The sequence below is a fragment of the Myxocyprinus asiaticus genome, chromosome 44 (genome assembly GCF_019703515.2).
Source record: "Myxocyprinus asiaticus isolate MX2 ecotype Aquarium Trade chromosome 44, UBuf_Myxa_2, whole genome shotgun sequence".
Taxonomy (NCBI): Eukaryota; Metazoa; Chordata; class Actinopteri; order Cypriniformes; family Catostomidae; genus Myxocyprinus; species Myxocyprinus asiaticus.
Window position 1 is genome coordinate 27,012,913 of NC_059387.1, and position 288,358 is coordinate 27,301,270.

Consider the following 288,358-nt stretch of genomic DNA (forward strand, 5'->3'; position numbering starts at 1 on the left):
CCTGTTGACTGTATAACATCATTTACAACTAAAAACTACAACTTGCTTTTGGTACCACTCTGTAGATATTTCACCCAGATACTGGAGCTCATATGTGTCCATATGTTCCAACAACACTTTCAGCTTTGACCACTGAGGGCAGTGGTAAAATTTTTGGTAAGCAAGACTGATTTCGGCAGCAAAACTTTCAGACTACTGTTGCTGAATTCAAAGTGTGATAAGTCTGCATTCACACAGAATGCATTCTTGCATCCTGCCTGTGCTAGATTTTCATAGTTGGTCTATGGATACGTGCTAGATAGACATCTTTGACCATTTGGACGCATCTCGTGCCATGAATGTTGCACTTTTAAGTTGCTGTTTCAAGTTAAATGAAGATCAACTTTTAAAATCGTGTACTGATACCCCTGTGTTCAATTCCATTGAACGTGTCTTGTGTGAATGTCCCCTAACAGTTGTAAATAATTTACAAATAAGCACAATGGTATGACCATGTTGATTAGGACAAGGTACTATGAAAATATAGTTTTTGGATACATACTACATGTACACTTTCATGTAAGGGATGGTACAATTTGACTGCTTTAAATGGTAGACATGACTGTTCCTTTATGCTGAACATAGGCAAAACACCAGTGTCTCATGAAGACCCCCCTAGGTTAAACAGAAGGACGTACGCACGGCCCATGTTGATTGGTTAAACCAACGTTCCCCATGAGACATGGTTGCCAGCCTTTCAATGTTCTTGCTTTAAACACTCCCTGATATACAGCTGGCCTGTTAAAATTATTCCCTCGCTGCCTTCAATTTGGAGAACTGTAGAACGTGACAGACTCCGTGGCGGCACATTGGAGTTTCCAAGTCAGTGATGCAGACCGTGAAAGCTTTTCTCAGGTGATAAGGCAAGGTTTATTTAATTAGAACACATAACTGTTAGCTTATGACATGGGTACGTACACAAAATGATATCGGCACATTAAAAGAAGTGCAGTGAGGATAAATTAAACAAAAGGGTCACAAAAAAGAAACTAGAACAAAGAAACATCATTAAAAAAAAAAACTCTAAAAGGACATAGAAGATAGAATGTACAAAATAGAAAGACAAACATGATAATGATGGAAAAATGAGAATTTAGAAATCAAATATAAACTCGGAATATCCTGTCTCTATATTGAAATCCCTCCCAATATTTTGCTACGTTAATGGTTATGTGATATATGAGGGGAGGTATGGCAGCAAAGTCATTAAAAAAGAAAGCAAAGAAATCAGGGCAGAAAATGGATTTCTTTTTTCTCTCTGAAAGAGGTATTGTAAAATGGATGCGTTATAGTAGCTGCCGTAGGATAGAAAACAATATTTTGGGTTTTTATAATCTTTTCTATTTGATGTGATGGGAAGTGGGACTTATTTCAGAATAGATACCAAAAATTAGTCATTTATATTGAATACATGGAGAAAAATTGCACTGCAATTCAAAAATGAAGCTGTATTGCTAGTGATGAAAGAATGCACTCATGCATTATGTAAATAACATGGTTAAACACCAAACTAATGCTACCATGGACAGTAACTGCAATTTAAGTTTAAACAGATCACCAGAACACGACTGTCCAGATGGAAGGAGGGAAAATCCCTTGTCAGTAATTTAGATATCACTTCCATATTTTAACGTGGGCTGAAACAAATGCCCATCCTCTTTCCATCCAAATGATGAGAACACAGTTGAATGAATGGGGAATGAACTGACAGATGGAGATTTTTTTGGAGAAGTACAAGCCATAAGACTCTGACTTTGAAAGTGAGTGCATAGCTATTAGAGCACATGGCTACATACATCATGTGTCACTGTAATGTATCCAATTTTACATTCAGAATTCAGATTAATTTTTTTCTGTGAAGGGATAAAGAATAATTTATACATTAAAAAAGATGCACAAATTATTTTAAATAAAATATAACATTGACACTCAAGCCATACACCCAGGTTGTCATTAACTTTAACTGCCCACTCTTACACTGTCCTAACCAGGCGCAATGCGATTTTTAACCAGAATCAAGTAATCTGTCTGTTGCGAAACAGCACACTAATACACAGTCAGAGCATATCTGATGTTTAATATTGGACCAATGACATTTAAGTGTGGGTGGGGTTAATCGGCATGACGCCACAGAAATAGAAACCAAGCAATCGACAACATGTTGGTTAGGACAAAAACTCCAATTTACATGGACGAGATTATCGCTTGCCACTTCATCGCATTGCTTCTGGTTAGGAAACAGCATTATATTATGAATGATTTTGATGTACAGTATACACACCACTACATAAGAAGCCTATAATAATGCACAATTCACACACGAATCCACCTGCTAGATGAATTTTCTTCAACTTCTGTTTCATCTTAGTCCTTTTCTCTTTTTTTGCCAGCAAAGTCAGGACAAGTCAAATGGCAAATAACATTTTCTCAACAAACAATTACTGCTTGTTTGATTACACTTACAAATAGAAGAGGCATTAGGACGGAAACATACTTCATGCAAGTATACAAATGCAGACCCAAGTGCTTGGCCAATTTTACTGTGGCGGTAACAAACCCCAGTACTCAAAAAGGCGATAGAGTTACCTTTAAAAGTTTGTGCCATAAAACCGGATGTATTATTGTTCAGGTAAGTTGCTATAAATGTATTGACTTGCTTGCTTGCTCAGCAATATTTTATTTCAACTGTTGCAGTTTAAATTCGGCCATGACAGCAGTCGACTGGAAAGAGAACACTTACTCTAGAAGCAGACAGTCCACACTAATGTCCACTCTAGCGCCCCTTGCGGCAAAGTTGAGAATGCAACACGTAGCTAGACGCACCTGTGTTTGCGTACTTGCGTAGAGTATGTTTCCGGCTTTACACTCATGAAGAAGACCAGTGTCATTGCGTCTTATAAGGTGCAGAGGCATTTGATGCATGCCATATTCAAAAATTGGTTTTAAGTACAAAATATGCATTGATGCTATTGAAACTAATACACAAGGCCTCTTCTTTGACTCAAGTAGGTGCATCTAGAGTCTTCTCAGCTTCACCTAACCAGAGAGAAAGTGAGACTTCAGGAGTGGATGGTCTAGTTCCGCTCCAGCAGTGGCAGTTTTATGCTGGGTTCATCCACGAGCAGCTTCATATGGTGCAGTAACAGGGAGCAGCTCAACTCCACACTCTGTGGTCTTACATTGCTAGAGCTTTAGCAGCTAAAGTATAACGATCTTACAGTGCGAGTCCTCAAAACTCTCTTTAAGATATGCATATACATTTCTACACCCAATAAAGGGCGCAGCAATATAGTACACTATTGGACATGTATAATCTGTACCGCTATAAACACTTGAGAGCTGTGTTGATAGGCTAGAAAATGTAATTCCTGGCATGGCTAATCCAGCGTAGGAAAATCCAATGGTTGGTGTTGGATATCATAGACCCTGACCTTTATTTATTGGGTTTATAGACCTTAGTCAGAGTAGCCTCCATGTATAACTTGAAGCGTACAAAATGAAAAAGGTTGTGAGAGATAAATGTAGCCTATAATTCATTCAATATGTTTTACTCTTGTATAACAGAATTTGTTTAGCCAACAACACATTGATCTTTTCACGCATTTCCAATGGACAAAAAAACTCCAGAAAACAAGGGCAGTGAAAATGAAAATGTTGTCATTCTTTTGTGTTTTCCATAGAAGAAAGTCATATGGGTTTGGAACAGGAAATTTCTTTTGGTGAGTAAATGATAACAGAATTTTCACTTTTGGGTGAACTATGCCTTTAAGACTTGTAAAGTTTTTTTAAATCGTCGTTTTAGCATTTATAGCGTTATGTTGTCATGGCAACAAATTGTAAAACTGGATATAACTTTGCCCAGAAAAGTAAGTGATTTTTTTTCACACAAAAATCCTGTTAACATTCATATTGTTTGCATCTTGTGGCTCTGCTTTTGAAACAGTATTTTAATGTTTACAGATTGATTCACTTATATTGTAAGTGCCTCACTGTAAACCAGTATTTTTTATTTTATTGTTAAGAAAAGGAGAGACAAGATGAAATACATTTTTGTGGTAATCAACATTATGCCACAAATGCTGTCATTTGAGCTTAACTTGCATTGAACCCAGAATATTTATTTAAGCAATGGCTCATAGATTTACAGGCTTTCAAAAAAAAAATTTGCTAAATGCAGATGAAATTGAAAAACTATTGCCGGCGGTTGTCGTTCAGTCTCAGGATTTAGCATGAGAAAAGAGACGTACACTAGCAAATTTTAATGAATATCAGGGATATAAAAATGACATTAGGATAGGCCGATGTCTCAGTATCTTCCTGTGAATGAGAAATCAACCCTCCCAGTGGAATGTACTGTGGAGGTTAAGTGATGGCAAAGTAGATGAGACTCTCTCTGGGGTGGAAGTTACAGCACACAGATCAGGTTTCTTTGGTTGTCAGGGCATCCAAGTTTTTTTTTTTTTTTTTTTTTTTTTTAAATCGACAGCACAAAAGAGTGCCAGAAATTGGCCGTAGTCTACCATGCCAGCCAGATAACGTGGACAATAGGGAGAAATGTAAAACACCTGGGCCGTGAATTTCAGTGTCCGTTGTGTACCAGGTCTTTTCAAAGCTCCAGTGCCTGCGTGCCTATCATGCCAAGCTGAATGAACTTCTGTTCCCAGCAACCACCACCCCCTACCTGCCTGTCTCATCTGCACAGACACACATGCACCTGGCTGGACACGACTGGCAACCCGTCTGCTTTATCTCCCCTAGAACACAAGCTAGCTCTGCTCTCTCAACACAATCTATTCTCACACACACACACACACACACACACACACACACACACACACACACACACACACACACACACACACACACACACACACACACACACGTTGGTGCAGCTATCCTTATGAGAACTCTCCATAGACATGATGATTTTTATACTGTATGAACTATAGATTCTATCCCCTAACCCTAACACTACCCCTAAACCTCACAAAAAACTTTCTGCATTTTTACATTTTCAAAAAAACATCATTTAGTATTTTTTGTTTTTAAGCGATTTGAATTATGGGGACACTAGAAATGTCCTCATAAACCACATTTATAGCATAATACCCTTGTAACCAGTTTGTAACCTAAACAATTTCCTCTTAAACCACCCCACCCCACCCCACCCCACCACACACACACACACACACACTTGTTGTGGTCATTATATGGATAGATAAATCTAACAATGGAATTTTCCCTCAAAATTGCTTTTTTCTAAAGACACAGTTCATCCAAAAATGACAATTCTGTCATAATTTACTCTACCTCATAACATTTCAAAACCGTGTGACTTTCTTCCATGGAACATAAAAGGAAATATGTTGAAGAATGTACTGGTTGCTTCTTTCCATGTAGTTACAATGAATGGGGGCCAGAGCTTTCAATGTCCAAGTCTTCTGAAGTCATACAATATCTTTATGTGAGGAACAGGCTAAAATTTAAGTCTTTATACAGACATGCAATGACATAAATGTGAGTAAAGAATTTTCATTTTTGGGTGATCTATGCCTTTAACATATTCATCATAAACCAAAACAAATCTATATACAAAAAAAAAAAAGCCTTAAGAAACAATCACATATGAATACCAATATACAATGGGAACCCTTTCGCTTCTATGAAGTCAAACTTCTAGAAATCCAGTCTTTACATTCAGGAGTGACGTTCTGGGTCGGACAACTCTGTCCCCCATGTCAGGGCGAGATTACATCATGATGACCGCTTGTCTTAAAGCCGCTGTTCAGTTCTTGGCATGTTCGTTGTGCTCGACAAACACAGAAAGACACTGAGCAAATCAAAGAAGAACTTTTTAATGAGGAATGCTCAACATCTGTTGGTTTGACGGGAGATCTCAAGAGGTCCATCCAATGGAGAGAGAGACAGAAAAAACAAAAACAAAAAAACACCCCGATTCGACACAGAAGGGGGAGGCAGCCAAGTTCAAAATGCCATCATGCAATAGAAAAATGACTCAAGCAGAGAAAGTCTCTTTCTCCACACATGCAGACAGTGGAGAAATTATTTACATTCATGCTGGCAAACTTTGTCTTTTTTTTTTTATTCATGCTACAAAATGCCAAAAATATAAAATAAAATGATATAAAAAAAGTAAAAAAAAAAAAAAAAAAGCACAATGTTAAGTTTAAAAATCTCTTTGTACTTGTTTAGAGTACATAAGAAAAACTTTAAAATGATCAATGTTCTCTTTTTCTTCTTGCTTCCATATAAAGTGTGTCTAAGCGTCTGTGTATGCATTTGTTTTTGTGTCGATCTCTGTGTACTGTGCAACTGTACATGGCAGTGACAAGCGTCATAGTCAAAGTGTGGGAGCATTCCTGCGTGTCTTCATTCTTTATTCAATTTTCTTTGCGTTTTCTTCACTCTAGAGAGTGAAGGAAAGAGTGAGCGGAGCAGCTCTTGGCTGGAGGAGCATCAGATCAGCGAAAGCCTTTGAAGGGCACTGGTGCTGGGCTGAGCAGGGCAGTGCACAGCTGAAAGATGCTTTGATAAGCTGGAGAAGAGAGACCGGCAGAGAAAGACAGATATATAGGCGGAGAGACCCACAGGGCTGTCACTTCTGAGCAAAAAAGGCTCCGATGGTCACTCCTGCCAAGCCTAGTGCCGCCAGTCCAAGCACTTTTGTTAGGTACGACAAGGGGTGGAACATAGAGTCTCTCTGCTGACCGTACAACTCCACAAAGGCATCCTAAGAGAAAGAGGGAAAGAGAAAAGTTAGGGCTGAAATAATTACAAACATGCATAATTAGAAGTCATCCTCTATTAGTTCATTGTAACATTTGACAATTAAATTGCCAAAAGTTTGGGAACATTTCACAGCAAAACCAATATAGATGATGAATGTATATTGGTATGTGTTGGCATACACTGCAAAACTGCAAAAACATTTACAATTGCATATACTTAAGGGTGAATTAGGGTAATCTGGGACATTTTTGCTACAACATTCTAAATGACAAACATTTTTTCAAACAGAAAAGTACCCATGTTTACCAAAGACAAACCTGATGCCATAAGATAAGCGTGGCTAGATGATTTGCCAATACGGAACTGCCCTACAAAAGCAAAACACTATATCAAAGTAACTATGCCAATACTGAAACTGAGAAAAAGAGCTTTAAGTTTTTTGGTTTTAGTACAGATTTTGTCATTACTGCAATTTTTTACACTCTGTTTTCTCTGAATTTGAGCATAGTTGAGCCAAACCCATAAGTCAAGTGACTTAATTCAAAATTCAGTGACAATTACCAGACAACTAAAGACAAACGTGTCAAAAAGGGAGCTTATTTTTAATTTTGAGATTGATTACGTTGTGATGTTGAGGGGTACATTGATTGTCAGAGACATCTCATAGCAACCAAACTGATATACGATGCTGCAATGCTATTGTTACGATAATCAAAAGAGAGTGTAATTAACCGTGTTTCGAACGCCTGTCTCTGCAAAATGTTTGCTAAACATGTTTTATTACCATTTAATGTACGAACTTTGACTTGTTAATGGATATTATTTAATAAAAGTGAATGTTTGTCACTGACTGTAAACCTCTCCTGGGTGCTAAAATGTTTGTGTGATGTAACACACAACGGCATCTCGACGAAATGGCAGTTGAAGATTTTCGCACAAGTTTCCAAGTTAGAGTCCGACATAAAGTGTCATTCCGTTGCACTTTCCCCAGCTGAAAGGTGGAAATTCTGACTCTCCGAGTTGAACGCTATCTGAATCACCACAGCAACAACAATACGGAGCATCACAGTTTTCCCCACAGGAGCAAACACTTGGGGAGACACACACACACCAGGCGTGTGTGGCAGTGGACTCAATGTGCTGCGAGTGTTTCAAACAGCTAGACAGAGCGCAGCTAAATGGAACAGAATGCAGCGACTTCAAAACTGAACTTCAACTTAACACGCATATTAAAAGCGCGATGGTTATGGCGTCTCCTGTTAAGCCAACCATGATTTGAAAATAAATGGTTCAGACAGTCACTAAAAAAACTGGTGCATGCTTACTAAGTTTACTACGGTATCCTGAAGGAAGAACACACAGACGCGCGTTGAGCTCATTCTTTCATTGTTTTGGGAAGCAAATCTTCAAATAATGTCAAAATATGATGCATTATATTTTGATTATGCAATCTTTAATAGATTATTTTATAACAGCCTATAATAATGAATAGACGATACACTGGAACAACAAGATGCAATGCAGCAGCCAAAGACGTTTGTCAGACATGTTATTATATATATAGTTATGTACATGTCATTGCCCCTCGAGTACTCGATGAGTACTCAAGTAATTAGTCCGAGTACTCGAGTAGATAAAATGATCAAAATGCCCATCCCTAGTCTAAAGGACATGATTTTGGTCAAAACTCAACTTTGACAAATTGTTTAATTACTGGTTTGCTTTTGCACAACAGTACACTGATATGATAGATGACACTGCTACAAGTATAATTATGTTTTTTTAAATAAATAAATATATATATATATACACACTCTCACACAGTATATATATTGAATTAGATTACTAAAATTACTTTTAATTTTGTTGGACATTTTATTACTTAATTACCAAATTAATGATTAGTTGTAGGGCTATTTGTTCATTCTGATAAAATATAAAGTGAATAAAGATCTAAAGCACACAACACTATGTCACACCCCGTTCAGTGTCTGATAGCAGGTCTGTAATGTGTATGTGTGTCAAATTGCCATGTATAGGGAAAAGATGTATCTTCTCAAGAGGGTTTCTTCAACAGACACTCCACATCTGTGCAGCCAAATTCCTCTGGGACACCATCCAGCCCAAAGACAGAGACACGTCAAGAGACAGAAAGAGAGAAGGATAGGCAGAAACAAAAGGAGGCAGCTTAAATCCATAACATTGAGCCTGACTCCCTGTGAGCCCACTCACAGAGACAGAGGACAGGAAGAAAGGAAGAGCATATAGGAGAAGACAGGGTCTCTCTGCCAGGACTTCCTCTGTCTCATCACTCCTACGCACAACGCCGTCTGCTGTTTCCTTCTCCAGCTGTGTCTCTCTAAATGCAGCCAGACTCGCTACAGACCAACCAAAGCATCTTTCACGCGTCTGAAATCCTACACTCAAATAAGAAGACTTATCTGCATTTGGCATGAGCAAACGACAGAGTTCATCCCCCTCCTGTTTACAGGGCCATTTATATGGAAATAATTAGGTTCTTTCCCCCAGAGCTGGTAGTGTAAATGAATAGTGTACAGACAAAATAAGGGACAGCCCCATTCAAAATATTTCCAGGAGAATTCACAGCCGTAGGTTATGACTGCTACAAAACATGTCTGATGCAACCAAATGATACCTTCGATCTAGAGTGCTTCTCGATCTTCAGGCTGTTGGCAAAGCTGCATGAGGTACTGGCCCCCTGTGTAAACAAGTAGGTGTTTGTGAACGGTGATGTATGAATGTGAGTTTGCATTGATGTTTATGTGGGTGTGAGTGTGTCTCCGAGGGTGTTTTTGTGTTTATCATAAGATTTCCCCAAGCATCCACCCATACATTTCAGTTTGAAACGCTCATGTTTCTCCTTAAAGGGATAGTTCACCCAAAATTAAAATTCAGTCATCATTTACCCTCATGTTTTTCCGAATCCGTATTACTTTTTTATTCTGTGAGACACAAAAGGAGATTCTAGGCTGTATGTTAGTCTCAACAACCTTTCACTTTCATTGCATTTTTTTTTCCATACAATGAAAGTGAATGGTGACTGAGGTCATTCTGCCCAAACATCATCTTTTGTATTTCACAGTAAAAAGAAAGCCATACAGGTCATGTTGCATCCTTATTGGTTTTTGTGACATGGCATCATGATGTTTGCACACAAAACGCACGAGAACCAATGAGGTCTGATATTACTGACGCAGCTAGTATTTTTAATTTGGACTTTGTTTACAGACTTTATCAATGATTTGATTTGATATTAAATACAACTTAAAGTTATTGTATACCTTCAGAAGACTTGAAATATGACGCATGAGTCACATGGACTACTTTTAGGTGCTTTATAAAGCATTAAAGTGAGTGACGATGTACACTGGTGGCCAAAAGTTTGGAATAATGATTTTGCTGTTTCGGAAGGAAATAGGTACTTTAATTCACCAAAGTGTAATTCAACTGATCACAAAGTATAGTCAGGACATTACTGATGTAAAAAACAGCATCCTTGTGTAATCATGCTAAATTGCTAATTTGGTACTAGAAAATCACTTGCCATTATATCAAACACAGTTGAAAGCTATTTGGTTCATTAAATGAAGCTTAACATTGAATTTGTGCTTGTTTTCGAGTTGCCACAGTATGCAATAGACTGGCATGTCTTAAGGTCAGTATTAGGTCAACAATGGCAAAAAAGAAACCGCTTTCTCTAGAAACTCATCAGTCAATCATTGATTTAAGGAATGAAGGCTACACAATGCTTGAAATCGCCCAAAAAAAGATTTCATACAAAGGTGTACACTACAGTCTTCAAAGACAAAGGACAACTGGCTCTAACAAGGACAGAAAGAGATGTGGAAGGCCAGATGTACAACTAAACAAGAGGACAGATACATCAGTCTCTCAATTTGACGCCTCACGTGTCCTCAACTGACAGCTTCATTGAATTCTACCCACTCAACACCAGTATCAAGTACAACAGTAAAGAGAAGACTCAGAGGTGCAGGCCTTATGGGAAGAATTGCAAAGAAAAGGCCACTTTTGAAACAGAAAAACAAAAAGAAAAGGTTAGAGTGGACAAAGAAACACAGACATTGGACAACAGATAATTGGAAAACAGTGTTATGGATCTTAAACCCATTGAGCTTTTGTGGGATCAGCTAGACTGTAAGGTGCGTGAGAAGTGCCCGACAAGACAGCCACATCTATGGCAAGTGCTCCAGGAAGCGTGGGGTGAAATGTAATCTGAGTATCTGGACAAACTGACAGCTAGAATGCCAAGGATCTGCAAAGCTGTCATTGCTGCAGATGGAGGATTTTTTGATGAGAACTCTTTGAAGTAGTTTAAGAAGTTCTGAACATTTTTTTCAAATTGTAATAGTAATTTTTCACATTATTAAAGTCCTGACTATACATTGTGATCAGTTGAATGCCACTTTGGTGAATAAAAGTACCAATTTCTTTCCATAAGAGCAAAATCTGTACATTATTCCAAACTTTTGGCCGCCAGTGTATGTACTTCCATTGTATTGAATTCAGCCAATTATTAAAGAAAATGATTAAATTGTTTCCTTTTGTGTTCCACAGAAGAAAGTCATATGGGTTTGAAACGACATAAGGTTGAGTGAATGAAATCATTTAAATTTTTGGGTGAACTATCCCTTTAAGAAGAGTGTGAAGCTGAAGCGTGTGTATCTCTTCCCACTCTTAATCTCCAGATCCCTGTGCAGTGCACAGTTCCCTCCTCAATATGTAAAGTGATGGTTTTATTGTGGCTGACAGCGGAGCATGATCATCCTGCAGGCCCTTTCTGGGCCCCGGCTGGCCCAGCAAGGGGGGCGCCCTTCGCCCAACTGTTTGAATTATATTATTCCATGTTTCACAGGCAAGAGAACTTCAGTGGAAAACAGAGAGAGATGAAAAGTAGCAACAGGGCCTACTTGAATTTCCAGCACGTGCTGGGACACAGAGCACTTGAATCCAGAAACATAAAATAAAACCATCCATGATTTGACAGGTATTCAGGGACAGAGATAGATGAGTGCTTGTACATGAGCAGATTTATCAGGCCTCGTGTTAAAATTAAAATGTGCTGATGTAACACAAAGCTAGCAGAGCAGCATGTAAAAAGGCCATTAATTTAACTTGTGCTGGAGTTATCCTGGAACTCGAGACATGCATTGAACAGAACAATATATACAGTGGAGACATTTCAAAGCAGTGTTATTAAAAGACTTGAGCACTTTGGCAGGTAAATGCTTTGTTGAGAGCAGAGCAAGTGTTTCACAAATACTTGTTATTTGATCAGATATGTTGGAAAGTGGAAGTCTTAAAGCATTTTAACACTAGAGCTTTTAGTAAGGATCCGTTTGACTTCAATTTGGCTCATTTGACTTAATTTTGGCTCCATTTTTGCCACTGTGTCCTCCTGAGACATTACCTAGTTAAAGTAATGAACATCTGCCACTAGTGGTATTCATGTAGATGATGCAAACTTACCATAGTTTCGAATTTTGTCTTGTTTTCCAGAAGTAAAATAAACTATTTGCTAATGGATTAAGAAAAATAAACTTTGAATTCCTTTGTTCCCATTGAATTGTGTGTTTTTCTTACTCCATCGGCAAATAGTTTTTCCTAACCTAGGGATGGGCATTACGAGTAACATTTTGTAGTCGAGTACTCTAACACAGAAAAGAGTAATTCATTACTTAAAATGTAGAATTTAAAAAAGTAAATAAAGAGTAAGACACACATGTAAAACTCATATCCTATTGGGTTTTCCCAAATGTCACCCTTATAGCGGTTTAAAATTAGATACAACTTATTCAATTTAAAAGTTAACCTGTTTTCCTAATGAAAAAATGCACTATGCATGAATAACATCTAGATAAAAAAATAAAAATAAAAATAAAAAAAATGCACTCATGCATAGAAATTTTAAATAATGACAGAATTTGTATTTTGGGGATATTTTTGTAAGCTTTATCTGAAAACAATTTTATGTCATTTTGCTTCTCAAGTTAATGTGGGAATGGACATTTTCAAGTAATTTTGTAGATGAGTACTCTAACCCTCAAAAAATGTGTATCCAATTACTCATTAATTAAAATACACGTTAAAAATAACACGGATTACACGTACGTGAAATCTTTATTTTGTTTTATTAACAAACGTTCCTAAGAACAGTTTCAAAATAAGATTATTTTAACAAACTATGCTTTTCTTTTTGGGGAAAAAAAAAAATTAAATGAACAATATGCATTAATAAAAATGGAAAATATATATTTTTTAAATAACAGCAAAAATATTTGCTCTCACCCGGAGCTTACATAGAAACCAATACTTATGGCATTAGGGTAATGCACATTCAGTATATAAACTCTGAGTCTATATAAAGGCTAGCAAATGTTTATAATTTCACATGCTATTATTCAGAAAATAAGTTTTTTATAAAATGTGCTCTGTCGGTGTTCAGAGATTTAACACACATACACACATACTTGTCTGATAAGCATACTTGTCCTCGTCCATTGGTTTGCATGACCAACAAAAACCAAAAACAAACAGAGTAGAATTCAACACGAATCAAAATATTACAAGCACTTGACTTTGCTTTAGAAGCACAGATGCCATGATAGCTTCTCTCATCCAACACCTCGACGACACACATCCACAGCGCTCCCCCAGTGGACTCAATTGTAACTGCGAGATTTGGTGAGAGATTAAGAGGGAAAATTCAGTGCTGCTCATGGCAGGCAAATGCAGAAAGGAAAATTAATTTGTGATATTTGAGTAGTGTTTTTACTACTCGAGTAGCTTGTGCAGAATGAGTACTCAATTATTCACATCCTTAGTAAATGTATCTTGTTTTATGGATGTTTATCTATTTTAACTGGAAAAAAAAGACAAAAACACTGATTAAGAAAACGATTCTTGTACCGAGGGAGGCGGAATCGAACTTGGGTTCAGACGAAGCAATCAAACCTGTTGCCACCTTCTTTTACACGGGAGACACATAATTGGAGGTGCATGAACATCCTCTATATTTCTAAATATCACCCCCCACCGTATTGAGTCATGGTTTACTCCACTTTACACCATGTAGCGCAGATGATTATATTTAACCATGACACAAGAGCCAGGCTCACTATTTGTTTGCACCACTAACAATGACTCCCAGCCTTATTATCAGGAGAAAGCTCCTGACTATCTCTCAAGACATCTCCACTGTTTTCTCTCTCTCTCTCTCTCTCTCTCTCTCTCTGTGTCTGCACAGGCTATAAGAACACCTGGCACAGAGCAACGTCGAGGGAGTGAGGGGGAGGGTGGGATGGAGGTGACAGATATGACTAAAAGAGGGCTTTAACAATAGCATGAAATGAGCTCACAATATGTCCTAATAAGAGCCACAGGAATTAGTGGCGGTGGAAATGTCAACCCAAGCAGCCTGCTGGGGACAGGGTGTCGTTGCAGGCATGTCTGACTGCTCCTGATGTGATGAGGGTATAAACGAGAGCCCTGGCTGCCCCATCAGCAGAGGAGGTGACAGGACCAAGCTGGGAGGTGTTGATGGCCACATGTCCACATTCCTGTTTGCTCTCGTTTTTTCCCTGCATTGGTAAACATCCTCATTACAGCAGCTTCTGCCCTGTATTTGAACAGACTCACTCTGTTTGCCCAGGGCCACTGTTAATGGCCTCCAAAAGCTACTTTGCTCTCCTTTCAGAACGCACACGGGTACTGGTAGACAGGTAGAAACAAAATGACAGATGCTAGGTGATCATCGCCATTGTCTGCTAACTCTGTAATCATACGATCAAAGAGCAACAAATTAACAAACTTAGGGGGGAGTTCACTAAGAATGAACTGCGGCCAGTAAAAGTGGCAAGTATTTGCGCTAGTTTAGCGCCTGATTCATTAAAGGAATAATGCAGATCAGGCAATGACGCAAAAGTGGCCACAAATTCAGGGCTGAACGCCCATTTGTATGGTGCAATTCCCATCTTGTGGGCTGAGTGCTAACTGAGGATGCAGCCAACCACCGCAATCTGGCACACTATGCCAAGACTGTAAAGCATCTAGGGCCCGCGAGCTAATTTAAGAAACGTAGTATTGCAGGTGAACAGAAAGTCCTACTGACCAATCAGTTAGTGCTTTCATCATGAATATTAATGAGCCTTCCCCTGTCATCCTACCCTTGAACTATAGTTCAGAATTGCATACTATCATACTACTCATACTATTTTCGCCATAGACACATATGACAGAATTAGTAAGTGTAGTATGGGTTGTATGCCATTCCGAACTCAGCCCTTATTTTTTGGAGTGCATATTGCTCCCTCCAAAAGTGTTACAAGGCAGCACTATAAACAGCAATTGTTAGCACAGCAACTGACTTTGGATGCTTTGCTCAGTTTACTCTGTCTACACCGCACACCTTAATATATGCCAAGTTCTAACACTCTTCTCCATCATTTGATCTTCATTTGATGAATTATTGTTGCCATGATCAATAGAAAATGTGCACAAAACATATCTTTTTCACAAAATTAAATTTACCACCTGCTTTTGTCGAGCAGTAATAGCACAATGTTTACTATGTCAGGCTAATAGCACAAATTCTGTGAATGAAGTGCAATATATAGTATTATGAATCTAATTTACATAGAAAGGAGGCGTGTTTGCATGAAAGGAATGACAATGACTCAAGACAAATACACAAGAAGCAGCACAGTTGTGCCTGCTTGAACTAGATTATGGGTGGTTAGTGAATAAGATGCAGGTTTTTGCGTAGTGCTTGTGTAAAACTGCCACAACTGTATGTGAATTTCCCCCAGACTGTGTAAAAGCTCTTAAAAGGAGTTAAACTTACAAGCAGTTTGAATTAGCTGTTACTGAAAATGTTTACCTCAAACATCCAGTGAGTGTGAACAATGCGATTGTGGTGATCAGGGCATGGTCGAGTCAGTGCAGAGCGAGGCCGGGATGGACAACTGGGGAGAATTATCTCTCACAGCTGTTGGTGGTTGCGGTGTTAGCTGGAGAGAAATAAAGGTGCAGCTAGAGCCAGGAGAGACTCACGGAGAGAGAGACACAGAGCTCTGTGTGTGTGTGTGTGTGTGTGTGTGTGTGTGTGTGTGTGTGTGTGTGTGTGTATTTTTGAGTGTATTTATGTGGTTCTGAAAAGCACACCGTTATGTCAATGTTTTTAATTAAATGGATTGTTCACCCGGCTCCTGCTTCCTCCTTCACAAGAGAGTTAAGGAACTTTGTCACAGCGATAATGGTTGATTTGTGAGCAGGATGTTGTTTTTTCTTTGGTTCCATCTTTCAATAGCAGAGTCCGTTACTGGGGAGCGTTGGCACAATGGTCTTACAGAACACTACAAGACTTCCTGTGGTGAAGGAGGTTTGGTTGTAGTATGTTTCAATTTCAGGATGGGCACAGCCACAAACGAAAGATGGTTAATGGGGACAAGAGCAATGGACTGGCTGACTCTGTGAATGGAGTCTTGATTTGAGAGTGTTTTATAGCTTTGTAAGGCAGGTACCAGTTGGCTATCATGTGCAAGTGTCATCACATCCTTCGACTGAGAATGAGGCCAGGAGATGACCTAATGTAGAAACAGATGATCAAGTTCACCTTGGAGAAGAGTTCTACTTCTCCTTTTGAGATAGTAAGCAAGCACACAAAGATTTATTCTGCCAAGTCTCTCATTTCCGGCATCACTAAGGAACAGTTATAATAAATATCTGATCTCATTAATTCTCAATAAGATTCTCTTCACTCAGGAAAGCACAAATGCTTCCTTTCTCATACATCATTCAATGAGATGTGTTGCATGTTTGCAGCTGTCATGCTGGCAATGCCATAACCACAGGACAACTTGAGATCATGAGAGGGATACCTGTACTCTGGGGAGAAAGTTTTCACAGTCAATGTCTATCGAAAATACACAAAATTTTACGTAGCTGCTTTGTACTGTATTGAACACATGGCAAATAAGCATTAAATATTATGTGTCTGATGTTAATTAATTCATGTCAAACATATCGTCTTAAACAGGGTTTCCACACGTTTTGTTTAAAAATGTCTATGGATTTTCCAGTTGATTGTGATTACTGGAGGTTTGTGACCAAGGATTTAAAAAAAATACATACTTTTATAAAGCAAATACAAAGAGCAATTTTTAGCCAATGAAATACTCTAGAAAAAATATACAGATGTATAAATATTTAAAAATAAATGAATTATATTTCCTTGTTTTTCTTTTCTCATGCCAAGTATTTCAAAAAAACTAAAAAAGTTTTCTATGGGGTCAATCACATCATGCAGCACCACGAATAGAGCAGAACACAGGTGTCTCAAGATGTGTTTTAACAGTTAAGGTTCAACTTATCACGGTGTCTAAAAAACATGCGCACATGCGCAAGACACTGAAAAAACAAAAACAAAAGTGAATCACGGCGCAACGATCAAAGATGGTCCTTATAACACAGGGCTATTCAACATCATCAACACATGGGCCAGATGAAAAAATGTTTTGGGGCATGCGGGATGAGCAAGAATGAAATGCTTCTTTATACAGACAACAGTTCTGGTATGTTTGCTTATATATAAATAAAACATCTGTTTAAAGCTTTAATTTTTTTGTAATGATAAATATTTCCACCTAGCAGGAAATTCTGAAAGTGCTTTCAAAATTGAAGTAAATCAGACTGATACTGAATATTTTACATCAACAACGAAGTTTGTTTTAGATACAATGGTTTCACTTTTGACTTTCAAATCAAATGTATTCTTGACCAAATTAATGAACCAAATTCCGAACTCATGCATGTCAGTTGCCAATTATTTTAATTCTTTAATCTTCCCATTCCATCAAAATTATGTGTAATGACTATTTGAAGCACAGCCTATGAAAGCATCCAAAAAACACAACCAAACAGTCTACCAAACAGGGCGCTCCTGCACGAGACGCTGTAAGAACAGCGAGACGTGGCGCAACGTTCAAAAACGTCCATCTAGCACGTTATCATAGGAAAACAACTGAAACAAACCACGGATGTATGCAAAAACGTGTTCATGTGAACTGCATCTATGACCATGGGAGGCCTGTATGAACTTGTGGACTGAACTGTAAAACATTTTTAGTACAGTATTAGCAGACAGTTTTATCCAAAGAGATTTTACAGTACACAAATTCCAAGTATAATCTCACTGGTGCAACAAAAGGGGTTAAGTATTTGTTCAAAAACACAGTGGTGAGGGCTCTATGGGGATTGCAGGGTTTGAACCAAGAACCTTGTGATTACCAGCCCTTACCTTTAAACACTATGCCACCTCACTTCATGTCTTTGTTTCCTAAGTGGTGCCAGACTTGAAAACAGACTGCTGGACATGGGAGTAAATGTATTTCCATTCCTCATGCACTGTATTGAGATAATTCTGGTTATTTTGTACCAGAATGCTGAATAAAATCAGTGAAGGTCATTGGATGGTTGCTGGTGGCCCACCCCATACAAAATTGCCATCATTCATCTGTTTTGTTGATTGTCTAGGAAATGCAGCTGGTGATGGAACTCAGGAAAAGGGTCTTATTAACATAGTCAAGAAAGGAGGAATCTTTTATCTCTTTCTTTCACGCACACATGAAATGCATCAGGAAGCATTTTAATTTAAATGCATATTAAACAGGCACGGAGGAACTGACCCGTGAATGTGAATCAGCCATGTTTGTCAGACTTTTCAATCACAAGAGTACCGACTTAATAAATCATCAGACTAGAACAACAAATCCTTTACTAGAGGGATGAACCTGCCGTCTGCTGCAGATTGTGAACTGATCCACACATCTTTAAATTTATTATAAATGAGACAATGGTTCTAAACAACAACTTCACCCAAAGAGCATCTCATCCCTGCTAAACAAACCGTTGGGTTTTTGTGGTCAACAGTATAACATGATCAAGAAACCATGAGCAACAGAAATTGCAGAGCTTAGCAGTAAGAGAAGAATACCCTTTTATCATGAAATTAAGTGGAGAGACCGATAAGACACTGTTGGAGCTCTGTGCCAAGTCAGTTCCTTATTAGACAAGGTGGTCAGTGCCGTAATGGCATTTGATGCTGACCTGCACCACACTTCCTGTCTTTAAATCCCAGTGTGTGGCCATCCTCCAGAGCTCTACAGGTCAAAGCCATAAGGTCTGAGAGACTGGCAGTGGCAGAAGTTAAGAGCTGGGGAAAACAGAAGTGTGGAGCTGGGGAAAACAGATTGCACCTTGACCTTGAAATCCGATGCAAAAGGTAACAGCTCTTTATTAAACTCCTGACAGTGCATTGGAACAGACAAGGGTATGTCTCCAGGCTCTAGGCTTCCTATATTTAACTGCATTATTCATGCCCCCTTATTTCATGCATATTCTTTCCATTCTTTTCTCTCTCTCTCTCGTTTGCATATCTCTCTACCAGACATGTGCTTTCTAATTATTTCATACGTGGTGCCTGGAGCAAGATTCATCATTCACTTTCTAAATCTTATCTGGTTAAATCTATTGCAACCAAAAAGAGAATATTGATTTTTTTTTTTTTTTTTTTTTAGAATGATGGCAAAAGTAAACATGCCAGGAGGAGTAGGGTAAAACAATCAAATAATCAAGAAAAAATAAATGTAAATATACCTCTAGACATTTGTATTCAACTATATGACAAAAGAAAAAGCGTCATAACAACAGTACAATCTAATGTGCTTAAAAGAAAGTTTCGGTTTCAGTACAAGTTAAACTCAATCGACAGCATTTGTGGTATACTGTTGATTACCACAAAAAAAAAAAAAAAAAAAAACAAACAAAAAAAAAAAGCAGAAATCGTAGTTACAGTAAGGCACTCAGGCCTACAATGGAAGTGATTGGGCATACCAGTTCTATAAACATTATACACATTCTACACTGTTTAAAAGGTATTGCCACAAGATGTAAACATTAAACATGTTAACATGATGTTACTGTGATAAAATAGCTTACTAACCTTATCTTTGTAAAGTTATCTAATATTAAAACGTTGTTGTCACAGCGGCATAATGCTGGTAAACCCTATAATCTGGCAAATGGCGTAACAAACACACATCTGTTCTTATTCACTTTAAAAGATATTCTTGGAGGATGCTTAGCTTTGTTCATAACTGCATTTGCCATGAGCACTAAAAGTTCTGCCTTTATTGATTTTCAGCAAGTGGGGTTCTATTTTTTGCATTCACCAGGGAAAAAATGGTTTGCTAGTTCCTCCCAGCAGAGATGCTTTCCACATGTTGCTGAAAGCCTGTCCTATTGCGACTAAACGTGAATATGCTCTATCTGTTTCAAATTGCTTATCCAGGACAAAACATTTCCGCCTTCTACCCAGTACAGTTACAAAGCCGGGGGGAGGTTTATGAAGAATGAGGTACGTTGGGATTCAGAACACAGGCCCCATGGCTTCCACATCAAAGCAAAGCCTCTGGTATACACACATGTCGTCTAGTGGTTCTGCACTCCATAATTCTCAGTCTGATTCCATCTGTGTGATGTGGTACCCTGAGGACTGCACCGCTGAAGAGGACCACAGGGGCCCCTACAGTCACTGCTGGGCCAACTGAACTGTGTAGGGCGGTGATTCTCACCTTCTCTCCATTCTCCTAATGACCGTATATTACCATCTAAAAACAGCCATAACACAACTAATTAGAAAGACCATGCATGACTCTTTTAGGTCAGGTTGGGTGGAAAATTTGTGGTTACTGGTATCTTTAAGTGTAACTCGCTGTTCACAAACGTGACGATGTACATTGTGGAGATTGGACGTTTTTAAATTATTTTTTTATATATTTTAGCGTCTACTCTATCCAATATGCACGACGTCCTATGCCTATGTAACGTGGACATACAAATGGAAATCACTTCATTGCACACAAGGAGCTATAAAATATAATTGCACACTAGCAGCTACAGGTATTGTACGATGAGTTCAGCTGAAATTGCGAACACTGAAACAGAAAAGCGAAAGTAAAACAGGCAGCACCAGGAGCAGGGGGTGATATGCGCCCTTTCAGTGCGAGGGATCGAATGTCTGTTTGAAGCATCAGAGTGATCTGCTCTGACTGCATAAGAGAAAATTAAAGTGAAATGAGTATTAATAAAATTAATAAAATAATATTTACATGTATTGAGAGACTAACTTATTTTAGAAAAATACTATTTTAATTTAAAATATTTTAATTGTATGTAATCAGTGACAGTGTGCAAGTAGCATATGTATCTAACATAATTCTGTATTTTCAGTAAGCAGAATTATTAGCTAGTATTTCCATTTGGTGTCACCACTGCCCTGTTCTGGGCTGATTTTTAGTCCCAGTACATCTCTGATGGCCCATTTAGCACTTTTAAGAACAGTACTTTTAGCTAAATTTTAAAAGGAAAGGAACTGTTTTGCATTTCTTTAAAGTAATAATAATTATAAAAAACTTTCAATTTGAACTTTTCTTGATTCAGGCTTAGTTAAAAAAATCGTGAACCGAGCCGAACCAGGAGTTCAGTGTCTTGAACCAATCCGAACTGAGAGATGACTGAATTGTTGCACCCCTTTTTAAGTGTCTTTTAAAATCTTCACAATTCCTTGCACAAAGGAAATGTCTGAGTCTCAAGTGTAAACAATGAATTTGTTACATAAATGTTGGATAAATGGCAACGATAGATAATATATTATGCCTAGTGATTCCAGGAGAGATGCTCAGTTTGGCCCAGTAGTTGAATATCATTTGTAATCTCTTCCAAAAAATATTGTAACATGTAACATCAAGTAATGTCACATCTAAAAAATGGCAGTCATCTGTGATCCCTCTGAATTGCTTGTTTCACTTGCCTTATTTAGCTGTGTGTCATTTTCTGGCATTCTCCTATCATAAACAGCCTTTTTCTCAGTTCTGTCATGTGAACTTGGTGATCTTCATTTTCCCAGGCTGTTTTTAAATCTAAAGCCCGCTAATTCATCCCCTCTCATGCTTCAAGATAAAAACTTTTTTTTTCTTATCAGAATCACAATCAGCTTTATTGCCAAGTATGTTTACACCTACAAGGAATTTGTCTTGGTGACAGGAGCTTCCAGTGTACAACAATACAAAAACAATACAAAAACAGCAGCAAGACATAGATAATAATAAAAAATAAAAAATAATTATACACATACATACAGACACACACACACACACAGACACACACATACACATACACATACGTAGTGCAAATCTAATACAAATCTGTTATCTGTTATCTGTTATGTACAGTGCAAAATACAAATCTGTTATGTACAGTGCAAATGTTGTTTTTTTTTTGTTTTTTTCAGAGGAATGAAATGGCAGAAGAGGCTGGATGTGTTGGATAAATATGAAAAAGACTAAACTGTGTATTGCACATAATTATTGCTCAATGGGGCAGTTTAACTGTTCATGAGATGGATAGCCTGAGGGAAAAAACTGTTCCTGTGCCTGACGGTTCTGGTGCTCAGAGCTCTGAAGCGTCGGCCAGAAGGCAACAGTTCAAAAAGATAATGGGCAGGGTGAGTGGGGTCCAAAGTGATTTTCCCAGCCTTTTTCCTCACTCAAAGTGTATAGTTCTTGAAGGGGGGGGGGGGCAGGGGGCAACCAATAATCCTCTCAGCAGTCCGAATTGTCCTTTGTAGTCTTCTGATGTCTGATTTCGTAGCTGAACCAAACCAGACAGTTATTGAAGTGCAGAGGACAGACTCAATGACTTCTGAGTAGAACTGTATCAGCAGCGCCTGTGGCAGGTTGAACTTCCTCAGCTGGCGAAGGAAGTACAACCTCTGCTGGGCCTTTTTCACAATGGAGTCAATGTGTGTCTCCCACTTCAGGTCCTGTGAGATGGTAGTGCCCAGGAACCTGAATGACTCCACTGCTGCCACAGTGCTTTTTAGAATGGAGAGGGGGGTCAGTGTTGGGGTGTTCCTCCTAAAGTCCACAATCATCTCCACTGTTTTGAGTGTGTTCAGCTCAAGGTTGTTTTGACTGCACCAGACAGCCAGCTGTTCAATCTCCCTTCTGAATGCAGATTCGTCTTCATCTCGGATGAGGCCGATGACAGTGGTGTTGTCTGCAAACTTCAGGAGCTTGACAGAGGGGTCCTTGGCGATGCAGTCATTGGTGTAGAGGGAGAAGAGTAGTGGGGAGAGCACACATCCCTGGGGGGCACCAGTGCTGATTGTACAGGTGCTGGAAGTGAATTTCCCCTGTCTCACAAGCTGCTGCCTGTCCGTCAGAAAGCTGGTGATCCACTGACAGATAGACATGGGAACAGAGAGTTGGTGTAATTTATTCTGGAGTATAGCTGGGATGATGGTGTTGAAAGCCAAACTGAAGTCCACAAAAAGGATCCTTGCACATGTCCCTGGTCTGTCCAGATGTTGCAGGATATGAAGCAATCCCATGTTGACTGGGCCTTTCAAATCTGCAGCAGAACACATTCAGGTCATCAGCCAGTTGTTGGTCCACCACAGGGTTGGGGGTAGGAGTCCTGTAATTTGTGAAAACTTGCTTTTCAGCTTCTCAGAGTATCTTCTTTTAGCCACTCTGATTTCCTTGTTCAGTGTGTTCCTGGCCTGATTGTACAAGACTTTATCCCCACCATGTATGCATCCTCTTTGGCCTGACGAAGCTGCCTGAGCTCTGCTGTAAACCACGGTTTGTCGTCGTTGAACTTTAAATAAGTCCTAGGAATGCACATATCCTCACCTAAACTGATATATGATGTAACAGCATCTGTGAGCTCGTCCAGGTCTGTGGCTGCAGCCTCAAAAATACTCCAATCCATGCAATTGAAGCAGGCTTGTAGTTCCCGCTCTGCTTCATTGGTCCATCTCTTTATAGTCCTTACTACTGGCTTGGTTGATCATATGCTGACACATCAAGCATTGTGTTCCTAAAATTGCTCACCACATGCAAAGACCATTCGATTTACATGCTAGGGTAAATCTGGAATTAAACGTTTCATTAGCATATGATGTGTTGGAGGTTTGGCTTCATGGCCAATGCACAAACATGAGAATTAGCTTAGACAATGGCCTACAGGGTGGGTGGCCACCATCAAAAAAAAAAAAAGATCTTGGTATTTTGTTCCTCTAAGTCTTTCTGTCATTCTCTCTATTGAAAAACGCCTTATACACACAACAATTTAATAACATCTTACAGCAACAAAACAATCACTGTGTTTCAGTTCATGTTCAATTGAAAAGCATGTGGGTTGGTGGGTGTTGGGGGTATGTGGGGGCAAACGGCAAACCACCGATTAGGATGGTCACCAAGCATTGCCAACATGTGACAGGTGTGCCCCCTCCTTCACCCACTCTATAGCTTCCTCCTCCCACACCCACCCAAACTCAACAGTGGGTCATTTCCTTCTTTAACATACTGTGTTTCTTGTCTTTTGCCAGTGAAGAAAGCTGCTTTACAAAAAAATACTAAATTTATTCTCTGATATATTTATCGGTCTACTGCTTTGCTCTGTTTAGAGACACAAAGAAGCTCAAATACAGCACAGCAGGGCTGTTTACAGACTCCAGTGGACCAGAACATTGATCAAACATCATCTATGACAGTATGGAAAAATCAGCAGGTGCAGAAAGGGTAAAGTTAAGAAGTGCCAAATTTGTAAACGCCAAAAGGCGAACATGATTAGCTTACCATTAAAACTTTTACCCTCATCACTGAGAAAACACTGTGACACCCGTCTGTTACGGAGGGGAATTTCCAGTGTTTGGTAAACAAAAAGAAGCAGGTACTAAATCAAACAGGAGGGTGCTGGCTAGGTAATGTTAAAGATATGGCATTTTGATGTAGAAACAAATCAACAGGAAAATCCAATACAGACTCCAACAGGGAAATGATACGACTACAGGACATTCATGGATGAAAGGGCACAAAGAAAGGGGGAGATGTGTTGTTTAAAATTAGAACAGGAGTAAGAGGAAAACACAGGTGTGTTTATGGAGACACCATCTGGTCTTGTATGCTGGGTTACTGTGCTGACCCAAGGCTAAATGGAGTAAAATTAATTTACTTTCCCACTCTGATGGAGTAATCAGCATCCCATGCAAATTCACTGAATCCAACATGTTTGGTAAATCTGCTTGGATTAACAAGCTAATCAAGCCATTATGTGACTGGAGTGGGGACACGTTACACATTAGCAAACCTCTCTAGAAAGTCATGAGTTTGGAATTCAAGCTTGATTCAGCCAAGTAGGACATGTTCCTTGATCAACATCCTTGATTGGTCCTGGAACAACATTTCTATTCAAAACCTATTATTTTATATTGGTGCAAACCCCATCCCTAAGACCAACCTTAAATGGACAGTTCACCCAAAAAATGAAAAAGAATGAAAAAAAATTCTGTCATCATTTTACTCATCATTTACCCTCAAGTTATAACAAACCTGTATGACTTTCTTTCTTCTATGGAAGACTAAAGGAGATGTTAGGGGCTGTTTAGTCCATTCTTGCACTAAAAAAGCTAGACACAGAGCAACAAATATAATAGAATGGTGTCTCCAGACACGCTTTAAAAGTTTACATTCTTTTTAACAAATGCGGCACACCCGCATGTGACACAGAAATAAAACCAAGACGTGCTGCAACAGTCAACGACATTAGTTTAGTACTTGTTTACAAAGAAAAAAAATGGTAAACAGTGCAGATGAATGTAAATGTGTTCGCTGTAAACAGCGCCTTTGGCAATATGTTAGTCTGAGTCACCTTTCACTTTCGTTGCTTTTTTCCATACAATGAAAGGTAATGTTTACTGAGGCATTCTGCCTAACATCTTATTTTGTGTTCCATGTAAAAAAAAGTAAGTCATACAGGTTGGGACAACATGAGGGTGAGTAAATAATGACATTTTTCATTTTGGGGGATGAAAATAAATGAAAAATGTATGCCTCTATATGGTGTCAATGTTTTCATTGCATTCACTGCAGAAATGATCGTCAGTAATGAAAGTGAATGGTGACTGAGGTTATCATGTTTAAGTCCCCACAATTCTGCCTAACATCTTCATTTCTTCAACATCTTCATTTACAAATTTGGGTGAACTATCCCATGGCTTGTTGGTTACACACAATAGGAGAGGTGCATCAATAATGGTAACTAAAAATTACTATGAGTATAGCCATTATTCATTAACTAGTACTGGGACGATTTATATGAAATCTTTGGTGAAATCTGAAATGGTGAAATCCCTACCCAATTTTTTACTGCTCGTGTGAAGAGTTTAACTGTAACCAGCAAAGGATGGCATCGTACAACTGGGACTGGAGTTTACATAAGCACGTAAGCAGTAGTTTGATGTGTGTGAGTCAGTGCTTTCTGTAGAGGTTTATTTGTGTGTGTTTGGGTGTGGGGGTTTAAGTGGAGACTCTGAGTCATGCCATGGACGGGCTCTTCATTTGCTCAAGGTGAAATCCCTGAGCAGGTAGCGATATGCTGACAGATGCAGCCGCAGTACCGAGAGAGGGGAAGACATTCGCAGACATCTCCGCACCAGAGCGCTATGTTCCAGCAGCACCCTGCAAGGGAGCAGACGGGCTGATGGCGCTCATCTGGGCGAGGTGTTAAACGCTGACAGCCGAAGCACAGTTCTGAACCGTCTGCTCGTCCTAATGAAGCTAGCCAACATTTGTTGGCTCATCTGTTGAGTGCAGCCGATGGAGGCGAAAAATTGTCAGATGCATGAATTATTTTTCTGCTCAAGCTACCAGAGCTTTCAAATTTTGCTTTCTTTCTGTGCAACGGAAATGCATAGGGCAGGGTTGGCTGGTTAGAAGTGGAAGGGGATAGACACAATAGTGCAGAGGATGTATGAAGTCTGAACCATTGATTCAGGGACCTGGCTTTACACCAGCTCAGAGTTACCAGTGCCTCTCATGTTCCAAACCCATGAGATTGGCAACTCAATCCCTCCCCCAAGGCGGAAAGAGTTGGAAAGAATAGGAAAAGAAACTAAACGGGATAGAAATATTTTCAGTATGCTTTCAGATACACAATGGCTGTTCAAATAGCTGAGGCTTAACGTCACTGTAAAGTCAGAAGGGGAATTTTGGAGTTTCGTGAGCCCACGCCTCGCTGGTTTCGTTCCCAGCAGCAGTGGAGCCGAACTTGGGTTCCATAAACTTAAACATAGGGAAAGAAACTGAGAAATGGTTGCAAAATGATGCATTCATACCTGATTATAAAGGACCAATATAATTTTAGAAACACTAATGAAGATTAGAACTACTTCTGACTGAATAAACAATAAAAATTTCACAGGCCACCTCGGTTTGCTCCATTTGAGCATCATTGGTTATTTCTGTATAAGCTTATTTGGTCTTTAGTTGTATGAATGGGTATGAAGGGATCAGCAATGCTCACTTCCTAATACAGCCATAATGGACCCTTTGAAATCAAATACCCATTGACTCTTTTGTACTGAGGCCCTTTATAATATGATTGAACGATTCAATTATTCAATATCCTGCTTTGTGCCATTTATTGATTCTTCTTCTTTCCAAGTTTCCATTATCCTGTTACCCTTACCAACAGGATTCATTAACTAGCAGTCCAGAGAGCAGTTGCACTACCGAAACAAGCTCTAATATGAAATTGCAACACGAGTGGACTCGTGAGCCAGATTTGCAAGTTCAACTGATATTCAAAAGGGTCCATAACTCTAAATAAAGAACTTTCTAGTGCTGATCTGCATTCTAAGATTTTAGTTAACTGGCTTTATGAATGATAAATTGGCTCAGTTAAGATATCTGGTATTTGTCTTGAAGCTACTTGATATTTCTTCCATAAAATTAGACGATGGCCCATTCATGAAACAAAAACTGATGTTTATCAGTGGCGATCATGCATAATTTAATAGCTCCATGGCTGTTGTAAATACATCCTCCCTTATTGCTAATACCAGAGCATTAAATATTTATCTAGCGAGGGATTAAGATGGTGTTACATACAATACATCAAATGTGTCTAAGTTGACCACCTCAGAAAAGCTTCCTGTAAACAGAGTATACACTTCCTGACTTTAGGATGCTTCAGAGTATAATAAGGTATCAAAACCTCAATCAAACCAAACAAAAGTTGCACTGACCAGGTAAAGAACAAGGCCATATCAGCTCATAGGTACAGTGAAATTGTCCTGTTATCTATGGTCAGCCCCAACTCATCCAGCACAATGCTAGATCTCTCTCTTGAATAAAAATATAGGCCTGCTATTTTTTATATATCAGGAAGAATGAAGTATCCACTTTCATTCTTTCAGTAAGAATGAAAATATCCACATGGGTTCAAGAGGAAGAGAACCACAGTCACAGGTGAACACACTGAGTCATCAGTTCTTGCCTAGCCCAGGAAGTCGCCAGCGATAAACCCCCAAACCTGGCTGGATCAATCCGCTCAAGGCAGAGGGCCAATTACATTAGTGTGCCATTAGCAGATGTCAGCTCTAAGCATGTAAGGATCAGGTGGATGCCATGAGCGTGGGGCCCCCCGAGAGACGTACTGCTGAGGGCTTGTGTAAAAGTCCGTCAATGTCAACCAGACAATATTGTACTATGATCGACAGGACATTGCTGACTGCTGAAAAATCATGCATCATGGTTGACGACAGAGATGTGGCCTCAAGAAAGCCTCAGTCAAGGGTCAGAAAAAAAGTCATATTTGTAAGGCTTTAACTGAGCAAATCCTCATAAGACTTTCTTATATAGTCTTATACTATGTTAAATTTACCAGAGGCAAGTGGGGTTTGATAATGCAAGTAGCTTGTTCATTAAGGTAACATTTGTAAAAGGTGCATTTATAACTATTTAAATATAAATTTGTTGTTGTTTGATTTGTTAAATCAAAATGTTTATTCCATTATCATGTACTAACCCTCATGTTGTTTCAAATCTATATGACTTTTCTTCTTCCATAGAACACAAAATAAAATATTACCCTCAGTCACCAGTAACATTCATTGCATCTTTTTTTTCCATTCAGTGAAAGTGAATGATGACTTTAAAGGAATAGTTCATCCAAAAATGAAAATTTGCTGATAATTTACTCACCCTCAGGCCATCCAAGGTGTATCTGAGTTTCCTTCTAAATCAAATCAGAATTTAATTTTTTTAGGAATTCATTTCAGGCCTCCTGCTTTAAACAATGCAAGTGAATGTACTCCATTTTTTTGACGGTCCAAAATGCATTTTTAGGGTGCATCAAAATAATCCACACGACTCCAGTCGACAAATAAAGTTCTTCTGAACGCAAACGCTTTATTATTTTTAGAAACAAAACAATACTTATATACCTTTTAACTTCAAATGTTCGCTTCCATACATCTCTGTGATGCACGCTCATGAGAGGGATGACATAAGCTCGTTGGTAAGGTCACACGTTACGTGGAGGAGGCAGGAAGCGCATCATTGTTTACAAGAGAAACTTGCACAGACCACAGACCAAGCGCCTTTCACAAACCAAAACAGTCCAAAACAATTTCAAAACAATATAAAATAAAAATAAAAATAATTTCCAAATAATAATAAAAAACATTACTGCAGTAAATAACCATCCTTTATTTCGGAGCAATGCTGTTGCGTTATCTACTTGTGCATTTTCTTTAGCAGAAATATATAGACTATATGACTGTCAGGAATTCAAGCCACACAAGTTGTAGTTAGTGAAACCAAGTGCGAGAGCGTTTACTGAGATTCACAGGATTTACACAGTGAGATCAATGGTACAGGTGATAGAGAAGCTTCAAAAACTGAAGAGGGATTCACAAGGTTGATGTCCACAGAACTGAAGAAGAGGTAACAGGCGAAACAGCAGGGTAAGCACTAAACAGATATCAACGAAGATCAAGAGCAAATACAGACGGGTAAATAAACACTGCTTGAGAGCAGCGCGATCAAACTAGAGTCCTTTGTGTGAGACTTGACAGTGAAGTGGCGTGAAGGAGAGTTATTTATGCAGGCAGTGATGAGCGAGTGAAATGAGTGCAGGTGCGGTGAACTAGAAATCAAGTGATGAGGAGCGGAGCGCTGAGGGAGGTGTAGATCCTGAGGGAGGCGTGACAGTAAAAAAGTTCACACATACCTGAGTTTGCTGGAAAAATAGCACGGGCACAGCCGATGAATTCAGATATCGACCCTTTGTTTCTTTCAATGGTCTGAAATCCTCAGGGGTAAAATGTTGACTGCACACCCTCCAATATTTGAGAGAATGTTAGGGTGATCTGATATCCAGGTTCAGCGCGATAAGCCAGAGCTTCATTCGCTCATGATCATGTATAGGCAATCGATGAAAAGTTAATATTTTTCCCAGCGTGCATATTCTTTGGGGTTTCTGAAGTTTGAAGCATCCAGGATACACACACCAAACGACCATTTTGAACAATACACTTATACAAATACAAATCTACAGCAAAGACAATTAAACTTTTGTCTTCCTGCCTCCTCCTCCACGTGACGCGAGACCTTACCAACGAGTTTACGTCATCCCTCTCATGAGCACACGTCACAGAGATGTATGGAAGCGAACATTTGTAGTTAAAAAGTATACAAGTATTGTTTTGTTTCTAAAAATAATCAATCGTTTGAGTTCAGAAGAACTTTATTTGTCGACTGGAGTTGTGTGAATTATTTTGATGCACCCTAAAAATGCATTTTGGACCATCAAAAAAATGGAGTATATTCACTTGCATTGTTTAAAGGAGGAGGCCTGAAATGAAATCCTAAAAATCTTAAATTCTGTTTTGTTGAAGAAAAAAACTCAGAGACATCTTGGATGGCCTGAGGGTGAGTAAATTATCAGCAAATTTTCATTTTTGGGTGAACTATTCCTTTAACTCCTTTTGTATTCCATGAAAGAAAGTAAGTAATATAGTTTTGGAACAAAATGGTGCGTAAATGGTGGCAGAATTTTTTATCTTTGGATAAATTATCCCTTTGTCTAAATTAGCTTATATAAATTTTTATAGCCACAATTATATTGATTTCTGGAAATAAAGTTTAAATAATTATTTATTTATTTATTTTGTATAGAAAGACCTACTGTAATTATCTGGCTTATATCTTAATTATTTTTGACTCAAGTCTTTTCCATCATTCCTTATGGTTTGACTCTGACTAGCATAACTTGGTCCCATGTCTGGTTGATGAATATGTTTGCGTTTGAGAGAATTTAAATGCTTTAAATACATTTTGCTGATGCAAGAAAATGATTAAGTTGTTTATTTTTTAAGCCAAGGAAATATTTATTAGATAGTATAATATTTGCAGATTATGGTACTATGAATTCAGTGACCACACTGATGATTCAGTGTGATGATAATCATGACAGCATTTTGTACCCTGCCCAGAAATTAGGTGTGGGTGGGGGGTTCAGATTCAGAGTGTGCTTTACTGGAACAGCAAGCTAGTTGTAAACACACACACCGATTACTTCACAGCGGTGTATACTGACCTCGCTCTCTGTTACACACTGAAAGGACAGGATCACACACTGAAAAACAGCAGCAGCTGGTGTACATGAAACACAATCCTGGAACAGACCTGCAGAGCTGGTGCTGTTTTTCACAAAAATAATGTAATGTGGGTACATTTCATGTTGTTTTCCCACCCTGCTGATGTGCAATCCATGGTCAAGTTCAATCATTCTCCAAGATGATACCATACTGTGCTTTTCGGTAGTCTTAAATCAGCCATGTACTGAGGGAATAGGACTCCTCCCAGATCTATTTTGTCAATCTCTACTTGGGTGACACTAATGCTGCGTTCCATTTAAGTCAGATGTGGGATATTTCTACTTGACATCTCCGATCTCCGACCATAAAGGCATTTCATTGCCAGATGCTCAGATCACGTGTAATTAAACAAAACTGCATGTGACCACATTGGGCTCATAGTGTAAACACTCATCCTTTCAAAGCGATAGCAAAGAACTGCTACTCACCTGTCAATCAACCACTGCATTAAAACAAGAGTTTAAAATTTTGTCAGTTACATTTGGTTTTGAAAGGAAATAACAGTCCGATCGGATCATGACACCCCAAAACACATTTTTTGAGATGTTAACAGTAGGGATGTGTGCTACGACTAATTTGACTGTCGTTTAAACAGAAGTTTTGTAACCAACTAGTCGACTAGTCTAAAGAGAAACCAACCTTCAGAAAACAGTAAAAAAAAAAAAAAAAAAAAAAAAAAGTGTGTTTATGCGACCCATTTAAAATACTTAATCTATTCCAAATCCGATGCTAAATTCCACTGAAATGGGGCATTTAACCGCGACGTGCACGCCTTGAATTGTGATCATTGTACATTAAATATAGAACATGACATGCATTCACTGAATCAACGTTAGCGAATATTTAACAGACGTATTTATTGAAAACAATTGAATTAATAGTGCAGGATCAATGGAACAACCATTAAAAGCCTGTTCTAAACGTAAATCACCAAGAAAAGTTACTTAACATATTAAAACAGTCAGGACATTGTTGAAAATAATTAACAGGTAGACTATGAGAGAGAAAAAAATGCACTGAAAAGTTGCGCGTATTTCACGACATGCAGTCGTGCATTAGCCATTGATCTAATATGACAGCTGTTCGGTAAAGAACGTTAACCAATAACAGTTAAGATGTAAAAAAAAAAAAAATAGTAGCTATAGGATAGAAAAATAGGCCTGTGATGTAGCCTGCAATAATCCTAATGTATTCTAAACATGACGTGCACACAGAATAAAAGATAGTTTAACACGTTAAGCAGTCGGCACCTCATTGAAAATAGCCTTCTTAATCAGCAGATTAAAAAAAATGGCATACCTAGTCTAAAACAGTTATTTTCTAGGCTACTTACTTAAAAGCATAATTTTTTTGATGAGTAAAATTAACCCGTCGACATGGTCCGGTGAAAGACGGGACTTGACTCACCGGAGGCGGCTATCCTGCACTTGAAAAAGCCCGCTCAGCGGAAAAATAACGCACTAGCATGCACAGATTTAAAGAAGACTCAAATGTGAAAACATCAAACTTTCAAACATTAGGAAAGCCGATTCCTACACCACCGAAGTGATTTCATAACTACTTTGCTGAGTTTGCTTGTCTAGTGAGAGGACATTTTCCTGCGCGTGCCGCGCGAGAGAGGGAAGACGCACGCACAGCCTGAGGTGAAATTAAACTCAGTATCTGCTCCAGATATCCTCTTTTTTTAAAATAATATTTGTATTATTAAATTCTATTTAAAATATGTAACATTAATATGACAGTAATTTAAGTGTAGCCTCTGTAAAAATATAAAGCCAAACGTAAATGTGTAGAAATTATTATCAGTTTAATGGGGGGGAAATATTAACCGACTAGTAATTCCAGTGTCGACTAGTAGCATCAGAACCGTTTAGTCGACTAGTCTCGCACATCCCTAGTTAACAGATATGTACAGGTTGCACATAATACAATTTTTTTTAGCCATTTCGTTCTTCTGGTTTCACAACAATGGGGTATATGCGTAAACTATTAAGTTATGATTGGTAGGTTAGTACACAAGTATGTCAGTAGATCCTGAGCATTTCTCCACATTATTAATGAGAAGGAATGCTTCAATCCAGTCACAGCGCTGCCTCATACATACTGTCTGTTCAAAATCACACTCGGACATGACAGAGGTTCCGGCTGGCACAAGTTCAAAATAGCACTCGTTAAACAGATATAAGAGGGGCTCCGTGATGAGATCGCATTACAGCCGAGAATTCAAAATCAGACATGGACATGACAGAAGTTCCTGGCCGATGAGAGTCCAAAAAGGTGCTTGCTGAACAGAAATGAGAGAGGCTCCATGGTGAAAGTGGAGAATTCAAACCACACGTGGATGTTAGAGAAGATTTTACACTAAACAACGTGGTGAAATCGAAAGCACTCATCAGAATGGACCACAGTCCATAACTGCACTGGTGCAAGCATTTCTTGGCTGCAGACTTCAAGCAGCTGTGTATGAGGGGAGGCTTTTGTTTAGATGGAGCAGTGATTCTATTACATCTTCTCCATGTGTGATCATGGATAGGATAACACGACAGCATGTTCAAAAACATAAGGCAATTATGAAAACTGAAAACTCAGTCACGTCAGCTCTCTTTTTTTGTACTCTATATATTGTGCAAAAGTTTCTGGGATTTATGGCTACATGTTTTACCGCCGTTACATCGTCATGACAATGGAGTTGTCATGACATATGTAATACGACACAACAACATACTGCATACTAAGTATTGTGGCCATACTTTTGAAAAACAGTGTGTATTTAATGGTTTGTGTATTGGACCATTGTATTCATTATATGTGCCTTACTGTTGTATTTTTTTTTCTTTAGAAAAGAGGGATGAGTCGAAATTATTTACTGTGTTAATTAACATTATGCTGCAACTGCAGAAAATAGAACTTGTATTAAACCCGAAACACTCCTTGTAAGAATGAAAATCTATGAATTAACACAAAGGTAGTTAAGAATGTATGTGACCACATCGCATTTGAAGTGTAAACAGTAATCCGTCCTGTATACCTCTCGGACAGTAGTGAAGTGGCAGCCCTCACCTGTCAATCAACCACTGCGCTAAAACAAGAGTTTAAACTTTCACGATTCCAAGCGGCTTTAAAATTAAATAACTGTCCGATCTGAAAATTTAAAAAAGCTGATACATATAAAAGCACGGGAACTTCTCAGATCTTCTTCAGCGTCTGAAATCAACATGCAAAGACACAGATGACAAGCACGAACTTCTGAAGCTACTTTAATACAGGTACTCCACTTAAATAACATATAATTCTGCTCGAAATGTTGCATTTGTGCTTAATTAAATTTCAGATGCATCTGGGAGAAATAGCGTGCCATTTATTTATTTTATTTTTTTGCACTTTCTTTGTCTTTTCTGACTTTGTGCTTTAATATCATGCAGTAACACATTAATATAGTGATTCATGTATGTCGTCATGAAATCAGAGACCATCCCCTCAAAATATGAACACAAGTGGTCACAGGAAACACATTTAAGCAACCAGGTGTAAACAGCAATGTCTCACCTGACCACATGTAATCGAATCACCCGAGATGCATCTTATTACCAGGTGGAAATGGGGTCTTTCATACCAGATGTAAACAGGGCCTAACAGTCATTTGTTGATTGATGAATGCTGTTCTGCTGGTTTTTGTTTGTCTTATCTTGTGCTTATATTTCTTATGACATATCTTCCATTTCAACTGGGTACATAATCCAACAAATGGTCTCAGATGAATTCAGACACGCCACCAAAAAAGGAATTTGACAGTAGAATAACAGCAGAGTATTTACAGTATTGGTGAGCTATGGCTCCATTCCTGGGTTTGTGGATTACTGCGGGACACCTCAAGAATGGCATTCACAGCGTATGTTTTTGGAGAAAAGTGTGTGGTTGGTGTGCAGAGCAAGAGAATGTGATGCTCTAGACGGCTGTGGGAAGAGAGAGGGGGCGAGCTTGGCTGAGGTAGTGCAAGGATGGAGAATGGGATTGGCCTCAGTACAGATCTCGTACATAGAGGCATCAAAGAGCTTGAGGTGCTGCTTCTGACGATAGACACCACGCATCCTGTCAAACACATCTCTCCCCCAAGCACAATCACAGATAAGTCACCATTTCTGCACTTAGTCTTTGTAGCGATTTGTTGCTTAATAAAATTCCAACCTAGTCCCACTCTACTTTGCAAGAGCGATTTGTGTGTTTGCAACCATCATTTAGCTCAGAGACTGGATTATAAAGGTCAATGGCTTGTCTTGGGGTGATGGGAGAAAAGGACACAGTCTAACTGGTTGGATTTGTGTAGTTTTTAGATTAATTCACTAGCAAGGCCACCAGCTGCCAGATAACTTAAATAAACTGTCATGTAATGGCTAACTAAAGTACCGGCACTGAACTCAGGGCCACTACACTCATATCACCATGCCAAAGAGCAGCAAATGGAACCAAATCCAAATGAATTAAAGTGTGAGAAAGAACAGCAAAAAACCCCTTGCATATTTCTAAGGGAGTGAGCCATTGCACCATGGTTGCAAAGTGTTGCTGTGAGTGAGCAAATTGCCAAGTATCACAGACCCTAAGGATATTCTATGGTGGAGAGAAGCAAGAGAACAACTGAATGTTATGCAAAGCGATATTGGTGTTCTTTCAGAATTATACTCTCTATGGACTCTTCAGGCTTAGCTAAGGAATCGGTTAGGTGGTGCTCTTTGCAAGAGGAGGACAGGCCTGGTTGGTGTCACTTTCTGGGCCTCTATGGTGAGATGTTCTTGCAGATGTGGAAATAGTAAATGGAGCTTGCTCTGTGGCAATGTTGGGATTGGGTGGGGATCAGACATTGGCTGAATCTTCTGTCGGCTTTCGGAGATGTGTTTTAAAAGTTCAGTGGGTGCTTTGATTTGAAGTCTGGAGTTTAAGCTATAAACTATATACTGTATATGCAAACAGTTTAACAAATTCAACCATATATGGATATATATATATATATATATATATATATATGGATATAATTTCCATTACTCTGAAAACTTTCAAATCAAAATGCCTTGAACAGAAGTTGAACTGGCTAATGGCTTCATAGTTAATGACCAGCAAGATGATCTCATGCGACATCCATTTCTTTGCCACATTAAATACATCGTGGGCAGAATATGGTACAGGCCTGCACATAGGCATAGATCAAAACATTTTTATCTGAGCCATGTCTACAGAAAGAGCTCATTAGTTTCCAGCCACTTGCTGTGTGGGTCAGCAGCACTATGTGTATCAGTGCTCTGGTGTTAGTGGTGAAAATGTGCATGCAGAAAAAGACTGTTCATGTGATGTGGAGTTTAATTTATCATGTCTTTCTGAGTCTAATCCAGGGAATCGGCATAATGCATCATAATGCAATGGCAAGCATCTAAGGGCTGTTTTGTCTCAATGGGGGAGGAGTTCACCATAAAAGACCTGAAACGTATACATACAGAAAGATACACAGTTGCCTTCCTTACACCACTGAGAGTCATGCCTTTTGATTTCAGCAAGTGCTCAGCACACTTTCATCTCCATAAATGCTACAAATGAGTCACTTCAGGTTTGTTGTGTTTTTCGGCATTGCTGAAAGATTTACAGTATTTCGTATGGTGGTATCTGCAGTACTGTCAGGATGTTTCTAGGTGTTTCCCACAGAAAAGTCTGTAAAAACAAGCCAAATGGAAAAATAAATGAGCACTGTTATGCACCAATAGGTTACAAATGCCACTTTTAGGAAAGTCAGATACGTCTGCAATAACTTAGCTAATAAGAGGGAAACATACAGTACAATAGCACAGCAGCACAGCCATTACCTGATGTTTTCTGTGTTCTCCTTGAACTAACCATATTAGCCTCATTAAAACCTTATACATCTGTGGAAGAAATACTGTATAAATCTATAAAACCTGCACAGAAAGGGTGGGAGATTTCAAAGAGGAAAATGCATATTAATGAAATAAAATTTTTAATTTTGAGTCAAGATTTTCAATAAGTTTTCTCAGGGTTATTCCACATGACCTGAACAAAATGTGCCTTTTCTTAAAAATGTTTATATTTAATGAATTAATCATATTTTAAAGACAAAGTTGCTTCACTGCTTATTTTGTCTTAAGAAATAATAGTAAAAGATTATTCTGCACTACTCACGGCAACATTTCTTTTTTAAGAATTGCAGCTTTTATTTTTATTTTTACTGTCTCCGGACAGTTATGCCATGTGAAATATTATTGAAATGACTTTGAACTCAATTGAAAGAGGTGCATTCAAGTAAGTGTTTTGTGTGAGTTACATTTTTTTATGCATTTTTGAATAATTTAATAGATGTAGACAAAAAAAAAAAAAAAAAAAATAGTAGCATCATGTCATTGACCCAAACAACCATTCGACCCCATACTGCCGAGTTACTGAAAAGCGCCATCTCCAATCCCATTGCTACTGATAACACACTGTGCAAGCAACCTCCGAAACTTGAGTCTATTGCTTGAGATGTCAAAGCTTGATATTATAAACCAGGTTGCATTTCGTACATAAACAGCGTTCACAACTCTAAAGCATCAGCATCCATGTCTTTGTGGACCTGCTATTGCGACACAATTATTGCAACACTGTACAGCGAAATAATACAGCCCTCTGTGTAATTCTGAGCCGACGGAGTGAAACAAGGTCGCATGTGGGTAGACAGAGGCACCTATTCTTCACTTTGCAGTACAGTCCCAAAGTTGGATGACGTACGACTCCACACACAACACACTGCAAGCCTGAGGTATTGCGACCAAATTCGAGTAGAAAATCGGACCTTAGCTCTTCTGTCTGTAGATATTCAAACCACTTTCTGAGCAGGTTTGCTCAGAAAAAGAGAACTGCAATTTTGAGCTTGCAAAGAGATACTGAAGTTATCACAGGCTGGTTCCTTTACGTTGATTTTAACACTGGCTTCTCCACTACGAGAACACACTCTCTCGGTGTGCTTTTGATTTCTTTTTAATCTCCTAAAATGTTGTATCACTGGAAACCTCAACCTAGTTCTTAGAATGTGCCTCACCACAACCGGTGTTCTAAGAGTCATGGGCTCATTTCAGGGTTAAATATTCTCTCTTAAAATGGTCAAGTGCAAAATTACATTTCAAATTATTTACCACACTTTCACATAGTCGTTGAAGATCTTTACACTATACAGTACATCAGATTACTTGCCAAATCATAAAGCTTGCTTTTGGAGTTCTAACAGTCTAACACAGCTTTTTCCTCAGTGTCTAACTAAGGCTGCTATGATTGTGATACTCATTCTAAATAGTGTGTTTTAACATACATTTCAGCTTTGGTGAGATGTTCATATGATAGGCAAGGAGTAGCTCTTCAATAAACCAGCAATGTGAGAACTCTGGTTGTATGTATGTAATTTCTGGGGAACCTCTGATGTGAGTATTCAGGGTTTGGTTTAGCACTGTAACAATGGAAGACATTATGACATTTATGGATGCACAAACAAAAGGCACATGCTGAGGAACTTACCCGTGCATGCCCAAACATACACACATGCATACACCAACAACAAAAAAAAAAAAAACACACAAATCCAAATTTTTATTCATAACCTTACAGTGAGTCACAAGTTCCATTTTTTATTTAAACATTATTTATTAAAGCTGACGCAGACAGTAAGAATGTCTGCGTCAGCTAAGAGAAATTTGGGACATACAGAAGTCCACCACCCCCAACTTCCGTATGTCCCAAATTTCACTTAGCTGACGCAGACATTCTTACTTCTGCATGCTTAAACTTTATCAATGGCAAGTCATTTCATTCAAATAACTTCCCAATAAACAATAATCATATCTCTGATGAAAAACGTTTTCTTTGTCAATGAACCAAACTGAACGACCCAGGTGAGGTAGACTAATGATTTCCTGTTGATAGAAATATGTTTTTATTTGAGTTTCTTAAGAACTGCTTCACTGTGGTTTGCAAGACAAGTGACCGACCATTTAAAGAGACATCTCAAATCAGCTGACTTGGGCAGGAAGCCGACCTCAGCTAGTACTTGGAAAGGCTTTTCTTCGTAGAGCAGCATGCAGTTCTAATTAAATGCCAGATAAAAGGGATGCTGAACCACTAAACCCCAAAACAGAATGAAAGCAAAAGTTGTCTCACATGGATACCTCTTTAGAGTACCGAGCATGTTATATATAGATAAATGCCTTATATGACGTTATTGGTTCCTTTTATAACATATAATGTTCACAACAAAGTGACACAAATAATCCCGCAATATATCATGGCATGGAGAACCAACACATGTATGATGATGTATGATTTTCAAGTGACATTAATTTTCCTTGTTTATTTCATCGTTTTAAGCCTTTTGTTTATCTGTGTCTTCATCAACTGCACCTGTCCACTCTCTGCAAACTGCCTTACTCTCTTTCAACACTGGTATGCTATACTTCTAAGAAAACTGCAGGCACTTAACTCAACATGTTGTATTCATGTTATCTACAGTACTCACATCTGTCTTGACAGATAGATTCTTTACTGATCTTCATGAGAAAGTGTATCCAAGAGAACACACATGGTTCTCTTGGATACTTGATTCCTGACTGGTCAATCATGACATTGTCTCTCTTCTAAAGTAATAAAAGAATTTAAACTCAAACCAATATTTCATGTCCATTAATTTATTTATTGGGTAAGTAGCCATCTAATAGGGTTAATATCATAAAATAAACAAAAGGACATGAAACTGACTGTACATTATTCACTTACTTTTTGTCTCTATACATAAGAACTGTAAACTAAATTAAATGACAATCTTAATTTATTTTATGCATAATAATGTACATAATTGAGCCATTCAAGGTGATCAAATACTACATTTCCAAGTGAGAAGTGAATCAAGAAAGTGAGTCAAGCAAAAAAAAAAAAAAAAAAAAAAAATTCCAACAATGAGTCAATAACAAGAGACCAAATAAAAGTACCCAACTCCTTGACAAAACCAAGACCATCAAAAGTGGTTTTGGGACTGAAACCCACTATAAGCTCTAGACTCATCACCTCTTGATGACCATCACTCATTGACAACACCACACTCACAATTTTTGTATTTCTGCAGCATCTGCATTTCCAGAAGCAGAGCATTGTCTGCACTTCTGCTTTTGATATAATCAGAACTGCCACTGAATGCACAAGTTTCATATTTAAATGTGCAAATAACGCCCAGTGAGGGGAAACTGATTCTCCCAACAACAGCATGTAGACACAGACCGCAGCATGGTGCACTTTATAGGTGTATCACAACACAGTTGACAGAAGTGAGTAATTCAGATACCTCAGCGCACGTACCGTACGACTCGTGCTGAACACAAAAGTGTGGTTTTTTTCTGTCCTTATTAAAACAAAGCATCAAAAAGGGCCAATCTTTTTGCCCCTGGTTAGGCCCCCCGGCATCTGTATGAGTCAGCCTGTGCAAATGAGGGAAACATCCCTCTGTGGCCGCAGAGCGGAGGGACATCATTTTTTAAGAGCTTGTGTTTATTTTTGTATCACAAATGAATCATCTGTCAAGCATTTAAAAAATGTTAACCCTTTCATTTCCAGTTACGCATATCTTTGTTCTATAAATCCCTGCTGCTTGTCATCTGACACAGCGCAACGAACAGAACAGAACACAGGTGTTGACACAGCATCTAGAAAAAGTGCCGCTCCTGCGCAAGAAGCCGAAAAAACAAGACGCTGTGCAATGGTCAAATGGGCATGAAAATGCCTTCGATGTGGGCGGACCCTAACACTGCATCAAAAACCAGATCTTTTTTTTTTTCTCTTTGTACTATTGTCATGTTGTAACCGATGCAAAATAAACATATGCATTGGTATTCTGTACATACAGCCGAATGCTCTTCACACATGAAAATTCTCTGCACTGTAAACCCCAATGCTCAAAGTAATTAAATGTACTGAGTAGGGAAAAATGTAATTGTTCAAATAATTTAATCTTGATGAGTATTTAGAACTTTCTCTTTCTTTTAAGGTTCATGAAACTGACACCTTATAAGTAACCTGAACTGATTTATTGTTTTGAGTTTAAATGAACTTACATTTTTTTTTGTTTGGTAAACTCAAATTGGGCAGGGGATTTCTTGTTCCCAGCATGCTTTGCATGGGACTTGACAGTAAAAGTAAATGTTAAGATTAAGTGTTATTTTATGTGTTTTTGCAGCATGAATGCAAAGGGGGACACTTGTTAGTGTTTAATGTTTTGTTATGATGCCATTTAGAATAGTTTCTGTTTTGTTGGAGTTTTGGGGGATACCATTATGGTGAAGAGTTGAGCTTGAGCTTAGGTTGAGGACCGATGCCAAGTGTGTATCATATTTACTGCTTTATCCATTATTAAGTCATTAGTCAGAATTAACTTGGGTGAATAAAGTGATGGATTTGTGTTGCAAAAAATAAATAAATAAAAATTATATATATATATATATGGTGGTTTATTCAAAATTTAAAGTGCCATCAAAATGTATGGGTTAGCTTACTAAATTTTTCAAGTTAAGAGCAATTAGCATGCAAAAGTAGTACACAATCAAAACCTGACAGTTCCACTTACTTAAATTTGGAATTTATTAACTTAAAAAAATTTGATGAAACTGATTACCTCAATTTTTTTGAGTTCTGCTAACTTATTCGGGTTTACAGTGTGGGAACATTACGTAATGCTTGGACTCTAACAAACTCTCTCATCCGGTGTGTCCTAGACAGCTTATACATTTTGACCCTCCCATTTTCATTTCCTAGAGATTTATTTAAATGCAATGACCTCCATGCACTCTGGCTAACCAATGCAATTCAGGCTCTTGTTGTCTGGGACAAAAAGGGATTACACAAATGGGTTTGATATGATCTGATGAGCAGACAGGCAGCTGAGCAAAGCCAGTACACTGAGGCCATTTAGCTGCAACTGGAAGTGATGCTCTGCAGCAATGTTTTTCAAACTGGGGGGAACAGATGTAATTATGATAAATTCACCAGGTAAAATCAAAAGCAAATTTTGTCAGATGGGGGGCTTTAAAAGACTTTAATAAGACTTTAAAAACCCTGCTCTACAGTAAGATGCTAAGAAAAAACCTTGAGAAGTCCTAATGCATGTCAGCATCTGGTTGTTGCATTACACTGTTGGCATAGTTTGAATTCTGCTCAGCAACAGCAGTGGTAATCTCTATTTGTACAGGAAACGGGTTGAGAGACAAAATTAAGGTAAGATAAAACTGTGGCACAAGGATAAAACTGATGCCCACCATCACTAAATACAGTGGCTGGCGCCACCATATGAAAATCGAGACAAAGTTCAGAGAGAGTGCAGGTCTCTGCTGTAGCAGACCTGGCAAGGTTACATTCTTTCATCTGAGCTCAGCAACTCACTCTGCACTTCCAGCGAGGAGGATACAGGGGAAAAAAAAAAATCATCAAACTGTTCCATGATCATAATCTCCATAAGAGGTTAAAAAAACAGATGCACAGCCATTAAATGAAAAAGAGGGGAATACTGAAGCATCCCACAAGAAAATAAAAAATCACGAAGGAGATCTCACTAACTCAATTGCTCCTTCTAGCAATGAGGTTGAATGGAGAGCAAACTGAGACTTCTGCTTAAAGGGATAGTTCACCCAAAAATTTAAATACTTTCTTTCTTTCATGGAACAGAAAAGGAGATATTAGGCTGTATGTCTACCATCACTGATTTTGGTCGCATCTTTTTCAATAATGAAAATGAATGGTGACTGAGGCTGTAATCCTGCCTAAAATCTCCTTTTGTGTTCCAAAAAAGAAAGTCAGAAGGGTTTGGAACAACATAAGGGTGAGTAAACTATCCCTTTATGTCTTCTGCTACTTAAGATTTTTTTCCCCCAAGAAAAAGACCCCAATAATCTCACATGCATCTCCTCTGAATTTCAGAAGATATCTCAATAATGTGGTCAGATTGGCCAAGATATTACATTTTGCAATCAAAAGTCGGAGATTTAAATATGAACTCTAAAACATTTGTCATCAAACACTTCCAATATTCCAAGAATACTTCCAAATACTTCCTTTGCTATCCACAGCCCACATTTTTTTTTTTTCTTTACTGTATATTAACAATTGTCTCATTTGTTTCCATTTTATTTCTCCTAAGAAATTTTTGGAGAAATTTCTGAGAAAATGTTGATGCTTAAAGGGAACAATGTAAGCTCAGCTAACATAATTTTTAGAATGTTTATTATCACAAGAAATAGTCCCTCGGTTATTTAAAAAAGCAAAAATTGCATGGCACTTACAATGCAAATGAATGAGACCAGTTCGTAAACATTAAAAACCATATGGTTTAAAAAGTATGGCCACATAGCTACAGTGTTTTTCCAGATTACAGCCTGACAACATGACAACTAAATTGTAATGTTGGAAAAACTTTATACAGATAAGATTAGTAGATCACTTCTTCTGGCTATACTTTTAAAACACTGTATTTTAATGTTTATGGACTGGCTCCATTCACTACCATTGCAAGTGCTTTACTTTAACCCTAATTTATTTATTTATTTTTTAATAAATGAGGGTAAGTCGAAATCATTTTTGTGTAAATCAACATTATGCCACAAATGCTGTCAACTGAGTTGAACTTGTATGGAACATGGAACATTCCTTTAAATGAAACATAAACAAGAACTACATTATCCTGAGCATTACATTTTCCACTGGGATAGAAAGATGGTAAAATGAGAAAAACTGTTCAAGAACAAGAGAAACCGAACCTCAGTCCACATGGACAGTGTGGGTGATGACCGTGGGAGGTCCCCCCTCGGTCCAACAAAAAGTAGAAAAAAAGGAACCATTTTTGCAGCACTAGCTCATAGGCTGCAGGCCTTCTGGAAGTGCTTTTCCTTCTCCCCCCTTTATTATGCCCCAACTGCTCTCTAATCAGCTCTCTCTTCCTCCGCCACCCGCTTCTCTCTACACCCACACCCCCTCCAACACAGATCTACCACCCACACACACACACGCCTCCCACCTCTTTTTCCCCTCATCCTCTGTTGGAAAGGTTCAATGACCTCTATTTTTCTCTCCCTCACTTTCCGTCTCTTTCTGTCTATCAGCTGATCTTAGCCTGGCCTCCAGGAGAAGAATGAGAGGAATGCATTGATGTGGGCGTAAAGACAATCTGGCTTTGTTATTGCGGGAATCACGGAGGGGAACGTTTTGGGGCAGACAAGCTTGAAAAGCCTCCTGAGAAACAGAGACTTTGAGATATTTTGACTGCATATACTGTATATAGACAACTATAAAACAAAGTTTACCCTAAGGTTATAACAGCAATGCTGATCAGACTTTCTAGGTGACAAATCAGGGTTAAAATGAAAATAAACCTTGGGTCTTCAAACGATAGATACCTCCGTCCATGGCCCACCTGTGGATTGTATCAAAACATTGAAAAATGTATCAACAGCCGTTGCTTTGATAAAGCTATCTAGAGTCTCTCTTGAGATATCCAGGTGCCAGAAAGGCTAATTAGAAGGAAAGGTCACTCTCATCCCAATCATAACCAAACTGAACAATATGGTGTTGACTTGTTTAACACCAAGGGCGAATTCCAATCGAACGTGATCACCACTATGCCCTACTTGCTACAAAAGACAGAGCTCTTGGTGTGGGCACTCTGAAGGGAGCATGTCATTACAGTTTAAATGTAGCTTTCACTAAATGTCTTCTGAAAGGGCCCTTTGTGAAAAAAAATTACTTTCTTACTTTTGTTTGGTACGACCTTTCGAGTGGCATCCCCTTCGCGATGTGCCCTTCAAGGGTGAAAAAATGCTGTTTGAAAATGCCCCAAGTCCCTGTAACAGGGTTTTTTGTGTGTATAGAGTAAGAGTGTGATCCTTGATAAAGACATTTTACCATGACACAAAAAGGCATGGCAGTGCCGGTGACCACATCAAAGATAAAGGTACGGAACAAACAATTTCCCTAACAAGCTGGGTCGTATTTATTAAGGCAATCTTTTTCCACACTCCTTAGATCTGAGAAAACAATACTTGCATCACAATCAACTTAAAAACCTTTTAAAACAGACTTTGTGTGAGCTCTAAGGTTGTTAAATGATGGTATATCCACTATCCACTGAAGCCATCAGCCAGCATTATTTTCAACATTTAAAAAATAAAATAAAAAAATTAGTTTGATAGTGGGACCAAGTTGACTGAAAAAGTGGATGGGCACTCTTGTGCTCTTTATAAATTTGTATAATGACCGCTAAACTGTATAATTGACGGATGACCTAGGCAACCGATTTCCTACATAGCTGTGCAAGTTTCATGTCAACTTTATTCTCGCATAGTTAAATCATTTTTTATTTAATTTCAATAATTTATGTTCATTTATTTAGCTATTATGTCCATTCATTTAGTTATTTGCAATGCAAGCTGGTAATTTTCACAAAATAAACCCCTTCAGGGTGACACAAGACCTCTTTCTGCTTTATGCCAAGTTACCGATCACCCTGACAGGGTTTATTTTGCAATAATGACCAGCAAACTGTACATTATCCCTTACTTAGTTCATTTAAAATGCACTCAGGCCATATTACAAGACAAGACACTGTTAAAATCATTTGCTTTTATGATAAGCCATTTACTTTTAAAAGCACAACTACTGTATTTCATTGATATTTCATGATTAAAAACGTGACTCATTCTACGCAACTGCAGATTGTCCAAGTAAATGTGACTTAAGTCATTCATTTACTGTTAATCGGTTAAAAGAAGCAGTTGTTTAGTGTTCAAATGTGTCCACTGAGACCCTTACAGTTAGTTTGGATATCTGATTTTGTTCTCCTTTTGCAGGGGAATACCAAAAGGGGACTTTCAATCTCTATGTTCAGCTAGTTGGTAAACAGAACAGAGATCAAGCTCTGCAGAAAGGGGGATTTTTACCTTTGCATTCATTTGCATTCGCGTCAAAACAGTATTTTGGTCCTTTTTCATTTGGGCTAAATTAGAGTTTTGAAACCTTCAAAATGTACATCGAAATTGTCGAACAGACACTGTGGTAGTTCGCCCTTGCTTTCATAATGAGTGATGAGCACCACAAAAATTTCAAATGGAAAAAAGGGTGATAACTTTGATCACAACAAGTTTTCGTGGTAAATGATACAATGGAAACGTTTTCCATCCTTAAACAGGACAGGCATTTCATTCCAGTTAACCTTAATGAAGTGTCACAAATGGCATATCATTAATCATTACATCAGCCAAAGTGATTTCCTTTCCCACCATATATAACACACAGATCAGCCATGGTGCATACATTACATCCCATATGAGCCCTATTCAGAGCAGGAATAGGGGTGGGTCTCAGACATGTCCAAGCATTGTACTAAAAAAAAATGTGACGGAGACCAAACTGAATCAGCTGGCAAAAGTCCCGTTGTCTGCGACAACGATCCCACTATTGAGTTTGAATGGAAGGAAATACAGCATCAGCCAGGGTGTGAGAATCCTGTTTGAAAATGGAAGTCACATGACAAAGGTCAAGATTCCATGGCAAAGTCTGCACTCAAAGTTTCCCCTCTTTGCATCACAGAGTAACAAGCGTGCATTTGAGAAGCTTCATGTCTCGTCAAGGATTCCCAGTTCACAGTAAGCGAGTCTCTTTCTCTTGTCAAGCCAGGCTTTAAAAAAACAAAACTGGTCACACATAAACACAGGGCACAAGTTCATTAATCATAGCACTCGGGTATATATATACATACATATATTGAGAGATGAAGAAGGGCTAAATCTCATACTCAGATCAGCCATCTCTGTTAACACTTTGTTACTGTCTCTAAAGAAACCCAAGAGAATGACAAGCACCCAGCAGTTATGCACAGCACTGTGACAAATCAGGCCTGCAGGGTCTCAATCATAAATATCAAACAGCTGTGTGAAAAAGCAAACAAGAGCACAAGCTTCGAAGGAGAGTGAAGACAGGAAAAGAGATAGCAGTCACATAGAACTTAGATGGAGGCAAGAGTAAATGTAAATCGGGTTGTCAAGCTCTTGAGTGTTGCTATGCGTAATTTTTTTCCCTCTCAGTTCCCAGCTCTTTGCCATCCTGCTCCTCCTCCTGATCAGCATGCAGGCTGGTGATAGGGAAGGAGAGAGGTGGAAAAGGGGAGAGATGGTGGGACCCCTGCAGGCTGTCTGCATGCTAAATCACCCATCTGCCACCTCTGTCCCTGGTGCCCAACCCCCATTCTTCCATTGGAGCACTGTTTGTGTGTGAATTACTTTATTTCTCTGTGTATTTGTGTGGTCTTCCAAACATCTCTTTGATATGATGCTCTATTTTTCTCCCATCTGAGCCTGTGAAGTCTGCGAGCAGGTGTGTTGGTGACACACCCGTCCTCCGGCAAGATCACTAGCTCCAGTTCCACTTCAGAACATGATGTCCTGATCCTCCCACCGCACCCTCATGAAGTCTATTTAGATGACTTCTGTAGCTCTTTGTACTATACAAGTATTATGCTAAAATCAATAAAAAAATTTACAAAAACCTAACTTCCTACCATAAAACTTGTACTTAACTGATAGTCATTAAAATCAAGGATGTTTTGAAGATTACTGATGTATTAATGTTTTAAATGAACAAAACCTACCTCCCTGCCGTAAACCTTATATCTAAACCTAACCAGAGATGGGTGGTAACACGCTACATTTACTCCATTACATTTACTTGAGTAACTTTTTGGGAAAAAAACCTCACAGGTTTACAAGTGAGTACTTTTTACTCTCACTCAAGTAAATTTCTAATGAAAAAAATTTACTTTTACTTCGTTAGAATGGGTGGCGTTCCTGTCATTACATTACTGGGTTTAATTTTAATTAATGCATAATTTATTGAGAGATTACTGAATGGGACTTTTACGACAACGGAAGTTCACACAGCTGCGTGCGCTGTCACATACGGTCACTCAAGCTGAGTCCATCACTTCTGCAGCATCAAGCTCTTCAAACTAAGTGAAACATTTCTTTTCTCCGCACAGTGAATAAAGAATAGTTTTGTCATGCAGTGCCTTCATTTAACACCAAGTCAAGTGTATATTTCAAGATTAAAATTGCAGCTCCAATCTAAGGCAACATGCTGAGGTAAGTTGTGGCTCTAATGATAACGCAGGCTTTTCTGTGTAATGTGATGGTCATTTTCAGGGTGATTCTGAAAATACGGGCTCTTATGACATCAGTTTTTAAGTGTACATTTTTAAATCAGTGCAGCAATATATCAGTGTGCTTTGTCCCGTGTCCCGCACGTCATGAGCAGTATTTACACATTTACCCAGTGCCCTCGCGGGGGTACAGGAAACTATCACAGCTATTCAGGCTGATTAAATCTATAAATCCATGTAAACATCCAAGTTAAGTGTAAATGCCTTTTGCTCTGCCGTTCACGTTATTGACAACTGGAGCGCAAACAGAGAGCATTTCTGTGCGTGCAAAGCAAGGGGCACGCAAGAGAGATGTGCAGGTGCGAGGCGATCGTATGGCGAAGAGAGTGGCTGTGTCTGAAATCATGAACTCATTCACTCATTCCTATATAGTGAATGGCAGAGAGTGCACTATATCTCAGCACTGAGCGAGCGAAATGAGTGAGTGAATTTGGATGCTGACGTATACTCCGAGCGTCGGAGCTCTGGGGCTGTCACAGAAACAACATCACATATGAATTTTTAAAATACTTGGGCCTTACTTGTTATTCTTATTAAATAATATATAAATACATTAAATCATCATTTTTAATATATACTGTATGTTCACACATATATGTTAAGAGTAAACACATTTTATCAAATGTACATTATTGAATTTATTTGTTATACTTTAGTATATTTAAACTCCAATTCAAGCTGGGTAGCATTCTGGGCATAGCGCCCTCATCCGACCAAGTTATCATAACCTACATGTTATTAAGGTATATTTAAATCATCCACAGAGTTATCATTTCCACTGTGTGCAGTCTCCTGAGTTAAAATAATATCACATCAGTGAATTATTTAGTAAATAAAGAATTCTGCATCTTAATGGCAAAATTCTGTATAAATATAAATAAAGAGTACATTTTAAAATGTATCTGTATTTATTTATTTTTTTAATCAAGTAATGATTTGTCAAAAAGTAATTTAATACATTCAGCATGAAATAAAACATTGCAGGAGTGAAGAATGCAGTAAACTCCCAGCTCGTAAGTCTTCCCCATAGTGGATTATGGGCAATTAACTGTCGTCAAAATTAGAATGCATTGTGGGTAAGTATGAGTAAACAAAAAGGGAACGAGTGGCTCACTCAGAATTCAGACACTCCTACCAAATGGCAGACACCCGAAATAGTGCACTATATAGTGGATATGGGGCGGTTTCAGACACAGCGAATGTTCCGCGACCAGGGTTTGTGCCCTACACAGGCTGCGTACTCTGCGTTTAGGGAACAGCGGTACTGCTGTACAGAATTAATGATCTAAATTCTTTTGACACTGAAAACTGTAACTACACTGAAATAAGAATCCACACAGGACTTTAAAAAGCTATGAAATAGCAAAAGTAGGAATTAATAAAGCATGATCTTGCTTTGGTTTATATTTCAGCATTATATATAATGTTCCTGTGGGACATTGTTCACGTTTTCACCGTAATAATTACTAGTAAGTTTCCAAACCTCTCTTCTTATTGACAAATTCATCAAGATATGACAAGAGCCCTTAAAGGGATAGTTCACCCAAAAATGAAAATTAACTCATCATTTACTCACCCTTTCTCAGCACATTTGATCCATATAATGCAAATGAATGGGTGCCAAGATTTTAAAGCTCAAACAAATCACGTAAATCAGCAAAAAAGTAATCCATAAGACTCCAGTGGTTAAATCAATATCTTCACTTTCACATTCTTCTTCTTGTGTTTTTGGTGATTCACATTTCACCCCTGCTGGGCTGGGGGAAGAACTTCTATCAAAAAATGACTTAAATATTGACCTGTTTCTCACCCACACCTATCATATCATTTCTGAAGATATAGATTTAACTACTGGAGTCATATGGATTACTTTTATGATTCCTTTATGTGCTTTTTGGAGCATCACAATTTTGGCACCCATTCACTTGCATTGTATGGACCTACAGAGCTGAAATATTGTTCTAAAAATCTTCATTTGTGTTCTGCAGAAGAAAGGAAGTCATACATATCTGGGATAGTATGAAGGTGAGTAAATGATAAGAGCAATTTCTTTTTTGGGTGAATTATCCCTTTAAAGTGATAGCTCAGCCATAATTTAATATTCTGTCATCATTTCCCTACCTCATGTTGTTCCAAACCCGTGTGATCCTTTGTATTTTGTGGAACATAAAATATGTCAGACAGAATGTTAGAGACTGACAGTCTCAGTCACCATTAACTTTCAAAATATAGAGAGAAAAAAACATTCACTGAAAGTAAATGGTGACTCAGGCTAACATTCTGTCTAAAATCTCCTTATTGTGTTGCATGAAAGAAAGAAAGTCATATGGGTTTGGAACAACATCATGATGAATGATGACAGAATTTCAATTAATAATAATAATAAAAATAATAATTCTGTAATACATGATAAATGTGTATTATGTAATGGAATGTAGGGAGTTAACGTCCATTATGTAATTTGTGAAAGTAAGGAGTTACTCACTACTTGAGTACTCTTTTAATTGGATACTTTATTACTCTTACTAAAGTAATTATGTAAGCACTTCTACTTGAGTAATTATTTTTTTTTAAGTAATTGTACTTTTACTTGAGTACAGTTTTTGGCTACTCTACCCACCTCTGAACCTAACAGATAGTGTCATAAAAAGCAAACGTGCTGAAGCAATCACGTCATTTTGTGGTGCTTCTATGACACTTCCGGCTCATGTGTAGAGTCACATGCTTTTCAGAACATGGACCCCGGTCCTTTGCATTGCATGTGCAAGGCTCCATCAGTAACTCAATAAGTAAGGCTCTATAAGTAACCATGCAATTTAATCTTGCTCAAACTTGAGCTTGTAAATGTAGTTTATTATGCAGTGCAAACGTTAAAATATATTGCCTTACAAGTCAAGCGCTATAGTAAAAGTGTTTAAATGTCATAAGATATTACATAGATCATTATATAGATATTTAAATTTTTCGGTGAACTATCCCTTTTAAATAAATCTACCATTCACATTGTATAGTCACTGCTGTTATGTTGCCAAGCAACAAATAGCAACACTCGTACTTTTGTTCTTTTTCTTAATGTAGATTTTAATAAACCTCTGAAAATTCTGAAACTGCACAAGCATGACAAGCATTCAGTTTCAGCAGAGGTTTAAAAGTCACTGCTGGATTTCCCACACTGTTTGCGCAAGATGATTATTGCAAGCATTAACCATGTCTAGACATCTAATTTCTCCCATCAGTGAGAAAATGGGGAAAATTGCTTCAGTATTGACAATGCAGCAAACTGCCTTTTTAACACAGAGATGCCAATGAATGTTGTAGAGTTGAGCTCAGGAACCTACATGGATTTTGCATGCTTGATCTTTCATTATGCTTAAATCTGCACTGGGAGACTGTGACGAGGAGGAGGGCATGGCCGGGCCGTGATGATGCAGGGCCGGTGGGAGAGCGAGATAAAGGGGAGCCGGAGGTGGCGGTTCGAGAGAGAGAGAGAGACGTACGCGGACGCGCTGCATTTGTGTCTGTTCATTTATATTTTATGTTGTTTTAAGTTAATTTCTATCATAAAATTTTACGTTGACTGTTCAGCTGGTTCTTGCCTCCTCCTTGCCCGTGCGTATACTGTTACAGAGACACAGGACGTTTTTCACCTCGAGGGTGTGCTTTATGCAGTGGAGAAGCAGATTTAATGCTTTCATTCAACCCAAGCTTCTCTGAAGTGGAACCCTTTTCAGATTACATGTTAAAGGGGTAGAGTTCACTCAAAAAGGAAAATCCTGGTGACTGAGGCTGTCAGTCCGAAAGTCATATGGGTTTGGAACAACATGAAGATGAGTAAATGTTAACATAATTTCCATTTTTGGGTGAACTAACCCTTTAAATGATTAATTCTGAGTGGAATAAATGTGTGTATGTGAGGTACACACGTGCACATGTATCATTAGGACACATGAGAATAAGAAGAGTGTGTGTACCACATGAGAGTCTATATGCAGCGTGAGAATTTTCCACATGACTTGCATCCCACTCCACTGAAAAGTGACAGAGCTCCTTGCTTTCATCTACTCATTTACAAAGGTTATCCATTCTCTGGCATGCTTCAATCCCCAACTGCAATCATCAAAGGGCTGAGCCAACCCGAAAAGAAAGCTAGACTTCTCCACCACCCCAAAGCCAAGCTGTCTCTGCCTCTAGCATAACCAGTGACATCTATTCCACACTTTAGATGGGACATTAGATGCTTTTGTTGACTGATCTGGTCCTGCCATCAGAGCTAATGCTTGCTACATTCTTTTTTTTTTTTTTTTTTTACAGAGATTACTTAAACAGAAAGCTTTTCTGAGTAAACCAGAGGCAACATTTCTCATCTCAAAACTCTCCCAGTCATATTAGGGACTTGCTAGTTCATCAGTTCATGCTATATCTTCCACTGTGACTCAATGGGTCTTCTTCCTAAACATGTGTGCACTGTTGCTAATAATAATAACAGTGCACTTTGGAACAAGCATCAGTTCCAATAATCGTCTCAGTGATGCTTGTTGCCACAAGTGGTCAACATGCAGAGAAAGCAAAATGTGTCTTAAAGCTCTGCTGTTCAGGCAGTCGGTGTCACCAGCTGTGTTAGGTCTGCTAACATCCCCAACCTTATCCTTAAGAAAGGAGATTCTGTCATTTACTGTACAGTTTTTGAATGGCTGGACTGATGTTGTTTTGTGTGTGTGTGTGTGTGTGTGTGTGTGTGTGTGTGTGTGCAAGACAAAGAGGGAAAACTGTTGGCCTTTGTATCGGCTCAATTCCTAATGTGAAGTTAGAAGCCATGGCTACACTGTTGGCAAGGAAATCCCCCAAGCAACAGGATGACCAGCGAAGTATCACAGAGTATCTCAGAGTATCACAGTCACTGGAACAGATGAGACACTAAAAAGACAGTGAAAGCAAAGAGGAGGCATCAGTGTTGTTATTCACTACAATGTATTAAATTACCATTGATTACTAGGAATATAACTGATAGCACATCATATTCTCTGGAAGTATTCATTAGATTCATTCAATTCATTGTATTCATTAGAAATGTAAACTACAAATCTGAAAAAAAAAAAAATCTAAAAATGATATGTTCTCTGATTCACAGGTGAGAAGTTTATATCCGCATACAGGCCAACGGAGCAACACTCATAAGCCTAATTTATATAATGGAAGAAGTCAAACTTTTTTCCTGAAAGCACTAAAGCACCCTATATGACATATAAGTAGGTAAGCCAATCATCAATGCTTTTTCAACTAGCCGAGTTCTCCTAGGTCAACAATTTCAGGTAATATCACCAAACGAGCACCTTAGCAGAACAAAACAGTCACTTAATTTCCTCATAATTTTTAGATAAACTATCACTATGTTTAAACCTGGTATTAAGGCTATGTTCACACAGGCAGAAAATAATCAGATTTTTTGGCCAATGTGACCAGTTTTTGTAGTGTGAACAGAAAAAAAAAAAAAAAAAAAATTCTGATTTTTACAAGTCTTATGGGCAATTCCATGAAAATGTCAACCATACCATGGAAAAATGGTGATTTCAATCTTATTTCAATTCATCATGCAGCCTTGATGGGTATTATAGAGTAATACAATATGTCTCAAAAGTCAAAGTCTGCAGATTTCAAAGCATTTTGGATGGTTTCCCCTCATGATGCAAGTGCTACTTTCACAACTGTCACGTCCGTAATGAAAACATGTCACGTCCGTAACACCGGTTTTTCCCCATTTACAGTATGTGAAAACGACAATTAATACAAACTTAATATTACATGTTCTTAGGAGTGACAGCCCTTCTACATTCTGTGGCTATTATTATTTCTGGTTTTTACAAAGTGCGTGGTCCCCCAAAAACGTGTGTCCAATTTTTGTCACATCCGAAACGCAAGCTCATTTCCCAATCTAAACTGGAAAAAATACTTGTCTAGACTGAAACTTTTCTGATGTCCGGACTCTATCTGCAGGGGTCTATGATTATACATATAATTTGTTTAATGTACTGGTAATGAGTACTTTATATATGAAATTAAATTTCACATTTTCACTGCAAATGTCACATCCATAATGCTGGAATTCGTAGGTGGTTTGGAATCCAGATTTTTCTTAATGCGTCTCAGTCTGAACAGTCAGATTTGTTCATCATTTGTTGTGCGCAACGCATTGTTTTGTCAGGTGTTGTGACGTGAAGACATAAACTGCATTCCAAATGGCAAAAATGATGTCTTCACAAGACATTTTGAAGGGAAATAGGGCTGAAACGATTAGTCGACGTTATCGACAACAACAAAAAATTGTCGACAATGTTTCGTTTTCTAACAGTCGTTTGATCTCATTTAACGTAACACGAGATCACATTAAACTCTAATGATGGCTCGAGAGAGCAGCACTGCAGTTCGTGCCTGACTGAGGAGAGGAAGTCACAGCTCACAGTCCAGATGCACTCCAAAATTTCCAAACAGCTTCAGGTGATGTAGATCGCAAAGTATGAGGGAATAATAAAAAAATACAAAATAAGTAAATACAGAAGCACTCTCGTTGTGGAAAAATCGTTGCCCTTATGCAAAACTTGTGTGTCGAGCGTCTTTAAAGGAAACACCCCGGTGTTACATCTTTAATGCAGTTAAATTTAATGCGTTATAGCTTTATTCAAGTTCAAATAATCAGGAAGCAGGTCATGTACATAACTACAAACTCCGAAACTGGCATTTCCCTGTGCGGTCAGCATCTTTTCTATGAGTTGCACAAAATGTCCCGATCTAAGGGGGAGAGATTGAAACTGTACCTGGCTGATGCACACACTGTCAAGGGGACACTCATCCCTCAAGCACACTTGCTTGCTGTAGCTAGATTATAACGTGATAGCTCGCGACTTATTGATTCGTAATATGTGTGTCACTGTGCATTTCTTATTGTGAAGAAAATTGGCAATACACAGCTTTATTTATTTATAGAGTTTTTTTTTTTTTTTGTTTTTTTGTGAGTTAAAGATGTATTGAAGTGAACAGAAAGGTGAGAGAGGGTAGTCTTCACCCCATTATACACTGGAACAAAATACATATTTGATTTGTTTTTGCTTTTGCTTGTTTTCCAAAAATAATATCTAAACCTCATTTAAAAAAAATTTACATTTACTTTAGCAGCTGTACTGCAGAAGAAAAATTGTTATCTGAGAATGCTGAATTTAATATTAAAAATTCAAATATTTTAAAATATCTAAAAATCCTTTTAAAAAGATGCATTCACCTGAGCAGCAGCATATAAGATATTTAGACTTGCTTTTAGAAAATAGAATATAAGTATATTTTGTCTTTCCTGCACTTGCAGAAGTATAACAATGTGAAAAAAAACACTCACTAGATTAGTCGATTATCAAAATAATCGTTAGTTGCAACCCTAGAAAATGATGTCCACGCTGTAGGATTGTTACAAGAGAATTTTCAGTAAAAAAATGACTTAAATAGTGAGTTCAGAATGACTGTTTTAACCCTTTTAAAATAATACAGACATTAGCTTTACTCACCCAAAGAGATGCATTAAGGTGGGGTAACACACTGGCTGTGAGTCACCACAACACGATAAGGTTGAATGCCTCACGCAAATATGGGACGCTTGAGCATTGTGAGCGCTTCAATACAGGACAGGGGTCGTCTTCAAGAGTCTCACTGTCTGACCCTTTTATGCTTCAAATTGGGACACAAAGCCTTCAATACGGGACGTTTTGCTACCCACCAATATACAGGACAAGGCGTCCTGTATGGGATAAAATACAGGACGTCTGGTAAAAAAATGGGACAGTTGTAAACCCTAGCAGCAATAAACACTGCATATGCCACCTCTCCAATTTTTTAAGCCATTTTCTGTAAAGAATGTGTTAATATTTGGATACTGCCCTCATGAAAAACATCCATTGATAAACACTTACGCATGGTGAACATACGTAAATTTGCATCGTTACTATGAAAGCTAATGTGGATGTGCCAGCAAAAGTGACTGCAGTCTGAACAGCAAAAAAAAAATTTATGTGTCCACATATAACCTGAAGTTTGAACAGTAAGTCTAAAAAATCAGATTTGCAGGAAAAAATCAGATTTTTTCCTGCAGCGTGAACAAAGCCTAAGATGTGTCTCAGGTGATCCGATAGCATGTGGTCAGGCAAGGCACATCGCTGTTTACATCTGGTCGCTAAATGCGTCTCCTATGACCACTTGTGTTCGGATTTAGAGGGGAGGGTCTGAAATTTTATTTAATCACAAACACAAAATTTCGAGCAGAATTATCTGTTATTTTAGTGAATTTCCTGTGTTAACCTGAGCTTCAGATGTGTGTGCATGTAATCTGTGTCCCTGCAGGTATCAGACACACTGAAGTAGATCTGTGAAGTTCTCATGCTTGTGTTAGTATCTGCCTTTTCAAATTGTCCTATCGAATGGTTATTTCCTTTGGGAGTTGCACATAATCTGCAAAGTTTAAGCTCTTAAACAGCAGCTGATTGACAGGTGAGGGGGGCGCTTCGTTGCTGTTTTTGAGCATTTACACCTCAAATGTGATCACGTGTTTGTGACTACCTTCGTAAGTCGTTTTAGTGATCTGATCCTAAAAAGTTTTAGACCCCGTTTAGACCTGTATTTAGGGCTGACCACTTGTGATCAGACCACCCAAAATTTAAAGGGGTCATGAAATAGTTTTATTATCTTCCCTGAGGTCCACTGATAATGTTAGTAAAGTTGTTTTGCATTAAAACAGTCATAATTTAGTAATATGGTATATGATTATTTTCCACCGTCTTAGGCCCTATGTCTGAATGCTCGATTTTGGCCTCAGCTCCTTTAAACGTCAACATAAACGTCCACTGTTCTAATTGGCTAACATTGGGCAGCCCCTCAAATTCATTCATATTTGAAACTCAATCGGAAGTGAATGAACAAACTCCACAAGAGTGCGCCTTATAATTGTTGGTCAAGAGTGCAATGATGTAAAGTAGGCATTGATGTTGTTGCTGTAGAGGCAGTCATGTGACATCACAATATTACGGAAGTAGAGAACGAGGCGTTTTGGCAGCTTGGTTTCAATAAATGCTTTTATTGCATTGGGGATTAATTTTTGAGTTCTAAAATTCACAGTATGTTTTTATATTAGAAAGACCTCTTTGATTCCTCATGACATGACCCCTTTAATACCAGTTGTAAACAGGGTCTAAAAGGCAAAACGCCTTTTCTCAGTAAGTATTACTCTTTAGGGACCTAGTATTTATAAGTGTACTCTTATTATTCACAAAAACTTTCTGCCTTACTGGTCATTGCATGACAGAAAAAGAAGGCAGAGGATGCATTGTTTTTTTTTTTCTGCCGTTTGATTTGATGGTAAAGGAACCTATGTTAGTGTTTGTTGTGAGGGAAGAACATTTAGTGTTGAGGTTACCCTACCTATCAAATATGTATGGCCACTGGTTCATTTCACAGTGTGGAGAGAGCCTGCAGTCACATGTTTAAGCAACAACACGTGAAGCCCTGCACTGCATGTGGACCTCAATTCATTTCCATTCTGTTGAGTGAGGAAAGAGAGGGGTTTTCAAAGCAGAACGAGTTGGGCCAGTACAAATTGACTGATTCACTAGGTTCAGAGCAAGTCAAACTTAAGGGGCTTCCATATGCCTTGTGTCGGGGCATCAACGCAAGGCTAGACTTGCCACGATATCATACTTTTACCACCGGTGCGGTGTGGTGTTCATATTCAAATCAACTAACACCGGTATTACCGCTGTTGGATGCTAAGTGGTACTATGAGGTAATTTTCCTTAAGCAATGGCCTACACAATAATGCAAGGCAGTTTGATTTCAAACTTTGAACTTTATTTTTTATTTATTTGAACTAAAAATTCAAATGAAACTGAAAAAAAATTAAGTGCAATTAAAATGTGTGTTGTTCTTTTCAACAACTGTGAAGGGCAACATCTCTTTGGCAATGAACCTACTTCATCCGTTCATTCTCTCCATCATGGGCTACCGGTCAGGTATTTCATTGTCCGTGCAAATACATCACGTATTGTGGGTTGTTGCGGGTTTAATGTTGGTGTTTTATTACCTTTCATCCCAGGACCCAGTTAAGCTGCTTCGGAATGGTAATGACTTTTAATGTGTTTGAATAAATTCATTTTGTTCCCTCCTAGGGCTGGGTGATATGCAAGAAATCTGTTCACGATAAAAAAAATATCACAATATCCAATTACATCGTCAACCCCCAGGGTGAGGGATTGGTGAATATTGTTGCTTTAGTGATTTTGCATTGAAAATTAAATTCATTTATTTAAAAAAACAAAAAAAACGTAGACATTTCTAAATTCAAATTGCACTTCAAGTGAAACAAAAAAGCAATTAAAATAATGAAGTGGTAAAAAAAAAAAAAAAAAAAAAAAAAAAAAAAAAATCACATACTGTATAACCACCTTTCCGTTTACCATCATGCAAGTATCCATCTATGACCACAGGTGGAAAATTAAAATCTAAAAACAATTATAAATGTAAACATAATAATTGTAATGATGATAATAATCACTGTAATTTGCTGCATTCTCATAGACAATGCTATTTTTGCTAAATGTTTCAGAAGACTGAAACAAAGAATGAGTGAGAACCCTTTACATATGCGTGTTCCACGAGACTGCACGCCTCCGAACAATCAGCACGTCAGATGTGCGCATAGTTGGCTTTTCTGTCATCTGTTCTTAAAAATATAATAAAGTGTGTTTCTTCAAGCGCATGTCTGTGTGTAACAGCATTTCTTGTGTCATTCCGACTCCGAGACGCCTTACAGTTACCCACCATGCACATTATATTTGCTACCTGCAATTAAACGTCTTCTGTCAGTGCACTTACTTTGCTGCCTGTGTAATTTGGTACGTTGGTAAAGAACATCTGGCTTTCAATGTGTAATTTAGGTTAATTTATCATGGGTAGCAAACTCTTCATTAGGCAACTATTCTTTATTTAAGGCTATTCTATTCATTAGGCTATTGTATTGATATTGGAAGTTCCATTCATAATGTTTCCCCCTTTTACCCGGTATAAAATTTCACACCGGTGTTGTACCTTGTACCGAGTAAAACCGGTAACACTATACACCGTGGCAACCCTACACAAGGCTCAATGCCAACATCAACCAGCTGCAGCGAATGTCTTTTTTTTTTTTTATTTTAGAGCTGACATCGCCTACATAATGATTTGTCATCTGAATTGTCCAGTAATTATTGGCTGCTGTTTCAAAAGGTCAGCGGGGTCAACAGGTTCAAAGTTTAAATTGTTTGAACTTTGAGTGGAGCACTACAACGCTTGACGAAAGTGCAACATGCCGAGGGTAACGCAGAAGCTGAGGTTTCACTCCACTGTTTACCGAGCTGTATCCAACTTAACATGCCTTAATGAGAGTCTTAAACTTACAGGCAGACTACGTACAGTAAAATGTTAACAGGCAGAGACTGCTTCTTTCCCCGCGTTTATGAATAATTCAACCAGCATTAGATGAACGTAAAATACATAATTACCGTTTGACTTATCTTAGCTTTGATTCTGCCATACCTGGACCCAGCACTGCCCAAACTTTAAGCTATCTTAAAATAACATCTTATTAACATTTAGCAGAGGTTCCCTGGAAAAGCACTGTGCAAATGATTCCCTATTCTGTAAACCAGAAACAAGATGTTCAAGGATCAGACCAAGATATCACACATCTCAGGAGAAAAAAAAAAACAAGCATAACACTTGAGACTAAACAGTGTAGGGAACATGTGGGTCAGAGGTGGACATGCTTCTAGCTGCCATTTTAGCTGTTCAATGCCCTGTGAGAGCTCCTTAGTGAGGACACATAAAAGAGGGGCATGTTTTTGGGAACATTGACTCGTGTTGGATGGTTGGGAGGAAAGGTTTTCGGAGGATAACAGGGAGATCAACAGGGCCTGCAATGCCTGGAGCAGACCGAGAAGCAGATGGCAAGCGATGGACAGGGCTGTCCTAGAGGTACCAAGAGGGGGAAATACTTGGCTTCAGCCCTGAACTGCTTAAAAGCCACCAAGCATCTTGTTCCCTCCAGACAAAAGGGGAGACATCAGCACTGCATTGCTGAACATGCTGAGCCACACTTATGCCAAACAAGCACTGAGAGACAAAAGAGTGCCTCAAAGTCTTTAGTCCGATGCAGAGTCTTAAAGCTAAACAACTCCCTCAGTACAGCGAGGAAGATCAGAGTGAAATCTTTAATACTCAGACAACTGCAGCCTGAGAAGAGCAAAATAAAGAAGGGCTTTGGTTTAAAGTCTTCAAAACATTCAATTTTAGCCCCTCCAAAGACAACTCGAGAAAACAAATTACAGAAAACTGAAAGAGGGATGAGCGTCAAAGACACGCTAGCCTGTACCAGCATAAAACCCTTACTGACCAAGGCTAACATTCTTCCTAATATCTTTTTTTTTAGTTCCACAGAAGAAAGAAATTCATACAGGTTTGGGAAAAACGTGGGTGAGTAGATAGAGTAGTAGAATATTCATTTTTGTGTTAACTGTCCCTTTAAGACCCCAGCAGCAAAAAGATAGCCTTGTAGCTAATGTCTCTGTCTTTTCATCTCTTCTTCAAGACCTCAAGTTTGTGTTGTTACATCAACAAATTGTAGTAATTGGGACTCTTTTGTTAATCATTCTTGCGACTTTGTCTGTGTTTTATTGCACTGTGTATGTCACACATTTGTGTGTTTGTGTGTGTCTGTCTTCTTTTAGGGGGCAGACACACAGATTTGGATTTACTGCAAAGGGTTCCTTTGAGCCAACTCTCATAGCTGACAACTTTTGTGTGGGAGGTTGAATCAGTTGCAATGTAGAGGAGAGCACTATTCTGCCAGTTGTTGTTCCCCTAAAAATTAAACCAGATTTTCCTTTGTGTGTCCGGCAGATGATTTCATATCTACTAGGGGTGTGACGAGATCTCGTGCCACGAGATCTCGTGATATTAAAAAGTGACGATATTTCTCATTGAGGTGAAAAGCTGTCTCACGATATCAGGAGTGTGAGGGTGAAATTAGCATAGAAGATGCCCCCGCCACTTTTAAATCGTTTGTGTGGCAGCATTTTAGGTACCCGTTGGAAACAATAAACAGCGACAGAGTGACAGCAAGACACGAACAAAGGCTTTGTCTCGTTTGGAAGGCTGCGTCCTCCGGAGGTCGCCTTTATCACCCGCATACATCATCGAGGCTGTCTCGTTTCATTTTTTTATTGTCAATGCCTTTTATGTATATGCACTTACATTTATACAATTGTTAACCTTTTTTGCATTCCCAATAAAAAAATAAAATAAAATAAAAAATGAAAGGAGACAGCCTCGATGACGTATGCGGCCGACAATGCGACCTCCGGAGGACGCATCCTTCCAAACGAGAAACAGCCAATATGTAAGCACTGTAAGAAAATAGTGCCGTACACCGCAGCTAACACAAGCACTATGCAAAGACACCTACAGAACCACCGCAGCTCTCAACTAAAATCAACCAGGTCTGAAGAGACTCATGTGAAATCATACAGGAGAGAAGCCAGTCAGTTGAGTTTGTGGCAAAGCCTTTTACAGTGCTTGCATATTGCTCTGTCTTTTACTGTATATGATAATTCATATTCAGAAAGTAGAACTGAAGTGACATTCATTACAAGATGATTAGTTAAAACATTTCAAAATGCACCTGCATTGTTTTGCATTTTGTGACTTTCAGTCGAATAAAAGACAGTCATATACACTACTGGTCAAAAGTTTTGAAACACTTCCCTGAAATGTTTCTCATGATCTTAAAAATCTTTTGATCTGAAGGCGTATGCTTAAATGTTTGAAATTACATTTGTAGACAAAAATATAATTGTGCCACCAAATAAAATGTATTTCATTATAAAAATTTATTTTAAAAACAGGTTTTTGAAATTGATGACTTGGACCAAATAATAAAGAAAAGCAGCCAATAAGTGCCCAACATAGATGGGAACTCCTTCAATACTGTTTAAAAAGCATCCCAGGGTGATACCTCAAGAAGTTGAGAAAATGTCAAGAGTACATGTCTGCAAATTCTAGGCAAAGGGTGACTACTTTGAAGATGCTAAAATATAACATAGTTTTGATTTATTTTGGATTTTGTTTAGTCACAACATAATTCCCATAGTTCCATTTATGTTATTCCATAGTTTTGATGACTTTATTATTATTCTAAAATGTAAAAAAAAAAAAAAAAAAAAAAAAAAATTATAATAAAGAATGAGTAAGTGTTTCAAAACTTTTGACTGGTAGTGTATATAGTGTTAAAATATCATCTTGTCTCGTTCTCGTGAACCCAGTATTGTGTATCGTCTCATCTCGTGAGCTAAGTGTATCGTCACACCCTTACTATCTACAGAGAGGAAAAAAGCTCCACTTAGGCAAACAGGTGAAAGAATGTTTATCCCCAATCTCGTAGTCAGAAGACACACCAGAGGTCCTAACTGTGGCTGAGAGACAGCATGTGGTGTATATTTGTTGATGTACTTGAGCAATGTGAAGCAGATTGGCACGGTCATCTGCTACCGTGTGCCCTCGTTTTTGTGTATATAACTACGGCTCTCTAAATAGATATTGATCCTGTCATTAATCAAATGTGCTGGGGGTGAGGGGCACTCGCCTACTGAATCTACCAGGCTAGACAGATGCCCCAACCCAGGAGTTCATGTGCATTTCCATGTGCATTTCCCGACCTCCTCCTTTGTCTTTGTTTCTATATTCCACAGTATCTGTGCAAAGAAAAAATGACTGGTTGACAGAAATGCTGATTTAAAAATCACAATGCACATATCAAAGGATGATGAAAGTCAAAATCAAAATTTCAGCAACTAAGGCAGACAAAACTCGAAACAAAACAAAGCTGTCTGATGAGCAAGTAAACTTATTCAAACAACTAAGCGTCCACAAACAAGAATATTTGCATGAATGACCACCATTAGAATGAAAGACTGACATATTTAGTCATTTGGTATACTGCGATTATTAACATGCACAGTTATGTTACAATTGACGCTCACATGCAAGATAATCATCCTATTCCTGTTATAAATATTAGTTAGAAATTTTTATTTATTTCAAATAAAAAGTTTGAGCTCATTTTAGCTTAGCACCAAGATAATGTATCCACACTTTGTCTCACTTAATTTATTATAATTATTATTTTACATGGGAGTGTGGTAGATGTTTCTGTAGATGACATGGCAGGGTATGAAATTAGCAGTTAATTTTGCTCATCATCTACCCGCAACTGTGTGGCAGGCGAACTTTAAGACTTCTCGGAGTGACAAATGACAAGAAACGCTGTTAGACACAAAAACACATGTTTGAAGAAGCACACTTGATCATATTTTGTAAAACAGACGAAAGAGAAGCCGTCGATGCACATCTCTTATTTGCTGTGTGTTTAGAGGTTTATTGGCGCGTTGGCGTTCACGCACGCAGCGCGAGCACGTCTCGTGGAACACGTGCATATGATGAGTTCGTACTATTTCTTCCCTGTTCATAATCTGGGAACAATTTGCAGGAATAGTGTCGTCTACGAGAACACTGAATATGATCTCAGACCATCTTAGGATGCAAGGACATTGGGACAACAGGTGAATTGTTATATGTGTCATAATTCAGTAGCTACAACCACAGATATGGTTCTTGAACAAGAAGTTTCTCTTCTGTGCTTGTCTACTCATTAGCCTCCATCTGAATGCAACATTCCCCAACTCTGCTGTTAAATAGAACTTCTGATTCACTTGCGTTTTTCACCAGACCTCTTATTTTACATAGACTACTAATCAAAATAAATATTTTGCGACATTGCAGCAGCTCCACAAAGCCCAGAATGTAAGCCAAAGGAGAGTTGTCAGATTTTAAAGATTCGATCTTCGGGGAAATAGCCAACGCTGGGTTTCCCGATAACATTGCAACTTAAGTCTTTATGATCATCTTAACTGGCATCGTTTGTTATTTTACAATGGAGAAATGCCTGTTTCCCAAACCAGCACATAGATTGCTCATTATAAAGTTGAACTTAAGTGCTTCGTTACGGGAGCTGTCCGGTCCAAAGGTGCTGATCACTTTGGCAAATATGTCCAGGTTTTGTATTCTCAAAATGAAAATAATGTGGAAATACTAACAAACATGGAAGTTGTTTGTAACCTTGTAGAAAACCACCGAAATTTATTAACTATTACAGAATTCAATTAAATAAATAATTACAACTTTGGTAAGACAGGAATTCAGATGTTTGCTCAGCTTATAGAGATTAATAAAAATGAAGCAAGAGTGCATGTAGTGTGAATGTACCTGATGAGCATCACATCATAATAAGGGGATCTCATGTAGCCTGTGTTGTTTCTTTGGCTTGAAACTGAACAGATGCACAAAGAACAGGACTAAAATGGCAGACATCAGTACTGAACTACTCGCAGACCTTTCTAAGCAGAATGAAGGGAATCTCTCATTGCACACTCACTCTATCCTCTTTTGATAAATGTATTTTATTTATATATTTAGGCCCATTTATTTAAGTTTTAAACTGCAGGGTCACTTTTCTCACATATGTCTAAAGAAATCTGTTTAATAAGATAATCTTTCATAGTTATGATTATCAAATAAGGCCAATAAAACATTATACCGTATTATGTGTTACGTAAATTTAGATTTATCTTTAGATCTAATTTAGACCTATCACATTGCATGTGCAGATTGTGGAGACTGCCAGTTGATTTCAAAGTGATTTTTTCACACATTTTTATCCTCTAAAACAGTGTACAATGGCTTTCCAATAATCAAAATATATTACTATAATTTATTAAATGTCCCTTAGTCTCTGATTAACTGTGAAAGATGCAAGAAAGCTACATTTAAGTTGCACTTGATGGACTTAAGAGTGGTTCAAAGCTCTCGTTAATTTACAAATGTTTTTACTTAGATAACAATGCTTTTGGGAAACGCACCATAGAGATTAATTACTAAAGTGCTACTAACGTTCTTCTTAGTGCTTCAGGAAACCCAGCCAACACCTGTGAAAAGCAGGACTGAAAAGTGTCTAATAATAATGTTTATTGCAATCTCTCATTTTAATTTATTGTATTTATCTCTCTGGCCATTTCATTTTTCATTGTGTAACAGGATCAGAAAGGTGCTTCCACTTGCTTAATTTTGTGTATTTACATTTTACATTTATTCATTTGGCAGACGCTTTTATCCAAAGCGACTTACAAGAGAGGAAAACATAGGCGAATCATCTTAGGAGACAGTGGTATGAAAAGTGCTGTATTACAAAGTATCACTAGCATCATAATAGTATTCAAAACAGAATAAAGTGCAACAGAAATATTTTTTTTTTTTTTTTTTTTTTTAATGACTGGTTAAGTGTTCATGGAAATGATGTGTTTTTAGTCATTTTTTGAAGACAGAGAGTGATCAGCTTCACGGATGGAGTTGGGAAGGTCGTTCCACCAACGTGGTATGATGAAGCTGAAAGTCCGGGAAAGTGTTTTGGTGATGACCTTTTAATTATATTTAAGCTGCACTCTCCACCCATCGGCTGGTGCTGTGTAGTAAACTGGTTCCAGTTGGGTCATTAATATTCGCGCCAGCCAAGAGAGTGGCTGTGGTGGGTGAGTGCTCCCCGGAAAAATATTTTAATTAATTTTATCTTGTTTTTTTGGGGTTAACATCGACATGTATTTTGTTTTGTAACGTATGAAAGTGTATTGTATGTTCTCTTCTCAAGCTACCATGTTTTCTATAATGGTTGATTTAATGTTCATCCTCATTATACAACATGTGTGAGCATGATTATTGGGACTGACCGCCGTTTTTAAATGTGTGTAAACGGGTACAGACTTTATACTTGAAATAATATGTGTAATTATTGTATACCTGTCCTATATTGTTCATACATAAAGATTAAGATTTGCACCAGCCGGGAGAGTGGTTGTGGTGGGACATGCGCGAGTATGACTATTGGGACTGATCACCGCTTTTAAATGTGTTTAAACAGAATAAAATCCACCAAAGGCGTGAGATGGTGTCAATCGAGTGCTTTATTCAACACAATGCACAAACAACCCCATTACAATTGCATCAATATGACGTATTAAGGTACATTTCTAATAATACATTTAATAACAGTTGTTACTTGTTATTGTACATGTAATTAGGCAACTTTAAGTATTAGGTAAATTCACGAATATTGACTCATAAACACTGAGGAAAGGGGTGCACTTCATTATATTCATGATGAAATTAGGCACTGAACAGGGGTCCACCGTTTCACCAAGGTCCACTCATTTGGAGATTTCTGGCCTCGTCCCTGCCGTATACCATTATAAAAGCTTCAGCAATTATCACAATATGAAAATCTAAATACCTACATGGAACTCTAAAAATGGTTAGTGAACAAACAACTTAAATGAACATCCAGTACATGGTGTGTACAGAGGGAACCAATGGAGAAACAGGGGGTGCCCCTAAAACTTCCTCTACGAGTTTCTCACCTCTTCAGGGAAACCAATAACTAATAACATGAAGTGGTTGAAACATTTCAAGTTTTTCTGTTAATGACTCACTGTGAGTTTCAGTGAATAAAAGTGAGATATTGAGTAAGGATATGAGATGATGTTTTGGTGTTCTTTAAACTAAAATTCAACTAGGTATTTAGCCGTTATGTTCTATCTCACTGCTGAACTCACCTTTCACATCCTATTTCTTCTCTTGTCTGTAAGCCTCAGCAGTTAGAAAGATGCTGAGGGGAAAAGGGAAGAAACCCACTTTTTCAAATAGTTTATGATTAATCTTTATTTTATTTATTTTTTATTTTTTGTATTTTTGATGACTCTTCTGTCTTATTATTCAATTAAGTGTCTTTTGTGCATCTTTGTGTATAGAACCCTTGAGAGAACACAGAGATCAGGAACGAGACCACACCTGGGAGGGAATAGTTATTTTTCCTGTCATTAAAACTCTTCATCTCCAACAAACATCAGGCCTCTTTTCCAGACACACCCAGCAGAGGGTTTGCCTTAAGGTCAAAGGCACCAAGCAGCACTCTGGCAACCAATCAGAACAGCCCTTGGAGCCCTAACATGCCCCCCAGGAGCAGGATACACAACCATACCCACCTGACAGCAGCTGGCCAGGAAGCTGCAAAACACACTCTTTACACTTTCTCTCTCCTTTATCATCTACCCTGGCAACCATCCACAATTCTTCATCATTGCTGCTGTCTTTTATCTGCCTCCTCCATTTTCTTTTAATCAAGCTTTTCTTTTCTTCTGCAACATTTATTGGCTCCTTCACAAGCACAGATGTAGGACATGGCAACAATAAAATACACAGCAGGTCTGTTTGAAGCCATTATCACTAAAATGTCAAAAAAAAAAAAGAACAAAAAAAAAGAAAAAAAAAACGAGACACTTTTCTTTGCACTCCATTTTTTGACTGTTTGTTTTTTGTTTTGTTTTACAGCCTGCCTTTCATATTGATATCCCTTTCATAAACAATGTCATTTGAAAGGGCTGTATGAGGCACATGCTCAGGAAAAATTAATACCTGAGTGATAGCAGAGCTTTTGAAGTTCTTTGATTCTAAGGGTGTGTTCACACTTGGCAGGTTTAGTTCGATTAAAACGAACTCTGGTGCGATTGCTCTGTTAGTGCGAACAAGTGTGAACACTGCCATCCGAACCTTGGTGTGCACCAAACAAGCGGGGTCCACTACCAAAGACGTCTAAACGGACCAATAACAGTAAGTAATTTGCCTTTAATACTGACCTCAAGCATACATGGTTCATCATCATAGTTGCTATGTTGCCCATTACAGTTCGGTACAGGCGTCGGAACCGCCATCTCCTTGCAGCATATCTTCGTTTGTGTGTGCAACGGAGGAATTCCTGGTGCTGTTTTGACTCCTTTACACATTTGTTCTCAGCTGGTAAAAATACTACCATATATACATAAATCCAACGAGCACATTCAGCCCAGCAGTTGGATGATCTGCAAGTTCCGTCACAAAATATATGCCATAAAAGCTGTCCAATCAGGTTGTGACTTTATCCTTTTGCCTTTTGTTTTGTATCTTTAGGTTCGGTGTTAAAAATGCCAGTGTGAACGCTAAGCGAACCAGGACTAAATGTATCATTTTTTGGTCCGGACCAAGAGAACCGAACTACAAGTGTGAACACACCCTAACTGTAAATGCCTAAGACATAACACCTGCCAACAAAAGACCCAGGTGGGGTCAAATGTACCTCTAAGGCATCAGAATCAGCAGTGTACTGTACACAGCAAGAAACATGTAATGAACCGCAGGTATGTGGTATGTGGGTAAGCACCTGCGCAATTGTAGCCTGTCTAAACAATCATTAATACAGTTGGACTGATTTCATTATCTGACTGGGGGCTGGATTTAAACAGTACACACCACACTCCAGGGTGCCTCATGGAAGTCGTTAGAATAGTAAAACTACAATAAAATAAACTACTTATATATTTGCATATATCTTAATATTTTGCAATAAAATTAAAAAAAAATATTTATATACTTGTAATCAATAAATTTAAATCAATGGTTTAATATTTTTCCACTATTTTTAATTTGATTACGTCATTCACAATCCTTCATGGGATTGTATTTCATTCCCTCATTAAAGACATTAAGTATACAGTCTAGTCTTTTTGTCCAATTTTCAAATTATTTTTTGCTCCAAACTCAAACTCAGCGTCACAGTTTGTAATGTTGGGATTCACCTCAAAGTTGGTAGGTTTTGGTTATGAAATCCCTATGGAAAAAAAATAAAATAATGGGAAGGCACTAATTTGCACTCTATTGTGATAGTTAGACCTACCTCCAGAAAATATTTCTCTAGAACATATATGATGAAAGGGGACAAAAGCAGGTTAAGTAATTTAGATGTTTTTCATTGTTGTGTTCAACATTAAAATTTCTGGCTATAGGTGGCTATTTTTAGTGAAAGGGTCACAGGAAAGGCCAAACTGGATTACAGAAAGCATTCCAAGCACCATAAATATATGTTAATATTGTTTCCAGTTTCATGTGAGCCTTTTCAAGCTTAGCTGTAATAATAATTAATTTTACATCATGAATTATGGGCATCTCCAGGCCACAGGGCTGCATGCTTAGCTGCCATCATTAAGAAGAACTAGATCAACATAGCAATCTGACAGAACCAATTTAATTATGTCTGTTGTTGCTGTCATGTCTCGAGTGGTCTATAATTGTATCATAGTTAACAGTTTGAGGGCCATCTGCAAGAAAAGAACACGTCTTTAAAATTCTTAAGAACTGATTTTCAAATAAATTCAACTGGTGATAGCGAATGAAGTAAGAAGAAGGTCCCAAAGGCATGCTGGGTAAATGAGGCATCCCTGCAGGCGGTTTGGAAAAACAGAAATAAGACCGCTGTGGTACAGCTGAATCATGTATTCTCCACAGACAGGCTTTATTCAAGGATTAATGAATCACATTAATTCAAAAGGAGGATAATAAGTCCGGATTAACGGCGGGTAGAGGGGACATATCTTTTTGGCAGAAAAGTAAAGCCATCTGACCAATTTAGGGCAACATGGGAAGCCCTTCTGACACATTAGAGGACTTTCTAATGGGAGAAATGAATACTAAAAAACACAACTGTGGCACACCCCAAAAAAGACGAATTCTTCTTCCATTTTCTTAGTCACTTCTACTTTTTTCATAGTAACAGAGTACAATTACATTCAAGTAAAACTTGAGAGTAGTAACGAATCATGTTTTCCTACTTAACAATCCCCAAAATGTTTGTGCACAACTTTACTGGGTCTTCATCCCCACTGATGTTTCTGTTCTTGATGTAAAAGCCCTTACAATACAAATCTCCACAAAGAGAGGTTTTTTAATGAGATGAATGAGATGAACATGCAAATGAACAGGCCTAAACACCAACAGTACTCTGATGGTAAGCTATTGGGACTTTATCAGTAACCTAATAAAAATTCCCCTAAAATAACTAACTACAGAGGAAATCAACCAGGAAACATCCCTTGTGTGAGTATATATCATCGTCAAATGCTCTCAGCACTTCAAAACAAATCCTACATTTAAAGAAGCTGTTGCTGACAGACACAGTGTAATATATAAATCTCATGTGCAAGCCAATTCTCTCAGCAATAACCATCTTAATGCAAACTTTAGATGTGCTTTTCATGACAAAATGAAATAAATCATTCATCGCCTCTGGACAAAGTGCTGAGCTTTGTGAATAATGCAGGTGCATGATAAAGGCTTATTAAAATGCTTCTCTGCTAATTGTGTCCAAATTGCACTGCATCTCTCCACCTAAAGGAGTATAGATTCAAACATGATTTAGGCAGCTATAATAAAGTACAATAGTCAACCCCATTCATTACCTTAAATAAATTACAATTGACCCTTTTAAAATAGGCTAACTGCTTTATCAATGCTGAAATTAATAGAGGATGAAAGCAGGTTTGTTTGCTGTTGCTAATTTTTTTGCTTACTCTGTAAAGCTTTCACTACATCTCACTTTATCAGATGCTATTTGAGTCAGTCTAACCTGCAGCAGATGTGGTGAGTAATGACCATCATTAATTCAGCCCCAGCACACCTTGCGTCCAGACAGGAATAATGGCTCTGCTGGGCCACCTGCACAGCTGTCCCAGACAGCAAAGAAAGAAGGCTCACCTCTAGTATGCATTCTGAAGACTGTACCATCTCTCATAACATCATAGCCACATGTTTGATTGTTACAATAAAAAAAAGTGAAAAGATTTCCGAACTACATTTAACATGATTTCACAATTTTTACCAGACAAACTACATGCTCAATGTTTGATTGTCAGGGAAACAGATGGTTTCTCCTCTCTTTCAGCTGGGGTAGTGAGGGGGTTCTGGGATGCTTTGCTGTGTATGAATAGGGTGGAGTCCACCCATATAGGAGCAATGCAACATGATGGGCTGCTCCAATTTATACCGTAAATAATTCAGCACAGAAGCACTGCAGTAAGAGTGAAGGGTAGTGTTAAAACAAGGGCTCTCCCTTGAAGAACAAAAAAAGAATAAAATTTGTTTACTTGTTTTGACCAGGGAGTTTGTGTGTTCTTGGATACGCCATTTTTACGCATACTGCAGCTTTCATTCCTCCTCAGAGACAAATCGGCAGGTGTCTTCGGATTTACATGTCAAAGGCTCAAATAAGAAGAGACTGTTAGACTGTCCTTCTGGCAAATCACAGCATGACATGGATAGCACTCCTCTCAGTGGCTTGACCTCGAAAAGCAAAGAAAGATCTCCATCCTTATAACTGAGTCATATACAGTTCCATTTGACCATGAGAGATTTTCTTTAAATCTGGAATCTGGGCTGGAATTATTTACAACCAGGCCATTATTAAGAATTCATTATGATATGACCCTGCATATGTGACTAAATTGAAGTCTATACACATGTCCTTGAGACAGAACATCTGTGTCTAACTGAAAATAAACTTTCTTTTTACTCATGAAAGGGGGAGGCGGGGCTAACCTTGATTGAACTGTCAACTGTCACCTTTATTGAACTGTCAAAAACCAAGCTGACTAAACTCTGTATCTTGAAATGGAACAATATTTACAGCATGTTGATTGCATTGCATTTGTATTAGTGGTCTTTGTAGATCACAAGGTTTTAGTACTCAGTTTGCATTCTTAAAGGAACATTCCAGGTTCAAGACAAGTTAAAGGTGCTGTAAGCGATTTTTTCATGGAAAAGTATGCAAAAAGTGTTCCTACTCTCTTAAAGATATTAATGAAATAAGTGTCCTGAGATATCTCAACGGACTCTGTGACAGCTTTAGACTTTGTAAACAGCAAACAAAAATGTGTCTGTGGACGTTGGATAGTGACACTTTTCACCTGTCAGTCATTTTGCTCGTTCTCGTGGTGTTGTCTTTGAAACGGATCATTGAGGCTATGATTCATAATGTTTGTCAGTTGAGGGCGCTATTGTACCATTGTTGAATTTGACAGCCACAGGAACAAACAATGCTGCTCTATTGCTTGGTTTTGGTCTCAAAATTTCCTTTGGAGGGCAGGGTTTTGGAATGAGGGGCGTGGCTAATTCAATGGCTCAGTCACATGAAAGCTTCAGAACGTTAAAATCACTTACAGCACCTTTAAGGTCAATCGAAAGCAATTGTGGCATAATGGTCATTACCACAAAAAAATAAAAAATTAGACTCGTCCCTCTTTTTCTTAAAAAAAAAAATAAAGCAAAAATCTGGGTATGAGTGATGTACTGTACAATAGAAGTGAATGGGGCCAATCCGTAAACGTTAAAATATTCACTGTTTAAAAAGAATAGCCACAAGACATCAATATTATATGTGTTAACATGATTTTATTGCAGTAAAATCGCTTAATAATCTTTTATGTATAAAGTTATATGCAATTATACAACTTCGTTGCCATGACGGCAAAATGCAGCAACCTCAATAACTCAATAACCATAAAAACTACGATTTTAACAGCTTTACAACTCAAGTAATACACAAGTTTTAACAGAAGAATTAATGCAAGTGCTTTAATAAAATTTTATGCTTCACATTTTTGCCTTTAAACCCTAGAAATATTGGCCCTATTCACTTCCAGTGTAAGTGCCACACTGCAACCTTGATTTTTGCTTTTTTAATTTATTTTTAATTTTTTTTATTTTTTTATTTTTTTTTAAAAAGGAGATCGATTTTTCCTTAGTTATTTATTTTTGGTAATTAACATTATGCCACAAATGCTCTCAACTGAGCTTAACATTTATTAATGACCCTGCATATGTGACTAAGGCAAAGTCTATACAGATGTCCTTGATTTAAATCGAGGCCTGTGTGTAATAGAAAATTTACGCTCTTTGTACTCATCTGAAGAGATGTACCTAAAATTGACTGACTGTCAACTGTCAACTGTCACCTTAAATGAACTGTAAAAACCAAGCTGACTAAACTGTGACCAGTCCCACTCTCAAAGCTAACCTGTGATTTATTCGACTGAATAGCACTACAGTTACATTAGCCCACTGTGTTTAATGTTGAGTTGCAAACTTCAGATGACCCAGAACGACTTGTATCTTGAAGGTAACAATATTTACAGTATGTTGATTGCATTGTAATTGTATTAGTGGCCTTAGTGGAGCACAAGGTTCTAGTAATAAGTTTGCATTCTTAACTATAGCCTATGCGTTAGTAACTTTCTTGTAAGGCACTCTACCAATAAAACTTCCACTGATAAATTATAATAGTAAAATAAAGAACATTGCATGGTTCCTGATGGGTAATTGGTGTTTAAGGAGGCTCTGGAATTGCGTAGCTTTGATTTTAAGCTTCAGTTGAAGATATATTTATAGGACATAAATGCACTGGGCAAAGGTCGTGACCAACCATAAACTTACCCAACCACCATTTTCCTCAATCCAGTTTTCCAGCGGCCCGTTCAGGTAGTCGGTCATCCAGCGTGCAATATTATCTACCTGGGACGCCATCTCCCGGTTAACGCTCTCCACGCACATGGTACCACCAAACTCAAGGAACGCCACAATCCGACCCCAGTTCACTCCATCCCTGAACAGCTCTTCGGTCACCGCCGAGAAATTGCGCTGCGCTGTATTGGGAGTAAATACCATCTGGTTGGACATCTCCTCAAATTCCCGCTGGTACATCTTTTCTATCTCGTCTCCAGCCTCACGTAACGCCCGATAGAGCCTCAAGTGAGGGTCGGAGCGGGTGACCCGGTGGGGTAACAGACATTCGTTGTTGCCCCCTCCGGCCGAGGGAGCCTGAAGCCTCCTGTCAGAGTTTGAAGTGTCCTCTATTCCTTTATGAGGATCTTCCTCATCTCCAGAAGATTGACATTTCCACGCATACCCCCTCTTTAAAAGTTTATGATTGATGTATTTTTCCACAATATTACGACTGTCATAGCGAATTTCGTCCGCCATCGTTATTGAACACAATTAAATACGAGTTCAAACAAGAAAAAGTCGGTTATTCAAAGCACATCGTAAATGACGAGGGGGGGGTGACGGTCCCTCACAGAGAAAAGCTCCGTAAAATGTCAAAATCACATCGCTCAGTGCATCTTAAGATGTGGTTTCTGTCACCACAAGGCAACATTTGAGGTAAATAATATCTTGGAGTATTACATTCATTGAATACGAAGCATAAAACGGTTATTTTTTAACTTTATAGCCAGAATTGTCTGCACACCAAACCTGCATTTCCAGCGCGCTCTGACGATGGAATCGTGCGCACGGTGTTTACTGCAGCGCGCGGGTGAACTTCAAACGGAGATCCAAACGCGTCTCGAGCGTGGCGCGAGGAACGTCCGCTCATTGAACCCCTAAAACTCACTGCGTTTATATTTCCAGTGCGACACAGCGGGTGTTCAGCCACAATATCTTCCACGCTACGAGCTCAAATAAGTTAAAGCAAATTTAGTCAAGGGCATGCAGCTTATTATTCCACTGACATTCGATGTCCCAGAAAAGACGGAAGAGAAAATAGCGACCAAGTCAGTTCACGTAGAAGCACTTTTTTTTTTCTCTCTGTCTAAAATGTTCAAGTATCTCTCCTTTGGCGAGATGCAGCTTTTCTAACGTGTGGCAACGACAATGATCGTGGTACAATCCTGCGGATTCTAAGCGTGCTCCGTCACCACCAACGAATGACATCGAGGCTGGCGTACTCATTGAGGCAGCGCTCGATCTGTTGAAACTGAATGTTAGAATGTACTCGCTCAGAGGGCGGCACTTCCTGTACGTCACACCATTCATTGCTTTTGGCGTAGTAGCCTACAGGGATACACAGCATGCAGAGTATGTCTGTACACCTTGTCGAACTTCTTTACGTTCTTTTCAACATACTTTTCAACTTTTCAGCAGTCAAAGATTGTTGTAATTTTTTAGGCAGGGCTCCAAACCTCTGGCATGTTATTAAATAATTCTCTGAGGTAGCTGTTAACTGTCATAATTTACATAATTGATGAATTTCTTAAATGTTGGATCCGATGACAGTGTTGCTTTTCTCAAGATGCATTACAGATATGAATGGAATGCCCCCTTCACTCAATAAGTCTCACAGAAGAATGATAATCATATGACTATTAGCAATTCATCTGTAAAAAAATAAAAAATAAAAATACATAAATAAATAATCATAATGGTATTGCCCTCTTAATTGCCTTCTTAACTTCTTTAGCAAGCTAATAGTCTGGTTTAAGCATACAAGAAAGTAGCTGTTTTAGTAGAAAGCAGTACCCAGTATTTCTATTCTTACCAGGGACTAAAAACAAAATGTTTTTCATTTTTTCGTTCCCGTTCCGGCATTCTGACTCCTTTCCAATTGGTAAAATGTTAGAACAAAAAAAAAGACCTGTTAATAACATAATTTTTTTAAATGACAGTACTCTCTGCTAAGGTTGGGACCAGCTGCAGTGTTTCCAGATAGCACAAGAGAAACAAGGCACCTGTTTTGGAAAAACAAGCTCAAAACAAGGGACTTGCCTCACCCAAAATAAGCCATTCGAATTATCCCATGTGGGGGAATTTTCAGGATAGAAATCATAACAAGCATAGAACAGTAGCCTGTAAAATAACATCTTTTCAATAACTGTATTCTTAATATTAAACATATCCCCAAAAATATTTCAAATATTCAATTCAATACCTAAAACCAATTAATAGCATAAATCTCCCTCTCCTGCATGCACGCTCACACTAAACGTCATCTTTGGACTAAATGTCATCTTTTTCAGACCGAATGATTTTTATTTTGTTAACATTGGTTTTTAAACTAGCAATTTCCTTCAGAATCGAAGTGCATGCTTACGTTCTACTAAAAAGAGAGGAGCCTTGTTTTATTGTGCAGCAGAAAGTGATAATTGAAAGGGACTTCGTTCCCGTGAATTTTTTTTTTTTTTGTTTTGTTTTTTTTTCATTTTCGGTTTTCATTTTCGTTCATTGAACCGTTTTTAGTCTCTGATTCTTACTGCTGAATCAAATGAACTTTTTTTTTATTATTATTATTATTTATTTTATTTTTTTATGGTAAAGCAAGATTTATCAAACCTTTATAAGCCAATCACATGCTCTCTCACTATCTGGCCTAGTCAATCATGTTAGCTCATTTTAAATTCAGGTAGTCAGGTAACAGTGTATATGTACCAGTAGGTACCAACACATTTGATTTTTTTCTCAGTTAAAACAGTACAAAGGCAGAATACTGAGGCAGCTCTGAGTTTAATTCAGTGTGTTTATTTGGGTTCATATGCATGTATATTTTAAGGCTGCAGGTTACACAGCATTATTGAGTTTGGAACTCCTCATTAATGCAAACTTGCTACATTCTCTATCATAACAGTGCAATGCACAGTATTTATTTCCACTGTTTCTTTTCATAGTCCCACTTATTAGACATCCCATGGACAGGGTTAACTCTCATGTCTATCATCCTCTGTGTCTGCTTCTCGACCCACTCAGGAGACAGAGTGTGGGGAACATCACCGTACACTGTGAGAAAGATAAATAAAATGGCAGGCATGAGGAAGGACTCTACTTTAAAGAATTAAAGGAATATTCTGGGTTCAATACAAGTTAATGCATTATCGGCAGAATCTGTGACATGCTATCAATTACCATATAAAATAAATAATTTTGAATCATATCTCAGTTAACAAAACTCAAATTTGTAGAACCAGACACATTTACAGAAATGCTCTAACAATGTAAGTGCAACTGTCTACACACTTTTTTTTTTTTTTTTTTTTTTGCAGAATTAAAGGGATATTCTGGGTTCAATACAAGTTAAGCTCAATCGACAGCATTTGTGGCATAATATTGATTACCACATAAACAAAATTTCGACTCGCCCCTTCTTTTCTTTAAAAAAAAAAGCAAAGATTGAGGTTACAGTCAGGCACTTACAATTGAAGTCAATGAGGCCATTTTTAAAGGCAAAAATGTGAATCTTAAAATTTTATAAAAGTATTTGTATAAATTCTTCTGCTAAGACTTGTGCATTATTTGAGCTGTAAAGTTTAAATCGTTGTTTAATGGGATTACGGGGTTTACGGCATTATGTTGTCATGGCAACAAAGCTGTAAAATTGAATATAACTACAGTTTAGTAAGCGATTTTTTCACACTAAAATCATATTAACATGCATTGTTTGCGTCTTGTGGCTATACTTTTGAGACAGTGAGTATTTCAGTGTTTACGGATTGGCCCCATTGTCATTATAAGTCTCTCCCTGTAGCCCAGATTTTGTTTTTGTTTTTTTGTTTGTTTTTAAGAAAGGGAGGGGACAAGTCAAAAAAAAAAAATCACTATGCACTAGACTGTGTGATAATATTAGAAAATTGGTTGCAGTGTAGAATCTTTCATATTATTTCATGACTAAATTGTAAGAATGATGCATGTAAAATTTAGTATACAGTATTCTGCTATATGTCCTTTTTTTCAAGGGCATCTCCTGAATTGAGACCCCTAAAGGCAGAGAGTAGAAAAACATTATTTTGCCAGGTGGAGTCAGTGCACCTGCCCTGAGCTATATGCAGCAAATTCTATTCAGTTTTAGGGGATTGCAGGGGTTGGGGGTGTCTAAGAGTCTGCAGCGTGACTACATCCCGGGTGGCTCAGAACTTCCAAAAATTACATCTTTAATCACCTCTTTTAAGCCTCATATTTGCTTAAGTCAACCTCAGACAAGTCTTAATACGCGGCCCTAATGTATTAGAAGAATAGTGGCCCACAGCAGAGCATTCAGAGTTTTTCAAGTTATGACATGAGCCAGACAGTGTGGGAAATACCCAGCCCTCAACCAACAACTGACTTTTGGACTTCTGTACCTTTCTCATTTTGACGTGGTTACACCCCTCTCTCTCTCCCCTAAGGATCCTCACCAAAGTTTTGTTCACACTTCTTTTCTGTTTCCTTCCCTCCTTACGTTATTTTCCTCTACTGTGGCTCTCCTGATGTAATGTAGCATTGGCTTCCTTCCTCAAAGAACTGGGGCCTCTGAGACAGCGATAGAGAAGACTCGTATTCTTCCAATAAGAAATCTCTCACACTTATGCACTCACATAAATATACACAGACAAATGCACACTCATTCTTTTACAAACTTGTCAACTGTTTTCCATCCATCTTAAGTACACACACATGCAGAGCCTTGGAAAGCTTCTTATCATTTTGCAACAGAAGAAGTTCAGCTGGGTCTAAAGGGATTCCTGAACTGAAGCAGGGGCTCAAACATGTAAATCTTTCCACCCTTCTTCCTATTTTCTCCTCTTTTAACTGCTGAATGCAAAACACAACCCAGTCCAATTATTTCAGCCGAGGGAATGCAGCAGGAGCATGTGCTGCAGGTCAAAAAGCTGGGCTGATTCCTCCATCTGACACATGCTATCAGAGTGATCTGTTCTCTGAGATCTACCCTACATGTCTGATGGAGCTGGTCACATTAGAGAGAAAAGAAAGTAAAAAGAGAAGGCAAGACATCAAAATCCATGTAGAGATCACTGGTAGAGACTCTAAACGAGATTTCAAGCCTTAATTTAACGGAAGCCAATATGCTATTTCAGATGAGTAGATTGGAGATTCTACAACTGTCTCTGATTTCAGATTGGATGAATAAATAAATCATCAGCACATTTAAATCCAGCCGGATCACACTTCAAAGCGAGTGGGTGTGAACACATCGCATGATGAAGTGCTTGAAATTCAAACATTTAAAGGATTTCTTGTAAAAATCTGGTAATCAAAACCTATAAAGTATAATTAAGATATTAATAGTGAATAGTGAGCTGGGAATTCAGGATGTCACATCTGTTAGCTACTGTATGTGTAAATTAGTGGTCGAACGAAATGGGTTTTGTTCATTAAAGGGATAGTTCACCCATAAATTTACATTCTCTCATCATTTACTCACCCTCATGCCATCCCAGATATGTATGACTTTTTTCTTCTGCTGTACTAAAACAAAGATTTTTAGAAGATCATTTCAGCTCTGTAGGTCCTCACAATGCAAGTGAATGCGTACCAACATTTTTAAGCTCCAAAATGCACATATAGACAGCATAAAAGTAATCCATAAGACTCCAGTGGTTAAATCCATGTCTTCAGAAGTGATATGATAGGTGTGAGTGAGAAACAGATCAATCTTTACGTTCTTTTTTTTAAAATTAATTCTCCTCCCTGCCCAGTAGGTGGCATACATAATGTGAATTTCCAAAAACAAATGAAGAAGAATATGAAAGTGAAAGTAGAGATTGATAGTAAAAAAGTATTGAAAAATGTATCTGTTTCTTGACACTTATTATAAAGCTTCTGGATTTCACCACTGGAGTCATATTGATTACTTTTATGCTGCCTTTATGTGCTTTTGTAGCTTCAAAGTTCTGGCCACCATTCACTTGCATTGTGAGGAACTACAGAGCTGAAATATTCTTCTAAAAATCTTTGTTTGTGTTCAGCAGAAGAAAGAAAGTCATACACATCTGGGATGGCATGAAGGTGAGTAAATGATGAGTGAATTTTCATTTTTAGGTGAACTGTTCCTTTAATTGTGCATTATCCTTCGACAAGGTACATTTTGGACACTTGTGTTACTGTAATCAGCCAAGTGGGCAGTAATCGACCTGTTATCACTGGCGTACATATGTGTATATGAATGCATACACATATGTGTATAAACCCACCAGAGACACATTGCCACCACACTAGCACCCCAGTGAAGCCAAGGAAGATAAAAATGCCCCCAAGGACGGTCATCCATTCTTTAGAGCCTTTCTGCATCTCTGCATACGACAATTCATGTGTAAGCCTGTACACTGCAAAGAGAGAGAAAAACACAGATGCTCAGAATCTTTATAGTTCTATGGAGATTTAGTAGCATGCCTTTCTTCTTGCATGCACTTGTAAGTAATGGCACTTTAGCGCCCATTTCTATCACTCAATTCAGATATTGGACAACACTGCCATCTGGTGGTAAATAACATATAATCCCAAAGGCACATTTGGCTTGGCCTGAAATGATAATTATCATTATCATTTCCAAGACCCATGATGACCCATTTACAATTTTATTAATATAAGATATTATCCACTACAAAAAGAATGCAACTGTGAAATAAAGCTAGAGTTAGTAAGAAAAAAATAAAAAATAAATAAACAAGAAACTGTTAAATATGATAAATCGATCACTGTTGATACCAAAGAGAGGGTATCAATAGCTAAGGGATGACTTGTGGCATTCAGCTCTAAACAAGAGCTGTAAAAATCATACTGGAAAATTTTATCCAAAAAAACAAATAACACTAGCTACTCAAGAATATTGATCAGGTCTCTGCCAAGTGTTCAACCAGCAATTCAAAGCCATCAGAGGATCTGAATAATTTATACTGGTTGGTTTCTCAAAGACATGCCTTAAGTCTTAAGGTTGTTCTTTGTAGGCTGTTCTTCTCTGTTCTTTGTCAAACCAAGAGCAACACTGGATAAAATTACCAGTAAATCAACACTTGTGGGAGCTGACAACAATTTACCAATAGACACTGAAAGATTAATATTATTATATAAAATAGGAAATATTTATTAAATAATGTATTATTTATTAAAGGTGCACTCAGTATTTTTTATGTATTTATTTATTTATATTGCACTGGGCTTTTACTGACACCTAGCGCCACGCAAGCAGCTTCACACAAGTGCAAACGTTTTTAGCTTTCAGTGCTAATCAAAAACTTTTTAAATAGAGTAAAAAAATACTGAGTGCACCTTAGTCCTTGCAATAACATTGTATTGCAAGGACTAATGTGTTCTTTTGGGAGCTCTTGAAGTGAGTATAGTATTTGTTTCCTTTATACCTGAGGTCAAAGTCTAGCCTTTGATAGTACTTTATACTTGAATATACTTGCTGATTCACTTCAAGCTGCATTCCTGAACTCATTCATTGGTGGAACATTTTAAAAAGAATAAAAATCAGGTTTGGTCATTCAGATTTACAGGCTAATTTCTCCTCCCTGGTGAGTTGGGTCCATGGTCCCTTCTCTTTCTCTTTGAGTTTTTTCTGTTCGGCATTGAGGTTTCTGACGAATGGAATATCAGGCAGTGGAGTGTCCAGACGGTTGTTGTACTGAGGAACGGTGCAGTCAATCACATCAACATCTGAGAACAAATATACAAGAAGAAGAACGGTAAGAGAACTGAAGTACCCTATAGAGGGTTTGAAAAGGTACTGTAAATGGTAGCGGGACATAGATAGATAGATAGACAGATAGAAAGACAGACAGATAGATAGATAGACAGACAGACAGACAGATAGATAGATAGATAGATAGATAGACAGACAGACAGATAGATAGATAGATAGATAGACAGACAGATAGATAGATATGGAGAGCCTGTATGTGAATGACAGCTGAGTGGAAACTAATCCTCTTGAGAGCTTGCTGTCACCATGAGTATGTGCAGCCCATGCGCCAGGTGAAGTCGACAACCTCCGCCAGAATCCAGACTGCAGCCCCCGCACCAGTGCACGAGAAGTCAGCATCTAAAAACAATGCCGAAATGTAATACTGTAGCTAGAATTGTCAACACAACATAGCTGTGCACATAAAAAATAGGGTTACCATTTCTGCCACAATACCATTATTTCAGAGTTACTTGATTTTTACTAATAAATTCAAAAAATTACTTATATATTAGCATATACTGTATTATATTTACTATTATAATATCATAGCAAATAAATAAGGGATCACCTTAAATGAATAGTTCACCCAAAAAAGACAATTAGATAAAATATGATATATGTGGGTGAGAAACTGATTTACTTAAGTCCTTTTTTACTATAAATTCTCCTCCCTGACCAGTAAGTGATGATATGCACGAAGAATGCGAATAGCCAAAATCAAAACGTGACACCATGTGAGGTTCGGACGTGTGAACGGCGAGCTCTGCGCACTTTTCTGGTTTTAATACTTTTTATGTCATAAACCGGTGAGATTCGATACACCCTGATCCTTAACTGTTCTAGGAAGACAATATGTCATAGAATTCAAAATCCTCAGGCTCTGGAGACATTAAAAGATACTTACGTGCTCAAGCTGATGCCCCTGACAAGGCCGCGGACCAGGGAGCTGATTTGGCTGGACGAAACTCACTGAAGTGGTTACAAGAGTGGGGGATGTCGAGAAATGGATCGATTATCTGGAGTCATCGGAGAGGGAATTAGCTGCTAATCCACTAGCGACCAATGTGGATTTGGAGCATGTCTGGGAAAAGTTGGAGGATATGGAAAATCGTAGTCGGCGGAATAAATTCCGGATTGTTGGAATTCCTGAGGCCGAAGAAGGTCGGGATATGGTGAAATTCCTGGACAGGCTCCTTCTGAGTCTGCTTGACACAACAGGCCATAAGCTGGAAATCAAGCGAGCTCACAGGGTTCCGGCTCGGCGATCCACTGAGGGAGACAAGCCCTGATCAATTCTGGCCAAATCCGATAAAGATCTCGTGTTTCGCGAAGCGAGGAGTAAAGGAAGGCTTTCTTGGAAGAACCACAGCATTTTCTTGTTCCCAGACTTTGCGAATTCGACAAGAGAGAAATGTGATCGTTTCAAGGAATGCAAGAAACTCTTACATCAATGGAAGGTCGCTTTTGCACTGATGTTCCCGACCAAATTGAGAATAGATGCTAAGGATGGCCATAAAATATTTACATGTCCCCAACAAGCGATGTCCTTCATAAAGTCATTGGACTGAGTAAGTTATTTTATGGTACTCACGTTGCAGCCAAGTGGACCGACTCACTGAACATTCACTTGACCTTCCGAGGAACTGAGCGCATTTTTTGGTTTCTTTTTGTGCTGGTTCCGCCTAGCAGCTGGAGTTTGCTTTGTGAAGTAACACTCCTTCAGGACAGTGTTGTGGATGAATCTGCACGTTCTTTGTGCTTATACCACTTATTGGTTGGAGTTTGTTTTGTGGCATATTTCTTGCAAGACATTGGAGTGATTATGCCTTGCCTCCACAGAATTATGAATTCCTTTTCTAAGTCTAAATCTTCGGTCTAAATCTGAAGCTTTGGCTCTGACAGCATACTGCTCAGTAATGGCTTTTCAGCAGGGTGCCTTTCAGTGGCCCAAACAGGGCATTAAGTATTTAGGTATTTTATTCCCAGCAAATTTGTGTGATTTAGTTAGAGTTCATTTTGACCCTTTAATAGGTGGGCTTAATTATATTTATCTATGATTGGGAAGGTTAATGTTACTAAAATTAATTGTATTCCAAAATTCAACTACCTGCTACAGTCTCTCAGGAAGTTCTTGCCCCTATTTCGCCATTGCAAAGACTTTCGATCAAACTAACCGGAGAAGTTAAGTTACACCCCGTTATCTCGCATTTGCACTCGGTATGGACAGAAGTGTCCAGAGTGTTTAATTCGGACATTTATTTAAATGTTGCCTCAAGCATATGGCTGAACCCAAAATTATGTATTAATAAGTCCCCTTTCTGCTGGTCAGAGTGGATTGTGAGGGGGGTTACTACACTCAGTGACCTATATGAGAGCGGAGTGTTGAGATCCTTTGAAAATGTTATTCCCAGATCTCAGTTTTTTAGGTATTTACAGCTGTGCCACCTGCTCTGTACTATTTTTGGGAGTAGCATACACCCCCCCTAAAGCGGCAGACACTCTGAGAGTGGTGATTACTGCTTTTGGAAAAAGTCATGAGGCATCAGTGTATTACTCCCTACTAATTCAGAGTCTGGGGGACGGTGCTTTAACTTCTATGAAGAGATTATGGGAGAAAGATTTAAACTTGGTATTGGAGAGAGTGTGGGCTAGGATTCTAAAAGACGTCAAGTCTGCATCTATAGATGCAAGGGTGTGCCTTATGCAATTCAAGATTTTACATCATTTCTATTGGACCCCCTCTAGATTGCATAGGCTTGGTCTTAAAGACACACCCACCTGCTGGCGATGCCAATCAGAGGATGGAGACACAAACCATATCTATTGGTGGTGTTAAAATCCAAGAATTTTGGTTGAAGGGTCAGAGTTTTGTGTGTGACGAATTGGGCACTTGGGTTTCATTTTGCCCCAGACTCTGTATTTTGGGCGATGGGGCGTCATTGATGTAGAGAATAGACACATAAAGAGTTGGGTCCTAACCAGTGTTATGATCGCCAGAAAGATAGTTTAAAGGGGATGGAGGTCGGCTGGAACGCCCCCATTTCAGGAGTGGTGCTCGGAAATGGGAAGGGTGGTGGCTTTTGAAGAAGGGTCATCTAGAAGACTAGGGAAATTGGACTCGTTTGTGGGGAAATGGGGCAGATATCTGGCATTTTTGGAGGGCTCTCGGGAAGAGGCAGTGGAGAGAGAGGTGTAGTTGTTAATATGTGTTATTTTATATATATATTTTTATTTTTTTTATTTTTTTTCATAATTATAGATGACCACTGGGATGTTGTTTAGGGCTAGGGTGGGGTTGTGGGGGTTAAATATTGATTCTGTGTATATACAGTATGTTTTGTTTTTCTGTGTTTAATATATGAATCAATAAAAAATTGTTAATCAAAGAACTCTTAGGAGAGAAGACTGCTAAGGAGGGCTGTTTGAAAGTGTTGATTTGTAGTTAAAAAAGGACATAAATATAGATCTGTTTCTCACCCACACTTATCATATTGCTACTGAAGACATGGATTTAACCACTGGAGTCATATGGATTACTTTTATGCTGCCTTTATGTGCTTTTTGAACTTCAGAGTTTTGGACCCTGTTGACTTGCATTCTATGAAGAGCTGAAATATTCTTTAAAAAAATCATTGTGTTCAGCAGAAGAAAGAAAGTCATACACATCTGGAATGGTATGAGGGTGAGTAAATGATGAGAGAATTTTTATTTTGGGTGAACTATTTCTTTAAAGCAGTCTGTAATGTATTGCTACTGATGGCATCAGATGTTAATGCCTTGGAACTACAATGGAGCTGAATGAAATCATAAATACATACCATGACATTTAATATGAATGGTTCTCCATGGTACTTCAAAGAATACCATTGTATTACTATAGTGAATGTCCAAAAGACCACATTATTACTATGGTGTCATGCCTAAGCTTTCATATGCATTTCTGTCGTTTTGTTCAATTTCCTTTTGTGATGAAAATGAATAGCAGAAACTAACGGTAGGATCTAAGGTTCCTGAAATTATGGTTACCATGGTAAATGTTTATTGACCTGCCTTCAAAACCAGCATTCTGAGAGAAACAGTGCCAAGTGCAACAAATTGGATACAGCCCTCGCATCGGGAGCGCGCATGTGATGCCCAAATATGCAGTCGAGGCAGCGCACTGGTTGGCAGCTCACAGTCAATGACCTTGTTTTGCTTTTGTGACAACGCGCCTGCAAGGTTAATTAATGGAAATGGAAAATGTGAGGTGCCTGATATCATTGGCGGTATTAAGAGTCCGAAATATACGGAGAGATTTGCTGAAGGGCACCGACATACATGGTTGTGCAAATATAATAAAAGAAGATCACGCTTCATATCCCTGCACCTGCCCCAAATTCCTTTTTTAAACATAACAAGCAGGTATCCAGCTAGTGTCGGAGATTTTGACTATGTGCTCTCTGTCACGTAGTGTGGTGAACTATTCTGCAGCCGCTAAAATTACTTCACGGGGGGCGTGACATCATGCACTGATACATTGAGGAAAGTGAAACAATACAAGTTCAAATACGAAGTCGTCAATTCTTTCATTGTGTTTTATATATATATATATATTCTATATGTATAATATTTGTAATATTTAGGCTATTCGTGCAAGCACAACACTCATTTATGAGATATGGTTGATATATAATAAGCCTTTCAAATATGCCACGATGACATTTTTTTACATCGCATTTAAAAGGTTATTTCAACTTAAAAACTCTGTGAATATTACTCGAGAGAGATTGCACAAAATCCAAAATCTAACCGTTATACCATTAGGCTACTATTATTAAAGTCATTAAAAATGCACTGTTTCAATTAAGGAAATAATCAGTTTTGTTTACCCCTTATTCGAGAGATAGGCTACTGTAACTTTCATTAACTCAAAGTGTGAAGTTAATCTCAGGATTAGTCACATCTGGATAAATACCTTGGAAAATAGCATCACTGAGTTTTTTATTTTATTTTAGTTTTTAGTTTTTTAATCTCCCTCAATATAATAATCTCATCCATATTCAAGACCAAATATACAGATATTTACCTTAATATGTGAAGGTCTGAGCTTGTCGACAAGAAGTTGCCTACGTGCTCTGTTTATATGGTTTCATGGATCACTTACAAGCAGCGCGTAGATTGTGAGAGTCAGGTGCCCATCGCTATCAGCGGAATGAACCAATGAGCGCGTTTCAGGAACCAGCCTCGCCAAGGGCGCACCATCCGTTTATGACATCTCTGCTTACAGTCTACCGTTTTTTTTTTTTTTTTTTTTTTTTACTGAAATTATATTGATCCTCAATAAGTTCATTTTGGGGTCGATCCTGACTGGTTTTGACTCGTGGAGAGACCTGTATGTCTGTTGAGACTCAGAGAGAGACTTGAATGGAAGTTGGTGCAATAGTCTATTCCATTGAGTGAATTCCATTTTTTTTTTTTTTTTTTTTTTTACTAATGTATTGTTTATGTGAAAATTATACCGTTTAATATTAGGCTATAGCTTTTTTTTTTTTTTTTTTTTTATCTTAATTTTAATGGGTGAGCTTGCATGATAACATTTAATTTTCTAAAGGTGCTGCGCGCGTTACTGTGCATTTAACAATTAAAACTTTGAACTTGAACTATTTGCAAAGAGGTTACACTGTATCATGTTGGTTACCTAACTTGACATTGTAACAAGACAACAGCGGTGCAGAAGGAAGTGACACGCCTTGTACATTTAGCCCGCCAAGTGTTCGTAGTCTCCCCACATACTGGTATCCTTCCTGCTTTAAGCAGTCAAATGTTACTTCTGTTTCATGTTGCATTCTGTAGTGTATAACTGTGGCGGAACTGTTTTGACAGTTCCACATTAATCACTGCAAGGTTGTCCTCAAGTGCACCTGTATACATACATAATACATGTGTTTAGTAAGTCATAATTATAAGTCACAATTATGAGATAAAAAGTCATAATTATAAGAATAAGTCATTATTTTGAGATAAAAAGTGATTACTACTAACTACTAAGTCATAATTATGAGGAAACCCAGATAGCAGGCATACAGCTCTGAAATTCTCTCATCATTTACTTACCCTCATGCCATCCCTACTGTGAAGGGATGGTGACTTACTTTCTTCTGCAGAACACAAACAAAGATTTTTTTTAACAATATCTCAGCTCTGTAGGTCCTCACAATGCAAGTGAATGGGTACCAACATTTTTAAGCTCCAAAAGCACATAAAGGTAGCATAAAAGTAACCCATCAAAGCAAAATGAAAAGTGTGGGTGAGAAACAGATCAATATTTAAGTCCTTTTTACTATCACTCTCACATTCTTCTTCTGTTTTTGGACATTTACATTCTTCTTGCATATCGCCATCTACTGGGCAAAAAAAAAAAAAAAAAGGGACTTAAATAAAGGGACTTTATAATAGGATAGGATATTAATCTGTTTCTCACACACACCCAGTGCCCGTCCTCCCTTTAGGCAAACTAAGTTTCTTAGGGCCTCCGATCCCCCTAGGACCGGCTCAGCCCACACCTATCATATCGCTTCTGAAGATGTAGATTTAAACTCTGGAGTCGTATGGATTACTTTTATGCTGCCTTAATGTGCTTGTGGAGCTTCAACATTTTGGTACTGCATTGTATGGACCTACAGAGCTGAGATATTCTTCTAAAAACCTTTGTTTGTGTTCAGCAGAAGAAAGTCAAACACATCTGGGATGGCATGAGGGTGAAAAAATGATCAGAGAATTTTAATCTTTGGGTGTACTATCCCTTTAAGATCATTTACTCTGGAAAGCATCATATTATATTTGACATCTGATAAACATAAGACAATAATTGACTTAAGATTAAATTAACATACATTCTAAATCATAAACGTATCAAAGACACTGAATCTCCTGAATGTCCTTTTGCCATTAAGGAAGCGTCTTATAGACATATTGCAGATGAGCAAACAGCCTAAGAAATACGTCTTCAAGATGTAAACACACACATTATATGGACGTCTGGGTGATGCATGTGTGCTGGAAAAGTCACAATTATTGGATAGTAAGTCATAGTTATAACATGTCAAAATTATGAGATAGTAGTTCATAATTATCATTATGATCTCATAATTATCTATTTACTATCTCATAATTTTGATTTTTAATCTTATAATTATTATTTAGTATCTTTTAATTATAACTTTTAATCTAATTATTATGATTTATTATGTTAATTTTGACTTTTTATATCATAATTATGACTTTTAATCTTGTAAGGATTATTTAGTGTCTCATAATTATGAATTTGAATCTAAATAATTATCACTTTTGTCCGTAAATATGACTATAAAATGTAGCATTATGAAATACCAAAGCACAAATGTTTTTTCTTTCAATGTGGCAGAAATAGACTTCCATAGTTGTCAGGACATGTGTCAGTTCTGTTAAACAGTTACCAATACTGTAACAAACAGTAGTGATTTAAGACAGAGGTCACCAAAGAAGCATGATTAAAAAGTCTTGTCAGTTAACTGACAGCTGCCATTGCTTTGTGTGGAGAAGAAATGAAATACAGTGTCTCTGGGTGCAGAACAAGGTCTTTACCATGTAGTAAGTAGGCACAGGGCAAAAGATACTAACACTTTACTAATATTTACACAATTTAGCACTGAGATACAGTAGTGTTGCTTTGAGGGAGTGGCGTTCAGTGTTTTTCTGGCGGGTGTTAGGCGCAACTGACTCGTCACGTGACCTGCCACTCCAACAAATGGCAGTAGCTGTTGAATCCTGGCACGATTTATTGAGCTGACACTGGTGCAGCTCGCGGATCCATGTACCTCCTATCACTTGGAAAACAAATGCTTATTTAATGACGTATTTAAATGTATTAATGCTACATATTAAATTGTATTTTATTTAAGCCTAATTACAAACTGTACTTAGAATTAATCTTAATACTGACAGGCATAACCATAAGTTTACTGCCACTATGAGACCAGTTGAGGAAATTCAGTAGAATCTGGCAGAAATGTAAAATAGCCTAAATTATATTTATAATTATTTTATTGATATTATTTATAATAATATATTCTTATGTTTATTTATTAAACACAATACATGGAAATTGTTTGTTTTAATTCATTATTATGCCTATTTTGTTGAATAGGCCTACATTTAAAAAAAATAACTTCAAAATAAACCAAATAAACATATTACATTTGAATGAGACTCTACTTGTAATAACCTCACTAGCATGCCATTTGGGTTCTGAATCTACTGGCTGGTCATTTTAATAATCTGCCAATGAAATACAAGAAAAAAATTCAGAGACTTGGTTTATTATTATTTTTTATTTAACTGTAAAATAAAAAAAAGGAATCTAAAGCCTGATTATCCATTAGCATTCTAATGCCAGTGATGTGCATTTATCTATGGACATTACTCTCTCTTGATGACAGCATCAACATCATATCTGCAAAATGACGAGAACCAAAATGAAAATTTGCAATATTACAAACGACTGAATACACAGAAAAATAGACCTTTCTCTGGCACTTGTAGTCTCCTCGAATAGAAGCTCTGTGCATGTGTACAGTGCAATCGATACAAAGAACAAGAGGTCTGCCTCATGGACAAAAGTACATCAAGTCAATGAACATCAATTCAGTGATAAGCACATGGTTTTACTGCATAGGGGCTTAATAGTTCTTTCCGTCTCACACTTCGATATCACTTTCAACATTACAAAAGTGTTAAATATAAATAAATAACCATTTCAATTATCCTTTACATCATCATTTCAGAAATATCATCACCCAAACTTATATCCCAGTGAAGAAAATTAGAGCTCTGCTATAAATAAAATTTGTGAAACATTAAAACAGCAAAAAAAAAAAAAAAAAGGTGGGGGTTATTTTGGTTTTAAACAACATTCACTTTGATATATTTTAACATTCAATTATTCTTGTTCGACTGGCAACCAGTAGTGGGAGAAAACTGGTGGACAGAAGGCACCATAGATAGATAGCGAGGAAACCACTTGTGTCTGAATTTACAGGGACATTATACAAAGACAGGGAGATGGTTGAGGGATATTTGTACTAAAACGGATAATGAGCAGTCCCTAAATTCAAGAGTAGTCAAAAATACAAATATGTGAGCTGGGCACATAAGCCACAATTTGAAGGCTCTATATACATTAGGAAAAAACAGTCATTACATGCACTTGAATACTGAGATTATTACTGAATGCCCTGCAACGCACAACCACCCTCCCTAAAGAGGCTATTATTGTACAGCCCGTAGTCTATCTGCAGACCACTGTTTAAACACCAGATGGCGCAGTTTTAGGTCTAGCTAAAAGTCTAGTTTATCACAGAGTACGTGCAGAAGCTTTAGTGTGATATAAGATTCAGAATTCACCATATCCTTCTGAATAAGAGATGATCCACCATATCACCCTAGACGGCCACTACGTCCATTCATTATCAGACAATAGACTCATCAATCAAACAGTCTACCCAAAAAAAATCTTCTCTTGCCCTTCAACAGCACATATTTCGGTCAAGCCCATGGTCCTTGGTTTTACTCCATCTTTTGGTGTGGTCCACACTTCTCCAAAGACTTTAGCGTCTCCATTCAGCCCTGCTCCAGTCTCTGAAAGCAATGTCACATGACCTAACAGTCTCAGCTTATGTCACTCTGTCTTTGCTTCGCTGTTCTTTCTGGTCAAACCTGCACATGTAAAAAAGGAGACAGAGGAGGGACTGTGTAAAGGAGTGGTCTATTTTTAGTTGCAGTACTGCTTATCACCACTAACTCCCAAACATTTACAATGGGTTGATTGATCCTAGAGATCTACCTTCCCTCCTACAGTTTATTTCTAGGGAATGTTTTGCTGGGTCATTTGTGTTTGATTGAAATTAAGCTCTGCAGGAAGGTAGATCTTCCAGAGCAGAACTGAGCACCCCTGCACTAAACTTTATGCATATACACACAGGGCAGAATGTCTTTTTATCCATGCATACTATTTGCAACATTAGCAGCATTCCATCTGCTACTTAAGGTTCATAACACTCTTTCTCAGAAGCGATTAATATTCAGTGTTATAAATTCACAGCCAGCAAGGCAGACACAGCACACAGTGACCTCTAGGAAGAGTTTACTGCAAAGATGGGGAAAAGTGCATCACATTCAATCATCGGACTTTGATTTAGATGGCTGTCATACCAACATGTGCATTAAACCAGTGTCAAGTGGCAGCAAATGGTTGGTATGACAACACTGTTCAATCATATTCATCAGTTAATATAATCATCTTGCTGAGATTACCTACTGAACATTGGCAATTCTGACATGTTTACTTATGTGCACACTAATGGGGCTTTTCCACTGCATGGTATAGCTCGACTCCACTCTTTTGTGATGCTTTTTGGGGGTTTTCCATTGTGGATAGTACCTGGTACCTGGTACTTTTTTTAGTACCACCTCGGTCAAGGTTCCAAGCGAGCCGAGCCGATACTAAATGTGACGTCAAAACCCTGCAGATCACTGATTGGTCAGAGAGAATCGTCACTACCAGCGTCACTGGATTTGCGACACGGGACATCAACCCACTAGTTTTAAAGTTAGCAACAGCGACAGCAGTATAATTTGTTCACGCGACTTTCGAATTGTAAAAAGAAATGTCTGTGCGCAAAACCATGCCGTGGTCAATAAACAAGGTGCAGACATTCCTCTCGTTAGCGATGAACGAAACGACGCAAAACGAAAAAGTCTTTCAGGAAGTGTCTCAGCTGTTGGTCGAACACGGCTACCACCGGACCTACCAACAGTGTAGGGAAAAGTTAAAAATACTTAAGTGACTACAGAACCATCAAGGACCACAACAGACGGAGTGGTTCAAACAGAAGAGAGTGGAAGTGGTTCGACCAAATGGATGCTATCTATGGCAATAGACCGGAAGCTCAGCTCAGAAAAGTAAAGCGAGCAGAGTCGAGTCGAGTCGAACCGTAACATGCAGTGGAAAAGTGCCATAAGTGTACTTCAATGTGCATGTGTTGAGAGGACAGAGAGTGTTGTTGAGTTGAAATGCAGCAGGACACGATGCATCACCAGACAGAGCCGTGCAGTGGGAGGGACTATTATGCACTGTCTGTCTCATTAATCAAAATCATATGCGGTGAAAAACACACACACACACACACACACACACACACACACACACACACACACACACACACAGGCCATTATGTCTATTAACCTATAGAATCAAAACAATTCAATCACAGAAATTTGTGTCAGATGTCTGGCTCTGTGGTGGAAACAAGGTTATTAGTAAGTTAGCATCCTCAAACACACATTTACATGGTAGCCAGCCAGCAGGTCATGCACAGACGCCATGACTCCAGCAGCAGTGGCGGACTGTCAGGCAGTGCAGTACCTGATGCTCTGGTGGGAAGGGATGGTAGGATGACGGTCCTTCAGGAAATGAACTTTAGGAGTGCTGAGCATTTATACCTGCAGGGTTGAGAACCAGTGCCTGGAGAATGTCCGACAGAGAGACGATGCCCACAATGCTTCCATTCTCATCTACAACCACCAACCTGTGCACCTGAAAGAGGACAGACAGATATCATTACCAAGAGCAGCCCCAAGAATATTTCCTTGAAAGTGACAAAGAGTGACACTTGTTCAAATATCTCCTCTCTAAAAAACATGAGTAGCTCTATTTTATCTAGAACACCAAGAGCAACTCTAGAATGAATATTACATTGATCGGTTCAGAAATGATCCCCTCTGTAGTGGCCTAGAGTAGTTTTAGAATATCTATTACCTAGAGCAGGGGTTGGCAACCTATGCATGCATGCCAGCATTGGCAGGCAGAGGGGTAATCACTGGCACATCAGCAATGGTGAGAGAGGAGTAGACTATTTTATTTCTATAAATTCCGCACCTGCATTCCAAACTACATCTTGATGTAATCCTTCCTCATGATCACGCAGTGTGTTTTCATGAGCTGAATGGGAGGCTAAACAAAAAGGTAAAATGAGACTGCTGTATACCCAACAGACTCGTGCCCTCTGCGCGATTTAGTTAAATGTAGTATAACAAAATATAAGAAATATTTAAGATTCCACACAATTTGTAATCAGTAATCAAATAAGCACATTTGTGACATTAACTGTGTTAACTCATTTTGTACAAAAGGACAGGTTTTCGGCACAGCCATTGACCAGGAAAATAAAAAAGGCACTCCATGTCAAAAAGGTTGCCGACCCCTGACCTAGAGCGATTCTAGAATAATCTCCTCTATAGTGACCTAGCGCAGCTCTAGAATCATACAGTAACCTAGAGCAGCAGTACATTATCCATTACCTGGAGCAGTTCAGGAATTATTTCCTTTTTAGTAACCTAGAGCAGCTGTAAAATATCTATTATTTAGATAAGTTCTAGAATTAGCTCCTCTATAGTGACCTAGCACAGCTCTATAATATCTATTATCTAGAGCTGTTCTAGAATTATATAGTAACCTAGAGCAGCTGAAGAATATTTATTATATAGAGCAACTCTGGAATGATCCCATCTATAGTAACCTAGTGCATCTTAGAATATCAATCATCTAGAGTGGTTCTAGAATTATATGCTAAACTAGAGCAGCTGGAGAATGTTTACTGCATAGAACGGTTCTGGAATGATCCCCTCTATAGTAAGCTAGTGCATCTTAGAATATCTAACACCTAGAGAAGGTCTTAAATGATCTCCATTACAGTGACCTACAGCAGCTGTAGAAAATATACTACCTACAGTGCCTCTAGAATTATATAGTAACCTAGAGCAGATGTTGAATATTTATTACATAGAGCGGTTCTGGAATGATCCTCTTGATAGTAACATAGAGCAGCTGTAGATTAATAATTAGCTAGAGCAGTTTTGGTATGATCTCTCTTTAGTACCCTAGAGCAGCTGTAGGATACCTATTATCTAGAGAAGTTCTAGAATTATCTCTTCTATAGAGGAGATCTCCTCCTCTAAAGCAGCTCCAGTGTATCTATTACAAAGAGCAGCTTTGGAATGATCTCCTCTATAGTAACACATAGCAGTGCTAGAACATCTATTACCTAGAACGGCTTTGACTTATCTCCTCAATGGTGACCTATAGCAACTCTAGCACATCTATTACCTAGAGCGTCTCAAGACTTTTCTCTTCTATAGTGACCTAGAGCAGCTCTAGAACATCTATAACCTAGACTGGCTCTAAACTATAGAAAAACTAAGAACAGCTCTAGAATATCTTCTCTTTTTAGTGCCCCACGGGTGGTAATAACAGGTATAAAGACAGTAAGGAAGACAGTAGGAGAGCTCACCTCAGCCTTGACTATCCGATCTACTATCGTCTCTAGTGTCTCAAATCTGTTGCACTTCATGACCCCTTCAAAGTACTGCGACCTGTGCATCAGCGCCTGTGTTACACTAATGTCCAGGTTATTGTACGTCTTTTCAGCAGCAAGATTCTAAAAACACACAAACAAGACACAGAGTGTCAGAAGTTCAGGTCAAAGAACTAAACATCTTTTAACGTTCAAATAAATTCTATAACAAAATTAATTGATAATATACTCACAATGACATCAAATTTGGAATAAATATCTACAACTTTTCCTGAAAGAAGAAAATATAAAGAAAATCTTGAAATTACATTGAGAAGGTGTAATTATTAGCATCACATATCTAGAAACATGTATTAGGCAGCGCTGGCTCAGCAGTTAAGGTGGTTAAGGCTCTGGGTTACTGATCAGAAGGTTGGGGGTTCAAGCCCCAGCACTGCCAAGATGCCACTGTTGGGCCCTTGAGCAAGGCCCTTGACCCTATCTGCTCCAGGGGTGCCGTATCATGGCTGACCCTGTGCTCTGACCCCAGCTTGGCTGGGATATGTGAAAAAAAGAATTTCACTGTATTTGTGCAAATGTATAATTTGTGATAAATAAATAACATAATTAATTAATTGCATACAGTATTTATACATAATTGCATTGGGCGACTTTCACTATTTGAGCTTACCTGACTCGTCCACCACAGGCAGCGCTGACACCCGCCTCTCCACAAAGATGCTCAGTGCTTTAATGATTGGAGTGTCAGGGTGAATGAAGGCGATGCTGCTGTAGGTCCCGATACTCAGCTCTTCCAGTGTCTGCTTCATAAAGCCGGGCTTTGGCATCTCACACACCTGAGACACAAGCACAACTACTGTATCTATTTTGGAATTCAGGGTAATTTAGCCCAAAAATTTTAATGAATAAAAAATTCAGAGTTAAATATTCTTATTTGTGAATTTTGTTTTGAAAATGTGAAGCAAACAGAATGCATTAAATATTTAGTTTTTGCATTACAAGCCCACTTGACAGATCAACTGATGTTTCTATTTCAGTGTTTTTGACCTGAGAAACTGAATCTGTCCACACTGTTGAGGTGTATAAAAAGCCAGAGAAACTGAATCAAATAGATAAAATTAATCTAGGCACTGCTCTGTCTCTGCCTGTCCTCTTTTCTTCTGCTCTGCCCCTCACTTCCTTCCTAATTTACTCCAGAAGAAATGACAGGGCACTTTATTGCACCATTGGTTGAGCCAAAAACCATACATATTCCCAAAAAACACCCAGTAAACATACCAATGGGGCAAATACTGTACATGGAACAATATAAATCAAACAGTTTTATTATAGATTTTTAGGAATATGTTGTGTATTTATTGTCCTCTTGCACATAGTAATTTGCATTTCAATGCCAGCCCAGTTGCGCAAACAACAAATCGACTTTGAAATTTGACCTTGGAAACTGAACTTACAAACAGCTGAAGGAATTTCAGGATCCTCTTGTGCGTCAAAATATAAAGTGCATTTCCACTAACGGGGTCGATGACCGGCAACCGGTGGATCTTGTTTTTGATCAGTGAATACACAGCATCAAATATGCTGAAACACACAAAGCACACAAACACAGAGAAAGTCCATTTCACGGCAGTGACGTCAGGAACAGAAGGGTGACTTCAGAGAACATTTCCAATATAGTCTTCCATATAGTCGCCTCAGGTGAGTAAAGTGACTGTTTTAGGCTAGGTATGCCATTTTATTAATCTACTGATTAAGATGGCTATTTTCAAATAGGTGCCGACTGCTTAACGGGTTAAACTATCATTTATTCTGTGTGCACGTCATGTTTAGAACACATTAGGTTTATTGTAGGCAATATCACAGGCCTATTTTTTTCTATCCTGTAGCTATTTTTCTTTTTACATCGTAATTGTTATTGGTTGATGTTCTTTTCAGAACAGCTGTCATATAGATCAATGGCTAATGCACGACTGCACGTTGTGAAATGTTTTTTTTTCTCTCTCATATATTTGGCTAAGTCCTACCTGTTAATTATTTTCAACAATGTCCTGACTGTTTTAATATGTTAAGTAACTTTTACTTGGTGAATTCCGTTTAGAACAGGCTATTAGGGTTGCACTACTGGCCCTGCACTTTTCATTTAATTGTTTTCAATAAATAAACCTGTATTCGCAAAAGGTGAATGCGTGTCATGTTCTATATTTAATGTAAAATGATCATAATGCAAGGGGAGCACGTCGCAGATAAATGCCCCTTTTCAGCGGAATTTAGCGTCGGATTTGGAATAGATTAATTATTTTAAATGGGTCGCATAAACTAATTTTTTTTTGACTGTTTTCTGAAGGTTTGTTTCTTTTTAGACTAGTCGACTCCAAAATTTTCGCTTAAACGTCAGTGAAATTAGTCGTTCCGCACATCCCTAATAATTACTGTATGTTGATGTAATAACTGAACGTGCTTACCTTGCATCTGGAGATATGTTCACTAAAGGCTTAAATGTTTCTTGTAGATAGAGCTCTGTTGGTAGAAAAAAAGGAAAAGAATGTAAATGCAGAACGCAAAACAGAAGCACCTAAAAGAATAATGCGTTAGGATTTCTTACCTCTCCAAGTTTCTATTTTATGTTCCTCAAGCTCGTAGATTTGTACCTGGACCAAAACATAAGACTTTTAGTGAAACTACAAACAAAAATACAATAAAGTTGTATTTACTGTAAATCACCTTAAACTGGGAGGTATTAAAAAGATCTTCCCATAATGTATACATTACATTATATTCCCTTGCAATAGAGTAATAAGAGGGGGTGCTTAAATGTAATAAAATAACATTAAAATTATTATAATAATAATGGTCCTAAAACTGCTTAATTTTCTATGAGCAAAATATATTTAGACATTTCTTTGTTTTCATTTGAGGTGGAAAAGGACGTTCATTTTTTAATAAAAGTCAAATGGTAAGTTCTGACCGTTAAAGCTAAAAGTGAGAATGCAGATCACCTAAGTAGCAGGCTGCCCACCGGGGCTCCAATTAGGAGCAGCCATCACACTGCTGATGTAGGGCAGCATCTAAACCCACATGACTAATCATGAAAGCAGGCTGATTCCATATGTTAGCTACTGATTACTGTAGGCATGGGTGCTTGCATTTGTGTATGTACTTTTCAGCCTGTGATAATGACCTATGTGAGAGGAAACTGGGTTAATGCTGAAGCTCATGCTTTCTTGGAGGCTCTGGAGAGGAATGCTGGTAAGTGACTGCTAGTGAGCAGAATATGTCTTGAGACATATTCTACACTTTTTGTAACAAAAAGTAACAAAAACTATAATGTATAAACTATATTGTATAAAACTATAACTTTAATGTTAGTCAAGGTTTCACAGTTGTAATTTTGTTTTTCATGGCCATTTTTCTGAATTAAAGTTTTTGCTACTGTACCTTTAAGACTTGGCGTAAATGACCTCTGTTATGATTGGCTAACCTCTTCGCGATACGTTTGTAGTTCACAGTGTCGGTTGGTAAGCAGGAAGAGAAGTTTTACTGTGGATTTGAGGCTGCGAGTCATACGATGATCCCACTTCCCATCATCAATTAATTAAAAGACTAAATTACAGCAGAATAACTACATAATTCATGAAAGCAAAATAAGCAATTCATTTCCTAGTCACCTCTATTTAAAAACTTATCAGCACAAAAGTCAGACAACAATGCTAGGGTGTTTCTGGATGGGTGCTGGAAGCTACATACTCTATGCAAATATACAATCACAGATTTGCAAGTGCACCGTCCTATTTATTCCTAATGTGCATTCTAACATTATTGTGGCTTAACTAACATGAAAGGTTCTCTTTAAACCGTCACCATGACAGAAGTAAATCTGAAAGGGAAAATGGACCATCAATAGACAGTTTACACTAATGCCCACAACAGCAACTCTTGCAGCATCACTGAGAATTACCTGTGTTCTGACACTTTTCAGAAAACAAATACATGTTAAATCGAGCTTGAATAACTAGAAAAGTTTGCATTCACGTACTTGCACAGACTAGATTTCAGGCAGTGATGTACTTGCGCACCATATTTCAGGCCATAGACTACGTTTCGGCATTCATGTACTCGCAGACTATATTTCGGCCATTCACGTACTTGCATAGTCTATATCGCTATACTATATTCCGGGCCAAAACCTTTTTTCTGCAGAAATTTAAAACTCATAAAGCCAGAAAAAAACAACAACATAACAACATAAGAAATAGGGCACAACGTACCATGGGTGATTTGTAGTATCTGTGAAGTATGTTGATGAAGTCTGTGATGGTTAGCATGCCTGCAGACAAAAGAGAGAAAGAAATATTAACACTCTGAGCACTTTAGTGTTACTTTGGACCACCCATAACACAAGAGGATATTTGTACACAGTAAAAGGAGATATGAGAGTGAGTGAGCCAAAGTGGGGTCTCTGATTACAGTTTCCTTCACTCAGAGTACAGTGGAGCTCTTTGAGTTTGGAAAGTTCTTTACGGGCAGTGGCATCATGCCAACCATGAGCTAAAACAGAATGTGGAGGGGAGGTACCCACAGAAACCAATGAATCGTCTGATTAGGCGGTTAACATATTGATGCAAAATGCTGGGTGTAATAAAAGAATAAGATTTCATATAATATTGACTAGGGATCAAAAACCACAAACTTTTTTGATAATATACCAAGTACTTCCAACAAGACCAACATCGGTGATATCGATAACAATAGCGCAATTAAAATGGAAAGTTTTTGTGATTTGTAATTTTGGCAATTCAAGCCATTATTAAACATTACATTTGAAAGCCATCATTATTAACATTAAAAAAGCCTAAACAGCAAATTATCAGATTCCTTTCTGGTTTATCATTCATTAACAACAATTATAGAACATGATCAATTATTTAACAACTTCTCATTTAAAGCTGTATAAAAACCAAATATTTATAGTAAATGTGTGATTTATGTTATTATTATGTGTCATTTATATCATTTATTAATGTGTGATCCGCATATAGGTGCGTCATGCAGCTATTTTGTTTGAGGGGGCACCAAGGTCAGCCACCGCAACCCAAATCCAACCGAAAATTTGTAAAAGTCATTAAAGTGAAAATAAAAACATATTATAAAGTTAAAGTATTTTCTAAGTGGTAAAATTCCAAATGTTCTTTGTGACATTTTTGATTTTCTAAAAGTTGATAGGGACATGTCCCTATCATCCCTACCTAAATCTATGCCCAAGGGCTATTCTCTGACTCCCATATAGAAGTACTGCCCGCTCCAACCTTCAACTCGGATATTTAATAATGCACCACAAGAAATCTAATCGGGTCCCATGGGTTTGCAGACTTATATGAGAGAGTCACATGCTGTATGAATGATGATTGTTAGCTGAGAGGGATGTATTTATATGTATTACATAACCACTGGCAGACTAGTGGACACTGGCTAAATCACTGCTGGAAGAAAGCAGAGAGTGTTGGAGAGAGCCACATTGCAATCACTCTCTTGATTAAAAGGTGATGAGGAGAGCAGGCGTATTTATATCTGTTCCTGTCAAGCTGCCCCACATAGTGGCCTCTAACTTAATCAGTTGAGAGGAGAAAGAGGTAGAGTATTAGGGGTTGTGGTGCTCCAAGACAATAAAGGCATGGACGGGAAGGTGCATATTATACATACGTCATAATTATAGTGTTGGGAAGTTGCATTCATTTTAGCAAATTGGTTTGCTCATACACTCAGATACAATGGATTAGTTATATATATATATATATATATATATATATATATATATATATATATATATAAAGAAACATATTAACCGATTAATTAATGTCATCACTCAATTTGTCCAAAATCTTTCTAGCAAGTCAGTCCTCTGGCGGCCATCTTTGGAATGCTCCCGGGAAACTATTTCCAGTCATGATAGTGCAGCTCCTATCTACTTGAATGTGGAAAGACCGAAATCTCCAAAATGGTTGGTCAAGTTTACAATCAAAGAACATATTTCAAATCAGCAGTAAAATCTGACAACACTGGTATCATAAACTGTGCGTCTTTACCTCAGATTACACAAAAAAAACCGCAGTTTTCCCAGCTTGTATAGATAATGCGCATGCATTCTCAAGTTGATTGACAGGCGATGTCTGTATCAAAAAGGTGATTGGCTCTTTTACCTGTGAGGTGGAACTTCCTTTCTACGTCCGTTGACCATTGGCTGCCATTGGGCATTCCAATTTCTCCCATTAATTTAAATAGAAGTGGCCCGTCTCTGCAAAATAGTCTCTGATATGACGCAGTGCTACCAAAAGAAAAAATATTCCTAAAAGTCCCTGTGCGGCACATTATATGCACTTTTCTTAGTGAACTAAAGATTCTGTTAAATTCTACCGTTTATCACTATATTTTACAAATTCCATAGATTGTGCAAAATACTGCATGATATATTTCTGAATTCGATAACACAATAATAGACCACCAATAAAAAATAAAATAAAAAATAAATTAAAATACTGCCACACACCCGACAGTCAGAGATTTTTGAGTCTTTACCTGTCCCAAATTGCACATGTCTGCACTATTCTACGGCATTTTTTTATTGGAAGTAGTGCGAGTAGTATGTTAACACTGAAAATGCAACAAAAATGTGTGGAATATTGGACATGTCATGCACTCAATTGCCACGGCTTGCCCTACATAGCGGAAGGGGCGGAGTTACAGGGCTACAATGCTGGAATAAACAAAACAATTGTACTTAATGGTGAAAGTGGAAACTAGCAAAACTTCTGTGAAGACAGCACCTTATGCGAGCTGAATGCTTTACCAAGATGTGTGAGTATGTTCATTATTTGAGATTTAAGTGTTTAACTGAGTTTGGCTAAGACGCTATGCTAGCGGCAACGCATCGCGTTAGTAAAAAATGTGTAGTAAAAAAACGTTACTGTTCCATTTGGGACGATACCACACTTTGAAAATTCATACACTTCATGGCTGAGAGCATAGTGTATATACTGCCAGTGCATAGTGTATAGTGCGTCATATGGGACATAGCTTTTGTTCTTACTGTAGTGATTTACAAACCGAATCATTTGTACAGTTTCACTAAAAATAAATGCTTTAACAATTAATTCTCAAATCACACATCACTAGTTCATGAAGTCTCAAAAAGGAATTGTTTGAACTCAAATGACATTAGTTTTACAGAATAACAACATAATCAGCATCATATTCCCCTCTTCCAAGACAAGATGCTTCATTTTCCGTCATTAGTGGTTTATAAGGAGGTGCTGGAACTGCCTTAGTTGTGGTGGTTGAATTAATCTGACAGATAGTCCTAACAGACCTCTCAGAAGGGAGGTTTCAAAATCTTTCTAATTAATATCACCGCTCACGCCTCCATCTGCACACACTCCCTCCATCTGACATACACACAGCTTCTGCATTAATATCAGGAAACCAGTGTTATACTTAGGCTTGTATTTGCAGTAAGGTAAGTGACTCAGCATTTTAGAAACACTCAAATGGCCCTTCATCAACACTGACAGGCTTATGTAGACCAAAAAAGACCAGCATCTTCAGAACAGACAAATCTAACAAAACACAACAAATTTAAGCAGAGCTGGCCACATAAAGGGACAGGATAAGATTAAATGGATAATATCATATTTAACAGAAATCTGGTGCTCCTTTAGTCTATCTGTCATGTTTCTGTTGAGCCTGGAGTGGATAGGACTGACCCTATATACCCCAGAGGACGTCTATTTACAGTCAGATATTTGATGTGTTTAGCTGGTCTTGAGTGGAAAGAGTCACATTGTGTGTGCACTTCCTTCCTATATTTGCCTCAAGCCCTGACCGAACATCGAAAAGATCAAGGGGCACTCCACCCCCTAGGCTGATGACGAAACGATCAACATTTCTCCGAACTCCGAAAAGCCACATTACGGGCATCAAATTTAACGCGAATGCAGTTTCATGTTGTCTTTAATTTCACATTGCAGTAACTAGCTGCCCATTTCCATGACATTATTTCACAGAAGGTCTTAAATGTTTCCATCTGATTGCCAATTCGGCATAACTCGCAGAGATCATTCCTCCATTAACTAGCCGAGCCTGAGGAAAACGCTGTGACTTTTATTCTATTTTGACTTCTATTTTGAGCAGGCTTTGTCATGGTAACAGATAAGACTCTGTACCAGCAGACTTCTGAGTGCTGTGAGGTTGACAGGAAGGATCATCTCCTGTCTGGATCTCTTCTCTAGGCCACAGAGATCTAGATGTATATATTACACTCCCTCAAAGAGTCTGCCAAAGACCAGCTCGACTTACAACCCTCAGTTTAAGAAACCATGGATAAAGAAAACACTGATAAGATGAAAGTTCCCAATAGGAACTGAGAATTTTTATACCCATAATGCCTATTTCCTCAAGATTTATCAGATTAGGCCCTTCAAAAATGGTCTTTGCCTTTCAAATCAAAAGGTGACAGGTTTTGTTTCGAAGTTTATCACTACACTCACCCACAAAACTCTGTTTCTTGGTCTCCCACAGAGGGGCTGCTCGAACCCCATTGGCTACCAGGGCAAAAAAGGCCTTTTTAACCTGAAAGGAAAAAAGATAAGGCATTTGTCATGTTACACATCACAACAATTCATGTTTTGCTGCACCAGTGTGCAGTGACAGGCAGAGGGCACTATAAAGTCCAAACATCTCAGATTGTATGGAATAAATATGATGTACCCAGTAAAGGTGAGTCCTTATACAAGTATGCAGTACATATACACACATGTATGGAGCAAATTATACATTTGAGGCCCCTAAACTAATATATTCAGCATTTTAACCACACATACAGTATGTTCGTTCCTGTCCAATGTATTTTCTGTTATCTAGCCAACATGTTATAAAAGCAATACAGTAATCCTGGTTCAATTCAAGTTAAAGGAATAGTTCACCTAAAAATGAAAATTCTCTCATTATTTACTCACCCTCATGCCATCCCAGATGTGTATTACTTTCTTTCTTCTGCAGAACATAAATTAAGATTTTTAAAAGAATATTTCAGCTCTGTAGGTCCATACAATACAAGTTAATGGGTGCCAAAATGTTGACACTCCAAAAATCACATAAACACAGCATAAAAGTAATCCATACGACTCCAGTGGTTAAATCCATATTTTCAGAAGTGATATGATAGGTGTGGGTGAGAAACAGATCAATATTTAAGTCAATTTTTGCTAGACATTCTTCTCCCTGCCCAGTAGGGGGCATATGCATGAAGAATGTGAATCACAAAAAACATAAGAAGAAGAATGTGAAAGATAAAGTGGAGACTGACTGAGCAGGGAGGAGAATTTATAGTAAAATTGACTTAAATATTGATCTGTTTCTCACACATATCTATCAAATCGCTTCTGGAGTTTCAAATTTTGGCACCCATTCACTTGCATTGTATGGACCAAAAGAGCTGAGAAATTCTTCTTACAAGCTTTAGTGTTCTGCTGAAGAAAGAAAGTCACACATATTTGGGATGGCATAAGGGTGAGTAAATTATGAGAGAAATTTCAATTTTAGGTGAACTATTCCTTTCAGCTTGTGTGGCATAATGTTTATTACCACAAGAAAATATTGATTATTCTTCCTTTTCTATAAAAAAAATAAATAAAAATCAAAGTTAGAGTGAGGCACTTACAATTGTAGTAAATGGGGCCAGTTTTTGGAGGGTTTAAAAGCAGAAATGTTAAGCTTATATTTGTTTAAAAGCACTTACATTAATTCTTCTGGTAAAAACTATTTGAGCTGTAAATTTGTTTAAACTGTTTACATCGTTACATCGTCATGGCAACAAAGTTGTATTATTGGATATAACTCTACACGGAAAAGGTTAGTAAGTGATTTTATCACATTAAAATCATGTTAAAACACATATTGTTTACTCATGGCTATACTTTTGAAACAGTGAGTATTTTAATGTTTACAGATTGATTTACTTCTTTTGCAAATGCCCACTGTAATGTTAGATTTTTGCATTTCAACTTTTTTTTTGTGTGTGGTAATCATTATGCCACAAATGCTGTCGATTGATCTTAATTTGTATTGAACTCGGAATTATATTCCTTTAACTCTGAACTCCTAACAAATTTTAATGAAACATTGAAATTTTATGACACGTTTTGATGCACAAAATTATGGGAAACCATAAGAAAGCATGTAAAACTCTTCCTGCAAAACTGTTAAAAGTTTATAGTACTTGCTATCACGGCGATTGAAAACAATCCTCGCCATGGAATTAAATTCTCTAAGGAGGATTTGGGAGGTCAGGTCCTTTGAAACACTGTCGATACCTCAGTGAAGCCAAACAAAGCATTAATCATTTGGTCTCATGGGCGTTCTTAAATAAATCATGCAAGATTCGTTTCTCCCTCCTTGGGTGATGTTCCAGCCCAATCTGAGATTATTAAACATTAATCGAGCCATGGCAAGGAACATAATGACACAGTTCCTCTGATCTATTGAAACTGTTTATGGGGGGGTGGCTAACGGCTAGTATGTCAGCTATGAGTCAATGATCAGGAACATAAGCACTCTAGATCTCCTGTCCAAAACAATCCCATCGTTGCAGGGAAAGGGAAGACCATTCATCTCGGATTTATCAAATATTTACACATATCGACAGTAGAGCAATGACCCAGTGGGCCCCTACGCCTCTGTTGAACATTACAAGCAGACCACACTGGTTTATGTCAATGTGCAATACCACATGAGACTGAAAATATATGCGCTGATTGCACAGTATGTGATATGTGTAAAGCGCTTTGTGAACTCTGCTGGGGAAATCGCTGACAGAAACATCAAGGTGTGGTATAACAACCCACTGGGGGGAAAAAAAAACAAGACAAATGAGAGACAAATGAGGTGTAGAGAAGCAGGATTACTGACAAGAAATTGCCTCAACTAAAAGTTGCAGCATTTTAACAGCACAAGTCTCGTTAACAAGCCGCATGAGGTATGAGCAAGCTGTCTGAGGTATCATTCATTGTCCGTAGAACAAATAGCACATGCACAGAAATTTTATATTTAGGGATAGTCCTAAATGTATTGCTCAGTTACAGTGATGCTTGCCTTCAGCAAACAACCCAAAAATGTTTCTTCGAGGATCAAGTATTTAGTAAGTCATTGTAAACATACTTGACATAGATTTCTTATCTAACTGTGACGTAAGCACTTCTACAGAGCACTTACCTGCAGCGTTGTGTCAAAGACCACTATCTTGGAGCTGGTAGGGACGATGTCATAGCACTTATGTGACTTCATAAAACGCATGTAAATGTCACTTTCAGACGTTTCGACAGCTGTAAAGACACCAATAAAAGACAAAACAGAGTCAATTTGAAAGCAAAGAGACATCCGTAAATGTCAGTAAGATGTAGTTAAGTGCTAACAGGCTAACTGATGCATTTATAATGAACTGATGTTGTTATTTAAAAGAATTAATAAATATTATGCTGAAAAAACTTCGGATTCTCAATATTCTTTGCTTAGTGTACCAAGAGAAAAAATGAGTGAAAATGATATGTGTAGGTGTAAGTCCAGTCGCTTAGAAAAGTAATAGCAGACCTCTCCTCAACAAGCACATGATTTGATTTATCATTCATGTCCGTGGCACAGCGGTTCAGAAAGAGTTATGTGCTGAATTTCAAGACTAAAGGCCAAAGTATACTTCGGTTGTAGACGTCGCTGATCGCTCTCGTGCACAGTATGCGTGACGTAAATTTTGTCATCAGCACAGTCTGCGTGGACTGTCCGCATGGGGACCAGATTTTCTTGATACGCAGACAGTCCTCGTCTGTGCGCAACTTTGGCGCATACGCCTGCCATTGACTGTAAAAGAGTATCTCAAAGCGTATGCATCGAAAGCGTTTGTATTCGCTCGCGGTCAAAAACGTTTACTTTGTAAACTCTGCTTCAGACTGTTAGCACTCAATGGCTGGTTATCCGGGTGGTGCACAGCTTGTAATATTGACTTTGTGTCGAATTGGGACTTATTTTGGGCGAGGCCACGGTTTTATTGTATAGATGGTTTTCATCTAAACAGAAATGGTGCTTGTGTTTTATCTGATAATATCAGGATGAAGATAAATAATCTATGACTTGTTAGCATGGTGTCTACATGTATGCTCCATAGTGACCAAAAAACTTCAGTTCAATGTTGCAATAGTACTACTGACACTTGCCATCTCTCATGTTGTTCCTTTCTGCAGCATCCAGCCTAATGTTGCCAGCTGCCATGTTAAGTCTTACAGTAGTATTCTTAGACACTGTGCTATTTCCTCAGAAGCCGTCTAGACTGAAAACAATAGTGAAATCATTTGTGGCAAGGTATTTGGTGCGGTCTAGGAGGATACCTGGGAGTATCGGTCCCCAGAGTCTAAGTAGCAAGCCAGCTTGTTTCAACAAACATCAATCTTAGAGCCTAGTGGAGAAAGTAGTTCTTACTGACAATACTTTCAACTGCTGAGTAACTGCAGCTGCTGGCAGCTGGTAGAGCTGACCAGTGCACCTTGATGGACAGTTTCCACCCACTAAATATCTAATGAAATGTAAAATCTCTTTTTAGCCACTGCTTTTCGAGAAACTTTACCTCTGACTCACCGCTCAACCCACTTACTGTGTATTTCAGTATTTTACTGACCCCAACAGTTCTGCCACTATATCAGGCCATAGACAGAATTGTTGCCTCACTCAGTGTTGTGAGTTGTTTTAGCTCAGCTCAGTTTAACCAATTGGCTATTATAAGAGAATGGCCTGCAGTATGTCTAGCATGAGCTCATGGAAACACACTTGATTAAAATAGGACAGTGCAACAACAGCTCTTGAGAAACTTTACTGAGAAGGACTGCTGAATCTTGCAGCAGTAAAAATTAAAGCAGTAAAAAAAAGTGTGCAATCTTTTCAATGTTAAAACCCATTCTCCTTTCCCAGCCTAATAGGCAGAGACAACTATAAATAAGCCATCTGTAGGTAGTTTTCCCTGAAAAAAGCAAACACTGGTGCTCTTGAAATACCTTTGTTTGTTTGAGCATCCCGACCAGCATGCCACAGCAACATTGGCTAAACGAATGGCACCAGTTTGGGGCAAGATTGTTTATTTGTCCAACCAACAGAAGAAAGGGAGAGTGTTCTGGAAAGCTGTTTGAAAATAGTCATTACTGTTACAACTTTGTTTGGTGCTGCTAGAGGTGCAGAAATGACACTTTTTACCTTTAAATTTCACTCTGAGAACAATATGCCCTCTTCTAGTCTGGGCTTTGTGCTAATAATTATTTCTAATATAAATATATATATATATATATATATATATATATATATATATATATATATATATATATATATATATATATATATATATCCTAAAATAAGCCCTAAACAAACACAAAAGAAAGCTATTCAGAATACCTGAGTGTTTGGATTTACCACAAACAGTGGCATGACACTTTGGCCAATGTCCACCATGGCTATTCAAAGAACTGAATTAGTGCAGAATGATCCTTTTGTGGTTGAAAACACTCTGGTTTTCACATGCTATTATAGCGACATGCCAGGCTGCACTGGAACGCTCTATGACTGCATATTCTAAACCAATGCCTTCAGACACCATTTGATGATGGTGCTTCAAAAAGCAGCACATGCTATTAATACTTCAAAAAGAACACTTCTCTCTGCATGGCATTAGTTTGGTTGGAAACTGTCCTCCTGTAAAGAAGACATTAAAGGGATAGTCATTTAGTCAACATCATTTGTTCCAAACCCATCTGACTTTCTTCCATGGAATACAAAAGGAGACTTAGTCCACATTCACCTTCAACGCATTGTTTATTTTTCCCCATGCAATGAAAGTGAATGGTGACTGAGGCTGTCATTCTGCCTAACATCTCCTTTTGTGTTCCACTGAAGAAAGTAAGTCATATGGATTTGGAAAATCATGAGGGTAAGTAAATGATAGGGATGCTCCATTCGATCGGCCATATTCACGTCCTATGACTCGATCGGTGATCGGTAATTTGGCCGATCGCATAAACCGATTGCTCATGTCGCAAAAGACACAGGGATACTTTAAGACTTCAACAACACTGTCATGACATCATGGAGTGTGGGAAATACTGGCATAGTGTTGTAAGTAGGGCTGTCAATTGGGCAGAGAAACAACATTCGAATTTTTACCTCAAATATTTTCAAAATTCAAATTAAATTTGAAGTTAGCTGATTTTTAAATTGAAATTTTTTCCTTAGTCCACAAGAGGGCACGTTGTATACATAAACCACCCAGCACGTTGTTATATTATTGCAAAGAACATTCTTTGCTGTTAAAAAAAAAAAGAGCATTTCATTTTTAAATAATGTGCATAAAATAAATAAATAGTTTTAGTCGGTCCATATTTTCAAATGTTGAGTCAAAAGTAAAATGAGGCGAGTAAACACCTCAATAGGCAGTTCACATGCTGTTACACTTGAACTGATGCCACAGTAAAATAACCCAGACTCATGATTCATAATAACAGCGAAATACCACACTGTTTTTTATTCAGTATAGTTGAATGTAGGGTAGCAATATTCCCAGATAGCAGTGGTAGGACTATTCGGCTGAATTCGTGGTGAAGAGGCTCAGACTATGAGCACAGGCCAGGGGCTATTCAAACAGATGGTGCACAACAGAATGGAACCGAACGAGAGCATCTCAAGATACACATTTCCAATTTGAACATCTTTCCTGACAAAGCGTTTAAAAAACTCACTGCTTAATCTGAAAAACGCTTATAAGAGAGCAAGACACAACGGCCAAGTAACTCCACCAACTGTAAGGGCATGTTCACACCGAACGCTTTTGCAATCATCCATTTATTTTTCTACGTAAACGCGCACTAGATGAACGTCTTTCAGAGTTTTGTGCAGGAGCACTATTTTTTAGATGCTGTGTCTAATTAAAAAGAACTTTAAAAAGCATATTGAGACACCTGCTTTCTGTTCAACCGTATTTGTTGCGCTGTGTCTAGCTTTTTTTAGCGCAAGAATGCAATCGATCTGAGTCATCGTCTGTGCTTGGCACACATCCAAAATTCGAATACACAGTTTTGGCATTCGAATGTGCATTTTTGTTTTTTCTTAAATTCGACGAATATTCGAATTTTAATTTGACATGACAACAAACTTGATTTAGCAGTTAAGAACGATGCAGTGGTTAGGTATGATGATTATGAAAAGTTTGTGAACTGTACTGTTAATGTGGCATTTTACTCACAACAAGCAAAGGGAAAACAGAGCGAGCTGTGAAACGGTCCTTATTATCGTTCATGGCGGCAGCTTCTCAGTCTCTGCCGGGCATAGGCATCTCAGTAATAATGCAAGTTACAAGATGTGGTGTAATTCAAATATGTTTATTAAATATCTCCCGATTAAACGGCATTAACAATAGTACCACCCGTAGAGCACAGATGCGCCTTTTCTCCGATTTTCTTTCATCTCTTGCCCTAATGAGAAAGCGTGTGTTCCCCTCATTAAAATTCAAGCAGCAACAAGTGAAAAATTTCCTATTAATACAATCATCCAATTAAATGAAAAGGCAGGGAAGGAATTTATAAATATAATAATTATTTATACAATATTAAGATAACATAATATAATGTATTAAATATAAAAAAATAAAATAGAAATAAAATAAGGAATAATAATAATTATATGAAATAATGACAACGAATCAATAACAAAAAATGTCACATTGTTTAATTGCACCTATGTGTTATCAATATGACACTAAGCATATATTTTTAAAAATCTTAATATAGAGAATATTTTGTTCCTATACTTGATTTAAAGTATTTAAAAAAAAAAAAAAAAAGGTTTTTAATAAGCCTTTTAAACTTTTTTAACTGTTTTTGTCAACAAAAACCAGGCAAAGTGATTTTACTGGGAAGAGGAATATTCAACTAATAGTGACAGTGTGCAGAAAGCTTGCATAGCCAGTTATGACAGAGATCCTGATAAAAGGTGAAATGATCGGTATCAGGATCAGTATTGGCCGATCAGGTGACAAGAAGATCGGTGATCGGTATCGGCTGTAAAAATCCTGATCAGAGCATCCCTAGTAAATGATTATAGAATTTTCATTTTTGGGTGAAATCAGTGCCCCAGAATAGTGCATGCAACAATAAGCACAGCTTAAAAACTGTGAACACATTGTTTTACTGGTAAATAATTAATAAGCATGTTTAGGCTCTACCAAACAGCCATAGTCAGTAACCTTCAAACACCAGGCTGGGGTTTAACAGTACAAAGGTAGATCTCTATTGCGTGGGAGAGGGTTTTGAGGACTGCACCAGTGCTACCTTGGGGAAAACCCCAACCTCAGCATGAGATTGCACATCTGCAGCCTGCATAACCTGCTCTCCATTAAACACTTGAAGGTCTGTCCTCTACTCTGTGTCTCCGAAAAATATGACAGCTGAAAGAACAGCAGCAAAAAAGCCTTGATAAATAATAGCAGGACTTGCACTGCCAGATCGCAGTGTGGTTTCAGGCTGGCTCTGATTATGGGTCTATCTCCTGCTTAGACCTACTGCCGAAATGCATTTTTTAAAGACTACGTAAATTTAAATATTTACGTTTTTTTGTGGCTTTTCGTCCACTTGTATTTGAAGGCCCTCTATATGCTTGTGTACTCCTAAAAGTTGACAAAATTTACTTTCAACAGATATAGGCTACTCGTTTAATATGTACAGTCTTTTTCTTCCAGGAAAATGTAACAAAAATAATGACTCATCTTGCACTCATAAGCAAATCCACATTTTTGCCTACTAAAACTCTCCCTGGAATAAGAAAGCTAAATGATAAATTCCACCATGTGAACTTAAGGGTATTGGTTTTGTTTTTGTTTTGTTGTTGTTGTTGTTGTTGTTGTTGTTTTAAAGCAATATGTGTCCTTCAATATGACCCGTCCCAACTTCCCGTTTCAAAAGTAAAAAAATAAATCAGCACAAGGAAACTTCTTTATAAGTGTCTGGCATGATACCATCATATTAATAAAAACATATTTTCTGAACTTAAAGCTGATGCAAGTGCCACAAGCTGTTCAAAATCAATTGGAAAAATGAGGTTGCCCAAATATTTCCAAGACTTCAACTGGTCAAGCAATCAGGTAGCCCCTTTCCCATTGGTTGAGGTTGGCAGGGAGCCTCCTACAAGTTTGCTGATTGGCTAAGATGTGCACCAAACGGACAGATGTTCTTTTTTGCCCTACATGGCTGTCAGAGAAAAAAGTGTGTTGTGTCCATACGCATATTTTAGTGATACCTGTAAAGTAGCACAGACAATTTTGCATGGTAGCCTATTCATGGCCGGGTCTAATGTTTGTTCATTACTGAATATTAGAATAGATGAGTTTAATCATTTAAGCCGTGGCAAAGGACAAACAAAAAGTGATCAATAACTGTTGCAAATATAAAAATAAAAAAAATAAAAAAATAAATAAATAAATAAATAAATTTAGGCATTACCATCAACTTTGAGGGTCTCGTTGGCGTGGGTGAAACGTGTCCAGCCATTAGCAGCATCATCTGACGCATCAACACCCAACTGTAAATGACGACCGGGGATCCCGATAGATTATTAGGAATTCCGCTGTGTGGTCCAGCGGCTAAACACCACAGGTGGAAGCAGGTGGATTTGAAATCGACACCTTTTGTAGTAACGATTTTGTGCACTGTGCCCCATAAATAACCAACTGATGAGAGGAAAATCCGCATCGCGTGACCATACCAGGCTTACATTATGAATGGGGTTAAAATACACTACGTAATGATTTCCCCTGGTGGTGATGCTATAACTCTGAGGGATAACTACCGCAGGTAAAATATACTTAAAGTCAGCAAGGAGCATCACAAATTCACAATGTCAAGAGAGCGAAGCCGCTTATCCAGTCGGTTCAGAAAATGAAGGCGGATCGCAATAAACACGACGCGGGTGTTTTAGCATGAGTTTTAATCGGAGCAATATATTAATCTCAGTGAGGCTTACCTTCATCCTCGAGATCGAGTTTCTCCAGCATTTCTTCAGATAAACAGTGAACCTGTGAACCAGACGCAAGGGACAGAGTCAAGAACAGACGAGGAGATCTAAAGCAAGCTGCCCTCCCCTCACCCTGTCCACTGCTCCCCCCCAATATACAGTACACACTACACACACGCTGGCAGGCAGGCAGGCAGGCGGACGTTGAGGAGATCGGAAATTGGCTGCCCGCAGGGCGCTTTTCAACAGTTTAATAAAAGATACAGTTGACAGTGAGTGCAGCAGCCGCGAACGTTCGAACTCGAAGATAAAACTGTTACAATGTATCGCCGTGCAGCATGACTAAACGTTCTACGCGCGTTTCTCTTCGCTCCGTCAACGCAAAGTGTTGCTTGTTTCGGAAAAACAGACTATGTCCAATTCTGTGTCAACATGATTTCATCTGAGGTCCATCCGCCCTTAGGGTCAATCACTGTTCGCATTCGCAGGCTCAGGTTGTGTACCAGCACATCCAATGTGAAATCAATCATAAGAGACCCACCCCCTCCGCTCCTGTTCAAATGGACTATTCCAGTTTGCTGCAGTCGCGAGCTGCCACCGGCTTGACGGAGAGTAAAATAAATCAACTATAGCAATAATAGACGACGTGGAATTATAAGCGCGAACGGAGCCATCTTGTCAAGACTAGCAGGAATCGCATAATATACAATTAAAAGATCCAAAAGCCTGACATCAAGAAGGGGCTGTTCATACAAAACACGTATTTACGTCAGTTTGCGCTGTTTTTCCAGTTGTTTTTCTATGTAAACATGCGCTTGACGGACGTCTTTGCCCGTTTGCTGTTTTCAGCGTCTCGCGCAGGAGCGCCGCGTTTTTCTGACGGCGTGTCAATTAAAAATAACTTTTATTTGTTCTCGAAACACCTGCGTTCTGTTCTATTCGTTGGGTTGCGCCTCGCTTCTTTTTCTGTCTGAACAGGAAGTGCTCTTAATCTGTCAAAATAGACTGCGTAGATGTACAGATAGGAGGGATAATATAAATAGTAGTTTTAAAAGGTAGCATCTTAAAATCAACACATATTTCAATAGTGGGAAGTTTCCCCGCCTTCCTTCACTACCAGGAAGTTCTCTTTTGACCATATTAGGAATTTCATCCTCCTTTTTTTTTCTTTTTATTTGCTCAACCACAAGCATAAACAGCCACCTTGAGAGTTGTTAACCATCGTAGTTGACTTATTTGTCAAAATAGAATATATACTGCAGTAGATATTCTATTTTGACAAATAAGTCAGCCAGTCTGCAATCATTTTATTGATATACTTGGCCTTATTAGTGTCATTACAAGGCAGAGCATTCTTTACCCAACGTTCCTTTCCATTTGGTCTTTGGTCTAGAAAAACATATGTGAATGGTTTCGCTTCGCTCCGTTCGCTATGTGAATGGTTTTCTATGATAAACAATATCTTTCCATGTTATATCTAAATAGATATTTGCAAGCATAAATTTGTCCTGAAACATCCACAGATCAAAATATAACTGTCTATCTGGAATATACAGAATTATTGTCCGTGCACATTTTCAGTGCAGCAATGATGCCTGTGGCAATCTTTTTTTTTTTTACCTCTTGCATCTTTCTCCATCTCTCTACTGCCAAAATGGCCCACTTTGGACCTATAAAGGATGGACCTGGATATGATCTAATTAAAGATATGACCCTTTGATATAGTGTTATAAAATTATGAAGACCTATAGAGGCTCCGGTGGAGGTGCCATGATATGGCCTATTTTACATGACTGCATTTACAGGTAGGCCTTTTCCCAGAGCAGCATCTAGTGGAGGGCATTTAGAAACTGTGCCCAAATTCCTTCTTGATGAATGGCTGGGTGTGGCTATCCAACTTGAGCCCTTTTGAGAAAAACAATCTACCCCTAATACACATTAATCAAACTCATAATGTGGTGGCAGTGAGAAAATATAGATGTTTGCATTCAAGCAATGGGAAAGTTTTCCAAAAGTGACTTAGTAATAATTAAGGAAAGTGTCAGGCCTTGATTAAAAATCATCATTTACTCGCCCCCATGCCATCCCAGATATGTATGACTTCCTTGTGCAGAACACAAACAAAGATTTGTTTAGAAGAATATCTCAGCTCTGCAGGTACAATGCAAATGAATGATGACCAAAACTTTGAAGCTCCAAAAAGCACATAAATGCAGCATAAAAGTAATCCAAAAGACTCCAGTGTTTTAATCCATGTCTTCTGAAGCGATATTATAAATGTGGGGGAGAAACAGATCAATATTTTTTACTATAAATCTCCACTTACACATTATTCTTTTTTAATGCCTTTTCAACCTACTGGTTGGGGCTGGTCAATGGTGGAGATTTATAGTTATATAGATTTATAGATCTGTTTCTCACCCACACCTATCATATCACTTCTGAAGACATGGGTTTAACCACTAGAGTCTTAAGGATTATTTTTATGCTGCCTTTATTTGCCTTTTGGTAAGATTAAAAGTTTTGGTCACCATTAACTTGCATTTTATGGACCTACAGAGCTGAAATATTGTTCTAAAAATCTTTGTGTTCAGCACAAAGGCATGCGGGTGCCTTTTTGGGTGAATTTTTCCTTTATTTAACAGTTAAGATGATCAGTGAAGGTATTTGACCAGCATTAATTCTGTCCACCGGTATTGACCTGTATGAGACCTGTACTCATCATGCAGCAACAGATCAATGGTGCATAAGATGAGAATTACTGAGAGTGATTATCAGAGGTTGTTAAAGATAAACAGACTTTTTTTTTTCTCAATGAAATGTGTAGTGGGATGTTCTGTGAAAGGAGATAGGAAGAATGTTAGCCTCAGTCACCATTTTCTTCAGTTGCATCTGTGGTGGTGTAGTGGAGTAAAGCACTGAACTGGTAAGCAAAAGGTTATTGGTTCAATCCCCACAACCACTACAATTGTGTCCTTGAGCAACGCACTTAACTCCAGGTTGCTCCAGGGGGATTGTCACTATAATAAGGGCACTGTAAGTCGCTTTGGATAAAAGCATCTGCCAAATGCATAAAATGTAAAAAAAAATCAGTTTTTTTGCACAATGAAAGTGAATGGAGACTGTGGCCAACATTTGCCTTACAAGCCATAGAGGTTTGGAACAACAAGAATTTTCAATTTTGATTGAACTGTCCCTTTAAACTTACAGTGCAAATTTTTGTTCTTGTTTTATCAGGGAAGACTGGAATACATACTGAAGATCGTTGTGGAGGGTGGTCAAACCTTTGAAGCAGAGGAGTTTCCCCTCTTGGGCATGACTACTCTGATTTAGGAGGATCTAAATTTATTAGGTGTCATATCAAGCATGAAAGAGTTTGGCTTAGTAATTTCATAGGTATTTGATAATTTAACAACTGCAGAGCAAGCTACCTATACCAAAAGTTTATGTGTGACAGAGCAAGAAAGATTAAAGGCAATGCCTATCAATTTACATGTGTAGTAGATAACACATCGGCAGAGCACTGTCAGGAGTTTGTAGGAGGACCCAGGCGCAGGAAAGCAATTTAATAAGCTTTAATGAAAATAACCAAAAATGCAAACAGAAAACTCACAAGGGAGAAAAACAGATATACAAAAGCATGACCAACTTTGAAATGTAAGCGCAGCGTAGTTCTAGCGGGAAGACTAGCACCTGTACATCATCGCACCATTAGCTAGGTAACTCCTAGCCGATCACATGTAAGCCATTGCTTTATAAGTCTGCTCACATTCTATCACATTGCTGATTCAGTTGTGCTAACACGGCAACCTCCACCACCCCACCACCACGAGTCGAGTCCCGTCCTGCACAGGGGTAGGCTCCTCACCCCTGCCTCCTATCTCCGGCAGGATATGACAGTTCCGAATACAACTTCTTCGGACCACCAGACGGGGCTTACGCCAAAGAGAGACATTACATTTTCTGTTTTATATTCATCAAATAAATGTCATCTTGAATTTCACTCAAGTCTGCAAGTCTTCCTGATAGAACTGAAATGAAACACTCTCACGAGGGAAATAACAGACTTGACTAAACAGGGCAACAGACTAGAATAAACCAACTAACTAGAACCATGAACAATGACGAACTGACAGCCACATGAGGGAAGGAAGCACAATATAAAGGGAACAACCACATGAGGAACAGATGAGACTAATAAGCCAAACGAGGACTAAACAAGGAGGAGGGGTGAGGGAACAAGTAGGTGGAGAAAGAACCCACATGGATACACACACACACGACCATGTGCAGAAAATGCCAAAGACAAAACAATCACAAGACATAACATAACAATGCACATGGTCATGAACTAAAACACAAAGTATAAAAACAAAACAAAATACAAGGAACAAACAATGAACAAAGGAGACTGTCAGAATCCTGCCAAAATCTTCAACAAACCAGATCCAAAGATGGCAGGATCCTGACAGTACCCCCACAAAGGGACGACTTCCAGTCATCCCAAAAAGAACACCAACGAAAAGGACAAAACCAAACAAAGTCCTGGCAAAGGGAGTGGGGTGGAAGGAATAAACTAAGTTGAGTTCAGTGGAACTGTCCAATGTGGATCGGGTGGGACAGACCAGGGAAGTGTCTCCAGGGAAGGAGCGGTGTCCGGTGGCCAGGGAGGAGAATCCATGAGAGGACCGGAGTTTGGCGGCCAGGGGGGTGGGTACAGGTAGGGGGCGGGTTTGGCAGCCTGGGGAGGAGGCTTCAGATGGGGGGTGGGGTCCAGTGGCCTGGGAGGAGGACCAAGATAGGGAGTGAGATCCAGAGGCCAGGGAGAAGGCCTGAGGAAGGAGACAGGCTCAGACGGCCAGGGCGGAGGCCTCAGGAATGGGACAGGGTCTGGTGGCCAAAGAGGAGGACCAAGGTCAGGAAGCCTCGGGGCAGGGACGAGGTCAGTGGCTGATCAGAACAAGCTGATCTTTGGCAGCCACAGGAAGCTGGGCAGACTGGATGGTGGCCATTGCAGCAGGCTGAACAGACTGGTGGGAAGCCACGGCAGGCTGGCAGACTGAGCGCTGGACGCTGGGGGCTGGGCAGACTGAGCACCGGATGCTGGGAACTGTAGGAGATCAGGCAGGGCGGAGGCCACTTGGGACTGGACAGATTGGACGGCAGCCTCTGGGAACAGTAGGAGATCAGGCAGGGTGGTGGTCACTTGGGACTGGACAGATCGGATTACGACTGCTGGGAACTGGACAGACTGGGCAACAGATTGGTAACTGGTGTCTGATGGGTGCTGGTTACTGGGCTGAGTATCAGACTGGTGGCTGGTGTCTGAAAGGTTCTGGCCATTGGACTGAGCAAAAGACTGGTAGCTGGTGTATGACAAGTGCTGGCCACTAGACTGAGCAAAGGACTGGTTGACGGCCAATAGGGACTGGACAGGATAGTCAACGGTCACAGGGCACTGAACAGGCTCGAAGGTCATCAGGGGATGGACAGGCTCGTCGACAGCCTCAGGGAACTGGGTAGACTTGTTGACAACCACGGGGAACTGGACAGACTTGTCAACAGCCACTGGGAACTGGACAGGCTCGTCGACAACCATTGAGAACAGGACAGACTCGTTGACAGCCTTAGGGAACTGGACTGACACGATGACCACGGGGGACAGGACAGGCAGTGCGGCAAGTTCCCAGAAGGAGAGGACCCTCAGCCATTCCATCTCCCATGCACCAAGAGGATCTTTAAGACATCTGTTGAACAGGTCCTTAAGTTCGGCTTCGGTATAACCCAACTCGTCTGCCATAAGCAAGAACTCGCAGGCAAAGTTTCTAACATCACCCTCTCCTTCCCAGAGAGAGTGGAGTTGGGTGATCTGGACCGACTGCCAGCTGCAGGTGTCTTGGTGAGTGGAAAGAGGAAAAAGAAAAATGCCCATAATTGCCTCTGCTAAAATGGTCAATTCCTACTGTCAGGAGTTTGTAGGAGGACCCAGACGCAAGAAGGCAATTTAATGAGCTTCAATAAAAAATTTTTTTAAAAAAATGCAAACAGAAAACTCACAAGGGAGAAAAACAGATATACAAGAGCATGACCAACTTTGAACGAGAACTAAAACAAAACAATCTCACGAGGGAGATAACTGACATAAAACAAAATAAACAGAGTAACAGACTTAAATCAGCAGAATAACAGACTTGACTAAACAGGGCAACAGACTAGAATAAACCAACTAACTAGAACCATGAACAATGACGAACTGACAACCACATGAGGGAAGGAAGCACAAGATAAAGGGAACAACCACATGAGGAACAGATGAGACTAATAAGCCTAACAAGGACTAAACAAGGAGGAGGGGTGAGGGAACAAGGAGGCGGAGAAAGAACGCATACAAGGCCATGTGCAGAAAATGTCAAAGACAAAACAATCACAAGACATAACATGACAATGCACATGGCTATGAACTAAAACACAAAGTATAGAAACAAAACAAAACACAAGGAACAAACAATAAACAAAGGAGACTGTCAGAATTCTGCCAAAAACTGTAACAAACCAGTTCCAAAGATGGCAGGATCCTGACAAGCACAGCCATGGACCTCTGCTTAGATTAGCAGGCAGGAGGCAAGGACAACAGCATTGCAGATTGTGACTGCTGTATTGATTTTGTCTTGTGAACGTGATAAACGATCAGCGGGTTGAGCAACAAAAATCTGATTATATCCATCGATGGGCTGGCGATTATTGTGTGTGTGGTGCAGCTGTTTTAAGAAATCTTTTAGATTCATAAAGAACAGAGTCTGATAAAATAGTTCTATGACATTTAAGACGCTTTTGATTTTATAGCGCATACATTTACGTGCATGCTTTTTAATCATTAGAGGATTATTCAGGGGTCAATACAAGTTAAGCTCAATTGAAAGCATTTGTTGTTTACCACAAACAATATTTTGATGAGATTCAAAGATTTATCGAGGTTAGAGTGAGGCACTTACAATGAAAGTGAATGGGGCCAATTTTTGGAGAGTTCAAGGCAGAGAAGTGTAGCTTATCATTTTATTAAAGCACTTACATTTATTCTCATTTGCGTCCATGTGAAAAGGAGGGACAAGTCGAAATAATGTTTTGTGGAAATCAGCATTATGTGATGTTGATTGAGCTTAACTTGTATTGAAACCGGAATATTCCTTTAATACAAAAAACTTGCATTCCTTTGAAAAACATATACAAATATCATACTGTGATGAATCTCTCTCTGGGTTGTGAAGGAGGAAGCGGCGAAGTCTTTATTTGATGCACTTTTCAGTACAAGCACCTAAGGTTCGCTTTTCAGCGTAATATAAATGCACACACTGGACTCTGCTGTGTGCATCTCTCTGTCTCTCTCTCCCCTCCGGCTGTCTGAACACCCTTTTTATCCCCCTCCAGCTCACACTGAAACATAGAACAGCTGTTAGAGATCATTTCCCACAGGTGTCAATCCTTACCGTTCTCCTTCTCCCGGACGTCGCTCAGCCATGGCCACATCACCACACATACCTTTTTGTTTTTTTTACATGAACTAATTTATATATTAACATTAATTAATGCATTTTGAACTAACATGAACTAACAATAAACAAAAGTATCTTTATTAATTAACATTAACTAAGATTAAAAAATGCAATGAAAATTGCTGTTCATTGTTTGTTCATAATATCGAAGGCATTCACTAATGTTAATGAATAGTACCTTATTCTAAAGTGTTACCATATTTTCATTTCTTGAAGAGACAAGACATTATTAAGCAATAATAAGTTCTGTCAAGCTACAGTATGTTAGGCTTTGTCTCCCATGTTATTTGAGCTTGTATTAGCTTTATAATACATCTATATGCGCTTACTGACAATCACTTAAAAATTAATGATGCAGAAAATTGCTCAGATTTGTGTCAGATCACTTACCGTGCGTGAGGTAGGTATTGGTGCTGAGCAGGGACTGGGATGCGGTTTTGCAGCAGTTGGGCTGTACTGTGGGAGGTGCAGTCCAGTGTCAAGACTGGAGGAGGAAGAACGATGCATGGTGTCATTTGGACTGACTTCTAGAAGAAATGCTGGAGTCTGCTTGGTCAGTTGTGTTGGAGTGGTGGGTGATGAGCAGATCCCAGAGGCTATACAAATAGAAGATCAAACTTGTCAGATATTCCAAACAGAGGATTTTTTCAATGTTAGAATACTTTCTCCATTCCCACGTTAACCCTCTGGTGCCTGAATCTTTAAAAGTCCTTTGTAACCATTCACAGCCTTATGCTAGACGGTAACATTTTAAAATAAGGTTCTGTTAGTTAACATTCGTCAATGCATTTGGTATCATAAACAATGAACAATATTTTTTTTTACAGAATGTATTAATATTGTTAATGTTAACTTATGGTGGTTACCACAAAAACCAAAAGTCACAGTTACAGTAAGGTACTTACAGTGGAAGTGAATGAGGCCAGTCCATAAACATTAAAATACACAATGTTTCAAAAGTATAGCTTCAAATGTAAACATTAACATTGTTAACATAACATACAGAGGTTTTAGTGTGATAAAATTGCTTACTTATCTGTGTAAAGTTATATACAATAAAATAACTTATGTGTCATGAAACCCTGAAATCTGGTAAATCTCTGATTTTATCACACTAAAAGTAAGTTAATGTGTGTAATGTTTATGACTTGTGGGCATATTTTTGAAACAGTGTGTATTTTAACGTTTTTAAAGGGTCATTTTACCCAAAATTGAAAATTCTCTCATCATTATTAACCTGGAACATTCCTTTAAGCTACTGTATTTATGGATAATACTATATACATTGCTACAGTGTCTCACTGTATCCCATTCCTGGCCCGCAAAGAATGAATTAGAGCCACTTAAAGGTTAGGCTGTACCAGTTGTAATCTCTGATCCGTGCCTGCAGAAATAGAAGAGGCCATAAGGCCTGAACTACAGGCAGTGTGGAGAGCAGAGTTTTATCACCTCATTTTACACTTCATCTACTATTGTAGGCAGCAGATTTCATGCTGCGTTTCCTGCAGGCTCAGCCCTTCATACTGCAGTCAGAAATTAGTAAAAGAAAATAAAAGAAATTAGTGGCATATTGTACACAACCCTTTAATGCTGCAATGCTACAACACCACTTGGAAATCTGCATGTGTTTATTCTGTTACCATTTGTCTTAGGCTGCACAATTATTCCAATACCTGGCAAAGTACCAAAAATGACACATTTGTCAAATATCCCTGAAGTGCTCTTCATGCCAATTGCCTGAGTAATTGCCCTGTCTGTTTTGGATACATGCTGCACGTTTGTTGGTCGTTAAATGATAAAAATCAATCTTATTGTGGTGCCTCTAATTGGGTTCTTGTAAATGCTTCAGCTCCCTGTTGTTTGAACGTGACCCAGTTCTGTGTGGCGTCCTCTCCAGTGGCTGGATTCAGTTGCAGAGCCTTAAGGAAAAAGCTTGTTCTCACAGAGTGATGTGTGTGGACGGAACTTATTGAGTTTCTACTTTAATGAGCTGATAAGAGGAGAGTGAAATGAAGCCCTGTCTGCAGAGTCCAAGATGCCTTCAGCAAGCCAGATGAGGTAAGAATATATTTCCCGCCAGTTAAAGACCAAGATTGCATTCATCCATCCATCCATCCATCCAATATTTATCTATCTTACTGTTTTTTTTTTTTTAGTTCCAACAGTGCTGATATTTTGTGCAACAGCACTGGAAAGTTTCATTGACGGTGTTACTCTGCTTGTCTGTGTTAGCTACTTAGAATTCCGATGCTTGATCCAGTTTTGGCTTCTTTTGGAATAATTAATGTTGGCAGGGTAAAAATAAACTGGCCAAAATAGCTGGTCTTATTGTGTCTGCAATGTCAGTTACTTGAAATGAACAGTTTACAGAACTGTTGTATAAAAGCAATATCAAACGAGCAATGTGCTGAATACCAGCACTGCTGTGATTCGGCCATAAGAATGATAATTAAGTGTCATATCAGCTTTCTGTCTATAACCTAGCATCTGCTGAATGTGCAAAAAATGCCAGTTAAAGTTGATTGATGAGCATTAGATACATATTTTAAAATCATAAGCGTTTATCAAGCGTGAAAGAACGATCAGGGAATCCATTACAGAAATACAATGAAAAATGATTAACAAGCAAGCCTGACTACCCCAAGTCACTGCACCAAGCCATTATCTTTTCCCAGCTGAGGCCACATGGCTGCTGAATGAGTAAAGAGCTTATTTTATAGCAGTCAGGCATCAGCCCAGTAAACAGAGCACATAAAAGGAATAGAAAAAAGGGGAGGAGGAACATACAGAAGACTGAAAAAGCAGGTTTCCACAATGATGTCATTGAGATAGCAGCCCCGAAGCCACCCAAACCAAATACATCTTTCTTCTGCTCTCCATCTCCCTGCATCCACTGGGAGTCTTTATTTCCACACAAATCCACTGAGATCATTTACCATTAGGATAACAGAATCATGTGATTACTGTAGCATTTAAAGGAATAGTTTGAAGCACTCCAAACATCATGGCACACAAAGGTGAATTTTTAAAGAATATCCTGGCTCCTCTTCTTCGTAAAATTAAGTAAATGGGGACTGAGGCTGTCAAGCTCCAAAATGACCAAAAAAGCACTATAAAAGTATAATAATAGTAGTCCATATGACTTGTGTGCTGTATTCTACTGATGCCATATAAGACATTTTTGTGACAAAAAGACCAAAATGTAAGTTAATTTAAGTGCATTGAAAATCGGCCCATGCACAGCTTTATCCTATGGACTACAAAAAGTGGGTCTGATGCTATTGGCTTCAAACTCCATTGGTTCCTGTATATCGTGGGACCAAACATCATTAATGTCAAAGGCGCCATATTTGATTCGAGAAGATGATTTCAGTGAATTACAACTTTAATTTCGATCTGTTACTTACACAAAGCGAGCAGACAGATGGCTTCTGAAGACTTGAAAAAAATACAAGTCGTATGGAATAATTTCATGGTGCTTTTATAATACTTTTGTGGTGTTTTCTTGACATTTTGGAGTTTGGAGTCATTTTTGTGTTCCACGGAAGAAATAAAGTCATATCGGTTTGGAAAGACATGCGGATAAGTAAATGATTTATTTTTGGGTGAACTGTTCCTTTAAGTGCTCTGTTTCACCCCACCCATTTCTCTCTCTCTTACACATGGTGTTGAAAATACACATTTTCTCATTAGCGTCTTAAGCAGAAGGTGTGCTGCATGTGAATGATGGGTGTTGCACAGCTAGACAGACACAGCGTGAAAGAGACAGCGAATCTAAACAAAGATATTTTGGCCATATTTATGAAGCCATATTGCTTTTCAAATCATTTTTAAATAATTAGAGAATTAATCCACTCAGTATTCAGCACTCAGGTTGCTTTTAAAAACTCAAATTAGATCATTAGATCTTTCATTGTCCTATTATGCTGATGTGCGCTTTTCATAAAACACCATGACTGTGAATCAAATTTAAAACATCTGAGGCCGATTTAAGAGGCTAAATTGGGGAGGTGAGGCCACAGAAATCTCTGACTGTCATTTCCAACCACATATCATCTCAAAGACCCAAAGAGTATGACCTCAAATAAATTTGAGCATCAAAAAAGTGGCCTTAAAGGTGAAGTATGTAATTTCTGCACCACTTGCATCACCAAACGGAATTGTAAAAATGTAGACTGTTTCCAAACAAGTTTCCCAAAGACTCATCACATCTTTCATTGGTCAAACAGGTAGTCCCAACTCCTCACGTCATTGGTGAGCAATGTTGATATGTTCTGTTTGGGATCCTTAAAGAAATTGAGCAGTGTTGGGGTAGCTACTTTGAAACTGTAGTTCGACATGCTACAAGCTGTATAATTTAAAGTAGTTAAGCTACAGTCAAGCTACTCTTTTGAAAAAGTAGTTAGCTACACTACAAGTTACTATCAAAAAGTAGTTAGCTACACTGAAGCTACTTAATGAGGCAATATTTTTTTACAATGCTACTACCAAACCAATAATATTAATAACAAAATTTACACTAATAACATTTATTAATTAATAAATTTATTAATTAAATACATTTAATGTATTTAATGAAATATATTAAACGTATATAATACATTTAATGAATAATAACAGTAATACAGTAATACAGTTAATAATGACCATAAAATAAAATACAACAACATAAAATAAAAACAAATAAGATCAGACGCCATTAAAAAATATTTTTTTATCCTATACTAAACACTTTTCAGTCCTCCTGCTGTGCACAGGTGTTGACACGCAAGGGCCAGCTTTACAGGTCACATACAGAGTGTCACGATTATGTGTTTTGTTCCTATTTCCATGTCACAGCAACGCCTCAGCCTGCTCCATGCCATGTCACAGCAACGCCTCAGCCTGATCCATGCCATGTCACAGCAATGCCTCAGCCTGATCCATGCCATGTCACAGCAACTCCTCAGCCTGATCCATGCCATGTCACAGCAATGCCTCAGCCTGATCCATGCCATGTCACAGCAACGCCTCAGCCTGATCCATGCCATGTCACAGCAACGCCTCAGCCTGATCCATGCCATGTCACAGCAATGCCTCAGCCTGATCCATGCCATGTCACAGCAACTCCTCAGCCTGATCCATGCCATGTCACAGCAACGCCTCAGCCTGCTCCATGCCATGTCACAGCAATGCCTCAGCCTGCTCCATGCCATGTCACAGCAATGCCTCAGCCTGCTCCATGCCATGTCACAGCAACGCCTGAGCCTGTCACAATAACACCTCAGTCTACTTCACGCCATGTCACAGCCGAACTTCAGTCTGCTCCATGCCATGTCACAGCCATGCTTCAGTCTGCTCCATGCTATGTCTCAGCCAAGCCCCAGACTGCTCCATGCCATGTCACAAGCAAGCCTTTACTCCATGGTCCAGGCCCACCTCTGTTCCACTCTCCAGGCCCGCCTCTGCTCCACGGTCCAGGCCCGCTTCTGCTCCATGGTCCAGGCCCGCCTCTGCTCCATGGTCCAGGCCCGCCTCTGCACCATGGTCCAGGCCCGCCTCTGCTCCATGGTCCAGGCCCGCCTCTGCACCATGGTCCAGGCCTGCCAGCACTCACGCCTGCCATGGCCAACGAGTCAGCATCCACGCCTACCATGGCCAAGTCAGGATACTGCCGTACCATGTTACCACATCATGCCATGTAGCCACGTCAAGTTGCCACGAGTTGCAACTTGTTGCAACTTTTTGAATGATTTTATTTAAAATAGTAAAGTATTAAATATGCTGTTGTTTTATCTATTTAGAACAAAGAGTCTGAAATATTATTTGTTTCATAGAATAGACTGGTGTTCTTTAATAATTTTTAGATTTACACGACCTGTATGTCTAGTAAAAGTAAACAAACTGTGGTTGTTCGCTTTACATAATCATCAGACATCTCTTCTTATCCAAGTGAGCCAGAATAATCTGCCAGTAGATGGAGGCAATGCACTATTTTAGTTTGTGATCTGCTGTTTCAAAAGAAGAAGAAGAAAGACGCTGCCTGATTCTGAACAGCAGCCCGAATACGCTTAAAGTTCGTCAGATGTTTTGCCGGTAGAAGTTTGGCTTCTACGCAATAAAGAAGGCTATTTGTTGTAATCTGACCAATGTGATGTAGCGTTCAGTCATGCTACACCACTGCTTGCTGGAAAAAGTAGTTAGCTACTAGAAAAGCTACTCTGTTTTAAAAGCAGCTGAGCTAATGATAAGTTACTGAAAAATGTAGTTAAGTAGTAGCATCGCTACTTGTAGTTAGCTACTTCCCAACACTGAAATTGAGCAATGTTTTGATAGTGACAGAGCCACCGCATTACTTGGGTGAAGTCAACCTACAAATGGCTTACTTATAGTTGTCTCTGCATATTAAGATGGGACAGGAGAAAGTATTTTAACAGAAAAAAATTTCACGTCACCTTTAAAGTCATCATTAAAAGTGGCATATGCAACCCATTTTACTTCTGTAATGTGACATATTTCCTAGTGAAATAGGATATTCAACGGGAAATAAATGTAGGGCGACACTTGATAATATCAACCAGTAATTGATTGGTTTGTGAAAAGTAGGAGTAATTAAAAAACAAGAGGGCTTGGGGGCCTGGATAGCTCAGCAAGTAAAGACGCTGACTACCACTCCTGGAGTCGCGAATTCGAATCCAGGGTGTTCTGAGTGACTCCAGCCAGGTCTCCTAAGTAACTAAATTGGCCCGGTTGCTGGGGAGGGTAGAGGCATCTCCTCGTGGTCTCTATAATGTGGTTCTCGCTCTCGGCGGGGCGTGTGGTGAGTTGTGCATGGATGCCGCGGAGAATATCGTGAAGCATCCACACGCGCTATGTCTCTGTGGTAACACGCTCAACAAGCCACGTGATAAGATGCAAGAATTGACTGTCTCAGACGCAGAGGCAACTGAGATTCGTCCTCGACCACCCAGATTGAGGCAAGTCACTATGCCACCACAAGGACCTAGAGCGCATTGGGAATTGGGCATTCCAAATTGGGGAGAAAAGGGGAGAGAAAAAAAAAAAAAAACAAGAGGGCTTGGTGACAAAAGATAGTTTCAGAGGAAGAACAAATACATTTAAAAAAAAAATAAAAAATTAAAAATCTCTTTTGGAATAACACAATGAATCACACACAAGAAGACCAGGAACATGTATTAGGAAGTAAATATTGTAAATGTTCTTTTCATTTTGTCCTAAGCACAGTGCTGTCTGCACTCTGCACTCTGTTCTGTCACCATGATCTACTTTGTTTTTTTTTGCCTTGTAGAGAGGGGTTAACAAACTTCTCCTCAATGACCTCTAACCTCATGTTAGATTAGTTAACTTAATGCTAAGTTACCAATGCCTCGATCACTGGCAGGTCATTTACTATTCAGTAAGCCATGAAATTTAAACTTAAAATATTATTCCTAACACAAACCTTAAACTGCACTTGATAGGAACAGTTTTTTATGTAGCCAAGTGGAGAAATTTAATGTAATTTAACTCTAGTCAAAAATTGGATGTGGCATCTTTAAGAACTGGAGTTTTGCTACACCTGCTTTCCGGCACTCTTTGTGTTGCGCATGTGTGCTGGTTACTGACGTGAGAGCATATGTTGTGCAAGAGAGCTCCCAGAATTTTACACAAAATGCCTATAAATTGCATTAAATATGTGTTCAGAAGAGTTGTATGTTAAAATTGCGTATTTGTTATGGATCATTTTTGAAGGATGCATATGGATTGGATGTGTGGAGTTTGACCACATCTGCTGCACATGCAAGGACTGGGTATGAAAATTTAGAATTAATCATATTTTATTTAATGATTTATAGCCAAGAGTGTTTTTCAATTAAGTGAACATGTATAATGAGAATTTGATTGTTTTAAATTGTTATACATGTCCTTAGAACCAGGTTAGAAATGCATAAATTGCTTTGAGTGATTTAAACATGTGTTAAATGCATAAAATGCTTTGAGTGACTTAAACATGTGTTAAATGCATAAAATGCTTTGAGTGACTTAAACATGTGTTAAATGCATAAAATGCCTTGAGTGACTTAAACGTGTTAAATGCATAAAATGCCTTGAGTGACTTAAACATGTGTTAAATGCATAAAATGCCTTGAGTGACTTAAACGTGTTAAATGCATAAAATGCTTTGAGTGATTTAAACGTGTTAAATGCATAAAATGCTTTGAGTGATTTAAACGTGTTAAATGCATAAAATGCCTTGAGTGACTTAAACATGTGTTAAATGCATAAAATGCTTTGAGTGACTTAAACGTGTTAAATGCATAAAATGCTTTGAGTGACTTAAACGTGTTAAATGCATAAAATGCTTTGAGTGACTTAAACATGTGTTAAATGCATAAAATGCTTTGAGTGACTTAAACATGTGTTAAATGCATAAAATGCCTTGAGTGACTTAAACATGTGTTAAATGCATAAAATGCCTTGAGTGACTTAAACGTGTTAAATGCATAAAATGCTTTGAGTGATTTAAACGTGTTAAATGCATAAAATGCTTTGAGTGACTTAAACGTGTTAAATGCATAAAATGCTTTGAGTGACTTAAACGTGTTAAATGCATAAAATGCTTTGAGTGACTTAAACGTGTTAAATGCATAAAATGCTTTGAGTGACTTAAACATGTGTTAAATGCATAAAATGCTTTGAGTGACTTAAACATGTGTTAAATGCATAAAATGCCTTGAGTGACTTAAACATGTGTTAAATGCATAAAATGCCTTGAGTGACTTAAACGTGTTAAATGCATAAAATGCTTTGAGTGATTTAAACGTGTTAAATGCATAAAATGCTTTGAGTGACTTAAACGTGTTAAATGCATAAAATGCTTTGAGTGACTTAAACGTGTTAAATGCATAAAATGCCTTGAGTGACTTAAACATGTGTTAAATGCATAAAATGCCTTGAGTGACTTAAACATGTGTTAAATGCATAAAATGCTTTGAGTGACTTAAACGTGTTAAATGCATAAAATGCCTTGAGTGACTTAAACGTGTTAAATGCATAAAATGCTTTGAGTGACTTAAACGTGTTAAATGCATAAAATGCCTTGAGTGACTTAAACATGTGTTAAATGCATAAAATGCTTTGAGTGACTTAAACGTGTTAAATGCATAAAATGCTTTGAGTGACTTAAACGTGTTAAATGCATAAAATGCTTTGAGTGACTTAAACATGTGTTAAATGCATAAAATGCTTTGAGTGACTTAAACATGTGTTAAATGCATAAAATGCCTTGAGTGACTTAAACATGTGTTAAATGCATAAAATGCCTTGAGTGACTTAAACGTGTTAAATGCATAAAATGCTTTGAGTGATTTAAACGTGTTAAATGCATAAAATGCCTTGAGTGACTTAAACATGTGTTAAATGCATAAAATGCTTTGAGTGACTTAAACGTGTTAAATGCATAAAATGCTTTGAGTGACTTAAACATGTGTTAAATGCATAAAATGCCTTGAGTGACTTAAACGTGTTAAATGCATAAAATGCCTTGAGTGACTTAAACATGTGTTAAATGCATAAAATGCTTTGAGTGACTTAAACGTGTTAAATGCATAAAATGATTTGAGTGATTTAAGCATGTGTTAAATGCATAAAATGCTTTGAGTGACTTAAACGTGTTAAATGCATAAAATGCTTTGAGTGATTTAAGCATGTGTTAAATGCATAAAATGCCTTGAGTGACTTAAACGTGTTAAATGCATAAAATGCTGTGAATGATATAAGCATATATTAAGGTGATGTATGCTGAAGCATATGGGTAGGCTAATGCCCTGTTTGTATTTTCTTTTGACATTAGCCTCTACCGTATTTCGTTGAACAATATTTAGTTACCGTATTTCATTTTCTATATTTATAATATACACTATATTGCAAAAGTATTCGCTCATCTGCCTTTAGACGCATATGAACTTAAGTGACATCCCATTCTTAATCCATAGGGTTTAATATGACGTCAGCCCACCCTTTGCAGCTATAACAGCTTCAACTCTTCTGGGAAGGCTTTCCACAAGGTTTAGGAGTGTGTTTATGGGAATGTTTGACCATTCTTCCAGAAGTGCATTTGTGAGGTCAGACACTGATGTTGGACGAGAAGGCCTGGCTCGCAGTCTTCGCTCTAATTCATCCCAAAGGTGCTCTATCGGGTTGAGGTCAGGACTCTGTGCAGGCCAGTCAAGTTCTTCCACACCAAACTCGCTCATCCATGTCTTTATGGACCTTGCTTTGTGCACTGGTGCGCAGTCATGTTGGAACAGGAAGGGGCCATCCCCAAACTGTTTCCACAAAGTTGGGAGCATGGAATTGTCCAAAATCTCTTGGTATGCTGAAGCATTCAGAGTTCCTTTCACTGGAACTAAAGGGCCAAGCCCAGCTCCTGAAAAACAACCCCACACCATAATCCCCCCTCCACCAAACTTCACAGTTGGCACAATGCAGTCAGACAAGTACCGTTCTCCTGGCAACTGCCAAACCCAGACTCGTCCATCAGATTGCCAGATGGAGAAGCGTGATTCGTCACTCCAGAGAACGCGTCTCCACTGCTCTAGAGTCCAGTGGCGTGCTTTACACCACTGCATCCGACGCTTTGCATTGCACTTGGTGATGTATGGCTTGGATACAGCTGCTCGGCCATGAAAACCCATTCCATGAAGCTCTCTACGCACTGTTCTTGAGCTAATCTGAATGCCACATGAACTTTGGAGGTCTGCAGCGATTGACTCTGCAGAAAGTTGGCAACCTCTGCGCACTATGCGCCTCAGCATCCGCTGACCCCACTCTGTCATTTTACGTGGCCTTCCACTTTGTGGCTGAGTTGCTGTCATTCCCAATCGCTTCCACTTTGTTATAATACCACTGACAGTTGACTGTGGAATATTTAGTAGCGAGGAAATTTCACGACTGGACTTGTTGCACAGATGGCATCCTATCACAGTACCACGCTGGAATTCACTGAGCTCCTGAGAGCGGCCCATTCTTTCACAAATGTTTGTAGAAGCAGTCTGCATGCCTAGGTGCTTCATTTTATACACCTGTGGCCATGGAAGTGATTGGAACACCTGAATTCAATTATTTGGATGGGTGAGCGAATACTTTTGGCAATATAGTGTATATAAATATATATATATATATATATATATATATATATATATATATATATATATATATATATATATATATATATATATATACACTATATTGCCAAAAGTATTCGCTCACCCATCCAAATAATTGAATGTATATATATATATATATATATATATATATATATATATATATATATATATATATATATATATATATATATATATATATATACAACCCTTGCTACTCTAAAAAGCCTGTGCACTGCCAAAACAACCAGCTCTGACTTCTTCATTTGCCTTCTCTCTCTCTCTCTCTCTCTCTCTCTCTCTCTCTCTCTCTCTCTCTCTCTCTCTCTCTCTCTCTCTCTCTCTTTCATGTGTCTCTCTTTTTGATTGAGTGAGCTAGACACAACTTAAAAAGCTATTTTTCATATACCAGCTGAGTAAACACTGTGCATTGTGTGCTACTTGGAACAAATGCCCTTTATGGCCAAAAAAATAAATGAAAGGTTTCATATCATACTGTGTATTTTCAATTGTGCTGTTCAAGGAAGACAGTTCACATTTGTAAGATTGTTTCCAGGAGCTGTGATTGCTGTGGCATGTAAGAAGATATCTAAGGTAAAATAACTAAAAGCCTTCTGCAGAAAGTACAGCCAAGAGTAAAGACATAACTTCTAAAACATGCGGAGTTACAGAGATGTGAATCTTATCTTATCAAAATTCCAAGGGCTGTTCTGGGGCTATGAGAAAACAGGAAGCTGAGCAGCGCCCCCTAAAGCTAGTTGTGCAAAAAATTGCATCTGGTTAGAAAACTAGGACAGCTGTATGGCAGGTTAAGAATATCACAGCAGGCAATTTTTAAGACTATTTTTAATGCACTATTTTTTTTATTTTGCTTTATTATTATTTTTCCTAAACATGTGGCCTGTGCACAGGAAGATGACCATGTTTGGAATAGCATAATAATACTCATACTACTCGTACTATTTCTGCAGTACACAGTATATATATATATATATATATATATATATATATATATATATATATATATATATATATATATATATGTATATATATTTTGCACAGTATTTGAAATATCTGTATGCATGGAATACCAAGATGTGCTACTACATTTCTCAAAATGTGCAGTATTCAACAGAGCACAGATCATTTTCAGTGTTATGAATATCACAGAAGCAATATAAACTAAGATTATTTGGTGGGACTGTCAAAATATAAGACATTTTTACATACACAAAAGGATTATATATTCAAACTGCCTTATTACTGAGATGACAACTGGACTCCACCCCACTGTATTACATGCAGTGTAATAAAGTCAATGACAACAATGTAGCATACAGTTTGAAATGTTTAGCATTGCATAGTACAGTACATACTGTTTTACTGAATATTTAAAAAAGACAGACTATAGTGTGTACTTCACAGTATGCAAATATTCCATTACAGAGTGCCTGTTGGGAGTGTAATACAGTGGATGAGGATGCTGCTATGACTGTTGCTTTGAATTTTGTCTCTGTCTGATGACACGTGTGCCATGTGTCACAGAGTCCATGCTGTTCTCTCAGCAGGCACCATCCACATGGATGTCATAGTGACGCCTGTCAAAATCCTTTAAACCAACCAATAGGATTGCATTTTTCCAGTATGCGTGATATTTCCGTCACATGAGAGTATGTGCTTGCTGCTCTAATTTTCAGCGCATAGCTGAAAATGATACGAAAATAATCAAAGCCTGGTCTTATTTTTAGAGGCTAGTCTTTATTTTTGGATTCCAGTCCAACATTAGCTGCACTTTAAAGGGTTCAAAGGGTATTCAGAACACTTTATCACACTTGCTAGGACTCTGGTCCACTCGCTGTCCAGAAGGACAGCTTTTTGTGACTGCCAGGACATTACTATGAGGTTGCTAATAGAGGTTAACCGATATATCGGTTTTACCGATTAATTGTGCCAATAGTTGCTTTTTGGAACTATCAGTCATCGGCAAAAACCAACGTCAATAGTTGCCGATAGTTTTATTATTATTATTATTATTATTCCTACAAAATTCTTAATCTGGTGAATATATAGGCTATAAAAAATTATTTGGTAAATACTTAAATACAGAGTATTGTAACGAAACCAAGTCTCCTTCATTTCAAAATAAGAGTCCTGAAATAAGTAAGGAAAGACTAAGATATTTTTTTAATCGTCCGATTAATCAGTTATTGGCCTTTTAGCGTGTTGCTATGCGACTGCTAGGGTGTTCTGACCCTACCTCTAAGTCTCTATGAAAATTTGGTCCCTATGACTCGGGTCCCTCCTTCAGTGCAAGTTTATGAGATTGTGTCACCTGTTTTATTGTCCACCAGACAAAAATCCGACCAAAGTCTGGTCATTAAAAAATGTAATAGCACACCTCTCCTCAACAAGTCGCACGATTTCGAGTATCATTCATGGCTGTACCACAAAAAGCACAAACGTTTAATATGTGGAATAGGGTTTAGAACAAACCCCTAACCCAAAGTTTGAGAAATAATAATAAAAGTGAATCTCTCCTTAGCACGCAAAATTCAGGTTAATGTTGCTGCTCCATCACACAACATTTAGTTTCTCTAGGACTTTCAAAACAAGCACTGAGGGATAGTGGAATTCAGTTGTGATACTCCATTATGGACACCTGGGTGTGTAAGGACAGAACAGGTCTCAAATTGTTCTTCCATCCTCTGACTGTTAGATACAGCATAGAACGTGATCTGATGGTTAATGTAAGTGGCCACTTGTAGCGGATACATTCTGTGTTTTGAGACCTCGTGTTATGCAATGTTGATGAGGACCAGAGTGGTCAATGTGTTTAAGACCCTAGGTGTCACCTATCATCATTTACAGTAGTACACTTGGCAGTAACACACATAAAATGTTTCATAAAGAACCATGAGAACATTTAGTTGTGTTAGGTCAGCTTTCCCAAAAACAGGTAGGCTAAGGGTTTAACTGTAAAATTGCATTAAAGAAATGTTCCGGGTTCAATATAAGTTAAGCTCAATTGACAGAATTTGTGGCATAATGTTTATTAGCAATGTTTATTAATAAATTATTTCTACTCATCCCTCCTTTCTTTAAAAAAAAGCAAAAATTGAGGTTACAGTGAGGCGCTTACAACGGAAGTGGATGCAGCCAATTTTTAGGCAGAAATGTGAAGCATATAATTTTATAAAAGCACTTACGTATATTAATTCGTCTTGAGCTGTAAAGTTGTTTAAATTGTAATTTTTTACAGTCATTTTAGGGTTTGTTGACATTACATCGTCATGGCAACAAAGTTGTAAAATTGTCTATAACTTTACTCAGAAAAGGTTAGTAAGTGATTTTATCACACTAAAATCATGTTAACACACATTTTGGTTATATCTTGTGGCTATACTTTTGAAAAAGTGAGAATTTTAACATTAAAAAATTGGCCCCATTCACTTCCATTGTAAGTGCCCCAGATTTTTTTTGTTTTTGTTTTTGTTTTTTTTTTTAAAGAAAAAGAGGGGTAAGTCAAAATAAAATTTTGTGGTAATCAATATTATGCCACAAATGCTGCCGTTTGAGCTTAACTTGTATTGAACTCGGAACATTCTTTTAAGTCTGTATAATTATGTTTTTACATGTGAGTGGCCAAACATTCTGTCATTTTGTTCACCCAAAAATGAAAATTCTCTCATCATTTAATAACCCTCATGCCATACCAGATGTGTATGACTTTCTTTCTTCTGCAGAACACAAACAAAGATTTTTAGAAGAATATCTCAGCTCTTTAGATCCTTACAATGCAAGTGAATTGTAATCCATGTCTTCTGAAGCGATATATTAAGTGTGGGTGAGAAACAGATCAATATTTTTTACTATCAATCTCCACTTTCACATTCTACTTTTATTTTTAGCGATTTGCATTCTTCGTGCATATCGCCACCTATTGGGCAGGATGGAGAATTTATAGGTAAAAAGGACTTAAATATTGAACTATTTCTCACCCACACCTATCATATTGCTTCTGAAGATATGGATTAAACCACTGCAGTCTTCTGAATTACTTTTATGCTGCATTTATGTGCATTTTTGGAGCGTCAAAATTTTGGTACCCATTCACTGGCATTGTATGGACCTACAGAGCTGAGATATTCTTCTAAAAATCTTTGTTTGTGCTCTGCAGAAGAAAGTCAAACACACCTGGGATGGCATGAGGGTGAGTAAAAGAAGAGAGATTTTCATTTTTGGGTGAACTATCTTTTAATTATCCCTTAATGTTTCTCCATAATTAAGACTTATAAAAGTAGAGATGGATTAAATGACCATTTATGAAAAGTTAAATGGATTGGGAAATAGAGAAAAAGGGAGTTATTACAAGATTCTCACACCATCAGCTTGGTGTTTTTAAGTTAAAAACAGTTCTTCTAAAAAAACTTCTCAAACTACGTGTCTAAAAAAAATGCTTAAAACACTCGTCTCAAGATCCCTGCATTCTGTTACATTCAAATGCGCTCTGTCCCAGTGTTTGGGGCAAATTGTTGTCTGATGAATTGGACAAAAATCACACCATAGCCAATCACAATTGTTAAAACTAGGCCCCTTTTTGCCTGTAGTTGTTACTGAATTTCAATTTGTGTGAAATATTTTAGTCACGCAATTGTGTTTTCCTGAATGATCATTGCTGTCACTTCAAAGAACTCAAGTACTCGTGCCCATTCCTACTATCAGGGTTGGGGAGTAACGAAATACACGTAACGGGAATACGTATTTAAAATACAAAATATAAGTAACTGCATTCCACTACAGTTACAATTTAAATCATTAGTAATTAGAATACAGTTACATTCAAAAAGTATTTAGATTACTGAAGAGATTACTTTGCATTTGATTGTCACTGGTTTCATTTAATATTTAGTCCTTTCAGATGGAAAAATGTATACATATAATTGATGTGATCCAAAGTGCATTTGAACAGCGGTGAAACACTTTCTTATAATGCGTTACATTCATACGAGCAGACAAAGTAAGTTTGAAGTAAGTTTGGAGCACAAGAAATAGAAATAAACCTTGTGTAAATTGTCATCTTTATGCTAAGCTGAAATGCTATTTCTAGCTATTTTACATGCACATGTTACCAGACATGATCATATTTTTTTATCAAGAAAATTCACGTTGGATCATAATTTCTTTTTTCTAGTAAGACCTTTGATATTAGGGCAAAAATCGTATTCTTGATAGTAATTTTTGTATCGTTTTCCTGTAAAAATATCTAAAAATATTTAAAACAAGATCAATTTGATTGATCTTGTTTTAGAAACAGCACTGCATAAGATATTTCGGTTTTTCAGAGAATGTATTTTTAACATGTGTATTTTGTCTTACTGTACTGGCAGAGTTTTTATAGTCAAAACAAGTGAAAAAATCTACCAGTGCTGAAGAAGTAATCCGAAGTATTTAGAATACATTACTGACCTTGAATAATCTAATAGAATATGTTACAAATTACATTTTACAGCATACATTCTGTAATCTGTAGTGGAATACATTTAAAAAGTAACCCTCCCAACCCTGACTACTATAACATATATTTGCTGTCCACATCCAATGCCATTGACCACAAGCACCACAAGGATGGGCTGTTCAAAGTTCAAATGAAGACAAAGAATAAAATGCCATTTTAGTGTGTGTGTGTTTGTGTGTGTGTGTGTGTGTGTATAAGACAGGCAGGTTTGAAGTGGCAAACTCCTGTTAGAGCTTGTTATTTCCTCCCAGCCATACTGAAATGTCATTTTTATATTTAATGAGCCTCACTGACACTCTCAGCAGACTATAAATAACCATTCTTATTCATAATATCACAGGATCAGCCATTTCTGTTCATTAAACTAAAAACTAGAAGAAGAAAAAACATCAGATTTAGACAACACACACATAATAGCTTTAACATATTTGTTGATCCACATTGCAGACATACTTAATTTTTTTAAACTAGTCACATTCCAACCAAAATCACTCATTTGGGAGCATTCCAACATTTCGATGAAAAGCATATATCCTTATGAGAAATTCAGTGCTTCTTATCTCTAATGAGTACAGGGCAGCATCTAGTCTTCAGGTTTCCTGTAATCATCTTGCAGCAGGTTTAATTCCAAGCTTGCACTGAGAAATGAGGTCTAGGCAAAGAGGCTATTGAGATGGACAAAAAGCCTGAGCTACCGAAGAGTTTCCATCCTGTCATCAAATTCAAAGGCAGGGGGTTTTACTGGCAAAGTTTGAGTTGTAGCTACAAGTCTTATAGCTCTACACTCATCAATCATCAATAAACAGGGAAAAGAGACTAAAAGATTTTTATTTGCTCTGTTTTAAAACACTTTAATAATTTATCCAAATGTGCCACTGTCTTATCTTTGTTAGATCACTGTAAAAGCTGCTCAGAATTTTAACTAAAAAAGTTTGAAAATTGTTAATTGGTTAACTGGTAGTTACATTACCATGTACAGTGAAAAATATATTTTATATAACAAGACAAAACATGTAATTCTACAGTAACATATTGCAAAAAATATACATGTTTTAGAAGTAAAGGTATGTTATACCTTGTAGTTAAAGGTGAACATTATATTTGTTTAACAAGACAATACTGTAAATTATTGTTAAAATTATGGTGAAAAACAATAACTGGGTGTGCCAAGAAGTCCCAGCATGACCCATCGAATTTTCTTATATTTATTTAAATCTTTATTTTTCTTCTTATTTTTAATATACGTTATGTTACATTTTACGTCGTTAAGTTCATGTTTATTGCTTTATTTTATTGTCACGTGCTACCCTTAAGGTGTTTTGTGCTGGTGCGAGTGACACTCCAACATATTTATTGGCCACTGCTCCTGGAAAGGCCACTCTTGATTAAAGTCATCATGTGACTTTTTGTTTTACGACTTGTGTTACTATGGTGGTTAATGGTACAATTAAAAGTGCAAGTTTTTTGTAGTTCCAGTAGGTTGGTATATTAACATTATATTATTTAATGATATATACGGTAGTGATTTGTAAAATATACAGACACCAAAATGACATCCGTAATGCCTAAAACATGGTCACTGTATTTTTGTCAAAAAATGTGACATTTTTTTTACTTTTTTTTTGTGAATTATTGGCAACCAGGGTGGACAGTTTTTTTTTTTTTTTTTTACTGCAAATTAATAGTTTTTTTTTTTTTTTATGGTGTGTAGCAGCCAATAATGTAACAACTACCATTAATGTAATAACTACCGATAATGTAATACATTTTCCATTCTTAATGTAATAAATGTCAATAATGTAATAACATTTCTGAACCAATAACGTAATAACTTTTTGCCCATAATGTAATAAGTTATTACATTATTGACTTTTATTACATTAAGAATGGAAAATGTATTACGTTATTGGCAGTTATTACATTATTGACTTTTATTACATTATTGGCTGCTACATGGTGTATAATTTAAAACCTAACAATCTTTTTGGAGGGAAATGTTTTGCTTGAAAAGTGTGCTTGCTATCTATCTAGATGACATTTGTTTTGAAATCTAATGCAAAGAATGGATTAAGTGTCCAAATACTTTGTGAGGCCACAGTGTCTGTGGCCTGTTAATCTCTCTGCAAGTGTCACTCATGCAAAACATACATAAATGTAAACCATAACTAATACTTGATTCAAAAAGACAACAATAATGCAACACAATAAGTATTAATTGTCATCTTACTGGTTCCTAGGTGGCTGTTGGGCTCTGACTGGCGTCTCCCTGTCCGCCCATCTTGATCCTTGCGCTTTTTGATCCCTCTCAGGCTACTAAATCGTTTCATGGGTGATGAGGGAATGCAGAGAGGCTGTGGACAATGCGGTAGATCATGCCATAGTCACAGACAGGGCTGGAAGATGTTTCAATTGACTCTCTGTGGTTACTGAGTCTCTGTAGTTGCCTGGAGAATTTTCTGGCCTTGGATCTGTGTTATCAAACCATGGTGCAAGTGACTAACAGGTAATTCCAGATCAGAACAGCTTAGAAAATTATGTTTAAAGAATTCTCACTTCTAACAAAAAACCAAATAACCAAAGGTCTTCCTTCAAGAAATTCCTCAACACGTTCTCTTCTCTTCTCTTCTCTCTTCTCTTCTCTTCTCTTCTCTTCTCTTCTCTTCTCTTCTCTTCTCTTCTCTTTTCTTTTCTTTTCTTCTCTTCTCTTCTGTGTTTCAGAGTTCTGATTCAGTGGCTAATCAGTTGGCAACCCTTCAGTAGATTGTCAGGTGCAGCTGTGTGTATGCGAGTATGTGTGTGTGTGTTTTCAAAACAGCCTTTGTAACAGGCAGACTGTAAAATGAAACCTACCCGTGCCTGGTCAGGCATTGCTGGCGATTGGCTAAACAGGAGGAAACTCTGCCTACTCGTGAATATTTCATGTGGATACATATGCATTAAGTGTTGTGCATCTGTGTCTATCTATGTGTATGTAAACTGCTCATGTTAAATGGACGTTTACATTATTAGACAAACCAAAAAAGAAGGGCTAAATAAGATGCTAGCATACAGTGTCAGTGTCAACTGTTTGACAGACATTGGAACACATTGTTCAAATAAAAACAAGCTTCCAATTTCATGTGGTCTTTCCCTGATCTAGAGTCCCAGATTCATTAAGGCAAGGCCGAAAATTAATCAAGAGACCATACAACAGGACTGAACATTTCTGAATGCCTTTCCAAACCAAAATTAATTTGGCACCATGGGAGAACATTCCTGTTCAGTGCCAAATGAAATTGCATTTCTATTCACTTATTAGTGGTGCAGCTAAGGCAAGCATTACTTTTACTATTGCACATATTTAGGGTTAGGGAGTTCAGCAACCACCAAACCCTAAGTATTAACATCTGGCGCATAACTCATCACACCGTTGTCCTATGCACATGATGCCTCAAATAATGTAGCTTAAGCCAAGTGTACATAACACGACTTGCCATCGGCGCTCTGCGAATCACAGTCTTGTTTTTCACTGTGTTGGTGCGCACATTACAGGACTGTAGTGTCTCAACCACATGACCATTCGTACACTGGTATTACGATGCATTTTGGGTGTTCTGATCACAAGTGTAAAAGCGAGACACATCACCGTTACACCTGGTCATCTCTTTTGACCACTTGTGTTCGGATTTCGAGGAGAGAATCTCAGATTTCATGAGGACATACATCAATCATTACGTCTGTGTATTACAAAATGATAATAAAGAGCAAAAAAGTAAAAGACAAGAAAGAAAGTGCTAAAAACCGGTGCACAGTTTCTCTTAATTATTCACAAACATGATGTTTAGGGCAGAATTCTTAGTTATTTTAGTGCAGTACCTGTAACTGAGCTTCTAGTGTGCATGCTGCTCATATCGGTGTCCCTATTGTGTATGTTCATGCATTCGCTTTTTAACATTTTAACAATTATTTCCCTTTAAATCTGCATGTTACCAGTGAAAAACTGGCAATTATAGCTGCCTTTAGCATCACAAAAATGCATCTTAAAATTAAGATAACTAAATTCATTCACAAACTCACACATTTTATTCTTGATAACATGTCAACAAACACAAAAGAATGTCTTGCGCCTATTTTTGCTCTTATTGGCACCATTTCCAAAGGGAAAAAACACCTAGCAACCACCCACAACAGACTAGAAAACATCTAGCAATGCCCTAGCAACCACCCAGAACAACCCAGCAGCCTTAAAGCAACAGGCTAAAAACCACTCATAAACCTTAGTAACTGCATAGTATTGCCCTGACAACAATTCACAACACCCAAGCATGGTGGAGTACAACATTTTCTCTGTTGGTACTGCAGAGAAGCCATAAAGTTCACTTGGCTTAGAAGTGATGTCTAGATTGTCAGACACTTGTAGTAATGAAACTTCATTAAGCTTTCAGGATGTTCTTGCATTATTTATCATCAACCTTTTTTCGTCTTCTCTTTAGTGCGGTCACACGGGTAAATCTTTGATGTAAACTGACCTTTACATTGAATAGATACACAAAATAACAGAGCAAATCTGGAACTCTCTGAATAAACCCTAGTCCTTTTAAGAGATAGTTCACCCAAAATTAAAATGTTGTTCTGAACCCAGATTACTTCCCAAATGACTTTCCTCCATGGAACACAAAAGGAGATGTTTGGAAGAATGTTTGCCTCAGTCACCGTTCACTCTTATTGCATCCTTTTTCCATACAATGAAAGTGAAAGGTGACTGAAGCTGTCATTCTACCTAACATCAATTTTTCTGTTCCACAGAGGTAAATCATGCGGGTTTGGAACATGAGAGTGACTAAATGATGACAGAACTTTCATTTTTGAGTGAACTATCCCTTCAAGCCTCATAAAAATCTGATATTTGAGTTTTGGTTGGCATTCCACTCAAAGAGGTAAAACAATCTCGGCAATAATCGCTTTGGCTAATGAATCCAAGTCCTTGGTGATAACTGCCGACATCTGATCACCCCCTGCTTCCTGCACCATCATAAACAAATCATTCTCTGTCAGTGCACCTGAGGCATTAAATTAATCACCTAATAGTGGGTAAAGTCACACTTCAAGGTACACTGCCAAACAAGAGATACTTCAGTAAGCAGAATTAGATAGGATTTGATTAATCACTTCTCATTTTTCAAACTCTCTGCCATTGTTCCTTGCCAGAGCCACTTAGAATCTGCTAAGCCATCCTAAACACGCTCATTTGAGCCCAAAAAGTCCCTTAGGTGTGAGGAGAGCAGCTAATCCCTCTGAAATCCATTGTGCACCCTGACGTCTTCCAAAAAGGAGGGTCAACATGACTCTGTTGGTTTTTAGGGTAAACTACAGGAGGCATTCTTAGTTGTCTTTTTTGTGCTTCACACAAGTATTTTGCGTGGCACAAATGCAAATTGCAAATTGTAAAGTCAAGTGTTCCAAATCATTCACTTACAAGGTTCCATTTCAGTTAGGATGCTGCCATAAGGTCGGTTTATACAGTATTTCTGATATACCGGCGAGGCAATAAATCGGCCGATATTCAGAATGTTTTAATTATCGGCATCAGCCGATAAATATTCCCCTTTGGCCGATTTATTTCTTGAGGGCGCGGAAAATCACCTGCTTGCAGGTGAAGTGATTGAGACATGTAAACGACCAGTTATGGTTTGTTTTGTTGTTACGTGCCATCGTGTTACTACAGTAATGGACTGGTGTGCAACACAGTCTCATTTAAATGGTCCGCATATCAGAGCTGCGGTAGACGTGTTTGAGCTAAAGTGCTCGCCTGTTTCATTCTCCCTCTCTCTCTACTCAACAGTTCTCTGTAACTTTTAACTGTCTTGTCTAATGATAAAAAGGCAAATATCAATAAAACTAATATCATATACCATCTGCAAATATGTGCATATCTCGTTTAAACAGATGTAATAAACCAACCTCACACAACTTCAGCAGATCCAGCATCCTGTGGAACGCTCATAAATCTTCTTCTGAAGCACATATTCTAACAGTCTCTCCTCAACAGTTCCCTGTAACTTTTCTATTAATAAAAGGCAAATATCATTAAAACTTCTATTATATACCATCGGCAAATATGCAGATATCTCGTTTAAAAAGATGTAATTCACGAACCTCACGAAAATCCAGCGTTTTCTTCCCGTCAAGCGCTCATCTAATATCTTCCTCTGAAGTGCGTATTCTATCTGCCAGAATTAAAAACTTCAGAATCAGGATCAAAAGTTCCTCTGATTCACAAATCATGACGGTCACTACATGGCTGTATCCAAAAATGTAGGCAGCTGACTTGCTGCTTAATCAGTTAATGGCTTAACTGACAGCTGTTTTGAATGAATGGAACTCTTATGTAAACTGGTCTCCTAACAGTTTGAAAAGCACATTATTTTCATCCTGCCTCCGTATACAGCCTCCAAAGGCAGCATTTTCCTGGTTTCAGATATAGCCCATGACAATCCAAGCAGGCAGAGTGTGTGAGTGCAACCTCAAAGTAAAAGTGCTTCACGTGTGCTATAAGTAAATGTCTTATTCACTATGCACTGTATGTGCAATTGGTTTGATTTGGTATGTTTGAGAAAATGCGATTGCTAACGTGGACATGCCATCCATGGTTGCTGGACTACTGTATGTACTGTTATTTCCTAGACAGAAGAAACTTCTATCTACCATTTAAAATACAATAATTTTTTTTATATAATCTTTTACAACGTTACATTTTAGAGTGAAATTGAGTAAATATAGTGCTAAATAAAAAAAATTTATGTTTATATTATTTACTAAATTAAATTGTGTGATATATTGGCATCCTAGCTGCCTATCAGCCACCCTGCAATCTGGATATTGGCATGGGCCATTAAAAAACCCATATTGGTCGACCACTACTTCTGAGTCGAACCTACACCGTAAGCTCTTTGTCTGCATTTACAGTATAGTTCTCCGATGGTGTCTGCATTGTTCTGCAAGTACACAGCTAAAATGCTAGAATATATATAGAAAATGCCTTCATTTCTAAAATAATAAAGCATATTTACATTTTCGGTTGTATCTGTCGTAGTCTGCGTAGCCTACGGATAGTTTTGATGCAGAAGTATAAACCGGCTTTTAGAAAGCAGCTGCCTATGTAGGCAGTAGACAGCAAGCCAGCTCACTTGATTTTGGAAAAGGGTTAATGTGCTTGTCTCTTTAAGTGCTGACCTGCTCTTCTACAGTGTCAAGATTAGAAAACCCTCAGCAACGTTTCCTACAGTTCACCTCCATTTGTGTGATTTCATAAAGCTTTTGGAAAGAGCGAGCAATGCCAAGTCCATGGAAATATAAGAATGGAGCTCTTTCCTACTGTAGGTCACCTTGTGCTACTTGAGTCAAGCCAGATGGTTTCCTTCTGTTGGCTTCTGTTCCTGTCAAATAACTTACAAAAATGTAGGTGATTGCCTCTGTGATGGCAGAGAAAGGTAAAATGTTAGTTTCAGTCACCATTCACATTTATTGCATCTATTTTTCCATACAATGAAAGTGAATGGGGACTAGAACATTCTAAAGCTGGCTCTACACTAGCAGACTCAGAACAACTCAAATTGGGTGGGGGGTGTCACACTTAATGACTGTTTTTGCTAATCTTGCCCTCCTAGTCTCATTTGCCAATTTAAAATGGAGAGAAGGTGTCACACTTAACGACTGCCTTTGACTTTTCTCAACGCTTCACTGTCACGCCCCATTTTCACAGCCAATCAACCTGAAGTTTGCGGAAATAAGAGCAAGACCACCTCCTCTGTGCGAAACATGAACACACAGGCAAATATGAACAGCAAGCAGTGTTTTGTAGCAGCGGCTGCAGCTTCTGTTTTAATATTTCTGGTTACACGCAGAAAAAATAGAAAGCGCCGAAAGTTTTGGGCAAGACCACACTTACGTGGCCGCTGACACTATGGCTTGGCAGTCCTTCGGCGGGAATTGGAGGTAAGAACGCCATTATAGCAGTCGCTTTTATATACACATGTGAACATGTATAAATTGATATTAATAGACGGTAAGCAATGTGTTATTACCTTGGACAGGTTTACTTAGTGATGATGACCGGCTAACAACTGTTAACTTGTTGCACAACTATATGGAATAAATGATTAAGTAGACAGGTCATTATCAAAATATGGTGACAAACATGTTCCTTGATTTTTCAGTCACAAAAAAGATTTCAAATAGTCAAAAAACCCATTTAAAAGGCATCAATCTACAACCTAACCTTTCGTAGATTAAAACAAAATGGTTTGGCTCTATATTTTTAAACACATTTTTTAAAGTCTATATTTAAATTTGGCAATTATTTGAAAAAACCCTTGTCCTCTTAATATGGTACACAACTTGTATGACATTTACTGTTATTTATGTGTTTTTATTTTTTTTGTTGTTGTTGTTGTTTTTTACTCTTTTTGTCAGGCATTAGTGCAAGGCCTAACAAGTGTGTAAAAAAGCCAAACAAAATAAAGTGCTTTTTCTGCAGAAATCAAATTGCTTCCGTCCTCCGGCAAAAAAAAACAAAACACTTTATACATGAACTGCACTCATTGGTCACTGCCTTGGTGGCGTGTTTCCGCCCCACCCACAGCCAGTGATAATTTCAAGCAAGCTGGATGTGTATTTTCAGTGTTTTAAGGCATTAACTCAGCTGGGAGTCCAGACAGTCATGTGATTAACACCTCCCGCTGAGAGGTGCTAATGGGCGCCCTGTCTCCCTCTGCCTGGCCAGTGATCATGTTAATGAAGCTAACACCTGAAAATCATTGGGAAAATCAGCTAGTGTAGAGCCAGCTTAACATCTCCTTTTGTGTTCCATAGAGGAAATAAACTCATATGGGTTTGGAAATGACGAGAGGTCATTGTTTTTGGGTCCTAGCCCTTTCAGTTCTTAGAAGTCAGAGATGAACGGTTCTACCAAAAAAGATACATTCATAGTCAGTCTGTAGACTATTCCCTAGTAAAGATATGCTCTTGCTATTACTTTTGACTCTAAATTATGTATAAACATGGCAGTTTGCTGTAAATATGCATGAGCTCTCTACAGTTTTAGATGCTATGATGAACAGTATTGTCCTGAATGAGACTGAGGAATGGTATGATGACAGCTCTGAGACATTACTCTAACGTTATCAAGACAATATCCAAATGTTTGCTAACATGTTAGAAAGCAAAACTATACTGTAAATATTACATTCCTGCTGAAAGAAAAACCTTAAACCAGCCTAAGTTGGTTTGCTGGTCTCCCAGCCAGGTCCAGCTGGTCTGGTTTGCTGGTTTTAGATGGGTTTTGGATACTTTTTGCTGGTTGGGCTGAGGGACCACCTGTAAAATAAGCTGAAATAAACAATAATTTATGCAACGAAGTACTTTGTTTAAAATTAAGTGGACAAAAATAACAATATAAATTAATCATCTACATTTTTTATTACATTTAATTCATATTAACTATTAAAATTTATTTTCATTTGAATAATGTTGACAAAAAGTGATTTCTTATTTTGCTACTAATAATATTTATTATTTATTTTAATGAGATATTTCTGTTCATTTTTAATGAGAGAGAAAAATATAATTTAAAAGATATCTAAAGGTTTAAAGGTATATTACAAAGATACAATCTGTGTCAAATACTAATATATATATATATATATATAGTTAGCAATTAAGGAATTGAACAAGTCATATTTACAGGTGTGTATGCTATCAAGTAAAAGAAATATGTAACAGCAGGGAGGTCAAACTCTCATTTACTAATAGCACACAGACCTTTGACAAGCAGGCATAAATTTTTCAAACTACATTCAGTGTGTGTGTGTGTGTGTGTGTGTGTTCTGGAGATGGAAAAAGGAGACTCAAAAACAGGAGCCTGAATATTTTATCAGTGTCAGATGATTTCTAAAGCGTTCTTATCTTTCCCTGTACACAAAAAGGACCAAACCCTGCCTGAACCCCTCACCAAAACCACACTTCCCTTACTAAAATTAACCTCAGGACCTCAGACTGGATTACATAACTGCAGCAAGGGCAGCTTACTCTGTTCATGTCATCATCAGCTTGATCTGCTGCTGAAATATTTTGTTCTGTAAAAAACAAAGAGCTCAAAAACACCAACGTCTCTGGGCATAGAGGCCAGCCTGTTTACTGTAAACTATACAGCTCTGGAAAAAATTAAGAGACCACTGCAAAATTATCAGTTTCTCTGGATTTACTATTTATGTGTTTGAGTAAAATTAACATTTTATTCTATAAATTACTGACAACATTTCTCCATAATTCCAAATAAAAAGATAGTCATTTAGAGCATTTATTTGCAGAAAATGACAACTGGTCAAAATAACAAAAAAGATGTTTTCAGACCTTGAATAATGCAAAGAAAAAAAAAGACGAATCTGCCTGCTGAAGCAACCCCAGATCATCACCGATCCTCCACCAAATTTCACAGTGGGTGCGAGTGGGTGTGTAGGCCTCTCCAGGTCTCCGTCTAATCATTAGACGACCAGGTGGAGGATCAGTGATGATCTGGGGGTGCTTCATCAAGGCTGTAATCAGGCAGATTTGTCTTTGTAAAGGACACATGAATCAAGCCACAAACAAGGTTATCCTGGAAGAAAACTTGCTTCCTTCTGCTCTGACGATGTTCCCCAACTCTGAGGATTGTTTTTTCCAGCAGGACAATGCTCCATGCCAGACAGCCAGGTCAATCAAGGTGTGGATGTAGGACCACTGGATCAAGAACCTGTCATGGCCAGCCCAATCTCCAGACCTGAACCCCATTGAAAACCTCTAGAATCTGATCACGCCATCAAACAAAGCCGAGCTGCTTGAATTTTTGCGCCAGGTGTGGCATAAAGTCACCCAACAGCAATGTGAAAGACTGGTGGAGAGCATGCCAAGATGCATGAAAGCTGTGACTGGAAATCAGGGTTATTGTTTGAAATATTGGTTTCTGAACTCTTCCTAAGTTAAAACATTAGTATTGTATTGTTTAAAAATGAATATGAACTTGTTTTCTTTGCATTATTCGAGGTCTGAAAACACGGCATCTTTTTTGTTATTTTGACCAGTTGTTATTTTCTGCAAATAAATGCTCTAAATGGCAATATTCTTATTTGGAATTTGGGAGAAATGTTGTCAGTACTTTATAGAATAAAACAAAACTTTTCATTTTTCACAAACACATACCTATAAGTAGTAAAACTAGGGATAATTTTGCAGTGGTCTCTTAATTTTTCCCAGAGCTGTAGATCTGATTGGATAATATTTTAAATCCAAACCAAATTATAACCTAATTTCCCTTAAAAATAAGTATGGTAATGTTATCAAATGTTAATACTGTGGTACATTAGTATTTAATACTAGATGATAACCATATTCAAATAATGTCAAAGTTTCATGGTGATATCAGATGGTAATACCATGTTAGTTTGATCTATTTACCACAGTATTGTATGATAATCATATCCATATACCACTGCATTTCCATAGTACCTAAGGCACTTTAAAGAATATCATGGAATTACCATTATGGTAATTATAAATATACTAACACAATGATACTGTTTTGCAGGAGTAAAGGATGTTAAGAGTCTTTGTTATTGTATGGTAACCATGTTCATAAACCGTTGTATTTTCATGGTACACCAAGGTACTATCAATGATGATAACATAGTGTTGTATGGTTGTGCCCAAAAAACATGTTATTACCATAACACCATGTCCAAACAGCATGACACCATGTCCTAAAAAAAAAAAGAAAAAAAAAATGTTTTGGGGGTGTGTGAGCTCTAAAGGCACGGGGAATCTTGTGAAAATTGATGGCAAGATGAATGCAGCATGTTATCAGAAAATACTGGCAGACCATTTGCATTCTTTTGCATGAAAGCCGCGCATGGGACGCTCTTGGACTTTCAAGCACGACAATGACCCTAAGCACAAGGCCAAGTTGACCCTCCAGTGATTACTGCAGAAAAAGGTGAAGGTTCTGCAGTGGCCATCACAGTCTCCTGACCTTAATATCATCGAGCCACTCTGGGGAGATCTCAAACGTGCGGTTCATGCAAGATGACCAAAGACTTTGCATGACCTGGAGGCATTTTGCCAAGACAAATGGGCAGCTATACCACCTGCAAGAATTTGGGGCCTCATAGACAACTATTACAAAAGACTGCATGCTGTCATTGATGCTAAAGGGGGCAATACACATTATTAAGAACTAAGGGTATGCAGACTTTTGAACAGGGGTCATTTCATTTTTTTCTTTGTTGCCTTGATTTGTTTTATGATTGTGCCATTCTGTTATAACCTACAGTTGAATATGAATCCCACAAGAAATAAAAGAAATGTGTTTTGCCTGCTCACTCATGTTTTCTTTAAAAATGGTACATACAGTATATTACCAATTCTCCAAGGGTATGCAAACTTTTGAGCACAACTTTATATATATTCTTTAAATACTCTTTTTTGCTTAGATTATGTCAACACATTTCAATGCATATTCCTTTTAAACTGGAGCTGACTTGCAGAAAAAGAATTCACTGCTTATGACTGTGCGTGACAAATACCATACATGGGGACAAAAGCGGAAACAGGCCTTATTTGGTCACCACAGAGGAGGTCATGTCACACATGAGTTTGTGACAGTCCAACTGCTGAGATAAGGCTGATGTGACACTAGACGCCACCCTGCGCTTTATCCCAGTCACCTGTCAGCCGCTCCTCTCGCTGCCTGAACCCGGACGCTGTTTATTTAGCCATTGCCTGGTGACTGGCTGTGAGGCCATAGTGAATAAGGGCATCAGGGGTTCACTGCTCCCAGGGCAAAGTGAGTGAGAATGTGTCAAGTAGAAAAGAGCCCACCGATTCTGTTTTATCCTTCTCTCATGTGCTTGAATGTCCTCTATCTCTCTTTTGCTCTCATCATCTATCTCCTTTTCTCACACATATACACACGTCTAACACATTCCCCTGGGAACGGATGGCTGTCTGTGCTTGGATGCTGAGCTTGGGCAAGTTACAGAATTAGTAGCTAAGACTTAATGATGAAATGGTGAGGTGCGATCAGGGAAGACAGCAGTTCTGATATCCAATTAAAGGAATAATGCACCCAAATAATTTTAAATCTGTATAATTTACTCTCCTTTATATTGCTCCAACTGCATAACATAGTTTTTCTTTTGTGGAACTCAAAAGTTTTTTTGTTTCCAGACAAGTGAATGGTAACTAAGACATTCAAGAACATCACATTGTCATGATGCACCATGCAACCTAACCAGGTTTCACTCTAGGAGACAAGGACCTCACAATTTCAAACTTTCCAGTGTCTGCATATGTTATCTTCTGGCTCTTTTGTTAGTTCATATATTTATTTATATAACTATGTCTGTATAACTTCCAGTTATTTATTAGTTCTTGTAAATTTATTTAGAGCAAAGAAGCCGTTACACAAGCTGTCAATAATTCTGTTTACTTTGTCTCCAACTAGTGGCCATAAAGAAAATTGCATGTAAATCCACTAACCACTTTTGTGCTGCTTGGCGCCAATTGTCTTAAAAAATGCATTATCTTGTGTATTGCTAAAGCAACTAAGTAAATAACAGTAAAACTCAATAAACTGTAATAAGAAATACATATTTATCTTGCACCCCACAGTTTTTCAAATAGGATTAAAACATGTTGCAAACCATTCCCTTTGACTCAGCATGTTCCCAGGAAACATCACAGGACATTTTTCAGCAAAAGCCTGATTGTTGATCATGACTAGAAAAACCAGAAGCACAAATTTATATTCTGACCAGTAGGTGGTGCAACCACACAATTAGACCGTGGCACTAACTAACATTAATGTTTTGAGGATGACACAGCTTCAATCCACCATGGACTCTGAAAATACCATATCAGAGATAGAGGGCTGTCTTCATCTCCATAATTCCAAGGGGTTCTGAGCATGTTTGAGAGCATAGGATTGATTTAATGTAATTTGTATGAAAGCAACCATGATCTAATTATGGATTTTTCGCTTTCTGATTGGTATAAGATGATGTCACTCTCTGGTTGCAGTCCAATTCCAGAATAAAATAGGCTGAGGTCCAGACAGGTGTCATTTCCAGAATGACAAACACTGTTGGAACAGAAAATGCTTTCTATTGGTGTAAATCAAGCTGAGTGTCACTCATTGTAGCTCTGTCATAATAAAGGTACAGAAATATCTCCACATCTGGAAATTGAGTTTTAAAGGGATGGTTCACCCAAAAAATGAAATTTCTGTCATCATTTAACTGTAACTTTAACCTTCATATGTTGTTCCAAACCTGCATTACTTACTTTCTTCTGTATGACAACAACATTTTCATAGGGTGAACTATTGCTTTAAATAAATAACCATTTTGTCATTTTTGGCATTGCTGTGCAATTCTTGAAATTATGACTTTTATCATAAACAGGTTTTTACTGATACAAATAAACAGTAACCCTTTACAATAAGGTTCCATGCGTTAACATTAGCTAATACATTAGGTATCATGAACAACCAATTAACAATATATATTTTTACAGCATTTATTCATCTTTGTTAATGTTAGTTAATAAAAATACAATTGTTCATTGTTAGTTCATAGTGCATTAACTATTAAAGGTAGTTAAAGGTGCACTAAGTAACTTTTGTTTTTGTGTCATCTTGGACTTACACTGACACCTAGTGGCTTGGATGCAGCATCATTTAAAATCAATAGTTTTCAGTTTCAGATGCCATTGTAGAAATGTAGTATTCACAGTCAACCATGATTACTTTAATCAATCGACAGTCTTCGACAATTACAAAATACAATCTACTATAAAGTTCAAAAAGAGATTGAGATGTTTCTAAAGAAAGTACACTCTCATTCATTGATCTCCTGATAAAGAATTACAGTATCTTGTCAATTGCTCTCCTACCAAGCCTGCTTTCTATATCTTGCCCAAAGTCCATAAATATTTGGTTAATCCATCTGGACGACCTATAGTAATAATAGTCTCTCAGGGTCCACTTTCCAATTTTGTTGATTTTGTTTTGAGACCCATAGTCACATCTCTTCCCAGCTATCTTAGAGATACAACAGACTTCCTTCAGTGTTTGTCAGCTATTACGAAGATGATGAAGATGTCATACTCGCTACTATGGATGTCACTTCTCTATATTCAAACATTCACCACACAGATGGCCTTTTGGCACTTTTGTGCATTTGATCTATGCACTGATGATGATGGCCTGCCTACTGAGCTCATTATAGATATGGCAGAACTTGTATTGACAAAGAATTCTATTTGCAAATTGAAGGTACAGCCATGGGTGCCACCATGACCCCTGATTATGCTAATCGAGACCGAGACAAGAAATTATTAGAGAAAGGCCTTCTGGATTTTTGAGTTGAACTCTCTAGCTCCCAATGGCATGAATGAGGAGATGGACCTTGGTTGTTTTTTTTAATGTAATTTCTTGTGGTACCGTATGTTTAATTGCTTGTGGAATTGTTGTGTGTGTGCCTTTTTTCTGTGCTTCTCATGTTAAAACTTTGTGGAAGTCTCTGTAATTTAGTGTTGCTACCTTAAGAGTTTCCTCATCAAGCTCAGCTGGTCTCAATCTCTAATCATGTGTCTACAAAAGGGTAGAGTTGTTGTTTTTCTAGTCTGTTTCTCATTCAGTGTGCGGACAACTTTTCTTGTGGATTTTGGATCGATTTTTTGTCTCTACGCACTACAAGTTTTGTTTGAGCACAACAATTCATTCTACTTATACACAGACCCCCCATTTTCAGGGGCTCAAATGTTATTGGATGAACTATCATAAATAAAATGATAATCTCAATACTAGGTTGAAAATCCTTTGCTGTGAATGACAATGACGTCTGAAATCTGGAACTCATTGACATCACCAAATTCTGGGTTCCCTCCCTAGTGATGCATTGTCAGGCCTTTACTGCAGCTGTATTAAGTTGCTGCTCATTTATGGGTCTTTCTGCTTTCAATTTTGTCTTCAAGAAGTGAAATGCATGCTCAATTGTGTTGAGCTCAGGTGACTGACTCAGCCATTGAACAATATTCTACTTCTTTGCCTTGAAAAGTCCTTCAGTTGCTTTCACAGTATGTTTTGGTCACTGCCAATCAGAACTGTGAAGCGCCATAGAATGTATAGCCCTAAACACATCAGAATTCATACTGTTGCATCTGTCTGCAGTCATATAATCAGAAAATACCCATTTTCCATTGGCAACTGAATATGCACATGGCATAACACTGCCTTCATGTTTACAGGCGATGTGTAATATGCTTTGATCATTCTCAGTTCTCTTCTCCCATTATTCTGGTACAGGTTCATCTTAGAATTTGGCAGGCTTTTTATATGCTTTCTGGCAGTCTAATGTGGACTTCCTATTCTTGAGGCTCACCAGTAGTTTGCACCTTGTGGTAAACCCTCTGTATTTACTTTCATGAAGTCTTCTCTTAAATGAATATTCTCTTCTCTTTTGAGCCACTGAAAAGGGGGTACATGTATAAAAATCCAGCAATTCCTAAACTGTTCAACCAATTTGTAAGTAAATCCCTTCAAATTAAAGCTGACAGTCTGCACTTCAATCACATACTGCTTCATTTAAAATCCATTGTAGTGCCGTTCAGACAAAATTATGAAATGTCTCTCACTGTCCAAATACTTATGGAGGGCACTGTATCTAGGTTTATCTACATCAGTCTGTGTATATGTATGTATGTATGTATGTGTGTGTGTGTGTGTGTGTGTATATATATATATATATATATATATATATATATATATATATATATATATATATATATATATATATATATATATTCTTTTCAATATTTTTTTATTTTTTTATTCAATTTTTAATTATTTTTTAAAAGTTTTGTTGCTGTTTTGTATTGTTGTGTACTGGAAACTCCTGTCACCAAGACAAATTCCTTGTATGTGTAAGCATACTTGGCAATAAAGCTCATTCTAATTCTGATTCTGTATAAATGGTGGTATATATTATGGGGGCCAAACAATAATGAAATTAATTATATAAACTCTAAATATCCTGAATATATAGTTATTAATCTTAATATATAATTGTAAATCCAAATATGTATTTATAAATTCACATATATCATTATAAATCCTACATATATAGTTATAAATCAGAATATATAATTGTAAATCTTAATACATTTTTTATAAATCCCAATATATCCTGATATATTCTGAATGTACTGTTATAAATCTGAATACATAATTGAAAATCTGAATAGATATGTATAAATCCTAATATATCCTGATATATTCTGAATATATAGTTATAAATCTGAATAAATAATTGTAAATCTGAATATATATTTATAAACTTGCTATATAGATATAAATGCTGAAAAGATAATTATCAATGCAAATGTATAATTGTAAATCTGAATGCATACTTATAAATTCAAATATATATTTGAAAATCCTAAATATATAGTTATAAATCTGAATATATTGTTATAAATCTGAATATATAATTGTAAATTAAAATAAATATTTATAAATCTGAATATATATATATATATATATATATATATATGGTTAAATCCTGAATATATAGTTATAAATATGAATAAATAAGTGTAAATCCAAATATATAATTGTAAATCCCAATAAATACTTGTTAATCAACAAATGTAGTGAGTGATAAATCCTGAATGTATAGCTATAAATCAGAATATTTAATTGTAAATGTAAATATATATTTATAGGGGGCCTAGGTAGCCCAGCAAGTAAAGACATTGACTACCACCCCTAGAGTCACGAGTTCGAATCCAGGGCGTGCTGAGTGACTCCAGCCAGGTCTCCTAAGCAACCAAATTGGCCCGGTTGCTAGGGAGGTTAGAATCACATGGGGTAAACTCCTCGTGGTCATTATAATGTGGTTCGCACTCGATGGGGCATGTGGTGAGTTGTGCGTGGATGCCACAGTGGTTGGCATGAAGCCTCTACATGCATGTCTCTGTGGTAATGCACTCATCAAGCCGTGTGATAAGATGCACGGGTTGACGGTCTCAGACACGGAGGCAACTGAGATTCGTCCTCCGCCACCCGGATTGAGGCAAGTCACTACGCCACCACGAGGACTTAGAGCGCATTGGGAATTGGGCATTCCAAATTAGGGAGAAAAAGGGGAGGAAAAAAAAATATATATATATATATATATATATGTGTGTGTGTGTGTTTATAAATCTGAATATATATAATTATAAATATGAATATATAATTATAAATCTTTATACAGTATAGTTATAAATCCTAAACATATAAAGTTATAAATCTGAATATAAAATTGTAAAACCTAAATATATAAACGTATCTATTATTAAATATGTACTTATAAATGTGTCTATTTATATGTCGTGTATATAGTTGTATCAATATTGTAAAGATGGAAAATTGTATAGTTGTGATGATAGATAGATAAAGATAGAATATACAGAATATTTATTCAGTGGGGTCCAAAAGTTTGATACCACTTGTGAAAACACTTCTATTGCACTTTTTCTTTTTTTCATATATTATATTAAATTATACAGTATATACATTATAAACTTGTTGCAATTACTTGTTGTGTTGATGGTATGCAGTCTGCCTAAGAGTGTTGTTGCATTGTAAATAGAACAGTAATGTGCTGTCGTATCAGTCTGACACAACCACTATAACGTCACTGATGGCGCACAGACTCATGACCTCTGACCTACATTCACTACTGTACTGGTACTGCAAAGAGAAGGCTAGCAGCCTAGACTTTTAAATTCAAACCTCTAAAACCAGCCAAACACTCACTCACTCTTGATCTAATAACAGGTCACTCCATTCCAGTAGCACTCTTAGTCTCTTTCCAAGACAAGCTTTAATTGTATAATTATTGATTACACTTTCACTGTGTGGGCATGGATGAGGTTTCGGCTGATTCATATTTTCTTTGTCAGTGAGACTAAACAAAGACAACTGCAAAAGTAAATATGGACGTTATGAGTTCATCTGGATGTTTAAATGAATAGCTGCAGGAAAATTATCACTTGCTTTCTTGATTGGATTCAGTATGCATCAACAGTCATGATGCCATTTTAAAGCAGCTGTAAGCACTCTCTGCACCATTACCATCTGCCGTTGTTTACGTAAACAGGTTGTCACACCACAAACTCACACCATTGGCAGACAACCGCACAGAGCCAAGTGTATTACACTATATTAGTGGAAAATACCAAAAGGAGCCTGTGACTCTTCAAATTGTTTTACAACTAGAAAACATCCTTTATGGACTACTATTCCTCCTCTTGGATGTATCAGGTTCTGATCATTAAATCAGACTCACGTGGGCAGCATATGTGACAGCTGTATTCATTATCAAGGTCATGTGCATTAAGAAACACGCACTTCTCCATTAAATCAGCAAACAGTGCAATTATCCGAATCATTATGGACGCGAGTTCGAATCCAGGGTGTGCTGAGTGACTCCAGCCAGGTCTCCTAAGCAACCAAATTGGCCCTGTTGCTAGGGAGGGTAGAGTCACACAGAGTAACCTCCTCGTGGTCGCAATTAGTGGTTCTCGCTCTCAGTGGGGCGTGTGGTAAGTTGTGCGTGGATCGCGGAGAGTAGCATGAGCCTCCACATGTTAAGTGTCTCCGCGGTGTCATGCACAGCAAGCCACGTGACAAGATGCGTGGACTGACAGTCTCAGAAGCGGAGGCAACTGAGACTTGTCCTCCACCACCCGGTTGAGGTGAGTAACCGCACCACCACGAGGACCTAAGTAAGTAGTGAGAACTGGGCATTACAAATTGGGAGAAAAAGGGGATAAAAATAAAAATAAAATAAACCCTATTTTAGACAGAACAAAAACATGATTCCACCTAATAAAACAGCAAAAGCTATGTATGTATATGCACTTTTAATTATTAACTTGTAAATGGGTAATATCCAACATTTTCCCCCTAAAGTCCACTTATAATGTTAGTCTATCTTTTTTGCATGAAAAATAGTCATGATTTAGTTTTTCATGACCATTTCCCTCTGACTTCTTTCTGACCCTTAGATTTAAACAGGCTGTTTGTGCTACTGTACCATTAAGACCTCTATGTAAATTACTTCTGTTCGGCTGATAATCCAGAATTTCTGAAACATTTCTCAATGAGATATCTTATTTGCAATAAATGATTTCTTTGGTTTGGTATGAGAGTTTTTATCTCCTAAAGAGCAAGGGAAATGTTCATGATATGAATATTTGTTCCATGGGTTTGAGTGTAAATAAACAATACACATGTTTCTTTGTGTTCTTACCTTTTTTGGCCCGAGAGAAGAGTTTGATGCTCACAGGAGAGGTGGAGGGATTTGTGGAGTCTTTGGAGGACAAGCGGAACATTCCGGTGAAACTGCGGCGGCGTGAACTCTTGGGTGAGGAGTCGTGATTGGAGGAGTAGGGGAAGATGGATTTAGGAGATCCAGGGCTGTTTCTGGACCGGGCCGGAGCGGACATGGGGCTAGAGGGCCGACTAAATGGACCCCGGCTGGAGAAGGTTTTGGTTGGGCTGGCTGAGCGGCAGTTAAGCTCTCCCTGGGAAGAAAACAATTAATATAAATTACGTTGGTGTAACCTAATGTTGTCAGGTTGATTGAGCCATGTTAAATAATATTTCTGACTTGGATAAAACCAGGTGTTGCCACATGAGGCACACTGTTGTCAGTCACTAAAAAAATTTTTTTAGTGTATGTGTTATGTGGATGACTCCTAGTGCATTGCTTTGTGGTTGCTTGGACATTCCTAGGTTGTTGCTAGGCTGTTCTGGGTGGTTGCTAGTTGGCTGTCCAAGTGATAAGAGCCCACCCCATTTCGTGTTGATATTCTGGTCCATAATTATGGCACAAGTCCCTCCCTTATTGTAAGTCTATGGGAATTTTTCGCTTGTTTTACAGTCTGGCAGGCAAATATTGTAAGCTACATTCCTTCAAAAAGTAGAAGCACACCATTACTTAACAAGCCACTCGACTTCAGGTATCATTCATGTCTGTAGCACAAACAGTGTGGAATGAGTCAAAGTTTAATACTTAGGGTTAGGTGTTGGGTAAGGGTGTCTGTTTTGTTAAACTCTCATTTATCTTTCCAGACACTATTGATTAGGTTTAGGGTACAGTATTAGCTTAGGGAGGTATGTTTTGCTTATTAAAACCTCCATCTAAAATTCACCTTAAAAACCTTGTCTGATTACAACCTCATTTTGTTCGGTTTTGGTGCCCCCCGCTGAACTATCACTTTAAAACTGCAGCCAAACGTGTAATGAAGCACGTAATTTCAGTTTTGCAAAAACGTTGCAATGTTCACGTAAATGTCATGAGACCAGGGTTAGTTCACCCCAAAATTTTAATTCTCTCATCATTTACTCACCCTCATGCCATCCCAGATGTGTATGACTTTCTTTCTTCTGCAAAACACAAAATGAAGATTTTAAGAAGAATATTTCAGCTCTATAGGTCCTCACAATGCAAGTGAATGGGTATCAGAACTCACAAGGTCCAAAATGGACATAAAGGTAGCATAAAAGTAATTCATACCACTCCAGTGGTTAAATCCATATCTTCTGAAGCGATATGATAGGTGTGGGTGAGAAACAGAACAATATTTAAGTCCTTTTTATTATAAATCTAAACTTTCACTTTCACTTACACATTCTGGTGTGGAAAGGACTTTCACATTCAGCCACCTACTGGTTGGGGCTGATCAAAGGTGGAGATTTATAGTAAAAAGGGATTTAAATATAAATCTGTTTCTCACCCACACCTATCATATCCCTTGTGGAATTAGCCACTGGAGTTGACTGGATTACTTTTATGCTGCCTTTATGCACTTTTTGGACCTTCTGAGTTCTGGCCACCATTCACTTGCATTGTGAGGACCTACAGAGATGAGATATTCTTCTAAAAACCTTTGTTTGTGTTCAGGAGAAGAAAGAAAGTCATACACATCTGGGATGGCATGAGGGTAAGTAAATGATTAGATAATTTTCATTTTTGGGTGAACTAACAATGATTTTATGCATGCAAATTACTATTAAGAAAAAGCTTTTAACAGGAATATTGAGTCTTGCTATTTACATTACAGAGCAACAACAGAAAATTTTCACTTTTTGTTTTAATGCATTTAAGGGCAGTTGTACCAATATCAAATAACTCCCTTACACACTGAGCAAATTTCCTGTTTTGAGTCATTATGCTGTGACTCTAGGCTGACAACTGACAACATGATTGAAGGACAGTTATTAAGATATAGAATGAAGAGACGTCATAACATCAAGATTCTGGTTCTGACTCTGTGCTCTTGACAGTCGTTGATGTTTGCACTGTTAATTCACATGGTAATTTTACACACAAGACAGACAAAGCCAATGAAAACTGTTTAGACAGCCAAATTAACAGGTGGCCTTGTTTTGTCAGGAGGCTTTGGTTAAATCAGGAAGGCTCACTCAGTAGCATAAATACCTTACTGTACTGTATACCTAAACACACACCACAATAACAACTCTCTCTCTCGGATACAATAAAATGGGAATTGTAACTGGTGTTTGCATAGTTAAAAGTGAGATACTAAGATCATGAAAAATGAAAATGGGATAAAAAACAGACAAAAAATTGTAAACTGAAATAATCTGCATTTTAGCAATGGGACTACTTTCCTAGGCGGATGAACTTGTTATGCATTATCAATTTAATTCCTGTGGGTGTATTCTGCTCCATGTAAATGGTCCCTTTCTGGAATCCTTGCGCATATGATGCAAAAGTTGCCATGTTTACTGGCTTTACATGGTCATGACAGGATTTGAAAAATGTGATATAACTTTGCACAGACAGGCTAGGTAAGCAATTTTATCACACTATTCTTATGTCAGTCTTCTGTTAACATATTGTATAATGTTTCTATCTCTATAAACATTGGCTTTACATTAAAAACTGTTTGTATTTTAATGTTTAGTCTAGTGCAGTCTCTTGTCCCATATTCCTCCATTGTATACACTCACATATATATATATATATATATATATATATATATATATATATATATATATATATATATATATATATATTTAAATTACACAATTTAATTTGATGGAACTTTGTTGTGAAATTGAAATGCGTAAATCTTAATAATAATAAAAAAAAGCTACAAATGATTTGTATTTATTTTTTGTGTAAATGATTCACTGTTAATTCATTTTTTTCTTGGTTTTACAAACTGAAGGATGAGTCTGGTTTAATTTCTGCTGTAATCGACAGCATGCCAACAATGCGATCCATAGACATTTTTTGTATTGAACTAGGAACATTCCTTTAAACAAAAGAAGATATGACATATTTTCATTTAGAGTCCCTTGGTTGTCACGGAAACACAACTGTTTAAGAGCTGATGGAAAAACTGACATTGTTTTCATTAACTTTTGATCACGAGATAAAAGAAACATGCAGGCGCAGCAGTTTTGAGATGCACTACCCTCATTTTGGCTCCGATCCAGAATCTAAGCCATTCATGTGGCAAATTTTAACAACACTTATGCATTTCAATTGCACACAAATGTTCATCCACACTGGTGATACTGCATTGACCTTGCTATGGGTTAATCAAACATTATATCTGTTCAACATGGAAAAACATAATCGGTGCAAAGATAATCACTGTTAACAACATACTCATAGAAAAAGGTCATGGGAATAGCAGTGGCGTATAGAGCATGGCGTCTGATCTTAAAATCTCCAAAACCACTAAATATGCACAACCTTCTGTGACTCCATCTCGCCTTCAAAAACAGAGAGGAGGAGGGTTGAAAATACAACCCTGAGACCTATCATGTGCTTTATCTCCTTTATAGCCTTGCCCTTCTGGGCCTCTATGGCTGATTGATCATCAGATATGATAATTTCCCAGAATTACCAAAAAGCATTTGGACACTTAAGCCCCACTTAAAATGTAATATAATTGCATTTGATAACAAAATATCAAACTAAATGATCATACTAAATGTCTCTGAAAACAAACGATACAAGAGCTTTCCTCAGAACTATCTTCACTATTATTTTTTACTAACAGGTCCCAAGTTCATTTTGGTGGATATACTGTATGACGTTACTATGCTGGTTTCCCAGCAGAGTAACCACAGGTTTAGTTCATCATATAAACTATAGACATGTTCCACTATGTTTGACAACCGAAAAGTATATCTACTCTCTTATACTAATTTGAAATTAAACTTATTTTGTGAAATGTTTTGCTTAAAAAGTGTCTCGGCCATCTATCTTTAAATAAATGCCATTGGTTTGATATTTTGCTATCTTGTGTGATAATGACAATACATTTTAAGTGTGACATAACTGTCCAAATACTTTTTGGGGCCACTGTAGACATAAACAAGTATAATTACATGGTGCTTGTTTAACAATTCCGCAATTGTATTCACAGCAAACGTCCAGTGACAGCTCTAAGTACACTGCTGGGTACAGATTCTCATTTAATTGTGATACAAATTAGAGTTCTGTACAGGCAAAACATGCCCTTGTACTACAGAGCAGGAAAGAGATAGGCATAATTACGAATCAGGTTATTAGAGCAGATTCATCATGCCCCATCAGAGTGATAGCACAGACTGAGGATGCCAAGGGTAAGACAGCTTTTAGACTAATGGCTAAAAGACAGCAGACACAGATGGAGCCTAACAACATTTTCCTAGTTTTAAGTGGATATAAATTTCTATGACTAGGTATTGGCATCTACCGCACTAAACAATACACATCGGGATATACACAGAATGGCACAATTCAATACACTGTGATGCAACACGATATCATAAATGGGTCGCAATCGAAACTGCGCCGAACGTGCAAGAGAGACTAAGGCTCTGTCCACACTAATCTGTTTTCTTTGAAAAATCCATCTTCAGTTTCCTAACGTCATCGTTTTCCAAAGTATGAGGTACTATAGTGCATTTTCGAAAGTCTCCATTTTGGCATAAACGCCATTCCAGTGTGGATGAGAGATGTAACCGTGGCAAAATCATTGTTTTCAATGTCTCAGTGTCTCTCTCAGGCCACATCTACACCAATAAGTTTTTGTCTGAAAACTCCATTTTCAGTATCCTAACATCATCGTTTTCCAAAGTATGCAGTAATAGAAAGCATTATTTGAAAGTCTCCATTTTTGGTGGTTGAAATCACCGTTCTAGTTTGGTGAGAGGTGTAAACATACCAAAAGTATTATTGAACGAAGGCCACGTCAACACTATATATTTTTGTTTGAAAATTGATTAATTTCGCTACGTGAAATGCATTAGTTTACACCTCTCATCCACACTAGAGCGCTGTTTTCCACAAGTTTCAAACTGAACATTCTGTCAATTTAAGTCAATGGGAGATTTTCAGACTTTAATCTTATATTTCATAAAAAGTAAAAAGTTAATAAACAAAAATAGATAGCACACCTAAGACAGCAGAACAAAATTTGAAAGGAGTCTGTACAAGTCTGTGAATTATTTGCATGTTAGGGTTTTAGAATAAACCCTGACCAGAATATTTGAGGAATATCAAACAGTGCAGCTTTGCAACCACTGCAATTATGTGCCAGACCACACACGAATAACAGAGCTGCTTGTGATGTCATCATAATTTCCATGGAAATCGTGCAATTCAAACAAACAAATGAAATGTGTGATACATTTGATGAAAGTACACATTGTTGGGATGGTGTACAATTGTTGACAACCTTTAAATGTAGAGCAATTTCAGATTCAACTGAACTTTAAGTGAGCGAGATCAAAAATACACACAATACAGGAAAAAAACAAAGTTTGTTTAGCTATAATCCCACTTAAAACACAATTTAATATGGTTTTGATATCAGTGATTGTTTACACAATGCCACGTGTTCGTTTCTTGTTGGCTTAAACTTGTGAGCATTTGGGTTGCGTTACCTTGTACGTGCCGTCCATGTTCGAATGTTCCGCATCTCCTGCCAGGAATGGCATTGTGAAGGAACTCAAGTTCTGTGGAGCACAAACAAATATTATGATGACATTGCTCATTATAAACCTTACAGAACCAAAAGATCACATGTAATTGCACAAATAATAGACTGAGCAGAAGGAGAATAAACAACAAAGACAGTTTAACAGAAGCACATCAGATTTAACAGATGAACACTCACTGGATGTCTATTACAACCTGTACAAAGGCTGAGATGCCCACCCAGCAATACAGGCACAATTCAGAAGAAAATTCACGTTTAACTCAATTCAAATATTTAAATCAATTCCACAATGTATCCACTGTCCTCTTTCTCAAAGATCCTTCAACAATCACTTTAGCCAACACAGAGCATCTTTTCCACATCATCACCATCATGCAATGACAGCAGCAGCGGAGAACATCTACAAAGCCTCTGTCATTTCAACCGGTTTTTAAAGAAATATGATCTCATGTGACTGCCCTGCAATTTAGCCCTGGTCTGTGAATTGCATCTGTAACCTGTAAAGCACAGATTACATCAGGTATCACTCAGCCCCTACAATGGACTGCCAGTGTCAGGTGGAGAGATCGTACAATGATTTCCTAGAAACTCTAATGGATCAACAAGCTTTTGTCCTTTTACCCTGCCAGCTATTAGAACCAGTTTTATCCTGACCTTTACAAAAAAGTATACCCTTGGGTATAAATAAGATAAGTGATCCTTGTGGTCAGTATATGAACATCAGAGGTCAGCATCTCTACAACCAGTTATCCTAAAACAGCATCAAGCATAATATTAAACTTACATATATGCTGTTCTTTAACTCTTCATCCATTTTGCTGCTGTAAGCTAATGTAGCGTAAAGAAATTCTTGCATACCAGCTAGTACATAAACTCACTCTAGCAGAAACCTAAAGCTTATTAAAATACTCAGAACATGTAAACGTGACACAGCAAGAGACATAAAAAAACCCCCCCAAAAAAACAGCTGAGGCCCGCTTACAGAAACCACAGTCACTGGAGCACATTTGTGTTTCAAACGTTTCCTTATTACACAAGCCTCTATTGCACCAACACAGAAGATGCAATTGTTTAGCAGCCACTCCATATATGCGAAACATTACACTTGTGATGTATTAGTATGATCTGTACTATGCAGCTGAAAATCCCTGTGCTAGCATGACCTTTTACCCACTACACCTAGAATACTGCACTTTACACATACTAATAAACCATACACATACTGTGACCACATCCACACTAATACATTTTTATTTGAAAATGCATTGATTTTGCTACGTTTACACTATACGATCATCCACACTAGAACAGCATTTTCATCCACCGAAAATGGAGACTTTCGAAAACGCTCTCTATTTTTGCAAGCTTTGAAAAACTTTGATGTTAGAAACTGAAAACAGAGTTTAAAGCAAAAACGCACTAGTGTGGGTGTGGCCTATAGCTACTGTTGTTACTTCTTGAGTGCTTCCATAAATTTCATAATGCAAATTTCTTGTACAATTGGTTTACTTACAGTGGATACTAACATAGGCAATAGAAGTAAACCAATTTGGCTTTTTCTTTGTGCGATATGTTGAAGCATTTCTAATGGACAATAATTTCAAAATGGCAAATATCGTCCAATTTACAGGCCTGGCTGATATATTGAACGCCGACTTATAAACATGCCCATTTCAATACACCTGAAATATGCTCAAGCAAAACACACTGAATAATGTTCCAATACCTAAAATAACAAAGTTTTATAAAAAAAAAAAAAAAAAATTACAAAAAGATAGTCAAGACTTGTCCAATCAATAGTTAGAAAAACAATTAAACTTCTGCACTCACAATATAAATTAATGGGGCAAGTCCATAAATGTAAAACTATACAAAAAAGTTTCAAAAGTATTGCAACAAAACATAAACATTGTACAACCCCAATTCCAAAAAAGTTGGGACAGTAAGGAATATGTAAATAATAACAAAATGTGAGTGAAATTAGTGATTGTAAATTCTATTCAACCTGTGCTATATTGAAATCACTACAACAAACAATACAAAAACAACATACTGCCTGGATTACAAAAAGACAATGACATTCACAAGGTAAAACATCATATATAAAGTTGTTGTAGAGCTTTCAATATATCACAGGGTGAATAGAATTTATACTGTCCCGATTTTATTAGGGTTGTGTATGTTCACATGATTTTAATCAGAGATTTAGTTGCGTTTATTCAGTTTAACAGGTCACTGGTTTTACCGGTGTTATGTCGACATGACAACGAAGTTGTAATATTGGATATAACTTTACACAGATAAATTAGAAAGCGATTTTATCACACAAAAATTATGTTAACACATATAATGTTTACGTATTGTGGCTATACTTGTGAAACGGTGTGTATTTTAACATTTATGGACTGGCCCCATTCACTTCCATTGCAAATGCCTTACTGTAACTGCGATTTGAGTTTTTTTATATATAAAGAAGGTACAAGTTGAAATAATTTTTTGTGGTAACACCATGCCAAAAATGCTGTTGATTGCGCTAAACTTGTATTTAACTCAGAACATTCCTTTAATGGCAATTTGCTTGTGCTTGTAGCTAATTATTCTTATTTGTAAATTGATTGGATAAAAGTGTCTGCTATAAATGTACATACAATTGTAAAAGTTGACGAGTAAATATGCATTAAATAAAGGTCCACCACAGGCAGCCAATTACACCTTGTACACACCAAATCAAATGATGCAAATTATTACTAAATACATGCATCAATTTTCGGTATTTGAAATATTTGTTAATTAATTTTTTCAATTCCTATCTAAAATTGAAAAAAAAAAAAAAAAATTGTGTAACCTAAAAGCCTCATCACACTGTTAACGTCCTTCCCCTGTCTCCATCATAATAACCGTCCATTACAACTGACTCATGTTGCTCCTCAACATGCAAATCTACACTTAAGTCAGTCATATCCATGGTATCAGGATTCGTTTACACGACAACAATGTACTAAAAACGGAAAAGGTTTTCCTTTGCATTTTTGAAAAGTTTTGCGTACAGACGACAACGTTGTCAAAATGATCCCCATTTACACGGATCCGCGAAAACAACTAAAAATGCTGTATTATGCATGCCAGGCCAGTAGTTGGCGATGTCACTTTGTAAAGAAACACTACGCGCCTGCGCACATAAGCATTCTTCCACAGAGCGGTGAATACAAACAATGAAGATGGCGAAAGCATCGAGCAATTTTGTCTGGACGGACGATGAGGTTGCTTTATTACTACAATTACTTTGCTGGAGAAGCGTCAAAAAACTCAAAATCTTGAGCAGCACAAACACTGTCCAGTAGTCCGCCATTGTAGTTTTGAATGTCTCGCGTGTTGTTTTGAAGTACTCGCGTGCATGCTTATAGACTGAACTCTCAAGATTATTCAATAAACTCTGCTCATTTTTACCATCACTTCATCTCCTGCCTTCTTCTGTATTCCCCCTGCTGAGTCTTGGGCTGGTAGGAGAGTAAGTTAACATAACAAGCTGTTGATGTTGACTGGTTTTGGATATCAGACAGAACTCTGATATATGGATATCTTCTGACGGAGAGAGAGAGAGGTCTTGTGTACACTGTGCATATCATTGAATACATGGCATCACATCTCTGCCTATAGGCTATATACATAAGCGGTGGGTGAATTAATTGCAGGGTAAAGGTACATCAAACAAAATTAAGTAAATAAATAAATAACATTTAAAATACAATTACATTTTTCCCATCTGAATCCATACATTAATTTCAAGATTTTCAAATAGTAGGTTCTGCCTACTGTACAATGTTCACACTCCATCCAAAACACTTCAAATTAATAAATTGTTGATTATTATTATTTGAACTGACACCAGTATTCATATTGATAATTATACATCTCAAACTGATGTCTATCAATCCATCATTCTTTATATAACACGTAATACGCGTGCGCACGACTTCATCGTTTTCACAAATTTGCGTTTTTGTATGTTTACACGGAGATGATAACGGCATCATTTTCAAAAACTTGCACTTTGAAACCTGTTTTCAAAAGTTTGCGTTTTCAGGCCACAAAACGCCATTGTCGTGAAAACGAACAGCCAAAAAGCATAAAAAGTTTTCCGTTTTTAATTGAAAACGTTGTCGTATAAACGGCCTGTGAGACAGCAGTTTTACTCCCAGCTGAAAGTGTAAGTGCAATCCTGTCAGGGTTCTGCCCTCAGCTTTGCTTTTCCCCCCCATTTGCGGCAGAGCCCTGACATGTACGTGTTCTTTGTCTGTTTTGTGTATTGTGTCTGGATTCAGCCACTTCGGTTGGTTCGGTTTATTCACTCTGGCTGAGTCCAGGCACTTGTGTTTTGTCTTGTGCTGTGTGAATGCACTTGGGTTTGTGTTTTCTCATTCCCTTGTGCATTCATGTCTGTCATAAGTGATAACCCCGCCCTCTCGTTTGCGTTGTTATCTGTCTGATTATTAGTTTATTTGTTTCACCTGGTTCCTGATTTGGTCAGTCGTTCATTGCTGCCAGGTTTTTCTGTTTTGATTAATTTATCTCCATTGTGAGATTTTGGTTTGTATTTTGTTTATTTTTATAATAAAGCCCATTGAATTGCCTCCTGTGTTTGGGTCCTTCCCTCATCAAAATCCCTAGAAAATTACATTAATTGCTTAGAATTTCCAGTAACACCCCTGAAATTAGTTTATAAAGAAATTATTCTTTTTTTTTTTCAAAAACATAAGACAATGTAAACAGCATAGAGTAATTTTGTGCTATTCAGTGATTCAGTAGCAATGTTTGATTAAGTTAGCTGGATGTGTTGTCTATTGCCACATGTCGTTTGCAGCACCATAAAATAGCGACTCAACCATTTTACCTTATCTCCAAATGTACAGAGACTGATCAACAATGAAACACAATGTCCTTCCTACAGATAGATCCAAGCCAGTCTGCTTCCTTATCTAGGAAAGAAGGACCTCAGCCAAAGTAGAAAAGCCATCTGTCCTTTACACGGGGGCTCAGGGCACCCTGCCTTCATATCCTTGGAGCACAAGACCCGATTACTAACCCAGACTTCCTGGGGAAATATCAGGACAAAATATTACCTTTTTCAAATGAGTATTGGCCAATGATGAAATGAATAATGCCCCCTCAATGTCAAGTCATAGAAGAGCTATAGCGGTCTTGTATTGAGATGAGCCAGTTTAACTGCTGCTGCAAGCACTTGGAAATCCCATTTGGTAAACCCAGGGTTACTCCAAGGAGCAAGGACAGACATACGTAACTCACAGACAATGTAGCACCTCCTCTCATTTACATGGAGGTCAGTGGGACAGGTCTGGGGATGTGTGTGTTTATACCTAAATAAACTTAAATCCAGGAAGGTAACAAGGCTGGCTTGCAACTCTATCTGTTTGTGTATGGAAAAACAGAAAATTACAGAACAGGTAACGACTGCAGAGAAGCCTCAGCCTTGTGGGGGTTCGCAAACCATTTTGAAACATCACAAAATGTGATTCACAATGCATAAAAGGCCTCAGCTGGAAGTTATATACAAGAAAATCATTCACAATGTCTCTAATGCCATGAGCCACATATGGCAGTATTTAAGAGCATACATGAATCTGACAACATTCAAGCTCTTGTGATGCTGACCTGTTCTGTATACGTGAATTAAAGATGCACTTTTTTAAAGTTTTACTCAAAGAAATAACTTGTAATTTTGAAAAATATAAAATCATGAGCCCTCACATGAGATGGAGACTCTAGTCATATCAGTTACCTTCTGAAAGCTGTTTAAATCTACATGGAGAGGGTCCCCTCTAGGGGGCTGCCAAATTGAGATCACTTGACCAGCCGAAAACTACTCGCTTAATCTCAATAACCACCCTATTATTGGACTTTTACTCTTTAATTAAATTAATCATGGCTGACTGTGAATAGTGAATTTCTACAATGACATCTGTAACTAAAAACTACTGAGTTTGAACAATGCCGCATCCACGCTGCTAGGTGTCACTGTTAGTCCAAAAAGGACTGAGTGCACCTTTAAAGCTGCCATTTGTATTTTGTGCACCCTATGTGGCACCCAACAGAATGTCTAAATGAATGGCTTTCCCAAACTCTCCATCCCATTCTCATCTTCCATTGTTTGGACAAACAGGTTGTTCCGCAGCTACTGCCCCAAACTCACACCACTGGTTGAACCAATGTTATTGTGTAAGGCCAGTCAAACAAACCGAGCAATGCTTGAAAGTGCTACATTGTTTACACTTTTCAGAGAAATCAACCTACAAATGGCTTACTTACAGTTATCTTTGCACATTAAGCTGGGATAGGAGAAAGTATTTTAACATTGAAAAAATGACACACTGCAGCTTTAAATGTGAGAGCAAAGCACTGGACTCTTCATTTTCCAGAAAAACACATCATTACCTTCTGAACTTCAGATCAGTGTGCATTGGGGCCCTGCAAAGGTCAAAGGGCTGAGCAAAGGATCAAAACTCATCATAATAGAAACCAAGTCACCAAACTCATGGGAAAGATAAAATAGTTTTGCCTTTTACTAGTACAGTTTACCTTGATGGGTTCAACTATTTGAATTAGAAAACCATAATAAAACATATTCCAACAACATGTGAGCAAGCAATCACATAATAAGATAATGACACATGAGAAGTGTCCCACAATATTCCATTGTGAAGACGAAGAAAAAAGTGCCTACACAGAACTTCTCTCTGTCCTCAAAAGACTGAGTGGACAGCAATGTCATCCCAAGGTTGGAACCACTGAGTGAGAGAATAACTGATCACTGTACTAAAGTTCCACACAATGAACTCTTACAATCAGACACCTGACACTCCCTACTTTAAACTAGACATGGGTAACCAAGCTAAACTTTAATAAGCAATCATAAAGTATTCAAAAATGTATCACTGAACCTTGGTTCATCTGGGTGGGGAAATTACATGCAAAAGTATGTATGTACTGTAATAATATTGCCTAACCTATTTTCAGTCATTTATTTACCACCATTTATTCAGCGGTTTAATAGACCCTTACTGATTCAAACCTAAGTGGCCATAAATGTTGTATAGAAGTTTATATTTGATGTGTTGTGATAAGAACCATTTCAAGCCCTGATTTGAGCCACATTGATCCTCAATATAACCAGAGAGTCATAAAGCAATATTAAAAACTGCATTCAAACCGTGCCCATCTGTTCAATACAGCCGCTACTGTGGCAATAAACAGATTTTTAAGCATTTTTAGTGAACGATAAAAAAAATGTCATGCATATATCACAAAGCTAAATATTATTAACCTAAAATAAAAGACTAGAGCAGATGAAAATCTATTCAGTGAGATGTGCTTCATTTAAAACACTGCATATTTCACATATACCTGTTACAATATCAGGAAACTGCCAAAAATGCAACAGATTATACTTGCGTTTCCATTTCAGCAATGATAGAATCAATGTTCCCTAAAGATAAATATTGTTTATGTATATATTCCTGCTGCAGGATTACTCAGTAATGACACTGATCTGATAATGACACTAATCCATTAATTAGCAGGTAATTATTCAGTGGCCCCAGCACAGGAATCAAGAGAGACTCATGAATTCATTACATCTTGAGCTGACTCAAACAAAACAATGATTATTTTGCAAAGACCATTTTTTTAATCTAGTAATTAAATGTTCTTTTTTATTATCCCATTATTCTCTTTGGAAAATAATAAGCAAAGACACTGACAGACTGTAAGATTTCACATTGTTTGATTCTGCTGTCACCATCTTTCTTTTTATCCACCTTTTTCCTGAAAGCAGAAGTGTTCCACGATTCCCCTGTTTTCAATTTCCGGTCTCCAGTGTTTTCGCTCGCATCGGCATATATTCTAAGTAATGTGATGTTTAAAGTATTACATTTGTTGACGTTTTTCAAAAAGATGTGGCTTTAAAGTGCCGATACTTAACAGAGTTGAGATGACCGGTTTTTGTTTTGTTTTTGACAGTACCTCATCTGAGTATGTAGATGACATGAAGCGATGGTCTGAGGTTGGTTATGTTGATATCATTAACTACTCTGAGTTGTTATGACATCCAACATTTGCAAGTTGAGTCTGAAATTTTTACTCCAAATAACACTTAAATGGTTGTTGTTCTCTGTCTGGATCGCTTGTTTCAGTAGTTTTTACATTGTGTCTCCAGACCAGTAACACAATACAGGCAATTATATTATTCATGGCACCGCCCAGTGGTTGCTCAGGAAAATGTCATGGTTACTTTCGTAACCTCCATTCCCTGATGGAGGGAACGAGACTTTGTGTCGATGTAGTGACACTAGGGGTCACTCTTGGGAGCCCCAAACACCTCTGATCTTTTTTTTAAAAGGCCAATGAGAATTGGCAAGTGGAATTTGCATGCCACTCCCCCGGACATATGGGTATAAAAGGAGCTGGTATGCAACCACTCATTCAGGTTTTGTGCTGAGGAGCCGAGATAAGGTCCCGGCCATTTCAGTAGGTAGTTCAGCATTGTGGCAAGAGGGACACAACGTCTCATTCCCTCCATCAGGGAACGGAGGTTACGAAAGTAACCATGACGTTCCCTATCTGTCGATGTAGTGACACTAGGGGTCCCTATACAAAACGCCACAACTAACTGAACGGTGTTACGTGAAGTGGCGGTGTGTGACGGGCAGACTGTTGTGTGCCTCGTAGCCAGTGCACCAGGCTGTCACGTAACCTCACCCAACGCTCTTTATGAGCGTCGAACAGTCCTTCAGGAGCAAGTCGACTGCCCAACGAATAGGTTCCCTTCTCTTTTCTCCCCAAAAAGAGTGGAATTTGTTAACAGACTGGGAGCCCTAAGTATCTACGTCGGGGTGTGTCACTCCTAAGGGGAAGACTCCACGGAGACCACACCCTGCCCAAAAAGGGGGGGGGGGGGATTTTGAGTGGAAATACGTCACATGGTCCAACCGAGCCTTGTTGGAAGTATGTCATGTGGAGAGGTCCCATGGGAGGTCTTACCCAAAGGGGGAGGAGTTTCTAAAAAGCATGGCGACCGGGGGCAGGGGGGCCCCCGCCCAAGGAAGATGCAGTTTACCGACATGGAAACGATTTTGCGGAAAATATCACATGGGGTTGCTTTCAGGGAACCATCGCATGCAGAGCACCTACCTCAGTACATGGCCTCATTAGCGCACTTACTGAGCTGGCAGCGAGTTTCTCCGCAAACTTGACTGCCACAGGGCTAAGGAGGAAAGTCATCCAGGGATCACAGTCTGTGAACGCTATTGTGAGTCAAGAGCGCACGTCTTCCACTCAAGGGAGGGGAAAGGCGCTATGCGCAAGCGGTACACCCGGCAAGTTGTCCCGGAACTTACCTGCTCGTGCTTGCCACTACTCAGGATGAGACCGGCTCAACGCGGAGATTGTAGAACCTCACAAAGGTGTCGGATGCTGCCCAGCCCGCTGCTCTGCAGATGTCTGCCAAAGAGGCACCACTGGCCAGGGCCCAGAAGTCCACCACACTCCTGGTAGAGTGGGCTCGTAACCCCACAGGGGGTGGCACGTCCTGAGCCTGATATGCCATCGTGATGGCGTCAATGACCCAGTGGACGATCCTCTGTTTGGAGACAGCGCCTCCTTTCCGCTCTCCTCCAAAGCAAACAAAGAGCTGCTCGGAGCTTCTAAAGCTCTGCGTGTGATCCAAATAGATGCGTAAAGCTCGCACTGGACACAGCAACGCCAAGGCTGGGTCTGCCTCCTTCTGGGGCAGCGCTTGCAGGTTCACCACCTGATCCCTAAAAGGGGTCGTGGGAACCTTGGGCACATAACCCGGTCGGGGTCTCAGGATCATGTGAGAGTAACCTGGACCAAACTCCAGGCATGTTTCGCTGACAGAGAACGCTTGCAGGTCCCCTAACCTCTTGATGGAAGTGAGCGCAGTCAGGAGGGCAGTCTTCAAAGAGAGTGCCTTAAGCTCAGCTGACTCCAAGGGCTCAAAGGGAGGTCCCCATAGACCCTGAAGGACTACAGAGAGGTCCCACAGGGGGATGAGGCGTGGTCTAGAGGGGTTCAACCTCCTAGCGCCTCTCTGGAAACTGATGATCAAGTCATACTTCCCCAAGTACTTACCATCTACCGCATCGTGATGAGCTGAAATAGCGGCTACATACACCTTCAAGGTGGAGGGGGACAGCCGCCCCTCCAACCTCTCCTGCAGGAAGGAAAGCACCAATCCGACTGCACATCTCTGGGGGTCTTCACATCGGGAAGAACACCACTTAGTGAATAGACACCACTTTAAGGCATACAGGCGTCTTGTAGAGGGAGCCCTAGCCTAAGTGACTGTGTCTATCACCACGGCCGGTAGGCCACTTAAGTCCTCCGCATCCCGTCCAAGGGCCAGATATGGAGATTCCAGAGGTCTGGTTGCGGGCGCCGGGGGGGGGGGTTTCTGTCGCGAGGAGTGTGAGATCCAAGACTACTGGGTGGGCCAGTAGGGTGCTACTAGAATGACCTGCTCCCCGTCCTCCCTGACCTTGCACAGGGTCTGTTCAAATAGGCTCACTGGGGGAAACGCATACTTGCGTAGTCCAGGGGGCCAGCTGTGTGCCAACGTATCTATACCGAGAGGTGCCTCAGTCAGGGCGTACCAAAGCGGGCAGTGGGAGGATTCCTGGGAAGCAAACAGGTCTACCTGTGCTCGACCAAATCGACTCCAAATCAGCTGGACCACCTGAGGGTGGAGTCTCCACTCTCCCCTGAGGGTAACCTGACGTGACAGAGCGTCCGCTGCAGTGTTGATGTCACCTGGGATGTGAGTGGCTCGTAGCGACTTGAGGAACTGCTGACTCCAGAGGAGGAGACGGCGGGCGAGTTGCGACATGCAATGGGAGCGTAGACCGTAGCATATTGATGTATGCTACCGTCGCTGTGTTGTCCGTCTGGACCAACACGTGCTTGCCCTGGATCAACGGCCAAAACCTCAGTAGGGCGAGCAGTACTGACAACAACTCTAGGCAGTTGATGTGCCAACGCAGCCGTGGGCCAGTCCAAGAGCGGCGGCTGTGTGCCTGTTGCATACGGCGCCCCAGCCCGTCTTGGAGGCATCTGTTGTAACCACAACGCGCCTGGAGACCTGCTCTAGGGGAATTTCTGCCTGTAGAAATGCCAGGTCGATCCAAAGGCTGAAGAAGCAGTGACAGACCAGCGTGATGATCACACGATGTGTCCTATGGTGCCATGCCCATCTCGGGACTCGAGTCTGAAGCCAGTGCTGAAGCGGTCTCATATGCATCAACCAGAGCGATGTGGCCACCGCTGAGGATGCCATATGCCCCAGGAGCCTCTGAAAGTGTTTCAGTGGAACCACTGTTCTCCGTCTGAATGCATTCAGACAGTTCAGCACTGACTGTCATCGAGACTGAGTCCAACTCCAAACAGAGAAAAGAGATGCTCTGAACCGGGGAGAGCTTGCTCTTTTCCCAGTTGAACCAAAGCCCCAGTCGGCTGAGGTGCTGAAGCACACGGTCCCTGTGTGCGCACAGTGGCTCTCAAGAGTGAGCTAAGATCAGCCAGTCGTCGACATAGTTGAGGATGCGGATGCCCACTTCCCTTAACGGGCAAGGGCTGCCTCTGCGATCTTTGTGAAGATGCAAGGGGACAGGGACAGGCCAAAGGGGAGGACCTTGTACTGGTACGCCTGGTCTTTGAAGGCAAACCGCAGGAAGGGTGTGTGTCGAGGTAAGACCTAGACGTGGAAGTACGCATCCTTCAGGTCTACCGCCACGAACCAATCTTGATGCCGGATGCTTGCTAAAATGCGCTTTTGCACCAGCATCTTGAACGGGAGCCTGTGCAAAGCCCGGTTCAGTACTCGAAGGTCCAGGATTGGTCGGAACCCACTGCCTTTCTTTGGTACGATGAAGTAGGGGCTGTAGAACCCTTTCTTCACCTCGACTGAAGGGACAGGCTCTATCGCGCCCTTGCGCAGAAGGGTAGCGATCTCCGCACGCAAGGTAGCAGCGTTCTCGCCCTTCACCGAGGTGAAGCGGACGCCGCTGAACCTGGGCAGGCGCCTGGCGAACTGAATCACGTAGCCGAATCGGACGGTCCGGAACAACCATCGCGACGTGTTGGAAAGCGCGAGCCAGGCGAGGGGGACCAAGGGAATGATCACATCGGACGTACCGGCGGGTGGGGCCTTGCAGTGGGGCGGAGCTCGAGGTGCCACGTCGAGGGGATTCGAGCCCCGTGGCCATGCTGAGTCCAGGGACATTGAAGCACTTACCTGGCTCCTGCCGCCGACCATAAGATTGGCCGAGGGGGGGAGGAACCTCGTCCCCGTAGTCCACTGGAACCAACCCTGTGTGAGCGTGTTTGTGCCACAGCTGGGCGCACAGGGGTGGGTGGTCCGCCGCTGGAGCATCATACCTGCAAAAGCGGGATGGTGGATGGTGGTCGTGACAACGGGCGTGCGCACCGGACCTGTGACCCAGGAAATGGGAAAACCACTCTTTTGTCAAACTTCTGGGTACCGCAGCCTCTGGGGCGTGCAGCGACAAAAGATTCTCCTCCCGGCCCTCCAATGGGGGATAGAGTGGTCTGTTCGCCAGCTCTAGAGAAGTGGGTCTCCTCGCCCCTGGGTCGCCCGTCTCGGGGGCACTTCGAAGCTTTTCTCGGGTTCTTAGTGGCCAGCCGCGAGATGGGCGGCGTCTGTTTCCTGCAGAGGGCTCCATGCCGGAGCCAGGCCACAGGAGCGGGCTGCGGCAGAGCCGGTGTTATTGCTGCTGCAGGATGATGCCTTTGGGGTGCGGGGTCTTTAGCTGCGCCGGGGCAGGATATGTTGTAAGGCCTCCGTCTGCTTTTTCACCGCCGAGAACTGCTGGGCAAAGTCCTCAACTGTGTCATCAAACAGGCCCTGCGAGCGCAGTTCCTGCATCAATCCAAGGACAGATCTACCCTCGTGCAGTTCTTTTAGCGCCTTGGCTTGGTGTACTTGCAGGAAAGCCATGGTGTGCAGGGCGGAGGCAGCTTGTCCAGCGGCACTGTAGGCCTTAGCCGTCAGGGACGACATAAACCTACAGGCCCTGGACGGGGGTTTCAGGGATCCTTATCCACCTGGGGGATCACCGAAAACCCCCTGGCCGCTCCGCCATCGAGGGTACCGAGAGCGGGTGAGCTGAAAGATCGGGACCGGGCAGTAAAAGGTGCCTCCCACAATCTTGTCAGCTCCTCATGCACTTCCGGGAAGAAAGGAATGGGGGCTGGGCGTGGGCGTGGGCGGTGCCCTGAGCCCAGGAACCAAACGTTGAGCCACAAGGGTTCAGGGGGGAGTGGAGGGTCCCACTCTAGCCCGACGCTCATGGCCGCCTGGGAAAACATGTCCATCATTTCCGCGTTGGCCTGGGACTGGGCAACCATCCCCGAAGGGGGAAATCCAGTCAAAGCCTCCATGTCCGACTGGACGAGCCCGCACTCCGATGCTGCGTTCGATAACTCATCCACTTCCCGGGCTCTGGACGAGAGGTCAAACTCGCCCTGAGACGAGCCGACAATCTCGTCCGAGCCTGCGATCAGGGCAAGCGAGCGTGCTGGGGAATGGGAGGTCTGTGGGGGGATACCCAGCGGTGGTGGTTCCATTGAGGTCCCCAAATCGCCCCTAGTGCTAACCGACGTGGCCTCAAACACATAGGTAGAAGGACCGGCGCGGGGAGCCGCTGGGGTGGCTTGCTTTCTTACGAAGGCAAGCCGCGACCGCATGTTTCCATGGTCATGTTCTCGCAATGAGGACATGATCCATCCACGAATGATGTCTCCGCGTGGGCAGTGCCCAGACACGTAAGACAGCGATCGTGGCCGTCGGAAGCGGAGAGATAACGACTGCAACCAGGAATAACACACAAACGGAAAGACATCTTCAAAAAGACGCGTCTTTAAAAGACGTTCCATGTGTGCCGCTCTTTTAGAAACAAAATATACTCTATTAGAATATACTGTTTTAATATGTTCTGCCGAAGCACCCAGGGGCGTTCTCTGCAAACCACAGATGCAGAGGGGGAGAAGCCGCTGAAATGCGCCGTAAAATCCAGCAGAGAGAGGTGAATGAACTTGGTGGATGAATTCAGCTCAATGAATAGAACTGCTCGGCTCCGAAGAGAAAATCTGAATGAGTGGTTGCATACCAGCTCCTTTTATACCCGTATGTCCGGGGGAGTGGCATGCAAATTCCACTTGCCAATTCTCAATGGCCTTTTAAAAAAAGATCATAGGTGTTTGGGGCTCCCAAGAGTGACCCCTAGTGTCACTACATCGACACAACGTCGAGTGAGTGACAGATAGGGAACTGTGGATATCTCTGTCTAAACAGGATAAATATTGATCAGTGTTAGCAGAGGCAATACAAAGAGTATGGTCATACAGACGAGTACAAAGAAGGTCTCTCTGTTTTCATACACATCAGACAGAAGTGCTAATAATGTGTGGTTTACATTAACTGAGTGTGTAGATCTTTAAGCCATTAGAGACTCCAGGTCTATCACACAATATGTGGCCAATTGATATTTGGTCAACACCATATGGTCAAGACTTATATATTCCTATTTATGAGTGGTAGTAATTGTTTTGAAATGCAATGAGTAGGCCAATCCTTTGAGAGACAGCCACCATGTTTGGTCTGATATACAGTACTGTGCAAAAGTCTTAGGCACATAAGATGTTTCACAAAAGCATTTGTCTTAAGATGGTTAAGATATCTGCTACTTTAGTGTGTCAATAGGAAACATAAATGTTAGACTCCCAAACATTACTTTTGCAAACAGAAAAGATTAGAATAGAAGAACAGGGAGCCCTGCAACAGATGTCATGGCCACCACAATGCCCTCCACTGAACATCATGTCAGTCTGAGATTACATAAAGAGACAGAAGCAATTGAGACAGCCTAAATAGATAGAAGAACTGTGGTGAATTCTCCAAGAAGCTTGGAACATCCTATCTGCCAACAACCAAGAAAAACTGTGTCCAGGTGGTGCTGTTTTAAAGGCAAAGGTGATCACACCGAATATTGATTTGAGCTTTTTTATGTTTGCTGGACTTTGTATGACATTAAGTGATAAATAAAAACGATTTATGTCATTATTTTTGAAGACATCCTCACTGTGCAACATTTTTCACAAGTGCCTATAATTTTGCACAGTACTGTACATTTTCCTAAAACACAGGAAATAATTTTATTAGTTAATAGCCTACCTCTGAGACAATACATGTAATACTACTACTACTACTACCACTACTACTACTACTACTACTAATAATAATAATAATATATGAATGTGAAACAGATTTACTAGTGTATAAAATATAGTATTAAAATAATTTACAATATAATTCTAATGCATCAAATGTGATAATGATTTGCATAAAATCCAAACACATTTTATTGCAGGATCTCATAAGGATATATGACACTCTTCCAAACTTAGTCTACTTAAATACAAACACATTCAGGAAAGACATAAATCAATTATTTATTTATTTTTAACTTTTCTTTTTTTCTTTTCTTTTTTAAACAAAGAGTCTATAGCAGGTAATTTCACATTTCACAAATGTGAATTTCTAAATACTAGTAGATAGAATATTAATTCATATGAATGTGTTTGTATCATGTTCCAGTCCACGTTCACACTATTGAGGTTGAATCTGTCTGTGAAAGTAGATAATAAGTATAAGCAAGTATACACTTACGGGCATATTTATCCGAAGTGTTCTCCTTTTTCTTGATTTTTTCTTCTCATCTTCCTTCTCAGAATCCATTGCAGTGCTGCCCATTCCACCCCGAAAATAATAATAATAATAATAATAATAATAATATTATATATATATATATATATATATATATATATATATATATATATATATATATATATATATATTTTTTTTTTTTTTTTTTTTTTTTTTTTGGCAAAGGCTTATTTAATTCTGCCAACTAGAATAAAATCTATCACCCCTGCATATGAGAGTAACAGATTAACATAACACTTATTCAGTAATAATAATAATAATAATAATAATAATAATAATAATAATTTTGTTTAATCCATCCTCGAATTTACAATTAACGTCTCGTGCGAAATGATGCTCTTTTCATTTTCGGTTTCTGAAAAACAAACACTTGCTCCTCCGGTGATAAAACTTCGAACAGAAAAAAAAACAAAAAACAAAAAAACATGCGAGTCGAGATGCTCTCCTGTTCTCTGTGTGAAAGCATCAGTGTGCGCCATGCGTGATACTTATAAAAAACCACGCCGCATCCGCCTGTCAATCAAGTGACGGCGTGTGCAGGAGGCGGGCTTACAATGCATACTCAGCACAAAGCCTATATATTTCTATGGTTACAACCATGGATGCTGCAGTGCCAGTGAATACAGGGCATCCTTCAAGAATATTGTTGCATTCTTTAGGATTTCACTAACAGTAAATTTTGTCTTTTGTTGACATTGTAAGTAAATGAATGAGGCAGATTGGCCTTATTATATAGATTATTTAGCACTACAGGTTAACTAGTTACTTTAACAAAGACGATCTTGTTTTTAGACATCCACATAAATTCAATAATAAAAGTTATATATAGGCTAGATATAATAGAAGTTAAGTTATAAAAGTTAAAGTTATAAGAAACGCCTATAGGGCCTATTTGACCACAATAAATGTTAGGTTGAACATTAACACATTTAAGCTTGACTTGTTGGGAGCATTGCAAAAGTGGCATACACGGATGCGATTTAAATAAATTGAAATATGCCTGAGTCTGACCAGGGCTCTTTATTTTTCTCTGCTATTATTATTTTATAGAGGACCACTGTTGTTACATGCTGCCATCTACTGATGATAAATATGCTGCAAAATGAAAATATTATTCCACAGAAGAAATTTTCCTTTTCAGTGTAGTTTGAACACCTATTTGGTTTGAAAGACAAAGAGACAGACAAAAAATATCATAATCCATGAGATCATTGCGTGTTATGCCTAAAGGTTGTATTTGAGACAATTTGATCTATTATTTATAAATGTTTACAATGTTGCAAATTTATGTTGCTAATGAAAATCCCTGAAATTATCATTTTTTTTTATTATTTATTTATTTATTTATTTTTTAAATAGCCTGCTTATGTGTTATTTTGTTCAAGGTGATTTAATCAAATGTTTTTCAATAACTGTCCAATAAGTGAAAGGATAATGCTATTTGGGGTGAAATAGCCTATTATTTTTTTTCCTGATCTTGATACATTTTGTGACCAGAAAAAATACAAAAATAAAAAAACAAATTCCTTAAAGAGATAGTTCACCCAAAAATGAAACTTTTCTCATTATTTACTCACCCCCATAATGTCCCAGGTGTGTATGACTTTCTTTCTTCACTAGAAGAAAAATTTGGAGAAAAAAAAATCACATTTGACAAAAAATAGATAAATATCTTAGCTCAGTAGGTCCTTAAAATACAAGTGAATGGAGACTTCTCTTTTGAAGCTCCAAAAATCACAGACAGTCAGCATAAAACAGCTGTTAAATTAATGTCTTCTAAAGCAACACGATCACTTTTGGTGTGAAAAAGATAAATATTTAATTACTTTTTTTTATCTCTAAATCATGCTTCCGTTCTACAGCAGAATGCGCATGTGATGTAATGTCATTGGCATTTGAAACAGGCAAGAACTGCCAGACGTGCAACACAGCCAGAAGAACAGCGCTGTTTACAAGTGAGGAGGAATGCTGTACAGAAGCTTCGTTGGTTTTGGTTTAGATGATAGATCTGTATTTATCTGTTTCTTTACTCACAACAGTGCGTTTGTGTGCTTATCCTGGATGTCTCAACCAAGAGGAGAATGTGAGATTACTTCTGTACCATGGCAATGCAACCACTTGGACTCCACTCTCTTGTGAATCCCAATGGTTTCTAGTTAAAAAGTACATAAATATTGATCTTTTTTCGCACCAGCAGTGATCGTTTTGCTTTAGAAGACACTAACTTAAATGCTGGAGTCGTATGAATGACGTTTATGCTGACTGTCTGTGATTTTTGGAGCTTCAAAAGAGAAACTGCCATTCACTTGCATTTTAAGGACCTACTGAGCTGAGATATTTTTCTTCAAATTTGTTCTGGTGAAGGAAGAAAGTCATACACACCTGGGATATCATGAGGGTGAATAAATAATGAGAGGATTTTCATTTTTTGGTGAACTATCCCTTTAAGATGTGCCTTTAGCCCTGTTGTACCCTACAATTGCAAGAGCTTACTGTAATATCCTAAACATTTTCAAAATGCACCTTCAACAATCACATCAAGACCAAAACACCCATGGACATCTAAGGAATGGTTTATCAAATGACATTAAACTCTAATGACTTCCGCTAGAGAGCACTATATATAAATACATAAAGTTTAACTAGTGCTACATCAGCCAACAGTTCATCTGTTCATAACACCTACATGTTCTGAGAATCAAACGTGGACCAAACTATGACAAGCTAAAAGTCTTGCACTAAATGCAGTCTGATCCTTAAAAAACAAATGGATCTCTCAGCTATGCAACAGAATATATTGCTGAAATTCCTTAAGTTGAAAGTCTGTAAGTCTTTTTGTTGGATAATGATGGCAATGTATACAGTTGGGACCCGTGTGCTGATACCGGACCCTGCTTTAAGTCCTAGTCCGGTTCTGCACTTCGTAATCAGGGTAGGGCTGCACCAGCTCTGTGTAAGGTCTCACTTAATTTGGGATGTAAAGTTCACACTAAGTAACACAGTAACTACTACTTAGTTTGTAACTAAGTCAGTGCTTAATTTGGTTGCACCACCTGTTTTTAAGGCAAGACTTAAAGGAGCAATATGTAACATTGACATCAAGCGTTTAAAATGGGTACTGCAGTCCAAATTCAAAATATTGGAGAGAATTGTCTCCCCCTCCTCCCCCGACTCGAAGCTCACGCGGGTTGCCAGGTTGAGGACACGCAACAGGAACGAGCAAACTGACAATGGCAAGCGACGAACCTTACACTGTAAGTTGATCAGCTAATGTACACGTTTGCAATGTTTTTATTGTTTACAAATTATAAACCAGCTCATGCTGATTTTTTATAACTCTGTCACTGTTAGCTAGATGTATTGCTGGCTTCCATGGCTGCTGCACACTGTGTTTACTCACTAACTTGTTTCAAATTTGGCAACCCGGGGTGTCGAAATACTATAGGTTGGGCAGTGGGCGGGATCACACAGGCCAAAACACAAACAGAAATTCCGGCCCGGAACGAACATTTCAAAGTAGAATGTACTGGCTGTAGCATTGTTATCAGGGAAGCCAGTATTTCAACTTAGCATGTTTCCTAAATCTCTGATAACATATTATGATCATTGTATGCTTTAGTACAGTAAATATATTTCATATTGCACCTTTAACTAGTAGGTCGTATAAGCTCTCCTTAAAGTCTTTTACCTTAATTTATCCAATAAGCAACCTTCAAATTTGTACACACAAGTGTTAAACAGCCGTGAATTTCAGTTTGGTCTTGTTCAAACCTTGTTTGCTCGTAACTGTCAGCTGTAATAAATGATATCCCCATTGAAATATGATATGTAATAATTTAAAACATTTAATTCATAATTTATTTAGCTAATGTAAGGTAAATGACAATATACAATAACTGCATCTAAAATGAATAAGGGACAATAAATAAATACTAATACAACAGGCTGGAAAAATAGACATTTATTCATTTTAATATCTATTTCGTATATGTTGAAATTTGACACCGGGCGGAGTACACAGGAAAGTGCACCGTTAAATCGGTTTCATGCTGAAGAGGTAAGTTTTTACATAATGTTTTCTCCCGTAAATGCAAACAAGTGTAAATGCCAACACCATCATATATGTCGAAAGGACTGAAGCCTGTCAACCAAAACATGAGCTCATTGATGTCATTAAGTGAGTCTGCTTTTTTTATTTCATCCATTACTCTTGTTCTGAGTCTTCCGTAAATATTTCGTTTATACGTATGGTTACTTCCTACCTAAATTTAATGGTGCAACGCTCAATTATTTAGTAGTGCGTAAATTGTGACTTAGTGCCCATTTACGCCACAACTAGGCTAAGTTTTAACTTACGTACAGCTGGTGCAACCGGCCCCAGATCTGTGGGTGGTTCTTCCTCTTCTCCACCGGCTGTTGCTTCAGTCATACTTTCACAAAAACATCGGCTGTTTTAATAAAGGATAAAATTGATGCCATCACATCTACATTATCCCCTCCGTGAAGTCTCACTTTTAATAATAAGTAGTTTTATATTGGAAAGTAAAAGATGGATTTTAATGTGAAGAGATTTGCAGCGGACGCTGGTACTTTATTCAGCCGGGCGGTGCAAGTAAGTAAAGATTCAGAGTCACGGTAAAGATGCTGAACGGTTTTTATTTATTTATTTTAACCCTTGTTTTTCCAGGCCACGATTACTTTTGGACAGAAAGGCGCTTATGGACATTTGTAATGTTTCAGTCGTTGTGTTTCTCTTTCTTTTTCTGTTTCTTTCTCTTTCTCAATCTCGTATTCAGGGCCTCTTATGCTGCTGCAAAGCTAACATTTATTTTTTTATTTTTTTTTGTCAATCAACTTTGCCCATTAAATTGTCTAATTTCCTCACCTTACCGCTACAGTGAACATTAAAGACTCGGCTGCATTAGTCTCACATCTATACTTCATTATACGGCCGAAATAATCGCTGACATTTTCACTTTTTGTCCAGATTCCGTTTGTGAGGCTAAAGCTAACGGGCTAAATAGTTAAATTGAGCTAAGCACATTCACACACGGGCTGTGTCTCGAATCCTAGTGAGCTGCCTACCTAGACAGCATTTTGGGGCGGCAGCAGCATCATCAGGAGGCACTAGGCAGTTCACTTGGTTTTGAGACACGGCCATTCACTGCATAACACCTAAAAACACGCTACATAAACAAATATCCAAACCTAAATGACCACATTTACGTGTATTTTATATTACACAATAAACGTGTACTGCAGAGTGACATACAGTAAGCAAATGTATCAGTGTGTTATACTATTTTATCAGACTTAAAATGATCATTCACCCAAAAATGAAAATTTTTTCATCATTTCTCACCCTTATGCCATCCCAGATGTGTATGGCTTTATTTCTTTTGCAGAACACAAATTATTTTTTTAGAAGAATACTTCAGCTCTGTTGGTCCATTCAATGCAAGTGAATGGGTACCAACATTTTGAAGATCCAAAAGCACATAAGGGCAGCTTAAAAGTAATCCAAACGACGCCAGTGGTTAAATCCATAACTTAAGAAGCGATATGATAAAGACCAAAGTATACTCCGGGTGTGCGCGTTGCGGAATGCTCCACGCACAGTATGTGTGACGCAAATTGCATCATCAGCACGCCGCCTAGATTTTCTTGACTCGTGCACATGGTCCTCGGCTGTGCGTGTCATCTGCGCATGCGCTGGCCATTGACTGTACTACAAGAGTCACAAAGCAGTTGTAGTGCACATGCGTTGAACGCGTTCCTATTTGTTCACGGTCAGAAAAGAATAATCACGAAGGCAATGCGGTCAACTAGGCGCAAGGCAATTCGGAACACGCAAAAACGAAGTATACCTGGGCCTTAAGTGTGGGTGAGAAACAGATCAATATTTGAGTCATTTTTTTTTTTTTTTTACTGTAAATCTCCACTTTCACCTTCTTTTTGTTTTTTGGCGATTCGTTTTCTTCGTGCATATCGCCACCTACTGGGTAGGGAGGAGAAATTATATGAAAAATTATTTAAATATTGATCTGTTTCTCACCCACATCTATCATATCACTGGAACTGCTTTTATGCTGCCTTTATATGCATTTTGGAGCTTCAACATTTTGGTACCCATTCACTTGCATTGGAGGACCTACAGAGCTGGGATAATCTTTTAAACATCTTTGTGTTTAGCAGAAGAAAGAAAGTCATCTGGGATGGCATGAGGGTGAGTAAATGATGAGAGAATTTTCATTTTTGGTTGAACTATCCCTTTAAGATTTGTGATTCAGGCAACAAGTTTGTGATACAGTATTTAGCATAAGCGTAAAAAGTACCATGGTATATACCAGGGTAATGGTATGTAATTTTTTTAAGTACCTTGAAGTACCATGTAAGTAATACCATGATGCATGAATATGGTAACCATTTATCAAAGTACTATGGTAATACCATCTGATGCCATCAATCAATATTTTCATAAGTGTCACTTTAGGTGTGATAAACTGTTTTTTTTTTGTTTGTTTGTTTTTTTTTTTTTTTTTTTTTTTTGTTTTTATGAAACCACTTTGTGTCATTACAGTACTGTTACCTACATTTAAGTATATATATAAAAAAATAGTAATTTTTTAATGTAAGTCAGATTTAAAAGCTACATATGAAAACAGTTTATATGGCATTTACTGTACCTTAAATATTACCTTGTTTCAGACTTTTTTGTGCTTTATAGTGTCTGCCACAGGTATAGTGACAGAGGCAGTAATATAGGTGAATATTTTCTCCTTATATTTAAATAAATGGTCCATTAGTTCACAGAAGAAAAACTTGGCCAGGCTGAGAAGACGGAGTTGGATGCACATTTGGAAAATCTCCTCACCAGAGCTGAATGCACCAAACACTGGACAGAGAAGATATTGAAGCAAACAGAAGTACTACTGCAACCAAATCCAAGTAAGAGTATCCATTCAGTTATTAGATGTTCTAGCAGCTTTAGGGGAGACATTTTATCAAAACAAATCAGTTTTATATGGAAAGATATGCAGACGCCGTACAGTATGATATGCTGCAGAGGAATTGCTCCTACAGTAATTTGTTGTAATTGGTTAATTCGTTATTTTAGCCCTTTAAAATATCAGTAGAGATCTAGTACTTTCTAGTAGTCACTATAAGAATGTGCCTTCTCTTAGTAGGTGCCCCTTCAAGCCGTCCATGTTTATTCTTGCTACCTAGTTTGTAAATATCACTGAAAGAGTCTGTGTACAGCTGTCAGCACAGCTGCTCAGCCTGTTCAAAGCCTCTTCATGGTGCAACACTATTTAGAGAATCAGCAATAAATGAACAGCCAATCAAAACACACAAAGCCCTTAAGCACACCTGTCTATGCAGAGAAAATGACTTTTTCATTTTTGTCGTCTGCAACAAGGACAACTTTTAGTGTTTGATTTTGTACACCAAATTATTACTTTACAGCACTGTACTTTAGCTTTTTATTTATTTTATTTTTTAAATCAGCAGGAATTGTCAGCTCCTAAATATTTTATATCTTCTCAAATATAAACAAATTGAAATTTACAGATTTGTTTTTTAATGTATTTTTGATAAGTCCATGTTTTTTTTATTTTTATAAAACTTAGGTTTGATTGCCCTTCATATTCTTAGTGTATCATCTGCAATTTTCAGATGTCAGAATAGAAGAGTTCTTTTATGAAAAACTGGACAAGAAGGTCCCAACACGTATGAACAACCATGAACTTCTGGGTCAGTCCATGATCGACTCCGGGACTGAATTCGGGCCTGGAACAGCCTACGGTAAGCAGTGAACACAAGCAAAGCAAATCAGTGACAGGGTCCTGGTTTGTCACAATACTACTGATCTGTCCCATAATAGTACTCCACTGCTGTGTGTCATTGCCCCATTTCCCCTTGCACTATGTCACCAGTAAGCGGCAATAGAACCAACTGAATAGCTCCTTTTGTAGAGTTGGTATATTGTAAGCTAGATGATAACTTATTTACTGTATTTCCTAATTTGTTTGCAGTTAAACACAATTATGAGACTGAATTTAGTTTAGCACAGAGTTGAGCATGTTTGTGTCCACAGGAAACGCTCTGATAAAGTGCGGTGAGACAGAGAATCAGATCGGAGGAGCGGAGAGGGAGTTAATTCAAAGCGCGGCCATCAATTTTCTCACGCCTTTCCGCAACTTTCTAGAAGGAGACTTCAAGACTATATTGGTGAGATCAGGCAATCCAACAAAACAGAAACTTATTGAGCGTCTAGGGCACATGAAATCTTATGATTGACATGAAAATATTTTTTTTTAAATATCAAAATGTTTCTCTTTTTGATCATTTTTATTTTGTCAATTTTACATTTACAATGTTGTTTTTGAACTCATATTTTATATTATATACTGCATTTTTACAAAACTAAAATTTATTTTTTTATATTGACTATATCTTATTATATTTATATTATAATTTATTATACAGTATTATACAATAGTAAAATATTTATGTCCTAAGCGTGCGTCATCTGTGTCACTGCGTGTCATTAACACTGCGTGTATGAGCCAGGAACATTTTCCATTACACTATCATTTAAAGTGAAGCTGGAGTGCGTTGTGTTCACTATCAAAGTTTATACTTGGGAAGCGCAAGCGCTTTATGCACTCTTCTGGACAGGAGTTGGTTGACATCCGTGGTGCCACTCAGTGACACTCAGACTTGTAGTTCTGAATGTCATACAAATGTGCCGTTCATGGCATTTATATATTTGCTTAAAATTCCCTTATTTAGGCATTAAAATGTTAGTGGAATTTGAATGGTTATCTCAAATAACCGTGATCAGACGATTATTTAATGATCGCAACAGGCCTATTCAGAAACATTATTATTGACTTAAATTATAAAACTAGTAAATTCAAAGAACGTTGCTCCCTGTAATCAAGGCATTGAAGGGCAAAAACCTCATTTCCATTCTTCATAATAAAATCATATAGTTACTTGAAATGTTCCTCATCCTGTTCTTTTACAATTTTATACCATGTATCTTTAACAACCAAGCTTTTTATTTTTTTCCTTCACAGAAAGAGCGCAAACTGCTTCAGAACAAACGACTGGACCTCGATGCTGCAAAGACCAAATTAAAGAAAGCCAAAATGGCTGATGCCAGAGCTCTGGTACAATATAATTATTACTTCTACATAAGCCGTTAAGGTTTTACCTGTCAAACATGAGGCCGTTTCCCTGATTTTCTTTCTAATAATTTAAAGTATGCTTGAAAAGCTTGAAATCTTCATTTGAAATATTATTTCTCACAGTGTATGAAAGTTTTCTGCCTTCCGTGGCCTGTGTGCACGTTCTCTGAAGGCAGTTCTTTACTTTCGTGCCCTGCTGTGTCTCTTTTCTTGTGCTGGCACATGGTAGCCGCTCAGAAACACCCCTCCACCGGGGGACGCTGGCTATGTTGCCAATTTCTCCTACATGGTGAACTTTCTTCATGTGAAGTGGTTGAAGGTCTGTCATGCCTCTCTTAACCCCAGTGCCAAGCTCCACTCTCCTTCTTTGGTTGTTCCACATCTAAGATGTACTAGTTCCTCTTTAAGCTGTTGATTAAGCTTTTTGTGCCGGATATTAGCAGTGTGTGTTTCCAGGTTCCTTTTTTTGTTGTGCATATAAAGCTTGTAAAGAGGATTTCCATGTTTGCTCAACACCATAATGGCATTTCAAAACTTTTGCCCCTTAGCCCAGTTTCACAAGAGAAGTAGAGCAGTACTTAAATATGATCGCCACATGACCAGAGCTCAGCCTAAACACTCACACATATACTCCCACATAAACACAGCAATACTCAATAGCTGCCTACTCCAAAATGGGAAGTATTTACTTTGCTTTGATTCTCAGTGAATTGAGCAAGTAATTCTTAGTGAATTGCTGCAAATAGTCCATGGTCCCTGCAGCAACAATGACTATGGTTTACCATGGTTACCATAGTTTCTGCACAAAATATCATACTGTTATTCTACAGGTTTTTTTTTTTAATTCCTGAACCAAGACCAAATTATCAATTGTAACCACTGATATATATATAGAACTGGATTGCTCATGATATCATATCAGTGAAGCCACTGCGCCGCCATATTGCTATGCCTAAACGTTTCCAATGTCCCTATTGACTTGAATAGGAAATCATCTCATTTCAGCGAAGAAACATTAATCATTCAATCACCGATTTTATATCTGAAATTGGTATGTACATCCCCACAACGCAAACGCCCTACACATGTTATTATTTATTTATTTAAAGTCAGGAATTTTTCCTCTTTCTTGAAAGCACGAGCAAGTTATGTATATCTACTGTATATCAAACAGTATCCACTACTAACAAACTTTATCGGCGAACAGATCAACTGAATGTAAACGAGTTCACCGAAACTGAGGTAAGATACAAACAGACATTTTCAGACTTATTGTGAACATCAATGTGTTTGTTCAGATATACTTGTTATATGTTTTTATCAAAAAAGTGCCTTTTTCTCACTGTCACCTGAATAAGAGTGTGCGCTCTCTCTCTCTCTCTCTCTCTCTCTCTCTCTCTCTCTATCACACACGCAGCGCCTGAGGGAGACGCAAAGCAAAGCTGGTTAAAATTAAACTGATACGCTAGATTTAAATGGCAAACGAACACGTAATTTATGACATGTATCCATGTATGACTACAGCAAGCACTTCAATATGAAAACAGGTAAATCACGGGCATTTTAGGTGAATTAAAAATCCTGGCTTGAGGGGCCTGGGTAGCTCAGCAAGTAAAGACACTGACTACCACTCCTGGAGTCGTGAGTCCGAATCCAGGGCATGCTGAGTGACTCCAGTCAGGCTTCCTAAGCAACCAATTGGCCCGGCAGCTAGGGTGGGTAGAGTCATGTTGGGTTAACCTCCTCGTGGTCGCTATAATGTGGTTCTCGGTGGGGCACGTGGTGAGTTGTGCGTGGATGCCGTGGAGAATAGTGTGAAGCCTCCACACGCACTAGGTCTCCACGGTAATGCGCTCAACAAGCCACATGATAAAATGCCCGGATTGACGGTCTCGGACGTGGAGGCAACTGAGATTCGTCCTCCGCCACCCAGATTGAGGCGAGTCACTACGCCACCACGAGGACTTAGAGCACATTGGGAATTGGGCATGCCAAATTGGGTTTTACTTTTTTTTTAAGGACCCTCTGAGGCAAACGGACATGTTGTCACCCCAAAACAAGCAAATATTACAGCTTTTCATACTTGCATTACAATTTGTGGATAGTTTTGCCACTTTCTTTGTTGATCGTTGTGCTGTACTGAACCGATAGACTGAACACCCGGGCAGGTGAATGCTCTGACATCGCGATACACGTATATCTTCTCCCTTGTATCGATTATTATCCTTAACAGCTAATTAAACGTCAAACATGATTGTCACTAGAGGGCGAAATGCAACTGTTGTATCCGCAGGTCGGAGACGGTGAAATGGGGGTGTTTTCGCCTGTCAGTCATTGATGCTCTATGGCAGTTTGGGCATACTAAGATGGCCACTCGAACACTTCCAGTGGCTTCATCTCCTGCTGGAAGTTTAATGTTGTGTCAGCTGTCTGTCTGTCTGTCTGTCTGTCTGTGATTGTAACTCCTCCTAGAGCTTTCAAGCTACATCCACCAAACTGGGCACAGACCTTCAGACTGTTCTGACTAGTGTTGCTTTATCTTTTAAATCTGATCTTTTTTGCACAGCGGACCATCAAAAATAAAAATCTCATAGACTTACATTGAACGAATGTTCAAACTCTTCAAAACAGAATGCTGGTAAATTTAAACAAACAAATCCATCCGTCCATCCATCCATCCATCCCAGACAAAGGCTTAAGCCAACATCTTGACAAACTTTACTTACCTAGTTGTTACTGTTACAACAATAATACTGTGATATCTTTGTATTAGCTACCACTCAAAATGATAATGTCAAAAAAAATTTTTTTCGTTATTTTGTTTTGTCATTTTAAAATGACAGCTTATACTGTTTGAAGGAGATCATGTTTTATTTATTATGGTTTGCAGTTGTAACTATGCTGTAACTATGATATTTTGGTCGAAACTGTGGTTACCATGATACATTTTCATAAGGTATGCTAGCTTCTAGTGTTGTGACTATAGTACTCAGTGTCTGGATGTTTTAGGGTTAACAGACAGTCCCGTCTCTAAATATATTATCGCTATTTTCAAATGCTGTTCAGATGTGGACAGAGGAAGTGACAAAGGTAAGGGGAACTTTCTGTCATTTGGGCTCTCATCTTGGCCATGGTGTGAAATCCGCAATCTGTGCTGTCTCTGTGGTTATGATGGTCTCGATTCTCAAGCAACAGTAAGAAAGCTGGAAATAGCAGAACACCTAGGCATCATTTACAGTGTTCCCGTTACTATCATTTAATGCTTACAAGGCTTTGTCTGCATCTGAAATTTACAAGAGAATGATTTTATCGCAGGCTTTATAGATGGGTCAGGATGGTGAACTAGTCATCCTACAACCGACTAGTTGATTTAGTGAGGTTGGCAGATTTATCTAGATGTTTAGGCTAACCATTTAGAATTTACCAACTTGTAAATATTTAAAATGTGTTGTTTTGTTTTCTGCATGAAAATTGTCTAAAAATAATAGGAACAAGTAGTTAATCAATAAACGCTAATCATGAACAAGTGGTTAATCTCTGATTTTCCAGTTGCTTTGCCATTTAAGTGCACCATTTCTGATTATACACATCATCTTTTCATGTCCACTCCCACTTAATTAATCTCAAGTGTAACATTCTCTCTCTCTCTCTCTCTCTCTCTCTCAGGCAGAGCAGGATCTGAAGATGACACAGAGTGAGTTTGACAGACAGGCAGAGATCACCAGGCTTCTCCTAGAGGGGATCAGCAGTACACATGTAAGCATTCATATGCAAACCTGCCGCCTACTGGGCCAACTGCCGATCTCAAAACTTTCCACGCTCAGTCTACAAGCACAACCTGTAACAAACAATATAATTAACCTATAACAAATAATATAATCAAACAATAGCAAACAATATAGTTTGTGTTCGAAATCAAATACAAACTACTTACTGAATATTGTACAAGGCACACTGTATCCTGTAATCTATTAAAAAAAAATAGGCATTATTATAAACATTATTATTAAATGTTATTATTATATGAACGTTTCAAACATTAGAATGCTATATTGTTGTCACAAGTCATCAGTTTGCTTGTAGTCCAATCAAATAATGAGTCAAATCAGAGATGTTAAAAATCGTGGGTGTAATTACATCCAGTTCATTCACACTGGAAATAGAAGGTCCAATCAAGTACACTGCATTGTGGAATACAGTTGTAGGCCAAATATAGTGCACAGTATACAGTATGTAGTATAATCTGCAGAAACAATAATAAGGGCTCTATTTTTGTGGCTACGCTATAGTGCTAATCACAACGATCTTGTGCTACACCTTTTCCAGTTTTCGTGAGAGCGCAAATTCTAAGCGCAATTTCCGTGCCAGCGCAAGTGGGAGTGGGTGGGGATGTTTGCGCTGTCTGTGGGTGTATGCTCGCAAACTGGGTGTATTTTATGTTAATGAAGTGACGAAAAGCACAATTTGTTATTTTCCTGAGAAATGGGTCGTTGCGCTTAGATGTTTGAGAGTGGCGTCTAATCTCTAAAATCAGTTCCACCAGCAGATGATACCAAAGAGCTATCGATCACTTTTAATACTAGCCATGATTTGTGTGTCAGTAGATTAATAATAATAGTAATAATACATTTATTTTGTATAGCACCTTTCCAAAGTTCAAGGATGCTGTATAAAGGTTAAACATAAAACATTAAACAGAGAAACATAACAAATATACATTACAAAACATTGAACAATAGGCGAGAAACAAAGAATATTTCAAGCAGGCAAAACACGGGCAAGCAGGACGAGAGCCAGTAGTCCCAGAGAGGCCGATAGAGAACATAAGACAAACAACGCGGTCTGGAGCAGCGCAGGCGACAATCCAGTCACAGAGCAGTGGATCCATTGCATACAGCCCATTTACACTACCATATTTTTATGAATTTATTTGTGCCTTGACTTAGCGCATACTTGCATGAAAATATCAAAACTTCATGGCTATGCCCACTGACTTTGCGCGTATGACATATCACTTAAGGCATAGTTCTCTTAAAAATAGGGCTCTAAGAGTAGTAACATAGCCATAATCTCTCCCAACATTCTTTTTATCACAGGCCCATCATCTTCGCTGTCTAAATGACTTTGTGGAGGCTCAGATGACATATTATGCCCAGTGTTACCAGTACATGGTAGATCTCCAAAAGCAGTTGGGAAAGTAAGCCTTGTTTATTAGCTTGTTGATCGTTTTTGATACATTTAATGATTGAGATTTGTTTTATTGTTCATTATGTCCTATACAGGTTTAATCATTCATTCCTTTGTCTGTGCTTCCTTGTCATCTCCAGCTTCCCGTCAGCTTTCTCTTCCAACAACAACCAGTCGGCACTCAGTGGAGGGGCCAGTGTCTCAGTGCCTATCCTGCCACTATCAGCCCCTCTTTCTACTGCCACAGGTAACACTTCGTCAGGTTTTACTGAGCTGCAGAAATTCAGTGGGAGCCGTAAAGCAAGGGTGCTCTATGATTATGACGCCGCGGGCAGCAACGAACTCTCCTTATTAGCAGATGAGGTGGGCACCCCGTTTCGTAATGCCCCTGATTCTATCCTTCATTCTTATGAGAATGCTTAGCATTCCTAGTAACATGTCATATTGAGTGCATGTATGCCCCTCTTCTTTCAGGTGATAATGGTGAGTAGCGTGCCAGGCATGGACTCTGATTGGCTGATGGGTGAGCGTGGGAACCAAAAGGGAAAAGTGCCCATAACCTACCTGGAGCTACTAAATTGAGAAAAACAATGAGTGTCATTGGAACCAAAACACAGAAAAGTGTAATACAGCAGTGCTGTGTACATATACAAGACATGCCCTATAAATGCAACTATGATGTCTTGTGCTGCTCACATGCAACAGTATTTTACTGAACATCGCGCCTTGCATTCCCAGTATGGGAAAAGGTTCTAACTGCAGAACTGTTTACAAATGAATTAATGCAGAATATTTTTAAATGAACTTGATGTGATGTTAAAACTGCCAACTTGCCTTGTTATATACAAAAACTGCAAAAGTGACTTATTTTTAAGGATTTACAACAAGAGTGTTTACAAAAACAAAGTATTAAGGCAGATCATCAAATTATAGCACATTTTATGCATTTTAAAGTGGCTTTGTTTATGCACACAAACTTTATTTCAGGTTCTGGAACATTTCAAAGGAATTATTTTAGATAACACAGACTGAGGTGGAAACTGAATATGCCATAATTTATTTTCAAGGTTATAATCCCAATTTAGCTGATATGTGCCTCAATTATTATCTTCTGCCGTTTACATTTATTTTTATTGCATTAAAAGTTTGAGCACACAAAACAATGCTTTTTTGCACGCAACCAGCCTTTCCTGTTACACATTATGAAACTGTCCCTTTTGTATTTACAAAGACATACAGAGCAGCTTTACTTTAAGAAGCACATTCACACAGTATGTACTGAAAGTATTATTTTCTACATAATTATGGAGCTACTTAATTTTCTGATATGATAAAAAATGTTTACCGAAAACTACCTTTTTGAACCTTTGTGCCTTACAATCATGTTGAGGTTAATGCAGTTTAAATTGTGTACAAAAAGAAAACATTGGAGATAAGTGCTAATTTTACACATTGTCAAAGTGCCATCCTCTATCTAATAAAAGCACATTCGTTTACTCTGTTTATAACTGTCAAAAAAAAAAAAAAAAAAAAAAAAAGATTAACTGCTTAATAAGATTTTACTATCATAGATTTATAAGCAATGGTTGTATTATATAATAATAATAAAGTTTTAGACATTTCAGCCTTCTTTGTTTTCATTCTCAATTATTCTTAATTTAATGTACCAGTCTGTCTTGTCTGATGGCAGATTGTACAACCATACTAATACCAGAGACTGTTTTGCCCGAGACGGACAACTTTAAGTCAAATGAATGGGAGAAACTGGAACACCCAATATGGTCTACGTAGAAAAGGAAGTCTCGCCTTAAATGTAAAAGAGCCAATCACCTTTTAGATGCGAACATCGCCTGTCAGTTAACTTGAGAATGCACGTGCCCAATAGCAGGACCATAAAGGCACAATTTATGACCCATTTGTTGTCAGATAGTACTGCTGATTTGATATAGGCTATTTAATCGTAATCTTGACCAGATGTTTTGGAAATTTTGGTGTTTCCCCATTCAAGTTGATAGGAGCTGTATGTTTATGCCAGTTGTATCCATAGAACATACCTATCCGGGAGCAGTCCCAAGATGGCCGTGGTGTGGACTGATTTGCCTGGGACTTTCTACACTATTTCTACAGCATAGAGTATGTGCATGACTGTTCTCTCAAAGGCCACTGGAGGTCAGGCTTTTCACTCATGAATCACTGTTGGTCTCTAAATGAATTTCGGGAGCAGTCCCAAGATGGCCGTGGTGTGGACTGATTTGCCTGGGACTTTCTACACTATTTCTACAGCATAGAGTATGTGCATGACTGTTCTCTCAAAGGCCACTGGAGGTCAGGCTTTTCACTCATGAATCACTTTTGGCCTCTAAATGAATTTCGTATATATATATATATATATATACACAAAGTACTTTAAAGTAACTCATAAATCCATAATATTCCTTTGTTCATATTTTTTTTTTAGTTTTTATGTACCTGTTTACCTATAAAGGCCTTTGCTTCAATCTACTTTTCATTGTCTTGAGTTAAAAAAAAAAGAAAAAAGTGTTCACTAAACATCACGCCTCGTTATATACAACATTGTGTTGTTTATTTCTTAGGTAGATGCCAGGCTCATGTGTTAGTGTTGCTGTGAACTGGTCAGTGAGGGGAGAGTTAAGAGGAAGTGGTGTCGAACAGGCTGTTTACTTCCTGTGCTGTTGCTCTGCAGGCGTTCGTTGTTGTCCGTTACTCAGGCTCACATGCAGAGAGAGGGTATGCTTAGTTCCTTCCCGAAAACAGCAATGTGAAAGCAGACCTGAAACACTTCCGCATAGAGGTTATGCCTGATTGGCAGAGAGACTTAAGCTTCATTTAATGCAATTCAGTATTAAGAACCATAGGACTTTATAAAGCTAATGTAGTAAAAATAGTTTAGTGATGGTAGCACGTGCTAATTTCGTGATTGCCAGTGCTAAATTATATGTAAATGATAGTCATACAGTATGTTGATATACCAAATATTCTGTATGCCCAAAACACATGGTATTGCTATGGTAATACCTTTACCATAGTTCTATTTGGTACCGTTTTTCTCATTGAAACAAGAAGAAAAAAATAAACTTTTTTAAAAAATTAGACTCGATTTGCTCATACACAATCTACAAGTTCCTCTTTCAAATATCACACGAAGTTCTTGGCTCTAATGAGCACTTAACCATACCACAATTAACCACATCATGAGATTTCCCTCTGGTACATTAAAATGATTCCTAATGAAAATGAAATACTAAGCCTTCGCCAGAACATGCTGATAATGCAAAACGAAGCCGTAACACCCATCTACATAACAACACTCATGTTTGCTTTCTCATACCAAACTTGCCAAACTTCAGTGCAACTAAGCAGTTTCAGTTTAGCCAAGAATGAAATGTACAATCCCTTTATTTTTTTCGAGGGTTTTTAAAAGCACATTTCCTCTTTTTTTCAGATTAACATTTGTTTATTGATTCATATAATTGACAAAGAAAAACAAAACATATATCCATTGAATCAGCATTTAACTCCCACTACTACCCCACCCCGTCCCCCAACGAACATCCCCGTGGTTACAAAAAAAAAAAAAAAAAATAAATAAAAATATATATATATATATATATATATATATATATATATATATAAAATCATACACATCTAAAATGACACCTCTTTCCACAGCCCCTCAATGAGAGTCCCCCAAAAACGCCAAATAACTGCCACATTTCCCATCAAATGAATCCCAGATCCCCAGCCTTCTACATGACACCTCCTCAAAAGCTGCCACCCTTCCCATCTCCGTGCACCACTCTCCAAATGAGGGCACTCTAGCCAACTTCCATCCCCTTAAAACAATCTGTCTGCCTGTCATAACACTGGTCAGAACCCAATTTTTTATGTGTTTATCCCCTATATTGATGACCACCCCATCGCCTATAATACAGAGTCTGCGGCAAAATGAAACCCGAGTGCCCAGCACGTCACACACAAAACTGAACCTTGAACCAAAATTCTTGGATCTTAACACCACCAAAAAACATGAGTTGTGTCTCCATCTTCTGATTGGCATCAACAGCAGGTGGGTGTGTCTTTAAGACCAAGCCTATACAATCTAGAGGGGGTCCAATTGTGTTAAGTTTCAAGATTTTTGGTTGAGGGTCAGAGTTATTTGTGTGATGTTTTGGGCACTCAAGTTTTACTTTGCCCCAGACTTTGTATTTTGGGCGATGGGGCGGTCATAAATTTAGGAGACAAATTTATAAAAAATTGGGTTCTGACTAGTGTTATAATTGGCAGACAAGTTATTTTAAGGGGTTGGAAGTCAGACGGAGCGCCATAATTTCCGGAGAGGTGTGCGGAGATGGGGAGGGTGGCAGCTTTTGAAGAAGGGTATCTAGAGGACTGGGTAATTTGGACTTGTTTGTGGGAAAGTGTGGCAAATATCTGGCATTTTTGGATAGCTCTCAGGGAGGGACAGTGGAGAGAGAGGTGTAGATGTTATGTGTGTGATTATTATATTTTATTTATTTATTTTATTTTTTAATATTTGCTTTTGTGTGTCTATAATCATGTGGGACCACTGGGGTGTTCTTGTGGGTGGGGTTTGGGGGGGGGGGTAATAGAGGGGGTTAAGTATTGATTCTGTTTGTATATGTTTTTGCTTTTATTTTTTAATATATGAATCAATAAAAAAATGTAATCTCAAAAAGAATCAGACTAATCCGGGCTTTTGTCATGGTTGGCGGAAGCTTTCCATTCTTTAATGATTCTGTATAAAATTCTAACAAAAGTGGGGCCAGTTCTGTAGCATAAGATCAAATAAATTCAGTGGCAAAGCCATCTGGCCCCAGAGCCTTGCCTGTAGGCAGGGCCTTAATTACCTCGTCAAGCTCCTCCAAGGTTATCTCAGAATCAAGAGAATTGTTTTGCTCAGTTGTCAGCTTAAGGAGTTCTAATGATACCACAAAGTTTCTAATATCTTCATCAGTAGACAAAGATGTGGAACTATAAAGATCGAGATAGAATTCTTTAAAAGCATTATTAATATCAGTGGCTGAGGTAAATAATATAAATAATACAACCAACAGATTTCACTGAGGGAATGGTAGAAAAAGACTCTCTCTGTTTTATAAATCTAACCAAAAGCTTCCATGCTTTATCTCCCGACTCAAAGTATGACTGTCTTGCCCTGAATAGACAAAACTCCATCTTCCACGACAAAATAGTATTATATCTGTATTTCAATCGGGTCAATTCTCTGAGGCCATCAGACGACATTCGGCACTTCAGCTCTGCCTCTGCACTTTTAATATTCCCTTCCAACTCCTCGAGTTCTCGTGCTTTGTATTTTTTGATGAATGAGGCATACTGTATGATCTGGCCCCTAAGAACCACCTTAAGTGCCTCCCAAGCCACGCCGACAGAGCATACTGAGGACCAGTTGGTCTCCATATAAACATTGATTTCAGCCTTTAACATTTGTTGGAAATCAGGATTTTGCAAAAGGGATACATTAAAGCACCAACTATATGATTTCTTTTTCTCTGTATGTGGCAACACCTCTAAACTCACCAGGGCGTGATCTGAGACTAAGTTGTTTCCAGTTGAGCAATCAACAACAGATGAAATGAGGGACTTAGATATAAAAAAATATATATATATTCTAGAATAAATCTTATGGACTGATGAAAAAAATGGGTTTAAAAGTCTCCAAATATCTATAAGACCAAGATTTTTACACATCCTGTGAAGCGTCAGTGTTGCTCTAGGGGGCTTACACACTTTTGCTTCACTATGATCAAGGTCTGAGTCCATCAAAAGATTAAAGTCTCCTCCCAATATTATATCGTGAGGGGTGCCAGCGGCTTGCAACATCCCTTCAAGATCTATTAAAAAGCCCTGATCATCAGCGTTAGGTGCGTAAATATTAGCCAAAATCAACCTTTGCCCCTGAATTTCTGCTAAAACAGTAATGACTTTTCCTAATTTATCTTTAATCTGTTTAAGACATTTGAATTGTAGATGCTTACTTATCAGTGTAATGACTCCCCTGCTCTTACTTGAGCCAGCACTAAAGAAAACATGTCCACCCCATATCTCCCCACATTTTTCAGCTTACTGTGGGGAAAGATGCGTTTCATGAAGAAACACTATATCATATTTCTTACATTTAAGAAGAGAAATAACCTTCTTTCTTTTTATGGGGTGCCCCAACCCATTCACATTACACATGGAGAGAGACAATCCACTCATATTAACATTTGACATTTTGACATATTAGAAAAAATAGATTGTGTCAAAAAATAAAATTATAAAGACCACATTCCAACATTAGTGCAACAATCAAACCCCAAACTTCCCCCCGAACCAAACAAACAGAAAAAAGAAAAATGTGCTCATTAACCCCGCGCACGACAATGCCAACTGGCATCTATCCCTCTAAACTAAAACAGTCCATGTACACCTACGAGAGCCCCCGTGACAACTTTGCCATCAGATTGCTGAAGTCCCGTGTTTCTATACAAATTTTGTGAGACAGAATTACACAACAGAAGATAATCTATAAAACAAACTCCAGCCAATAGTTGGAATAAACACAAAGAATGTGTAAATTCATGCACATAACTGTCCCGAAGGTGTGTTCCTCCACAAAACAAGCTCCTGCCGCTAGCGGAACCAGCATTAAAAAAAAAATAAATAAAAAAGGCCGTTCGGTTTCCTCGGGCAGTCAAATGAATGTTCAGGGAGCTGGCCCATTCGACTGCTACATGAGTGCAACAAATTACCCAATCACTCCAATGTCCTGCAAGAAATACTACACAAAACAAACTCCAACCAATAGGAGGCATAAGCACAAAGAACGTGCAGATTCATCCACAACACTGTCCCAGAGGACTGCTACTACACAAAGCAACTCCAGCCGCTAGGCGGAACCAGCACAAAAAGCAAAAAAGGTGCTCAGTTTCCTCGGACGGTCAGGCTCACTTGGCTGCAACATGAGTACCACAAAATAACTTACTCAGACCATTGACTTTATGAAGGACATCACTTGCTGGGGACATGTAAATATTTTTCGGCCATCCTTAGCATCTATTCTCAATTTGCCGGGAACATCAGTGCAAAAGCGATCTTCCGTTGCTGTAAGAGTTTCTTGCATTCCTTGTATCGATCACGTTTCTCTCTTGTCGAATTCGCAAAGTCTGGGAACAGAAAATGCTGTGGTTCTTCCAAGAAAGCCTTCCTTTACTCCTCGCCTCGCATAACACGAGATCTTTATTGGATGATCTCAGAAATTTGGCCAGAATTGATCAGGGCCTGTCTCCCTCAGCGGATCGCCGAGCCGGAACCCTGTGAGCTCGCTCGATTTCCCGCTTATGGCCTGTTATGTCGAGCAGACTCGGGAAGAGCCCGAATTTCCTAGGAATTTCACCATATCCCGACCTTCTTCGTCCTCGGGAATTCCAACAACTCAGACGTTACGGTTCTCCAAATCCTGCAGCTTCTCCCAGATGCGCTCCAAATCCCCCTTGGTCACTAGCGGATTAGCAGATAATTCCCTCTCCAATGACTCCAGATAATCGATCTGTTTCTTGACATCCCCCACTCTTGTAACCACCTCAGTGAATTTCGTCTCTATGGCAGTGATCGATCGACGTATTACAGCAAGGTCCTCCAAGTCAGCAACGACCTTCATCAGCATTGCCGACACGTTCAACAATTCTTGCAAATTTCCTTCAATTCACCAGACAAATCGGCTCCCAGGCATGCGGCCTGCTGCTCAGGGGCGTCAGCTTGAGCACGTAAGCGTCTTTTAATGTCTCTAGAGCCTGAGAATTCTGAATTCTTTGACATATTGTCTTCCTAGAACAGTTAAGAATCAGGGTGTATTGAATCTCACCGTTTATTACACAAAAAGTATTAAAATTAGCAAAGTGCGCAGAGCTCGCTGTTCACGCGTCTGAACCTTGCATGGCGCCACGTGACTCCTAAGAACATTTCCTCTTAAAGGTTGTGAAAATCTCAACTTTTGCCTTTATTAAAGTATTTTAAAATAACTAAGTACTCTGTTATTAAATCACACTCCACTATAGATAAGATCCCAAATTTCAAGGCTGAATGCTAGCAGATATACAAAGACATACCCATAAAACCCCTACTTCTCCCTAACACATTTCAAACCAAGAGTTTTCAGGACTGCATTTAATCCAAAGCATGGCAGCTGTCACTATTAGCCCACATCTGTGACTAGTACACTCCCTAGTTTCTCTTTTTCTCTCTCTTTCTCTCTTCAAACCGCCATGACCTAGAGAATCACCACAGTGGTATTTTGGTTGCACTCTGGTTTAACATGCACACACAGCTCTCAGCAAATACAACACACACGCTCTCACACACCAACACTCTGTCAGGTTCCCATGCTTGCTGCCTCACTGACATTTGCCTTTCCTTTTGTGTTTTTATTACTTGACCTACAAAATCACCACGTGAAGATCCCTCGTATGCTGAGGTGTAGCGTTGAGGGAGCAGGGCTCAAGCTAAGTGGTTTAACCTTAATGCTCACGGCACTGAGAAGTCTGACAATGAATCCTCACATTGGTCAGTGTGGATGCATGATGCGGTCACATGATCACCTTGTGTGTCACACAGTTGAAACATTGGTAATCATTTCTTTCAGTTGTACAGTATGACTATTGTTTGCTGTACATATCCCACTATTCAAACTTCTATGTAACAAAGTACTTTCAGTATCATTTGTAGGCATGATTTCAGTGGCACAGTGGTTGTCAACTGGTTTTGCTGCAGGACTTACTGTAGATTTTTCATTGGCAACCCAACACAGTACCAAAATATGTTTATCGTACAAAAGTAAACAAAAATCACACACATTTTTACCATGAACTAACTGCATAGGGCCAACAGGATTTCCATGATATAGGCTGGATAGGAAAACTGACAATTTTTTAATGCATAAACAACAGCAAAAGTGTGATTTTCCAGCCTAACACATGGAACAAATGCTGGGCCAAATATTGTATTAGTATTAGTTATGAATTTAAGACAAAATACCTGACACGCAGCCTTTGGCATCAACAACAAAATATATGGGATGCCTTTTTCCTGCCTTTAAAAAGTTGTCAAGTATTTATTTTACTACCCAAACTAGTGATAGACCGATACATTGGCCAGGGCTGCGTTTCCCAAAAGCATCTCAAGCTTAAGTTGATCGTAGAGACCATTGGCACCAATGGTTTCTACGATCTACTTAGGCTTATGATACTTTTGAGAAACACAGCCCAGGCCGATTAATCAGCTGATATTTGGCCATTTTGAGATTGAGATTGGCCAACTGTACCAATTGGCCGTTTAATAGAAGTGTTCATTCTACCTAAAAACAGTTCCAAAATCTGCCGACAGCCTTCTCAACAGATAATGCATATTTTCTGTTTTCAAACAGTTTTTTGTGTTCATTTAAATCCAGCTCATTTGTGTACTTCTTATTTGCTATAATTAAATTAAATTATACATACTGTAATTATAGCGGCCATCAGCAACCATTTTCTTAAAATATCAATATCAGCATCGGCCATTAAAACCCCATATTGGTTGACCACTAATCCTAACTATGCATGACCACATGGTTAATTGCATTTGATTATTTGCATTGTTTTTGACTATCAGAATAGACCTGCTATCTACCAGTTGATAACCACTGCTTTAGCACTCTTTTAAATATACATGTAATTTTGCTAAATATTGGAATTGTAATGAATTTGAACTCTTAGCATGTGTGTAGAGCATTAGAGTAATGCAATCGCTTTAAGCAATCTTATCAGCAGCGCTAGTTGCAAATGACTGTGCAAATCTTGGGAAATATTTGAAATAAATATGAAAGAGATCCTTTACATCCTGCTGCAACTGCCTTTGAGAACTCAGCATGGCGCAAACCACACTGCCACCAACCCATGTGACCGTTAGCAGGCAGTTGCTACAGGTCTTAGCAAAACAGGACATTTAATGTTTTCTTAGCTACTTTTAGTAGACTGCTCATAGCGCACAACTTCTATGAACCTACATAAATGCACTCATGCAAATATAAGCTGAACAAGTGTATGCATAAAAAAACCACTCTTATACTAGGTAACCCCTAAAGTCAATCCAAAAAGTGCCAAACTGTAAGCAGTCTTCAAGCATATTATGCTATATACAGCTTCAAACATATCTTCTATATGCAATAAGCGTAATGTTTGAAAGGGCAAGTTGCAGTTGACGTTGGGTACATACTGTTTATTATTTAGTGTAAATAAAGGAATATTACAAGTTAAGCTTAATCAACAGCATTTGTGGATTATTGTTTATTACCAAAAAAACAAAAACAAAAAAATCGACAAATAAAATTGAGTCTCTCACTGTAACCCAGATTTTTTCTTCTTCTTTGTTTTTTTGTTTTGGAGAAAAACAGGGACAAATAAAAATTACATTTTGAGGTTATTGACATAATGCCACAAATGCTTTCGACTGAGCTTAACTTGTGTTGAACCCGGAATATTAGTTTAAGAAGAATACACAGTTTATAAAAGGGGAAGAAATCAAATGATGAAAAATTTTCAAAATCGCCGAGATGAGCTACAATCTGGTTAATACAAGCTCTGACTTTAAATGGTACAATGACAAGAGTTAGATTCAAATCAGTAGTGTTGTTATGAGGCCATTTTTTTATTGTTTGTGCAAGGTTTATGTATTTGTAATACTGCATAATCTTTAGTATCATCTCCAGATTTAACACATCAATATTAGATAAGGACATTTTTCATTACTTTTGATGAAATAGCATGTTTCATATCAAGGTTCTGGTTCAATCAGTCTGGGCACTAGTAACGCAAGGTCATGGGTTCGATTCCCATGGAACAAATACTCACAATATGTATACCTTAAATGGACTTGCTTGCTTTAGATATTCCTTAGATATGCTCAGATAGAAACATCTGCCAAATGATTGAAAGTTTAATTACAAACTAAGGACTTACATTTTAGTTAGAAAAGGTAACATATTTACAACATTTCTAGAAAAAACATTACAGCAGCCATATATTTAATGTGAACTTTAATTGAGGACAAAATAAAATACATTCACATGCTTACAGACCAATATGCACTGTAAAAAATGTCTGTAATGTTAACGGTAAAAGACTGTAAAAATGCTACAGAATTTTTTTTTTAATTGATTAAACAGCCATTTCTTTTTAATATATTTTAAAAGACAATACAGTAGTTTTTACAATAAAATGTTGTAAAAATTACATATTTTTAGATGTAAAAATATGATTTTCCTGTATAATTAATGTTAAAAATTTACATTGTTTAATAAGTAATACATGTATTTTTTCAAGTAAATTATTGTTAAAATTACAGTAAAAAACAATAATTGGGCATTCCCACAATTCCCTGCATGACCCATCAAATTTCATTATATTTTATGGGAATAGTTATGTTTCTTCTTATTTTTAATATCAGTTACATACATTGGGGTGTTCTGTTTTATATTTAATGTAGTTTAGTTAATGTATACTGCATTATTTAAATTTCACATGTGTTAATCTGATTGTGTTTAGTGTTTGTGTGAGTGCAACTGAGCACTATCTCTGTATGTTTATCGGTCATTGCTCCTGGAAGAGCCACTATTGGTGAACTTCATGTCATCATTTTTTCATTTACATCAATTACATAATATTAATTACAAGTCATTCGTGTAATTTTTAAAAAGCAGATTATTATAGTTTCAGAAAGTTAATATCAAGTTTATGACTTTTTTACTGTAAATTTAACAAAAAAAATTTTGTTGTTGTTGTAAAAACAACAGGTTTTTTTTTTTACAGTGTGGCCTAAATCTGTGCCATATTAATATCAAATTCTTGTTTTACTGTGTCCAGTTTCTGAGAGTATAGTTTAAAAAAAACAAAAAACAAAAAAAACAGCATTAGTCCCATAGTTTATGGAGCCATACATATGTTTTACAATAACATGTTTGTCAATAAGGAGTTGGTCTCCAGCACCTCTTCTTAATAGCACGAGGCAACATTCTTGGCCTGAAGGTGAGTAGGTAAATGACAGAAATGCCTACAATGGAAACACTGACTGTTACGAAGAGGAGGATATACCACACAAACGATTCCTCATTGCTGATACCACCACAGTGGTATGTGTCGAAAAGCACCACCTTATGGCGCCTGCGGTTAAAGTCCAAACATGTAATTTCAGCGAGATCAACAACATTAATGCCTTTATTCTCAGCAAACGTCCTGTACCAGTCTAAATGGCAGCAGTTGAAGGCGTTTCCATTCATATACACAGCCTGCAGTCTATGAGCTAACATGGTGGCATGTTTGGATGGGATGGTGGTCAACATGTTATCCCTCAAGTCCAGTAGTCTCAGGTTTAATGCCATCAGAGATTCCGGAAGCTCTGATATTGAGTTTCTAGAGATGTTTAAAGACCTCAAATGGCTGTACGGAGAGAAGTCAAAGTCTTGTAGACCTGTGTTACCAAGTCCCAAATGCTCCAAAGTGTCACTGAGACCTGCCAATGATTCCTGTTTGATGTGAAGCTCTGGATTATTGGATAGTTCAAGGTGTGTTAATGCCGTGCCCTTAAAAGGCAAAGGTGGCATGTTTTGTATGCCACAACCTGTAAGATAGAGCTTTTTCAGGGTAACAATGTTTGACCACACAACACAAGTTGAGAAACTGTAGTTTGACTCTTCTGAAAAACATACATCCACTGGGTTATGACTAAGGTCTACTGTGCTCAGACTGGGTAGATTGGCAAATATCTTGGGGGGAAGTTTTTGAATGTCATTTGTGCTCAGGTTCAAATATGTGAGGTTATTTAGCTTGCTGATGGAGCTTTGGCTTGCTTTGAGCTCAGTTAGTCTGTTTTTGCTTACATCCAGTGCATAAAGGGTGACAGGGAGATCTTCAGGCATCAAACTGAAGGACTGTAAGCAGTTACTTTTCAGCCTCAGCCAATTCAGATGTGGCATTTGTCGAATGAACCCCTGAGGGAAGTAGTTCACCTTGTTCTCACTCAGGTCCAGGAGCTCCACAGAGGAAAGGTCACCATGAAGGCTCTCATTCCAGAGCTGCATTGTGACATTGCCCACATTTTGCCCAAGATTGTAGAACTCAACGCTCGTGGTCCAGTTTGAAGATGTGTCATTTGCAAAGTGCTGGTAAAAGCTTACCCAATTATTGGACAAAATCAAAGTCCTTATGTGGTTGTGTGTTGGCAGAAAAGGAAAGAACAGTAAGCGATTATCAGACAGATCAAGTGTCTCCAACAGAAAAGTCTCAGACAAATTCTGGTTTGTTATGAACCATTCAATGGAATTGTGGCTGGCATTTAAGACCAGGAGTTGGGTCATCTCAAATTTGACCAAACATGGAAGGCAGTTGAAAGCCAAGTTTAATCTCTGGAGTTTTTTCATATGATCAAATGCCCCATCAATCTCAAACAACAGGTTCTTCTCTACATTCAGCTCCTTAAGCTGCTGAAGGTCTCTGAATATTGTCTCATCCAATCTCAACATAGCATTCCTGGACAAGTAAAGGGACTCAAGAGAGGACAGATTCTGTAACAGCACAGATACCATCTCCTCAGAGAGACCGTTACCTGAAAGATCAAGAGTCTTTAGTTGGGACAAAGAGCTTAATGACTGCGCCACCTGCTTGTATCCATAATGAAGCTCGTTGTCAGCAAAATTGAGGTTTTCTATAAGAGGCGACTCAGAGAATACATTTTCTTCCACGGTCCTTAGATGATTGTTTAAACAGCTGAAGGTTCGAAGAATAGGATATCTTGAGAGACAGCCATTCTGTAAATTAATGAGAAGGTTCTTATCTAAAAAGATCTCCTCAATTTGCTGTGGTAAGTGATTTGGTACAGCAGAGAGCTGGTAATTTTTGCACAGAGCCGTACTTTGGATCTGCAGAGGGAGACAGAGACAAGGTTGAGAGTCAGAAAAGAGAAGGAGAGACCAGGACTATTATAGTTTGTTACAGATTTAGAGTACTCCTCTTACACACAATGGAAAAAATGTAAATAGCAGCATTATGATGTGATTGATCAGAATTTCCATTACAGTTCAAATGGCCAATTTTAAGCTTGTTCCGAAATAGAACACTGTGAAATTAATGTTTTGTGATTACAAATAGTCACGTCAAGCAAATTAAGAAGTAACACCACCCATGGCCAGCTCATTTCACTTTAGTCTTAGTATACTATTGTGAAGTAATTCACAATTTTAAAAGCTATAAAGAATATTTTAATTTCTGTTCTTGTGAATCACTTTGTGTGTTTATGTTTATTAAGGAGTATTTAAGCAGTCTTCCCTTTTTTGTAAAGTAATTTTATAACATACCAGTCTACAGGGGAAGGCCTGTGGATGTCCAGAGATGGAAAACAGGACCACCAGTACAGGAACAACGACATGACAGAGCTGAACGGACAGGCGATCAATGACCGGCATTTTAACATGATCACTGTGATGAAGGTGGAAAAGAGTATTAAAGCACTACAATAGAGCAAGCAAATGTACACAACTCTTCAATATACAGTATATTCATATACATCATTCATTAAGTAGTCAACCTTGCAGTGGGGTATGTATTTTGCTTTTATATTTTTTTGCATATGATATATAAAAATAATATTATTATTATTATTAATGATGATGAGGATGATGAAAATGGCTGCATTCATGCACTTAAAAAAAATATAGCAACACGTTTTCACATAGAAAAACTTTGCCCAAAATTAGGATGCATTTAAATTGGTCTCTATAAAATATAGTTCTTAGATCACACTTTACACACTTTTCTGGTCACATGTTACTTTACAGTGTCCATATTGGTATTTTTTCTGAAGCGCTGAGTTAATATCAATGATCCACACGCGTGCGCTTACATGGGCTGAAACCTAGGGGCCCACAACTCCCATGGGGCCAAGCTCACGGCGTCCACGTCAAGTCAAGTCAAATTTCTTTGTATAATGCTCTCAGACTGCCTTCAAACCAGCTGTACATGAAATTATGCTATAACAGAAAATGAATGAATATAATGCCAATATTTGTTATTTATGTTTAGAATTATTAGTGGTTAAAATTAGTAAACTAAGTAAGTGTTGTGGGTCAATGGTTAAACAAAATGATTTTGTATGAACTATAAGTTTTAGTGTTAAAGTCCTTGAAGTCATCCTGAATTAACTGAGGAAATATACATAGATGCATTGTCCTTTGATTTTGGCCAATGAAGGCTTTTGTTAGCGGTTAATTAATTTTCTATGTAGTTCATTATTTTAAGATAGTGTTGTCCCTCCTGTGACCAAGTTGATATAGGTATCATTCAGTGAGGATCATCGCAGTCCGGCTGGAAGCTTATGGCAGGTAATTTTGGTGAACTCCATCCTAAGCCCATGCTTCAGATGAAGAATCCAATGTTTTTGAGTTCACCACCCCATTTTCCCCTAATACCACCACACTCAATAACTGGAAAGGGGACTCCACAGACCAGTGAGCCCATGGGCCCAGAGGTACCTTAAAGTGCCCCATGTGCCGAGTTATTTTGGGGAAATGTGCTTGTAATTGCATATTGCTTTTACTTTTTAGTAACATATAATTAACACTGACACTGTAATATTAAGTGACATTAAGTGAATGGCCTATGACGATGGTCTCTTAAGATCCCCCATTTTTTATTTATATTGCATAATGAAGAAATTACCTATGTGGCACGGGCAGCGGCAATTTATGGCTACGGTTTACATCAATGTAAAGCCAAAGGTGATGCATTTCACTTTAGACTGAAGCATGAACAGTCTCATAATACAGTAGATTATAAATCAATTAGCCTGCAGTCATTGTATTATGGTTGGATGAATATATACATATACATGTGCATAGAGACAAATATTTATACGGTATATATATATATATATATATATATTTTTTTTGCGCCTTGCAGAATTGTAACGTTATCTTGTGGCCAGTTGGTTAAAAATAATTGTTTAAAATGAGAGAGGAAAAAAAAGCTAGTTCTGAAAAAAGGTCATCACTTGTTTGTAGATGCAGCTTAGCTCGATATTTTATTATCTAATGCAATACGATTTTTTGACATTTTAAGTGTGACAAAAGTGTCTTTTTTTCGGACTGTATGTCTGAATCAGAAGTTAAGACATTAACCGGCTTTGCACCCACATCATTTCACTATATCTTTAAATTGCCTCATTTAACATAATATGGGTTTGTAGCCTAGATCTGGGCTGCTAACAGAAACTATATAAGTTCAGTTCCCACAAAGAATGATACATGAACTATATCACCACTGCTCCCTTGAATAAGACACTTAACCACATTACTTCAGATGACTATTGCTGTAATAAGTGTACTGTAAGTCACGTTGGATCAACATTAGGCAATTGACATTTATTCAGAGCTTCTCTGTTTGATATTTATACTGCAGTAGGCTATACACACACATACACACGTGGGTATAAAGTGCACCCTTACCCCGGTGGCCAGGATCGTGCCCTCCGCTCTTCTGCGAAGTTCACAGTAGACCATTACATCGGTTTGTGGGGAGGTTCTGTTGGCTTGGTCTCTTCGGAGATGCAAAGTGCTTGACATCTGCATCTCTGCACTGTCTTTAGTAATTGCGGAAGCAAGCAAGCAACGGAAACGCAGTCACATGAAGCCAGTCAAGATACATTTCGCACCCACAATGTGCAAGGTCAGAAAAATGCACGTTAAATTAGTTAAAACCAACCACATCTCACAACAGCAAAAGTACCTCAGTTTCAGTGTATCAGTTCTGCAAGGCGCACAAAACAAAACAAACAAAAAAAAAAAAAAAAAGACATCAAAACTGTTCTTGCATTAGTATCATGATTTAAAATCAATGAATAAATGATTTAATAATTAAGGGGTATGTGGTGAAATAAAATGCACCTGTAAAATCATCAAAGCTGATGCACAAACAGTATGCACACACTTATTTCAGTCTCCAGTTCAGTAGACCACAAAACCTACCAAGTGAACACACCCCAAGCACCCACCATTGGTTTCACTCATCAGATACTACTAGAGAGGAAACCACTGAGAGCTCACACCCTTCCTGCCAAAAAGATGCTGGCCCATCATTTCTGCTCGGTGAAACTGTGGCAGCCACTCGGCATCGGTTGTCACAAGTTGTGCTATTGTGAAAACTTTCACACATGCCACATTGCTTCATTTTAAAACACATCTGCTGATAGCAATCTTCCTAAGGGGGATCAAGTGATTTCATGCATGCACACACAATGATTTCCATGACAAAAATGTACCTGACCACAACTGTTTTAATATTGCTCTGCTAAACTGGAACGCAAAAGGAAAGGAATGGTCTAATTGCATATACAGTAAAAGCTGCATGGATGGTCTCAGACTAGATGCAGATGTTTGGATGTAAAATCTTTTCACTTCCCTGTGGAAAGCAAGCGTAAAAGCATTATTTAGACCCACGTAAATGTATTGTTCACCCAAAAATGAAAATCAGCTCTCTTTCTTTCATAGAAAACAAATGAGATGTTAGCAGCTTGTCAGCTACAGTCACTATTTGCTTTTATTACTTCTTTTTTCCCAAACACTGAAAGAGAAAGGTTACAGGCTACTAACCTTTTGCCTAACATCTCCTTTTGTGTTCCATGGAAGAAATAAAGTCACAATGTTTTGGAACAATATGAGGGTGTGTAAATGAAGACAATATTTTCCAGTATGTTTGAACAATACCTTGAACAACTTTAAAGCACAAATAATACACAGGTTTAAACAGAATTAATGCAAGTCCTTTTATGAAATTATAAGCTTCACATTTCTGCCTTTAAACCCTCCAGAAATTGTCCCCATTCACTTCCATTCAAAGTGCTTCAATGTAACCTTGATTTTTGCTTTTTTTTTTTTTTTTAAAGAAAAAGAGAGACTTACGGGCATAACATATTGAAACCGGAATATTCCTTTAAGTTGCATAGTTGTGTAGTATGAGAAATCATAATAGTTGCTAATTTATCCAGAAGAATTTAAATGGGATGCATCAGAGTTAATATTGGTAGATCGTGTATAACAAAACACCTTGGGAATCCCCTGCAAAGGCTTATATGGGAATAGACTGACAACAAAGCTACTGCTAAAGAGACGAACATAAAAATACAAAAGAGGGACCACAGGTACAAGATATTAGCATAATATTCTGACATATACAATACTAGTTTTTCTCTTTAAATGAATCTCGCCTGTTTGTGCTTCTTCTCACGGGCACGACTTCGGTTATTTGTTTATACAGACATTATGCAAGTCATTACAGTAAGATGTTGTATGAACAGGACAAATTGAGACTCTTATGTAAATACGTTTAATAATCCCAAACACTGACTGTGAAAGTAGCCATATTGGCACTTAAAAGAATAGTTAACCCAAAACATCTCTCATCATTTAATCACCATCATGCCATCCCAGATGTGTATGACTTTCTTTCTTCTGCAGATCACAAACTCTGTAGGTCCATAATACAAGTGAATGGTGACCAAAAACTTCGAAGCACATAAAGGCAGCCTAAAATTAATCCATACAACTCCAGTGGTTTAATTCATGTCTTCTGTAGCAATCAAATCAGTTTTGGGTGAGAACATACCAAAATACAACTACTTTTTCACTATAAATCTTGACATCAGCAGTCTCCTTTGCAATCATGATTTCAAGCTTGACTACACTTCCTAGCACCTTCTAGCGCTCTGCGCATGTATCAAGCACTAGGAAGTGCTTGATACTTCCTAGTGTAATTATACACTAATTACACTACACATTAATTATTAATTAATTATTAATTATTATTAATAAAAGTGTAATCAAGCTTGAAATCATGATTGCAAAGGAGACTGCTCATGTCAAGATTTATAGTAAAAAGGAATTATATTTCGGTCTGTTCTCACCCAAAACTGATTGGATCGCTTCAGAAGATATTGATTAAACCACTGTAGTCGTATGGATTACTTTTATGCTGCCTTTATGTGCTTTAAGGAGCTCCAATGTTTACCATTCATTTGCATTATGTGGCCCTATAGAGTTGAGATCTTCGTTTGTGTTCTGCAGAAGAAAGTCATACACATCTGGGATGGAAAGAGGGTGAGTAAATGATGGAAGAATTTTCATTTTTTTTTTTTTTTTTTAAGTAAACTATTCCTTAAAGACACATAAAACTCAAGACTCCTGGATAAAATTGGCCAGAGATTCAATAAGAGCAAATCTGAATCAATTGTGATTTGAGAAATGGTGGGACTCTACTTTAATTTTAAACAAACTGCAGTACAATGTATGAACTAATTTGCTGTTGAAAAAGCAGACATGACTGTGTCAAAGCAAGATTGTTTGCTTTGTTGTTGAGGTGATTATGAACGCCACCTTGTGGTGATAGAGGAACAGCCATGGACTATGTAGGGATTTACTTTGTTGAATGTAATTTCCTGTTTAATTGTGATGACCTTATTTGACTGTACTCTGATTAAATAAATACAGATCTTTGCTTTCATAAAGGCTATAATGACAACAAATATCACTGTCTCACAAAAACAGAATGGCCTGATATACATTCACAGACTGGCACCATTTAAAGTTTATTTGCAGTCTCCATAACCTCAGTTATAGAAAAGATAAACCTCAATAAATAAATACTATACACTTCTACATAACAGTTAAGATGTACCATAACAAACAGAATAACCACATACTACCTTTGCCTGTCCTTAAAAAAAAAAAAATTAAAAAAAATAACAGAGGGAGGGATGCGTATACTGCATGCAGATAACTGCTCGGACTTAAAAACAGTAAGATATTGGTACACTGTTTTGGCATGTTTACTTCATGTCATTTATCTACATATAAGTTTGTGTTTTGTGTGAAAGCTTGAGCCATCCTCGTACTCTCTTAATGCAGTCCAATTTACAGTTTCTTCTCTTCACCATGCTTGTGTCAAAGGTTTTGAATTCATTATAAAACTTTGCCACTTCTCATAAAATAGAACAGCTGCCCCCTGTGCAATTTCATAAATTAGATTAATTTATGAGATTTTAAAAAAATGTCCTAGGTCATCAAACTGATTAAAAGTAAGAGGTTCAATGGAAATCCATAGATGTGTGTTGGAGATCTCAACATCAACAAGCCCCATTCATCAACCACCGATTTCCCCCATCAGTCTAGATGTGAATAGCCAAGAGTCATGTTATGGCAAGCAGTAGTCACCATATTTTGCTCACAGGTTCTAATGGTGGCACTGAAATCCTCCTTAACCATCCAGGGGTCTTCCCAGGTACACCATTGTCACTTCAGTGTTCCCATATACGGCCGAAACAGCTGGAAAGAGGCATGTTTTAGGCAGCCCTCGGAACGCCACTCCGAGGAACTCAAACCCTCGCTCGAAGGCTAGTGTCTTATCATCCATGTCTAGGATTACGCGTATTCTCTCCCCGATCTGTAGAAGAAGAAAAAAACAATACATACCTATGACACAATTTTCTTTTGGTTTCTTACAAAAGAAAGTTAAACCACACATATTTTCTGCAATTTTAGCATTTTCTACTGTCATATAGCACAAGCTACCTGGTACTTTGGAGCATTGTTGCACTGCGGGAAGTTTCCGTTGACCTCTCCATTGTGAAGCAGGTTATTGTCTACTAGATTCCATCCCCAGCTCTGGTCATCGCTGCCTAGAAGTGCCACATAGCCCTGGCACTGCATGGGAGCCCTCTTGGTGGCAATGCCAATCACCGCAACTGTGCCCAGGGGCCCCTCCCACCAGATCTCCCAGGCATGCCGGCCCTCTGAGAAGCCGATCTTCCCGCGGGCACCGTCCGTGCTTTGGGCGATGGGGTTACGATGCAGGGTGAACCCATTTTTCTTGATATAGACATTCCTGGAGCAGTCATGGGAGCTCAGAGCATGCTGGAAAGACTTCAGCTGAGGATAGAGAATGAAAATCAAAGTACAATTTTTGTCTTTGACAGTTCTACATCAGTAGATTCACCAAGATTAAGTAGAACACCGAAACTTGATTCAATAATTCAACGTGCATTACACAAACTCATCAGTATTGAAAAGTGCCCCATTTTCTGTAGATTTATGCACATCCACTGCAGACAACCTATTTAAGTGACTGTATTTGTGCCTGACATAGATGACCTCCTCCATTAAAGACCATTAGCATGCAGTGTCATGTATTAACCACTACATTCAAATTATTCAAAGCACGAAACTCAAAGAAAAAAGCTAATGAACACTCTCTCTCTCTCTCACTGTATATATATAAAGACTGCATTGTGTATCCAGTATTTTCAAATGATGTCAATCCATTAAAGACTAGAGGTCGACTGATAGTGGATTTTGGCGATACTGATAACTCAGGTGGTGGGAAAGGCCGTAAACCAATTAAATGGCCCATAGTTTTTACATTTAAAAATACTGTATTTTTTTCCTTACTATGACAAGCACAGACAAAGAGTCCTAAATGGAAAATAAATAAATAATAATAAAAAAAATCCCAGATACACCAAAATCCCAAAAATAAACAGAAAATAAATTTGCTGCATAACGCATGACTTTAAGTATAAATAAGCCCAAAACACACTGGGGACTCTTATTTTGAAATGAAAAAATAAAGAAAAACTACTGGCAACTATCACCTTAGATTTTTGCCGATAACAATACTTACAAAAAGCAACAATCGGCACCAATTAATTGGTAAAACTGATATATCGGTCTTCCTCTATTAAAGACCATTACTGCTGTCACCTACTAACCTAACTGCAAGTGATTTGAAAAATTAAATATTAAAGCATGTAATTAAATTATAAAACACAGTCATGTAGATGTTGACTGATACTGAATTTTGCCGATACCGATGACTAAGGCGGTGGAAAAGGCAGATAAACGATTAAACGGCAGATAGTTTTTAAAATCAATAATAAAATATATATATATTTTTTAATTATTAGTCTTTTCTTACTATGATGGGCCCGACATAAAGGCTACAAGAGTCCAAAATGAATAAAATCACAGATGCAGTTTATTGTGCATTCAAAAATCCCAATAATAACCATAGCATAATGAAGGACTTTTACCTATAATTATGCAGGAAATTCCCCAAGGACTCTTGTTTTGAAATGACAGAGACTTGACTTTGTTACAATGATCTGTATATAAGTATTTCCCAAATTAAGCTTATTAGGCTCTAGCCTTTATGTTCATTTTCTTTGCATGCCCTCATTTCAATTTAGAACACTTGATTATCTAATCAAAAAACTAACTAACTAATTGAAAAATTAGGATAAAAAGATGAATGAATATTGTCAATGATTAAATATTTAAATACACAAATCCCCAAGAGGTGTCAGGGATTTTTTACTTCACCTCTATAGGCCACTTTTATACTGTAGAACCAAGCTGTTTCAACTGTAGACTCCTCCAGAGGCTGCCACAGAGGAACACTGCTTAATAAAATAATAATAATAATAATAATAATAATAATAAAAAAAGAAAAATATTGGCAACTATCTGCATAGATTTCTGCAGATAACCGATAGTTCCAAAAAGTAACTATCTGCACTGATTAATCAGTAAAACCAATATATTGGTCTACCTATACTGTCATACACAGAGCAAAATTGTGATAATTTAAGAATCAACAATCACAAACTAGACTCATGTTCCATATAATTTTTGAGAGTGGAAATTGAAACATAAAAAAAAAAAAAAAAAGGTACTGTGGTGGCAGTACCACGGTACAGTGATAGTATCAGATGGTAATTGTATTTCAATATATCCCATGTTTAGTGAATGATTATTACATGAATGTACAGTACACGTCCAAAACACTATAATGGTACAACTACGGTACTTTTTGTGTAGGAGGAGAAATCTTTAACTTCCATAGTTCCAATACATTAAAAACAATCAGGATGTTTGTAATGCAGTCATTCTGTGGAAGTGACATCCACTGCAGACAGCCTATTTAAAGGCTGCATTGTGTGTCCAATATTTACAAATGACGTCATCTTGAAAGACAATTATTGCTGACTGACACATTCCTATCCATTCATGGCGATATTCAAATGATATGTAATTAACAATGTCAAAGCATTTAATAAATACTAAGAACACTCACATGCAATAAGCTAAATCTAGCCTATATAATGAACATAAACATTATTTTTTACAATCACAATGAATTACACTCATGGTTTTGACTTGTCTTTTGCATCATAACTGCTTTCTAGTAATACTCTTACTTTTCCTTTATAAGAAGGCAGATTGCAGAGGACATCAGAACGCAGCGCTTCATCAGTCAGGACACGGGCGCACAGACTCCGCCACACCTCACTGTTTTCATCAGCCAGACAGCTGTTCCAATGCCAGCATACCAGCGAACAGTTCATAAGATCCGGCAGCTCCAGATAAGAGAATATATGCTCGAGTACCCGGCTGGGTAGCCGACCCGCGATGCCCGAACCACCGCTTAAAAAAGCCGCAGAACCGGAGCCCGATGATGAGGAGCAGCAGCCTGCGGCAGCGCCCAGCCCTGCAGACTGCGCCCCTCCACCGGCCGCGCCAGACATGTCAAACTCCTTCGCTGAAAGCAGGCGCTATTAAAACCGCCGGGATTCAACCGCATGGGAGGCAGGACGGGTCAGAACCCCGTCACGGGCCAAGAAGCGCGTTCGTCGGACACATTTCGCAGCGTTATCACAGTTGCTACCAAATGGATCAAATCTAAGCTATGTGACTATTGTACAGGTCCTGGAAGCAATGAGTGGTACAAATTCGAGGTCAACTATCGTAAGGAAGTGTACGAGTTTAAAGATATATCTTAGTTTTAAAGTGTTTTATAAACAAGACATATGTATCAAAATATCGACATAAAATCTGTGGAGGCATAAACGTGTCACTGTTTCAGTTTTAGTAATCCACAGGTCTTTAAGGACCTGGAAATTGACGGCATTACGTATGCAAAGGGAGAAGCGGGGGTTACAGGAAAGACCACTTGGGGGCGCCAAACCACACGCTGTAGTGCACAGTTCTTCATATAAAATAAATAAAATATATTAAACAATTGGTAATACTTAACAATGAGGTTGCATTTGTTAACATTAGTAAATGCATTAAGTATCATTATATATATATATATATATATATATATATATATATATATATATATATATATATATATATATAATATTACAATATTAATTAATCTTAGTTACTGTTAATTCATAAAAATAGTTACAATTGTTCATTGTTTGTTTCATATTAGTTTATAATACCTTAACTTATATTACATATACAAATTATAATAATTTTTTTTTTTAGTATATGCTAACATTAACTAATTAAAGTAAAATTAACCAAGATTGGTAAAAAAAAAAAAAAAAAAAAAAAAGTATTGTTCATTATTAGTTCATATTAAAGGTGCAGTCAGTAATTTGTTTCCCCCATTCAAATGTTTTACTCCTAAATAAATTAATTGTAATTTTGAAACTTATGTATAAAATCATGACCACTCACATATGAAGACTCATATCATCAACCTTATAACAGCTGTTTTATTCTACATGGGGCAGGGGCAGTGTTGGGGAGTGACAGAATACATGTAACGGGATTACGTATTTAAAATACAAAATATAAGTAACTGTATTCCACTATAGTTACAATTTATATAATTGGTAATTAGAATACAGTTACATTCAAAAAGAATTTTGATTACTGAAGAGATTACTTTGCATTTTATTGTCATTTGCTTAATTTAATATTTAGTCCTTTCAGGTGGAAAACATTTATACAGTTGTGTTCAAAAGTATGCATACCCTGGCAGAAATTGTGAAATTTTGGCATTGATTTTGAAAATATGACTGATCATGCAAAAAAACTGTCTTTTATTTAAGGATAGTGATCATATGAAGCCATTTATTATCACATAGTTGTTTGGCTCCTTTTTTAAATTATAATGATAACAGAAATCACCCAATTGGCCCTGATCAAAAGTTTACATACCCTTGAATGTTTGGCTTTGTTACAGACACAAGGTGAAACACACAGGTTTAAATGGCAATTAAAGGTTAATTTTCCACACCTGTGACTTTTTAAATTGCAATTAGTGTCTGTGAATAAATAGTCAATGAGTTTGTTAGCTCTCACGTGGATGCACTGAGCAGGCTAGATACTGAGCCATGGGGAGCAGAAAGGAACTATCAAAAAACCTGCATAACAAGTTAATGGAAATTTATAAAGATGGAAAAGGATATAAAAAGATATCAAAAGCCTTGAAAATGCCAGTCAGTACTGTTCAATCACTTATTAAGAAGTGGACATTTTGGGGATCTCTTGATACCAAGCCAAGGTCAGGTAGACCAAGAAAGATTTCAGCCACAACTGCCAGAAGAATTATTTGGGATACAAAGAAAAACCCACAGGTAACCTCAGGAGAAATACAGGCTGCTCTGGAAAAAGATGGCGTGGTTGTTTAATCAAGGAGCACAATACGACAATACTTGAACAAAAATGAGCTGCATGGTCGAGCTGCCAGAAAGAAGCCTTTACTGCGCCAATGCCACAAAAAAGCCCGGTTACAATATGCCCGACAACACCTTGACATGCCTCACAGCTTCTGGCACACTGTAATTTGGAGTGACGAGACCAAAATAGAGCTTTATGGTTGCAACCATAAGCGCTACGTTTGGAGAGGGGTCAACAAGGCCTATAGTGAAAAGAATACCATCCCCACTGTGAAGCATGGTGGTGGCTCACTGATGTTTTGGGGGTGTGAGAGCTCTTAAGGCATGGGGAATCTTGTGAAAATTGATGGCAAGATGAATGCAGCATGTTATCAGAAAATACTGGCATTCTTCTGCACAAAAAGCTGTGCATGGGACGCTCTTGGACTTTCCAGCACAACAATGACCCCAAGCACAGGGCCAAGTTGACCCTCCAGTGGTTACAGCAGAAAAAGGTGAAGGTACTGGAGTGGCCATCACAGTCTCCTGACCTTAATATCATCAAACCACTCTGGGGAGATCTCAAACATGCAGTTCATGCAAGATGACCAAAGACATTGCATGACCTGGAGGCATTTTGCCAAGACGAATGGGCAGCTATTCCACCTGCAAGAATTTAGGGCCTCATAGAGTGCACCTTTAATGAATACAACCTTAATGTAAAGTGTTACTAAATAATTATTATAATAAAAAAATACACAATTAACACACAATATAAAATAATTAATTGTTTAAAGAAAGTTTTAAAAAATGTGTGTGATCTATTTTAATACCAAACACTACTGAATATTTCATATTTAAAATTTCACTTAAAAAAATACTTTGAATGTAACTCACATAAAAATCAACAATAAATTGGCTTGTGGGTCCTGAAAAGGGACAAAAGAGCCCATCATTTAGTTATTATTCATGGTTTACATATTACTTGCCTTTCTCAGAAGAACAGCAGCAGGAGTTTGCAATTATGTTACTTCCTATTATTAATTCTTAGCTATTATTAAACCTTCAGGGTTATTTAATGGCTTAAGTTCACTATAGAACTAATTATGTAATTTAATCTGAACACCCAGAAATATTGGATTTCTTGAAATTCCTCTGGTTCTGTATGGGAATATGCATCTTATTCCACCTTGGTTATGCAACTGTCAGTCTGTCTGTTTTCAAAATGATTCATAGGTTGTTGCTTATGAATTCTGTTAGGCCTGATGGATCATTAGCTGTAATGATGCCAGGCAGTAAATGCTTGCATTATCCCCTGAAAAGGAACATTATGGTTCAACATTGCTCTGCCACATACACTCACACACGCACACACACACACACACACACACACACACACACACACACACACACACACACACACACACACACACTTTTGCAAATGCAACAATATAACCTCTAATTACAAATTGTCTAAGGATGGGATAGTACTGTCCCCCTTGCTGAATACTTTGCCTATAAGATCTTCATAAAAACTATAGAATTGTGTCAGCAGGTTTGCTGGTTATATATAAAAAAGCTGATGTTGTAAACTTTCAGAAATGTCCATGTTTAATTAAACTAGCTGTCAGATTGGAATGACTGCTTCGCTGGATGTAATGTATTCTCTTTTACAAAACTTACACAACCATCTGCTGGGTGAATTAGGTTATTTGTGTTATTGTAGAACTGACTGTAAATAAGGGAGTAAATGATTATATTTTGGGCAGGGTTGTGGTCAGGGAAGCCCATTTAATCTTTTCTGCTTACTGGACTGGCTTTATATCTTGCATCAAAATCTTGCATCCTAGACACATCTCTGAATGGAACCAGCTTTACATGCAAGTCTGCAATAAATCTGTTTTTTGTTGTGCTGGTGTTTTAGTGTCTGTCTGTGTGCATGCAGATTATGCATATTTATTTTGTCCTTCTGATGCTATTTTAGTCATTGGATTCATTAAGAAACTTTTCTAGTTGTTCGTTTTAGTAGATGTATGTATGAATGTATGTATGTATTTATTTGTAAACTTATCTTTGAGTTTACTACAGCCACTAGAGGGATCAAATCCCTTTCCAAATCAGCCCTTTTGCACGGAACACTGTCTAATCCTCAACACAGATTCTGAGTCCCTTGTAAACAACAGTGATGGTCTAAAAAGCCTATATTTCATTCTGGTGTCAGAAATAAAATAGGCCTAACCTAATCTGTATAATAGCCAAACTACAAATTAACTTCCTTTGAAATGTAGTAAAATTAAAGCATAGTTCGTAAATCCTGTTAGTATTCCTTAATTTATTTAGTATCAAAGAACACAAGCTGTATATCAAATTCAACGCATCGATCAGAGCGCACTCACACCTGTTTTTATCGGGTGGAGACTGATGCCACGCCTACTCATCCACCATGTCCAATCAAAAGTTAAAGACTATCCTCAGAGGGCGGGGCAAATGCAAGCGGAATGTGAAGCGCAAGTTGAAATCATCACTTCGGTTTACGAGATCGTTACGGTAGCAGAGCGAGGAATTAACGGTATTTTGGATATTGTATATTTGGGTTTCAAATGCGCATCCATTTGTGTGCAATGTACCAGATATATTCCTTAGGTGAGTACGCATTTTCGGATTTCATATTTGGTTTGAAACTGAATTCTGTGACTTGTATTGTTTTAATGAAGTAGACTAGGGGCAGTTCACACCGAAAACGCTTTTGAGTCCCTCTGCGCTTTTTGAATTGTTTTTCTTTGTAAACATGCGCAAGACGGACGTCTTTGACCGTTGCGTTTTTAAGCGTCTGGCGCAGGAGCGCCGCGGTTTTAAGACGCCGTGTCAACGGTTCAAAAGAACTGTTTTAAAACGCGTCTCGAGACACCTGCGTTATGTTCTCGCTCCAGCGCAAGAACGCGTTCGGTCTGTACGGATGGATAAAGTAATTGATGTTAAGTTAAGCGTAAAAATATATAATTCCATGAAGACAGAGTATTTAAAATAGAAATTGACGAACTCGTTTCGGTGCCGCATTAATAGCAACACTTCGCAGAAAGTTGTACAACTTTGGGACCTTGTTGATTTATCTCCTAACATTCAGTAAAGATCTGCTTGAGTCGTATAAGTTGTCTTTGCTTTGGTTTTCTTTGGGAATGGAAATCACGTAGAGTGTCCTCTGGCATTGAACGCAATCTATGTTATCATTTACGCTTTTGTTTTGATTGTTTTATTCTTTCATAGCCGCATTCTTTCTCTTTTATTGTTATGGCATAATATATTTTATAGTATAGTACTAATCTGTGGTACAGATTCCAAGAGAACAGTCAGGAACATACATATTAGGGTAACTGTTTTACTGTGTTATTGTTATGCTTGATTATTATTAGCCTATAAACTACAGTTACAGTGCAGTCACATCATTTTATTGTGATAAAATGTTCTCTAAGTTTCTGTAATTTTCTAACCCTTTAAAGTAAACTAAATTTGCTGAGTTTACTTGATGTTGGACATTTATTTGTGCATTTCCTGTGGATTGTCATGAAGTGGCATTTGTTATAGTGGTTGAGTTTGTGGTTTTGGTAGAAAAGAGATCACTTTGGAGACAGTAATCCGGGAATATAATTGTACAAAAAAACAATAATACATACAGTAATAAAATTGTATTTGTTTGTAATTAATAGTTAATAGTTCACCCAGAAATTTAAATGTTGTCATCATTTACTCTCACCCTCATTTTATTCCTAACCCATATGTCATCCGTGGAACACAAAAGGAGATATTAGGCAGAATGTTAGCCTCTGTCACCAGTCATTTGTATTGTGTGTGTATATTATATATATATAATATATGCTATGAAAGTGTTCATTGATAAAGCCATTTGGTCAAACTCTTTTTCGCCTTTCTACATTTAAAAAAAAAAAAATCCCAGTTCAGTTAATAAGATTAAAAAAGTACAATACAAGAAGACTTGTATTAATTCTTTTTACTTTGATTAAGGGGTGTTACTGAGGAGCCCTGTGAATCAGTCCTATTTACTTATTATGAAGCTGCATGTAAACCACACTTAAATCAGAGTGGGCAAAATCAGTTAGTACACATTTACAGAGAAGTATAATGGAGATGTGTGATAGGTTGATTACCATCACTAGATCACCTTGCCTGTCATTCTCATGTACCTCAGAGTCTTTTTGCTTATCATATATTTCATGATACAAGTTCAAAGTACATAGACATTCAAAGTAAATGAGTTAACTAGTTTCTTAGCTGCTGAAACAATTTCCAAATGATTTTATGAGCTTGCATATAACGATATAGTATGTTCGCGTGCAGGACTCACATTCTCACTCACTAATGCAATTGTGCCAGGTTCCGAAGCTGGACTCTTGCATTTGCATGTTGAAAACACAGTGAAGATGGTAACTTACAAACACTCGTGCTGCGGAAACTCTCACAAGAGCACATATGCTCTGCCTGTGGCTAGAGTGAATCTCGCCGGAGTTTCGAAGCTCGAGGGTTCCCGTCATAAAAATAACCGAAAACGCACATTTGCTGTGCGCTCCTAAAAAGTCTACTGCGTGTTTTGGTAGTAAAGAGAGATAAATCTCCAAGAAACAATAATTTTGTCTTAAGAAAATAAAAACGATCGAAAAGGTAATTGCAAGATGGGTAGCAACTGGCAACCCCCTAGTTCCGCCCCGTTTGGAGATCCATCCTGAAGTCTAATGGAGATATGATAGGGTTAGAAGTCTTAAAGGTATCCTTTCTTTCTCCTGTCTGCTTTTCCAAAAGGATGACTCAACTTTTCCCAATCTTTTCCTAAGCCTCAGGTCACAGTCAGAGCATGCCTTTGAAATTCCTGATTTCTTTTTAACAATTTTCCCCTCTTGAAATGTATTCCACCATATCACTTAAGTCTGTTTGAAGGTTTCTTTATTTGAGATGTAAATCACTTTTGAGGTCCAGTGAGGAATAAACCAATTTGGGATGTAAGACATCACTATTAGTGCAGAGCTCAGATTTCTGTCCTGTGTGTATGAATAAAATCCACCAAGTAGACATGGTCCTGGTATGATCAGGTAAAAGTGGTCTTGTCTTTAAACATTAGAGGTTTAACCATACATTGACTCCTTTGTGCACACAGGACCTTCTGTCAATGGTGAGCAAACTCTAGGAATCTGAGCATCTCTGGGGAACGTGCACAGGGATCCTTTCAAACTGGCTGCAGCTGGGATGTTTGCTACTGGGATGCTGCAGCAAAGCAGCGGTGGACTGAACAAACGATTGCTGGGAATGGCACGGCTACCCAACTCCCACTTTTTCCCCCTCTCCTCGGGCTCAGGGTCGTGTGGTTTGGGCCAATCGGTGAAGAGCGGCTCTCTGAGCTCCATCAGCTCTGGGTCGGACAGTTTGGAGACGGTGGGGGCTGATCCTGACTACATCATGCAGTTGGTCAATGATGTGCGGAGATTTGCAGATGGTCTGCTCCACCTCAAGGAGGCTTTTAACACCAAAGGTAAAGGTATGAGCGCTTGGGGTTGGTGAATGGAGCTTTTGGTGATGTGAGAGTTTAAACCTGGTGTTTGGCCTTGGTTTTGCGGTCAGTAACCTCTCTTGTTGGAAAGAACAGCAAGAGAAAGTTTTATTTGCCATCAGCAATGTGTGTTGATTAAACATTTCCAGCAATCTTAAACAAAGCTACAGTAGAAATCAGAAGGTACTTTGTTTTTTGTCTGAGAGGTTAGTAGTTTGGGTTTTCTCAACAGCTAAAACTAGATATTTGGACCAGTTTCAGCTCACATTTCAAAGGTGAAGCGTGCAATTTCTGCGCCACTAGTGTCACCAGACGGAATTACATAAATATTCACTGTTTTCAAACAGGTTTCCCAGTCACTCCCCTCACCTTCCATTGGCTGAACAAAACAGATAGCCCTGCCCCAAACTTGCAGCATTAGTTGAACCTTTAACAACCTTGCAGTTATACAAAATTATAAAGTGCACTTGATATAAAGGATGCAATTTTTATATATATAAAAAAAATTATAAAAGCCATTAAATCATGACGTTTTAATGAGAAATCTGTGATTGTAGGACTGTTTATTCGAAAGATGGACTTTTCCTCTGTACTCCGTGATCTTAAGTGAAGTGTTTTTAATACAGCAAGAAATTGTTTTATAATAGAGGAGTGAATGAAGATGAACAGGATGATTGCTCTTGCATGTGTGATTACCACATTCCCTAGGCAGTGCCTTTTGGGTCCGTTTGCACTAACACTTGCCTTTGCCTGAGAGTTACTTAATAAGGAGGGGATGGGGGGGGGGGGGGGGTGAATGTGTGTGTATGTGGTGGGGGGTGTTTCCAGCCTCCCATTGTGTCTGTGCCATGTTGTCCAGGGTCTGCAGGAATCTGTCCTTTTGTTCACCAGGGTGATGAAGGGTCCTTGACCCCATCTGGGTAGGAGAGTAACTCTTAGAGTTACGAGTGTTTGACCACTGCTTTTGGCCTCCAGGTCTTCCCTGCCCGCAGCTTTGGACCTTGAAGAGTAGGCCTATATCACAGTCTGCGTGTCGTCACATCCGACTCCGAATAGTAGCGTAACCAAACATTTGCTGTTGATCTGTCTATGGACGATCACACTTTTTCTAAATAAATGTAGTCAGCTTGGATGCACTTGGTAGTTAACATCATCATCATTGTTTCTTTGGATTTACACAGCACTTCACCATATGTGTTATCTGCCACTTTAATGCGTAATAGTATCTGAGCGAGGTGATTATCAGCATAAAGTTTTCCCAGTTCATGAGGAGCTGCACACACTTTTCATCTCACTCCCAGAGGATTATTGTGCTCAAGTTCGAAGAGACGTCGTTTAAGTGTTTTAATGTCGTTGTTTTCACTATTTCAGCATGCACATCTCCCACTTGTAAATATAATACAGTTGTTGACACTGGGACATTTTCATCTTTATATTTTATTTACATTGCATTCGGTCGCGACTCGCGAGTGGACGCTTCAGTCATCGTACTCAAACCACAAGGATATAACTCCACATTTACAACGATTAAACCAGTTATTTTCTGTAACCTGACTCTGGGATGGAAATGTTTCTTTATTTGAACATTTTTAAATGGATCTTATGTCATGCATGGAGATTATAAGTAAGTACATGAAGGCAATGTGATCATTATCAGCGCAAATACTCTGTATAATCTTTACTCGGAATATAATTTATTTTGTTGACTTACTGTAAACCCTTGTCTTGTTTTAATGCTCTTTAATGTGAACATGTACTTTTGTTTGTATTATATTCTTGCATTCATCTAATCAAAAAATGTAGTTATACTCTGTGAAGTGTTCCCTGCTCACATACATCCTGTTTAAAATAATAAAACAACATGACACCATTTTTCTTTAGTTCATCATCCCTGAGTAATGATTGTACAGTGAGTTAAGTCTGTTTAGATTAAGTATTTGAGAAGAACTGTACATAAAATAGTCCATAATTCCATGCTGTGGGCACTGCCATTGAATCAGACTGCAGCGGAAGATGTTTAACGCTACTAAGTGAAGCCTCTGCTCTGTGAACACGGAAAAGTGATAAAGGCCTGTAGGAACACCAGATCTGAGTGGGGGTTTTAGTCTCCCAGTCATTTAACGCTTACAAACTATGTGTCAGTCTTACGTTGTTGTCATAGCTCTGAAACTATGGCACTTTACAAATCCGCGTTTGGCATGGAATCTTTCCGCAAAGTGACCTTATTAAAGATCTGCATGAGAAGACTGCCAAAACAGTTGCACTTTTAAAGAGGGAAGGTTAACAGTTGAAATTCACGTGTAGCATTTTTCAAAAAATCCCTTTGTGTTTCAGCCTTGGTGGCATATATCAGCAGGAATTATGTAAATATGCTTAGTAACACACTAACATGTGAGTCACAGAGAAGGACTTTGCCGTAATCTTCTGAAATTCAGCTAAATGCAGGAAAGGGCGAATTTAGGAAAACAGGCTAATTGGCCGGCGGGAAACTGAATTTTAGAGAGTCCAGAGATCGTGGGCAGAGGTCCTCCTCCTCTCTGTGTATTAAGTATTATAATACAAACCAACAGTGACATTGTGTAGACTGGCAATGGTGCCAGTGCTTGAATTTTTTAAAGCTTTTTTCACAATATTGGATATGTATCTTGATATTTTTTTATTTCTTCTGAAATGGCTTTATAAGTGTGATTGATTTTATCAGAGGAATCATAATTTTGACCAATCAGCATTGTTTTTTCAAAAATTCCAAAGCAATATATACTTACTTTATTACATCTAATTTGAACCAAAACATTTCAAAGCTTGTAAAAGGATAATTTCATATCATCAACAAAATAATGACAATTTATTGTAAATGCAATACATCACCCAAGCCTACTTACAATTATGTATATGCAGGCCCAGATGGAATCTGTTTTTTTTTGCTCTGATTTTGTTGGAAACTTTCTTTTTGGAAATTCTGTCAGAATAGATTTAAACATGGTAAAATGTCTTAAACTGAGCTGAGAGTACAGCAGTCTTGTAATGGCTGCTGAAAACCTTATCAAATTATCTAAAATATTTAATAAACAAACACACAAGGGGCGGGATGTGTGGAAAGTTGTGAAAGATGGGTGTCCCAAATCTGCAAGTTTATCTTTTGTTTTCTCCGGAATTTTGTGAGCACCGATTCCGTATGAGCCTGTGTACTATATAAGCAGCATATAAAGCAATTGGATAAGAATAGATTGAATCTGTATCATTTTTAAAAATCAAACTTTGCAAAAATTCACATGGGAGGCTCATCATATTTTTGTCACAGACATTGATATTCCAAAGGTGGTGCCTAAAGCTGGCGCCACACAAGCAGACTCAAAACAACTCAATTTTTGCAGAAGGTGTCGAATTTGCAGACTTTTTTGCTGAGATCTCACTCTCTTCAGTCAAGAATGGTGGAGGGGTGAAAAATTCACAGACTCACCGCAACTCTCTCTCTCTCTGATTCCCTGTCATGTGGAGCTAGCAGATAACAACATGAATACCACGTGAGCATAAACAGTTGATTGAGAGTGATTTATGATGCGATTAATGGAGTAACTTTGTTTGATTTTGTTTTTATCCCATCAAGGTTTGCCGTGGAACGTGTATGTCCATTTTCAGCTTTACACAAACAATTTAGACATCTTCCATTTAAATCAAGAAATACTCCCAAGTTTCTTTTAAAAAACAGCTCATGTGACTTATTTACTCTACAGTGAGTAGGAAATGAACATTATGTTGCTTGTATCTGGGTGATTAGTGTTTTGGATCAGCACACATCTTCAAAGTTGTAATTGTTGGTAGTGAACTGGGTGGGGCTGAACCAGAGCATAAAAGGGGTTGTTAGGAATCACTGGCTTTGGTGTGATTGAAAGTGATTTAAACCCTTTCAATTTATGGCTGTATTGTCTCTAGTGCGTGGCGGCAGAAAGAGACCCTCGTTTCTCAAACCTTTCAGAGTGAGAGGAAGGGAAACGGCAGGCCCTTTTTTAAAGCTGTAAACAGAGAGCAGTATTTTGCTTGGTTAAAAACAGCTGCTTTATTCACATGCAATAATGTGAGGGGGATGTTCTTTGTCTCGTGCCCCTAGATTTGTTCTTCGAGCAGACTGGCAGCTTCTGGCAATAAGTTGACTTTCCCATGCAAGAATAGCAAGAATCTTGAGATTTGTCCTCAGGGAGTAGTGGTCTGCTATAGTAGGAATTTATTTTTGTACCTTTTTTTCCCTATCTGAGGTCAAGCATGTCACCTTAAATGGCAATTATTGGACGGCAGCTCTCATAGACGGTGCAGTTAAGAGACAGAGGCAGACCACTATATTTTATGAGCTACTTTTAATACAGTTTTATGGATTTGATTAAAGGAAAAGGATCTTTCTTGATGGGTTGTTTTGACCCAGTTCCCAGTTATGAGGTCTAGACAGCTCCCATAAAGATGTCTTCACAAAGAGAAGGATTTTTGCCCAGGGGTCACTCGTGATGGACATGTTGGTAATTGGATTGGATTATTTTAGGGTTTGCATTGGCTTGGGATATAACTGGCAGTTTTGGCTCTAAACTTTATGGTCAGTATGGAAGTATTTAGGTAAATGTTGTGTGTAGACAGTTAGGTTTTTATTAACTTTCTATAAGTTCTATAATACAGAGAGACCATAACTCTACAGCAGGGTAGATACTGGTTTGATGTGTGTCTGTATGTAGAATGATGTACTGTATGTTGTGTGGATTTTTTGTGTGACCTATTGTTAGTATTAAAGGGTAGTGTCACTTCTGAAACATTTGAAATAGTGTCTTGCATTCTCATAAGAACATTTTATAATTCAGAGGTTGCTTTTTATAGCTCAAAGGAGGCCTAAAGGAGTTCTGAGTTACAGTATGTTTCATTAAAGTATCAACTTTGTCTTAGATGTTTCTCCTAAGGAATTATAGGAAAAATAGAAACAATTGAGACAATTTTTGACATACACTAAGAGCCTAGAGCTATACAATGAATGTGGATGGTATAGCTCAGATAATTTGGTCTTGGAAGAATTTAATGAGAAATGTGAGTTCATATTTATAGCTCTGACTTTGGATTGCAGACTTGGTATTTTGGCAAATTTGAGGAAGTTGTTTAAAATGGTCAGTTTTACCCATATTTGACTGTGATAATCCTGATAATTTTTATAACCTCTTTGCAACAAACTTAGTCACTATAATACAATAAAGCATGACAAGTGGCATTTACAGAGTATTCATTGTTATATTCAACTCTTGACTGATATTGAAGCCAGGTTATGATGTCTTTGATTTGCTGAGGTGGTTAGGTGTTGTGTTTGTCCCATGGGCAATTCCCTCAAGCAGCAGGGTGGTTGGCATGTGTCAGCTATTTTGGTAATGAAAAACAAGTAATGAATACTGGCCCTCTTCAGTGATGGAAATAAAGTGTGTAAGGTTCACTGCTCTCTTTATGATGTTTTGGAGACACTCTATTCATGCTGCTCAATTCTGACGGGAACCACAGCAAGCATTTTGCCTCTCAGTATGCTGTGTGAATGTGAATGAATACACAATTTCTGTGTCATTTCTCGGAGCCTGAGTCATTTATAAGACAATAGTTCTTGGGACACTTCGGCTTTGTTGAAATTATACACAACTATCCGGCATACTGAGAAGTTGACATAACCACCCTCATATATACCAGAAACCTGTGACTGGCTGACGAGTGAAACCTGTTTCTGTATTCTGAAGAGTAACCAAGTCTGTTTATTAGTCCACTAACTGCTTTGGTCGCCCTGTAGTCTGTGCGAACTCTGGGCTTCTCCGAGCTGAGATTTGTTTAGTTGCATCTCCCAAGTGACAGTAAATAGTTTCTCTTTTCCCCAAGTGCAGGATAGGTAAATAATCAGATTGTTGTTTATATAATTTCCCTCATATTTCAAAATGGTTTGGGTTGCTCTGGGGCTCACATATGGGGTTTGGGAGTTGCTAAATTGTTCCCTGGAAAGCTTTTCTTTCCCGTCAACAAACACCAATTCCAGTTTATCTAAAAGGTACACTCAGTATTTTTTTATGTTGCGCTGACTGATATGTCAATTCGTCATGGACTATGGCCACGCCCACACCAAGGCCATGTCCACAATAATAAATTTCCATTTGAAAATGCATTAATGTTCACGCCTCTCATCCACACTAGAATGCCGTTTTACTCCACCAAAAACTGAGCATTTTGTAAACACTATCCATTACCGCAAACAATAGCCTAGTTTCCATTCACTTTTCACGCTATTTTGTTATCGACAAAGACGTCATGCCTAAAAAAACACACACAAGTTTTGGTCTATCATTAAAGAAATCTTCCTTTAAGCCGTTTCCATACAGAAATGTGTGTTTATCGCTAATTGTGTACCTTTCGCGTCCCAGATGTCCCTAATGTTTTTCCTCCGAAGGTTTGGTATAATGGGGAAAGTATTGAGACAATTCATTGAAATTAGCCAGCTTGCTGTCATTTTAATTTCACAAATAAATGCAATCAGAAGACGAGGAATTGAAATCAAAAGGGAGCTGTTGCCCTTCTGATAGGACTGTAATATTGGTCCTGATATTGCGCCTATCGCATGTTGCCACCGGTTCCGACCCGAAAGCGAATCGTCATGGCCCTGTTCAAGCTGGCAACCTGCACTAAGTAGTGGGGGAAACTTTCAGTCTTAGTATAAGGACCATCCATCTATGTGTATATGCTGTGTGCACAGCTATTAAAGCAAAATTGATGCAGTGTAATATCAGGGTTTACATATATGATACATTCCTGATATTCAGTAGGCTATTTTGAACAATCATCTAATCTAAAGCATGTCCCACATATTTGTCCAGCAACTTTTAATGACCAATTGAACTTGATTGTCATCTAAAATTGATTTTAGGGTCATTATGCAATTTATATTTTCTGAAGAAGCTCAGCAAATTCGATCTGAGGTAAAGAGGGTTAGATTTAAAATATTTAAAAGTTTTAAAATGTTCAAAAGCTAGTTTTCTGAAAGTGAACTCAGCATTGGAAAAATAGTTCTGATAGTTTATAGTCTTGAAAGAATTGTAGAACATTTTGAAAATGTCATTCAGCCAGCTTTTTTCATCTACAGAACAGGGTAAGGCTAATTTAAAGTTTGTGTAAAGAAAAGGCAAGTATATAGGTCTAACAATATAATTTTTTTTGTTTGGCAATTAATTATTTTATTTAATGGTTTTTTTCATTTGGTAGGCTAATTTATTTAATTTAATACAGGGAATTTTGCCAGCATTTTTTCAAAAGTAAGCTAAACAATAATTTTATAGAATTGGTTATAATATGTTAGTGTTTCAAAAAAGCACACTGAAGCTTTTCTCACTAGTATTGTGTATTTGTTTTTAATTTAAAACATCTTTGTGCACAGAAATGATATGTTTTTTGTATTGTGGGCTAATTCCATGACTGCCGTCTATTATTTTAAATAGTGTGGAAAAGCAGCTTTAATAAATAAACGGATGTCTACCATGATTAAATTAATCAGAGTGGCCATTAACAGTGGCCATTAATTTGTTCTCCATGATACGAGATATTTGTATTGGCACTCCTGGAAGTGTCATGTTTGCAGCATCAGATCTATATGCCGTTAAGATCAATCCAGAATCACGTACAATAAGGATGTATACCGTCGTCATGATTAACACAGGCTAACGATTGGGGGCAAATTCTGTCATGTGACACTATATTTTTGCATTAATGCCAATTTTCTCGACAAAAAGTATTTACAAACTAGTTTTTCGTGACATTTGAAGTATCGACATAGAGTTTATGCGCTAGAGTTAAACGGAAAATTATTATGTCAACATTTGTGAAATTTTTGCGATAATTTGTGTTTCCATCAGCTTTATTTTGATGTGCTAAAACTTTTTTCGCAAAAAATCCTTGGATGGAAACATAGTTACTGACGTAAGGAAAATGAAAACACATTGATTTTGCTACTTTTATGCCTCTCATGCACATTGGAATACCGACAATGAAAATGAAAAAAGTTTTTTAGATACTGATGCCATTTTAAAAAAGCGCTATTTGCAGTCAGCCATGATTAATTATTCTGTGAGCTAAAGTGTCTGATAATAGGGTGATTATTGAGATAAAATAAGTAGTAATTGGCTGGTCATGTGATCTCAATGAGGCAGCCCAGCTCCATGTAAAATAAACCAGTTTTTATAAGGCTACTGATATGACTGGAGTCTTCATCTCATGTAAGTGTATATAAGTGAACCTTTAATTTAAGAGAATAAAATGAATCTCACATATTTAGACTTTTAAATATATCATGGCCTAGTTACAAGGAACCCATTCAGCTTAGAAAACCCTTAGTGATAATATACCCTTACAATTATAAATTAGGGATATCGTGACTTAAGGGTTTCTTGCAACTGCGCCCAGAATATCAGTACAGTATGGTTCATTTGACAGATTCCTGTTTGTTTATTGCTGGTGTAACCTTGAGCTGACCAACTTGGGTGTATTTTTAACTGTTAAATCAATATTGACCCTCTCCTGGTCGGCCATTACCACAGTCTGAGCTCATCATTTTGATAGGGGTGGGAAAAGCAGTCCTCTCCTCTCCCATCCCCCCCACATACTCTGCATTCCTGCAGAACAAATGCTCACTTGTTGCTTTAGTGCCTTAGATCAACAGTTGCTGGATGTTGGACACTTTAGACAAAAAAGACCCTGCATAAAACATTGTCAGTGCTAATGTCCTGCCCTAGCACAGTGACTTTGTAGTCCTTAATGATTAGAAATATAAGGAGTCATAATTAATGTAATAAATAAATAAATAATTAACATAATTAAATTGATTGAATGTTTTGAGAGGTTCATGGACTTTGTAAATAAATAAAATATACCATATATAAACCATAAATAACTAAGGAAGATGAGCACAACTATTACTATAGTTATTACTTTAGGGTTAGGGATAAAAAAAGAACAACTGAGTATTAAATTTGGCATGTACATTTTCACGTAACATTTGTGCTAATGACATGAATGATACCTCAAATTGTGAGGCTAGTTGAGAAGAGGTGTGTGATTTATTTTCAAAGTGATTTGAGTTTTGCATTGTGGACTATAAAATGGGCAAAACACAAACAAAAATCAAAACAATACAACAAACATAAACTTAGATTGAAGGAGTGACCAGACCAGACCAGAGTTGGTTATTTTGGTAACTCTTTACATTAAAGGTGCTGTAAGCGATTTTAGCGTTCTGAAGCTTTCATGTGACTGAGCCATTGAATTAGCCACGCTCCCTCATTCCAAAACCCCGCCCTCCAAAGTTAATTTTGACACCAAAATCGAGCAAAAGAGCAGCATTGTTTGTTCCTGTGGCTGTCAAATTCAACAGTGGAACAATAGTGCTCTCAACTGACAAACATTATGAATCATAGCCTCCATGATCTGCTTCAAAAACAACACTATGAGCACAAGAAAAATGATTGACAGGTGAAAAGCGTCAATGTCCGCGGACCACGGACACATATTTGTTTGCTGCTTACAAAGTCTACAGCTGTCACTGAGACTGGTGAGATATCTCAGGACACTTATTTCATTAATATCTTTAAGGTAGTTGGAACATTTTTGCATACTTTTCCATGAAAAAAATCGCTTATAGCACCTTTAAGGTTTTATTCATTAACATTAGTTTATGCATTAGGTATAACAAACTAACATGAACAATGATTTTCACAATGTTTATTAATCTTGGTTAATGTTCATTAATCAAAATATTATTGTTCTTTTTTTGTTCATGTTGGTTCATATTCCATTAACTAATTTTAACCTATACAATTGTAATGTAAAAATTTTATATGCACAAATTATACATTAAACCAACATTAAGTTCTGTAAAAGTGTTGTTCATTGTTAGTTCATGTTAGCTATTGTTTTAACTAATGGTAATGAAAATGACCTTATTGAAAAGTGTTACAGACATAATCTTAACTAAATGTTAAAATTGACTTTATTTTTTATTTTATTTTGTTCTATTTTGGACCATCTAAACATTAGCACTTGTCTTGACCATAATTTTTACACAACATAGAGTGTCCAGCAGAGTGACCATACATATTATGTTCTGACCTCGCAGTTGAATTTTTTCAGATAAGTTGAGACACAAGTAAAATGAATTGTGACGTTAAAAATGGTCTTAAATACAGCATCATCCTCGGAAAAATTGGAGGACAGGAAGTAAATTAATTACTTGTACTGGACATATTTGATGAGTGCGATTCAAAAAGTTCTCTCATTGTGACTGTGCAGTTTGTGGAGGGTCCAAGCTGCCCTCGCAGTGGGGTGCAGGCTGAGGCTATGAGTGGGATTAGACCCCTCTTCATCCCCAGTGGCACCACATTGTGCTCCAGCATGCCGTGCGTGGGGGGCTTCCTCTGATCGGCTAAACGTGATTTTCTGGCCCCCATTGTGAAGTGATTTGGGGGCTGGTGACCCACACTGCTTGCCCTGTGCACGTCAACCTTCAAACAGAGGCATGACATAAGGGCTCACATAAACTGTACACATGAAGTGCTTTCTGCTGTTCCAATTAGTTCTGGGAAGCACAGCTAGTCCATTCACGCCATGTTTCTGAGAATTGCTCGTAATGTGCTTTTATTTTAAGTTAATGCAGATTAGTTTTAGCACAGCTGATTTTATGCCCCCAAAGACTCATAAGATTAATATTTGAGCGGTTTCCGTTTAAACTGAGTCACATCTGCATAAGTGTTCTGTTGCATAAATCTTTCAGTATTCTTAATGAGTCATTTGTACTAGATGACTTAATTGCATGGCTAAACAGTAGAAGGTGAGGAAAATTGTTCACATGTCATTTTCACAGTATTTTTTTCCTGTGTTCTGGCAATATTTAACTTTTTAGGTGTTGAGAACTTCTCACCAGGTGTTTCACAACACCCTCATTTGTCATACGTCATTGTGAGTAACTCCTGGTGTTGAGCCAGGAATGTTTTGCGGATTACAGTGTCTTTTTTCCCCCATGTTAAACTACAGCCTGTCTCTTGAAGAGTACTCTTATTTTGTGTCGATTTTTATGTTGTTAAATTTAACAGTGAGGAATACAACTCATCTTTGTCGAACTGTCAAGTTTTATGGGAAAATGGTCGTGCACCAGGCCCTCTGAGACAACCAAATTTTGGAGATTTGTTTGACATTTCATACATTGTGAAATTCCAGCCTAAATCTAGCTGTCCTGTGTCATTTCAGTGGCTTGTTCTGGCATCTTAATGCAGCTGTGGTCCAGCTGTACTCGAGATCTCTTCAGAAAGGAGATGTTTGGTGTAGTATCTCCACTAGGGCTGCAACTAACGATTATTTTTGATAATCGACTAATCTAATGATTATTAGAATTATTCGACTGTTCAGGCGATTATTGCAACGATTAATCATTATCTCTTAACTGACTATTCATCTTGTGCCTCAACTTAAAAGTTGGATTAGTATTGTTGCCATGTCGAGAAGATGCTGTTTTCTTCACTGCGAAAGCAAAACCTCTTTGTTTGGACTTTAAAAGGCAGACGAATTGAAGTATCAGTGGTTAAAATGTATTTTTACCAATATTCCTCAGCAGTACAATCACAACCAATGCCAAATTTTCAAGATGGTTACTCCTGAAAAATGGTGCAGTTCCCACTTTCTTGGGACAATCTGGTGCTTCAGGATCACAACCTGTAAGTATGTTTGATTACATTGTGTAACAAATTTTTTATTTATTTTTTGGTTCCTGGGTAGTAAGTGTTATTTCCTAATTGCTTATGCCATAAAAGTGTAGAAAATGGCTATTATTCCCCACAAACTTTGCTTTTGTGACCAGAACAGCGATGTTTTGAAATGTACCTATTTCCAATGAGAAAACAGGCGAATTTGTGTCTTTTCGTTCACATAAAGTCAGAAAATGTATTTATACTAAAGTAACATGTATTTATACTAAAGTAATACAAAAATGACTACAAAAAATTTAGAAGTGAGTAGTTTTTCGATTTTTCGTTAGATTTACGATTATACTGTAAATCACTTTCACGAATCAGCCCCCGAATGTAGTCTTCCATCATGTTCTCGTTATACTGTCCTTGGTAGAGGCATTCAAATTCCAGTATATCCTGATGGAAGCACTCGCCTTGCTCCTTGTACGCTTCCATGTTCTCCTTGAATTTATCAAGATGAGCATCAAGGATATGGATTTCAGAGGTGGAGCTGAGGAGAGGAACCCATACTACCCCAACCAAAAAGACCTCAACGACTTGATTAGAGATCATATTTTGTTTTTTCTGACTTTATGTGAATGAAAAGACACACATTTGCCTGTTTTCTCATTGGAAATAGGTACATTTCAAAATATCCCTGTCCTGGTCACAAAAGCAAAGTTTGTGGGGAATAATAGCCATTTTCTATACTTTTGAGGCATAAGCAATTAGGAAATAACTGTTTTTCGGAGGGCATAACTGGCTTATTTATGCTCCTCCACATTCCCGGAATTAAAATCGGAGGTCCGCACATTAAGTGCCGCGCGAACATCGTTATTTATCTATGGTTTCTGATTCGGATAGATCCGTATTGTTCTGGTCGGAACCACATCCTCCACGCACTTTTTGATGAAACACATTACGCTATCAGCGTAAAGCTCGATGTCGTCATCAGAGGCGGACCGGAACATCTCCCAGTCCGTGTGATCAAAACAGTCTTGTAGCGTAGAATCTGATTGGTCCGACCAGCACTGGATCGTTCTGAGGGTGGGTGCTTCCTGTTTCAGTTTCTGCCTGTAAGCGGGCAGAAGCAGAATGGAAGAGTGATCCGATTTGCCAAATGGTGGGCGGGGAAGGGATTTGTAGCCATCCCGGAAGGGAAAGTAGCAATGGTCCAAAACCCGGTCCCCTCGTGTGTTGAAACTAATGTGCTGGTGGTATTTTGGTGCGACTGATTTTAAACTGGCTTTATTAAAGTCCCCGGTCACAATGAACGCGGCGGCCTCAGGGTGCGCGGTTTCCTGCTCACTTATACTCCCATACAGATCCTTGAGTGCCCGGTCTGTGTTGGCTTGTGGCGGGATGTACACAGCAGTGATAATGACCGCTGTGAATTCCCTCGGTAGCCAGAATGGTCGACACAGAAGCATGAGAAATTCCAGATCAGGAGAGCAGAAAGACTTGATAGAATGTACGTTCCTCTGATCACACCAGGATTTGTTGATCATAAAACATACTCCACCACCTCTGCTTTTACCTGAGAGGTCTTTCGCTCTGTCCGCTCGGTGCACTGAGAACCCCGCGGGTTCAATGGCTGAGTCTGGAATCTCCGCAGACATCCAAGTTTCCGTAAGGCAGATAATGCAGCAGTCCCTTGTCTCTCGTTGGAAAGAGATCCGCGCTTTCAGAATTTGCTGAACCAATGTCCAAAAGTGTTTGTCTGTCGTATACAATAAGGCAGACAACATCCAAGACAAAAAAACATAAGAATTGTGAACAAAACAAACAAAACACTACTATGTTGTGTCGGAGCTCGCAACGCAGCCGGCTTTCACCTAAAACTGTGTAACCAAATGGTCGATCTCAAGAGTCTTATATAATTATATAATTACAAGCTGTAATGTTACGGCCACTATCAGTAGTCCACGGCTAGCTTGCTCACTAACTCTCTTAATACCCCCGGTAATGTCCAACCGGGAGTAAGCCTCTGTTCTCCGTTCATATCTCGGGCGAAAAAAGTTTGGCTACACCCATTCCAGCAAAAGATGACTAACTTAGATGCACTATGTGTCTTTTTCTTGAAGCTTTGTTAGGTTCTCACTAATCAACAGTGTACTTGTAAGAAAGCTACTAAATTAAAACTTACCATGGAGAAACATCCTGCTCAAGTCGTGCTTGCGAAGGTGGTTCGGGTCGATCAGCTTATTCTTCCAAACTTTTATTATTTCATTCATTATCAGACTCTGGGTCGAACTGGTATGGCAAAAACCGACGGCACTGTCACCATAGTTACAGTAGTGTTTACAGCTGCTCAGGAAGACTCGGGAGCTGAAACTCTGTTATGGTAAGGGGCGTTACATTTCTGACACATGCTCTATGCGGTTGACCAATCACAACAGACTAGGCCAGCTGACCAGTCAGAGCAGACTGGGCTTTTCGGAAAGGGGGGCTTTAAAGAGACAGGAGGTAAATCAGAGCGTTTCGGCCAGAGTATGAAGAGCGGGGAAAAGAAATGTACAGTATGAGAAAAATTATGTGTTTTTTTAACATTAAAGCATGTAAACCTATTGTAGTAGACCCCCAAAATAAATTATGAACCTGTACATTAGCATAACATGGGCTCTGTAAGGATTTTTAGATATTTTAAAATATTAAATATGCAACCCCAATTCCAAAAAAGTTGGGACAGTATGAATAATGCTTATAAAAACAAAAAAGAGTGATTTGTAAATTATATTCACCCTTTGCTAAATTGAAAACACTACAACTACACATTATTTGATATTTTACCTTGTGATTTTTTTTTTTATGTTTTTTTTTATTTTTTTTTTATGTACAGTAATTTCAAATCAGATGATTGCAACACACTCCAAAAAAGTTGAGACGGGCAATTATTGTTATTATTATTATTATTTTATTTTTTTAAATAAAAATTCTCCCCAATTTGGAATGCCCAATTCCCAAGTCCTCGTGGTGGCATAGTGAGTCGCCTCAAGCCGTGTGGCGGAGGACGAATCTCAGTTGCCTCCATGTCTGAGACCATCAATCCGCATATTTGATCACGTGCATTACCACGGAGACATAGCACGTGTGGAGGCTTCACGCTATTCTCCGCGGCACAACTCACCACGCGCCCCACCGAGAGTGAACCACACGAGGAGGTTACCCCATGTGACTCTACACTCCCTAGCAACCAGGCCAATTTGGTTGCTTAGGAGACCTGGCTGGAGTCACTCAGCACACCCTTGATTCGAACTCACGACTCCATTGGTGGTTGTCAGAGTCTTTACTCGCTGAGCTACCCAGGCCCCGTGATGGGGCAATTTAAGACTAATAACAATTTGACGAATTTAAATAAAAAGGCAACGTGAAACAGGAGATGTTAAACAAGTGAGGCAATCATGTCAAAGTATATAAGGAGCCTCCAAAAACAGCCTAGACCTTCAAGAGCAAGGATCATTCGAGACTTGTCAGTTTGCCAACAGATGCTTCTGCAAATAATCCAGCACTTTCAGAACAATGTTTCCCAAAGGCAAATTGGAAGGATTTTGGGCATTTCACCCTCTACAGTGCACAATATAGTTAAAAGTTTCAAGAAATCTGGTCAAATCTCATGCGTAAAGGGCAAGATGAAAACCATTTCTGAATGCGTGTGATCTCTGATCCCTCAGACATCATTGTCTTAAAAAACATCATTCATCTGTAATGGATATCATGAACATAGGCTTGGGATTACTTTAGTAAACCTTTTGTTAGTCAACACCATTCGCTGCTGCATCCACAGATGCAAGTTGAGACTTTACTATGAAAGCAGAAGCCCTACATCAACACTGTCCAGGAGTGCTGCCGACTTCTCCTGGCTCGGTCTCATCTTAGATGGAAAGTAGAACAGTGGAACCATGTTTTTTGGTCTGATGAGTTTGCTCTTTTTCTTCAAAAGCTTTCCCACTTCTCAGTAGTGGAGCCCATTAAGAAGGTTGGCATGGAACAGAGTTTAGAGTCCTTTGGGAGAGCTGAGTGTGGGGCAAGGTGACATATTCATTCCTACACTAAACAAAACACAGAGAACAATAGATAAGCCGTAACTGTCTGTGAGTTTACAGGGCTAGCTGTACCAGTGTACATGTGTGGGCTGAGGAAAGCTGTGTACTAGCATGTCTTTGCTGATTTGTGGAGTTTAACAGTTAGTCACACTAAAGCAAGATTTGTGTTGTGTTCTGGTCCTGAATTGGGTTTTGTAACCCACCCGTTACTTTATCTCTTTCTTCTCTCTTTTTTTCTAGCATTGCAGATTTACGGTTATGGTTTCTTCTCCGGGTGGGTGAAATTTGTCACGGAACAGGGTTCCTAATGAAATTGTTACACTAATTGACCCTCATAATGATATAAGACATTTTTGCAATACAACTTGACATTTCCATAACATGGGATCAGTTGAATTACAAAATGTGGAATGTCAAATGTTGTGTCAGATTTTGGTAGATTATGTTGCCTTTGATAACACTGATAGTTTGTGCTTTTGGCCACATCCCAAATTTGTATCACTGGGATGATTCTTTTGATTTCTTATTAAAAATGTCCTTATGCAATACAGTACTCATCATCACACTTTGAATTACATGCAGTAAACTTTGATGATGCCCTCATGATCTACACAGTGTCCAACACTAACAGATATCAGGCTGCCAGAAGTGCTTTTAAAAGTTAACATTCTTATTTTACTTGACACAGTGTATAACGGTCAAATACGTTATTCTAGAGCATGTTTACATAGAAAAACAATGGGAAAAAAGCGTACAGATAGACGCAAAAACGGGTTTGATGTGTATGTTTTCCTGAAGGAACTCTGTAATGAGTAAAGTTTAGAACAGGAAGTAAGGTTTAGGGAGAACTGTAACCTGGTCAAACATAGGACACAAAGGAATGTTAAACAGTCTTGAAAAACTGAAATTGCTGGTCAAAGGAAACATGAAAACACACCTGAAGGACCTTAATTGCTTTGTTTTTTTATTATTATCTCTGAACCCAACATAGCAAATATGGTCTACAGATTGACCTAGGGCTGCATGATAATGGTGAAAATGATAATCACGATTATTTTGCTCAAAATATTAATCACGATTATTAATCACGATTATTCTGTTATTTGAAAAACTTTTTTTAATTATAGGGCTGCACAATTTGAACAAAAAAATAAATAAATAAATACTGTTGGCACTGTTTAGATCTTGATTCTAAAAGAACAAAAAACATAAAATTACATTAAACAGTAGCTCTCATTTTAAACAAGTTGTTAGAACTGCAAACCAGTAAATAATTCCTTTTGACCAAAATTAAGGCATGTTTTGCCCATTCTTTACTGCTAATAGTAACAGTTACTCGGGTGTTTACACGTGCATTCTCTTTGAAGATCCATTCTTTAAATTATTATTATTATTATTATTATTATTATTAACATTATTATTATATCCCCGTACCCTATAGTAATATAAAGGCTAATAGTAATATATTTCTGTAATAATTGAGCGTGCAGAAATGCTATACAGTCTCAAGCGTTTATTTTGAAGGAAGCCTAATTATTTAATCAAGCCTTTTATTTTGAATGAAGACAGTGTTGTTTCTATGTGTTACCAGCAGAGGTGACAGTGGCGTTTTGTACTCTTCCATACATGGAGAAATGCTCTCGTCTCTTCCTCGCTCCACACAACCCCGGTGCCATGGGGTTACTTTTGATTTGTTACACACTTGTTATGGCCAAATATATTTGAAATTAGGCAAATGTGCAACTGAGGTAAATGCATAGCACTTTAAAATAAACCGTCAGCACATGTTAATGATATGCACTTATCAAAGCACGAGATGGAATTAATTTCATGTGCATCGAGCACAGAACGCCGTATCATTATCCTCGTGTGCCGCACATACGAGACTCATAAACATCTGTGGTGCGGTTCTGTATTTCAGCGTGTGCTCGAAAGAGCGAACTTCTGAAGAGAGCGTGAATGGCCAGGTGAGGTGAAAACAGACTTGGAATGAGCTTGTGATTTGGTCTATCATCTGTAGACACAGCCTATAATGAGAATGAACAACAATTTGCAATTTTACCTGGCAGACACCTTCTGTTTGGTAGCTCACTAATATTGTAGATGATTATGCTTAATTAACCGTGAGAGGCAGAAATCGTGATTGCGATTAAAATACGATTCATTGTGCAGCCCTGACCTTAATACTAGACAATCCCTCATCCCCCAATCCAACCCCACTGCTCTAGATTAGGGTTTTGAAACCTAGATGGCAAATTAATCCTGTAGATTAGAGCAAAGTGGGTCTCCCATTGACCCCAACATTGGATTAAAATAGTCTGGGAAGAGGTAGATTTAATGTGTCACCCTGGACTCTTTACCCCCAATAACATAAGGAATGGACTAATCTCCTCTGCTCTCCCACACAAATACACACATGGTGAGGGGTTCTTTTTGGCCTGGCAAGGCCAAATAGGCCTGTCCACTTGATCTGACTCCAATCCTGTTTTTGTGCAGTGGGTGCCTGGTACAAGATGGTTGAAGATTAATTGGCCCTCTTTTGCATCTGAGGCCCAGGAAAGCCCATCAAAGAGACACAGCTTCATGTTGAGAGGGGAAACACTGTCCGTGGCTTATCCTCGGCCTGTCTGTTTTTCCTCACGGACATTATGCCCAATTGCACCAAGAAGGAGCTAAGAAGGAGGTAACACATCAAAAATAAAAATAAGAAATTAAGAAAAAAACAGCCTGATCTCATGAAAATTACGTGACTGCAACATTTTTGCAAAATGATATTATGTGGTTCCTTATGTCTACCACAGCAGTTCAGAGGTAAAATGCCCACTCTGTGGCACTGTGGTTCTCCCAAACAGATTAGGTTCTTATGGTAAATTTGTAAGTATTAAATCAACAAAACCTACTTAAAACCTTATACCTAAACCTAACCGATAGGGTCATAAAAAGCAAATGTGTGACGAAAAACGCAGTTGATGAATCATCCACGTAATTTTGCTACTGTGAAACTTTCAGCTCTTGTGTCGACTCACATGTTCTTTAAGACTCGTACCCCATTCCTTTGCATTGTAAGAACAATGCTCTATCAGATGAGCAACCACACAAATGCCTTACAAGTCCTGCACTATAATGAAAGTGTTTTGATGTCCTAAAATAGCATTGTGGGAATAACAGGGCAAAAAGTAGGGGAAGTGACCCAATTAAGCCCACCCAAATCTAAGTTTTACATGTTTTCTTATAGAAATTGGGGATGTGCCCGAAGCCGAATACCTTGTTCGGAAAGGCACAAATAATGACTTCAAAACAAATAACGGATTAATCTGAATAATAGAAACAATATTCGTTTGACTGATTATCCAAGAAGCACAAGGATAAAGTAACATTTTAAATAAACATATCCAAAATTACAAAGAAATTATAAGTCTGTGAAGTCAATATTAGTAGCCTACTAAAGTGTAAAACTTAGGAATGAAAATGCGCATGGTGTGATTTCAGATCGGATGGGTGCGGTCTCGACTCCGTTTGTGGACTCCATTAATTGTGCGCGTCTGGAACTTGTCAAGTGTAACATTAACTAAGACACTACGTCATATAAGCTACATTTTCCACTCTTTAAAATGTGTATATTAATGTATCACATGATTCACATGTAATGATTTCCATGTATTCATTTACAAACCAACCTAAGCGCAATGTTAAATTCCTGACCTGAAGTGATGATTTCACAGCGGAGCTCGTCTATTCACCTCTAAAAGTTGACCAGATATATTTTCACATCACCAATTAAGGTAAGTCTCTGGTTAAGACTTTATTCCAAAAAAATGTAAATGCTCCATAAAGGTTTCTATTCAGAATATTCCTGCTCATGTGATACAAAGAAATTGAAACATGCACAATCTTTTTTCTCCTCCCTTTAAACTGTACTAAATTTGAAAATGTTAATGTAACATTGTTATTATTATTATTATTATTATTATTAGACTATTATTATTCTTTTCCCACAATTTTGCTAATTCTTTACATGTAATTTAACTAAATAATTATGTCCTCCACAACCACTTCCTGATATATTTATGGGACTTTCACCTATTTGTAGTCTGTATTGATTTATTCTAATTTCTTTTAATGTTTGTATTTAATGTTCGCTGCAAAGTGTGTGCTTGACATTTCACAATTGCTTGACACCTCGTGCCTCAGTTAAAAATGTATTCTACAGTTCATGAGCCTACATATGCAGCTTCATCTGGTAAGAAAAAATAAAATAATAGTATAATGAAATAATAATCGCACAATAAAAAAAATAAGTATAGTAATAATGATTAGTATTATTTTTATTAGGCTATTATTATGAATAGGCATTTACAAGGCATATTTTATTTATAGAAACGATACATGTAATAGAGTTACATTTTAAAAATGGGTGTTTAATTTAGCTTTGGCGCACTTCCAGTTTAAGCCCCGCCCACATTCAGTTCTATCCGAATACAGATACAGATAATTTTGCGATAGTAACAGGTACAGATAAAAATACCGATAATGGCTATGCTGCACACCCCAATAGAAATATTAACAGCCTTCCACTAAAATTAGTATTTAATCAAAGATTAATCTCTCATCTAAACACTCATGTTATGTTTTGTGATAAACTGGCGAAATTAAGTTACCGTATTTTCCGGAATATAAATTGTGTTTTTTTTCATCATCTGAAAGGTCCTGCGATTTATAATCCGAAGCGATTTATATACATAATTTATACGTAACTGATGCCAGCTGGTCAAACACACGTGCACCAAAACAGATGAAAACATCAGTTATAGAGACGTTAGAAAAGTTTTAAAGTTGCAAATTCAGAATATTTTGCCTTTTAAGTACTTTAAGCAACCAGTATAAATATTTTGTCTATCATAACATTATTGTTCTAATGAATTCTAGACTGCTGTCAAATGCAACTCCTCACATGCCCACAAAATGAAGGTTCATCACACTTGTAGTAAAAACATTCAGTCAGGGAACCGGATAATTAATACATTGCAAAGAGGGTTGAAAATATCAGAAATATCCACAGATAGACAGTCGCTAACGTTAATGAATGACTAGAATACAACAGGCATATTGTTTTACTCACAGACTAAAAGCTGTTTATTTGTGCACAGATGTTATAAACAGATGTGGCTTACTTGTTGCATTTATTTCATGAAACAAAGAATATGAGAATCTGTTTCACATGATTACTTAAAGCAAATTCTCCCATTTAAAACAAGCCCAAAAACATAGTGATACAATGTGTAGAGTCTGAGATACTGCAATCTTCACAGAGCACATTTGACATCAGAACCGGTGAATGGAGGTCGGGTTGCTGCTCCTGGGTCCTAGTAGCTGTTGGATACACATCTGTCAGTGCAACTTATATATTTTTTTCTCTCAACAATGCGATATTGACCTGGTGCGACTTATTGTCAGATGCGACTTTATTTCTGGAAGATACGGTACTTTTTTAATTGCAAACCTAAAAAGTCTGGAGTGGGCTTATAAGTAGGGTGACCAGATTCCTGCTTGTGGAAAACAGGACAGCCCCCTCCCAGCAAAAATTTCATTGACGTATCCTTACCTAGGCGCAGATCATTGCGAAGTAGAGGGTGCATCCGCATCTGTAACTGTTGTCACCTTGTACTTTTCACTGGCAGCAGTTTTTCTCAGTGTGCGCTTGTCTTTCAAAGAGTTTATCGTAAAATGCAGAGCAGTCCAGTCCAAAATTAAGACGTATGAAAAGCATTGCCTTCATGACTGTTACACTGAATCGAGATTTATCCGATGTCCATGCTGTGTTCATTAATGAGAACACACACTCCACAGATGCAGATGTCCCAGGCAGGCATAAAACAAACTCCAAGACCTTGGCTAAGACTCAGAAGTTGATGGTCTTGCTCTCCAGCTCACGAAAGTCTATCTCTCAGACATGGCCATCTTGTTCATGTTCCACTCAGTGATGTGACGAGTGACAATGTTTTTTGCACCAGCCCACTCATCAAAGAGCGTGGTTTCGTCAATCAAATTGAGAGTGGGGATTCTGAAGTAGAAGTGTTCGAGGCTGCTCTGAATGTCTTTCCGCTCTGGGATGTCTCTCAGTAGGGACTGCTGAATTAAAGTTTCTCACTGCACAAAATAAATCATCCTCTCGCATGTCACCAGCTTCAACCAGGGCATCCAACTGCTTTTTAATGTCAGAGGGTATGAATGATTCCTCCAGCCTTGCCTGCAAGACTTTTCTCAGGTCATGAATGTGCAAAGCCTGTGGCTGATATGTGGTCTTGCTCTACTATCTCCAGTGCATGGTTAAAAGTGGCTGTTTGCTTGAGTGCGAAGCAATCCAAAGTTTAGTGCAAGGATTGCTGAAAATGTCTCTTAGAAACTTTGGGCATTTTTCTTGAGAAAGAAAGTATGCACGCAGACCATTGAAAATGTATCTTATTCTTTCAAGAGCTGGACCAAGAGAGAGGAAACATGTGTTGCCATGCTGCAGTAATTCCTGATAGTCCAGCTGCACAAAAGCGAGTATGTTGCATATGACAGCTTCAGATTTGGTGCGGGCAGAAGAAAATTTCTGATCATACAATTTCTTGATCAATTTCGCAGTGCAGTCAGCCATCCAGAAACTATGGCTGTGCACAACAGAACAATAAGCAAAAAGTCCTTCACTAGTGTGCACCTTGTCAGATTCGGAACTTTGCTTCACAAAAAAATCGCTAACACTGGGTGTAGCACACTTAATTTTAGCAGCATCCACATGCTTTTTTGTATGAACATGCTGCGCGATGTCGGTGCGGCCTCCATGGGTGTTGGAAAAGCGAGCTCCACAAATCTCACACCTCACTTTACAAGGCTCTGGCTATGACTCCTTTTTTAGGAATGTAAACTCTTTTTAAAGATCCTTATTAAATGTACATGAACACTTCTTTGACATTTTTCCAGCTGCAATTTCATCTGTGTGCTCTTTCAAACTGTCTCTTCAATGAGTTCACTAACTGGATGTCTATTGATAAGGGATTGTGATTGGATAGTTTAATCCAATCATGTACTTCAAATAACATGGTGTGATTTTATTGGTTTTACAAGCCGTATCCTTGGCTACCTTTGATCAGAATACTCATGTGACTGAGAAAGCCGCATAGGCGATAGAGAAATTTTATGAGAGGGGAAATACGGGACAAAACAACATTTTTCCAGAATAAGTCAGGACACTAGAAAAAGTGCTTTAATACGGGACTGTCCCGGGAAAACGGGACGTCTGGCCACCCTACTTATATGGAACATGTATACCATTTAAGCCCACGTGTGTCCGTCATAAGCCCCCTGTGCTTTTAAAAATTTAAATGCTTCACATTTTACTAAATAAACACCTACATTTTTATATATTTTTCTAGATTTAGACCTCATACATCAAAGCCAGTTAATGAAATTTTTTAATTTTCAAATCCTGCAAGCTTTCATCACATTGGTCTCTTCCTATTCGTTTTCTCCCTGCATTGAAAATAGATCCAGTATGTAGAGTTTACTATGAATTCAATTAACAATTTTAACATGAGGTTCAATGGGTTATTTGCTTAGTGGGACAATAAGGGTCAATGGAAAATAAACCTTAATAATTTATAGTAGAGTCAAGATAAACACAATATTTTTTCATGAATTAAAAACACTATACTTTACAATACAAATCATGTTTGTTATTGGGGTTTAAACAAATAAAATAATTATTCTGCTTTTAATCTATGAGCAAATAGGCTTTCAAAGGCACTGTTCTTTATAAGCACATATTAATTTATATTTCTGGATTATAATTGCAGACAGAGCACTAAATCTTGTTTGTGCTCAAGAAGCTTCTTAAAAATGTTCATTTAATGTGGTTATCAGCAGTTTTTATTCATTTATTTTCTTATACTCCATATATCTTTGTGACCATCACTCAGGCAGTGTCCTGCATTAGCTCCAGATACTCATGAAATCTATCTCTTCGAATACAGAGTATTGCTGTTAAATACAAAGAAAATAAATAATATTAAGTTGCATTTGATTTTTCTAATCGCATTATTTTAACATTTTTATCATTCCTCACCCGGTTTGTTCATCTGACTCCAGATAAATGGCTTTTTTTGGAGTCAGCAAAAACAGTGAATTTGGAGCAACTTCCAAAAAGGCTGCTGGACAGTGGTAGCACATGGTCACAAATAACTCAAGAACAAAACATTTGTTTGGCTCCAAATAAAAAGTAAAATGATTCCAACAAATGTGTGCATTTCCTCTGCAACAACAAATTTTCTCCTGCTTTCTGTCTTTTTTATATTTTAAAATAAAACAGTAAGTGGGCTTATACTCTATGGTATGTGGGCTTAATAGGGTCACTTCCCCTAAGTGTTTATGAACTGCTAATCTGCCATTTTATTAATGATTTGTGTGAAAGGGAATTAAAGATGTTGTTGTAGCACCTCTAGTGTTCATTTTACCATAAAGCTGCCATAATACATATAAGAATCACGTAAAAATAATTTAGCAAAAATGTGGGTATAGTAACGTGATTCTATGAGACCAGGTTGGAAAAAAACACGAGAGAAATGGAAAGGTCTACTGGTTTGATGATTAGATAAACACTATTCATCGACCCTCAAAAATTTCCCTTGGCACACAGTGCCTTTGTAGTGTCACATGAAGATGTTCTAGTACTCTGTTGTGGGTTCGATGTCATAAGAAACATTCAGTACCCCAGCACAAGCCCCTATCAGTTTATATTATCAGTTTGCTTATTGGTCTACCTGTCATTCAGCAGACATTTGAAATAAAAGAAAATTACAGTGCAACAAGTGCAGAGCTTGACAACCAGGGATTGTCCGGTTCCAAAAAGGGAAATAAAAAGCACCAGCAAAGTACCATCAAATTAGTCCTTATGACTTCTGAGCTATTTTCCAAATAGATCTTTGTGGAAAAATAGACCAAAAGTCAAGATTAACATCATGATATTTCACTGTATACTGTAATTTAATGTCAATAATGACACAATTCTTTATGTTATGGTCAGAGATGGAATCAAATAATCTGTCTTATTTTGAAAAGGATGTTTCCATTGTCAACAGATTTCATTAGGCCATCGTAATTAGGCCCTCTATGAAGTTTCTTTGTATATTGCTCTGCTTGACTTTCAGCAAACCCTAACCCACATTCATTCTGTCTACCTTCTCTAGCACAGAAATCAGACAGTAGATGTCAAGTCTAACTGACCAGAGACAGGTTGACCATGGAAACCCACGCAGAGAGCACTGTGCTCTCTCTGTGTGCTGGTCAGCGGAGAGCGGTAACTCTGTGGGAGATGTTCATTCTTCTTGAATAAAGATTATCTGGAATGCTGGGGCTCAATTCTCCTCTTAAACATGAAGAACAGAAGGGAGTGGTGGCTGTCTCCCCCCCCCCCCGCTCTGAGTGATGGACAGCCGTGTGGTCAAATGAAAGAAACAAGCACATTCCTGTCTCCATGCGAGGTGCCTGATTTATATGCAAAAGGAAACATCAGAGGATAAATACGGTGTTGGCCTAAGAGCAGGGTTTTGGAATATTTAATGCGAGTGAAGATGTTGACATTTAATGGTTCACCTAAAGTGAGGGACTATGTGAATACTGTTGTTCATTTTACAATCAGCTGTCGTCCATCAATTTAAAAGTAATAATTTCAAGCAATTTAGAATAAGTTTGAGGGTACATCTCAAAGTGATAAGTTCTTACAATGGTGACTCCTTAACAATCAAACCACATTTGTGCCCTGATAACTTATGACACTTGACCATCCAACCATCCATCCATCCATCCATCCATCCATCCAACTTTAAGCAAGGTTCTAATGAATGTTCCTTTTCTAGTAATTTCAAACGGCTTATGTTCTACCTGTTGATCCAACCCAGAGTCCCTTTGGACCTCCAATGCAAGTCTCTGCATGCGAGTATGGGTATGGGCATAAAGGGGGCTCTTTTAAATGTTGGCACTTTGTGTGCAGTCATGGGAAAGAGTGGATGAAAACTAGATCAGCAGGGGGAGATGCTAAACGCATAGGCCCCTTTACCGTGGTACATGTAATATCCTGATCCTGAGAGCTGCCCTATCACTGGGAAGAACCTAGCCCACCTACCTAAACAAAAATGCTCTGGGGTGGGTCGAAAGTGCAGACGAAAGCATTAGACTGTCCACCCTGGCAGCTCTGGTCAAAAGGGCATGTTAAAGGCTAAGCAGTCAGATTTAAACCTAGTCTTTTGACTAACACATAAAGGAGGCTCGTAACTAAAGATGTTGATCACCAAATTACTGACTCCTACACCAGAGCTGATTGTAATGCTGTTGACCTCTGATCAGATGATGCAGCCAATACCATAATGAGACTTTTTGTGGTCTTTGTGTTGACTTAAAGCAGGTGGTTATTGGAACGACAGTTTTGGACAGTGTTTATCTTATTTTCCACCTCTGAGGTCCTAATAAAATTATTTTTTATTGATATAAAAGCAGGTTTTTTTAATCCTTTCTGAAGTGTGGTTAAACCTTGTGTAGAATGTGAAGTGTTGAAGTGTCATGGACCACAATAAAGACCATAAGCTCTTTATAATTTGATTGGACCTTACTGGGCTTAACTGTGACATGTTTAGCGTTTTCACACTGGTCGTGGACTGGGAGGCCCTGCCCGCCATATCTCAGATATTCTGAGGCTTTATTAATACATTGTTCTCATGGTTAGTAATGCATGACTTGGCAAGGTTTAGGTCGCATGATGACGAATGTTTCAAATTTATATTTTGAAAGTCTGTTTGATTCTTTTTTCATTCCAGAAAGAGGAGTTCTGAAAATAAATAATGAGGAATTATGTTTTAAAATTTTTTTTTATTTGTATATGACAAAAAGCATTACGGCTGAATCCCAATTTGCATACTTTTAGTAATTACAGTGTACTGCACATACATTAATAAAGTGTACACTTCTTACTATAAACTGAGCCAGTACACCAGTATTGGCGAATAAGACAACTGTCACAAACCAGTTCTCATGTGTGGTGCAAGAGAATTATGGCTAATATTAGAAACTTTTAGATTAGAAACTTTAGAAACTGCATACTTAGAAAGCTCACCTTTAACAAACTATTTTCTACCTGATTTTAGATTATAATTCTTATCCTGTAAAATATAGAAGATGAATAGTATGTATATTGGAATTCAGCAAATGCTTAGCTAGTTATGTTCAGCTAGTTATTAGATTGTGTTATGATTGTGTTTCTATAGCCCAAAATAGTGTGAATTTGTCCATTCTTGAGCGGTTAACCAATATTCATGCCACACATTTCTTTGTTGTTGCAGTATTTTACACTTGCAAGCATAACATTAGTTATGATTGATTTATGTATTGTGATTTAGCAGCTTCTGAGCAACATCATCTCAGGTAGGAGCCCTGGGTGCTGTACATTTTTGGAAGACATTATGTATGTGTTTACATGTGTGGCTCCTCTTTTCCCACTCCTGCACTTAAAGAGACATTGCCGTACTGGAATGCTGGGTTTCCATGACGCTAATGGGGGTAAAAATATGGCATAGGCTCGGTGAGCCCAGACTCCAGTTCCAGAGTCTCCAGTGGTTTTGCAGGGTGACTTGAAACCCATGTCCTAATGTCTTAAGGATTTAGTTCACCCAAATCACCAAAAATGTTGTTCCAAACTTGGAACAACCAAAACCAACTTTCTTTCTTCTGCAGAACACAAAGTATACGAGTTAGGCACTGCATGTTACTTTCAGTCACCATTTACTTTCATGGCATATTTTATTCATAAAATGAAAGTGAATGGTGACTGAGGATGTCATTCTGCCTAACTTCTTTTGTGTTCCACAGAAGGAAGTCGGATGGATTTGGAACAAAATTAGGGTGAGTAAATGATGACAAAATTTTCATTTTTGGGTCAACTCTCCCTTTAACCCAGAGCAGGAGCACATATGGACCCAGGGTATATCTGGATTCCCTTTTCCTTCACTTCTTTCCCATGAGTTCCTCTGTCACATGTAGTCCCACAGTCACATCTCTTCTGAAAGGCTCACAGATTTATTGTTCCATATAAGCCTCATGCTACAGGCCCCAAAGAATACAGTCCCACTGTTTGCAAATGGCCCCTGGAAACAATAGGAAGGTTCCCCCAATCATAAGAGCTTTTCTTGTCCTGCTGAAAGCTTGCTCTTGGTTAAACAAGGTTTTCCGTCATCACAGGTGAGGGGCCTCTTTCCTGCTACATCAATCTGTTGATGAGTGATCATGTTTGGCCCCTATGGTCCCCAGTGAGAACAAACTCTGTCCTATTGTAACTGTCCCGAATAGGTAACTGTAGGGTTAAAGGGATAGTATACAAAAAAAAAAAAAAAAAAAAAATTACAATTCTGTCGTCATTGCTTGAAACAACATAAGAGTGAGTAAATAATGACATAATTTTGATTTTTGGTTGAACTATCCCTTTAAAATCATCAGATTCTAAACTTCCCATCATTCCCGCTGTTCCAAGGCTCAGCTGTGCTAATTGGTTATTATTTGGATCGGCTCAAACGAGCAGGGAGCCATTTGGAGTGTTTGATGTCCCTGGGTCTTGTGGCCCTTATTCTCTTTCTGTTCTGCCATACTGAGCAGAACTGAACTAAGCCCCCTCCCAGGATGCGTGACTGTGTGTGCATGTGAATAGGAATGCTGTGTGGGGATGGGGCCATGCTTTGTGTGTGTGTTATTGTCATTCATAATGTAATGTCTTTAAAAGAGGTTTTTTAATTTGACCCCACCAATTAAGAGATTTAGTCTCTGGCTGGCTGGCGGTCACCTTTGACCCACCTGCTTATTATACTCTGCTTTTCACCTCATGGTGTGAAATCCTTTTTTACTCCTGTCTTTTCTTTAGATATTGCTCGCATTCTCTCTCTTTACCAAATAGTTTCTCTTGAAAGTAAAGTTAAAAAGATCATTGTTGCCAGACTGAAGAAAAAAAGGCAAAATCTAAAATAAATAAATAAATAAATAAATATATATATATATATATATATATATATATATATATATATATATTACAAAATGTTTTGATTTTTTAAGTTTATTACTAATAATTCACAAATTAATTCAATAATTCACAAATTACTAATTATTGCTTTTAAATTATAATCAGATTACTAATTACTTTTAAAATATTTTCTAAAACACTTTCACAAAAAAGCTTTTGTTTTTCAGCTCAACAAAATGTCTATATATTCTCCTTGTTTATTGAATCATTAAGGGTGGCATGCCCTTCAGCTGTCTCAGAATGCAAACAGATGTACATATTAACATAAATCATATTTTAAATGTGTTCTACATGTATAATAGACTATTATTTGAGAAATATGTGTAACCCAAGTAATTACGTCATTTCATTAAGTCATTAACTTAATTAAAAGTCAGTTACAGTAAACTGATTACAAGAATTCAATATGTAATCGCTACACAAATTTTTATGCTAAAAAGTAATTCAATTACAGTGATAGATTAATTACTTTGTAATAAGATTACACCCAACACTGCTTTTTACTTTTGTAGATGTTTTTGGTCTCGTGTTTCTTAAGTGAAATGTTGCAAGCTTTTTTTTTTTTGGTCGGCGATTTAAGTCAGCGCCACACTAGCTGATTTTTCAGTGATTTTCAGGTGTGAGCTTCATGACCATAATCGCTGGCCAGGCAGAGGGAGACTAAGCATGCATTAGCGTGTCAGCGTGAGGCCGTTAATCACTTGACCGTCGGGATTCCCTGCTGAGTTAATGGCTTCAAAAACTGAAAAAACACATCCAGCTTGCTTGAAAAAATCGTTCTGTCAACGAGGCAGGCTGTTGTGTTCTCGTCAAGTGACCAATGAGCTTCTTCTTTTACTGAAGAACTGACAAGACGTCAAGCTGATCTGAACGTTTTCATCACATTCAGCTGCATATCATTACAAACGTTGATTGTAATCCATAGTGATTCTGTCACTAAGCGTTTTTCGTGCCTTTTTTTCCTACACTAAAATGACATCAGAAAGCAAAGCCACAAGAGTCTGTTGTGGCTGCATATGTACATATGTACATACGTACACGTTCTATGACAAGCCTTGATGGCATAAATACACAATCACACACTTTCACAAGGTAAAGTCACTCCATGAATGGCTTCCTTTAGGTTGTTTTCAAACCTGGCTTGTTTGCAGCATTTGTTTCGGAACCTGGTGCGTTTTCTCCCCTGGTTCAGTTCGTACAGACATATGTGAACATGGCAGTCGCATTCGGATCCACACCAAAACTATCGGTCCGAGACCACCTGGACGGAGAAGGAATCTCTAGGTTAGCTTGTCACTGTAATTCATAATCATGGAAATAGCCTTTTGCTGGCTATATTAGATAAAGATCGATCTTCACGATTACTTCTCTCATTTGGACAGTGGCAGAACAGACACAGGTAGGAGGGTGTCAGCAACTTTTTCTCCAACTAATGACGGATAAAAATAACCACAAAGGAAAAGTTTTGGTCAGATTTAAAATATAACTGAGCCGTGAAGAAAATGCAACATTGTAACTACAGTATTTTAGCCCCTGTTTCGAAACAAATCAAGCAAACTACAGGTCTGAAAACTCCCTAAATCACTCTATAACAATTATTTATGCTCACGCGGTACTCCTGTTGTTATTTTGGCATGCTTCATGTTACAGGGAATCAGAGGGAGACAGTTGCGGTGAGTTGGTATGTTTGTCACCACTCCATCATTTTGTATCGGCAAGTGTGTCATATCTCCGACTGAAGAGAGCAAGATCTCACCAAACATTCTGCATGTGTGACACCCTCAGCCAAAATTGAGTTGTTTGGTGTCTGCTAATGTGGCACCGGCTTTAGCAGACCAGTAACATAATCGCAGCATTGCAATGATTAAGCTTAATTTTAAGATTATCTGGTTAAGGTGCTTCTACTTTACTCTGTGGTCTTGAGTTTAAGCCCTGCTCTGACCAGAAACAAACAAAAAAAAATTTCTCTCTGTTATTAACTGCAATAAAATGGCCTCACATCATTCTGTATAAGTACAGAATACAGAGGTCATTCCCAAACCCTCACTGGCTGACATGGTGATAATCAGGTTTCGGTAAATTTTTGAGCCAAGTATTATTACCACCCGGAGATGTATTAGTTTTACGATACAATTTTTTGTAAACTACCATTGCCACAGATGCCTTGTTTTCTTTATGACTTCAAAAGTCACTAATGAGTCAAGACACATACCTTTGTGTCTCCGATTTGCTAGCAACTCAATACTTGTTGTTCTGTATACACTATTACGATTTAATGAAAATTTTGTTGTCACTGCCTGATTTTTTGAGAGGGAATTCGATAGTAAAATGATTTTTTTCACTCCTGTTAATAACCAAACTTTGTGTGTTCAGAACAGGATTAAGCACTCCGAAAAGGAGTGACAATGTATTCAGCTGCAGTGTGTGTATGGCTTATTAAATGTTTCCTCAAAACTACACTTATCAAAACTGAAAACACATAAAAAATAAAATATATATATATTTTTTAAAACTACCTCCATGTTTGAACCACCTGTCACAGTCTGGAAATATACATACAGAACTCCCTAAAAAACGTGTTACTTGAGAAGTTGAACTTCCTCTTGAATCATTTGAGGCCTCTTTTGAGTAGATGTTTTAACCTGAAAAACATGAGTACTTAAGACAACACTATCACCTAAAACAACCTCTCACCCACAACTCAAAGTGGGACATTCATGTGCACTCCTACATGCAATAACCTCTTCTGAGGTGTAAGAGCACTCATAGCGAGGGTTTTCTGGGTCAGAAGTGCAAAGTTGGCCTCTCTCGAACAGTAGGGGAGCTGGTGAAGATTGGCTGTAGAAGACTGAAACAAAGGCTTGGTTCAGTTCTCATAAGAGAGCACCAGGTTATCTCATCAGGAAGTGGATATGCATGACACTTGATGAAGATAAATGAGGTTCAAAGCTACAGGACAGTGGCAGGCTCTACTGTTGCTGTTGGTAAGGGCAGCAGGGGTAAACTTCAGTGTTATGTTGATATGTCACTCTATGAGAGAGGCAAACTGATTCATGGAGTGAATAGTCATTTAGCAGATGCTTTGATCCAAAGTGACTGGCAGTACACTTATTACAAGGACAATTCCAGCCTTTGCTCAAGGGAACAAAAATTATGGTTCATGGATTCCTTGTGGGATTTGAACCTACAACCTTACAGTTATCAGCCCTGAAAGGGTTTTTACTGAAGTTTCAGATTTTCTTTGTACGCGTATATCTGAGCATGTAGTTATACCTGCATTGGAAGCCTACTTGACTCTACACATTATATCAAATGATGGGCTGGATTTTTAAAAACGAATTAGTGAATCAAATTCTACCCTTCAGGGCCTTCTTTTTCAAGAAAAATAGGGGGGAAATTATTCTAGATCAGCTTTCATACTTTTGATTTTTGATAAATGGTCTTTTTGATATATCAATGAGTCTTTTTAATTCAGTATACAGTAGTAACGATTTGTTCTCCTATAACTCCACTGCATTACACTAATATGGTTGGACAGCATTGGCCCTCTTTCTGGCCAGAGAGCAGCTGTCATTTCCATGGCAGTCACCATCCACGGCAGCATTAGTTCTTTTTGTTGCTCTTCGGAAAAGAGACGGAGCTAAAAATAGATGGTAGAAGGGGGTAAAGTCTCCCTGATCCCCTTTTCCATGTGACAGGTAATCCAGAGTCCACTGTCAGCACAAATGTGGCTTTGAAAGCCGGGAGAGGGCGCGACTGGACATGGTGTCCCTGAATGTGTTTATGGTTATGTGAGTGTGTGGGTGTGGGTGTGTGTTTGTGTGCCATTGCAAATCTATGGGGAAAACCAATCAAGAGAAACCAGTTTCTTTTTGTAGAAAAGGCTACAGTTTAGGCAACAGTTGGGTAAGTTTAGTTCCAGTTTAAGATATGGCTTATTTATACTTGGACACGTCATTCATTGATCGGATTGCTTTCCGATTTGAAATGCACATTAAGCCGGCACCACACTAGTTGATTTTTCCAATGATTTTCAGGTGTGAGCTTCATTAACATATCGCCGGACGGAGGGAGATGAAGCACGCATTAGCGTCTTTTAGCGGGAGGAGGTTAATCACTTGACCATCGGGACTCCCTGCTAAGTCATTGGTTCCAGCAATGGAAAATCACCTCAAAACTGTTAGAAAAAAATTGTTCTGTCACTGAGGCGGGGTTGTGTGTTCTCGTCAAGTGATCAATTAGTTTCTTCTTTTAATGAAGAACTGACAAGGCATCAAGCTGATCTGAATGTTTTCATCACACTAAGCTGCATATCATCATAAATGCTTATTGTGATTGTAACTTTATGACAGATATAAATGTGGCTTCACTCTTTCAGTGTGTATGTGTGTGTGATTGCTTGTGTGTGCCATTTTGTATCGGCAAGTGTGTCATACCTCTGACTGAAGAGAGCGAAATCTTAGCAGAACAGTCCGCATGTGACACCCTCAGCCAAAGTTGAGTTGTTTGGAGTCTGCTAGTCTGCTATGACTCAAGGGATGTAGCGTTCATACAGTTTCAAACCGCAGGTTCCTAATCTTAACAAAAGGCGTATTCAGAGTAAGTGTAAGCTGTTCTTCTGTCAAGTCTTGTTAAGAGATTTATTACATTTTGGGGTTGGCATTAAATGTCAACACATTGGCATTAGGTGTCAAATTAAAAACACAAACAATTGTTTTATTACCAAAGCTGATTTGAAATGTCTGACATGTTAGTGTGTATGTGTGTTAATGGTTAAAACGGAGTTTTGTGTCAAAGTTTTATTTTGCTATCATGATGTTATTTTTTGCTGTTGTTAGTGGTGCTTTTCCAATTTTATTGCTCACACTTAACAGTAAGAACAAAACATACTCTATTCAAGTATGTTAACATGGGAACTTTTAGCTACACAAGCTCGATTTTGTGCATTGTTGCGTTCCAAAATCTGTCAGACTGCATTCTCAATGTTGCCACAAGGGGCACTATTCTGGACATTAGTGAGAACTGTCTGCTTCTACGATGATTTTTCTCTTTTAAGTCAATTCCTGTAATAGTGAGTGACCCCCAGCCACTGGGGGTTGCGTCAGGAAGGGCATATGGCATAAAACCTGTGCCAAGTCAAACATGCGGATCATGGATGGTCCGCTGTGGTGACCCCTAACGGGAGCAGCCAAAAGAAGAAGAAGAAGCTGCCAATTACTGTAATGGCAGAGCAACAGTTTGAAGAATTTGCTTCGTCATTGCGACCGCCTAGTTCGCTTATGCCTAGAAACATCCCTGCATCAAATCTAGATTTGCTATTATCTACATTCTGTTTCAGAATTTTTGGGTTATGACTGTAATGTTTGTGTGTGTGTGTTTTTCAGAACACCAGGACTGTCTACATCAAGTGGTTCACGAGCGTCTGGGAGAGCTGTTGCGTGTACTAAAAGCTGTGATTTCTAAACACCACTCCCTCAATTCAGTGGAAATCCTCAGTGCAGCTGGGACCCTCATCGCGAAGGTCAAAGGTAAACTCACCTTATCCAACTTTAATATGTACAAAGAGAGACTAATTCACTCTGTCTTTGTACATCATGATCCTTAAACTCCCTCTTACTGGCCTCCCAAGTCCTGCATTGCACAGTGGATCACTAAGTGTCTCTTGTCTCTGGACTGGTAACCATACACCTAAAATTGCCAGAGATGATTTTCCAGCTGGATTACAAGTTTCTCATAGAACATACATGAGAAAGTCAAATCCCTTAAAAAGAGACTTCTTTGTTTCACAAGATAGGTTCTCAGAGGACTGAAATTGCAGTGTGGTTAGAAAAGCAGAACAATGCACGTCTGCAAGTGTGTTTGTGTGTGTGCACGTGTGTTTGGTGGGCAAATGCTTAGACTTTGAATACAATGTCCTTGTTGTGGAGGAGTCCTGTTCGCTTAGTTCCTTGGTAAGAGATTAGCATCTCCATGCATGGTGATTTATCAGTTGGCTTGTGGACAAGAATCTAAGAAGTTATCTGCATATTTTCTACCCTCGTCTTCGTCTGTGGATTAAAACAAAGACACAAAGACAAGAGGTGATGGACACACTGTGGTTTTTGCCAGGGAGAGACTAACAATCTGACTTGAGGGGAGGTAGTTGACCCACGTAGTTTGCGTACATTGGCCTCAAAAGGTAAGCTGAAGTCAGAAGTTTACATACACCTTAGCCAAATACATTTAAACTCAGTTTTTCACAATTCCTGACATTTAATTGTAGAAAACATTCCCTGTCTTAGGTCAGTAAGGATCTCTACTTTATTTTAAGAATGTGAAATGTCAGAATAAGAGTAGAGAGAATGATTTATTTCAGCTTTTATTTCTTTCATCACATCCCCAGTGGGTCAGAAGTGTACATACACTTTGTTAGTATTTGGTAGCATTGCCTTTAAATTGTTTAACTTGGGTAGCCTTCCACAAGTTTCACACAATAAGTTGCTGGAATTTTGGCCCATTCCTCCAGACAGAGCTTGTGTAACTGAGTCAGGTTTGTAGGCCTCCTTGAATCGGACCTGAGGTAAGGGCTTTGTGATGGCCACTCCAATACCTTGAGCCATTTTGCCACAACTTTGGATGTATGCTTGGGGTCATTGTCCATTTGGAAGACCCATTTGCAGCCGAGCTTTAACTTTCTGGCTGATGTCTTGAGATGTTGCTTTAATATATCCACATAATTTTCCTTCCTCATGATGCCATCTATTTTGTGAAGTGCACCAGTCCCTCCTGCAGCAAAGCACCCCCACAACATGATGCTGCCACCCCCATGCTTCATGGTTGGGATGGTGTTCTTCGACTTGCAAGCCTCACCCTTTTTCCTCCAAACATTACGATGGTCATTATGGCCAAACAGTTCAATTTTTGTTTCATCAGACCAGAGGACATTTCTCCAAAAAGTAAGATCTTTGTCCCCATGTGCACATGCAAATTGTAGTCTGGCTTTTTTATTGCGGTTTTGGAGCAGCGGCTTCTCCCTAGCTGAGCAGCCTTTCAGGTTATGTCAATATAGGACTCGTTTTACTGTGGATATAGATACTTGTCTACCTGTTTCCTCCAGCATCTTCACAAGGTCCTTTGCTGTTGTTCTGGGATTGATTTGAACTTTTCGCACCAAACTTTTGTTCATCTCTAGGAGACAGAATTTGTCTCCTTCCTGAGCGGTATGATGGCTGCATGTTCCCATGGTGTTTATACTTGTGTACTATTGTTTGTACAGATGAACGTGTTACCTTCAGGCAAATTGCTCCCAAGGATGAACCAGACTTGTGGAGGTCCACAATTGTTTTTCTGAGGTCTTGGCTGATTTCTTTTGATTTTCCCATGATGTCAAGCAAAGAGGCACTGAGTTTGAAGGTAGGCCTTAAAATACATCCACAGGTACACCTCCAATTCAGTACACCTCCTATCAGAAGTTAACTGGCTAATTGTCTAAAGGCTTGACATAATTTTCTGGAATTTTCCAAGCTGCTTAAAGGCTTAACTTAGTGTGTGTAATTTTCTGACCCACTGGAATTGTGATATAGTCAATTAAAAGTGAAATAATCTGTCTGGAAACAATTGTTGGTCAAATTACTCATGTCATGCACAAAGGAGATGTTCTAAACGACTTGCCAAAACTATAGTTTGTTAATATTAAATCTGTAGAATGGTTAAAAAATGAGTTTTAATGACTTCAACCTAGGGGTGGGCGATCTTCCCAAAAAATCATATCACGATCTTATAACACATAATCACGATCCACGATCTGAATCACGATCTTCCTAATTTTGAGATGTACTATAGAGAATATCCAGACTGTCCACAAGCTTATGGATTTATCTATTTGTACAATTTAAAACACAAAATTGAATTAAAGAATCAGTTGTCAAAATGGTCATTAAATGGCCTGAGTTTAACTTTATTTTAAATATTAAAGTTGTAATCAGCAGTCAGTAGATGAATATTAAATAACACAAGATCTTAAAGTACTCAGAAATTGCAGTAATAAAATATAAACAACACAAAGATGTGCACGTTTCAAATTTAAAAAAAATAAACATTCTGTTTCAACTTCAAGTGGCAATCAGCAGCCAATGGATAATATTATATAAAATAAGACTTTTCAAGTATTCAGAACTCAAATTTAAAAAATGTACATAAAAAAAAATAAAAATATTCAGACTGTTTCACAGTTACATTTTAACAGCACTGCTATGTGCTACCTGTGCTAGTCTTTCTGATGGTGCACTGGTTGCTGGGATACAAAGGTACTTTTTTACCAGGCGCGCAACCCGTGGAAAGTTTGCCTGATGCATTTTCCACCATTCCAAATGATCCAACTTGCTGTCAGCTTCAGGTATTGAGAGGTATGATGCCAGTTCTGCCTCAATTAACTCTTTCAAAGTAGGTGCCAAAGTTGGGCCTGTGGCTGCTGAGGTACTGGGTACTTTGAGAAGGCTACCTAGAGTTTTGTTCTTTTTTTTGGCTGGCCCCTCAGATTCTGTGCTTTGTGACGCAACAGACACTATTGGTTGAGATGTTGCCGACAGAAGGACTTCCAGCTCAGTAATAGCTCGAGATTTGATGTGCTCTTTTTTTTCTTCATTCACGTAGTGCAGCTTAAATCTTGGGTCAAGAGGAGACGCCATGTCCAGGAGGTCATCTGTTGTCGGGTCACTGTACTTTTCACTGAGGTACAGGGTGATGGTTTCCTTTATCGTCTTTGTTAAGTTAGTGTCCTCAGCATCCACAGTCAAGATATTCATTTTCAGAAGATGCAACACAGGCTTTAAGTAAGAAAAACACATGTAGTCCTCACCTGACAGTGTATCTGTGAAATCTTTGAGTGGGATGAGGGCCTTCTTCACCGACTCCAAAACATCAATATCCTGCCATGTTAGCGCAAGGTGTCTTGCTTTCTTATCAGCTTTCAAAACCTGTGAAATGGCAGCTTCCTGTTCAAGGACTCTTTCAACCATCTTGATTTGGAACCCCCATCGTGTTGGAGACTCTGTTATTAGCTTCCGCTGAGGCAGGTTGAGCTTGAGTTGTGCCTTGAATAGATCTTGCTGCTTTTTCCAGCTGAAGGAGAAAGCGCTCACATATTTTTTGCATAGTGATGTGGCACGCTCAATCCGTGTATCCTTTGCACTTTTTTTGTGAAAGGGGGAAACAAATGGACAATTAAAACAAGTTCAGACCATCGTAACTCATGAACAAAAGATAAACAGAACTGTTGTCTCTTTTGAGCAATTTAATAAATATTTTGTTATATAAAATATATAATGTTGTAACTTAAGACCACTTGAGTAATTTTAAATTACAAAGAAAAAATGTGATCTTATCTTGATCATATATTTATATTATTAAGTAGTATTTTTACATTTAGCTAAGGCTATTTTGCATTACTCACCTATGGCTAGATGCAGTCTGTGGCCAAAGCACGGCAGGCGAGTCCAGTTGTTGAGCTGCAAGGCCTTCACCATATTTGTACCACTGTCTGTTGTCATGCAGGACATTTGTTCTTCACTTAGACTCCAAGATTCTTGTGCATCCTTCAGGTCGTGAGCAATTAGCTCCCCAGTGTGGTCTTCAGGGCAGTAGTTTGTTTGAAGACATGCACTCTTTAGCTTCCAGTCATCATCAATAAAATGGATGGTTAGACTCGGGTACGGCTCAGCTGTACGACTGGCCATAAGTCACTCAATTCATTGCAAAAAATTCTCCATGCTTTATTTCTGCAGCAATCCTCTGTCGGCATTCATTATACATATGGGGAATGGTGGTATTAGAAAAATATTTGCGACTTGGCAAATCATACCGTGCGTCTAAAGTGTTGATCAGTCTTTTAAATCCCATGTTTTCCACAGATTTGAATGGCACCATATCCTTAGCTAAGTAGAATGTGACCGCCTCCGTCACCTCTTTCCATCGTTTGCTGCTTTTGTCTTATTTGTTTGACTGCTCTAATATGTCGGTCAGTGATAACTGTTTATATTTCAGGACCTCGTGAGATACTGATGAGTGGGGTTGTACTGACCTGAGTGAAACACTCTTGGCATGTTCCTTCGGATGCTTCCTTTTCAGGTGGTTGAAAAGATTTGTCGTATTACGAGCCGACCGTTACCCGACAAAGTTTACAGATAACTTTTCTCTGAGAAATGTCTGACTGTGCATAGCCAACCACTGCCACACAACTGATGTTGTGTCTTTTTTCAGCACCAGCTCCTCATCCACCATGCAGCTAGTTCATGATGAATTTTTTTTCTAATACGTCACCACGCATGAAAGACACATGATAGAGACACGTGGTATAATTTGGCCAATCAGCACAGCCATCTAGTAGGCAGTCATGAGGACATAAAAGATCGCGATCTCTACGATTCACTTGAAAAGTAGATTGTGGACGTCTTCAAGATCGATCACGATATAAAATTGTCAGATCGCCCACCTCTACTTCAACCTAAGTGTATGTAAACTTCTGACTTCAAATGTATATGTGTAAAGCACTAGGAAGTGTAATCAAGCTTGAAATTATGATCGTGTCTAGAGACTGAAATGACAGTGAATTTAAACCAGCATAAGCACATGTGAATACATTTACCTGGAGTGAAATGACTACGTATTTGGAAGAATAATATGCATTGAATATGAAGCTTATGGGGCTTTTCCACTGCAGGGTACAGCTTGACTCGACTCTGCTCGCTTTTTGGGGGTTTTCCACTGTGGATAGTACCTGTTACCTGGTACTTTTTTTAGTACCACCTCAGTCGAGGTTCCAAAATGTGATGTCAAAACCCTGCAGATCACTGATTGGTCAGAGAGAATCGTCACTACCAGCGTCACTGGATTTGCGACACGGGACATCAACCCGCTAGTTTTAAAGTTAGCAACAGTGATAGCAATATAATTTGTTCACGTGACTTTCAAATTGTAAAAAGAAATGGCTGTGTGCAAAACCACGCCATGGTCAATAAACGAGGTGCAGACGTTCCACTCGTTAGCGACGAATGAAACGACGCAAAAAAAAAAGTCTTTCAGGAAGTGTCTCAGCTGTTGGCCGCACACGGCTACCACTGGACCTACCAACAGTGTAGGGAAAAGTAAAAAAAACTTAAGTGACTACAGAACCATCAAGGACCACAACAGCCAGAGTGGTTCAAACAGAAGAAATTGGAAGTGGTTCGACCAAATGGACGCTATCTATGGCAATAGATTGGCGAGCAATGGGAGGGAGAGTGCCCTGGACTCGGCCACGGCGTTGTTGGAGTCCACGATGGAGGATGGTACGTTTTGTCACGTTAACTCTATATTCTGCTTGAAAGCTTAACTTTATTTAGTTGACCAGCTACTGGAAAGCTTGCTTCTAAAACAACCAGGCCAATTTAACTGTTACACTTGTGTAAAATCACCATGCAACAACTGCTTTATGCAGCACAATGAGCTAGCTAGCGGTTGAGTTATTGTTTATGGTCAGTAATGTTTGTGTCGCGTTTAAGATGATGTCACGGCAGTAGAGGCGGCGCAACTCTGACGATCAGCCTATAATCCCACAAACGTTGAGGCGGCACTAAACTGCAGTGGAAAAGCAAGCTCAGAAAAGTAAAGCAAGCAGAGTCGTGTCGAGTCGAACCGTAACGTGCAGTGGAAAATTGCCATTAGATACATTTCATATATAAAGAGGATCTATACATTTAAATTTTTCATACATTTTTAGTAAACATTTCAGTTGTGCACATGTCTGCATTTATTTTCTGTGTAAATTCAGCATGATATTAAGTGTTTATCATATATTGATCTGTCATAACTTCTCTACCGTATCTCATGCACAGTGCACACACTCTATTTTTGTTAAAACGCAGGAGAGCGACAAAAATAAACTGACTTTGATTTTTTTTTTTTTTAATAGTGTTTAACTATGTATTTGACAATTAGACATTTGACAAAACTACAAACTTTCACTTATTTCAGCTTATAGAATATTTTACAGGTAATTCTATAGACATAGGTAATTTATTAGGGGGTGCTGTTGCATCCCGATTTTTTGCCATGGTCATCTGGTCACCCTTGACTTAAGCCCAATACTTCGATTTTAAAAATCGGGCTGCTTATGTTCAGTGCTCAAGCACTCTGCTAATGACAAGATTTGCATCAAGCATCCTGAACATGGACGCTTAGCGTTTACGTCTTACCGAAGTATACTTTGGGCTTTACTGTTTGGGTTAGATGTCATTATTTTGTGTTAAAAGGCTGTGGGTTCCAGTTTGTTAAACAAACAGAAGCAGCACTTGGTAAATGGCAAGTTTTGGTTTATTATGTGCTCCCTTTACCTGCACTCTGCACAGTTATTACTAAGGCTAAATACCTAGCTTTGTTTTCACATTTGGGCTCATACTGGGTCATGTGATGTTTCTGTATAAACATATCTCCAAACCCTTTGGCTTCCTCTTTCTAGATAGTTATATCCTATTGTGCAGCCTTCTGTGTGGAATCAAATAGATACACAGCTATTTTCACTTCAATATATGGCTAATTTGACTTAAATATGATTTGTTAAAGTAATGTTCTGGGTTTAATACAAGTTAAGCTCAATCGATAGCATTTGTGGAATAATGTAGATTACCATATAAAATTATTTTGACTCATCCCTCGTTTATTAAAAAATAAAGCAGATATTGTGGTTACAGTAAGGCACTTGCAATGGAAGTGATTAATCGCCCTTTTCTCTGATTAATCGCAATTAATCATGGCACATTGTACATTAAAACAAACATTAAAATATAATTATAAATATATTTACTTTATACTTTGTCTCAAAGAACTTGCAAGAAATTGGTTAGTCATAATTTATTTGAGCATTTATATAAATAATTAATCAGTGGAATTGCTGTAATTAAAAGTTGGGCAAAATCTTCTGCCATTTTACAGGGGACTTTTTTAATAATAGGATCAAATGGACAGATTCAATTCATATTAAGCTTTTTTGGCAAGATAAACTTAAGCGTACATTGCCAATGCATTATTAATGCATAAATTTGCCAATGCAGATTAAATGCTGAAGTTTAATTTGTTGAAGTTTAAAATCTCAAAACTATTATTTTCTCTGGCTTCCGTTCAATCTCTATTGTCCACGCGCTAGGTCTCTCTCTCTCATGCGAGTGAGCATTTACAGCAGCTTGCCCATATCTCACCCACACCTGGCTCACTACTTGCGGCTGAAGTCTCCATTCTCCTTACAGTAAATCTGCTGCTGTGTTTATTATGCCCAGGACATGCATCGCACATAATTAATAAGAGTGCAATGCTCCGCACTCCCCGCATCAGTTTCAGTGTTATGTACAGTCCTGAAAATTTATATATGCACATTTTTTGCCACAGGAAGTGGGAGAAACATTAGTGAAGTTTCAGGAAGTGAAAAAAAGGATACAGCATTAATTTAATAAATTACATCTTTGTAACGGGGTAAGGTGGGCAAGGAGGAGGCGGGAACTGGCTGAACAGTCAACGTAAGTTTTAATAACATAAATGAATTCAAATCAACATAAACACAAACACAGCAGCCGCATGTGGCTCTCTCGCTCTCGAACTGGCACCTCCGGCTCATCTTTATCCCCCTCCTGGCTGATTAGCCCGATTCAGTGCCGGGTGTGTGTCCTCACGGCCCGGCCCCGCCATCCTCCTCATCACAACGTTAAACGGTCAACTATTAATCGCAGAAATTTCTGAGTAATTTCTCCTGCCCTTATTAAAATGCACACTGTCTTAAAAGTATAGCCATAAGCCATAATACATGTTAAAAATGATTTATTGTGATAAAACCACTTTCTAATCTTTTCTGTGTGGTTATATTCGATATTACAACTTTGTAGTCATGACAACATAACGCCAGTAAACCATGTAATCTGCCAAACACTGTGACGCTGGTAAGTCCCTGAATTTATGCCAGTAAAATAATATTAACATGTATAAAGTTTACATTTTGCGGCCATACGTTTGAAAGCTTAGAATTTTTTATTTCTATGGACTGGCCCCATTCACTTAAATTTTAAGTGCCTTACTTTAACTGCAATTTTTGTGGTAATCAATATTATGCTATTAATGCTGTCAATTGAGCTTAACTCATATTGAACCTAGAACATTCCTTTAAACACCAGCAACCAACTAGCGAGGTCGACTAGTCAGTTTATGTAGATTTTTTTTCTTTGTTTCCTTTTCTTTGTTCCCTCCCTTTGTTTTGACACTTTCTCAATGCTTTAAAGATACATTTAGAGACACAACTTCTTGGAGAAGATTTTAGTGTCAGTAGCATCTAAATTAATTCCTTTTAAGGCCATCTAGCTGACTAGCTGACTAGTCATTCAGACAACCCACCAAATAGTTATTTTGTAAATACGCAGTTTTTTACACCCCTATTTGACAACTGACTTTCTATCATTAGTTGGTAGGGGGAAAAACTTGCATTTCCAACTGCCACCACAAGAGGGGCAAAATGCCTATTGTGTTCCATACACATAAATTCTCATACGAATCTCTCACACACACTAAAACCTTTGTAATGTGACACTTGAATAATCAGTGTTCTAGCTCTGTAGCTCAGAGATTAGAATATGAGAAAGTTGAATATCCGGATCGAGGAGCTCCAGGCATGATAAGAACTCTGCTGTGGAGTTTGAACAGGCCAGAGTCTCTCATGTTCAGCCCAGCACATGTGTCCACTGCAGAAATGTGACACTGACCCCACTGGCTGGGCCTCAGGATAAGATAGGGACCAGCAGGAGTTCAGGCAAACCTTCACTGAGGCTCTGGGGAGGACAAGGGTCCAGAACTTTATGTGAACATTGTAATGCAAACTCCCTAGCTCTCCAAATGCTGGATCCTGATGGGAAGATATGTGCTGATGTTGACGAACCTTGCGCGACCCATCCTTGATGATTTTCATGCTCAGCATTCCGTTCCGTTCTGAGGAAATAAAAACACGGCCTGTGTTTTCTTGAACAAGAGCCACAAGGAGATGTTTCATCTTCCTCTTTTAGTCTTGCATTGCTATTACACAAGACAGAGGCTTTCTCATGCAACATACTGCACGTATTGCATTTCAAAAGTAATTTTCTCAGTGGTATTGCATCTCTCATGTGCTGCTAGCAAGGGGGTGTGTTTGTTCTCGACTCTGGTGGTTTCCAATGGTCCTCACATCTCTTTACCTTTCATCACCTACAGCCTCCAAAAGCCCCCCTCCCTCATAGGACTGACTCAGGACTTTTTCACTAAATGCTGCCCTCCTGCTTTCCTGACTCTTTGGTCTATGAAGATGGCCACATTGAACTTCTCTTCGCACACATTAAGGACTTAACTGCCTCTAATGTGAGGACGTGTCAGTGCCATTCATATCTGAGCAGATAAGTCTGGTATCTTCTGTGGGAAACATCTAAACTCGGTCTCTGGGGGCTCAATGTTTGGTCTCGTAAATGTTTTATCAGTTCTTCCCCCTAGATTTGGAGGTGAAATTGATTAGCAAGCCTGACTGGTGCCAGCTTTCCCAGGGAGGAGGGAAAAAAATGAGAAAAAGCAATGCCATTTTTGCTTTATGATGTAACTTCCACGTTTGGATTGTATGTGTACGGTGAGGGCTTCCATTGTGTTCTCGTGAGCTTCAGGATGTCCTGTTGAGGAGGGGTATGTGGAGGGACGAGGGGACGTGATGACTGGCCAGAACTTTGTAAACGGCGGTAGGAGGAGTGGCAGGTCCACAAATTCGCTTTGGAATCTTCAAAAGGTCTTAGAAGATCAACCTGACTGGCTTGGTTTTTCATTCTGTCAAGGATTGAAGGAAAAGAGCTTGTGGGGAAATTTTAAGGAAAGACCCTAAAAAGTCTGCCGGAGACTATCCAATCTTGACTCTATAACGTCTATAGGTGCCTGTCTTTTCCTGGGTGTTCGGTGCATGCTAACTAGATGGGAAGTGTGGTTGTTGGTAAGTGGACACATTAAGGAATTGGTTTGAGTCTTGAAGGCATCATTAAATGAATGGGTGAGGTTCTTCTTATCTGCTTCTCAGAAAGGAAACCCACACTAAGACTGTGTGCTTATTTTTCTAAACAAAACCAAAGAGCTGAGTTTGCCTCTCAAGGGTTTTTGGAACTCTGAAGGTGCTTCTGTAGACCAACTGGTAGGGAATTGCGCTAGTAATGCCAAGGTTGTGGGATTGATTTCGAGGGAATAGATACTGATAAAATTGACACCCTGAAAATACTGTTAGTAGCTTTGGATTGAAGTGTATTCTGAATGCATAAATGTACATTTCAAAGCTCATTTTCTGTTGAATGGCACCAGTAAACTAAAGTCTTGTATGGTTTTCCATGGTTTCCATTTCCATAAAAATTGTTTTCCAGCAATGGTTGTATTAGTTAGGAGAGATTGCAAACCTTTGCCAAGTATATAGAAGGGAATCTAGTTGAAATCAGCTGGAATAGAGTACCTAAACATCCATTGGCCTTTTCTCTCCACAAATCTTTGTTCCCCTCTTTTTGGGTGGGTGACTTGGTGGTGGGGTGGAAATGGAGTCGAGGGGGGAGGGTGTTGAAATGGGAATGGCGTCAGTAGTTTTGGCAAGGTCTGCCAATTGTTTATTTTCACAGTGTTTATTACTGGAGCTGATTGTAGCTTATTTACATTGCTGTTTAGTTCCTTCTCATTTTTACCTGCCAGTGTTTAGACTCAGGAAACAAGTTTCTCTCTAGATTACAGACTGAGCCAAAGATTTACTCCTAATCTTTGAGTAGAATTTTACTTTGAATTGTGTAACATTTTTATATTTTTAATAGGTGACTTAACCAGCTGTTAAATCTGTTAATTATTATAATTTGTTCCATGCAAGGTCCAAAATTAACACTGGACAAGTGCCACATGTGAGAAAAAATAGTATGGGGCGAGTAAATAAAACTTTTGCTGGCTATTTACTAGTAACTTTATTAGGAACTGCAGCATTTGCATTTAAATTCCAATAGTGAAATCAAAGACTCATGTCTTCTAAGAGCTTAGCCCACACATCACTGAAAAATTATTATCAGAATTTATCTAGGATAAGTAACCTTTTTACTTCATGTTGCAACACCTATTGTAAACTAATCAATATAAATGAGTTTAAAATGTCATTGTTGTAATCCAATCTAATGTTGTCTATCCATTCTGTGCTAATAGCAGGTTTGGGGTTATGCCTTAATACTTGTAACCATAGCAAGAGCTCCTTATATCTTCCATTGATCTTTGTCACATCAAACAGGTGTGAACTTCAAGGAAGTGAATGAAGACAATAAGCAGACGCTCTTTTCAGAGATCTACACTTCCATAGATACATTGGCCTTCACGTTTGGCAATGTGTAAGTACATCCGTTACTATGAATTCATTGTTTTGTCATTGCATTATTATTAGTCATTTGAAAAATAGCTAAAAGGCAGACACATCTGCAAAAAGGATAGTGACTTCCCTAAGTCTTGTGAGTTCAGCTAAAGTCTGTTTTATAAGATAACACCAACTCTACGTGGTTTAGGTGTGCTTGTTGTTTTTAACATCAGTTAAAGTGTGTCTGATATAGTGTCATGAGCTCTGTTCCAAAACCTATGGAGCATTTTATAGCATAATTGACCATAAATCCAATATGGTGGATTAGCTGAGAGAAATGTAATTATAAATATAATTAATTGAACACTGAATGTATTTATAAAATAATTCAGTTTGAATAAAAATGTATTGCTTTTCAGTATATTTGTGTGTGCGCTATTTTTATGCTTATTGCGGCATTAGCCTATCAACATGTTAACGGCAATCTCTATTGGCATCCATTACAAATCGAGCCTCCCATGTGCTTTGTGTGAGAAGTGATATTTGCATGCCGCATGGAGTTACTGCTTGTGTATAGTGTTCCAAATCAGTCACTTAATGAGGTTCCATTTCACGATGCTGTCTGTGTAGGCAGTAGACAGCAAGACAGCTCACTAGGTTTTGGAACACAGTCTTGCAGTGCTTTGTGTGTGCATGTGTTTGGTTTAAATCCTGACTTTTTTGTCTACTCTTTCCAGAGTGTCTGACTTCCTTATGGGAGATGTAGAGAACGGCTCGACCTCGGGGCTTTCTCAGACCCGCAGGAGCAGGGTAAGGGGCTTTTCAGACTGAACACGTTATTGCATTAAAAAAGCTAGAATAAGTCAAACGCAGGTATCTCCAGATGCATTTCTAAAAATTAAGATTCTTTTTAACCTGACACGGCATCTAAAAAATGTGGTGCTCCTGTGCAAGACACTGAATAAACAGCCCATGTTTAAATAGAAAAACAACTGAAAAAAAAGTGCAGACAGATGCAAAAATGTGCTCTGTGTGAATGTCCCCTAAGATTTCCCACTTTCCACTCCACATCATAGACTTTAAAGCAGTGCGACCAGCAGGTGTTTGTGTACTGTGTCAGAGGCTAAAGGATGTGGCCTCTCTTTCTCTGGTGTTGACATGGGGTCAGAGGGTGCAAACCTCAGTAAAGAAAAATAGAAACAAGTTTTTTTTTTTTTTTTTTTTTTTTGGAGAAGAGGACTTTTCCTGTTTGGACCGCCCCTGTGATATATCTCATGGAAGAAAAAAAACAGTGACACTTTGGCATTGTGACTATGTGCTTCAGATAAATCAGATATGGAAGATACAACATGTTTCCTTTTCTCTTTGGGATTGTTTGGTAATGCTGCCAACTTTATTTCACTGTCACCTGTCATCTTTTTCTTTTTTTTCTGTCAGTCCTTTGAAAACCTGATGGTGGAGTCTGGAGGATGTGGACTGGAAAATGAAGACCCACCGGGTGAGTGTAATCAGTTTACTGTACCTTGAAGTTATACATTGAACTTAAAGGGATAGTTCACCCAAAAGTGAAAAATTTCTCATCATTTACTCACCCTCATGCCATCCCAGATGTGTTTGACTTTCTTACTTCAGCAGAACAGAAATTAAGATTTTTTGAAGAATATCTCAGCTCTGTAGGTCCATACAATGCAAGTGAATGGTGATAAGACCTTTGTAGCTCCAAAAATCACTTAAAGGAAACATAGAAGTATTCCATAAGACTCCAGTGGGTAAATCCATAGCTTCAGAAGCAATATAATAGTTGTGGGTGAGAAATAGAATAATATTTAAGTCCTTTTTTACTCTAAATCTCCACTTTCACTTTTACATCTGAAAGTCACATGTGGTGCATGTTTAGTTTCACTTTCACATTTGAAAGTGAATGTGAAAGTGGAGATTTACAGTAAAAATGACTTAAATATCGTTCTGTTTCTCACCCACACCTATTATATCGCTTCTGAAGATATGGATTTAAACACTGTAGTCATGTGGATTTCTTTTATGTTTTCTTTTATGTGATTTTCGGAGCTACAAATGTCTGGTCATCATTTGCTTGCATTGTATGGACCTATAGAGCTGAGATATTCTTCTAAAAAACTTATTTTGTGTTCTGTTAAAGAAAGAAAGTCATACCCATCTGGGATAGCATGAGGGTGTGTAAATGATTTAGCTACTAACGATTTTCATCCCTTTAAGTTGCTGTTTAAATTAGACACTATTTACTGTCTTAATATACATTCCTGGTCTTATTTTGAACAATACAATGGTGCACGTTATTTCAAAGAAAAATCTTTCCACAAAATATAACTTGCTCTGAATTCAGCTTTCCTTTTTGACTGATATCACCAAGCACTTTTAGTTTTCAACCCCTACCCTCAGTTTTCACAATCTAATCAATTTCCAATAGTCCTGCCCTAATGTTCTGATGATGAATTATTTTTTTTATTTTTGGTTGAACTATCCCTTAAAGCAAAGGTTTCAACTTGTGCAGATACTCTAATCACACATACACACACACACACACAGACATACACACACAGCTCGTTGTTCCCAAATCAGATTTCGCAGACGTTATCAACGTGTGTGTGAATGCACTCACACATTCTCCGTCATATTAAATCCTGGCAGGGCTGCATAGTCCCAATCCACTCTAATACAGCCCCAAGGTCATTACCCACATTCTATCTGTCATTCATACGCACACATACTCAAACAACCTGCCCCCTAGTGTACAAACGCCCATGTCTGGGGTGAGTTTGGTTGGATCCATGTGCCAGTCTGCTGCTAACCCTCACCAATGTGTCCGGCTGTGTCTACCCTCTTCGCAGGTCCCTCTCCGCCCGTGCGGGTGGAGGAGATGGACGGAGCTTTGCTCCGGAGTGACAGCGGAGTGGAGTCAGCCCTGCTCTATGCCAAAGCCTGGTCAAAATACACCAAGGAGCTCCTGGCCTGGGTGGACAAACATCTCAATATGGGTGAGTCATTTAGCACTCTGGTTCTGTATATCTGTCTAAAGTAGATAAGGAAGATTCGATGCAGTTTGTTGTCCATCACAGCATTCATTCAAGTTACAGTCATGTTTTGTCTAAAACTGAATTTAATTAGATTGCTTTCTTGAATATAGTGGTAAATCGATACAGATTTTTCAGTGACATGAGCTAAAGAACAGGTTAGCCGATGCCTGATATTTGAGCAAAATCACAAGAGTGTGCTGATATCAGCATGTTTGTGATTCAGCCATTGTCACGTCTGATATTCAGTAGATAATAAGTGTGATATTGCTTTAATATAACAGTTCTATAAATAAAAAGGTTACATTGAGAACCTGAAACTGTCATTTCAGACCCAATATGGGCAGCTTTTTCATTTTTTTGTGCTCCGCCAATCAAAATAATTCAGTTACAATGTTGAGAACCATAGAATTCTGAGTATATAGCGAACATAGACAAGCGAAACAAGCAGTATAATTACAGGAACTAACTGTTGTATAAAATGCTGAAATAATACAATATACAGTGCATCTGGAAAGTATTCCAAGCACTTCACTTTTTCCACATTTTGTTGTTACAACCTTATTCCAAAATGGATTAAATTCATTATTTTCCTCAAAATTCTACAAACAATACCCCATAATGACAACGTGAAAGAAGTTTGTTTGAAATCTTTGCAAATTTATTAAAAATAAAAAATAAAAAAAAAATCACATGTACATAAGTATTCACAGCCTTTGCCATGACACTCAAAATTGAGCTCCAGCGTTTCTCTGTGGAGAGAGGAGAACCTTCCAGAAGAACAACCATCTCTGCAGCACTCCACCAATCAGGCCTGTATGGTAGAGTGGCCAAACAGAAGCCATTCCTCAGTAAAAGGCACATGATAGCCAGCCTGGAGTTTGCCAAAAGGCACCTGAAGGACTCTCAGACCATGAGAAACAAAATTCTCTGGTCTGATGAAACAAAGATTGAACTCTTTGGCCTGAATGGCAAGCGTCATGTGTGGAGGAAACCAGGCACCGCTCATCACCTGGCCAATACCATCCCTACAGTGAAGCATGGTGGTGGCAGCATCATACTGTGGGGATGTTTTTCAGGGGCAGGAACTAGGAGACTTGTCAGGATCGAGGGAAAGATGAATGCAGCAATGTACAGAGACATCCTTGGTGAAAACCTGCTCCAGGGCGCTCTGGACCACAGACTGGGGCGAAGGTTCATCTTCCAACAGGACAACGACCCTAAGCACACAGCCAAGATAACACCCGATTGAACATCTCTGGAGAGATCTGAAAATGGCTGTGCACTGACGCTCCCCATCCAACCTGATGGAGCTTGAGAGGTCCTGCAAAGAAGAATGGGAGAAACTGCCCAAAAATAGGTGTGCCAAGCTTGTAGCATCATACTCAAAAAGATTTGAGGCTGTAATTGGTGCCAAAGGTGCTTCAACAAAGTATTGAGCAAAGGCTGTGAATACTTATGTATATGTGATTTTTTTTTTTTTTTTCATTTTTCAAATGAAAGATTTCAAACAAACTTCTTTCACGTTGTCATTATGGGGTATTGTTTGTTGAATTGAGGAAAATAATGAATTTAATCCATTTTGGAATAAGGCTGTAACATAACAAAATGTGGAAAAAGTGAAGCGTTGTGAATACTTTCTGGATGCACTGTACTTTGTTTTTTACCTCAATTTGTATTCCCAGACATCGAATGCGCAAAGAGCTACGCCAAGATGGCTGAATCTGCAAAGGCACTGGCGACTCAACAGGTCAATATTTAAAACTCTCCCTTCTCCTGAAACATGCACTTCAGCTGTGTGTTTTTATAAAAGGACAATGCATAAACTTACACACCTTCTGAGACTATGAAGTATTCTTTGCTAAATAAACGTAGGTGCGATTAATGCTTTCTGTCTGTTTGGTTAATCATGTTCGGTTTATTCCAGGAGCACATGCCATTCCGGGATATTTACATTTCTGCCTTCAAGAATGATATTGAATATAGCCAGTTAATCATGCTAACCACAGCTGCGCTCCAATCAAACAAATTCATGCAGGTATGACTACCATTCCGTCCTTGATTTTGATACCATCACCAGTGTACTCATTGGCTAATTGATAAATGAGAAATGTACTGATTTTTATAAAAGTGTGTTTGCTTTTTTGTCCTCTTTTTAGCCTTTGCAGACTCGAAAGAATGAACTCGACAAATTAAGAAAGGAGGTGAAGGAACAATGGCAGAGAGAGCAGAAAAAAATGGTAAGTGGATTTTTATGCAAATCTGCCAAAAAAGTATTTGTGAATCTCAGCTCGCCAAAAGCTTACCCCTGAAAACAGAGTTGGCTCAGCCATCAGCCTGTCATTCAGATTCCTCTGCTGATCTAATAGAGGCTCTGTGTTAACACTAATTACATCAGATTCAATTGCAGAGATTTCATTCTGTTGGTGCACAGACAGGTCTTTGTGTGAGATATTTGTAGGCGGCCATTTAGCACCTAAGCATGATTTATTAGTGCCAAAGGGAGCAAACAAAGTTTAAGGTAGAGCTTAAAGGCTGCTACAAGTGTGATTGTCCATGTTCTTCAAATACCTATGAATGGGTGCCAAGTGTGCGTTTCCTCTAGAGTGTTCCTTTAAACGATTTGTTTGCAAATTGGACATCACTATCACTGCAGCTTACATTTAAATTTAAATTTTCAGTTATTTCAATTTCCTGTTTTCTTCAAATTATAGTGAAATAGCAGTAAAAGTCAACAGAAACATGCGTATGCTTGAGTTAAGTAGAAATGTTCCAAAAATCTAAGTACACTAAAATTTGTACTTCATACAGTATACACCTCTTGTTGTAATATGTGTTTATGAGTTTGAAGAAAAACTATGAGTTATTTTATGGTGTTTATTTGGTATTTTTGCCCATCATATGATGCTTAAATAGAACATATTCTTTACTTTATTTTTACTGTAGGTCCATTTATAATGTTAGTCAAGGTTTATTACACCAAAACATTACATTTCTATTTCCACCCTTTAAATGACCCTTTGAAGTAAACAGGCTGCTTTCACTGATGTTCTTTTAAGACTTCTAGATGTAAATTATCGTGTTTGTTTATATTGTTTATGTACAGAATGAAGCAGACAGTGCGCTGAAGAAGGCCAGGCTGCTGAAGGCGCAGAGGCAGGAGGAGTATGAGAAGGCCCGCTACTCCACCAGTCGAATCGAGGAGGAACAAACTGGAACCACAGCAGCAAAACAGCTGGAAAAGAGACGCAAACTAGAGGAGGAAGCTCTGCAGAAGGTCTGACATGGACACAACAAACACAACACTCCCTAACACAACCACTTCATCCATCCATGACACAATCATCTTTGTCATTATGGCTTGAACACAGTTTATCACTGTTTTGTGTCTCTTTAATATCTATATAATTGAGAGTTGGGGAAAAACTGTAGCTTTTCCAGGAAAGAGCCATTTTTTTTTCTTCCGACAAGTAGCAGTGTATTGTAACAAAATGACAAAAAAATCTCACACAGTATTGCACACACATTGTCCTTTCTCTCTTATGTACACTGGGTAGTCTTAATTTATTTTAGCGACTCATACAGATGGTTCATTTAAATTGAGTGGTTCAAAAAACTATTTACTGATTCCTTTGAGTTCTGGCTCAGTAGTGTTTCCAAAGTCTCTGTGCGGCATGTTACATCATATTTTTCTTGCAAAATAAATATTTCTTTAAATATTACTGTTGATCCTTTTTAAATTATTATGTAATAAAAAAAAATTTTAGGTAAATACTGCTCTTTTTTTTAATTTTTTATAAATTATATAATCTGAAAGATTGTAACAATGTTGCTGGCAATGAGGTAAACGAAGAGACGATGACAATGATGTGAAGAACCCAAGTGCAATTTTATTTAACAAAAGTGAGATCCAATAACCCTAACTATAAACATGAACTAAACAAAACATAAACATGAACTTGACTTAACTATAAACTTGACTTGACTATAGACTTGACTTGACTATAGACTTGACTATAGACTTGACTATAGAATTTACTATAGGCTTGACTTGACTATAGACTTGACTATAGACTTGACTATAGACTTGACTTGACTATAGACTTGACTATAGACTTGACTATAGACTTGACTATAGACTTGACTATAGACTTGACTATAGACTTGACTATAGACTTGACAACATTACCAAACACATACAATACTTGACAAAGGACAATGGAAAACATGAGGGTTTAAATACATGGACATGGGAGAACAAACCAATGAACAACAGAACTCTAAACAAGATAATTAAACAATAAACCAATGAAAACAAGACACATGAACATGGAGGGAAAACATGAAATCACATGACAAGGGAACCACATGACATGAAACAGGAACTAGAATTTTCAAAATAAAAGACATGAAATACAGGAATCAACAAAATACACATGACAAAGATATCCCACTAACTACTTTTCATAAGGGTAGCTTAACCATAGTTTATCTTTTTTTAAATTATGAGCAACCTGTAATTTGTCAAACTACAGTTTCAAAGTAGCTTCTGCAATTCTGCTGTATATATACAATACATACTCACTCTTTCTCTCTCTCTCTCTCTCTCTATATATATATATATATATATATTATAATTAGGAGAAACAGGACATTTCCTTTTTTAAATATAATTGTGTATGTTTGTGGCCATTTCTAGGCAGAGGAAGCCCGAGAACACTACAAACACTGCATCACCGATGTCGGGGTAAAGAGAGTGGACCTGGCCAACACCAAGAGTGAGATCCTTACTCAGATACGAGAGCTTGTGTTTCAGTGTGACCTGACCCTGAAAGCAGTGAGTAGACACCCACACACACACACACACACACACACACACACACACACACATATGTTGGTGCAGCTATCATTATGAGGACTCTCCATAGACAATGATTTTTATACTGTACAAACTATAGATTCTATCCCCTAACCCTAACCCTACTCCTAAACATAACCCTCACAAAAAACATTCTGCATTTTCTTACATTTTCAATAAAACATAGTTTAGTATGTTTTTTTTTTTTTAAGCAATTTAAATTATGGGGACACTAGAAATGTCCTCATAAACCATATTTATAGCATAATACCCTTGTAATTACCAGTTTGTAACCTAAAAAAATAAGTCCTCGTAAACCACTTAAAACTGCCCCCCCCCCCCCCCCCCCACACACACACACATACACATACACAAACACACATTTAGATCAAATCAATTTATTACAGGTCATTCAGACAAAACAGGCACACCTGGTCTCCTTGTGGAGTGTAGTTGGTTGCCTTCACTTTAACAATGTGACCTCAGGCTACAGATTAAAGTAATATTCCTTGTTCAACACAAGTTAAGCTCAGTCGACAGCATTTGCGGCATAATGTTGATTACCACAAAAATTTTGTTTGACTCGTCCCTCCTTTTCTTTAAAAAAAATTAAAAATCGAGCTTACAATGGAAGTGAATGGGGCTAATTTTTGGAGCGTTTAAAGGAAGAAACCCTAACTAACCCTAATCCTAATTTTATAAAAGCACTTAGATTAACTCTTCTGTAAAAAAATGTTTTACATTTACATTTTTACAGTCATTTTAAGGTTTTATGGTTTGTTGACATTACATCGTCATGGCAACAAAGTTGTAAAATTGGCTATAACTTTTCTCAGAAAAGTTCCCCTTCTTCCTATGATGGTCGCCTTGGTATGGAGCTCTCCAGTTATTTTTCTGTTTTTGTTTGTCCTGAATATTCGGCAGCACATGCCAGACAATCTTTTACTGGTTTTTGATTATTCAGACATTCTGTTAGACATTTTAGTCGGAGGAGCAGCAGTGCAGTACAAGCATTTTAAAAGGCTTAAACGTGGGAAGCGAGACAGCGCACTTTCGAACCACACTACCAAGCATCCATCTAGCGAATCTCTGCTCTCTTCCTAACAAAACGGACAAATTACTTCTCACCTGCAAAAATAAGGACTTTGCAAATTCTGCTGCATTGTGCTTCATGGAAACCTGGCTAAGTGAAGCCATTCTGGATGGTGCATTACATCTAACGGGCTTCCAGCTGTTCAGAGCAGATCCCACCGTGGATTTAACGGGGAAAACGAGAGGCGTGTTTTTATATTAACGAATGTTGGTGTACAGATGTAGCAGTGCTAAAGAAGATGTGCTGTTCTAATTTAGAAGCACTCTTCATAAACTGTAAGTCTTTCTACTCACCGCGGGAGTTTTCCTTGTGTATTCTTGTGAGTGTTTATAATCCTCCACACGCGTGTGTGAGTGCAACGCTGCAACAGCTGGCTGATCACATCACAGACACGGAGCAACAATACCCGGACTCAGTTATTGATATTCTTGGAGATTTTAACAAGGCAAATCTCACACGTGAACTGCCCAAATACAGACAGCACATTGCATGCCCCACCATTGCTGCACAGCAATAAAGGATGCATATCGCTCTGTCCCTCGAGCAGCTTTGGGAATCTCTGATCACTGTCTGGTTCATCTTCTACCGATCTAGAGGCAGAAACTAAAATCAGTAAACCTGTAGTAAGGACTGTAAAAAGTTGGACCAACGAAGCAGAGCTGGAACTACAAACCTGCTTTGACTGCACTGATTGGAGTGTTTTTGAGGCTGCATCCACAGACCTGGATGAGCTCACAGATATTGTGACATCATATATTAGTTTCTGTGAGGATATGTGCATTCCTAAGGAAGCACACTTCCTTTTCTAACTGTTGCCCTGTGGCCGGCACTAAAAAGCAATGAGCACCACAACAGCCATGCACAGGAACAGTTTTTTCCCTCAGGCCATCCACCACATGAGCAGTTAAAACTGCCACCAAATACTTTCCTTTTGTCAATACAACCATGTGCAATATTCAATCCATCCATTCCTACTTACATCCATATTTCATTTATATTCTTTAACATATCCTACCTCTTCTTCAATACATTACATCACCTGCACATAACTGTATATAAAACATTCAAACAACATTATTGCTTTATTGTATATTTCTCTTTTTTTGTTGGTTTTACATATATATATATATATTATTTTTTTTTATGTCACTCTATGTATAAATGTTTAAATGTATATGTTTGTATGTATGTACTGTATATATGGTTGCACTCTCTTTGCACTGGAAGCTTCTGTCAGCATGAAAAATTCCTTGTGTGTGTAAACATACTTGCCAATAAAGCTCATTCTGATTCTGATTCTGAAAAGGTTAGTAAGTGATTTTATCACACTAAAATTATGTTAAGACACATATCCTTTATGTCTTGTGGCTATACTTTTGAAAAAGTGAGCTTTTTAATGTTCAAAAACTGGCCAACATTCACTTCCATTGTAAGTGCCTCATTATATCCCAGATTTTTGCTTTTTTTTAAGAAAAGGAGGGGAAAGTCAAAATAAATTTTTGTGGTGAGCAGTATTATGCCACAAATGCTGTCAATTGAGCTTAATTTGTATTGAACCCGGAATATTCCTTTAAGTATTTGACTGTGTCCTAACCACAGTGATAAGTGATCTTTTTCATGTTAACGTCCTGGTTACTTTCGTAACCTCCGTTCCCTGATGGAGGGAACGAGACGTTGTGTCAATGTAGTGACACTAGGGGTCACTCTTGGGAGCCTGAAACACCTCTGATCTTTGAAAAAAGGCCAATGGGAATTGGCGAGTGGTATTTGTATACCATTCCCCTGGGTATAAAAGGAGCTTGTCGAGATGTGCTTCCACTCATTCAGGTTTTGTGCTGAGGAGCCGAGACAAGGTCCTGGCCATTTCAGCGGGTAGTCCAGCAATGTGGCAGGAGGGACACAACGTCTCGTTCCCTCCATCAGGGAACAGAGGTTACGAAAGTAACCAGGACCTTCACTGTCTGTCACTCACTCGACGTTGTGTTGATGTAGTGACACTAGGGGTCCCTATATGAAACGCCACAACTAGCTGAACTGTGTTACGTGAACTGGCTGTGCGAGATGGGCAGACCACTGTGTGCCTCGTAGCCAGCGCACCAGGCCGACACGTAACCTCCCCCAATGCTGTTATGAGCATTGGATGGGCCTTCGGGGACAAGTCGGCTGCCCAAAAAATAGGGACAGGCTAGCCCAGTCGTGGCCTCTTATCCTCTTTTTTCTCTCCCCAAAAAAGAGTGAAATTTGTTAACTGACTGGGGCCACCAGTGTCTACATCGGGGGGGGGGTGTCACTCCCAAGGGGAAGACACCACGGAGACCACACCACACCCAGAGAGGGGGGGGTATTTTGAGTGGAAATACGTCACATGGTCTTGCCGAGCCTTGTCAGAATATGTCATGTGGAGAAGTCCCATGGTAGGTCCTACCCAACAGGGGAGGAGTTTCTACAAACATGGTGACTGGGGCAGAGGGGCATCTGCCCAAGGAAGACGCAGTTTACCAACAGGGAAACGATTTAGTGGAAGATATACATCGCATGGGGTCACCTATGGGAAACCAACACGTGCGGAGCACCAACCCCAGTACAGGGCTTAGTTAGCACATGTACTGAGCCGGCAGCGAGTTTCTCTGCAAACTCGTCTGCCACAGGGCTACGAGGAAGTCATCCAGGGAACACACTTTGTGAACACTACTGGGAGTCAACAGCGCACGTCTTCAGCTCAGGGGAGGTGAAAGGCGCTATGCACAAGCGATACACCCAGCCAGCTGTCCCGGACTTACCTGTTCGTACCTAGCAAGACACGTCCTGAGCGTGATATGCCATTGCTATGGCATCAAATTGAGATCGTGGGAACCAGGGGCACATAGTCTGGTCGGGGTCTCAGGATCACGTAAGAGTAGCCCGGACCGAACTCCAGACACGTTTCGCTGACAGAGAACGCTTGCAGGTCTCCTACCCTCTTGATGGAAGTGAGCGCAGTCAGGAGGGCAGTCTTTAAAGAGAGTGCCTTAAGCTCAGCTGACTCCAGGGGCTCAAAGGGGGCTCCCCGTAGACCCTGAAGAACTACAGAGAGGTCCCATGAGGGAATGAGGCGCGGTCTGGAGGGATTCAACCTCCTGGCGCCTCTCAGGAACCTGATGATTAGGTCGTGCTTCCCTAAGGACTTACCGTCCACTGTGTCATGGTATGCCGCTATAGCAGCTACATACACCTTCAAGGTGGAGGGGGACAGCTGCCCCTCCAACCTCTCCTGCAAGAAGGAAAGCACCGATCCGACTGCGCATTTCTGGGGGTCTTCGCATCGGGAAGAACACCACTTAGCGAACAGACACCACTTCAAGGCATACAGGCGCCTCATAGAGGGAGCCCTAGCCTGAGTGATCGTATCTACCAACGTGGGTGGTAGGCCACTTAAGTCTTCCGCGTCCCATCCAGGGGCCAGACATGGAGATTCCTAAGGTCTGGTTGTGGGTGTCAGATGGTGCCCATCCCTGAGAAAGAAGGTCCTTACTCAGGGGAATTCACCGGGGGGGGGGGGGCTGTCGTGAGGAGCGTGAGGTCTGAGAACCACATCTGGGTGGGCCAGTAGGGTGCTACTAGGACGACCTGCTCCTTGTCCTCCCTGACCTTGCATAGGGTCTGTGCAAGTAGGCTCACTGGGGGAAAGCCTATTTGCATAGTCCAGGGGGCCAGCTGTGTGCCAGCGCGTCTATACTGAGGGGTGCCTCAGTCAGGGCGTACCAGAGCGGGAAGTGGGAGGATTCTCGGGAAGCGAACAGGTCTACCTGTGCCTGCCCGAATCGACTCCAGATCAGCTGGACCACCTGAGGGTGGAGTCTCCACTCTCCCCTGAGGGTAACCTGTCGTGACAGCGCGTCCGCTGCAGTGTTGAGCATGTGAGTGGTTCGCAGCGACTTGAGGTGCTGCTGACTCCAGAGGAGGAGACGGCGAGCAAGTTGTGACATACAACGGGAGCGTAAACCGCCTTGATGGATGATGTATGCCACCATTGCCGAGTTGTCTGTCCGAACTAACACATGCTTGCCCTGGATCAATGGCCGAAACCTCCACAGGGCGAGCAGAATTGCCAACAACTCGAGGCAGTTGATGTGCCAACGTAGCCGCGGGCCCATCCAGGAGCCGGCGGCTGCGTGCCCATTGCATACAGCGCCCCAGCCCGTTTTGGAAGCATCTGTCATAACCACGACGTGCCTGGAGACCTGCTCTAGGGGAACGCCTGCCCGTAGAAATGTGAGGTCAGTCCAAGGGCTGAAGAGGCGGTGACAGACCGGCATGATGGCCACGCGATGTGTCCCGCGGCGCCATGCCCATCTGGGGACTCGAGTCTGGAGCCAGTGCTGAAGTGGTCTCATATGCATCAACCCGGGTGGTGTGGCCACCATTGAGGATGCCATATGCCCCAGGAGCCTCTGAAACAGTTTCAGTGGAACCGCTGTCTTCTGTCTGAATGCCTTAAAACAGGTCAGCACTGACTGTGCACGCTCGTTCGTGAGGCGTGCCGTCATCGAGACTGAGTCCAACTCCAAACCGAGAAAAGAGATGCTCTGAACCGGGAGGAGCTTGCTCTTTTCCCAGTTGACCCAAAGCCCGAGTCGGCTGAGGTGCGAGAGCAGCAGGTCCCTGTGTGCACACAGCACATCCCGAGAGTGAGCTAGGATTAGCCAGTTGTTGAGATACGTAGTTGAGGATGCGAATGCCCACTTCCCTTAATGGGGCAAGGGCTGCCTCTGCGACCTTCGTGAAGATGCGAGGAGACAAGGACAGGCCGAATCGCATAGCTGAGTCGGATGGTCCGGATCAGCCATCACGACGGGTTGGAAAGCACGAGCCATGCTTCCAAGCTCCAGGTGAGGGGGACCAAGAGGACAATCTCATCAGACGTACCAGTGGGTGGGGCCTCGCGACAGGGCGGAGCTTAAGGTGCCACATCTTGCCGTAGCCGTGCTGAGTTCAGGGACATCGAAGCATTTACCTGGCTCCTTGTGACCACCCCCGGAACAGCCTGGGATGGGGGAGGAAGTGGTTCGTCCTCATGACCCGTGGAGACCGTTTCATCGGGGGCAGATTTGTGCCACAGCTGGGCGCGCAGGGGCGGGGGGGCCGCCGCTGGAGCGCCAAACCTGCCGAATTGGAATGGTGGATGGTGGTCGTGATGGTGGATGGTGGTATTTGACCCAGGGAACAAGGAATCCGCTCTTTTGCTGAACTTTTGGGTACCGCCGGGGCAGGATGTGTTGGATAGCTTCCATCTGCTGCTTCACCGCCGAGAACTCTGCAGTGCACCAGTGCAGAGGGGGAGAAGCCACTGAAATGCGCCATCAGATCCAGCAGAGGTGAATGAAAGCCATGGGAATTCAGCTCAGTGAGCATCGACCATTCGGTTCCGAAGAGAAAATCTGAATGAGTGGTTGCATACCAGCTCCTTTTATACCCGTACTGTATGTTCGGGGGGGTGGTATGCAAATACCACTCGCCAATTCCCATTGGCCTTTTTTCAAAGATCAGAGCTGTTTCGTGCTCCCAAGAGTGACCCCTAGTGTCACTACATCGACACAACATCGAGTGAGTGACAGATAGGGAATCTGAGTTAATCAATAATAAGAATAATTCAAAAATGAAATAATAAAAATAATAACAATAAAAATAATATAGTAATTTTTAACCATTTAATTTAAATGTAAAGTATAATTTATCATTTATAAATTGACATCACAACCACACACTCACCCACAAACGAAATAGACACTACAATCTCCTCTTTGATCTTTCATCTCCGAATACAGCATTCAAAAATATGGCACTGGAAACTGGCCTGATTTGTACTCCTTTGATGATGATAATGTTTTTTTTTTTGTTTTATGTGTAGGTTACAGTTAACTGGTTTCAGTTGCAGCAGGCCCAGGTGGTGTCCCTTCCTGTAAACTTCCAGTCGCTGTGTGAGAACGCTAAACTGTATGAACCCGGACTATGTTACACTGAATTTGTGAAAAGTCTGCCCTATGAACAGACCAGAGGGGAATCCTTCTCTTTTGACATCTCTGGGACACAGAACACAGGGTAGGCCTGGAGTTTATAACTTGGCAGATTACTTGTGAATTGTAATCAGGAACTGATTACAAATGACATGTCAAACATTCTGTCAGTAATGTAATCTTATAGATTACATTTGGGGTAATCTAATCTGATTACTTTTGGATTACTTTCAACCTATTTCTGCAGGTTCTAATCATTTGAGTGGTGCTTAAGTCAACAAATTCAGAAATATGATCGTAAATGTAAAAAATATATATGAAATTTTCATGTTTTCCCTCGTTGATAGAGGTCGAGGCCCTCCATCAATGACAGACTCAAATATGTTTGAGTTTAATGAGTTTCTTATTGGAGTTCTAAAATTATGGACAGATTCCCAGGGCACGTTAACACAAATGTGTTCATGCAATTTTGCCATTTTACAAACGGCATCAATGTGTGGTAAGTGATCAGACCAGTTATATTTGTGAAGCAGCGTCACAAAAAAACTTAGCAAAGTTATCACTACACCAAAAGTGCATTCATATACATTTTTGAAGCCGATTACAAAAGCAATTTAAGAAACTAAAAGTAACTTTATGGTGCTAATCCAATTAAATATGAAATGACGTGTATTTGTGCATTTTGATGCATTTGATGGACGAAACCCTTCCAAAGGCATTGCAACACATGGTTACATTACACACAGAGTAATAATTTAAATAATAATCGAAAAAATGTGTTTGAGTTGGTTAAATTTTCGATGTAAAGTTAAAAAAACCTGCAAACATAGAGTATCAGTTCTCTTCCAAAAACACTTGAAGACTTCCTGAACATATATCAGTGGTGTGCTGATTTAGAAGAAAGATGTGCTGATTTAGATTGAAAAAAAAAAGAATGATTAGGGTGATCAGTAAATTAACAATTTACTGCCATTGCCTTGTTAATATGTAATCATGTAATCTATAAAAAAGTAATTGTAGTCCGATTACGAGTATTTAAAATGTAATATAATCCAATTACAAGTACTTTATTTGTGTAATCTGATTACATAATACAGATTACATGTAATCTATTACTAGCCAGCACTGTCTGTAATTTTGTCCCTGTTTAACATTTTGGACATTCCCAGCACAACGAGTATCCAGGAAAATCCCTCTTTTGGAAAGGCTATGCCAAGTTTTGCTTTTAGTTCACATAAAACTGGCAAAAGCCTGCCTGTTATCTCCAGTTCTGTGACTTTTAAGCCATTGAGTGATGGAGAAAGAGAGAGAGAAAAAGAGGAATTGTGTTGGTGAGAATGTCACACAATTTTGTGCTTGCCCTCAGGTCTTCCTGAGGAAATGGCTGCAGTCAGGGCATAGAGAGTGATATAGTGAATGGGGCAGAGAAATGAGGGGAGAAATATCTCTACCTCTTTTTCTTTACTAGCACTCATGTCCACACACACTCATTCTGATACCTGAATCGGGGTTGTTGATATCCGGGTTTTGTGGACTATATTTCAGAGTAACCACTTTAAAAACGCATAGCTCAAAAACAGTCCTTTTAAAAGCATCCTTGTTTTAGGTGCAAAATTATGTTTTTTTTTTAATTCTGTAAAATTTCTTAGTGAGTGATTTAGTTGAAGGCTTTTTGTTTTAGGCTTTAAAGAGATGAGTAACTGTTTAAGTGTTTACTGGAAAAGGCTTGAGAAACAGCAAGGTGGTGAAAACGAAATTACACCAGTCTCTCTCTCATACAAATTAATGATAAATTGTCTGTTTGCAGCAACCCGGTAACATTTGTACATTGCCGAGATGCTTGTGAAAAAAGGCATCACCTGGAAGGTATTGCATTCTTTGGTAAGAATAATGTCAGATAAACAAATAAACATCTTTAAAATAGCTAAACAATTCTTGAATGTCACTCTGACATTGAACAAGGACCATATTAGGAATGTAATGAGCAAAAAAATCTAAATATAACATCTTCCAGATGAAAAGACTAAAAATAGATGTCTTGGTGA

The 288,358-nt window shown here is 38.5% G+C and overlaps 7 protein-coding genes across 23 annotated transcripts in view; 2 read left to right on the top strand and 5 right to left on the bottom strand.

Annotated features, from left to right (window-relative positions):
* Positions 1-894: 894 nt before the first annotated feature.
* Positions 895-75,489, bottom strand: LOC127434146 (apoptosis regulator Bcl-2-like). The gene is made up of 2 exons (XM_051686679.1): positions 74,175-75,489; positions 895-6,790 (listed from the first exon to the last, which is right to left on the bottom strand). The coding sequence occupies exons 1-2, from the start codon at positions 74,718-74,720 to the stop codon at positions 6,656-6,658; spliced, it is 681 nt and encodes a 226-aa protein (XP_051542639.1). The 5' UTR covers positions 74,721-75,489; the 3' UTR covers positions 895-6,655.
* A 1,524-nt stretch (positions 75,490-77,013) lies between these two features.
* On the bottom strand, positions 77,014-87,197 carry LOC127434147 (cytochrome c oxidase subunit 4 isoform 1, mitochondrial). The gene is made up of 5 exons (XM_051686680.1): positions 87,035-87,197; positions 82,233-82,326; positions 81,780-81,941; positions 80,477-80,608; positions 77,014-77,288 (listed from the first exon to the last, which is right to left on the bottom strand). Exons 2-5 carry the CDS (start codon positions 82,324-82,326, stop codon positions 77,155-77,157), a joined length of 522 nt encoding a protein of 173 aa, XP_051542640.1. The 5' UTR covers positions 87,035-87,197; the 3' UTR covers positions 77,014-77,154.
* Positions 87,198-90,280: 3,083 nt separating this feature from the next.
* On the bottom strand, positions 90,281-184,059 carry prkag2a (protein kinase, AMP-activated, gamma 2 non-catalytic subunit a). Of its 9 annotated transcripts, none has more exons than XR_007895987.1 (16): positions 179,508-179,601; positions 163,677-163,748; positions 158,011-158,284; positions 121,373-121,578; positions 113,442-113,493; positions 106,617-106,726; positions 103,895-103,976; positions 99,623-99,681; positions 97,960-98,005; positions 97,820-97,874; positions 96,812-96,938; positions 96,028-96,193; positions 95,591-95,628; positions 95,334-95,480; positions 93,410-93,580; positions 90,281-91,701 (listed from the first exon to the last, which is right to left on the bottom strand). XR_007895987.1 is itself a non-coding variant. In XM_051686668.1 (16 exons), the coding sequence occupies exons 2-16, from the start codon at positions 163,728-163,730 to the stop codon at positions 91,664-91,666; spliced, it is 1,548 nt and encodes a 515-aa protein (XP_051542628.1). In that variant the 5' UTR covers positions 163,731-163,748; positions 183,921-184,059; the 3' UTR covers positions 90,281-91,663. The 9 variants fall into 9 exon arrangements, 8 of the variants coding, with proteins under 8 accessions (XP_051542628.1, XP_051542626.1, XP_051542627.1 ...); XM_051686668.1 differs by lacking the exon at positions 179,508-179,601 and adding an exon at positions 183,921-184,059 and having other exon boundaries at positions 93,487-93,580; XM_051686666.1 differs by having other exon boundaries at positions 93,487-93,580.
* Positions 183,723-195,572, top strand: sh3glb1a (SH3-domain GRB2-like endophilin B1a). 4 transcript variants are annotated; one of them, XM_051686678.1, is made up of 11 exons: positions 184,028-184,176; positions 186,371-186,512; positions 187,242-187,370; positions 187,663-187,796; positions 188,651-188,743; positions 188,991-189,080; positions 191,828-191,851; positions 192,428-192,517; positions 193,858-193,958; positions 194,089-194,311; positions 194,423-195,572. In XM_051686678.1, exons 1-11 carry the CDS (start codon positions 184,114-184,116, stop codon positions 194,528-194,530), a joined length of 1,197 nt encoding a protein of 398 aa, XP_051542638.1. In that variant the 5' UTR covers positions 184,028-184,113; the 3' UTR covers positions 194,531-195,572. The 4 variants fall into 4 exon arrangements, with proteins under 4 accessions (XP_051542637.1, XP_051542638.1, XP_051542635.1 ...); XM_051686677.1 differs by lacking the exons at positions 184,028-184,176; positions 188,991-189,080; positions 191,828-191,851 and adding an exon at positions 183,723-183,741; XM_051686675.1 differs by lacking the exons at positions 188,991-189,080; positions 191,828-191,851.
* A 9,469-nt stretch (positions 195,573-205,041) lies between these two features.
* On the bottom strand, positions 205,042-211,043 carry nrros (negative regulator of reactive oxygen species). Of its 3 annotated transcripts, none has more exons than XM_051687083.1 (4): positions 210,954-211,043; positions 210,516-210,816; positions 208,371-208,491; positions 205,042-207,935 (listed from the first exon to the last, which is right to left on the bottom strand). In XM_051687083.1, exons 3-4 carry the CDS (start codon positions 208,476-208,478, stop codon positions 205,983-205,985), a joined length of 2,061 nt encoding a protein of 686 aa, XP_051543043.1. In that variant the 5' UTR covers positions 208,479-208,491; positions 210,516-210,816; positions 210,954-211,043; the 3' UTR covers positions 205,042-205,982. The 3 variants fall into 3 exon arrangements, with proteins under 3 accessions (XP_051543043.1, XP_051543046.1, XP_051543044.1); XM_051687086.1 differs by adding an exon at positions 208,916-209,042 and having other exon boundaries at positions 210,516-211,015; XM_051687084.1 differs by lacking the exon at positions 210,954-211,043 and having other exon boundaries at positions 210,516-210,649; positions 210,796-210,814.
* A 2,593-nt stretch (positions 211,044-213,636) lies between these two features.
* On the bottom strand, positions 213,637-217,972 carry fbxo45 (F-box protein 45). Its single transcript, XM_051687503.1, has 3 exons — positions 217,316-217,972; positions 214,632-214,988; positions 213,637-214,503 (listed from the first exon to the last, which is right to left on the bottom strand). Exons 1-3 carry the CDS (start codon positions 217,640-217,642, stop codon positions 214,318-214,320), a joined length of 870 nt encoding a protein of 289 aa, XP_051543463.1. The 5' UTR covers positions 217,643-217,972; the 3' UTR covers positions 213,637-214,317.
* Positions 217,973-222,049: 4,077 nt separating this feature from the next.
* LOC127434290 (rho GTPase-activating protein 29-like) overlaps positions 222,050-288,358 on the top strand; it is a 78,720-nt gene continuing 12,411 nt past the window's right edge. Inside the window, exons 1-13 of one of the 4 annotated variants that reach the window (XM_051686918.1) lie at positions 222,050-222,157; positions 224,679-225,050; positions 259,348-259,491; positions 271,260-271,356; positions 272,057-272,129; positions 272,757-272,817; positions 274,187-274,333; positions 276,055-276,119; positions 276,297-276,407; positions 276,529-276,609; positions 277,476-277,646; positions 279,069-279,206; positions 286,208-286,398. In XM_051686918.1, the coding sequence (XP_051542878.1) occupies positions 224,768-225,050; positions 259,348-259,491; positions 271,260-271,356; positions 272,057-272,129; positions 272,757-272,817; positions 274,187-274,333; positions 276,055-276,119; positions 276,297-276,407; positions 276,529-276,609; positions 277,476-277,646; positions 279,069-279,206; positions 286,208-286,398 (1,562 nt within the window). In that variant the 5' untranslated portion in view covers positions 222,050-222,157; positions 224,679-224,767. Of the gene's footprint in view, positions 222,158-224,678; positions 225,051-259,347; positions 259,492-259,863; positions 260,142-261,218; positions 261,356-269,243; positions 269,952-271,259; positions 271,357-272,056; positions 272,130-272,756; positions 272,818-274,186; positions 274,334-276,054; positions 276,120-276,296; positions 276,408-276,528; positions 276,610-277,475; positions 277,647-279,068; positions 279,207-286,207; positions 286,399-288,358 lie in introns of those variants that run through there. The other 3 variants (XM_051686921.1, XM_051686920.1, XM_051686919.1) reach the window with 3 other exon arrangements.

Coding starts and splice junctions, on each gene's coding strand:
- LOC127434146 (XM_051686679.1), bottom strand. CDS start 74,720: ATGGCGGACGAAATTCGCTATGACAGTCGTAATATTGTGGAAAAATAC. Junction 6,791..74,174: donor TTGAGGAAAATGGTGGTTGG/GTAAGTTTATGG, acceptor TCTTTCTCTTAG/GATGCCTTTGTGGAGTTGTA.
- LOC127434147 (XM_051686680.1), bottom strand. CDS start 82,326: ATGCTGACTTCTCGTGCACTGGTGCGGGGGCTGCAGTCTGGATTCTGG. Junction 81,942..82,232: donor ATGGGCTGCACATACTCATG/GTGACAGCAAGC, acceptor ATTTGTTCTCAG/ATGTTGATGTGATTGACTGC. Junction 77,289..80,476: donor GTGGTGGCAATGTGTCTCTG/GTGGGTTTATAC, acceptor TCTTTCTCACAG/TGTACGGTGATGTTCCCCAC.
- prkag2a (XM_051686666.1), bottom strand. CDS start 179,591: ATGGGCAGCACTGCAATGGATTCTGAGAAGGAAGATGAGAAGAAAAAA. Junction 163,749..179,507: donor CACTTCGGATAAATATGCCC/GTAAGTGTATAC, acceptor TGTGCTCCACAG/AACTTGAGTTCCTTCACAAT. Junction 121,579..158,010: donor CTTCTCTCGGGCCAAAAAAG/GTAAGAACACAA, acceptor CTATTTGTATAG/CCTCTGGGATCTGCTCATCA.
- sh3glb1a (XM_051686678.1), top strand. CDS start 184,114: ATGGATTTTAATGTGAAGAGATTTGCAGCGGACGCTGGTACTTTATTC. Junction 184,177..186,370: donor TATTCAGCCGGGCGGTGCAA/GTAAGTAAAGAT, acceptor ATGGTCCATTAG/TTCACAGAAGAAAAACTTGG. Junction 191,852..192,427: donor GGACAGAGGAAGTGACAAAG/GTAAGGGGAACT, acceptor TCTCTCTCTCAG/GCAGAGCAGGATCTGAAGAT.
- nrros (XM_051687083.1), bottom strand. CDS start 208,478: ATGCCGGTCATTGATCGCCTGTCCGTTCAGCTCTGTCATGTCGTTGTT. Junction 207,936..208,370: donor AGGCCTTCCCCTGTAGACTG/GTATGTTATAAA, acceptor CTCCCTCTGCAG/ATCCAAAGTACGGCTCTGTG.
- fbxo45 (XM_051687503.1), bottom strand. CDS start 217,642: ATGTCTGGCGCGGCCGGTGGAGGGGCGCAGTCTGCAGGGCTGGGCGCT. Junction 214,989..217,315: donor TGCCTTCTTATAAAGGAAAA/GTAAGAGTATTA, acceptor CTCTATCCTCAG/CTGAAGTCTTTCCAGCATGC. Junction 214,504..214,631: donor ACAATGCTCCAAAGTACCAG/GTAGCTTGTGCT, acceptor CTTCTTCTACAG/ATCGGGGAGAGAATACGCGT.